At 42.0% G+C, this 288,358-nt stretch overlaps 3 protein-coding genes across 3 annotated transcripts; all 3 read left to right on the top strand.

Moving 5' to 3' along the window:
* Window positions 1–12,361: 12,361 nt before the first annotated feature.
* On the top strand, window positions 12,362–195,796 carry igl (igloo). The gene is made up of 3 exons (XM_070094739.1): window positions 12,362–12,513; window positions 132,612–132,727; window positions 188,620–195,796. The coding sequence occupies exons 1-3, from the start codon at window positions 12,423–12,425 to the stop codon at window positions 188,725–188,727; spliced, it is 315 nt and encodes a 104-aa protein (XP_069950840.1). The 5' UTR covers window positions 12,362–12,422; the 3' UTR covers window positions 188,728–195,796.
* A 27,171-nt stretch (window positions 195,797–222,967) lies between these two features.
* LOC128696482 (uncharacterized) lies at window positions 222,968–231,817 on the top strand. The gene is made up of 3 exons (XM_070094633.1): window positions 222,968–223,110; window positions 228,434–228,889; window positions 230,008–231,817. Exons 1-3 carry the CDS (start codon window positions 223,105–223,107, stop codon window positions 230,062–230,064), a joined length of 519 nt encoding a protein of 172 aa, XP_069950734.1. The 5' UTR covers window positions 222,968–223,104; the 3' UTR covers window positions 230,065–231,817.
* Window positions 231,818–249,669: 17,852 nt separating this feature from the next.
* Window positions 249,670–276,227, top strand: LOC128696481 (uncharacterized). The gene is made up of 3 exons (XM_070094740.1): window positions 249,670–249,815; window positions 266,296–266,589; window positions 275,499–276,227. Exons 2-3 carry the CDS (start codon window positions 266,296–266,298, stop codon window positions 275,529–275,531), a joined length of 327 nt encoding a protein of 108 aa, XP_069950841.1. The 5' UTR covers window positions 249,670–249,815; the 3' UTR covers window positions 275,532–276,227.
* Window positions 276,228–288,358: the final 12,131 nt, after the last annotated feature.

The following is a 288,358-nucleotide window of genomic DNA, read 5'->3' on the forward strand; positions in this document are numbered from 1 at the left end:
GACCCTGTGTGTAAACAGAGCTGCGTACTGCCACATACTCACAAAAATAAATACAAACCAATGATATCATACATTACAATATTATGATTTCAGCTGTGGAAAACAATAATAAAAGTTTTTTGACAAAATGTAAAAAAAATATATTGTGCAAAATAAAAATATCTTAATAAATGATGATAATAATAGAATACGCACATTACATATGTAACCAGATGCAACAAGATCACAGTAAACAAGTGTTATTACAATATACAAAATAACCAAATTCAAAATTTCAAGCGTTTGGCGATTTCTCACATTATCAAGAAAAGAACGCTGGCATTCTCACTATTTTTTCACTATGGCTATGTCGCATGAAACCAGATATATAGATTTCTGAATAAATGTCTGTACGAATGTTTGACTGGACTTATCTCTCTCTCTCTCTCTCTCTCTCTCTCTCACACACACACACACATACATACATACATGTGCCAAGAGCATAAACAATCCCTAACTTTATCCTGTGGGAAAAGTTGTTTGATTCTTACAAATTGAATTTTAGAGAAAAGTCCCGGTGGATCAATGGAGGGAATCTTCTGTTATAGTGATGCTGACCTGTTCTTACAGTGATGCTGACGTGTTATAGTGATGCTGACCTGTTCTTACAGTGATGCTGACGTGTTATAGTGATGCTGACCTGTTCTTACAGTGATGCTGACCTGTTATAGTGATGCTGACCTGATGTTACAGTGATGCTGACGTGTTATAGTGATGCTGACCTGTTCTTACAGTGATGCTGACCTGTTATAGTGATGCTGACCTGATGTTACAGTGATGCTGACGTGTTATAGTGATGCTGACCTGTTCTTACAGTGATGCTGACCTGTTATAGTGATGCTGACCTGATGTTACAGTGATGCTGACGTGTTATAGTGATGCTGACCTGTTCTTACAGTGATGCTGACCTGTTATAGTGATGCTGACCTGATGTTACAGTGATGCTGACGTGTTATAGTGATGCTGACCTGTTCTTACAGTGATGCTGACCTGTTATAGTGATGCTGACCTGATGTTAGTGATGCTAACCTGTTACAGAGATGCTGACTTGATGTTACAGTGATGCTGACCTGTTTTTACAGTGATGCTGACCTGTTGTTACAGTGATGCTGACCTGTTGTTACAGTGATGCTGACCTGTTGTTACAGTGATGCTGTCCTGTTGTTACAATGATGCTGACCTGTTGTTACAGTGATGCTGTCCTGTTGTTACAGTGATGCTGACCTGATGTTACAGTGATGCTGACGTGTTATAGTGATGCTGACCTGTTCTTACAGTGATGCTGACCTGTTATAGTGATGCTGACCTGATGTTACAGTGATGCTAACCTGTTACAGAGATGCTGACTTGATGTTACAGTGATGCAGACCTGTTGTTACAGTGATGCTGACCTGTTGTTACAGTGATGCTGACCTGTTGTTACAGTGATGCTGACCTGATGTTACAGTGATGCTGACCTGTTGTTACAGTGATGCTGACCTGTTGTTACAGAGATGCTGACTTGATGTTACAGTGATGCAGACCTGTTGTTACAGTGATGCTGACCTGTTGTTACAGTGATGCTGACCTGTTGTTACAGTGATGCTGACCTGATGTTACAGTGATGCTAACCTGTTACAGAGATGCTGACTTGATGTTACAGTGATGCAGACCTGTTGTTACAGTGATGCTGACCTGATGTTACAGTGATGCAGACCTGTTGTTACAATGATGCTGACCTGTTGTTACAGTGATGCTGAAATCGAGTCAGAGGATGTAAAAGCAATGAGAATAAAAATAAGAGCAGACCAGGAAAGACTACAAATGAATCGGTACAAGCTGGAGGACTGGTCTGACGAGAGGCTTTTAAACTGTAACCCCGGAAATGCCCCTATTGCTAGCATTCATTCATTAGGGATTTGCCGGTACTTCCGGCCCGGGTCTTCTCCAGATGGTGACCCGGCGATTGCTAGCAGAGCGAGTATATTGTACACGTTCGCGAGCATCTGCCTGCAGAGAATCCTGCCCCTCTCTGTGCAATCCTCATACTGACACCGTTGACCCTGAAGGTTTATCCGTGTTTTAATTATACCCTCAGATGTGTAGTCACCTCGGAGACCATTTATAAAACTCTTCAATAATGATTGATATTTTATGGAAAATGAAATTAATCGCCTATTGCAGTTGTTATAGTTATACTGTGGTTTAATGACTGATTGGTATTAGTTTGGCTTTGTTTGTAGTTATGTTTGTTGTAGTTAATTGGGCGAGTTTGTGTTGTACAGTGTTCGCTAAATATTCAATCCTAACACTCTCAGCATTCTACGTCATCATATTCCTTGCCTCACCTTCATTATAACACCTGCCTCACCTCCATAATGTCTGTTCCTCTTATTCCTTTCCTACTGCTGTTCCTCCTTCCCTCCTACCTACCTCCCTCTCTCCCATATTTCCCTGCTCTTCCTTTCCTTCCCCTTTCACCCCTCTCTGTCCCACCCCTTCCCTTTCATCTTCCTTCCCTCACTTTTCCACTCTTAGTGTGATCTGGCCTCAGATTGTTTCCTCACTACACTAGTTCAACAATTCACGTTGAACTAGTGTAGTGACTGACGCTGTGCAAGTGAACCTCTAACCTATCCAGGTTGACGAACTCAACCCGCACTTCTTCGTCTCTCACCATTGTATTCGACCGAAGAAGTCTGTTGCGCAGGCGCAACGTTTCCTCAATAAAGATCCCCACATATTGCATACATGTCTTTTTCATCTAATTTTTGGGTGAAATTCTATATTGCTTCCTTCCATCTTCTCTCCGTTGCATCTCACTTCACACCTTCCTCAACACACCCTGTAATATATCTCTGACAAGTCTCTCCCTCTCTCTCTCTCTCTCTAAACTTCATTGTTTACTGGTTTACTTAGGTACACTGTCCCTTGAGCAAGCAATCTGGTGTTTCTGGCAGCTGTGGTACGTGTATGTGACAGAGTACTGGTGGTCTGATAATGATCCTTGGGGAACCCCGCTGCTCACTCTTACTCACCTCAGTAATGAACTTCATCTTTAGGGGGTCCCCGCTAATTATTTTAATTATTTTATTATTAGTATCATTATTATTATTTATCGTTATTATTACCGTTATTATTATCGTTATTATTATCGTTATTATAATTATTATTATAGGTCACAGCGCTGGGGAGAAACTCAGGACTGATCAAAGAAAAACGACGTAGATCCAATACCTTGGAACAAGACTGATTTACTGTGGATTCCACTTTATGAATAACTATAATTAACAATTATTAACCGTAATTAACTATCATTCGGTCTAACTGTAGCGCTTGATTCCATTTCTTAATTTTCGGAAATTTGACGCTCCCTGTACAGACGAATGAGAAGAATCACAGAGCTGCTGAGAGGGGCCAATATATACGAAGGGAGGCACTGGTCAAGGAAATTGCAAATATCGAACTTAAGCTGAAGGAATCTTACAGGAGACAAGAATCGCAGGAAGAACTAAAAGCCATAAAGGAAATTGAAAAAAAATACTTCGCGTCTTATGCCAAACCTAAGGCAAAAACAACATCCAATATTGGGCCCCTGCTTAAGCGAGATGAGACATAACACATACGACTCAGTGTTCAGCGAACCGCTACCCAGACTAAGGGTCGACAATCCAAGTGAATTCTTTATGAACAAGACCCAAAATTTAGTCATCTCAAAAATCTCTGATATAATCTTAACACCAAAAGACTCTGAAAAGGCAATAAATGACATGTTCATGCACTCTGCCCCAGGCCCAGACTCATGGAACTCCGCGTTCACCAAGAACTGCAAGAAGCCCCTGTCGCATGCCTTCAGCATTCTAGGAGAGGAAGCATGGACACAGAGGTTATCCTACACTCACTGAAAACAACAGACTTAGCCCCACCCTGCAAAGGTGGCAGTAAAGCAATTGCAAAGAACTACAGACCGATAGCACTAAAAATCTTTTGAAAGGGTTCTCAGAAGTAAGATCGCCCAGCACCTAGATACCCATCAGTTACACAACCCAGGGCAACACGGGTTTAGAGCAGGTCGCTCCTGTCTGTCCCTGCTACTGGGTCACTATGACAAGGTCCTGGATGCTGTAGAGGATAAACAAAATGCAGATGTAGTATACACAGACTTTGCAAAAGCTTTCGACACGTGTGACCACGGTGTAACAGCGAACAAAATGCGCGATAAAAGAATAATAGAAAAGTTGGTAAATGAATCTATAACTTCCTGACAAATAGAATACAAAGAGTAATAGTAAACAGAGTAAAGTCCGAGGCAGCTACGGTGAAAAGCTCTGTTCTACAAGGCACAGTACTCACTCCCATCCTATTCCTCATCCTCATTTCTGACATAAACAGAGATGTAAGCCGTGTCTTCCTTTGCGGAGGACACCGGAATTGCCATGACAGTGTCCTCCATCGAAGACACCGCAAGACTCCAAGGGGACATCAACCAAATCTTCAAATGAGCCACTCAAAACAATATGAAGTTCAACGACGAGAAATTTCAACTATTCAGATATGGAAAACCTAAGGAAATTAAAACTGTATCAGGGCATACAACAAATTCTAATTATACAATAGAGCGAAAAAATAATGTGAAGGACCTGGGAGTGATAATAACAGAGAATCTCACCATCAAAGACCGCAACAATGTATCTAACGCATCTGCTAGGAAAAATGATAGGATGGATAATGAGAACCTTCAAAACTAGGGGCGCCAAGCCCATGACGATTCTCTTCAAATCGCTTGTTCTCTTTAGGCTGGAAAACGGCTGTACACTAACTGCCCCCTTCAAGGCAGGTGAAATTGATGACCTGGAGAATGTACAGAGAACTTTCACAGCACACAAGTACGATAAAGTACCTAAATTACTGGGAACGGTTGAAGTCCTTCGATTTGTATTCCCTGGAACGCAGGGGAGAGATATACATGAAAATATACACTTGGAAAATCCTAGAGGGATTAGTACCAAACTTGCACCCGAAAATCACTCCCTATGAAAGCAAAATACTCGGTAGGAGATGTAACATTCCCCCAATGGAAAGCAGGGGTGCCACCAGTACACTGAGAGACAACACAAAAAGTGTCCGGGGCCCAAGACTGTTCAACTGCTTCCCAGCATACTTAAGAAGGATTACCAATAGACCCCTGGCTGTCTTCAAGAAGGCAGTGGACAGGCAGCTCAAGTCAGTACTTAACCAACCGGGCTGTGGTTCGTACGTCAGTTTGCGTGCGGCCAGCAGTAGCAGCCTGGTTGATCAGATCCTGATCCACCACGAGGCCTGGTCTCAAACAGAGCCGCGAGGGCGTTAATCCCGAAACCCTCTCCAGGTAAATTCCAGGTATACTCCAGGAATACTCTAGGTATACTGAAAGTCAGAATGAGAAAGAAACGTGATCTAAGAAACTTTGACCTTGGAATGATTGTTGGTGCCACACTCATGGGATTTTCACACACAAGACTCTAGAGTTCACAGAGAATGGTGTGAAAAATATACGAAACATGCAATCAGCGAGAGTCGTGGTATATATATATATATATATATATATATATATATATATATATATATATATATATATATATATATATATTATATATATTACATATATGTATATATATATATTATATATATTAGAGAGAGAGAGAGAGAGAGAGAGAGAGATTCTATCTGTTGTCTGCACTTCAAACATTTTTTACCGCAAACGTCTTATATTTCATTAATTAGCATTGTGGTATATCACGGTTGGTTACTGTTATTATGAATATACGACAATATAACCTACCGAAATCTAGCATAACGTAACTTCTATGATATTCTTTACACCACACAATTATCTTGTTAGTTGCAGTGTGCAACAGCGTCCACTGGGGAACAAGAACTCCACAGGCAGCTCCTCACTTCTAATTAAACCCACTCTGGTTTATTTTGCAATAAAACTCAGCTGTAAATACGCTATTATTCTTATCTGGTTCTCTGTATTTTAAGAACTTCTGCTATTGTTATCTCGTTCTCTATTTTAAGAACTACGGCTATTTTTACGTGAAGATTTAGAAAGATCTTATTTCTGTTCTCGTCTCTGTAAGACTTGACTAATATGTCTCTGATATTGTTTATATCTTGCGTATCATTTTCTGTTGAGAGAGAGAACAATGAAGACATACACGAAGGAAGGAGGGACGGAGGGAGAGAGGAAGGGAGAGAGGGAAGACAAACACGATGAAGAACAACGTTATCAACCTGTGGAGGAACTTGGACAAGACAGCAGTACAGGTACCTGGACAAGACAGCAGTACAGGTACCTGGACAAGACAGCAGTACAGGTGACCTGGACAAGACAGCAGTACAGGTGACCTGGACAAGACAGCAGTACAGGTGACCTGGACAAGACAGCAGTACAGGTGACCTGGACAAGACAGCAGTACAGGTGGCCTGGACAAGACAGCAGTACAGGTGACCTGGACAAGACAGCAGTACAGGTGACCTGGACAAGACAGCAGTACAGGTACCTGGACAAGACAGCAGTACAGGTGGCCTGGACAAGACAGCAGTACAGGTGACCTGGACAAGACAGCAGTACATGTGACCTGGACAAGACAGCAGTACAGGTGACCTGGACAAGACAGCAGTACAGGTTACCTGGACAAGACATCAGTACAGGTGACCTGGACAAGACAGCAGTACAGGTGACCTGGACAAGACAGCAGTACAGGTTACCTGGACAAGACATCAGTACAGGTGACCTGGACAAGACAGCAGTACAGGTGACCTGGACAAGACATCAGTACAGGTGGCCTGGACAAGACAGCAGTACAGGTGGCCTGGACAAGACAGCAGTACAGGTGGCCTGGACAAGACATCAGTACAGGTGGCCTGGACAAGACAGCAGTACAGGTGGCCTGGACAAGACAGCAGTACAGGTGACCTGGACAAGACAGCAGTACAGGTGACCTGGACAAGACAGCAGTACAGGTGACCTGGACAAGACATCAGTACAGGTGGCCTGGACAAGACAGCAGTACAGGTGGCCTGGACAAGACAGCAGTACAGGTGGCCTGGACAAGACAGCAGTACAGGTGGCCTGGACAAGACAGCAGTACAGGTGACCTGGACAAGACAACATTACAGGTGACCTGGACAAGACAACATTACAGGTGACCTGGACAAGACAGCAGTACAGGTGACCTGGACAAGACAACATTACAGGTGACCTGGACAAGACAGCAGTACAGGTGACCTGGACAAGACAGCAGTACAGGTGACCTGGACAAGACAGCAGTACAGGTGACCTGGACAAGACAACATTACAGGTGACCTGGACAAGACAGCAGTACAGGTGGCCTGGACAAGACAACATTACAGGTGACCTGGACAAGACAGCAGTACAGGTGACCTGGACAAGACAACATTACAGGTGACCTGGACAAGACAGCAGTACAGGTGGCCTGGACAAGACAACATTACAGGTGACCTGGACAAGACAGCAGTACAGGTGACCTGGACAAGACAGCAGTACAGGTGACCTGGACAAGACAGCAGTACAGGTGACCTGGACAAGACAGCAGTACAGGTGACCTGGACAAGACAACATTACAGGTGACCTGGACAAGACAGCAGTACAGGTGGCCTGGACAAGACAACATTACAGGTGACCTGGACAAGACAGCAGTACAGGTGACCTGGACAAGACAGCAGTACAGGTGACCTGGACAAGACAGCAGTACAGGTGACATGGACAAGACAGCAGTACAGGTGACCTGGACAAGACAACAGTACAGGTGACCTGGACAAGACAGCAGTACAGGTGACCTGGACAAGACAGCAGTACAGGTGGCCTGGACAAGACAACATTACAGGTGACCTGGACAAGACAGCAGTACAGGTGACCTGGACAAGACAGCAGTACAGGTGACCTGGACAAGACAGCAGTACAGGTGACCTGGACAAGACAGCAGTACAGGTGACCTGGACAAGACAGCAGTACAGGTGACCTGGACAAGACAGCAGTACAGGTGACATGGACAAGACAACATTACAGGTGACATGGACAAGACAGCAGTACAGGTGACCTGGACAAGACAGCAGTACAGGTGACATGGACAAGACAGCAGTACAGGTGACCTGGACAAGACAGCAGTACAGGTGACCTGGACAAGACAGCAGTACAGGTGACCTGGACAAGACAGCAGTACAGGTGACCTGGACAAGACAGCAGTACAGGTGACATGGACAAGACAGCAGTACAGGTGACCTGGACAAGACAGCAGTACAGGTGACCTGGACAAGACAGCAGTACAGGTGACCTGGACAAGACAGCAGTACAGGTGACATGGACAAGACAGCAGTACAGGTGACCTGGACAAGACAGCAGTACAGGTGACCTAGACAAGACAGCGTCTTCCTGTTACTCTCAAATCAAAGAGACTGAAAATTCCTCCCCAGAGCAGTGACCCCAGAGCAGTGACCCCAGGGCAGTGACCCCAGGGCAGTTACCCGAGGGCAGTGACCCCAGCAGCTATTTTTAGACCCGACAATTTCCGCACAGGAGAGACATTTGCGTTTAATGGGTATTAATGCACAAGGGACTTTTACACACGAGTGAGAGAGACAGACATTTACACCTGGGAGAGAGAGAGAGAGAGAGAGAGAGAGAGAGAGAGAGAGAGAGAGAGAGAGAGAGAGAGAGAGAGAGAGAGAGAGAGAGAGATAGATGTTTACACATTAGACATTTGTGTACAAGAGAAACATGTGCTAAACAGATATTTTACACACGAGATATAAGAGATTTTATCAACAAGATAAAGAGATATTTTACAATAAAGATTTCATCAACAATTTGCATAAAAGGTCCGAAAACAACATTTTTTGAGAAATTTTGGGTTTGGCACTGAAAGAAATACCCTTCTCGTTGTGTTCTGAGATATATATATATATATATATATATATATATATATATATATATATATATATATATATATATATATATATATATATATATATATATATATATATATGTTGCAACATTGAGAAGGCAGGAGACAGTGGAGATGTCGTGTCTGAGGGCAATGTGAAATTAATAGGACGTGCAGGGTTACCAAAAGTATTATCCAGAGTGCTGTGGAGGGGTTGTTGAGGTGGTTCGGACATGTTGAGAGGATGGAACAAAATAAAATGACTTTGAGAGCGTGTAGATCTGTAGTGGAAAGAAGGCGGGGTAGGGGTCGGCCTAAGAAAGGTTGGAGGAAAGGGGGTAAAGGAGGTTTTGTGTGCGAGGGGCTTGGACTTCCAGCAAGCATGCGTGAGCGTGTTAAATAAGAACGATTGGAGACAAATGGTTTTTAAGACTTGACGTGCTGTTGGAGTGTGAGCAAGGTAACATTTATGAGGGGATTCAGGGAAACCGGCAGGCCGGACTTGAGTCCTGGAGATGGGAAGTACAGTGCCTGCACTCTGAAGGAGGGGTGTTAATGTTGCAGTTTTATAACTGTAGTGTAAGTGTGCCTCTGGCAAGACAGTGATGGAGTGAATGATGATGAAAGTTTTTCATTTTTGGGCCACCCTGCCTTGGTGTTAATAAAAAATAATAAATATATGCAGTAAGATCACAGTAGACAGGTGATATCACAATATGCAGAACATTCAATGTGAAAAGTAGTGAAATTCCAAGCGTTTTCGTGATTTCTAACACTATCAAGGACCTTTTTCTTGATAATATGAGAAATCAGGAAAAGCGCTTGGAATTTCATTTTCTTTTTCTCAGTGGTTGTTCTGCATTATATATATATATATATATATATATATATATATATATATATATATATATATATATATATATATATATATATATATACATATATATATGTCGTACCGAATAGGCAGAACTTGCGATCTTGGCTTAAATAGCAACGCTCATCTTGCCATATAGGACAAGTGAAAATTTGTGTATGCAATAATTTCGCCAAAATAATTCTGAACCTAACGAAAAAATTATATTTCACTGTGTTTTTTTAGTATTAAATTATTGTAAGCAAATCTAAAATATATTTAGTTGGGTTAGGCTAAAATAAATTGTTGTTGTTATGAGGTTAGGTAAGTTTTCTAAGATTCTTTTGAAGCAAAATTAAAATTTTTAACATTAATGAAAAAAATATATCTTTAAACGTACAAGAGAAATTTTAGAAAGGTTTTAATTTTAAATGAGTTCTTTCTAATTGACCAGTTTTATATATTCGGCACGACATATATATATATATATATATATATATATATATATATATATATATATATATATATATATATATATATATATTATATATATATATATATATATATATTGGTTGGTTTATTTATTAGCTTTAAATCCTACCGACTACGCCTGGATCAATAATATGATACACGAGGATCAGTAATGCTGTATACCATCTGTTCACCACCAGTCTGGGATACCTTAATCCCTAAAACAGAAAATAATTTAAACTCGGATAACATTGCTAAATCCTATTCCGCATACACATAGTCTTAAAGTAGCTACGTCCGTTGGTACAATTATCAGGAACCTTAACCAATAGAGAATATCCAGTCTTGTTGGATACCAGGGCAGAGGTTTATGGTGTAGTTTGCAGAAGCTACGACAAAGCTTACATGAGAGAAACGGCCAGGGATTTGGACACTAAAATTAACGAATACAAATACGCACGTAGAACTGATATGTCAACAATGCCTAATACATAGGAACAGCCACGACCGCCTGGCAAAGTGGAATGAGGGCAGATTCATCTTAAGAAGAGGATCAGCAACAACAACATTGTCTTGAATCTGAGGTTATACGTCTTAGCAATACAGTTGTCCAGAACACCGGAAGCTTGATCATCTCCAAAAGTATTTGGTAAATTAGCCTTAGGCCGACATGATAAGGCCGTCTTGCTGATTTTAAGCATCACTAACTTGGACCATTCCCACGTAAGCCTATCCTGCATCTGTCTCTCTGATCTGTATTGCAGTTATAAAGTTCCTGGTCAGCGAAACAATATATGTTGAAAGTCTTACATGTATTTTTTATATACTGAGAGATATTGCTATAGTTCGTTTGTGAGGATTAATTTCTAACTGACTACACGAGGGTCATTAAGACTGCTGCAAGTCACCTGTACACCACCAGTTAATAACACTTTAATCCCCAGAATAAGGATTAAAGTAAACTTTCAACGTATATATACCAGTATTTGCTGTATATTTCTAGGAGTGGATACCCTTGCTCGTCCTGGCTATAATGCATGACATATATATAGTATATGATATTGGGGAATGGCAAGTTGCCAGCAGTAAATATTCCTGGAAAACATCATAACTGGAGCCTGCGAGGTAGTAACTCCCGCCTGGGTAACTAGAGAGCACTGAGTTGCACTTGTAACTTAAATTGTATTTACTAACCAAACTTGAGGTTATTCTTGACTATATATCTCACCTTGGCAAAACAGTAGATGAAAAGACACATGTTCAGTTGACTGATATCCTTTTTTTCTTATATGTAACGCCTACGCAGCAGGGTTCTTCAGTCGAATGCGTAGATGACTAATACTGACTGAAAGCGAAACATTTAGGTAATAAAGATACACAAGTGCTGCACGTATGTTTTTTCACCTACTTCCCAGCACTGTATACCATTAATATAATCGATAAACGGTGTTATATTTCCACATGTCTTCACTTATCTACACTAATACATTTTTTTGTGTCCATATCATCTCACTTGGTCACATTATTTTAATTGCAAGCTTTTCCGCCTCTTCGATTTCCTCTCAGTGAGCACACCATGGTAACAGTGAAGCGAACACTGATCAATAAAACACATGGAAACAGAATGAATCAGAGAGTGAAGTGGGAACAATGTATGTCAGCTTCTAAGATCCTCTTAAGCAGGGCTGAAATGTACAAGTCTCGCTTAGTTCGGTGTTTCATTGTTTTCATGGGAGATTATGGGTTATATTGAAGAGTAAGAGACATTTGCAACGGTTAGGTTTCTTCGTTGTTTCTCCTACATGGTAGGCTACTTCAGTCAAAACCTACTGTGTAGGCAAAACGTTTTAATCAACAATAAAGATACCCCAACTGTTACAATTGTTGGTGCTATATACCAATTTCAACATTTTCAATACTGATCAGTGGGTATTAAGACTGACCTGCCCTGACCATCACTCATCAAACACTGTCCTGACTTACACTGACCATCACCTCTACAAAATTGTCCTTAGTATCACCTGAAAATTGCCCTAGCCTGCCCTGACCTGGGTTTTGTCCCTACAGATATTGACCTGAACGACCCCGAGGTGCAGAAGGCGGCCACCAAAATCCAGGCGGGTTTTCGGGGTATGAAGTCTCGTAAGGAGGTGAAGGAGCACCAGCAGCCAGCCGCTCAGGAAGCTGATGAGGAGATTGCTGCCATTGACCTCACCGACCCAGGTCAGTCGCCCTCAACAATTGTTAACTCACCTTACCATGTCCCCAATGAATAAAGTGATGTAAATTCCTATTTACCCGAAAAGCTCTGCATAACTACGGGATGTCAGTATGCTCTCAAGTGTCACCCATTTCTGTATAAACAGTATATCATATTGAAATAAACTTGTACTGTATTATATTGTATTGTATTTGTAGCTTCAGAAACAGTTATATTTTTGGTGTCCCTTCTTCTGCAGCATACAACTAATACATCACATGTTATAACTTCCAGTGGTTGTAGCACTTAATGTATACTGAACATAAGGTTGTTATGGGTGTTTGAGGAAAGAAAAAAAAATATTTCTTCGAAGTTTAAAAACTGTTATGTTTCAGCTGCAGCTGAGTCAGTGGTTCATTCTTACTAGGTGAAGAAGACGATGGTTGATATAAAAATGTAGGAATTGCAGTGTTGAAGTTCAGGGCAGAAGCCGCTCTCATGGGGGCGGAGGTAGAGGCTAGGAACAACATATGGCACAGTCCATAGTTTTCCTGGCTCCTCTCTGTCTGGTCCCTTCAACTGGCCTCGTGTAGGAAGACCTGGTGGTAGGAGGAGATATGGGAAGTCTTCAGGTCACGGTTGCGACCACCGCCGTACCACCGGGGTGGGATAGAAGCTTTACCACTTTCGCCACGAGGTCGTCATCAAAAGAGATTGAATAGATCAACCCAAGGCCAGGCAGAAAATCCAGAAAGTTAGGAAGGTATCAGTGAGATCTCAGAAGCCACATTTAGCATCCTGCCTTACCTTGAGATGATTCACTGAATCGTTCAGCTTCTGATGCCGGCTTCGTGCCGAAAGCTTTTAGGATACCTCCGTCCCACCCCTCTTCTTGTATTGCATCCATTCATTACGTGTTGCTGCTATTAGTTTGCAAATAACCTTACGTAATTATCTCTTCAGTACTTTAATTATTGGTTCGTGTTTTAACCAGTTAATTCAATAAGAAACTCGTCAGTAATGTAGTCGCGGGGTGATGTGTAAGACAAGCTTCACTGAGTAGTTAGAGCACTCCATTTCACTCGTAAAATATGAAACACGATACATATAATATTTTTAGGGCATTTATCGTCTCTAGTCACTCTAGCTAAACATTAACATCTCATATCAGCTTTTCACCACATCTCGTCCCCAGCTACTCAACCCACGCTTTCATATCATAGTAACTATTTATCTCGTCCGTAGCTACTTTAACCACGCTTTCATATTTCAATGATCAGTTATCAACTATCAGCTGTTCATCTCGTCCCAAGCTAGTCTATCTATGCTTTTACACCACAATGACCAGTTATCAATTGTTTATCTTGTCCCAAGCTACTCTACCAACGTTTTCATATCACAATGACCAACTATAAAATAAAATCTGCTCGGATTTTTTTTTTACTCGGAGTGTTAGCGAAGCAGGATAACCCAAGAAAGTCAATGTGTCGTTGAAGATTGTCTGTCTTATTTCTATTGTGGTCCTTCAGTCTTTTTTCCGAGGATGCGACCCACACCAGTCGACTAACACCCAGGTATCTGCTAACCGCTAAAACAGGGACAGTAGTTGTAAAGAAATACGTCCAACGGTTTCTCCCGTGCCAGGTACTGAATCACGGACACTTGGACCACAGTGAGGCGAAAACGTTGCCAACCGAATCATTTCATCCTTAGCTACTCTACCTACGCTTTCCTTTCACAATGACCAGATATCAACTGTTCATCTCGTCCCCAGATACTCTAAATGAGAATTACCTGGATACTCCTTGACCTTTCTACTTTAGGCATATTTTTAGTTTCACATTTACCTCTTACAGAGTCCTTCGTCACTGACTGGATAGTGGCTGTGTAAAATAGTACTCTAGCACGCGTTAAAAGAACCGTAATCTAGGACTTATACTCAACCTGTCTTCTAATTAGTACTTGAAATATAAGACTAATTGCAGTAAGTGCATTAGAGTTCAAAAATTTTAAGAGATTTTATTATTCGTTATTATCGCTTAGGTCAAGTTAGGTTAATTTAGACTAGTAAATATTGATCTGTATTTACATTCTAGTGCCAGACAATAACGAAATTAGGAAAAAAAAAAGACGAGATTTACGTCTGGCAGTACGGGGTATGATATAAAATCTGAAGCGTCCATTTTGTCAAGAACTCTAAACAAAAAGTTGAAAGATGGGTTGGTGAGGGAGTCCGCGGGACTGTTGCCAGAGTCCACAAATTTTACACAACTCTCACTGCCATCCAAAATAACAATGTAACTTCTTTAAAACATGAACTGTGATGGTATTTTGCGCGTGCGCAGTTTATTGGACTCGGTAAGTGATCTCGTCTGATTCCTTTAATGCCCCTGGTACAGGGATGGTGTTGTGAGGAATGCCTTGAAGGATATCCGCGGAGTATACGTCGAGGAATACCTGTGAGGGATTCCTTGATGAATACCTGTGATATCTCAAGGAATACCTGTGACTGATTCCTCGACGAATATCTGTAAGAGATACCTCGAGGAATACCTGTGAAGGATATCTCGAGGAATATCTATGAGGGCTACCTCGAGGAATACATCCTCTCCCTACTCTCTGGGGAAGGTCATGATCCATTTTTGGCTTAGATCATCGCTGACCCGATGGTGGTTCACATGTAAGGTGATCATGAAGCTAGTGCTATGAAAATGAGGGAGATCAAGAAGAGGGGATTAAGGAGTAAGAAGAGAGAGAGAGAGAGTTCTAGCGAGGTCCGGCAGGGCAAGGGTCTGACGGCGTGTTTTACCAGTCAATAATAACCGTGGTACAAGTGTAGCGTGTATTTTACCAGTCAGTAATGACCATGGTACAGGTATAGTGTTCTGCCAGTCAACAGAGAGCGTATAGTGAACAGTGTAAAGTTGCTGTAGAGACGAACACAATATCCACGTACAGAGGCTCGCAGAAAAAAAAAAAAAGAGGCTCGCAGGATCCTAAGTCTAATTCTTATACAATGTGATATAAATTATTCTTGTTCTTGACGGTACTCTGCTCTTTCAAAACACTGACAGACTACAAACCTCACAGGAGAAAATTATAATATTCATCCTGGCCAGGTTGCAAGAGAGCATATAGGCCAGGATGAATTACAAAAAAATGGATATGCTGACTGTTGCAGACAGAATAAAGCAGCTGAAGTTAAATCTGTATAAAATTTTCACAGACAGGACCCAGAATATCTTGCTGTCAAAGTTGGGAACCAAATTCAGTATGGTACTAGGGGAAGTGAGCACAATTTTTTAGTACCTACAGTAGGTGGTCGGGTCTCAAACACCCTGTATTATACAACAATAAAGGAGTGAAACGGATTACCTGAATATGTCAAGGCGTCCTAGCATGAACCAGTTTAAGAAGAGACCTAAAAGATCCCTAGTGAATGAAGCTACAGAAACAGAAAATAATTATTTCTTTGCATAGTTAACATCCGTAGATCTACTAAATTAAGCTGATTTTCTCTATTTAATGTTCGTGTAAATAACTCACTTTACTATACCTATTGTGCCTCTTTTTATTGTAATTAACTTTCAGGGAGTTGAGTTACTAAGTTGTTTGAAATTTTACGGTTATAATTATGACTGACCTCTACTGGACGCAGCAGCTAGGCAGCTAATAGTAAAATAATGCAAGGACAACAATTAAAATAAGTCGGCTGGTCTGACTTTACTTGGGTTATTCCAGAGAATGTACACTTATCATGCTATGTAAGACCATCGTAATCACCTTAAACTTGTAAGCTTGTTATTATGTGAATTTGTACCTAAAATATATGTACTAATAATGACCAAGGTGCAGGTGTAGCGTGTTCTATCAGTTAACAATGATTGTGGTGCAGGTGTATGTTCTATCAGTTAACAATGACTGTGGTGCAGGTGTATGTTCTATCAATTAACAATGATTTTGGTGCAGGTGTATGTTCTATCAATTAACAATGATTGTGGTGCAGGTGTAACGTGTTCTATCAGTCAACATTTGCTGGACAATTCATTCTCGCAAATTATTCAGTAATACCCGAAATTTAGTCCAGCAATTTGGAAATAATGACGTGACAGTAATGACCTCTGTGGGCCAGGACTACCATAAGACCACAACAGGATCAGTAACTAGTGTGACCCAAAACCACAGCAGCAACAACAGTAACTAGTGACCCAAGACCACCAGAAGACCACAGCAGAAACAACAGTAACTAGTGTGACCCAAGACAACCACAAGACCACAGCAGCAACAACAGTAACTAGTGTGACCCAAGACCACCACAAGACCACAACAGCAACAACAGTAACTAGTGTGACCCAAGACCACCACAAGACCACAACAGCAACAACAGTAACTAGTGTGACCCAAGACCACAACAGCAACAACAGTAACTAGTGTGACCCAAGACCACCACAAGACCACAGAAGCAACAAAAGTAACTAGTGTGACCCAAGACCACCACAAGACCACAGCAGCAACAACAGTAACTAGTGTGACCCAGGACCATCAAAGAAGCAGCTGTAGCAGCAGCAACAACAACAACAGTTACAACTAACATATCTAAGGAAACTTAATTTACCTTGTTGTCGTTATTTAAAGTGTTGACCTTTATTCTCGAATAGTCTTCTCCATCTACGTATATATGGGTTAAATTCACCCACTTGCCCATCCCCATCATTCCAACTAACACGGGGACAAGCACCGTCAGGGTCCTGCAGTACCGTCCTAGATATCAGCCAACTGTAGTCAATAAGAGAAATCAACGGGGCTAAAAAATTCGAACAAAATCTTGTCAGAAGTTAATTTTGGTTTGCCATATACTCCTAGCACCTTAATAAACATACAAGTACAGTATTTACACCGCTGTATGTACAGTGGATATTAATCACTGAACCAAAAAAAAACTGAAGAGTTTGTAGAGTGTAAGTATGAGAGCTCTCGCTGCTACAGCTATAAACAGCACTCGTTATAGAGAACAGGTCATATCACGCTCTTCTCCACTCCGAGGCTTGTGAGGGCCTGGAGGCCTAAGCTGCCCCTACATGCAAGGTAGTTTCACCTGAGCCTCTGTCCCTGTCCCTGACCCTGAACAAGCAGCGACCTCCAGCACAATGGTAGTCACCCCATACTCGAATGTCTACCATACCTAAAGTTGGCTTAAGATGGCATGCAGGTACGACTCTGTGTTTAGTGAACCACTAATCGGTCTGAGAATCGACGACCCAAATGATTTCTTCATGAATGAGCCTCAAAACTCCATAAATGTATGCCAGATTTCCGACATTACCCTAACTACGATAGATTTCGAAAAAGCCATTGACAACATGCCTATGCACTCAGCCCCGGGCCCAGACTCGTGGAACTCTGTTTTCATTAAGAACTGCAAGAAACCCCTCTCGCGTGCCCTAAGTACACTATGGAGGAGGAGCTTGGACATGGGTGAAATTCCAGTCACTTAAAACAACGGATATAGCCCCACTCCATATAGGTGGCAGCAAAGCATTAGCTAAGAACTATAGACCAATAGCTCTGACATCCCACATCATAAAAATCTTTGAAAGAGTGCTAAGAAGCAGGATTGCAAATCACCTGGATTCCCAAAATCTGCACAATCCAGGGCAACATGGGTTCAGGGCAGGTCGCTCCTGCCTCTCACAACTACTGGATCACTATGACATGGCCTTGGATGCACTGGAAGAAAATCAGAATGCAGATGTAATATACACAGACTTTGCAAAAGCATTTGACAAATGCGATCATGGCGTAATAGCCCATAAAATACGTGCTAAAGGAATAACTGGGAAAGTGGGGAGATGGATCTTCAACTTCCTAACAAATCGAACACAAAGAGTAGTGGTCAACAGAGTTAAATCGGAGGCTGCCATAGTGAAGAGCTCTGTTCCACAAGGCACAGTACTCGCCCCCATCTTATTCCTTATCCTCATATCAGACATAAACAGAGATATACACCACAGCACCGTATCATCCTTTGCGGATGATACTAGGATCTGCATGAGGCTGTCATCTGCTGAGGACGCGGTTAACCTCCAAGAAGATATAAACAAAGTTTTCCAGTGGGCAACGGTAAACAATATGATGTTCAATGAGGACAAATTCCAGCTACTCCGTTATGGAAAACTGGAGGAGATAATAACTAGAACAGAGTATACTACTGACTCCGGCCATACAATAGAGCGGAAAAATAATGTAAGGGACCTGGGAGTAGTAATGTCTGAGGATCTCACTTTCAAGGATCACAACAGTGCCACGATCGCACGTGCAAAGAAAATGATAGGATGGATAATGAGAACTTTCAAAACGAGAGATGCCAAGCCCATGATGATCCTTTTCAAATCACTTGTTCTCTCTATAGGCTGGAATACTGCTGTACATTAACATCTCCATACAAAGGTGAAATCGCAGATCTAGAGAGTGTACAGAGATCTTTTACTGCACATATAAGTTCTGTCAAGCACCTTAACTACTGGGAACGCTTGGAAGCACTTGACTTGTACTCGTTGGAACGCAGGAGGGAGAGATATATCATAATCTACACTTGGAAAATCTTGGAAGGAATGGTCCCAAATCTGCACACAGAAATCACTCCCTACGAAAGTAAAAGACTGGGCAGGCGATGCAAAATGCCGCCAATAAAAAGTAGGGGCGCCATTGGTACACTAAGAGAAAACACCATAAGTGTCCGGGGCCCAAAACTGTTCAACAGCCTCCCATCAAGCATTAGGGGAATTGCCAATAAACCCCTGGCTGCCTTCAAGAGAGAGCTGGACAGATACCTAAAGTCAGTGCCGGATCAGCCGGGCTGTGGCTCGTACGTCGGACTGCGTGCGGCCAGCGGTAACAGCCTGGTTGATCAGGCCCTGATCCATCGGGAGGCCTGGTCATGGACCGGGCCGCGGGGGCGTTGATCCCCGGAATAACCTCCAGGTAGGTGTTGTGTGATGTACATCGGATACAAAATTTGCACTTGGCTTAAGCCAGCCAGCCACACACACACACACACACACACACACACACACAGCCACACACACACAGCCACACACACACAGCCACACACACACAGCCACACACACACAGCCACACACACACAGACACACACACACATACACACACATACACACACACACACAGACACACACACACACACACACACACACAGACACACACACACACACACACACACACACACACAGCCACACACACACAGCCACACACACACAGACACACACACACATACACATACACACACACACACAGACACACACACACACACACACACACACACACACACACACACACACACAGACACACACACACACACACACACACACACACACACACACACACACATTCTTTAGCATGGATTACTTCTATTTAAAAAAATCCTATAAATTTGCAATGCAGTAATCATAACTGGGGGACTTTATCTTGAGGTTAGCAGCCGGAGTATCGAGCCTCCAGCACTCTCATTACTGATAAAAAAAATATACTGAAAAAAATATATTTCTACGAAAATGTTAATTTATATGTTAGACGTATTGACAGCTGTCTAATTTTACCACACAACTAATTAAGCAGCTTTTCTAAATTTACATAATATAATTTATATTTATCCTACTACTCAAAAGTCAGCTTAAATAAAATTATTTATCATTAAATAAACATATTTTCGTTAAATTCAATTAATTTTCCAAAGAATTATAGCGAAAAGTAAATATATGGTTGGCTTATTTAGTAAAAGCGATTGTTGCTGAATAAGCTAAGTCAACAAGTCTGACTTAAAAAGCACGCCAATATAATGGTTGAAAAGCAAGAGGAGGAAATTCTTGGAGCGGAGGTAATGTTAGGAGAGAGCTGCCAGGGTGTCCCGGCTCGCTCCACTGACTTCTCCAACGACCTGTTTACTGTCTCTTTAACCTTTTAAGTGGAGTGTAATGCTGACTTTACTTGGTCGACGCTGATCTAGCATCGTTGTGATCATTTCCTTTGGCTCACCAAGAGAGGAAAATTTTGAAAATAAAGAAAAATATATAAAAAAAACGAAATTCTCTTAGTGCTCATCGCGAAGACTCATTTAAAGGACTGTGATTCACGTGCTTATTGTGGAAAACAGAGGAAGGCTTTTAGTGCGTTTCAAGAAAGATGGGATCCTTTGTGTTTAAGGATGGCAGCCTCTGTGTTGAGGGATGAGATCCCATTTGTTTACTGGTGAAATCCTTCATGATGACGGACGAGATCCCATGTGTTTACGGTTTGCATCCTCCTTGTTGAAGGATGAAATCCCGTGATTAACGAAGGAATATTCCGTGTTGATGGATCGAGTCTCTGCGTCGAGACCCAGACGGGAGGGGGAAGCTGTCTCTCTCTCTCTCTCTCTCTCTCTCTCTCTGGGATGATTTATTGGGTTATGTCGTGATGATTTGCTTAACTCATCACTGATTCATACGTCTCACAGTGATGGCTACTAGTAACTCTCACAGCCACAACTCGCATCTATGGCTCACAGTGTGTAGATAAACACATATACACGTAGTTCAAGACATTTATTAAGGGAACGTTTCGCTTCAGTCCTGAAGAAGCCTCTTGTGACGAAACGTTTCTTCAATGTTTTGAATTGTGTAAATGTGTCATTATCTACATACTGTCGGCACGATACTCTTCCAGTCATGGCTTACAGTGTCAGCTCACACTGTCAGCTGACTGTAACAGCTGACAGTAACAGCTCACAGTAACAGCTCACAGTAACAGCTAACTTTTGTTGAGGGAAAAAGATTATTCATAGCGAGAATGAGCAAAACAGAAGTTGAAACTGGGATAACTAAACCATGCAACGGAGGAATTAGTCAAAACAAAAACTATATTCCCAACAGGAGTTTATTTTTTTTTGGATTTGTTTAAAAATTGATGTGCAATGCAGACAATATTTTAAATGTTATGTAAAAAAAATGGAGGCATATGGAATTAATGGAGTATTTAATAAAGCTCCTGGAGAGCGAAACGTTGCCACAATAAAATGTCATATTAGTTGCACTTGTGTCCTTTTACCTAACATACTGTGGGTAAATATACCAATATTATTACAAGTTTGGAAAATGAGTTACTTGGGGGCAACGTTATGATACGTATCGCCCATCAGGCGCTTTAGGGATCCAGTGAACCATTATGGTTTGGAGAAGCATCACCTGGGTGAAACGTATCCTCAGAAAGTAACTAGCGAGCGAAACGAATCTTCGTAAAAGTGCGCGTAACACATCCTTACACAAGTATCGAAACGTTCCACGCGAGTCACAGTCACGCAGGCGGAAGATCTGTCCAGTTATCTCTACCAGAAACCTTTAACTCGTTCCGTTCTAGATTTTCTTTGAGCCAAAGTTAAAATCGTGAAATGAATTTGATACATACCTAAAACATTCCTAGACGAGTCTCAAACATGATTTATTCTTCACTCTGTTCTCTAATACACCTCTCTTTTTTTTTTTCTTGGTAAAATCGACTCAAATACCGAATTCAAACCTGAGTAGCAAATACTATGAAGGTCTTTCCACGACTTAATAAATTTTAGATGTTCTTAATTCAGTCGCGTTCACAGAAACATATTACAATAGAAAGATGCATTATGAGTTAGGTTATCGTTCGGTTGAAGAAATTAATGTCATCGTTCTAAAATAGTCTCCGGTTAAGATAAGATTTGTTTCGACCTTTAACCCGGGGTAACAGGGTTATCCACCCAGGATAACCTAGGGTAAGGAGGGTTATCCACCCAGGATAACCTAGGGTAAGGAGGGTTATCCACCCAGGATAACCTAGGGTAAGGAGGGTTAGCCACCCAGGGTAACAGGATTAGCCACCCAGGATAACCTAGGGTAAGGAGGGTTAGCCACCCAGGATAACCTAGGGTAAGGAGGGTTAGCCACCCAGGATAACCCAGGTTAAGGAGGGAGGGTTAGCCACCCAGGATAACTCAGGGTAGGAAGGGAGGGTTATCCACCCAGGATAACTCAGGGTAGGAAGGGAGGGTTATCCACCCAGGATAACTCAAGGAAGTCAGTGCGTCGTCAAGGACTGTCTGTCTTATATCTATTGATCTTGTCCCCCAGGATGCCACCTAACATCAGTCGGCTAACGCCCAGGTACCTACCTACTGCTATGTGAACAGGGACAGCAGGTTTAAAGTGACATACGCAGGTACCTACTTACTGCTAGGTGAACAGGGACAACACGTGTAGGGAGACTGACAACCAGGTACCTACTTACTGTTAGGTGAACAGGGACAGCACGTGTAGGGTGATTAACAACCAGGTACCTACTTACTGCTAGGTGAACAGGGACATCAGGTTTAAGGTAACATGCCCGACGTTGTCATCTCATTAAATTATACGACTGTTGATGACAGCGCATGTACACAGAGAGGTGTATGTCTCTCAGTGTATGTACACAGAGTTTGCATTAATCCCTGTTATAGGAATTCAAGTATTCTTGACTGGTGGTGAGCAAGTAACATGCAGCCCTAATGATCCTCATGTGGTCGACATCCTTTAAACCACATTAACTAAGCAAACAAACACGACAGCATTGGCTTTCACTCCATAACGATGATAGGGACGAGAAATGTCGTTGACTCAGACCTCACAGCGAAAAGAGTAAACTCAAGGGAGCTAGAAGCCTCTCTAGTAACTGCCTGCTCCGTCTCATTGACTGTATATTCAACCAAAACTGAGAGGGAAAAACAGAACAGTCTCTCCTGGTTACTCTACCTAGCAATCCATAATTCAGTCTCCCACTATCCCTCCCACACACGCACAGCCAAACACACATGCAAACGCCACACACACACACACACACACACACACACACACACACACACACACACACACACGAAGCACTGAACTACAAGCCAGTAAACTAACAAGCATGCTGTCAAAAGTTCAGGAGAGGAAAGTAAGGAAAATATTACTAGGGTATCATGAGAGAAAATTCCTTACAGAAAATCTTGAAAAATCATGTTTTTCAAATTTATTGTACTTCCATGGCCGAATCATAAATATAAAGAAGACAGGGTTGGGTGTATTTCATCTTCTTGGACTGTAGGAGAGCATTTGATACAATGCCACACCAGAGATTAGTCCAGAAACTGGAGGAACAGGCAGAGTTAAAAGGCAGAGTGTTGGCAGGCAGTGTCTGAGTGACAGAAGGCAGAGAGTAGTAGAAAGAGCTAAGACATCAGAATGGGAGAGAGTAACAAGTGGGGTTCCCCCAGGATTAGTACTAAGACAGCTACTGTTTCAGTTAGACGTGAGACAGTGAGTCTTCTGTGTCACTCTTTGTGGATAATGTAAAATTAACAGAAGAGTGGTAACAGAAGTGGGTACTGATAAATTTCAGCGAGACCTCAAGAGACTAATCATGTGGTCAAACAGGTGGCTTGTCGAGTTAAACCCGAACACATGCAAGGTCATGCAAACTGGAGAACGCTAAGGCAGACCGGCAACAGATTACAGCATGATTAGAGAGAAGTTGCAAATATCAAAGTGAAAGGACCTGGGGGTAAATATAACACCAAGTATGTCGCCAGAAATAACATAAACCATTTAATGTCAGCAGCAGCAGATACAAGATTAGCAAACCTCAGAATGGCTCGAAAAGGTCCAAGTACCAGAACTGAGATGAATACATTTTGAAGAAAATGAAGATAACCTTAGAAAAGTACAAGTGAGGACATGATTACTAAATACAGACTCTTAAAGGATTTAACAAGAGCTGAAAGACGCACATTGTTTGAATTATGAGGACCAGGATCAATCAAGCTGACACAGATGACTAGAGAATAACTTCTATTAGTCTGAGGATAGTTGAAAACTGGAATGACTGGAATGAGACGGTGGGGGAGACAAACTCGGTACTCTGCTTCAGGAGATATGATGAGGCCCAAGTAATCTACCTGTAGCAAGCGAGATAAGAACCGAATCTTGAAGACCGTCAACACAGCTCCTTGAGTACACACACACACACACACACACACACACACAGACACACACACACACACACACACACACACACACACACACATATACACACACACACACACACACACACACACACACACATTCTAAACCACTGGCAGAGAATGTTGACAGAGAAAAGCGGTTACTGTTTTTGGCTGTTCAGAGTAGGAAATAAAATCAAGAACGGAAATAACCAAAAGAGAAGAGAGACACAAAAATAAGTTGAGAAAACGCTTATTAGATTTCATCATTCAAGAAGATGTAGCGGAATACAGACGAGATAGCAAAGACGAGAAACATAAGAACACGCTAATAACACTGAGGCGAGTAAAGAATTACACAAGCTAGACAAACAGAAACTGATTGGCTATAAGGATATACATCTGAGATTAGATCTTCCGGAGAAGGATAATAGAGACCTTAATATATACTACTTGGAAGTTAATGTAGGTTAAGGTCAATGTAAAGACCTTCATAAATGCCTAGAGGTTAATGGAGTTAAGTTTAATATACAGACCTTCATAATCATTGATGAGAAGCTAAATGAGGGCAGAAGTGAAGAAAATTATATAATGACAGGATTGAAATGTCCCAGCAAATAGTTTTTCAATGGTATTAGAAGATAATACACAACCAAGCAAGTTGCTCGCAACTTAACAACTTAAAATAAGTTAATCTTGTGATACAAACTTCAGCATCGTCCACACATACAATGTTTGCTCTCAGAGTCTGGTGGGAATACTTAGAACAATGATGTTTATAATTATCCCTGCGTTTATTTATAGCCATCAACCAGCCAGTAACCATCCATCAACCAGCCAGTAACCATCCATCAACCAGCCAGTAACCATCCATCAACCACCCAGTAACCATCCATCAACCAGCCAGTAACCATCCATCAACCAGCCAGTAACCATCCATCAACCAGTCAGTAACCATCCATCAACCAGTCAGTAACCATCCATCAACCAGCCAGTAACCATCTATCAACCAGCCAGTAACCATCCATCAACCAGCCAGTAACCATCCATCAACCAGCCAGTAACCATCCATCAACCAGCCAGTAACCATCCATCAACCAGCCAGTAACCATCCATCAACCAGCCAGTAACCATCCATCAACCAGCCAGTAACCAGCCATCAACCAGCCAGTAACCATCCATCAACCAGCCAGTAACCATCCATCAACCAGCCAGTAACCATCCATCAACCAGCCAGTAACCATCCATCAACCAGCCAGTAACCATCCATCAACCAGCCAGTAACCATCCATCAACCAGTCAGTAACCATCCATCAACCAGTCAGTAACCATCCAGTAACCATCCATCAACCAGCCAGTAACCATCCATCAACCAGCCAGTAACCATCCATCAACCAGCCAGTAACCATCCATCAACCAGCCAGTAACCATCCATCAACCAGCCAGTAACCATCCATCAACCAGCCAGTAACCATCCATCAACCAGCCAGTAACCATCCATCAACCAGCCAGTAACTATCCATCAACCAGCTAGTAACCATCCATCAACCAGCCAGTAACCATCCATCAACCACCCAGTAACACCCATCAACCAGCCAGTAACCATCCATCAATCAGCCAGTAACCATCCATCAACCAGCTAGTAACCATCCATCAACCAGCCAGTAACCATCCATCAACCACCCAGTAACCATCCATCAACCACCCAGTAACACCCATCAACCAGCCAGTAACCAGCCATCAACCAGCCAGTAACCATCCATCAAACCAGCCAGTAACCATCCATCAACAAGCCAGTAACCATCCATCAACCAACCAATAACCATCCATCAACCAGCCTGTAACCATCCATCAACCAGCCAGTAACCATCCATCAACCAGCCAGTAACCATCCATCAACCAGCCAGTAACCATCCAACAACCAGCCAATAACCATCCATCAACCGGCCAGTAACCATCCGTCAACCAACTAGTAACTATCCATCAACCAGCCAGTAACCATCCGTCAACCAACTAGTAACTATCCATCAACCAACCAGTAACCATTCATCAACCAACCAGTAACCATCCAACAACCATGCAATAACCATCCATCAACCAGCCAGTAACCATCCATCAACCAACTAGTAACCATCCATCAACCAGCCAGTAACCATCCATCAACTAGCCAGTAACCATCCAACAACCATCCATCAACCAACCAGTAACCATCCATCAACCAACCAGTAACCATCCATCAACCAACTAGTAACCATCCATCTACCAGCCAGTAACCATCCATCAACCAGCCAGTAACCATCCATCAACTAGCCAGTAACCATCCAACAACCAACCAGTAACCATCCATCAACCAACCAGTAACCATCCATCAACCAACCAGTAACCATCCATCAACCAACTAGTAACCATCCATCTACCAGCCAGTAACCATCCATCAACCAGCCAGTAACCATCCAACAACCAGCCAGTGCCTCGAATCAGCACTGATCGCTGTTTCGAATACAATTAAACAAAACAACGGCAGCTTCACCATCTCCGAAGTCTTAGCAAGAATCCTCCTGAAAACAGTAAACCCTGCCATCACATAGTCTCTCCTGTTATACTACACAAAGCACAGAGAGTGAACACTGAAACAAGCTGCCTCATTCCAGTTTATATTTGTCCAACCTATTTTTATGTTACCCAAGTAATAGCTTTTATATCCTTTTACTCATGTACGAAATAATTGCTCTACCATATTGTATTACTTTTGTCACTACCACTACTACTACTACTACTAGTGAACATCGAAATGGGACCTCACTAGTATTCACCTCACTCTGAGCCTTTATATACCCTCTGTGTCCATGTATTGTTTGTAATGGCTTGATAAAGCTCCTGGAGAGCGAAACGTTGCCACAATAAATGTCACATTAGTTGCACTTGTGTCCTTTTACTTTACATATTGTCGGTAATTTTACCAACTTTATTACAACCAACCAGTAACCATCCATCAACCAACCAGTAACCATCCATCAACTAGCCAGTAACCATCCATCAACCAACTAGTAACCATCCATCAACCAACCAGTAACCATCCATCAACTAGCCAGTAACCATCCATCAACCAACTAGTAACCATCCATCAACCAACTAGTAACCATCCATCAACCAACCAGTAACCATCCATCAACTAGCCAGTAACCATCCATCAACCAACTAGTAACCATCCATCAACCAACCAGTAACCATCCATCAACTAGCCAGTAACCATCCATCAACCAACTAGTAACCATCCATCAACCAACCAGTAACCATCCATCAACCAACCAGTAACCATCCATCAACCAACTAGTAACCATCCATCAACCAACCAGTAACCATCCATCAACCAACCAGTAACCATCCATCAACCAACCAGTAACCATCCATCAACCAACCAGTAACCATCCATCAACCAACCAGTAACCATCCATCAACTAGCCAGTAACCATCCATCAACCAACTAGTAACTATCCATCAACCAACCAGTAACCATCCATCAACCAACCAGTAACCATCCATCAACTAGCCAGTAACCATCCATCAACCAACTAGTAACCATCCATCAACAAACCAGTAACCATCCATCAACCAACCAGTAACCATCCATCAACTAGCCAGTAACCATCCATCAACCAACTAGTAACCATCCATCAACCAACCAGTAACCATCCATCAACCAACCAGTAACCATCCATCAACCAACCAGTAACCATCCATCAACTAGCCAGTAACCATCCATCAACCAACTAGTAACTATCCATCAACCAACCAGTAACCATCCATCAACTAGCCAGTAACCATCCATCAACCAACTAGTAACCATCCATCAACCAACCAGTAACCATCCATCAACTAGCCAGTAACCATCCATCAACCAACCAGTAACCATCCATCAACCAACTAGTAACCATCCATCAACCAACTAGTAACCATCCATCAACCAACCAGTAACCATCCATCAACCAACCAGTAACCATCCATCAACCAACTAGTAACCATCCATCAACCAACCATCAACTAGCCAGTAACTATCCATCAACCAACTAGTAAACATCCATCAACCAACAAGTAACTATCCATCAACCAACTAGTAACCATCCATCAACCAACCAGTAACCATCCATCAACTAGCCAGTAACTATCCATCAACCAACTAGTAAACATCCATCAACCAACAAGTAACTATCCATCAACCAACCAGTAACCATCCATCAACCAACCAGTAACCATCCATCAACCAACCAGTAACCATCCATCAACCAACCAGTAACCATCCATCAACCAACCAGTAACCATCCATCAACCAACCAGTAACCATCCATCAACCAACTAGTAACCATCCATCAACCAACCAGTAACCATCCATCAACCAACTAGTAACCATCCATCAACCAACCAGTAACCATCCATCAACCAACCAGTAACCATCCATCAACCAACCAGTAACCATCCATCAACCAACCAGTAACCATCCATCAACCAACTAGTAACCATCCATCAACCAACCAGTAACCATCCATCAACCAACCAGTAACCATCCATCAACCAACTAGTAACCATCCATCAACCAACCAGTAACCATCCATCAACCAACCAGTAACCATCCATCAACCAACCAGTAACCATCCATCAACCAACCAGTAACCATCCATCAACCAACCAGTAACCATCCATCAACCAACTAGTAACCATCCATCAACCAACCAGTAACCATCCATCAACCAACCAGTAACCATCCATCAACCAACCAGTAACCATCCATCAACCAACCAGTAACCATCCATCAACCAACCAGTAACCATCCATCAACCAACCAGTAACCATCCATCAACCAACCAGTAACCATCCATCAACCAACCAGTAACCATCCAACTACCAGTCAATAACCATCCAACAATCATCCAGTCAATAACTTAATACACTTTAGCATATTTATACAAATTTACCAAGTTAAGTCAACTACAAATATGATAACATACGAATGTTGATAACGAATATGATACGAATGTTGATACGAATATGATAACATACGAAGCGCGTTGTCTTTAACACGAAATTGTTCATAATTTCGTGTGTTATTGTTTCACTTACATTTCTTGAGGTGAACAATAGAACTGAATTAGACTAAGCTCTATTAACGGATAATTGTTTCGTTAGACGACTTCGTTTAGTTCTCGTTGTAATAACGAAGGGTGTTGATACTGAAGGTGTTCAAGAGCTCTGGTTCGCTCCGAGAGGTTAGGTTAGGTAAGAGTCGTCAGGAAACAGGACAAGTGTTTCCTGACACAGGTCTTAGTCATATGATGACCCGCCACTTGAGCTTCTGGTCATCTGACCGACGCCTTCCACTGGCTTACCTTTCCACCCCTTTAAAAATTAAAATGATCTATCACGAGAGGAACTTCCTGTCACCCATGCAAGTGCTGCCAGTAGCACTGCAGTGATAACACGTTATCACTAGGAATGTCATCACAGATATTAACTCAGTATTGGAAGTGATATTGCAGTGATAACACGTTATCACAGTGATCTTATGATTAATATTTACTCGAATGTTGACTCTGGCAGTGCAGTGATAACACGTTATCGCTGGGCAATGTTACCCCTGGCATTTACTCTCCAATGATATTTACCTGATTCCAGTGTTTATTTCCACGAGCGTCGCTTAACTCATCTCTGCCACGAAATATAAATCTCCTCCATACTCTGATATTTCTCGTAAATGAGATTGAAATATATATATATATATATATATATATATATATATATATATATATATATATGTATATATATATATATATATATATATAGTAAGTGTTGTTCAGTTTTCGATGGTTTTATTCAATTGCATTTACGAAACAGTGGCTGTAAAAAGGAGCATCAGGAGAGAGCTTTAGTGAGCTTCCATGTCTGTACTCCAGCTCTCCTATCAAGAACACCTTTTAGTCAGTGTTTGGATATGTTTTTTTATGCTTTCGTGGAGAGGTAAACCAGTATGGGTCATTCAGTATAGCAGATGGTGGAGGTTCTGTTATTCACCCGTGTGGTTCACACAATTCACTTAATAAAAGATTTAGAAACTAAAGTCTACGTTAGGTTAAGTTAATGTTGTCTCGCCTAACTTAAAAACAACAACAGTGGTTATTGTTCAATAAGAATAAAAAATCCGAACAGGATCAAGGGACTCAATCCCCTGAAGTTTGAACCTTTAAGTATGAAGTTTGAAACCTAAACCTTTAAGTTTAAACCTTAAATTTTGAACTGAACTTTTAATTTTGAATCTTGACGTCTCAACCCTGATATCAAAACCTTAAAGTTTGAACTTTGACATCTGAACCTCTACATCTGATTCTTGAAGTCTGAATCATGAAGTTTGACCCTTGAAGTCTGAATCTTGAAGTCTGAACCTTAAACCCTAACCCTTGAGGTCTGAACCTTGAAATGAGTAACATTTGTGAAGGGGTTCAGGGAAATCTGTCAGCCGGACTTGAGTCCTGGAGATGAACAGTACAAAGCCTGCACTACGAAGGACGAGTGAAGAGGGGAATCTGAGCTGTAATATTGGTGTGCCTCTTGCAAGATGGTGATTTAGTGATGACGGTGTTGGGGAGACGTGTGGGATTAAAAGATTACGAATGTAATATAGAGTGGGAGTTGTCATAGTTGTTTTTTGCCGATGACGCGGTGCTTTTGGGAGATTCTGAGAAGTTGATCGAGTTGGTAGATTAATTTGGGAGGTTATATAGAAGAAAGAAATTAAAACTGAATTTAGGAAAGAGCAAGGTGATGAGAGTAACAACAAAAAAATTACGTAATTGATGATTTGATATCAGGTTGGAAGGAGAGAATATGGAGAAACTAAATGTACTCGCCTAATTGTAGGTGCAAGGGTCGATTCATAGCTCTTGGTCCCGCCTCATCAATGTGTTCAGGTACTTGATAGTGAGCTTGGGTCTATGAGAGATGTGATGAACCACTGAACTAACGAGGGGGAAAAAAGAGGTGGTTGGTGCCGTGAGGCATCTGTAGAGACAAACAACCTTATCTATGGAGACAAGAAGGGAAATGTACTAGAATATAGTGGTACCAACACATTTATGTAAGTGTGAAGCATAAAGTTTAAACATTGCAGCGAGGAGGCTGGAGGCAGTGGAGATGTCATGTCTGAGAGCAATGTGTAGAGTAAATATTATGTATGGAATTCGGAGTTTGGAAATTAGGTGTGGAGTTACCAAAAGCATTATTCATAGGGCTGAGAAAGGGTTGCTGAGGTGGTTGGGACATTTAGACAGGATATAGCAAACTAGTATGACTTTTAGGGTGTAAATCTGTAATGGAGGGGAGGAGGGTAGGAGTCATCCTAGAAATGGATGGAGAGGGTGAAAAATGTTTTGTGTGAAAGGGGCTTGGACATACAGCAGGCATGTGTGAGCGTGTTAGATAGGAGTGAATGGAGACGAATGGTTTTTGGGGCCTGACGAGCTGTTGGAGTGTGAACAGGGTAATATTTTGTGAAGAGATTGAGGGGAAACCAGTTAGCCGGACTCGAGTCCTGGAGGATAGGAGTGGTAGGTCATTACAGAAAAGCTTGAAGGAAGGGGGTGGGGTTATAGAGGTTTTATTTTCGAGGGGCTTGGACACCCAATAGGCGTGTGTCAGATAGGAGTGGAAGCAAGTGGTTTTTTTATGATTTGACGTGCTGTTGGAGTGTGTGCAGGGTAAAATTTATGAAGGGATTCAAGGAAACCGGTTAGCCTGACTCGAGTGATGAAGGTGGGAAGTACAGTGCCTGTACTGTGAAGGAGTGTCGAGGATATTACAGTTTGGATGGGCATCTGAAGTGTAATGTAGGCGCCTCACTGGCAAGACAGTGCTTGAATGAACGATGGTAAAAGTGTTTCTTCTTTATCGGATCACCTTACCTCAGTGGGAGATGGTAGGAGTGTAAAAACATAATAAACGACGACAACGACGATAATAACAGCGATAAAATAATAATAATAATAATAATAATAATTCCTGAAGTTTGAGAGAGAAACAACTACAGCAAATACAGTAACCATAAAAAAATACAGTAACCACAGCAAATATACCAACCACAGCAATACAGCAACAGAGCAAATACAGCATTACATCAATACATTGACACAGGAATACAGAATATACAGCAAAACAGTAAATACATTAAAACAATGCAATGATACAGCAATGCAGTAATGCAGTTTTATTCCAGAGAGGAGTGTATGAGTATGAGTGTATGAGTATGAGTGTATGATTGTGAGTGTGTGAGTGTGAGTGTATGATTGTGAGTGTTGGTACGAGCGTGAGTGTGAGGGTATGAGTGTATGTGTACCAACCTATTTGTACTCACCTTTTTGTGGGTGCAGGGGTTGAGGCTCTGGCCCCGCCTCTTCACTGATCGCTACTAGGTCCTCACTCTCCCTGCTCCATGAGCTTTATCATACCTCGTCTTAAAACTATGTATAGTTCCTGCCTCCACTACGTCACTTTCCAGACTATTCCACTGCCTGACAACTCTGTGACTGAAGAAATACTTCCTAACATCCCTTTGACTCATTTGAGTCTTCAACTTCCAATTGTGACCTCTTGTTGTTGTGTCCTATCTCTGGAACATCCTGTCTCTGTGGGAGTATAAGTGTATGAGTGTGTATGTGTGATTATGAGTGTGAATATGAGTGTGAGCATGATTATGAGTGTATGAGTGTATGATTATGAGTGCGAGTATGAGAGTGAGTATATATAGATTTACAAGCAAAGCACTTAAATGGAACTCTCAGTGCTTAGAAAAAACACCTGCCCTTGATATAAACTACCATGCTTGGAAAAACACCTGCCCTTGATATAAACTACCATGCTTGGAAAACACCTGCCCTTGATATAAACTACCATGCTTGGAAAAACACCTGCCCTTGATATAAACTACCATGCTTGGAAAAACACCTGCCCTTGATATAAACTACCATGTTTGGAAAAACACCTGCCCTTGATATAAACTACCATGTTTGGAAAAACACCTGCCCTTGATATAAACCGTTTGAAAAATACCTGTCCTTCATATAAACTGCCATATTTGGAAGAGTACCTGATATAAACTACCATGGTTGGAGAAATACCTGCCCTCGGTATAAACAATGTTTGAAGAAACACCTGTCCTTGGAATAAAGTACCAAGTTAAAAAAAACACCTGCCTTTGGTATAAGTTACCCTTAATATAAACTACCTGGTACAAAGTACTATATTCTAAAAATAACTGCCCTTATTATAACACAATGTTCTAAAAAATACCTGCCTTTGGTATAAACTACCATGTTTGAAAAACACCTGACCTTGATGTAAACTAACGTCTTTGTTAAAAAAAAAATTATCTCTGATATATACTAGTATCTTCGGTAAAAACACCTGCCTATGGTACTAACTAGCATCTTCGGTAAAAACACCTGCCTATGGTACTAACTAGCATCTTTGGTAAAAACACCTGCCTATGGTACTAACTAGCATCTTTGGTAAAAACACCTGCCTATGGTACTAACTAGCATCTTTGGTAAAAACACCTGCCTATGGTACTAACTAGCATCTTTGGTAAAAACACCTGCCTATGGTACTAACTAGCATCTTTGGTAAAAACACCTGCCTATGGTACTAACTAGCATCTTTGGTAAAAACACCTGCCTATGGTACTAACTAGCATCTTTGGTAAAAACACCTGCCTATGGCACTAACTAGCATCTTTGGTAAAAACACCTGCCTATGGTACTAACTAGCATCTTTGGTAAAAACACCTGCCTATGGTACTAACTAACATCTTTGGTAAAATCACTAACTATGGCACTAACTAGCATCTTTGGTAAAATCACCTGCCTATGGTACTAACTAGCATCTTTGGTAAAAACACCTGCCTATGGTACTAACTAGCATCTTTGGTAAAAACACCTGCCTATGGTACTAACTAGCATCTTTGGTAAAAACACCTGCCTATGGTACTAACTAGCATCTTTGGTAAAAACACCTGCCTATGGTACTAACTAGCATCTTTGGTAAAAAACACCTGCCTATGGTACTAACTAGCATCTTTGGTAAAAACACCTGCCTTTTTTGTATTAAACACCTGTGTCAGTCAGTTGACTGAGTTATGGTACTGACAATTAACTTTGTAATAAAAAGTTAACTAAATTATTAGACATTCTGACCAATGAAACGACGTTAAAATATCTACTCATGTCGGTGTGGTCATGGCCCCTACGACCCGGTCCCAGACCAGGTCTCCCTGGTCACGGTCATGGCCCCCACAACCCGGTCCCAGACCAGTTCTCCCGGTCACCGGCTTGATTATCAGGTCATTACAATCCAGGTAATCGGGAACCAACTTGAGGAACTTATCAAGATCCCCTTTTTAAGAGATCAAAGTGTTTGTTGGTAATTTCCCATATGTATGGAGGTTGCTGAAGAGTCTTGGTCCCTTTGCATTTACTGAAGTGTCTTATGGTATGAGGATAACGCCCCTGCTTTTTACTGGACGTATTTTTAAACGTTTATCATTGAAATTGCTTTAAATGAGATTAATTTTGCCGAAAATAATTGTGTAAAAAAATTGTACTTGGCAAATCTATAGATTAAAGAGGGTTTATTCAAAGATTTCGGATTAATCTCTCCATTAAGGATTTAACAAAAATCATAAAAGACTGCTTCTTCAGAATGCTTCGAATGCTAGCTCTCCCGAGGGCCTCATAATTCCCTTGAGTGCGTCAGTATTACACCTACACACTCAACCTTATGTCAGAGTCTCATTCCTAAAATATTAGTCACAAACAGGTAATGCTCAGTGTATTAACAAATATTTATACATAAAATTTACAGTGCTTGAAATTGTCGTATTTTTTAATAACAATGCATCAGAATAATTAATTCTTTTTCTAACAACTACAATATTCCGAATGTTTATCAATAATTATACTTCCACCTTTGTATATTGTTCACCCATAATATATATATATATATATATATATATATATATATATATATATATATATATATATATATATATATATATATATATATATATATATAATCATAGGTATGCCAGAGAGCAGACGAGACAAGTGTTTGATATATGCGATTTAATACTTACAGAGAACCTGTAACAATGTTAGGAGAAACTTGGAGGTACGTCTGTGTGTTGTTTCTGTTTGTGTGTGTTGTTTGTGTGTGGTGTGTGTATGTGTGTGCACGCATGCACGCGTGCGTGCATGCGTGCACACACACACACACACACACACAAAACACTAAACCAATATCAATATATCTGACAGACGCGATGCGATCACTTGGCACAGACGAGAGTGTTGTCTTATTGTTCTAAATATACACACAACGTATATTCTGCAACGCATGTACACTTTGCAACACACAGTTACGCACTTTGCTGCATACAAGTGTGCCTTTTCTATTTGCAACTGCACCTCGCATACATCCCATGTGTGTGTCTACTGTAATCAAACAGAATTTATGAAAATCCAGTGAAAGACAACATTAACCGACTTTATCTCATGTACTTTCCTATTTTTCTTATCTTTCTCTCTCTCTTCTTTATCTTAACATCTCTTCTGTACATCCAGCAGAGTGAAGAGATGAGAGGGTCAACGTGTCCATCAATTTCAAATGAACTGATTTGGTATAAGGGAAGAGAAAGAACAAATGAGGTTTTAAAAACAAAAGTTTCTGTGGAATCTAAGACTAATTCCATGGATTCCACAACCGTCTCCTGACACTGGTATAACAGAATCAGGACAGAGGGAAAGTCAGGATCCCTTCAACGCAGCCTTGAGCAACATACTGAAAATGACGAAATTCTAGTAACTGATAATTACAGAAGACAGGAGGAGAATTCCCTTTAATTATAAAATATGGAAGACACGCGGAGAAGTATCTGTTATTAATAATTATAGAAGAGACGAGGATAATTCTCTATAATTAAAAAAGAACATAATAACACAAGGAAGTAACACTGCAGTAGGCCTACTGGCCTATGCTTAGCAGGTCTAACTCACACTCACCCTCGTACGTTGGATTGCGTGCAGCCAGCAGTAACAGCCTGGTTGATCAGGCCCTGATCCACCATGAGGCCTGGTCACAGACCGGGCTGCGGGGACGTTGACCCCTGGAACTCTCTCCAGGTAAACTTTAGGTAAACACCCGTCCATATGCTTCTCTAACCTGTTTTAAAATCTATATGCTTAATTGTCCACTTATTGAAGAATGTTGAAATAGACAGTATAATAATCTATGTGATTTCTCAAGACATTAATGAAAATAAGATACAAGATATATTAAAGAAATTTCCTAAATTTGCTTGCAACAGGTAAGTCAATTATGGGTATAAATCCAGATGTACTCCGGTAAACTCTTCGGGGCCTAGTTCCTAGGCCTTGTGTGTATCCATATGCTCTTGCGCCACCCTCCACAGGTAGGATATGGGTGCACAATAAACTAGTCGCTTCAGCGGCAAAATCTATTTTTTTTATTTCTCTCTTTAATTGAATAAATTGACTACTATAAGTGAGCCTCTCCTCTCTTGAATTGCTTATAAATCCCTCTCCTTTGACCTATGAGCTGTTTTAATCTATTGTTTATCTATTTAGGGACATTTTGGTTTGATCTGATTTCCATATTTGCAACATATAGCGCCTGGGCAGCTTGCACTCTGCTTTGAAAAATGTCAGATTGGCAACCATTTTTCCTGATAAGTCAGGTCACTTATGTGACCTGATTTGTCAGGTCACATAAGTTGCTCCCACAAAATCGGCTGTACGGAAATCAGGGACAATTGAAATTGAAATGATTATTTCTCTGTAAAGATTATAATGTGGGGTTTACATAATATAGTATATTAATTACAATTTGTGGTTTACATATTATAAAATATTAATTACAAAGAAGGCCACTAGCAGGCCTAGGCATTTCTGGCAGACTAATACTAATCCTTACTGCATATTAACACAGGTTATGAAGCGTACTGATATTAAAGTTAGGTAACTCTAGTGATTAAATAGATTTACAATAGTGAGGTAGTTTAAAACTTTTAAGAATTTTACAACTTGTAAATTTAGTAATGAGAATGGGTCCTGTCACAACTATCAAGAAAACGTTTAATTTCAGGGTTAATATTGGATTTCATGGTTCTGTAAATGTAAACTGCACAGTAGTAAGTGTGGTTGTTCTGTATAGTAAGTTTAGATTTTTGAAGAGAGTGGGAGGGGGGTTGCCTAGTATTGGATTGCGTTATAATTCTTACTGCGGCTTTTTGTTGGGTTATTATTGGCTTTAGGTGTGTTGTTGCTGTTGATCCCCAAGAACAAATGGCATAGGTAAGGTAGGGATAGATGAGTGAATAGTATAGTGTGAGTAGGGCTGATTGTGGTACGTAATAATGTATCTTAAAGAGGATCCCAACCGTTTTGGATACTTTTTTATGTGTTGGATATGGCTGCTGAATGACTCAACTGCAGTTATTAAAGTATTTCCATGAAGTCAGGGTCATTGAATTGACTGCAGTCATTAAAGTAATTTCATGATAAATTGAAACAGTGATTAGTGAGCTCTTACCCCAAGCTTATCATCAACTTCCATCAGTTTAAATATTCTAGACAACTCAGCAGCTGCACCCTCGACATTGTTGGCTAACGCTGCCACCCCTGCCTACCACCCCTGCCTACCATTCCTGCCTACCACCCCTGCCTACCATTCCTGCCTACCACCCCTTCCTACCACCCCTGCCTACCACCCCTGCCTACCATTCCTGCCTACCACCCCTGCCTACCATTCCTGCCTACCACCCCTGCCTACCATTCCTGCCTACCACCCCTGCCTACCAGCCTACCACCCCGGCCTACCACCCCAGCCTACCATTCCTGCCTACCACCCCTGCCTACCACCCCTGCCTACCACTCCTACCTACCACCCCTGCCTACCACCCCTGCCTACCACCCCTGCCTACCATTCCTGCCGACCACCCCTGCCTACCATTCCTGCCTACCACCCCTGCCTACCATTCCTGCCTACCACCCCTGCCTACCACCCCCGCCCCAGAGATGTTCCCCTTCCCTTGCATACATATCATGGTTGTCAAAGACGAGGGGAAAATTATGCAAGAATCAAGGATCTAACATCATTGTTATTGCAGTTATAAACAAGCGCTAAATGCGCATGTGTCATGCAACAAGTAGATAGACTGAACGAGTAGACTGATCAATCAAATAGTCGGACTGAACAAGTAGACCGAATAGATGAGCAGACAGATTAACCAAGTAGACAGATTAACCAGGTAGACAGATTAACCAGGTAGACAGATTAACCAGGTAGACAGATTAACCAGGTAGACATATTAACCAGGTAGACATATTAACCAAGTAGACAGATTAACCAGGTAGACAGATTAACCAGGTAGACAGATTAACCAGGTAGACAAATTAACCAGGTAGACAGATTAAGCAAGTAGGCAGATTAACTAAGTAAATAAATTAAGTAGACAGAATAACTAAGCAGACAGATTCAACAAGTAGACAGATTAAGCAAGTAGATAGATTAAACAAGTAGACAGAGCAAAATCAAGCAAATCAGTGTTTCAGCGAACTGTTATCAGTCATGATAAAGAATGCAAAGAGAGGAACTTAATGAACAGTGAAGTGGAAGAGACAGTAGGATCCATACATAGTTTCAAGAAAAGGTGCTGACACAGCCAGGAGAGAGTGTATCAAGGAGCGGCGGGGACCAGGAGCTAAGACTCAACCCCAGCAACTGAGTATCGTGCATTGATGAACATTTCGAAGGTGATCATATTTCAATCATGGGGAAGCGCTATGCCCGTAAGGGGTCATACAACTGAGGGAATGGGAGGCAATCAGGTTCGATCCAAGGAAATGGAGTGGTAGCACAAATTCCTTGAATCCTGAACCCTTAGTTAGCTTAGTCAGAATTACGAAATTGTTCCAGCCAGGGTATTGTGGCTTTAGTCTAGTGGAATTGTTCCAGCCATGGCATTGGTGCTCTTGTTCTTCAGCATGGAATTGTTCCAGCCATGGCATTGGTGCTCTTGTTCTTCAGCATGGAATTGTTCCAGCCATGGCACTGGTGCTCTTGTTCTTCAGCATGGAATTGTTCCAGCCATGGCACTGGTGCTCTTGTTCTTCAGCATGGAATTGTTCCAGCCAGGGTATTGCGACTTTTATTTTCCAGTGCAATTTCGAACCGTGTATATAAGTGTATTTGCATGTTTATTGTGTGATATGGATTTATAGCAAGAGTTCGATTTGTGTATACAAGGGATAGCGGCGGCGGCGGCTGCTGCCGCGGTGGCGGTGGCGGCGGCGACGACGACGGCGGCGGGTGATGGCACAATTTTTTAATCTATATACAGCGACCAGTTTTCATATACACTTCAGCCATTTGAACACATTTTAAAAATTCTCATTCCATTTGCTGGAACATTTTTTTTTTTCAAATCACTAGAAGCACCACCAATTTTTGTTCCAGTTATTCCATCCCTATTTGTCCATGACACATGAACAATGTGGGCGGTAAGAGCGCACACGGCACTGGTTACAAAACATACATATGTATTTATTTTTGCATTGTGGAGTTAAAAGTTCTGTATGAATACAGAGACTTGTATTACAAGAGCTTAGTACTGTATATCATAGTGTTTCAAAATGATAGACCCAATTTCAGTATACACTGCTTTGAAATTGGGTTCATCAATTTGAAACACCCTGAACTGTTCCGTCATTAGCATAGTAATTAACTGATATATCATATTCTGTTGCCGAGACAATTAGTGCCAATACTCGTTTTATAATTTTTTGAGACAATTTTAGCTGTGCGTCTAAAATTTTCAGTATTTCTGAATACGAGTCGAAAAATACAATTAAAAAAATACAATAAAAATCCAATTAAAAAAAATCTACCTTACTCTTCTGTTCATGATATTTCACTACTTTTTTTAATTACATATCATTACTTTTTTTTAAATAAAATAAAAATAATTTTTTTATAAATCTCACGGAGTTCGATTCTTGTTTATAAAAACGATTGAAAAATACATTAAAAATTAATTAGGACTTAAAAAGGCTTTCATAGCACCTGTTTAATTTTAGATGCACCTGTTTAATTGCATTTGCAAAAAAAAAAAATAGCTCAATATAGATTGGCTTAACAAAAGAAAAACGTTCATTAGCCTCTACGATGGTTATTTATTTTTGTGATGTGTAGTAATTTTTTTTTTCTGGTGTTGCCACAGAAAGTTTAGAAAAAAAATTTGATGTTGATTTGAAAAATAATGTAAAACATGATTGAAATATTTGGAAGTGGAAATAGACGTTTTTTTGGTCATATTCTTCCTACAGATGATATACGAGATGAATCAGTGTTATAACTCATTGTTATGGTGTAACTCAGTGTTATAACTCATTGTTATGGTGTAACTCAGTGTTATAACTCATTGTTATGGTGTAATTCAGTGTTATAACTCATTGTTATGGTATAACTCAGTGTTGTAACTCATTGTTATGGTGTAACTCAGTGTTATAGCTCACTGTTATGGTGTAACTCAGTGTTATAGCTCATTGTTATGGTGTAACTCAGTGTTATAACTCATTGTTATGGTATAACTCAGTGTTATAACTCACTGTTATGGTGTAACTCAGTGTTATAACTCATTGTTATGGTATAACTCAGTGTTATAACTCACTGTTATGGTGTAACTCAGTGTTATAACTCATTGTTATGGTATAACTCAGTGTTATAACTCATTGTTATGGTGTAACTCAGTGTTATAACTCATTGTTATGGTGTAACTCAGTGTTATAACTCATTGTTATGGTGTAACTCAGTGTTATAACTCATTGTTATGGTGTAACTCAGTGTTATAACTCATTGTTATGGTGTAACTCAGTGTTATAACTCATTGTTATGGTGTAACTCAGTGTTATAACTCATTGTTATGGTGTAACTCAGTGTTATAACTCATTGTTATGGTGTAACTCAGTGTTATAACTCATTGTTATGGTGTAACTCAGTGTTATAACTCATTGTTATGGTGTAACTCAGTGTTATAACTCATAACACTGAGTTACACCATAAAAATGTGTTATAACACTGAGTTACATCATAATAACACATTGTTATGGTGTAACTAAATGTTATAACTCATTGTTATGGTGTAACTATGTGTTATAACTCATTGCTATGACATAACCTGTCGAACAGAATTGTCTTCAAAGATTTGTTAAGTTATACCATAAATTAAGTAAAGATCCTGGACTTCACCTTACGAAACAGACAAAGTAAATGCGAAAGTAATTATGGACACGGTAGATAATGGAAAAAATGAACATGTTATTAGAAGACGGGGGAACTTACGTGCCATTCAAAATAAACTCTCGGTAAATATAACTAGAAACACAGGTAATAAGTGAAGTGTATATCTCGACCTCAGTCGGAGGATGTCTTCAGAAGATTTTCTGAAGAGAGCCTCAATTAGAGACCCTTTTTCTCAATAGATATATCAGAAAGGGCCTCTGGGTGGAGCAGAAACAGCAAGAAATAAATTTCTGTCGACCTGTTTTTTTCCACTTTTCCTCACAGCAAAATATACTAGAGAGTGTTGCAACACAGACAGGATTCTGCAGCGTTAGAATAACAAACATGCTAGAAGTATTGCAACATAGACAACTTTCTGCAATATTAGAAGGAATAACAAACATACCAGAGCGCAACGATAAATTTAAAGAGAAAACTTGCGTTTAATATGACAGTTGTTCATATATATTAAAATTGTGTGCATAATATCTGCTTACAATACCATTAGCCATTTTAAAATTTAAATATTAAAAAAAAGAACAACATTAAACCAGATGGATTTTATGAAAAAAAAAAAAAACAGTGATGGTGGTGTTTTGATTCAGACCTAATTAACATTAAACTGTTTATAGAATTTTAACATTTACACTTGAAGGTTAACAACAAATAATATAAAACAGTTTAAAAAAAAATATGTTTGGCCAATAACACAGAAGCACAAGTAAAGCCTTTCGTTATTTTGATGATGGAGCGTTGTAGAGGCGCTCAACATGTGGGGTTGTAGAGGCGCTCAACATGTGGGGTCGTAGAGGCGCTCAACATGTGGGATTGTAGAAGCGCTCAACATGGGTCGTAGAGGCGCTCAACATGTGGCGTTGTAGAAGCGCTCAACATGTGGGGTCGTAGAGGCGCTCAACATGTGGGGTCGTAGAGGCGCTCAACATGTGGGGTCGTAGAGGCGCTCAACATGTGGGGTCGTAGAGGCGCTCAACATGTGGGATTGTAGAAGCGCTCAACATGGGTCGTAGAGGCGCTCAACATGTGGCGTTGTAGAAGCGCTCAACATGTGGGATTGTAGAAGCGCTCAACATGGGTCGTAGAGGCGCTCAACATGTGGCGTTGTAGAAGCGCTCAACATGTGGGATTGTAGAAGCGCTCAACATGGGTCGTAGAGGCGCTCAACATGTGGCGTTGTAGAGGCGCTCAACATGTGGGGTTGTAGAGGCGCTCAACATGTGGCGTTGTAGAAGCGCTCAACATGTGGGATTGTAGAAGCGCTCAACATGGGTCGTAGAGGCGCTCAACATGTGGGGTTTTAGAAGCGCTCAACATGTGGCGTTGTAGAGGCGCTCAACATGGGTCGTAGAGGAGCTCACCATGTGGGGTTGTAGAGGCGCTCAACATGTGGGGTTGTAGAAGCGCTCAACATGTGGGGTTGTAGAGGCGCTCAACATGTGGGGTTGTAGAGGCGCTCAACATGTGGCGTTGTAGAAGCGCTCAACATGTGGGGTTGTAGAGGCGCTCAACATGTGGGGTTGTAGAGGCGCTCAACATGTGGGGTTGTAGAGGCGCTCAACATGTGGCGTTGTAGAGGCGCTCAACATGTGGGGTTGTAGAGGCGCTCAACATGAGGCGTTGCAGAGGCGCTCAACATGTGGCGTTGTAGAGGCGCTCAACATGTGGCGTTGTAGAGGCGCTCAACATATGGGGTCGTAGAGGCGCTCAACATGTGGCGTTGTAGAGGCGCTCAACATGTGGGGTCGTAGAGGCGCTCAACATGTGGCGTTGTAGAGGCGCTCAACATGTGGGGTTGTAGAGGCGCTCAACATGTGGCGTTGTAGAGGCGCTCAACATGTGGGGTTGTAGAGGCGCTCAACATGTGGTGTTGTAGAGGCGCTCAACATGTGGCGTTGTAGAGGCGCTCAACATGTGGGGTTGTAGAGGCGCTCAACATGTGGCGTTGTAGAGGCGCTCAACATGTGGGGTCGTAGAGGCGCTCAACATGTGGCGTTGTAGAGGCGCTCAACATGTGGGGTCGTAGAGGCGCTCAACATGTGGCGTTGTAGAGGCGCTCAACATGTGGCGTTGTAGAGGCGCTCAACATGTGGGGTCGTAGAGGCGCTCAACATGTGGGGTCGTAGAGCGCTCAACATGTGGGGTCGTAGAGGAGCTCAACATGTGGCGTTGTAGAGGCGCTCAACATGTGGCGTTGTAGAAGCGCTCAACATGTGGGGTCGTAGAGGCGCTCAACATGTGGGGTCGTAGAGCGCTCAACATGTGGGGTCGTAGAGGCGCTGAACATGTGGGGTCGTAGAGCGCCTGGGGTGAGTAAGATGGTCTGTTTTGATCCAGTTTAGGGAAAAGTAGCTCTGTTTCCTAGATATAGAGCCTTGCATTACCATCAAACACCCCAGCATCTGCACCACTTGAAGACACCGGAGCTGATTAAACTGTTGTGGAATATTTGATATTGTTATTTCCCTACTGAAGTCTCCTAGCTCAGGCTGACACTACTGAAGTTTCCCAGCTCAGGCTGACACTACTGAAATTTCCCAGCTCAGGCTAACACTACTGAAGACTCCTAGCTCAGGCTGACACTACTGAAGACTCCTAGCTCAGGCTGACACTACTGAAATTTCGCAGCTCAGGCAATTACATTTCAGCGCACTGAATGAGTAACATACCGTGTGATGGAATATGACAGGGAAATACAGCTGTTGTTCCCACTGTGTAACTATCATATGGTAGAGTATACCAGCAAACTGCTGATGTATTCAGCTTGGTTAAAAAATTGAATTGTAGTCCAGATAGCAGCAACACCAGTGAAATTTTACCGTGAATAATATATTGTCTAAGAGTGCTGATAATTCTCAGAAAACGAACGAAAGAATTCAAACGAAGTGACGGGATTCGAGCCATGGTGAACCACTCTACCAACCACACCATGGTGAACCACTCTACCAACCACACCATGGTGAACCATTTTACCAACCACACCATGGTGAACCATTCTACCAACCACACCATGGTGAACCACTCTACCAACCACACCATGGTGAACCACTCTACCAACCACACCATGGTAAACCACTCTACCAACCACACCATGGTGAACCACTCTACCAACCACACCATGGTAAACCACTCTACCAACCACACCATGGTGAACCACTCTACCAACCACACCATGGTGAACCACTCTACCAACCACACCATGGTGAACCATTCTACCAACCACACCATGGTGAACCACTCTACCAACCACACCATGGTGAACCACTCTACCAACCACACCATGGTAAACCACTCTACCAACCACACCATGGTGAACCACTCTACCAACCACACCATGGTGAACCACTCTACCAACCACACCATGGTGAACCATTCTACCAACCACACCATGGTGAACCATTCTACCAACCACACCATGGTGAACCATTCTACCAACCACACTATGGTGAACCATTCTACCAACCACACTATGGTGAACCATTCTACCAAACACACCATGGTGAACCATTCTACCAACCACACCATGGTGAACCATTCTACCAACCACACCATGGTGAACCATTCTACCAACCACACCATGGTGAACCATTCTACCAACCACACCATGGTGAACCATTCTACCAACCACACCATGGTGAACCATTCTACCAACCACACCATGGTGAACCATTTTACCAACCACACCATGGTGAACCATTCTACCAACCACACCATGGTGAACCACTCTACGAACCATACCACAGAGGGTTATAAGTGATTCTCCGATCTTGTTAGGTGTAAGAAAACGTGTGGAACCAACCAGGAGTTTAGTCAAGCTTGACAAAGTTCCTGAAGAGTGAAACGTTGGAAAAATTATGCCAGTAACACTGACAAATTATTGTTGGAATATATATATTCAGTAATATCAATTACTTAATTTGAGTAATTTGCTCGAGTAAATTTATATATACATAAATTAGTTATATTGTACATGATTAGAAAAAATTATAATGGGCATTTCGATATTCCTCACCAAATTATGATTTAGGTGTTAAATCTTAACGCTTCCCCATCTACAACTAATATTGGCCAATACTAGTTAACATACCTGTGGTGAAAGTTAATACACTGGGAGGTGTACATTGCATGTGGTATAAACTTGTTCAGTTTCTGACGACACCGAGTTTATTACACCTTAATTCATTTCATTAGAAGATTCGGCCGATAATTTCCATTTCCTTGAGCTAACAGTCCACTCTTCAGGACGGCCACCCGGGCAGTACTGCCTGGCTACACACACACACACCTCCCCTCGCCGTATACACACACCTCCCCCCTCGCCATATACACACCTCCCCCCTCGCCATATACACACCTCTCCCTAGCCATATACACAACTCCCCCTCCCCAATCAGCTGGTAGCGCCCCCTGGCCTCCTCACAGGCATGTTGGTAGTCTGTGAGTTGACAAGTCAGATCAATACTTCATATTTAAATTACATTATAAAAACATTATTATATCCTTCAAATCTTACATACTAATTATAGGAAAGTTATAAAATAAAATCCACAAAAATGTCACATTAGTTGCACTTGTGCCTAACATATTGTCGGTAATAATAGTAACATTATTATAGGGAATTCTTCCATCTGCTGGCCAGTTGGGTTATATGGTTTTCATAACCTGTGAGTCGAGTCTTATTTCCTCTCTGGCGTCGACATTTTCAGGAAACAGAATTTCCTTGTTGCTCGAGTCTTATTTCGTCTCTGACAACGTCTTCAGGAAACAGAATTTCCTGGTTGAAGTGTGACTTATGACCCTCGGTGGTGTGACTGATGGAATTAGTTATCTCATAACTGCATCACGGGTTCCACTCCCTTCATTAGACTTGAATTACTTACGTCATTTTACCCACAGTGTCAACAACTGTCTTACAGCTGATAAACAGTAGTCAATAAGGGATAATATATGAATTTTCTCTGTTATTTCTATATTTCTACTGGTGGGAGTCAGAGAAAATATTAAGTAAGAATTAGGAAGAAAATATTCACCGGTAAAACACATAAAATGTGTTAAATCTTATTTAACAGTGTAAATAATAATAATAATAATAATAATAATAATAATAATAATAATACGTGGTAGTTAGTAAGACTTGGTATTATAAAGAGGACACTGAAAATATACAGTGAAAATAATTAGATTTTTTATCAAACAATACTATTTTTGGATGATTTATTTTGAAAGAGTAAATAAGAATAAACTTGTGTTCTCGTCGTTGCCTGAGTACCGGCCACCGTTCCCTGAGTGCCAACCATTGTTGCCTGAGTGTCGGTCATCGTTGCCTGAGTGCCAACCATTGTTGCCTGAGTGCCAACCATTGTTGCCTGAGTGCCAGCCATCGTTGCCTGAGTGCCAACCATTGTTGCCTGAGTGCCAGCCATCGTTGCCTGAGTGCCAACCATTGTTGCCTGAGTGCCAGCCATCGTTGCCTGAGTGCCAACCATTGTTGCCTGAGTGTCGGCCATCGTTGCCTGAGTGACAACCATTGTTGCCTGAGTGTCGGTCATCGTTGCCTGAGTGCCAACCATTGTTGCCTGAGTGTCGGTCATCGTTGCCTGAGTGCCAACCATTGTTGCCTGAGTGCCAACCATTGTTGCCTGAGTGCCAACCATTGTTGCCTGAGTGCCAACCATTGTTGCCTGAGTGTTGCTCATCGTTGCCTGAGTGCCAACCATTGTTGCCTGAGTGCCAGCCATCGTTGCCTGAGTGCCGGCTACCTCTCCACCAGTTTTCACGCTGAGTCTAAATTTGTCAGTTTAAATTGTTGTATCAGTTAAAGCACATTAAGCCTAAACTGGAGGTAAAAATATCAGCCAAGAATAAAATCTGTGCAGAGAGTCATGAAACACCACAAGAGGCGCTGTGCTACCTGTCTAACGGGCCGCTCCGTCTTCCTAAAACAGAATTAACCAGCACAACAGTGCTATACATGCAGTGAAAGGCTCTACGTACCTAAAATAGAATTAACCAGCACAACAGTGCTATACATGCAGTGAAAGGCTCTACGTACCTAAAATAGAATTAACCAGCACAACAGTGCTATACATGCAGTGAAAGGCTCTACGTACCTAAAACAGAATTAACCAGCACAACAGTGCTATACAAGCAGTGAAAGGCTCTACGTACCTAAAATAGAATTAACCAGCACAACAGTGCTATACATGCAGTGAAAGGCTCTACGTACCTAAAATAGAATTAACCAGCACAACAGTGCTATACATGCAGTGAAAGGCTCTACGTACCTAAAATAGAATTAACCAGCACAACAGTGCTATACAAGCAGTGAAAGGCTCTACGTACCTAAAATAGAATTAACCAGCACAACAGTGCTATACATGCAGTGAAAGGCTCTACGTACCTAAAATAGAATTAACCAGCACAACAGTGCTATACATGCAGTGAAAGGCTCTACGTACCTAAAACAGAATTAACCAGCACAAGAGTGCTATACAAGCAGTGAAAGGCTCTACGTACCTAAAACAGAATTAACCAGCACAAGAGTGCTATACAAGCAGTGAAAGGCTCTACGTACCTAAAACAGAATTAACCAGCACAACAGTGCTATACAAGCAGTGAAAGGCTCTACGTACCTAAAACAGAATTAACCAGCACAACAACTGCCAAACAGTGTTACATATGTATGTAAAGAAAAGTCCCGTGTTGCTAGAACAGAAACAACAACAGGGAAACAGCGCTAAAAATGCAGCGAAAGGTTCCATGTTTCTGGAAACGAATTAACCAGCACGACAAACTAGGGAATTTGAAAGTGTTGTGTAGTTGCGCGAGAGAGAGCGAAGGGGAGGTAAGAATAACATACATATTGAATGAAAGCAATGAACACAACAAATCTGTCTTGGAATAATTACCAGATATTTGTTATAGTTGGGAAAATGAAGAGCTGACAGCTTGTGAAGCTATTGGAAAGCTAACACAGGTGCAGTGTAGCACCAGACAGTAACAGAGGTGCAGAGTAGCACCAGAGAGTAACACAGGTACAGTGTAGCACCAGACAGTAACAGAGGTGCAGTGTAACACCAGAGAGTAACACAGGTACAGTGTAGCACCAGAGAGTAACACAGGTGCAGTGTAACACCAGAGTAACACAGGTGCAGTGTAGCACCAGACAGTAACAGAGGTGCAGAGTAGCACCAGAGAGTAACACAGGTACAGTGTAGCACCAGAGAGTAACACAGGTGCAGTGTAACACCAGAGAGTAACACAGGTACAGTGTAGCACCAGAGAGTAACACAGGTGCAGTGTAACACCAGAGTAACACAGGTGCAGTGTAGCACCAGAGAGACAGTAACACAGGTGCAGTGTAGCACCAGAGAGACAGTAACACAGGTGCAGTGTAACACCAGAGAGACAATAACACAGGTGCAGTGTAGCACCAGAGAGACAGTAACACAGATGCAGTGTAGCACCTGAGAGACAATAACACAGGTGCAGTGTAGCACCAGAGAGACAATAACACAGGTGCAGTGTAGCACCAGAGAGACAGTAACACAGGTGCAGTGTAGCACCAGAGAGACAGTAACACAGGTGCAGTGTAGCATCAGAGAGACAGTAACACAGGTGCAGTGTAGCACCAGAGAGACAGTAACACAGGTGCAGTGTAGCATCAGAGAGACAATAACACAGGTGCAGTGTAGCACCAGAGAGACAGTAACAGGTGCAGTGTAGCACCAGAGACAGTAACACAGGTGCAGTGTAGCGCCAGAGAGACAGTAACACAGGTGCAGTGTAGCACTAGGGAGACAGTAACACAGGAGCAGTGTAGCACCATGGAGACAATAACACAGGAGCAGAGTAGCACCAGGGAGACAGTAACACAGGTGCAGTGTAGCACCAGGGAGACAGTAACAAAGGAGCAGAGTAGCACCAGGGAGACAGTAACACAGGAGCAGAGTAGCACCAGGGAGACAGTAACACAGGAGCAGTGTAGCACCATGGAGACAATAACACAGGAGCAATGTAGCACCAGGGAGACAGTAACACAGGAGCAGAGTAGCACCAGAGGGACAGTAACACAGGAGCAGTGTAGCACCAGGGAGACAATAACACAGGAGCAGAGTAGCACCAGGGAGACAGTAACACAGGAGCAATGTAGCACCAGGGAGACAGTAACACAGGAGCAGAGTAGCACCAGGGAGACAGTAACACAGGAGCAGTGTAGCACCAGAGAGACAGTAACACAGGAGCAGTGTAGCACCAGGGAGACAATAACACAGGAGCAGAGTAGCACCAGGGAGACAGTAACACAGGAGCAGAGTAGCACCAGGGAGACAGTAACACAGGTGCAGTGTAGCACCAGGAAGACATTAACACAGGAGCAGGGTAGCACCAGGGAGACAGTAACACAGGTGCAGTGTAGCACCAGGAAGACATTAACACAGGAGCAGGGTAGCACCAGGGAGACAGTAACACAGGTGCAGTGTAGCACCAGGAAGACATTAACACAGGAGCAGGGTAGCACCAGGGAGACAGTAACACAGGTGCAGTGTAGCACAAGGAAGACATTAACACAGGAGCAGAGTAGCACCAGGGAGACAGTCACACAGGTGCAGTGTAGCACCAGGGACACAGTAACACAGGTGCAGTGTAGCACCAGAGAGACAGTAACACAGGAGCAGAGTAGCACCAGAGAGACAGTAACACAGGTGCAGTGTAGCACCAGGGAGACAGTAACACAGGAGCAGAGTAGCACCAGGAAGACAGTCACACAGGAGCAGTGTAGCACCAGGGAGACAGTAACACAGGAGCAGTGTAGCACCAGGAAGACAGTCACACAGGAGCAGTGTAGCACCAGAGAGACATTAACACAGGAGCAGAGTAGCACCAGGGAGACAGTAACACAGGTGCAGTGTAGCACCAGGGAGACAGTAACACAGGTGCAGAGTACCACCAGGGAGACAGTAACACAGGTGCAGTGTAGCACCAGGGAGACAGTAACACAGGAGCAGAGAAGCACCAGGGAGACAGTAACACAGAAGCAGAGTAGCACCAGGGAGACAGTAACACAGGAGCAGAGTAGCACCAGGGAGACAGTAACATAGGTGCAGTTTAGCACCAGGGAGACAGTAACACAGGAGCAGAGTAGCACCAGAGAGACAGTAACACAGGAGCAGAGTAGCACCAGGGAGACAGTAACACAGGAGCAATGTAGCACAGGGAGACAGTAACACAGGAGCAGAGTAGCACCAGGGAGACAGTAACACAGGAGCAATGTAGCACAGGGAGACAGTAACACAGGAGCAGAGTAGCACCAGGGAGACAGTAACACAGGAGCAATGTAGCACAGGGAGACAGTCACACAGGTGCAGTGTAGCACCAGGGAGACAGTAACACAGGTGCAGTGTAGCACCGGGGAGACAGTAACACAGGAGCAGAGTAGCACCAGGGAGACAGTAACACAGGTGCAGTGTAGCACCAGGGAGACAGTAACACAGGAGCAGAGTAGCACCAGGGAGACAGTAACACAGGTGCAGTGTAGCACTAGGGAAACAGTAACACAGGAGCAGAGTAGCACTAGGGAGACAGTAACACAGGAGCAGAGTAGCACCAGAGAGACAGTAACACAGGTGCAGTGTAGCACCAGGGAGACAGTAACACAGGAGCAGAGTAGCACCAGGGAGACAGTAACACAGGTGCAGTGTAGCACCAGGGAAACAGTAACACAGGAGCAGAGTAGCACCAGGGAGACAGTAACACAGGTGCAGTGTAGCACCAGGGAAACAGTAACACAGGAGCAGAGTAGCACCAGGGAGACAGTAACACAGGTGCAGTGTAGCACCAGGGAGACAGTAACACAGGAGCAGAGTAGCACCAGGGAGACAGTAACACAGGTGCAGTGTAGCACCAGGGAAACAGTAACACAGGAGCAGAGTAGCACCAGGGAGACAGTAACACAGGTGCAGTGTAGCACCAGGGAAACAGTAACACAGGAGCAGAGTAGCACCAGGGAGACAGTAACACAGGTGCAGTGTAGCACCAGGGAGACAGTAACACAGGAGCAGAGTAGCACCAGGGAGACAGTAACACAGGTGCAGTGTAGCACTAGGGAGACAGTAACACAGGAGCAGAGTAGCACCAGGGAGACAGTAACACAGGTGCAGTGTAGCACCAGGGAGACAGTAACACAGGTGCAGTGTAGCACCAGGGAGACAGCAACACAGGTGCAGTGTAGCACTAGGGAGACAATAACACAGGAGCAGAGTAGCACCAGGGAGACAGTAACACAGGAGCAGAGTAGCACCAGGGAAACAGTAACACAGGAGCAGAGTAGCACCAGGGAGACAGTAACACAGATGCAGTGTAGCACCAGGGAGACAGTAACACAGGTGCAGAGTAGCACCAGGGAGACAGTAACACAGGAGCAGAGTAGCACCAGGGAAACAGTAACACAGGTGCAGTGTAGCACCAGGGAGACAGTAACACAGGAGCAGAGTAGCACCAGGGAGACAGTAACACAGGAGCAGTGTAGCACTAGGGAGACAGTAACACAGGAGCAGAGTAGCACCAGGGAGACAGTAACACAGGAGCAGTGTAGCACTAGGGAGACAGTAACACAGGTGCAGTGTAGCACTAGGGAGACAGTAACACAGGTGCAGTGTAGCACCAGGGAGACAGTAACACAGGTGCAGTGTAGCACTAGGGAGACAGTAACACAGGTGCAGAGTAGCACCAGGGAGACAGTAACACAGGTGCAGTGTAGCACTTGGGAGACAGTAACACAGGTGCAGAGTAGCACCAGAGAGACAGTAACACAGGTGCAGTGTAGCACCGGGGAGACAGTAACACAGGTGCAGTGTAGCACTGGAGAGACAGTAACACAGATGCAGTGTAGCACCAGGGAGACAGTAACACAGGTGCAGTGTAGCACCAGAGAGACAGTAACACAGGTGCAGTGTAGCACCAGGGAGACAGTAACACAGGTGCAGTGTAGCACCAGGGAGACAGTAACACAGGTGCAGTGTAGCACCAGGGAGACAGTAACACAGGTGCAGTGTAGCACTAGGGAGACAGTAACACAGGTGCAGAGTAGCACCAGGGAGACAGTAACACAGGTGCAGTGTAGCACTTGGGAGACAGTAACACAGGTGCAGAGTAGCACCAGAGAGACAGTAACACAGGTGCAGTGTAGCACCGGGGAGACAGTAACACAGGTGCAGTGTAGCACTGGAGAGACAGTAACACAGATGCAGTGTAGCACCAGGGAGACAGTAACACAGGTGCAGTGTAGCACCAGAGAGACAGTAACACAGGTGCAGTGTAGCACCAGGGAGACAGTAACACAGGTGCAGTGTAGCACCGGGGAGACAGTAACACAGGAGCAGAGTAGCACCAGGGAGACAGTAACACAGGTGCAGTGTAGCACCAGGGAGACAGTAACACAGGAGCAGAGTAGCACCAGGGAGACAGTAACACAGGTGCAGTGTAGCACTAGGGAAACAGTAACACAGGAGCAGAGTAGCACCAGGGAGACAGTAACACAGGAGCAGAGTAGCACCAGGGAGACAGTAACACAGGTGCAGTGTAGCACCAGGGAGACAGTAACACAGGAGCAGAGTAGCACCAGGGAGACAGTAACACAGGTGCAGTGTAGCACCAGGGAAACAGTAACACAGGAGCAGAGTAGCACCAGGGAGACAGTAACACAGGTGCAGTGTAGCACCAGGGAAACAGTAACACAGGAGCAGAGTAGCACCAGGGAGACAGTAACACAGGTGCAGTGTAGCACCAGGGAGACAGTAACACAGGAGCAGAGTAGCACCAGGGAGACAGTAACACAGGTGCAGTGTAGCACCAGGGAAACAGTAACACAGGAGCAGAGTAGCACCAGGGAGACAGTAACACAGGTGCAGTGTAGCACCAGGGAAACAGTAACACAGGAGCAGAGTAGCACCAGGGAGACAGTAACACAGGTGCAGTGTAGCACCAGGGAGACAGTAACACAGGAGCAGAGTAGCACCAGGGAGACAGTAACACAGGTGCAGTGTAGCACTAGGGAGACAGTAACACAGGAGCAGAGTAGCACCAGGGAGACAGTAACACAGGTGCAGTGTAGCACCAGGGAGACAGTAACACAGGTGCAGTGTAGCACCAGGGAGACAGTAACACAGGTGCAGTGTAGCACTAGGGAGACAATAACACAGGTGCAGAGTAGCACCAGGGAGACAGTAACACAGGAGCAGAGTAGCACCAGGGAAACAGTAACACAGGAGCAGAGTAGCACCAGGGAGACAGTAACACAGATGCAGTGTAGCACCAGGGAGACAGTAACACAGGTGCAGTGTAGCACTAGGGAGACAGTAACACAGGAGCAGAGTAGCACCAGGGAAACAGTAACACAGGTGCAGTGTAGCACCAGGGAGACAGTAACACAGGAGCAGAGTAGCACCAGGGAGACAGTAACACAGGAGCAGAGTAGCACCAGAGAGATAGTAACACAGGAGCAGAGTAGTACCAGGGAGACAGTAACACAGGAGCAGAGTAGCACCAGGGAAACAGTAACACAGGAGCAGAGTAGCACCAGGGAGACAGTAACACAGGAGCAGTGTAGCACTAGGGAGACAGTAACACAGGTGCAGTGTAGCACTAGGGAGACAGTAACACAGGTGCAGTGTAGCACCAGGGAGACAGTAACACAGGTGCAGTGTAGCACTAGGGAGACAGTAACACAGGTGCAGAGTAGCACCAGGGAGACAGTAACACAGGTGCAGTGTAGCACTTGGGAGACAGTAACACAGGTGCAGAGTAGCACCAGAGAGACAGTAACACAGGTGCAGTGTAGCACCGGGGAGACAGTAACACAGGTGCAGTGTAGCACTGGAGAGACAGTAACACAGATGCAGTGTAGCACCAGGGAGACAGTAACACAGGTGCAGTGTAGCACCAGAGAGACAGTAACACAGGTGCAGTGTAGCACCAGGGAGACAGTAACACAGGTGCAGTGTAGCACCAGGGAGACAGTAACACAGGTGCAGTGTAGCACCAGGGAGACAGTAACACAGGTGCAGTGTAGCACTAGGGAGACAGTAACACAGGTGCAGAGTAGCACCAGGGAGACAGTAACACAGGTGCAGTGTAGCACTTGGGAGACAGTAACACAGGTGCAGAGTAGCACCAGAGAGACAGTAACACAGGTGCAGTGTAGCACCGGGGAGACAGTAACACAGGTGCAGTGTAGCACTGGAGAGACAGTAACACAGATGCAGTGTAGCACCAGGGAGACAGTAACACAGGTGCAGTGTAGCACCAGAGAGACAGTAACACAGGTGCAGTGTAGCACCAGGGAGACAGTAACACAGGTGCAGTGTAGCACCAGGGAGACAGTAACACAGGTGCAGTGTAGCACCAGGGAGACAGTAACACAGGTGCAGTGTAGCACCAGGGAGACAGTAACACAGGTGCAGTGTAGCACCAGGGAGACAGTAACACAGGTGCAGAGTAGCACCGGGGAGACAGTAACACAGGTGCAGTGTAGCACCGGGGAGACAGTAACACAGGTGCAGTGTAGCACCAGAGAGACAGTAACACAGGTGCAGTGTAGCACCAGGGAGACAGTAACACAGGTGCAGTGTAGCACCAGGGAGACAGTAACACAGGAGCAGAGTAGCACCAGGGAGACAGTAACACAGGTGCAGTGTAGCACCAGGGAGACAGTAACACAGGAGCAATGTAGCACCAGAGAGACAGTAACACAGGAGCAGAGTAGTACCAGAGAGACAGTAACACAGGAGCAGAGTAGCACCAGGGAGACAGTAACACAGGAGCAATGTAGCACCAGAGAGACAGTAACACAGGAGCAGAGTAGTACCAGAGAGACAGTAACACAGGAGCAGAGTAGCACCAGAGAGACAGTAACACAGGAGCAGAGTAGCACCAGGGAGACAGTAACACAGATGCAGTGTAGCACCAGAGAGACAGTAACACAGGAGCAGAGTAGCACCAGGGAGACAGTAACACAGGTGCAGTGTAGCACTAGGGAGACAGTAACACAGATGCAGTGTAGCACCAGAGAGACAGTAACACAGGAGCAGAGTAGCACCAGGGAGACAGTAACACAGGAGCAGAGTAGTACCAGGGAGACAGTAACACAGGTGCAGTGTAGTACCAGAGAGACAGTAACACAGGTGCAGAGTAGCACCAGGGAGACAGTAACACAGGTGCAGTGTAGCACTAGGGAGACAGTAACACAGGAGCAGAGTAGCACCAGGGAGACAGTAACACAGGTGCAGTGTAGCACCAGGGAGACAGTAACACAGGTGCAGAGTAGCACCAGGGAGACAGTAACACAGGTGCAGAGTAGCACCAGGGAGACAGTAACACAGATGCAGTGTAGCACCAGAGAGACAGTAACACAGGAGCAGAGTAGCACCAGGGAGACAGTAACACAGGAGCAGAGTAGCACCTGGGAGACAGTAACACAGGAGCAGAGTAGCACCAGGGAGACAGTAACACAGGAGCAGTGTAGCACCAGGGAGACAGTAATACAGAAGCAAAGTAGCACCAGGGAGATTGTAACACAGGTGCCGTGTAGCACCAGGGAGACAGTAACACAGGTGCAGTACTGTAACACAGGTGCCGTGTAGCACCAGGAAGACTGTAACGCAGGGGCAGTGTAGCACCAGGAAAACTGTAACGCAGGTGCCGTGTAGCACCAGGAAGACTGTAACACAGGTGCAGTGTAGCACCAGGAAGACTGTAACACAGGTGCCGTGTAGAACCAGGAAGACTGTAACACAGGTGCCGTGTAGCACCAGGAAGACTGTAACACAGGTGCAGTGTAGCACCAGGAAGACTGTAACACAGGTGCAGTGTAGCACCAGGAAGACAGTAACACAGGTGCAGTGTAGCACCAGAGAGACAATAACACAGGAGCAGAGTAGCACCAAGGAGGCAGTAATATAGGTGCAGAGCAACACAAGGTGACACAGAGCAATACAAGGTCACACAGAGCAACACAAGGTGACACAGAGCAACACAAGGTGACACAGAGAAACACAAGGTGACACAGAGCAACACAAGGTGGCACAGAGCAACATCAGGTGACACAGAGCAACACAAGGTGACACAGAGCAACACAATGTGACACAGAGCAACACAAGGTGACACAGAGCAACACAAGGTGACACAGAGCAACACAAGGTGACACAGAGCAACACCAGGTGACACAGAGCAACACAAGGTGACACAGAGCAACACAAGGTGACACAGAGCAACACAAAGTGACACAGAGCAACACAAGGTGACACAGAGCAACACAAGGTGACACAGAGCAACACAAGGTGACACAGAGCAACACAAGGTGACACAGAGCAACACCAGGTGACACAGAGCAACACAAGGTGACACAGAGCAACACAAGGTGACCCAGAGCAACACACAGAGCAACACAAGGTGACACAGAGCAACACCAGGTGACACAGAGCAACACCAGGTGACACAGAGCAACACAAGGTGACACAGAGCAACACAAGGTGACACAGAGCAACACAAGGTGACACAGAGCAACACAAGGTAACACAGAGCTACACAAAGTGACACAGAGCAACACAAGGTGACACAGAGCAACACAAGGTGACACAGAGCAACACAAGGTGACACAGAGCAACACCAGGTGACACAGAGCAACACGAGGTGACACAGAGCAACACCAGGTGACACAGAGCAACACAAAGTGACACAGAGCAACACAAGGTGACACAGAGCAACACAAAGTGACACAGAGCAACACAATGTGACACAGAGCAACACAATGTGACAAGCAACACCAGGTGACACAGAGCAACACACAAGGTGACACAGAACAGAGTGACACAGAGCAACACAATGTGACACAGAGCAACACAAAGTGACACAGAGCAACACAAAGTGACACAGAGCAACACAAAGTGACACAGAGCAACACAAAGTGACACAGAGCAACACAATGTGACACAGAGCAACACAATGTGACACAGAGCAACACAAAGTGACACAGAGCAACACAATGTGACACAGAGCAACACAAAGTGACACAGAGCAACACAATGTGACACAGAGCAACACAAAGTGACACAGAGCAACACAAAGTGACACAGAGCAACACAAGGTGACACAGAGCGGGGAAGCAAAACAATGAACAACATGAGATATATTCAGGTTGACATAAATATATTCAGAAGATAGATATAATAATATTATAAGATAAATATTATCAGACCAAGATGGGCGATAAGACTCAAAGAAAATATTCAGTAACCAAAGCTGAAGCTAAAATATAAGAGACAAAAAATGTGAAGTGTCTAGTTACTATGCCAGGAAAATTTGCATCAGTGGGAGATTCTGTTAACATCCGGACACCAGGAGATGTTCGAATATGTTGAACATGGCATCGTTTTTATATTGTGCAGATATGTTCCCACGGACCTGTGCAAATCGTTACTATTGACTAGGCAATTTTACGACTTGTGTTACCCAGAACTCCGTGTGAAACGAACACAACAATATAGGACTGCGTATCAAGTTGACGAAGGCACAGCAAACAACAGTAATTTTTGGGGAGCGGAGAAAAATTACCTAAAAAAATTGAAAAAAAAAAAACAATGGAAGAACGCAGGGGGTAGAGAGACACATTATATTGGGCAACAACGAGCCACCTGCGATACAGTCAGTATTGGAGAGACCAGAAATGTGTCCACCAGGAGCCAGATTACAGGTGGCACAGTTGCCCCAACACACACATGCAAGAGAGCTATTATGGCTGAGTGAAAAATTTGCTTTGAATCGACAGCTAAAATAATCTATTAGAAATAAAAATACACTAGATATGATTTTCTCGAATAATGAAGAAGAAATGAAATTAACTAAAATCTTGAATATAATATTATCCAATCACATTCATAAAAAATTTAAGATTTTAATGGAATAAAATAAACGAGGATCCATCAGACATACATAAGAATCAGTCTTTTAGCACCATAAACCCACAAGAATCAGTCTTTTAGCACCATAAACCCACAAGAATCAGTCTTTTAGCACCATAAACCCACAAGAATCAGTCTTTTAGCACCATAAACCCACAAGAATCAGTCTTTTAGCACCATAAACCCACACACTACACCCACGATATTGTGATAATACGACTGTAAACAAACGACTTCGACTTGTATGACCCGAGCTTCGGTAAGATGGGGAAGGAAGGATGGGGAAGGAAGAAGGATGGGGAAGGAAGAAGGATGGGGAAGGAAGAAAGATGGGGAAGGAAGCAGAACGGGGAAGAACGAAGAATGGGGAAGGAAGAAGAATGGGGAAGGAAGAAGAATGGGGAAGAAAGAAGGATGGGGAATAAAGAAGAATGGGGAAGGAAGAAGAATGGGGAAGGAAGAAGAATGGGGAAGGAAGAAGGATGGGGAAGGAAGAAGGATGGGGAAGGAAGAAGGATGGGGAAGGAAGAAGGATGGGGAAGGAAGAAGGATGGGGAAGGAAGAAGGATAGGGAAGGAAGAAGGATGGGGAAGGAAGAAGGATGGAGAAGGAAGAAGGATGGGGAAGGAAGAAGGATGGGGAAGGAAGAAGGATGGGGAAGGAAGAAGGATAGGGAAGGAAGAAGGATGGGGAAGGAAGAAGGATGGGGAAGAAAGAAGATTGGAGAAGGAAGAAGGATGAGGAAGGAAGAAGGATGGGGAAGGAAGAAGGATGGGGAAGGAAGAAGGATGGGGAAGGAAGAAGGATGGGGAAGGAAGAAGGATGGGGAAGGAAGAAGGATAGGGAAGGAAGAAGGATGGGGAAGGAAGAAGGATGGAGAAGGAAGAAGGATGGGGAAGGAAGAAGGATGGGGAAGGAAGAAGGATAGGGAAGGAAGAAGGATGGGGAAGGAAGAAGGATGGAGAAGGAAGAAGGATGGGGAAGGAAGAAGGATGGGGAAGGACGAAGGATGGAGAAGGAAGAAGGATGGGGAAGGAAGAAGGTAGGGGAAGGAAGGAGGATGGGGAAGGAAGAAGGTTGGGGAAGGAAGAAGGATGGGGAAGGCAGAAGGATGGGGAAGGAAGAAGGTTGGGGAAGGAAGAAGGATGGGGAAGGAAGAAGGTTGGGAAGAAGGATGGGGAAGGAAGAAGGATGGGGAAGAAAGAAGGATGGGGAAGGAAGAAGGATGGGGAAGGAAGAAAGTTGGGGAAGGAAGAAGGATGGGGAAGGAAGAAGGATGGGGAAGGAAGAAGGATGGGGAAGGAAGAAGGATGAGGAAGGAAGAAGGATGGGGAAGGAAGAAGGTTGGGAAAGGAAGAAGGATGGAGAAGGCAGAAGGATGGGGAAGGAAGAAGGTAGGGAAGGAAGAAGGTAGGGAAGGAAGAAGGTAGGGAAGGAAGAAGGTAGGGAAGGAAGAAGGTAGGGAAGGAAGAAGGTAGGGAAGGAAGAAGGTAGGGAAGGCAGAAGGTAGGGAAGGCAGAAGGTAGGGAAGGAAGAAGGTAGGGAAGGAAGAAGGTAGGGAAGGAAGAAGGTAGGGAAGGAAGAAGGTTGGGGAAGGAAGAAGGATGGGGAAGGAAGAAGGATGGGGAAGGAAGAAGGATGGGGAAGGAAGAAGGATGGGGAAGGAAGAAGGATGGGGAAGGAAGAAGGATGGGGAAGAAAGAAGGTTGGAGAAGGAAGAAGGATGGGGAAGGAAGAAGGATGGGGAAGGAAGAAGGATGGGGAAGGAAGAAGGATGGGGAAGGAAGAAGGATGGGGAAGGAAGAAGGATGGTGAAGGAAGAAGGATGGTGAAGGAAGAAGGATAGGGAAGGAAGAAGGATGGGGAAGGAAGAAGGATGGGGAAGAAAGAAAGTTGGAGAAGGAAGAAGGATGGGGAAGGAAGAAGGTTGGGGAAGGAAGTAGGATGGGGAAGGAAGAAGGATGGGGAAGGAAGAAGAATGGGGAAGGAAGAAGGATGGGGAAGGAAGAAGGATGGGGAAGGAAGAAGGATGGGGAAGGAAGAAGGATGGGGAAGGACGAAGGATGGAGAAGAAGGGTGGGGAAGGAAGAAGGTAGGGGAAGGAAGGAGGATGGGGAAGGAAGAAGGTTGGGGAATGAAGAAGGATGGGGAAGGCAGAAGGATGGGGAAGGAAGAAGGTTGGGGAAGGAAGAAGGATGGGGAAGGAAGAAGGTTGGGAAGGAAGAAGGATGGGGAAGGAAGAAGGATGGGGAAGGAAGAAGAATGGGGAAGGAAGAAGAATGGGGAAGAAAGAAGGATGGGGAAGGAAGAAGGATGGGGAAGGAAGAAAGTTGGGGAAGGAAGGATGGGGAAGGAAGAAGGATGGGGAAGGAAGAAGGATGGGGAAGGAAGAAGGATGGGGAAGGAAGAAGGATGAGGAAGGAAGGATGGGGAAGGAAGAAGGATGGGGAAGGAAGAAGGTTGGGAAAGGAAGAAGGATGGAGAAGGCAGAAGGATGGGGAAGGAAGAAGGATGGAGAAGGAAGAAGGTTGAAGAAGGAAGAAGGATGGGGAAGGAAGAAGGTTGGGGAAGGAAGAAGGATGGGAAGGAAGAAGGGTGGGGAAGGAAGAAGGTTGGGGAAGGAAGAAGGATGGGGAAGGAAGAAGGTTGGGGAAGGAAGAAGGATGGGGAAGGAAGAAGGTTCGGGGAAGGAAGAAGGATGGGGAACGAAGAAGGTTGGGGAAGGATAGAAATATAGGAAAAGGGTGGGATGGTGGAGGGGAGGTGGGGTAAGAAAGTGAAGTGACCCAACCACTTAGGTGCGGAATAATACATATACATATATGTGTATAGTGTCAATAATGAAAGAAATTTAGGTGAATGGGGTATAACACTTACCCGTCAGTTTCACGGAGTTATAATGATGTATAACTGCATGACTCTGTGCTTTGATTTGGTATATATACACGGTGCCCCGTGGCCTGGTGACGTAAGCTCTCGCTTCACACGCTGACTGTCCGGGTTCAGTTCCCGGCGAGGGTAGGAACATTGGGCGTGTTTCCTGACACCGGTTGTCTATGTTCACCCATCAATAAAGTGGGTACCTGGGTGTTAGTCGACTGGTGTGGGCCGATTCCCGGGACAAAACTGACCTAATTAGGTCTGTGGAAAATTGCATTTATCTGAATGTATCATTATATACATAACAGTAAATGAAAAGATAATTATTATTTATCAGTTAGACATGTAGGAATTTGGGACACCTAGGTCGCAAAAAATGTCCCCCTTCGATACCTACCACTGTCATATCCACAAGTTGCTCTGGACCTATTAATCATAAATGAAATATACATCACCAGGAATGCTGGTAAATATATAAATTTGTGGACTATATTAAAATAATAAATGATTATAGATACACATATATACACATTAATACAACAAAAGGAGAATATATCTTAATCATAACACTCACCAATTTGACTGGAAATCAAGGTGTATTATATTCAGAAAACCTCACTGTCTATCTATGAAAATAACACTGGCCAGGTTACAACATAAGACTTATCTGAGGTTCCTGGAGCTGTCTTGTCCAGTCGCCTGATATCTCAAATTATGCAGGAATGCACATCCAACAATTTCGCCTCCTATTTGAGAGGTGTCAGCCCAATTTTAACCTCTAGAGCACGAAAAATTCTTTCCATTACACCAACGTTTCTAATCCAAATTCAAACAAAATGGCGACTGACCCCCCCAGCCGCAGGTTTCCTATTTTCGATAACATACTTCTTTTAAAAATACAATATAGGGCATCTATTTACCTATAAATTACCGTATTTCCGGAAAATACATACAGTATTTTCCACACTGCGGCCGGCCGGAGTTCGTTGCTAAACGACTCAAATTGCTCATTTGACAATGGTGGAGGACCTGGGTACATATAGGATCTGGCATCCACACGGCGACATATTACACAAGATTTAATCACTCTTTTTACACTCTGCCATCCTTGTGGAATCCAGAAAGTTTCCCTAACACAATTTAAGGTATCTTGTACCCCACCATGCATTACATTTTTATGGGCATTTAGAACAATTAAATTTGTTATATGATGAGTTTTGGGCAGTAAGATAGGGTGTTTATCATAATCACCCAATTCAGCATTTTGTAACCTACCTCTGCACCTAATTACATTGTTCACTAAATACAGCCCAAATTTCTCTATTATGGAACCTTTCACAATTTTTCTTTCCATCATCAATTTAATCTCACTTCCATAGATTTCCTCCTGTACCCTCTTTATCCAATATTCAAGAGGATGTGAAAACTTAAATGAAATATTCATCTTGTTTAGAAATTTAAACACCAACTTAGTTACATTGATTAGTTTGGGTAAAGAAGAATACCTATTTATATCAATGGCTAAGAGAGGACAAACTATTGGAGCGGTGGTCACAGTAATTTCAACAGGAGCAATATACGCCTTTTGTACAGGCCAATTAGCTTTATTTACCAACCAGCTTGGTCCTTTAAACCATGATACAGCATTTACAAATTTAGCATAAGGTAAACCTCGAGACAAGAAATCAGCTGGATTTTCCTCACCAGGTATATGATTAAATGTTAACATATGCTGACTCAAACTATTATACTTCTCTTGCATCTGATTAATTTCAGCAACTCTGTTTTGTACATACACAATTTTACTGTTTCCATTATGAATCCATTGTAAGGATACCTCATTATCAGACCAAATTACAGTGTCGCTAATATTTATCTCATGCAACTTATTTCTTATATAATTAGCTAATTTGACACCTACATAAATAGCTGTTAATTCCAACTGAGGCAAGGTACATGATTTAATTGGAGGTATTTTAGCCTTAGACATAACAAGAGAAATAACACTATTACATTGTTAGATGTACATATAAAATGTACATCTAACAAAATATATAAAAACGCCGAAAAAAGCGAAGGTAAGCAACTGCTCCATATGCCAATTTTGAAGCATCACAAAAAATGTGAAGTACATTTTTCCCATTTGGATTGGCCACCTGGCGTGGGAACTCCAACATTGGAATTTTCTCATAATCACCAATTAATTCATCCCACCTGTTAATGAATTCCTCAGGTAGAATTTCATCCCAAGCACATTTAAGTTTCCATGCTTCCTGTATTAATAATTTCCCTCTTATAGTAAGGGGTGACACTAAACCTAGTGGATCAAAACATTTGGAAACTTCAGCAAGCAAAACTCTCTTAGTTAATTTATTGGGCATACTGTAATTATTAGGTTTCAACATTAACAAACCTCTCTCAGTATCCCAAGTTAATCCCAATACATTACTACATTTTGGCACTTCTTCTCCAGGGCCATCTTTACTTATTTTGCCCTTTAATTTGGACGAATTACTATTCCATTCCCTCAGAGGTATATTTGCACTTTGCATTATTTTATTAGCCTCTCCATAAGTCATTAACAGCTCCTCTTCAGTTGACGTCACACCCAGGAAATTGTCCACATAAAATTATATTAAAATAATAAATGATTACAGATACACATATATACACATTAATACAACAAAAGGAGAATATATCTTAATCATAACACTCACCAATTTGACTGGAAATCAAGGTGTATTATATTCAGAAAACCTCACTGTCTATCTATGAAAATAACACTGGCCAGGTTACAACATAAGACTTATCTGAGGTTCCTGGAGCTGTCTTGTCCAGTCGCCTGATATCTCAAAGTATGCAGGAATGCACATCCAACAATTTTGCCTCTTATTTGAGAGGTGTCAGCCCAATTTTAACCTCTAGAGCACGAAAAATTCTTCCCATTACACCAACGTTTCTAATCCAAATTCAAACAAAATAGCGACTAACCCCCCCAGCCGCAGGTTTCCCATTTTCGATAACATATTTCTTTTAAAAATACAATATAGGGCATCTATTTACCTATAAATTACCGTATTTCCGGAAAATATATCCAGTATTTTCCACAAGGTCAGTGCCCCAGGATGCGACCCACACCAGTCGACTAACACCCAGGTATCCATTGTAATGATGAGTGAACATAGACAACTGGTGTAAAGAAACACGCCCAATGTTTCTACCCTCGCCGGGAATCAAACCCAGAACCCCGCCGTGTGAAGCGAGAACTTTAGCCACCAGGCCACCAGAACCTCAAGTAAGGGTCATTCTATATAGTAGTATGTCATTGATGTCAGCCTGGCCTGTATACCTTGTACATGTACTTGTAGAAATATATTATTATTATTATTATTATTATTATTATTATTATAAGTATAATAGTCAGTGTAAAATATATTTTGGTGAGAAAGCCTACAAAACGATCTTAAATTAAAAGAAAACGTAGAAGGATAAACTCAAGAAGAAAAGGATTACAGAATTATATAACTACGAGAATACATTATAACGAAGGAGATAACCTACACTGAGATTACAGAAAATTAAACGAAAGGAGCACAAGCAGAATAAAAAGTCCACATGGGAAGTTTAAAAATATCCTAAATATTTCTACACAAAATCTAAGTCAATAATCACCTCTCGTTTTAACGTTACTCACAGGAGCTTCGTAAACGGAAGACCAAAGAATAAATGGCCGAAATTTTGGAAGATAGTAGGAATTAATAGTCAGCAGTCCATTAAACAAAATTACAGTGGAGGATCTAAGTAGCTTTTTCCATTACGTCTCTCTGCCGGGCAGATTATATATTTGACATAAGAACAAATCTAGAAAAATAGAAAATACGCCCAAACATCCAGCACCTGAGCCGGATTTATTGAGTTCCTTATTTATAATGAAGTGCAAATTACCACCAGCACGAACGATCGTTCTTTTTTTTTACTGGAAAAGGCGGAGTTCCAGAGGTCTTAGAGAGTACATATAAAGCTCATCTGCACACAGATGACAGTAGAGCTCTGGCCGAAAAATTAAGGCTTGGTGACACTTACATTACACAGCATACCCGGAATTGCAAACTTTATGGAATAGCATTAGCTGCAAACCCAAATCAACGCGAATTTTAATATGAATGATAGTTCAGGGTTATTTAAATTAGATAAGTTTATAAAGAATAAAGAGGCACATTACAATGTGACTTCGTAAATCATCCAAGTCGGACCGAAACGTCGTCGCAAGTTCTTATGTGCAGGTTATTTGTGTAGATCAGTTTTCAATAAAATTTGGGAAGAATTTAAGGTATGAGTCACAGGTCGTTGACACTCCCACCCGCATCATTCTGGGACGTGTGATATGTCGTAGGTGAGGTCATATCTCAGCCTTATAAGCCTTTTACTGTTCTATTATTTTTACATATCCTTGATAATGTCAGAAATCACGAAATCGCTTGATGTTCACTATATTTTCACAGCGATATATATATATATATATATATATATATATATATATATATATATATATATATATATATATATATATATATATATATATATATATATATATGTTGTTCCTTGATAATGTGAGTAGTCACGAAAGCGCTTGGAACTTCTCTATTCTTTCACAGTGGTTGTTTTGCATATATATATATATATATATGTGTGTGTGTGTGTGTGTGTGTGTGTGTGTCGTGCCGAATATGTAAAACTGGTCAATTAGCAAGAACACATTTAAAATTAAGTCCTTTCTAAAATTTTCTCTTATACGTTTAAAGATATATTTTTTTCATTAATGATTATGTAAAAAATTTTCATTTTGCACCAAAAGTTCTTAGAAAACTTACCTAACCTTATTATAACAAGAACAATTTGTTTTAGCCTAACCCAACTATACATACTTTAGATTTTTTTACAGTAATTTAATACTAAACAAACACAGTGAAATATATTTTTTTCGTTAGGTTCAGAATGATTTTGGCAAAATTATTGCATACACAAATTTTCGCTTGTCCTATATGGCAAGATGAGTTTTGCTATTTAAGCCAAGATCGCAAGTTTTGCCTATTAGGCACGACATATATATATATATATATATATATATATATATATATATATATATATATATTTATATATATATATATATATATAAATCAAATACGATTGATTAAAGGAGAAACTGAGGAAACTTCACAAGGTCATTCATAACAACGACGAGATGATGGAATTCAACGCCCAATATTAATTCAATCAAAGGTCAGAATTTCTCCCAAGATAACGTTTATCAATAATTTATCTCAAAGCTTAAATGAAGGAAATATTTAATTTGGCTTTGATGTATCTGATGTCTTTTTTTTTTTTGCTACATATTTTGAAACTGGGTTTTATCTATAAATTTTACCAGGCGCACATTTGTTGATATTCTGACGTCTAACTCATCCCCTGTTCCTCAAAACTTTTCTCTTGATGATTTTAGCTTTAGCCAGTAAACACAACACACTTTCACTTGTAATGTTCATACACCATTATTTCTGCTGATAACAAGAGTGTTGTACTTCCCTTTGAGTACTGGGTTTATGTAAACGTTGATTCTTTACATGGATTGTATGTAACCTATTTTGCCAAAATGCTTATGATTAAAGAATAAGCAGGTAAAGTGCTAAGTCATCTGATTCCACAACTCACCCACAATTATGTGCAAGTTACATGAAAATTAACCTGATTCACATCCCAATACTTGGAGATCAAGTTTTACATTACGCGCTTATTATTCCCTATATCATAGTAATGTAGCTCTCTTATTTCCTCTCAGCGCCCTGTCGTATACAGGCACCTTTGTACTAGTAAACAGAGGCTGCTAGTGCAACCTCCTGCCAGGAAAACAAAGACTAGATGCAGAACAAAGCACAGCTGCAAGCACTCAGGGGATGACAGGCACTCACCCGTCAGAACCTCATTTGCTAAGATATCCTGTGTTGAAACATTACATATCTATATGTCAGATGTCAAGACCTCACATGTCAAGAAGTCAATAATCAAGATGTTACTGGTTGAAGTATCGCCTACCAAGGAATTACCTCTTCTTCTTCTTCTTCTTCTTCTTATTATTATTATTATTATTATTACCAATATCTTATCTATTGAAGCATCACCTGTCAAGATCTTTCCCGTAACAATATCAGTTCACTAGAACAGCAGAATCTTCAGTGAGACGTACCAAAGCGTGTAGCCCCGTACACTGTCTGAGAAAAACCTCTCATTCGCTGTGGGTGCCGTTGGCCTTACTTTCCCGGCAGCCTCTTACCATTTGAGAAGAATTCCATTAACATAAAAGATTCCTGGGGTGGAGAACCAGGATCAGCACGGCTGGAGACCTGGAATCTCCGTATATGATATTACTTTAAGAGTTGCGACCAACCTTTCACTGTAGTCGGGTTTTATCTTGAGGGGAAAATTTTGAGGTGACACCAGTGGACCGGTGACACTAGTGTACTGGTGATACTAGCGGACATGTAAGTGTACGAAATATTTTCTTTGGTAATGTAAGGTTATTATTATTATTATTATCATTTAAGACGTCGGTCGTCCTCTCCCTTAAGTAAGGTGACCCCAGAAAATTCAAAAACATTCATCCAATTCTGTGTCCACGCTGGAAGAGTGGTGGGGTGTAATCAGAGTTGATCTGAGAAAGAGGACGCTAGCTACAATTTCTTGGATCAGCAGCACTCAATCAGTATCAAAACACCTTTCAGGGAATTGAGAGAACGATAAGATAATCAGTAACCACCATCGTCAGAGTTACCGGATGTGTGAACGTCCTGCAGAAGGGTTTGTCTTACGGGAACGTAATGGTATTGAAAAGACGATGATTATTGTCAGTAACTACTGAAGGTGACAAAAATATAAAAGAAATTTTGAATGATATCTCTTCTGAGTGAATAATATACCAGGTTAGATGCATTCAGTTGTCTACAAATGCAGACTATGAGTTAAGACAAATGTGCAACATCTGGGTATCTTTATTCTGTAGACTTTTCGCCATCCAGTGGTTTTATCAGTACAGTACAGAAGACTGATGAGGTAGAAGATAGAAGACAGATACATATGCAACATCTGGTTAACTTTGTAGACGTCACACCATCCAGTGGCTTTATCACTACATTTCTATATACATTTATTAATATATTTCTACAATCTTCAGATTTTGTCCAAGTATTGCACTGATAAAGCCACTGGATGGCGAAACGTTTACAAAGTAAAAATACCCAGATGTTACACATGTGTCTAATTCATCAAATTGTTGGTACTGTACATCACTGTTAAACAACAGTCATTATTACTACTTACGAGCGAGTGTAAACTACTCTCTCCGAAGACTCGAACGACACTGCTCCACATCTTAGTCCTTTCACTCCACTTGGGAAGCAGCTGAGCTTTTTGATTGGCTATTTTTTGCATTACTAGGAGTTTCCCTATTGGACAGAAGCTATGCAAAAAATTTCATGAGTCCTTGAAAGGCTTTAGTAAAGCCAGACAAGGAGATTGAATAACTATGACTATGTCGTGTCTAATAAAAGGCAAGACGTGGAAATTTATGCCAAACTCTGTACTATTTCTTTTGCGTTCATTGAAGCAGAAGGGGCTGGGTTTTTTGGATAGGGGGATGCTTTTCTCGAATAGCGCATCGTTCAGGGTAAAGCGTTTAATCCGCGTCAGAGCGCTGCGCAATGGGAGAGGAAAGAGGCAGCAGAAGAGAAGAGAGAACGGAGTAGAAAAGAGAATAGAGAGCAGAGAAGAGAGGAGGCTATGAGAGGCAGGTGGCGGTGTGAGGTAGGAGGCAGTGTGGGTTGTGGGATTTGCAAAGAGTTGACACTGAAAAGGTCACTCAGCAGACTGTAAAGTAAATACAAACACTCAAACATCACAAACAGGAAAGAGTGAACAAGCAAACAGAAGACGAACACATACAATATAACCACAGCTCATTCCAAACAACCTTAACACTCGGTGATTCAATAAATTCATGTTTATACAAGGTACTGTGAGATTCACTGAAGCATTGTTACCAAAGATTCCCTTGAAAGATTATAATAATGTTGGTAGAATTACCGACAATATGTTAGGTAAAATTAAACAGGTGCAACTAATGCGACATTTTACTGTAGCAACGTTTCGCTTGAGAAAGCTGCTGGAGAGCGAAACGTTGCCACTTGTGTCCTTTTATTTAACATCCCTTGAAAACTCAGAACCTACTAGCACTATTAAATACGTGTGACCTGTAATACACTTAAATCTTGTGGCAAAATGATTGTATATATCGACGCTATATCAGTAATAACATTATGTAATCTATGGTGTTTGAAGACGTTTTCTCTGTCGGTGAAATATGTTAATTAAGTACCATAATCCATAGCCAAATTATTACTCAATTATAGCTGATATATGAAGCCATCTGGATAAGCATAATTTGATTAATGATACTCAGCATGGATTCACGAGGGGCCGATCCTGCCTAACAAATTTATTAACCTTCTTCAGTAAAGCTTTTGAGGCTGTTGATCACGATAAAGAATTCGATATTGTTTATTTAGAGTTTGGTAAGGCTTTTGATAGAGTACCGCGCCAGAGACTGTTGAAGAAAGTGGCAGCTCATGGCATTGGGGGAAAAATGCTGTGATGGATCGAATCATGGCTCACGAACAGAAAGCAGAGTATGCATAAATGAGGTTAAATCCGAGTGGGGATCTGTAACAAGTGGCGTTCCACAGGGATCAGTCTTAGGCCCATTGTTGTTTATAATATATATATCAATGACCTTGATGAGGGAACTACTAGTGATAAGAGCAAATTTGCCGATAACACGAAGATAGGTAAAATAACTGATTCAAACGTAGATGTCACGGAACTTCAGGAGGATTTAGACAAACTCAGTTCCCGGTCAGAAAAGTGGCAGATGCAGTTCAGTGAAGCTCAGGAGTGTCCATAACCCTGTGACCTGTACTTAGCTCAGTGGTGACCTGTCCTGAGCTTGAGTGGTGACCTGTACTTAGCTCAGTGGTGATCTGTAATTAGCCTGAGTGGTGACCTGTACTTAGCTCAGTGGTGACCTGTACTTAGCTCAGTGGTGACCTGTACTTAGCTCTGTGAGAACGTGTCTAGTGTACTGTCTGTGAATCTGAACCAAGATGTCCTTCATTGGACAACTTTACCAGCAGCTTAAAGAGGAGCTTAGGGTAGTTAAGCTCGAGAAACGACGATTGAAGGAGGAAAACAAGAGGATTCGTAGTAATCCTCCTGAAGTCTACTGTGGAAACTTCGAACCCATTTTCGGTGCTACCCGACAAATGCGGGTTGTCTACTGGGAATGTCACAATGAGCACCAAGGAAGCATTGGCAGAAGAGGATGAGTCGACATCCCTTCAAACCCAAATGAAAGCCATTCCAATGAAGGCCATCCCAACGAAGACCGAGAATGTCACGACGAACTCCGCCAGCGAAGGTAAGAACATTGTTTCAGTTGCAGACAGTCAGGTTAAGTTTATGGACAGGGCTTTTTGTCTTAGAGATAGGAAGAGGAGACAGAGGGCATGTTTTCCTGGGGCTGAGATGGGGGATATTGTTAGCTGTCCAAACGAAATCATGAAAGGTAATGGGAGCAATCCTATTATCTGCCTCAGTGCAAGAGGCAACAATGTTGGCAGATGTAGGAGTGAAGACCTGATTAGCAGGTATAGGACAGCAGTAGAGATAATTAGGAAGAAGGGTGGGAACCCTGTGATATGTAGCATTTTGCCCAGGAGAGGAGTTGGAAATGAATGGTAGTCCAGGGCAATTGGTGTCAATTGCTGGCTGAACAAACACTGTAAGGAAAATGCAGTAACATTTATAGACAACTGGGACCTCTTCTATGGCAGAAATGACATGTATGCCAGGGATGGGGTTCACTTTTCTAGGTTTGGGGTGGGAGCACTGGCCAATGCAGTGGAGGGAGCTGTTAGGTCTTTAAACTACAAATAGATAGTGGTATGGGTTTTTGTGGAAAATCAATGAATTCTCAATGTATCGATAGTGTGAGCTTTAGGGAAACCAGTTATAGGCAGAATTAGGTAGAGTTATTGGTGAATATCGGAAAGCGAGTGGCACTAGGTGACAAGGACAGTAACAGGTATACTGGAGGAACAGAAATCAGCAGGAAGAGAAAAGAGAAGGGAGGTTTTCTAAACATGCATTATACTAATAGTCGTAGTGCGAGAAATAAAATGGACGAATTGAGATTAGTTTGCAAGTGCGGGTAACATTGATGTTTTTGCCATAACTGAGACGTGGTTTAATATGAAATATCGGAACATGCCTGCTGAATGTCACATTCAGAGTTTTAAATTGTTTTAGAAATACAGAAGTATCGGAAAAAGGGGTGGGGTGGCACTCTATGTCCGAGATCGTTTAAACTGTTGCATAAAAACGGGGATAAAGTCTGAAACACATACTGAGTCTGTTTGGGTAGAATTTTGAGAGGGGCACGAAAATTTTATTTTAGGTGTTATATACCGTCCCCAAACTTGGACAGAGACCGTGGAAGTCTACTGTGGGAGGAAATTGTTAGTGCCACAAGGCATGATGACACTGTAATTCGAGGGGACTTAAACTTTAGTCATATTGATTGGAATTCCTAGACTGGGAATTTAGAATCTAACGACTTATTATAGGTAGTTCAGGATTGTTTTTAAAAGCAGTTTTTTACAGAACCTACAACAACTATCACATATGGACTGGGGTAACGAAGAGAGATATCAGTATGACAGCTTTCTCAACACTATACATGCTGTGGAAAAAGACACTTATCAGGGCATTTATTAAAGGAAACGTTTTGCCACTGGTGGCTTCTTAGTTCTAATACAGAGAAAACTAACAAAACGCGTATATATAGAGTGGGAGGAGTCAGGTGAAGTGTCGCATGGGTAGATGTAGTAGTGGTAGTAGTAGTAGTGGAGTTAAGGTGGTGAGACAGATGGCTACAGAAGGACCTGTTGATATATTACAGCAGTTTCCAGAATGGGTAATATCCTGTTGATTAGCAATTTTGAGATACTGTAAGTACCGGACTTTTGATGGATAGTGTTACTGACAGTAATTAAGGCAGCTTCTGTGCATTTTCTCCGTCTTAAATCGTCTTCTTTAATCACTAGTTTAGCCTCACTAAATTTTCTGAGGTGTCCAACATCGTCCCTATGTTGAACATGCATTTTTATGGTCATCATTTCTGCAAGCATTTTTGTGTTCAGTAATCTTAATGTTCAGAGATCTGGCTGTTTCCCCCACATATACCTTGTTATACACCCCACATGGTATAGTGTAAATTCCTGCACTTGTGCACTGTGAATCTGAACCAAGATGTCCTCTCTTGAGCAACTCTACTATCAGCTTAAGGAAGAACTGTGTAACAGCAAAGGTGAATAGGAAAAAGGTGCAAAAGAAAAAACATATGAATGTATTTTATGCTAACAGTCGAAGTGCAAGAAATAAGATTAATGAACTACGTTTGGTAGCGTGTACTGGGAATTTTGATGCCATTGCAATAACTGAAACAGTATGATTTAAAGAGTCGGGATATGAGTGCTGAATGTCATATTCAAAGGTTTAAGTTGTTCCATGTGGAAAGGGGTGGAGTTGCATTATATGTACTTGAAAATATAATTTGTTGCATAAAAACAGGTATAAAAATAGATGGATTAGTAACAGAATCTGTTTGGGTAGAGTTTGTAGAAGGTCAAGAAAAACTAATTCTAGGTGTAATATACCGACCTCCAGGCTTGGATCACGATAGAGGGAGACTTCTTTGGGACGAAATAGTTAGGGCTTCTAGACACAATAACGTAGTGATAGTAGGGGATTTTAACTTTAGTCAAATTGATTAGACTTCTTTGACCGGTAATCTGGAGTCCAGTGACTTTATGGAAGTAGTTCAGGACTGTTTTCTGAAACAGCAAATTATTACCAGAGGTAATAATTTGCTTGACCTAGTCTTGTCAAATAAAGAAACCCTCGTGAATAATCTGGAGATCACTGAAGAGCTTGGCGCAAGTAATCACAATTCCGTTACTTTTAATATTACCTGGGAGTACAAGAAGGATAATACGGTAAAAGTCCCCGATTTTCGTTCTGCCTATTATAATGGACATAGGGAGCACCTGTTTAACCGCGATGGGGTAATCTAGCTAATGATTTTATTGACGATGATCATACGATTACGAAGGGATCTGCGTTGATGATTTTTTTTCTTAATAATGTACAACGTGCACAGAGAATACATCTTCCCCAGTAAGAAATTAGGCCAAATAATAACGATCCCAAATGGATTAACAGGAGGGTAAAGCATCTATTAGGGGAGAAGAGGGAAATCTATAGGTGCATCCAAAGAGGAGGGGTTAACCTTACTGACCAATATGTTCAGCTTAAAAGAGAAGTAAAAAAGGGGATTAGAAAGGCTAAACGTGACTAAGAATAATCCAAGAGTTCTTTCAAGTGTATAGGACAAAGGTGAAGGATGAAGTAGGAATTTTGAAAACTGAGAATGGACAGCTGACGGATAACTAACTGGAAATGTGTTCTCTAAGTAATGACTATTTTTGGTCAGTTTTTACAGTTTTACGCGTCACAAGCGGTGTTCCGCAGGGGTCAGTGTTGGACCCGTTGTTGTTCACAATTTACATAAATGACATAGATGAGGGAATAAATAGTGAAATAAGCAAATTTGTGGATGACACCAAAACAAGCCGTCCAGTTCATTCTAATGAGGACATAAGAGCACTCCAGAATTATTTGAATAGACTGATGCAATGGTCGGAGAAGTGGCAAATGCAGTTTAATATAGACAAATGCAAAGTTCTAAATGTTGAAGAGGAAAATAATCATGTCACATATAGACTAAATAAAGTAGATCTTCATACTACTGATTGCGAAAAGGATTTAGTTCTGGTTAGCAGTAATCTAAAACCAAGACAACACTGCATTAATGTTCGCAATAAAGCTAACAGAATCCTTGGCCTCACATCAAGAAGAATAAATAATAGAAGTCCTCAGGTTGTTCTTCAACTTTATATATCCTTGGTTAGGCCTGAGTTAGAGTATGCTGCACAGTTCTGGTCACCGTATTACAGAATGGATATAAGTGCACTGTAAGACGTACAAAGGAGGATAAACTTGTGTTGCAACACAAGGGTATCTTGATACAGACCTGCAATCAACTTCGACAACCTGTACTAGTGAGAACGGCTGGATTTGAGAGGGACCTAACCTCCCAACATCTGCGTTACCTCTTCTAGTGACCTACGTCTCACCTCCTGGCACTATATAAGGCTCCATCCTGTCACTTCATCTCCATATTGTTTCATACTATGGAACAATGCTCTTCTCCAGACTGAGGGACTGACCACCTCAAAACTTTAAGGGTGGTGGACTGATTACATCGTCTTCAAGTATCTTCTGCTTCTATCAACTTTTCTGTACTCGACTGAAGAAGCCTACTGTGTAGGCGAAACGTTTCGAAATAAAGATACCTAACTGTTGCATATGTGTCTTACCTAACAAAGGAGGATAAAGTTGATCCCATGTATCAGAAATCTTCCCTATGAGGATAGACTGAGGGCCCTGAATGTGCACTCTCTAGAAAGGAGTAGAATTAGGGGGGGATATGATTGAGGTGTATAAATAGAAAACAGGAATAAATAAAGGGGGATGAAAATAGCGTGCTGAAAATTTCCAACCAAGACAGGACTCGCAGCAATGGTTTCCAATTGGAAAAATTCAAATTCAGGAAGGATATAGGAATGCACTTGTTTGGTAATAGAGTTGTGGATGAGTGGAACAAGCTCCCGAGTACCGTCATAGAAGCTAAGACGTTATGTAGTTTTAAAAATAGGTTAGATAAATACATGAGTGGGTGTGGGTGGGCGTGAGTTGGGCCTGACTTGCTTGTGCTACTAGGTCTGATGCCGTGCTCCTTCCTTCGGTGGAAGTGACCTGACTAGGTGGATCATTGGTATAAGCTGGAGGTTGACGTGGACCTGCTTCGCATGGATCAGTAGGCCTGCTGCAGTGTTCCTTCTTTCTTATGTTCCTATGTTCTTAAATAAGATTCCAGAAATTAACAATTATTCAGTTCCTGATGAATTCAAATTAACTAATATTACTGTCACGAGGGACATGGTTATCAAACAGATAAACTGAAGCAAAATATGTCCCCGGGACCCGACGAGTTGTTTTCCAAGGTACTTAAAGAATGCAAGATGGAACTTAGCCATTAAAGAGTGTGTTTAATGCGTCCATCCTTACTGGTGTTGTGCCAGAGATGTGGAAGATGGCTAATGTGGTTCCTACATTCAAATCAGGGGATAAGACCATTCCTTCAAATTACCATCCAATAAAGTGGGCTTTATCAAGTCACAAACATCTACCTGGGTAAAAGGTACGTGAATATTTATAGGATGGTGTCAGGTGGAGAATGCTGGGTCAGGTGGGGAATGTTGCATGTGACAGTCTTCCGAGAAGGGTAACAGAGTCTAGAACCTTGGGTAGCTTTAAAAAGAGATTGAATAAGTATATGAGTAGAACTTCTGCAGTGTTCCTCCTCTCTTATGTTCTTATGTGGGATAGCGATGAAGAAGTTTCTTGGCAAGTGGTTCAGCTATGTTATAGAAGCCGTTGTTCTGGTTGAAGTTGTTGGATATACAGATAAGTGATGATTCCAGGATTCTTCGGTATTGAGTGTTGTCTTCTCTGGCGATAAGTCTTGCGTTTCTGTAGTTGATTATGGTTGTGTGAATTTCGTTGTTGAACACAGGCATTTCTTGGATAGTCAGGTCTGCCTGCGTACTGGTGTTCAGAAGTACGTGTTTTAAGGTCTTTGGATGTTTCGCCGACGTATAATTTGCTGCAGTCATTGCAAGGGATTGTGTATACTCCTGCAGAGGACTGAAGCTTGTCCTGTCTATTACTGGTAATGTCCTTGATGGTGGTGGATGTGGAGGTAGATACTTGGAATGAGGTGGAATGGAAATATAAACACTTAAGCAGTATAATGTGATCCTTTTTGCAATACCTCGACACCTCAAAAAATTTGATGTTTCCCCTGATATAATAACAAATTTGGGTGTTAAATCAGACACTTCATCTAAGACTCTGAAAAATGAGACACAGGTGCAACATCTGGGTATCTTTATTGTAGACGTTTCACCATCCAGTGTCTTTATCAATACAAATTCAAGGGCATAATTGGAAGGCATAGTAACGAGTATATACAAAAGATGAGGTAATCAGTCCCTCAGCCTTGGAGTTAGTATGAAGAACACCTTAGTCATGAATATTCTGGAGCACAAGCAAGAAGGCTGGCGTTTATATACTGCCGGCAGGTGGAAGCGGACAGGTAGCTGACGAGGACATAGTCTCTGGTAGGTGGGATTCCCAGTGGAAGTAGGTCATACCCGAGACATGGGTTAGTGGTGGTGGTGGTGGTGGTGGTGGTGGTGGTGGTGGTGGTGGTGGTGGTAGTAGTAGTAGTAGTAGTAATAGCAGCAGCAGCAGCAGCAGTAGTAGCCGTGAATAAGGTTATGAAGATGTCCTCTGAACCAAGATTCCATGATGTTGCAGTGTCTCACAAGATGTACATGAACGGTATTGTATACAGTTCATGTACATCTATAACTATTTGTACCCTTATTCCCTGACATTTTATCTGAAAGTGCAAAATACCATCTTTACAGAGACTCTTCAAGACTGACGCTCGAGCGCGCTCGTTGAATCCACACAATATCCTTCCCCAAAAGAGCTGCCAATTAGTATTTTTTTTATTCGAGTTAACAAAATATATAATTTTGGAAGTAATATATGGAATTGTTACCATGTGCAAATGTTGTGAATAAATGTAATTGAAATTTTAGAATATATTTCTTCATAAAAATTATTTGTTATGTAAATACAATTTCATTTTAACATTTTCTAATCCCCCCCCCCCTCAAAAAAAAAAAAAACATTCAAATTGTCCCCCCCGTGGGGCCGTACGCCCCACGTTGGGAATCATTGCTAAACAAAATGCTTCATGTGGAAAATAATATATTTTCCGGAAAAATACAGTGTATTTTTTTATGTAAATTAGTGTAATACATTGTATTTATTAAAATTCATGTTATAAAAAATGGGAAATTCTGCGCCTGCGCAGAAAGACTCGCCATTGTTGTTTGAATTGGATAAGAAACGTTAGTGAATAATCGGATAATTTTCATCGCTCTAGAGGTTAAATTGGGCTGACACCTCTCAAATAGAGCCGAAATTGTTGGATGTGCAGTCCTGCATAACGGGAGATATCAGACGACTGGACAAGACAGCTCCAGGAACCTCAGATAAGCTATCTAGATTTGTGTTATAATTCTGGCCAGCATTATTTTCATAAATTTGGTTAGAATGAGGTTTTTGAGTATGATATACATTAATCTCCAGTTAAATTGGTGAGTGATATTAAGATATATTCTCCTTCTGTTATATAAATGTGTATATATATAATTATTTATCAATTTTAATATACAGTCCACACTTCATATATAATGTTTTTTTTTTAAAGTACATTGTATGTATTTTATTGAAAGCAATGTTTGTTACTGCAGTATACTACAACTTATTACGTTGTGCTCATAGCAGATGGTAGTTTGAATTTCACGTCTTCAAACAATATACACTTGTGCCTCTTGTGGCAATAACATTTGGAATAAATACAACAATTGATGTTTAGCATGAATTTAGCAGTTTGTGGGATAATTTGTGTGGATTTTGTATATTATTTTAGATTTTTCGGGAAAATCTCTCTCACTTGTGGGAAGTTGCCGAGAACAAGTGTCAACACTTCTATTACAAGTGACACTGATGACGCGCGCAGCGGAGCACTGCAGCAGGCCTACTGATATACTATATAGGTTTGAACAACAGTTGGGTTCAATAGGCCTACTGCAGCGCCCTGCAAAAGTCATCCATTCCATCTCCACTTTCTTGGATAAAAGTTAGAGACAACACTGGTACAATAACCGTATATAAACCACCACCTTCCATTGAAATTCAAGTAAAGAATATATTTAGAGGTCATGTGACGTAAATGTAGTGACGGTGTGAAGGATCGGAACGTGATCACACACACCTGACCACCTAGTTACTAGTGCCACACACCTGACCACCTAGTTACTAGTGCCACACACCTGACCACCTAGTTAATAGTGCCACACACCTGACCACCTAGTTACTAGTGCCATACACCTGACCACCTAGTTAATAGTGCCACACACCTGACCACCTAGTTAATAGTGCCACACACCTGACCACCTAGTTACTAGTGCCACACACCTGACCACCTAGTTAATAGTGCCACACATCTGACCACCTAGCTAATAGTGCCACACACCTGGCCACCTAGTTAAAAGTGCCACACACCTGACCACCTAGTTAATAGTGCAACACATCTGACGACCTAGTTACTAGTGCCACACACCTGACCACCTAGTTAATAGTGCCACACACCTGACCACCTAGTTAATAGTGCCACACACCTGACCACCTAGTTAATAGTGCCATACACCTGACGACCTAGTTATTAGTGCCACACACCTGACCACATAGTTAATAGTGCCCCACACCTGACCATCTAGTTACTAGTGCCACTCACCTGACCACCCAGTTACTAGTGCCACACACCTGACCCACCTAGTTACTAGTGCCACACACCTGGCCACATAATTATTAGTGCCACATACCTGACCACCTAGTTACTAGTGCCATACACCTGACCACCTAGTTACTAGTGCCATACACCTGACCACATAGCTACTAGTACAATACACATGACCACTTAGTTACTAGTGCCATACACCTGACCACCTAGTTACTAGTGCCACACATCTGACCCACCTAGTTACTAGTGTCACACACCTGCCCCACCTTGTTACTAGTGCAACACACCTGACCCACCTAGTTACTAGTGCCACACACTTGATCACCTAGTTACTAGTGCCACACACCTGACCACCTAGTTAATAGTACCATACACCTGACCACCTAGTTAATAGTGCCACACACCTGACCACCTAGTTACTAGTGCCATACACCTGACCACCTAGTTAATAGTGCCACACACCTGACCACATAGTTAATAGTGCCACACACCTGACCATCTAGTTACTAGTGCCACTCACCTGACCACCCAGTTACTAGTGCAAAACACCTGACCCACCTAGTTACTAGTGCCACACACCTGACCACCTAGTTACTAGTGCCATACACATGACCACCTAGTTACTAGTGCCACACACCTGACCACCTAGTTACTAGTGCCACACATCTGACCCCCCTAGTTACTAGTGTCACACACCTGCCCCACCTTGTTACTAGTGCCACACACCTGACCCACCTAGTTACTAGTGCCACACACTTGATAACCTAGTTACTAGTGCCACACACCTGACCACCTAGTTACTAGTGCCACATACCTGACCCACCTCGTAACTAGTGCCACACACCTGCCCCACCTTGCTACTAGTGCCACACACCTGACCCACCTAGTTACTAGTGCCACACACCTGACCACCTAGCTACTAGTGCCATACACCTGCCCACCTAGTTACTAGTGCCACACACCTGACCCACCTAGTTGCTAGTGCCACACACCTGACCACCTAGCTACTAGTGCCATACCTAGTTACTAGTGCCACACACCTGCCCCACCTTGCTACTAGTACACCTGACCCACCTAGTTACTAGTGCCACACACCTGACCACCTAGCTACTAGTGCCATACACCTGCCCACCTAGTTACTAGTGCCACACACCTGACCCACCTAGTTGCTAGTGCCACACACCTGACTCACCTAATTACTAGTGCCATTCACCTGACCACCTAGTTACTAGTGCCACACACTTGACCACCTAGTTACTAGTGCCATTCACCTGACCACCTAGTTACTAGTGCCACACACCTGACCCACCTAGTTACTAGTGCCACACACTTGACCACCTAGTTACTAGTGCCACAGGCCTGACCCACCTAGCTACTAGTGTCACACACCTGCCCATCCTAATTACTAGTGCCACACACCTACCCACCTAGTTACTAGTGCCACATACCTGCCCCACTTAATTTCTAGTGGCATACACCTGCCCCACCTAATTACTAGTGCCACACACCTACCCACCTATTTACTAGTGCCACACACCTGACCACCTAGTTACTAGTGGCATACGCCTGACCACCTAGTTACTAGTGCCACACACCTAACCACCTAGTTACTAGTGCCACATACCTGCCCCACCTAATTGCTAGTGCCACACACCTGACCCACCTAGTTAGTGCCACACACCTGACCCACCTAATTTCAAGTGCCACCCACCTAACCCATCTAGTTACTAGTACCACACACCTGACCCACCTAGTTGCTAGTGCCATACACCTGACCCACCTAATTATTAGTGCCACGCACCTGACCACCTAGTTACTAGTGCCACACACCTACCCACCTATTTACTAGTGCCACACACCTGACCACCTAGTTACTAGTGGCATACGCCTAACCACCTAGTTACTAGTGCCACACACCTAACCACCTAGTTACTAGTGCCACATACCTGCCCCACCTAATTGCTAGTGCCACACACCTGACCCACCTAGTTAGTGCCACACACCTGACCCACCTAATTTCAAGTGCCACCCACCTGACCCATCTAGTTACTAGTACCACACACCTGACCCACCTAATTATTAGTGCCACGCACCTGACCACCTAGTTACTAGTGCCACACACCTGACCCACCTAGTTACTAATGCCACACACACCCCAGTCAGTTAATTACCTATGTAACACACCTGAGACGGGTAATGACCTGTCTCACACACCTGATACGGGTAATTACCTGCCTCACACCTGATATGGGTAATTACCTGTCTCATACGCCTGTGAACGGGTAATTACCTGTCACACACCTGTAAACGGGTAATTACCTGTCACACACCTGTAAAAGGGCAATTACCTGTCTCACACACCTGAAAAATTTAACTGCTCATTTCACAGTGGTAAGAGATTACCCTCAAGACATAAGAAGAACCACTTCTTGTGGTATATGACGGATATGAGTGACTGAGGGAAGAGGAGGGGGAGGGAATGAAGGAGGAAGAAAATGAGAAAAGAGAGAAGGGAAGCAGACACGGGAGGAGGAAGAGAAAGAGAAAAAGGAGGAGGGAAGGAGAGAAGGAGGTAGAGAAGGAAAAGAGGAGGAGAGAAGGAGAGAAGGAAGGAGGGAGGAATAGAAGGAGAAACAGGAGGAGAGAAGGAGAGAAGGAAGGAAGGAGGGAAGGAGAGAAGGAAGGAGGGAGGAATAGAAGGAGAAAGAGAAGAGAAGGAGAGAAGGAAGAAAGGAGAGAAGGAAGGAGGAATAGAAGGAGAAAGAGGAGGAGAGAAGGAAGGAAGGAGGTAGAGAAGGAGAAAGAGGAGGAGAGAAGGAGAGAAGGAAGGAGGTAGAGAAGGAGAAAGAGGAGGAGGGAAGGAGAGAATGAAGGAAGGAGGAAAAGAAGGAGAAAAATGGGAAGGAAGAGGAGGAGAGGGAATACTGGAAAGGTACGAGGAGAGAAGAACAAAAGACAAGAAAGAGGAGATGAAAAGACAAGGGAGAGAAGATAAAGAGAAGGAACAGAGGAAGTGGACACACTTGCTCTAATACAGCTCTTGAGAGAGAGAGAGAGAGAGAGAGAGAGAGAGAGAGAGAGAGATTTTATTTTACAGGAAAGAAGGATTTCAAAGATTTCATCTTCCTCTTCTTGCTATCATCTTCAAAAGGAGTGGAAGAGTTACCCTTGTGTGACCTCTACCTGAAGACCAGAGGTCACACCAGACACTGTCCAGGGTCACGCCGGACACTGTCCAGGGTCACATCAGACACTGTCCGGGGTCACATCGGACACCGTCCAGGGTCACACTAGACACAGTCCAGGGTCATACTAGACACTGTCCAGGGTTATATCAGGCACTGTCCAGGGTCACACCAATCTCCAGGGTCACACCACTGTTGAGGGTCACACCAGACACTGTCCAGAGTCACACTAGACAATGTCCAGAGTTAAAATATTCAAGAATACTTGCAGCAACACACCTACAGTAACACTTGCAGCAACATAGGAACATCTGTAGAAACACAAGAACACCTGCACCATCACAAGAACATCTGCAGCAACACGGGAACAGCTGCAGCAACATAGGAACACTTGTAGGATCACAACAACACAAGAACACCTGCAGCATCACAAGAACATCTGCAGCAATACAGGAACAACTGCACTAACACAAAATACCAGCAACATCCCAGGAACACTTACAGCAAAACAAGAACACCTGCACCAACAAAGGAACACCTGCAGCAATAGAAGAACACCTGCACCAACGCAGGAACATATGCAGCGACACTTGAACACATGCAGCAACACAAGAACACCTGCAGCAACACATGAACCGCTGCACCAACACAGGAACACCTGCACCAATACAGGAACACCTGCAGCACCAAAGGAACATCCACAGCATCACAAACACATACAGCATCACAGTAACATCTGCAACAACACAGGAGCGTGTGAAACATTCATGGAACATCTGCAGCAGCACTAGAATATATGCATCACAGCAACACCTGCAGCCTCACAGCAACATCTGCAGCATCACCGCAACATCCACAGCATCGCAGCAATATTTGCAGCATTACAGCAACATCTGCACCACCACAGGATTATCTGCAGCATTAGGGCAACATCTGAAGCTTCACAGCAACATCTGCATCACCACAGGAATATCTGCAGCATCAGAAGCTTCACAGCAACATCTGAAGCCTCACAGTAACATCTGCAGCATTACATCAACGTCTGTAGCATTACAGCAACATCTGCTGCATTACAGCAACATCTGCAGCATCACAAAATTATCTGCAGCGCCAGGGCAATATCTGAAGCTTCACACCAACATCTGCAGCATCACAGTAACATCTGCAGCATCACAGTAACATCTGCAGCATTGCAGGATGCTGCCCACTCATGGTCATACTTCCAGTGCAGGCTCAACCTCTATCTTTTTCTTCCTATATCCACTCCTTCCCTGACACACGACCAAGAACCAGGAGAAACGAAAACCAAAGCACAACAACTGAAAAGAAGCTGCAAGTGTGGTATGCAAATGCAGCTGTGGTAACAAACAAGAGCAACGAATGGAAAGAGCGGATAATGGAGGCATCCCCAGACATTGTAGCAATAACAGAGACCAATACACAAATAACCCGCACATAGGAGAAAGAAACTTTATGACGGCGTTTTGGCCCAAGTTGGATCGAAACGTTATACAGTTTCTTTCTCCTATTTGTGAGTTATTTGTGTATTGTTCCAGGCTATGGTATTGTGCTTTTGTGTTCTTTAACCGAGACCGAGTTCACAGAGGTGATTACAAATGTGATATTCCCAGAAGGATATCACCTACTGAGAAAGGACAGAGGAAACAGAGGAGAGGGAGGAGACATGCTATTAATCAGGAACCAATGGATTTGTGAGGAGGAATAAATGGAGAGAGGATAAATGATTACTTAAGAGAGACACTCAGAACTTGGGATCCAAGACCCAAGTTAGTGATAGCAATGATATACAACCCACTACTAAACAGCAGGAGACCAAGACTGGAACATGATTACAACAGCGCGATGGTGGACATGACAGCCAAGGTGGCTAAAAAGCTAAAATAGGCAGTGTAAAACTATTTATCATAATGAAAATATCTGAAGCTAAATGGATGACCAGAGACATGGATTGCTAAGTTGTTAGAGATGACGATGAAAGTTTTTATTATTCAGCATGTCAGAGTATCTGCAGCATCCAAGTAACATCTGCAGCATCACAGCAACACCTGGAGCGTCACAGCAACATCTATAGGACTATTCTACCAGAGCTTATGGTAAACAACCACATCATGGTTATATGATCTGTCTACTTCTCTGTTAGCAAGGATTGGGTCAATCAGATCATGGTTATATGGTGTTGGTCCGGGGTGACTGGTAATAATAAAAATTGGCTACTTTAAATTTAAGAGATGCATTAAAGTATACATAAATTCTGCATGAGTAACGGTATAGTCACAAAATATAGTCTAACAATAGATTCTAATTCTGTCAACCATTATCCCGAATGTAAGCTAATCAGTCACACGTGAAAATTAGTCTAAGTCCATTCATTACCAGACTATACATGGACACAACCACTGGACAAATCTTAAATCTTTAAGTTTCTCATTGTAGCCAGCTGGCCTGGAGCTTCTACGACTCTCTTGCCGTGGGCTCTAACTCCACCTGTACCGTGGTTTGTTGGTAATTGTGTTATTACTGTTTCGTGAGTTAAAGGTGAACAAGTCACTAGCACACAACCTAAGTGAACACAGTACATTAGTGGACAGACACTCTCGACAGTCCCCATAAGACAGTGTAAACTCAACACCGGTAGAGATTAAATCTACAAAGCACTGTGTAAACATTAACACCAGTCTCCACACAAGACATAAGTGAAAAATATTTGTGTGTATAGGGGTAAGATAGGTGTACTCAGAACAATTCAAGGTGAGATAAATGCTATTAAATTTACACTGGACACTCTCAAGGGCGATGTTCAGTAACACACATAGTCAACAGAACCTAAGTTAATCAAAGGACATGACAACCAAAGCCGATTAAGGACATCGCAGACTACCGAGGTTCTCAGAGGAAAGGTTTACGTATTTGGCAGTGTTAAATAGGTACCTTAGTGTTCAACAACGCATCTTTCCTGGACACAGTGCGACAGCTGACTGTCTTGAGAAAGTGAGACGTGGTGAAGGGCTGTCTTGACAAGTAACCCAATAATAAACTTTCCCCATCGTTTGTTAACCAACAGTTTGAACGCCAGGTCAAGATCACCACATCTTCCTCACAAACTGTTTAACAAATTACTACAAATTAAAATACATTAACTATAAAATACCATAAATGATGTGTTTTTGTTAATGTCAAAACAAGAATACCAAATCAAGTTCTCCAAACATTCTAATAAAACATATATATATATATATATATATATATATATATATATATATATATATATATATATATATATATATATATATATATATATATATATATATATATTATTGTAAACTTATCTAAAATGTATTTAGTTGGATTAGGCTAAATTAAATTGCGTTTGTTATAATAAGGTTTCGTAAGTTTTCTAAGGTTCTTTTGGTACAAAAATATTAATTTTTACATTAACATCAATGAAAAAAAATACATCTTTAAACGTATAAGAGAAAATTATAGAAAGAACTTACTTTTAAATGAGTTCTTGCAAATTGACCAATTCTACCTATTCGGCACGACATATATAGTGCATTGAGACATCTGTGGAGACAAAGAACGTTATCCGTGAAGGTAAAAAGGTAAATAAATGTAAGAGAGTATACTGGTACCAACACTTTTACGCAGGTGTGAAGCATTGGTTGTGAATATTGCAATAAAGTGAAGGCTGAAGGTAGTGGAGGCGTCGAGTCTTAGCGCAATGTGAGGTGTGAATATTGTGTAGAGTAGTAGTAGCTTGGTGGTTAAAGGGAGGTTTACCTGGAGTTTACCTGGAGAGGGTTTCGAGGGTCAACGTCCACGTGGCCCGGTCTGAGACCAGGCCTCATGGTGGATAAGGGTCTGATCAACCAGGCTGTTACTGCTGGCCGCACACAAACTGACGTACGAACCACAGCTCGGTTGGTCAGGTACTGACTTTAGGTGCCTGCCCAGTGCCTTCTTGAAGACAGCCAGGTGTCTATTGGTAATCCCCATTATGTATGCTGGAATGTGTGTGATGAATGGTTTGAAAAACCGACAAGTTGAAGATTGAGACACTTATGCAGCATATGGGAATCTTTATTCAGGAAACGTTTCGCCACACAGTGGCTTCATCAGTCCAATACAAAGAGGAAGGCGTAAGGAGAGGAGGAGAATGAGGTAATCAGTCCCTCAACCTGGAGTCGATGTGTTCAGTCCATCAATCTTGTAGAATGTACAGCATAGGGCCGTAGACGTGGCTTATATACTGTAGTGAGGTGACGTGAAGCAGGTGGAGGCGGGGTCATAGTGGTAACATCCACTAGTCGAAGTAGGTCTTCGTCCAAAGGTTGAACAAGTGTTGAAGAATTCTTTGTAACAAGATCCCATGATGCTGCAGTGTCTGACAGTTGTGATGAATGGTTTGAAAAACCGACAAGTTGAAGATTGAGACACTTATGCAGCATATGGGAATCTTTATTCAGGAAACGTTTCGCCACACAGTGGCTTCATCAGTCCAATACAAAGAGGAAGGCGTAAGGAGAGGAGGAGAATGAGGTAATCAGTCCCTCAACCTGGAGTCGATGTGTTCAGTCCATCAATCTTGTAGAATGTACAGCATAGGGCCGTAGACGTGGCTTATATACTGTAGTGAGGTGACGTGAAGCAGGTGGAGGCGGGGTCATAGTGGTAACATCCACTAGTCGAAGTAGGTCTTCGTCCAAAGGTTGAACAAGTGTTGAAGAATTCTTTGTAACAAGATCCCATGATGCTGCAGTGTCTGACAGTTGTGATGAATGGTTTGAAAAACCGACAAGTTGAAGATTGAGACACTTATGCAGCATATGGGAATCTTTATTCAGGAAACGTTTCGCCACACAGTGGCTTCATCAGTCCAATACAAAGAGGAAGGCGTAAGGAGAGGAGGAGAATGAGGTAATCAGTCCCTCAACCTGGAGTCGATGTGTTCAGTCCATCAATCTTGTAGAATGTACAGCATAGGGCCGTAGACGTGGCTTATATACTGTAGTGAGGTGACGTGAAGCAGGTGGAGGCGGGGTCATAGTGGTAACATCCACTAGTCGAAGTAGGTCTTCGTCCAAAGGTTGAACAAGTGTTGAAGAATTCTTTGTAACAAGATCCCATGATGCTGCAGTGTCTGACAGTTGTGATGAATGGTTTGAAAAACCGACAAGTTGAAGATTGAGACACTTATGCAGCATATGGGAATCTTTATTCAGGAAACGTTTCGCCACACAGTGGCTTCATCAGTCCAATACAAAGAGGAAGGCGTAAGGAGAGGAGGAGAATGAGGTAATCAGTCCCTCAACTTGTCGGTTTTTCAAACCATTCATCACAACTGTCAGACACTGCAGCATCATGGGATCTTGTTACAAAGAATTCTTCAACACTTGTTCAACCTTTGGACGAAGACCTACTTCGACTAGTGGATGTTACCACTATGACCCCGCCTCCACCTGCTTCACGTCACCTCACTACAGTATATAAGCCACGTCTACGGCCCTATGCTGTACATTCTACAAGATTGATGGACTGAACACATCGACTCCAGGTTGAGGGACTGATTACCTCATTCTCCTCCTCTCCTTACGCCTTCCTCTTTGTATTGGACTGATGAAGCCACTGTGTGGCGAAACGTTTCCTGAATAAAGATTCCCATATGCTGCATAAGTGTCTCAATCTTCAACTTGTCGGTTTTTCAAACCATTCATCACAACTGTCAGACACTGCAGCATCATGGGATCTTGTTACAAAGAATTCTTCAACACTTGTTCAACCTTTGGACGAAGACCTACTTCGACTAGTGGATGTTACCACTATGACCCCGCCTCCACCTGCTTCACGTCACCTCACTACAGTATATAAGCCACGTCTACGGCCCTATGCTGTACATTCTACAAGATTGATGGACTGAACACATCGACTCCAGGTTGAGGGACTGATTACCTCATTCTCCTCCTCTCCTTACGCCTTCCTCTTTGTATTGGACTGATGAAGCCACTGTGTGGCGAAACGTTTCCAGAATAAAGATTCCCATATGCTGCATAAGTGTCTCAATCTTCATCATGTATGCTGGAAGGCAATTGAACGGTCTTGGGCCCCGGACACTAATTATTTTGTCTCTCAGTGTACTTGTGGCGCCCCTGCTTTTCATCGGGAAAATGTTGCATCTCCTGCCGAGTCTTTTGCTTTCATAGGGAGTGATTTTCTTGTACATGTTTGGTGCCAATCCCTCCAGGACCTTCCAAGTGTATATTATCATATATCTCTCTCGCCTGCGTTCGAGGGAATACTGATCAAGGACCTTCAACCGTTCCCAGTAGTTTAGGTGCCTTATCGTACTTATGTGTGCCGTGAAAGTTCTTTGTACATTCTCCAGGTCTGCAATGTCGCCAGCCTTGAAGGGGGCCGTTAGTGTACAGCAGTATTCCTGCCTAGAGAGCACAAGTGATTTGAAGAGAATCATCATGGGCCTGGCGTCCTGGGGTTACTATGACTATTACGAAGAGTTGACGAGAGGTTTTTGAGGTGGTTTAGAAATTTAGATGGAGCAAAATAGGAAGACTTGAAAGGTGTATAAATTTGAAGTGGAGAAGAGGATGGACAGGGGTCTTTCAAGGAAAGGTTGGAGAGAGGGGGTATAGGAGGTTCTAGTATGCGTGTGGCTTGGGCATCCAACAGGTGTGTGTGTGTGTGTGTGTGTGTGTGTGTGTGTGTGTGTGTGTGTGTGTGTGTGTGTGTGTGTGTGTGTGTGTGTGTGTGTGTGCGTGTGCGACCATTTTAAATATGAGTGATTGGAAGTTAATGCTTTTTATGATTTGACGTGAGCAAGGAAACTTTTATATAGGGATTCAGGAGAAACCGGTTAGCCGAACCTGAGTCCTGGAAATGGAAAGTGCAGTGCCTGCGCCTGAAGGAAGGGTGGGGATGTTGTGGTTTGGAGGGTCACCTGAGGTGTAATGTGAGCGCTCCTCTGGGAAGACGGTGATGGAGTGAGTGATGGTGAGTCTCGGTGGGAGAAGGATTGCTCTTTGGATCAAGGTAACCTACAAGACAATCATCAGGAAAGGATGTTTAATTAATTTAATTTCAACACTGCCAGAGCTAAGACACTGTGACTTTCGAAGATCCTGATAATTTATTTACTAACCTCTGCCTGGTCACAGACCGGGCCGCGGGGGCGTTGACCCCCGGAACTCTCTCCAGGTAAGAACATAAGAACATAAGAATGTAGGAACACTGCAGAAGGCCTACTGGCCCATACGAGGCAGGTCCTTATCAAAACGACATCTACCTAAAGCTACTCAAGAAACAACTCCCGCACCCCCCAACACCAATCAAACCCAGCCCCTCCCACTCATATATTTGTCCAGTCTCTTCTTAAAGCTACCCAAGGTCCTAGCCTCTATCACCCCACTGGGAAGACTGTTCCATGCATCTACAACTCTGTTAGAAAACCAGTACTTACCTATGTCCTTTCTAAATCTAAATTTATCCAACTTAAATCCATTATTCCTGGTTCTTACCTGGTTCGACACCCTCAGTACTTTATTAATGTCTCCCTTGTTTATGCCCGTCATCCACTTATACACTTCAATGATATCTCCCCTCATTCTACGCCTCTCCAGAGAGTTGAAGATTGAGACACTTATGCAGCATATGGGAATCTTTATTCAGGAAACGTTTCGCCACACAGTGGCTTCATCAGTCCAATACAAAGAGGAAGGCGTAAGGAGAGGAGGAGAATGAGGTAATCAGTCCCTCAACCTGGAGTCGATGTGTTCAGTCCATCAATCTTGTAGAAAGTACAGCATAGGGCCGTAGACGTGGCTTATATACTGTAGTGAGGTGACGTGAAGCAGATGGAGGCGGGGTCATAGTGGTACCATCCATAGCCTCCATCTGCTTCACGTCACCTCACTACAGTATATAAGCCACGTCTACGGCCCTATGCTGTACTTTCTACAAGATTGATGGACTGAACACATCGACTCCAGGTTGAGGAACTGATTACCTCATTCTCCTCCTCTCCTTACGCCTTCCTCTTTGTATTGGACTGATGAAGCCACTGTGTGGCGAAACGTTTCCTGAATAAAGATTCCCATATGCTGCATAAGTGTCTCAATCTTCAACTTGTCGGTTTTTCAAACCATTCATCACAACTCTCCAGAGAGTGGAGATTTAAGGCTTTAAGTCTATCTTCATACGGGAGGTTCCTTACACAGTAAATCATTTTAGTCATTCTTCTCTGTATGTTCTCTAATGAGTCTATGTCCATCCTGTAGTAAGGGGACCAAAACTGAGCAGCATAATCTAAATGAGGCCTCACTAGTGATGTATAGAGCTGTAAAATAACTTTTGGACTTCTGTTACTTATACTTCTTGAGATAAATCCAAGTAATCTGTTGGCCTTGTTGCGCACACTGAGGCACTGCTGTCTTGGCTTTAGATTTCTGCTTACCATGACTCCCAAGTCTTTTTCACATTCTGTATGACCAAGCTCTACTTCACCTAGATTATAGCTTCGAGGGTTATTTTCATTACCAAGGGCAAGTACCTTACACTTATCCACATTAAACTTCATCTGCCATTTCTCAGACCAAGACATTAATTTGTTCAAATCGTCCTGGAGTTCATTGATATCCTCCTCAGAGTGAATTATACGGCCTATCTTTGTATCATCAGCAAACTTACTCATGTCACTAGTAATCCCTTCATCAAGGTCATTAATGTAAATTATGAACAAGAGAGGGCCTAAAACTGATCCTTGTGGAACGCCACTAGTGACTAATCCCCATTCAGATTTCACTCCATTAATGGTAACTCTCTGCTTTCTATTGGTAAGCCATGCCTCAATCCATGCTAGAACTTTACCTCCTATACCATGAGCTGCCACTTTTCTTAAGAGTCTCTTGTGAGGTACTCTGTCGAAGGCTTTACTAAAATCCAAATAAACAATATCATATTCCTTATCACTGTCAACTGCCTCAAATGTTCTATTGAAGAACGTCAGTAAGTTTGTCAGGCAGGAACGACCTCTCGTGAATCCATGCTGAGATTCATTTATCAAGTTATGCTCTTCAAGGTGACTTCTGATAATGTCAGCTATAATTGATTCTAATAACTTGCCCACTATAGATGTCAGGCTTATTGGACGGTAATTTGAAGGAGTGGACTTATCCCCTGATTTGAATATAGGAACCACATTAGCCATCTTCCACATCTCTGGCACAACACTGGTAAGGATGGACGCATTGAATACACTCGTTAATGGCTGACTAAGCTCCATCTTGCATTCCTTAAGTACCCTTGAAAACAACTCATCGGGTCCCGGGGACTTATTTTGTTTCAGTTTGTCTATCTGTTTAATAACCATGTCCCTCGTGACAGTAATATTAGTTAACTTAAATTCATCAGGAACTAAATAATTGTTAATTATTGGAATCTCATTTACATCTTCCTGTGTAAAAACTGACAAAAAATAGTCATTAAATAAGGAACACATTTCCAGTTCATTATCCGTCAGCTGTCCATTCCCAGATTTCAGAGGTCCTACTTTTTCCTTCACCTTCGTCCTATACACTTGAAAGAACCCCTTTGGATTAGTCTTTGATTCATTAGCGACTCTAATTTCATAGTCACGTTTAGCCTTTCTAATCGCCTTTTTTACTTCTCTTTTAAGCTGAACATATTGGTCAGTAAGGTTAACCTCTCCTCTTCTGATGCGCCTATAAATTCCCCTTTTCTCCCCTAATAGATGCTTTAACCTCCTGTTAACCCATTTGGGATCGTTATTATTAGACCTAATTTCTCTCTGGGGAATGTATATACTCTGGGCACTGTGTACATTATTAAGAAAACAATCATAAAAGCAGATCCCTTCATATTCATAAGTATGATTATCGTCAATAAAATCATTAGCTAGATAACCCCAATCAAGATTAGACAGATGTTCCCTAAGTCCATTATAATCGGCAGAACGAAAATCGGGGATTTTTACTGTATTATCATTATTCTTGCATTCCCAATTAATGCTAAAGGTGATGGATTTGTGATCACTTGCGCCAAGCTCTTCAGTGATCTCCAGATTATTCACTAGTGTTTCCTTATTTGACAAGACTAGGTCTAGCAAATTATTACCCCTGGTAGGTTCAGTTACACTCTGTTTCAGAAAACAGTCCTGAACTGTTTCCATGAAGTCACTGGACTCTAGATTACCTGTCAAAGAATTCCAGTCAATTTGGCTAAAGTTAAAGTCCCCTACTATGACTACGTTACTGTGTCCAGAAGCCCTAACAATTTCGTCCCAAAGAAGTCTCCCTCTATCGTGATCCAAGCCTGGAGGTCGGTATATTACACCTAGAATTAGTTTTTCTTGACCCTCCACGAACTCTACCCAAACAGACTCTGTTACTGCTCCATCTATTTTTATACCTTTTTTTATGCAACAATTAATATTTTCTCGAACATACAATGCAACTCCTCCCCCCTTCCCATTACATCTATCCACATTGAATAACTTAAATCCCTGAATATTACACTCAGCAGTCATATCCCGACTCTTTAAATCATACCACGTTTCAGTTAATGCAATGATATCAAAGTTCCCAGCACATGCTACCAAACGTAGTTCATTAATTTTATTTCTTGCACTTCGACTGTTAGCATAAAATACCATCATATGTTTTTTCTTCTGCACATTTTTCCTATTCATCTTTGTTTTTACACAATTTCTGAAATTATCATTACCCAGAGTTACTCCATGACAGTTACTATTAAGATTCTTAATATCAGAGCATAAGTCAATATATCCATACTCATTATTAATCATTTCTAAACCCATACCTCTAACTAATCCTAGTTTAAAGTCCTAACAACCCCCTCAACTGAGTTAGCAAGAAAACCCACACCTGCCCTGGATAAGTGAACCCCATCCCTGGCATACATGTCATTTCGGCCATAGAAGTTGTCCCAGTTGTCAATGAATGGTACTGCATTATCCTTACAGTGTTTATCCAGCCAACAATTAATACCAATTGCTCTGGACAACCATTCATTACCAACACCTCTTCTTGGCAAAATGCCACATATAACAGGGCGCCCCCCCCCTTCTTCCTAATCATGTCTATAGCTGTCCTGAACTTTCTAACTAAATCCTCACTTCTACGCTTGCCTACATCATTGCCTCCAGCACTGAGGCAAATAATAGGATTGATCCCATTACCGTTCATGATGTTGTCAAGCCGGCTAACAATGTCCTCCATCCCAGCCCCAGGAAAGCATACCCTTTGTCTCCTACTCCTGTCCTTCAAGCAGAATGCCCTATCCATGTATCTAACCTGGCTATCCCCAACAACAACAATATTCTTACCTTCCTTGTCGTTCGTCGTGACGATCCCAGTAGTAGACTCACATTCGTCGGGTAGCACCGAGAATGCGTTGGAGGTTTCCACGGGAGTTTCCACAGCAGTCTCTTTCTTCTTCATCGTTTCTGGCTTTCCATTCGTCTTCTTGATCGTCAACTTCGTCGTCCCCTGCTGTCCAGCCACTGACCACGATCCCTTCTTGACCTGAGGACTCGAAACAGGAGGACTACTACGAATCCTCTTGTTTTCCTCGGTCAATCGCCGTATCTCCATCTTCGCTGCCTTCAATTCTTCCTTAAGTTGCTGGTAAAGTTGCTCGATGGAGGGCATCTTGGTTCAGTCCACGGGAGCAAACAAGACACTTCTTCACAGAGTTAAGTACAGGTCAGCACTCAAAGTACAGGTCACCACTCAAGAGCACACAAACAGGTCTTCACAGAGCTAAGTACACGTCACCAGGTAAACTCTTCAAATAATATATATCATACGTTACCACAAATTCAGCTGACTTCAGAGAAGAACAAACAATATGCCCATTGCATGCAACATCTGGGCTTCAGTCGTGGAATTTTGTATTTAAAAGAAATGCAAAATACTATTATCACCAGAAGTGCTTTTTAGAAGCAGTTTAGATTCAAGCAAAATTCAGAAAGGTTTAAAAAATGCAAACACAGCTGCTCTTTACAACGGAGGCTGCATAGCGATGGCAGACTCTTGCAACAACCCAAGTCATAATGAATTTAGAGCAGGAAGATCATGCCTGTCACAACTATATAATGTAGTCTATACGGATTTTGAAAATGTATTTAACATACGTGACCATTGAGTGACAGCTCATAAAATGAGATCTATCAATAGATATAGAAGGCAAAGTAGGGAAGCAGATACTAAGACTTCTAACAGAGCACTAAGTGCTAGTCAACAAATCCCTATATCGTTTTTCATCCTCACAGCAAGTACTTTGCGGAAGATACCAAAATAAGTATGAAATTCGTCTAAGTAAAACACACACAAAATTATAATCGATATCAACAAAGTCTTCCAGTGAGTAAATATAGATCACATGATGTTCAATGGCGACAAATTTCAATGTCTAGATATTGAAAAGGAAGAATATACAAAGAGCATAGTATCCAAACCACAGGCAGACTATCTCAGTAAAAGACAGAGCAATAATTGTTATATGAAATGTCATTTAGAAAACACAGCAAGTCAGATGCAGGAAAGGTCTGAAGAATGACATTTGTGGATATTGAGAACCTTCGAAATACGAGATGCAACACCAGTAACGGTGTTTTTTAAACCCAGAGAGCTCTCACCGCTAATGTTGCTCTGTGCTCTCTGCTCCTTTCAATGCAGGATAGATAAAAGAGTTGGAAAGTGAAGAGACCATTTATTACCCACATTCATCAATAAAACATCTATACTACTGGGAACGTCTCAAAGTAATTGGATTGGTCTCTCTGGAAGGGAGAAGAGAGGCGGTTGATAATAGCATACACATGGAGGATACTCGCGGGCCTACACACTGTCATAACTTATGGATGTGAATAATATGGATGAGAGTGGTGGATAAAACCAGTGAAAAACAGGGGTACCGTACGTATAACTGGAGAACAGTGTTTGAACGTCTGCGTCCCAAGAGCCTTGAGTCTGTTACAAGAAGAAATCAGAAGCATTGTGAGAATGAAGATAGAAGTGATCAGGAAGACAATGCACCACTAGATCCTGCATGTTCCTGAACAGACGAATTGTGATAGCTATGAAGACCTGCGGGTCAGTAACGCAAACAGCCTGGTTGACCAAGAAATCAACAGGGAAGCCTGACCTGAAGCTGTACCGTAAGTATAGAAGAACCCTCGAAAAAGGCGAGAGCTCTCAACAGTATCAAGACAAACAACATGAAGGGAACAAATCAAGATGGACTTGCATCAAATAATGCTGCAGAAAAAGTTGTTTGTAATAAGCCACGCTAATGTAGACAACTCACTGGGTAAAAGAATACAAGTGCAACTACTGCGATATTTTAATTAGGCAACGTTTCGCTCTCCAGGAGCTTTTCAAGCCTGGAGAACGAAACGTTACCACAATAAAATGTCGCTTTAGTTGCACTTGTGTCCTTTTACTTAACATATTGTAGGTAATTCTAGCAACATTAATACAACTCACTCGGTGCTCGAGAAGTTAGACTTGGCCACGAGTATCTGTCAAAGCTAATATATTTAGAGGAAAACTTCGATTTCTAGACTACATTTCTGTCTAAGCAGTTATATCAAATCAGTACAGGAATTTTACGTCATATGAACGCAAACACAAAAAAACACAACCAAACATGAAAAACACACAGTCACACAAAAACACGCAACCACACACATAGACAACCACAAACACAAAAGAAACAGCCATCAACATATAAACACACACTTCGACCAAGAAGTTACAGAGACAGACTCCATACGCAGTTTTAAGAGTAGATACAAAAGAGCCCACGAGGGAGGAGGGCGCGATTGTAGTACGACAAGTTGAGAGGCGGGCCAGGAGCTAAGATGCGACTCCTGCAACCATATATAGGTGAGCACACATGAGCACACGCGAGCACCCACACACACAAAAAAAAACAGAGAGGCCACGTGTCTCTTCGCAATTGCCTTTGATAAAACACACACACACACACACACACACACACACACACACACACACACACACACACACACACACACACACACACACGCACGCACAAATATATATTATTTTTTATGTACAGATCGGCCGGTTCCCACCAAGGCAGGGTGACCAGAAAAAGAAAAACTTTCATCATTCACTCCATCACTGTCTTGACAGAGGCTCACTTACACTACAGTTATAAAACTGCAACATTAACACCCCTCCTTCAGAGTGCAGACACTGTACTTCCAATCTCCAGGACTCACGACAATCAGCCGGTTTCCCTGAATCCCTTCATAAATGTTACCCTGTTCACACTCCAACAGCACGTCAATTCCTAAAAACCATTTGTCTCCATTCATTCCTACCTAACACGCTCAGGTATGGAAGTCCAATCCCCTTGCACACAAAACCTCCTTCACCCCCTCCCTCCGCCCTTTCCTAAGCCGCCCCTTACCTGCCTTCCCTCCACTACAGATTTATACACTCTCGAAGTCATTTTATTTCATATATATATATATATATATATATATATATATATATATATATATATATATATATATATATATATATATATATATTTGAAAGGTTACTTATCTGAAATGAACACATTCTGATTATTAATTTGCCGTACCTGAATTCCCTCGTGATAGGGTAACGAGAGATAGGGAACGGTACTACTGATATGAGCAAGTAAATATATTCCTTGGAGATACAGTATCCTGACAAAATTAAAACAAGACGAAGGTTTGGCAGATACCGTAAGATGAATATTAAAATAATTATTATCTGCTCACCAGGTGAGTAGATAATATTAGATATAGTTGTATTATTACCCTAGATATATTATCCTAGATATCTTAATAACAATTTACATGATGAAGGCTGAAAGATGGAGATGTTTTCCACAAGAGCCCTTAACCTGTATCAAAGTACTCCAGCATCAAAATACTCCAAGATCAAAGTACTCCAAGATCAAAGTACTCCAGCATCAAAGTACTCCAGCATCAAAATACTCCAGCATCAAAGTACTCCAAGATCAAAGTACTCCAGCATCAAAGTACTCCAGCATCAAAGTACTCCAGCATCAAAATACTCCAGCATCAAAGTACTCCAGCATCAAAGTACTCCAGCATCAAAGTACTCCAGCATCAAAGTACTCCAGCATCAAAGTACTCCAGCATCAAAGTACTCCAGCATCAAAGTACTCCAGCATCAAAGTACTCCAGCATCAAAGTACTCCAGCATCAAAGTACTCCAAGATCAAAGTACTCCAGCATCAAAATACTCCAGCATTAAAATATTTCAGCATCAATGTACTCCAGCTTTAAAATACCCAGCATCAAGGTACCTCAAATATCCAGATACCCTAGCATGCAGATGCCGCAGCATCAAGGTACCCCAGCATCAAGATACCACAGCATGCAGGTACCGTAGCATCAAGATACCCCAGCATGCAGATGCCACAGCATCAAGATACCCCAGCATTAAGGTACCCCAGCATCAAGATACCCCAGCATGAAGGTACCCCAGCAAAAAGATACCCAACATGAAGGTACCCCAGCATCAAGGAACCCATCAAGAAACCCCAGCATCAAGGAACCCAACATCAAGGAACCCTACATCACGGTACCCCATCATCAAGGAACCCAACATCAAGAAACCCCAGCATCAAGGAACCCAACATCAAGGAGCACCAGCATCAAGGAACCCTGCATCAAGGTACCCCATCATCAAGGAACCCCAACATCAAGGAACCTCATCTTCAAGGAACCCAACATCAAGGAACCCTAGCATCAAGGAACTCAACATCAAGGAACCCCTGCATCAAGGTGCCCCCTCGAATGGATACTGGACACCTTCAATTGTAATGTTTGTATTAAAGTTGTGTATAGAACCACGAGTGAGAAATATTTTGGTGATACCGAGATGTGGAAAGAGACATGTGCACTCAGGACATTTATGAGAGGAAACGTTTCGCACAGTGGCGAAACGTTTCCTCTAATAAATGTCCTGAACTATCCATATGTGTCTTTTTTCCACCACCGAATTACGAGTGTTTACCTTTTTTTTTTTGGGGGGGGGGCTAACACAGCAAGAAATTACAATTTTTTTTCAATGAACCGGCCGCATCCCACCGGGGCAGGGTAACCTAAAAAGAAAAACGAATGTTTTTCTTTTGAGGTATATTTTAAAAATATATATTAATTTAACATTTGGCTTAGAAATAGGCACATTGTGAGAAACGTGTTACCAATAAAAACACAGAAAATAAACTTCTTATTGTGACAACATTTCTCTCTGTGTAAAACTTTATGTCATTATCAGCTCTAATCATAACATTAGTGATATACAATGTCGATAAGTTTGAGAAATGAATTGAAGAATTCTTCGATAAAGCTCTACAATGAGCGAAACGTCGTCACGATAAAATTTTGGCCTTCAGCTTTTATGTGGAAAGGAATGTAGAGAATAAAGTTGAGTTGTGATGCAGACGGCGTGTTCAGGTTTGGTGGTGGTGTTTCCCAGACTCCTCAGCATTAATGACTCCAGATAAAAGGGGCAAAGAATATTCTGGTATAAACCTTGGTAATAAATACATAAGAAAAGAGGAACACTGCAGCAAGCCTGTTGGCCCATACTAGGCAGGTCCTTTACAATTCATCCCACTAACAAACATTTGACCAACCCAATTTTCAATGCCACCCAAGAAACATGCTCCGATGTGCAAGCCCCTCTCAAATCCAACCCCTCCCACTCATGTACTTATCCAACCTAAATTTGAAACTACCCAAAGTCCTAGCCTCAATAACCCAACTAGGTAGACTGTTCCACTCATCAACTACCCTATTTCCAAACCAATACTTTCCTATGTCCTTTCTAAATCTAAACTTATCTAATTTAAATCCATTACTGCGGGTTCTCTCTTGGAGAGATATCCTCAAGACCTTGTTAATATCCCCTTTATTAATACCTATCTTCCACTTATACACTTCGATCAGGTCTCCCCTCATTCTTCGTCTAACAAGTGAATGTAACTTAAGAGTCTTCAATCTTTCTTCATAAGGAAGATTTCTAATGCTATGTATTAATTTAGTCATCCTACGCTGAATGTTTTCTAACGAATTTATGTCCATTCTGTAATATGGAGACCAGAATTGAGCTGCATAATCTAGGTGAGGCCTTACTAATGATGTATAAAGCTGCAGTATGACCTCTGGACTTCTGTTGCTTACACTTCTTGATATAAATCCCAGTAATCTATTTGCCTTATTACGTACGCTTAGGCATTGCTGTCTTGGTTTAAGGTTGCTGCTTACCATAACCCCCAAGTCCTTTTCGCAATCTGTATGGCTAAGTTCTACATTATTTAACTTATAAGTGCTAGGGTTATGGACACTCCCGAGCTTCAGAACCTTGCATTTATCTACATTGAACTGCATCTGCCACTTTTCTGACCAAGAGTAAAGTTTGTCTAAATCCTCCTGAAGTTCCCTAACATCTACGTTTGAATCAATTATCCTACCTATCTTCGTGTCATCAGCGAATTTGCTCATATCACTAGTAATTCCTTCATCAAGATCATTGATATATATTATAAACAACAACGGGCCCAAGACTGATCCCTGTGGAACGCCACTTGTAACTGATCCCCACTCGGATTTAACCCCATTTATGGACACTCTCTGCTTCCTGTCTGTGAGCCATGACTCGATCCACGAGAGCACCCTTCCCCCAATGCCATGAGCTGCTACTTTCTTCAACAGTCTTTGGTGCGGAACTCTATCAAATGCCTTACTAAAATCTAAGTAAATAATATCAAATTCTTTATCATGGTCAACAGCCTCAAAAGCTTTACTGAAGAAAGTTAATAAATTAGTTAGACAAGACCGGCCTCTTGTGAATCCATGCTGAGTATCATTAATCAGGCTATGCTTATCGAGATGGCTTCTTATAATCTCAGCTATAATTGACTCTAGTAATTTGCCTACAATTGAGGTCAGGCTTATTGGGCGGTAATTTGACGGTAACGACTTGTCCCCTGTTTTAAAAATAGGAATTACATTCGCCATCTTCCACATATCAGACACTACACCTGTTTGAAGAGATAAATTAAAAATATTAGTTAATGGTTCACAGACTTCCATTTTGCATTCCTTAAGAACCCTTGAAAAAACCTCATCAGGACCCGGTGACTTATTTTGCTTCAGTCGGTCTATCTGCTTCACAACCATTTCACTAGTGACTGTGATGTTACATAATTTATCTTCTTCTGATCCACTATAAAAATTAATTACCGGAATATTATTAGTGTCTTCCTGTGTAAAAACCGAGAGAAAATAATTATTTAAAATCGAGCACATTTCATTCTCTTTGTCAGTAAGATGCCCATAGTTATTTTTAAGGGGACCTATCTTATCTCTGACTTTTGTTCTATATACCTGGAAAAAACTTTTTGGGTTAGTTTTAGAATCCCTAGCAACTTTAATTTCATAGTCCCTTTTAGCTTTTCTTATCCCCTTTTTAATGTCCCTCTTAATGTCAATATACTGATTCATAAGATGACCCTCGCCTCTTTTGATACGCCTATAAATTCCTTTCTTATGCCCTAGTAGATATTTCAGCCTATTATTCATCCATTTTGGGTCATTTCTATTTGATCTAATTTCCTTATAAGGGATAAACGTTCTTTGAGCAGCATGTATTGTGTTCAGAAAACTGTCATATTGATAGCTCTCTTCGTTACCCCAGTCAACAGATGATAAGTGTTCTCTAAGCCCATCGTAATCTGCTAAGCGAAAATCTGGGACTGTTACTGAGTTATCCCTACTATCATACTTCCATTCAATTCTAAATGTAATTGATTTGTGGTCGCTAGCACCCAGTTCCTCTGAAACTTCTAAATTATTAACAAGGGATTCATTGTTTGCCAGAACTAAGTCAAGCAGGTTATTTCCCCTTGTAGGTTCTGTCACAAACTGCTTCAAAAAACAATCCTGAACTACTTCTAAGAAATCGTATGATTCTAAATTCCCAGTCAAGAAATTCCAATCAATATGACTAAAGTTAAAGTCTCCTAGAATTACTACATTATCGTGCCTTGTGGCCCTAACAATTTCCTCCCATAGTAGTCTCCCTTGGTCCCTATCTAAATTTGGGGGACGGTATATCACACCTAAAATTAATTTTTCATGCCCCTCTGAAAATTCTATCCAAACAGACTCTGTATGTGTTACTTCAGACTTAATACCCGTTTTTATGCAACAGTTCAAGCGATCTCGGACATACAATGCCACCCCACCCCCCTTCCCGATACTTCTATCTACTTGGAACAATTTAAAACCCTGAATGTGACATTCTGCAGGCATGTCCCGACTTTTTGAATTAAACCACGTCTCAGTAATGGCAAATACATCTATGTTACCTGCACTAGCAACTAGTCTCAACTCGTCCATCTTATTCCTAGCACTGCGACTATTTGTGTAATATATACTTAAGGACCCTCCACTCTCTTTACCCTTCCTGCTCCTTTCTGTTATTCCACTAAACTTATTACTGTCCTTGTCAATTAGTGCCACTGGCTTTCCAATATCCACTTCATTTTGCCTATTACTAGTTCTCCTAGTACTCATGTTACTACCCTGCGACTTCACAGTTTTCCCGCCAAAACCCATACCACTAACTATTCCTAGTTTAAAGACCTAACAGCTCCCTCCACTGCGTTGGCCAGTGCTCCCACCCCACACCTAGATAAGTGAACCCCATCCCTGGCATACATGTCATTTCTGCCATAGAAGAGGTCCCAGTTGTCAATGAATGTTACCGCATTTTCCTTACAGTACTTGTCCAGCCAGCAATTGACACCAATTGCTCTGGACAACCATTCATTTCCAACTCCTCTCCTTGGCAAAATGCCACATATGACAGGTTTCCCACCCTTCCTCCTAATTATCTCTATTGCTGACCTATACCTGCTAATCAGGTCCTCCCTCCTACGTCTGCCAACATCGTTGCCTCCAGCACTGAGACAGATAATAGGATTGCTCCCATTACCTCTCATGATGTCATCCAGACGGCTAACAATATCCTTCATCCCAGCCCCAGGAAAACACACTCTCTGCCTCCTACTCCTATCCTTCAAACAGAATGCCCTATCCATGTACCTAATCTGGCTATCCCCAACAACAACAATGTTTTTACCTTCCTTGGCGTCGTCCGTCGTGATGCTCCGAGTAGTCGACTCACATTCGCCAGGTAGCATTACACCACTTGTAGAATTCGTCAAGACGTTCTCGATGGTCTTCGTTGGGGTATCTAGGGATGTCTTACTCACGTCTGCCAATGCTTCTTTGGTGCTCGTTGTGGCATTCCCAGCAGGACACTCACATTCGTCAGGTAGCACCGAGAATGAGTTGGAAGTTTCCACGGTAGTCTTCTGGTTTCTCGTTGTTTCCGCCTCTCCAACCGTTTTCTTGATCTTCAGCTTGGTTCCATGTTGCCCGGCCACTGACCAAGCTCCCCTCTTAACCTGGGGACTCACAACAGGAGGATTACTACGAATCCTCTTGTTCTCCTCCGTTAATCGCCGTATCTCCAGTTTAGCAACTCTGAGTTCTTCTCTCAGCTGCTGGTAAAGCTGCTCAAGAGAGGGCATCCTGGTTCAGATTCACAGAGAGCACACAAACAGGTCTTCACAGAGCTAAGTACACGTCACCATACCGACAAGTTGGTTTAGAAAGACACGTAAGTAAACACTATAACATATTTATTAGAAAACGTTTCGGTCCTGGGACCTTGATCACTTCTAACCTAGAAGTGATCAAGGTCCCAGGACAGAAATGTTTTCTAATAAATATGTTATAGTGTTTGCTTACGTGTCTTTCTAAACCAAAGAATATTCTCCTTATTGTCTCCATGGGACCCTCCGGAAACCCAGGAGGTGTTTACAGAAATCCCACGTTCCCATTGCCAAACTAATTTCAAATTTATAATGCATGAGGAATCAGTTTTCTCCACCATTTTTAGTGTTAAATGTTAATGAAGTATATTAGAGATATTTTTTCTTAAAAAATATCGAAAAATGCCACGGGAGTACAGGAGTAAATATTGAAAAATGCTTCCAAACAAACCTTTTACAGCAACTTATTATCTTTCAGATAAGACCAAAATAACCATCCTAAGTTGATATACAGTTGAGTAAGATTAAATTATATTTTCATTGCTGACCGCCCTGGGCTTAGTTACTGGGCGATACTTCAACTCGACCTGTGAATCACAATTCAGGTTTACATAAGAACGAAGGAACACTGCAGAAGGCCTACTGGCCCATGCGAGGCAGGTCCAAGTCTCCTACCGGCTTAAGCCAATGCACCCAACCTAGTCAGGTCAGGTCACATTGACTTAAGGGAGGAACACGGCAACCGACCTGGTAGCACAAGCTATCAGGTCTAACTCACACCCACCCACATCTACTCATGTATTTATCCAACCTATTTTTAAAGCTACACAACGTTCTGGCCTCTATAACGGTACTTGGGAGTTTGTTCCACTCATCCACAACTCTATTACCATAAGAACTAGCTATATATTGCGCCCACTACATTAATAGTTAAGATTCAGAGTTGATTTTGCTTGGGTTGGCAATGTTTTGTTAGGTTAGGATAGCTTAGTCTTGGCATGATTTGGTTTCATTTAGTTTTAGTTATGCTAGGATGAGTTTGATTAGGGGTAATGATGATGTTAGTTGTGCCATGTAGGTTCATATTTCCCATACTGATATACTGCAGGCTGTGCGCGCATGTTATTGTACCACTATAAGTTCAAATATTTAATGTGATTCTTTGTCTCTCTTGCTTGGCCTTTACAAAGGCTTGCCATAATGGATTGGTCTCGATGTCTACTGTGTCGGGGATCATCTAATGGTGACCTTAAATATTTGTCCAGCTTTCTGTAAAAATAAGAAGGACATTAAGGCTTTTAAATCTTTTCTCACTCACTTACAATTATGGAAATAAATGGTTTAAAAAACCGACACAATGGAAATATAAACACATGAGAAGTATAATGTAATCCTTTATTGACAGCGTTTCGCCCACACAGTGGGCTTTATCAAGTGTTTGTGACTTGATAAAGCCCACTCTGTGGGCGAAACGTTGTCAATAAAGGATCACATTATACTGCTTATGTGTTTATTTCCAACTTACAATCATGCCGATCTGCTGAGCGAGTTCTTCTAGAAAGACTGACATCTAATCTATTCTCCGTTGGATACCTCACTAAGGAGAAAGTCAGATAGCACAAGAACTTAGGTTGGATAAGTACATGAGTGGGAGGGGTTGGATTTGAGTGGGACTTGCACATCAGAGCTTATTTCTTGGGTAGCATTGAAAAATGGGTTGGGCAAATGTTTTGTTAGTGGGATGAATTGTAAAGGACCTGCCTAGTATGGGCCAACAGGCCTGCTGCAGTGTTCCTCCTCTCTTATGTTCTTATGTTAACTGCCGGCGGAATTTTTTAAAGGGCAGGCTGGAGTATCTTCTGCCTTGCGGTTCAAGCCAAGAAACAGCTATAAGAACGCCAAGATCAGCCGGAATACCAGGAACCGTAGTTCTGAAGTTATGCTTATTTTGCGTCAATGAGGGTACCTAAAATCGACCCATCCATCAATTCCGATGAGGTGAATCGGAAGGCCTTGATAATGATCATGTTCTCCAGTGTTGCAACTCATCTTGTGACAGACGAGCTTAAAGATTACTCAGATGTTTTATGAAGTTTTGGCGTCGATACGATGCTATGGAGAAGAAAAATAGAATAACTCAAGACACTTCTCAGGAAGTATTAGTTATGATTGATGAAGACGTTGCAAAGGGAAGAACCCGCTCCGCTGTGACTGACCTCAACCAAGAGGTCGACTACCGGAAACAGTTGCATGGAAACAGTGCTGAGTTGAAGAATACTGAGATGAATGCTGAGTTGAAGAATGCTGAGTTGAAGAATGCTGAGTTGAAGAGAGCTGAGCTGAAGAATGCTGAGTTAAAGAATACTGAGATGAAGAATGCTGAGCTGAAGAATGCTGAGTTGAAAAATGCTTAATTGAAGAATGCTGAGTTGAAGAATGCTGAGTTGAAGAATGCTGAGTTGAAGAATGCTGAGTTGAAGAGAGCTGAGCTGAAGAATGCTGAGTTAAAGAATACTGAGATGAAGAATGCTGAGCTGAAGAATGCTGAGTTGAAGAATGCTGAGCTGAAGAATGCTGAGTTAAAGAATACTGAGCTGAAGAATGCTGAGTTAAAGAATACTGAGCTGAAGAATGCTGAGTTAAAGAATACTGAGATGAAGAATGAAAGTTAAGACACTTGTGCAACATCTGGTTATCTTTATTAAGCGTTTCGCCATCCAGTGGCTTTATCAATACAAATTCTTGGACATAATTAGAAAACAGAAGAACTATATACAAATGATGAGGTAATCAGTCCCTCAGCCTTGGAGGTGGTGTTTACAACACCGTGGTTGTAGAGATTCTGAAGCACAGGTAAGGAGACTGGCGCTTATATAGGCGTCAGTGAAGAGAGACGTGTAGCAGATGAGGGCACAGTCACTGGTAGGCGGGATTCCCCAGTGGAAGTAGGTCCTTCCCAAATTGATGGGCTAGTTGTAGAAGTCGTGAAGAAGGTCATGTAGATGTCCTCTGTGCTTCAGAATCTCTACAACCACGGTGTTGTAAACACCACCTCCAAGGCTGAGGGACTGATTACCTCATCTTTTGTATATAGTTCTTCTGTTTTCTAATTATGTCCAAGAATTTGTATTGATAAAGCCACTGGATGGCGAAACGTTTACAATAAAGATTACCAGATGTTGCACAAGTGTCTTAACTTTCATCTTGTCGGTATTGTATACCTGTCTTGCACAACGAGATGAAGAATGCTGAGTTGAAGAGTGCTGAGTTAATGCTGAGTTGAAGAATGCTGAGCTGAAGAATGCTGAGTTAAAGAATACTAAGATAAAGAATGCTGAGTTGAAGAATGCTGAGTTGAAGAATGCTGAGTTGAAGAGTGCTGAGTTGAAGAATGCTGAGTTGACGAATGCTGAGCTGAAGAATTCTGAGTTGAAGAACCTGGATAAGGAAGGAAAGTTATGTTTATGACCAACAAAACCATCAAAGATCTTGTTACAACATCCACTGCCGGAAACTCTTCATCCAGTGACTACATGAAGCTCGCTACAGCTGCACTTACCTGCCACCCTGAGTTTGTTGATCATCTAAGTAATGATAGGAATATATTCTCTTCGGAAAACCATGGATTCACATTTGAATGTTAACAATCATCAGTATCTGAGTCTTTCACATTTCTGACTGGGATGAGCACCATGGATCATCATGTGACACGATCTTTGAAGATCAGCAGTCAACACTAGGCATTGGTCAGTTGATAATCTTTAATAGTAGTTTGAAAATAAAGAAACGTCTCGTTTCAAAGTAAACTTCATTACCTGAATACACTGGTTTCTTCCGACTTACTTTTCAGTAGACAGGAGGTTGTAGATAGACCTGACAGCTTGATCTGTCAGTCATCTTCTCAGTGTTCATACAGCAATGGTATATAATACTGACCGGTAGATAAATAAGATATGTGTAACATTTAAGTAATGCTTCAGACTACTGAGCTGAACTTTTCTCTATGCTAAGGGACTGACTACCTCAAAACGACTTCTTCGAGGGTGATGGACTGATTACATCGTCTCTATATCTCCGCTGCTTCCTCTGCCTCCTCTTTATTAAACTGAAGAAGCCTACTGTGTAGTCAAAACATTTCGGGATAAAGATACTTAAATGTTGCACATGTGTTCTAAATTAGACACATGTACAACTCTTGGGTATCTTTATTGAGGAAAATACCCAAGAGTTGCACATGTGTCTAATTTATCAACATGTCGGTTCTCTGAACCATTCATCTACAAACATGTGTTCTACTTATCTCCTCAGAGTTCATTATCTTACTTGGTCGGCAGTGAGTCAGTTATCAACTGAGGGAACTGTTATTCCTCGTAGCCTCGTCGTGAGTTTTTCAGAGTGAGTGTTGTGTATAACACTGCTCGTGATCCATCTTCAACTACGTGTCTGGAATCATATAGTGGTGCCATAATTTCAACATTTCAGTCACGTAGTGCTCTGAATGATGAAGAAAAGTGAGACCCATCAATTCCAGAAACTGGCTGCAGCAAACTAAGCCTGATGAATGCTCAACAACTCAGCGTGAATGCTTCACCTCAAGACTTTTCAAGGATCGCTCATTATAACCAAGATATTTTTGTCGGAGAGATTTCAAAGGAAGAGAATGGGCAAAAAAGCGGTGACCTTTATGCTTGTGTCACATGGTCTGTTTATCATGGTGCCCATGGTACTTGTCACTTTCCATAGTGGTCTCTTCCCGCTCTTTAAGCAATCATCAAATGTTGAAAATGGTATAAAATACAGACAAGTTGTTGAGTAAGACATGTGCAACAACTAGATATCTTTATTGCTGAAACGTTTCGTCTACACGGTAGGCTTCGTCAGTCAAATACGGAGCATAGGTTGAAGGCAGCACAAATGACAAGATCACTTCTGCTGCCTTTAGCGTATACTCTGCACTTGACTAAAGCCTAGTGTGTAAGCGGAATATTTCAACAATAAAGATACCCAGCTGTTGCACATGTGCCTTACCGATTATCAAATGACCCATAATGATCCTAAATGTTAATCACTTGGTTATCAAAAACACAGTCTACCTAAACCCCGGCCAGGTGCCTGTGATGACTGGAGACCAGCCAGCGAATGCAGTGATGAACAAGCTTCAGTGAGCAAATAGTCGATAATTTGGTGATAATGGCAGGATTCCACGTAGAAAAGCAGGCCTTAATCTCTTGACTTCCTGCAGGGTTCTGGTTGATTATCAGCCGGTGCTGAAGCTGGTATAACACCTCCAGGAACTGCCGATATTCTCTTAAGAGCAACGCATGTAAGCATGTCATGGTATTCCCCTTCACGTAATATATGTTGCTTTGACAGAGTTCTCCCATGAAGCATATGATGCATATAAAGCCAGAGTTGAAATTTGAAAAATGGGCTGTTTCCATGGTAGCTGCTCCAACTTTCACCTTTCAGATCTTCCTAATGAAATTTCATTCGATCTTCAATAAGAACCACATTTTCTTTATATCTGGACAATTTGCATTCCCTTGCATCTCTGCTAGCTGGGTTTCTGTTCATATCTAAGATCTTGGAGAATTACCAGAACAAACTTTAAAGGCCTTCAAGAAAGAAAACTTTATCATGAAGCGATAAAAGAAGTGATTTTCACCGGCTGCTATAGAAAAAAGCCATGAACAACTGAATAAAATATTGAAGAGTCCTGGAGGAGTCACTGAATATCAATGAGCCTTTTGTGGACAATTGGTAAGACAGTTGCTCCGGGACTTCGAGGGGATATGATGAAGCAACAGCATAACTTTCTCGATGATGCCCAAAATCTTGTTGATGTCATTCGAGGAAGGAGAAATCATTTCATAAATAATGGAGATCTGTTAAGTTTGGATGGAATAACTTGTACTAACAATGATTAAGTCAGGAATTTTGAAAAGTGAGGACAGGATCCTTTTGAAAAGTTATCATTGAAAGGAAAGAAAATTATTTGAAGACCCAATCACAGAGAACTTCTTGGTATATTTTTTAAATAAACAACAATAAAACGCAAGCAAAAAATAATTTCTTCAAGGGCTCTAACTCATTCCTGGCCCAAATGATCATTGCAACAATCACATGTGGTGGTGATTGTGACTCGTTTTACTTCCACGAAGTTCAAGCTTTGCTTGCGTGATTGGAAAATAATTGAAGGGAAGCTTGTTCCAGAGTGGATTACCATCCCACAAGCTGCAACGGTGTGCCAGAAGCTGGTAAAGTGTGATGGTCGAGAACATTTAATGTTGCAGCTACAATATGGAGATACCCTGCACAGCCCTCTGCAACTGTCTGTGCAAAACACTGACTTTCAGTACTGTACTATAATGATTGCGTCTGCTACAATTATGACTGCTTCAGCTCTTACTGAAATTAGTATTGCTTCTTGTAAAATTCACTCTTACTCTGCTCTACGTAATTTTAGGATGGTAATTTTCGTCTCGTTTGATAAGTAATAACTAATAAAATACTGTAAAATGTTTGTTCTGAAACATTATTTCACACACACACACACACACACACACATACATGATAGTAACATAAAATACTGCGAAGAATTGACAAGGTGGACAGAGACAGGATGTTCCAGAGATGGGACACAGCAACAAGAGGTCACAATTGGAAGTTGAAGACTCAAATGAGTCAAAGGGATGTTAGGAAGTATTTCTTCAGTCATAGAGTTGTCAGACAATGGAATAGTCTGTAAAGTGACCTATACGATGAGAATCCAGAAAGTAACTATCATCATGTGAAGAATAATAGTGCATATAACACTTAATTTGTTGGCTTCCTGTATATGTTTAATTTAAAATCAGTTTCCCTTAATAAATAAGACAATTAAAAGAAGGCAAAGAGTAATTTTGTTCAAACTCAACAGCAAAATTTACGGAATGACTTAAATTAAATCCTCTCTCACCTGTCCTAAGCAATTTGTACATGGAATATTTTGAAACAAGATTGCTTAACAAAATCCCTCCCAACACAGCTAAATTGTACAGATATCTTGATGTTTTGTACCTAATAATGTAGATATAAACCATTTTGTTGTTGAGTTATATAGTCTAGCTCGTTCTAAAATACTCAGTACCATGAAAACCCTCATGATATACCTTCTATAATTGAGAATTTTAAAATCAGAGTTGTATAAAAATCTTGATACAGTAAAAAAATTTTGATTAAAATTTTCCAAAAAAATGCTGGTGGCTGTGTCTACATGATTCACTGTAAAAAATGTAATAATGTTTATTTACGGTCAAACTGGAAAAAACTTTGAACTAAACTTATAACAACATACACATAACATTGCAACTGGGTAAGAGTCTAGTGTTCTGTTGATTCATGTGAGAGGTTTGAACCATCTAATTGATTTTCAAAAGTGCGAGAAAGTTGTATCGGACTGATCACCTTCTCTTAAGAGGGAGGGTCAGAACACCTCTCAAGGCTGAGGGACTGAACACTTCCTCTCAAGACTGAGGGACTGAACACTTCCTCTCAAGACTGAGGGACTGAACACTTCCTCGCAAGACTGAAGGAGTAAACACTTCTTCTCAAGACTGAGGGACTGAACACTTCCTCTCAAGACTGAGGGAGTAAACACTTCCTCTCAAGACTGAGGTACTGAACACTTCCTCTCAAGACTGAGGGACTGAACACTTCCTCTCAAGGCTGAGGGACAGGACACCTCACAAGGCTGAGATACTGAACACTTCCTCTGAAGGCTGAGGTGCTGAACACTTCGTCTCAAGTCCGAGGGACTGAACACCTCCTCTCAAGGCTAAGAGACTGAACACCTCTCAAGGCTGAGAGACCGAACACTTCGTCTCAAGGCTGAGGGGCTGAACGCCTATCAACTGAGGGACAAAACACCTCTCAAGATTGAGGTACTGAGCACTTCCTCTCAAGGTTGAGGGACTGAACACCTTTCAAGGCTGAGGGTCTGAACACTTCCTCTCAAGGTTGAGGGACTGAACGCCTCTCAAGGCTGAGGGACTGAACACCTCCTCTCAAGGTTGAGGGACTGAATACATCCTCTTAAGGCTGATGAACCGAACACTTCCTCTCAAGACTGAGTTACAGAACATCTCAAGGCTGTGGTACTGAACACCTCTCAAGGCTGAGGGACTAAACACATCTTCTCAACGCTAAGAGACTGAACACCTTAAAATTAACTCTCCACTTGGTCCACTGTCCATAGTGGTAATGCTTTGTGTACCTTGTATGTCGTAATTATGTCTCCCTCAGCATTTCCTCATCCAAATGACAGTTTAGTGGTAAACTAAAAAATTTTCTTGAGACTCTTCATTTACTGGACTTCGTATGGAGTGGTAGCCGGTGATGAGGACTGGGGTATCACAGGTGGTACAGTACCAGTTGTAAGTACTGGAGGACTGGACTATCACAGGTGGTACAGTACCAGTGGTAAGTACTGGAGGACTGGACTATCACAGGTGGTACAGTCCCAGTGGTAAGTACTGGAGTACTGGACTATCACAGGTGGTACAGTACCAGTGGCAAGTACTGGAGGACTGGACTATCACAGGTGGTACAGTACCAGTGGTAAGTACTGGAGGACTGGACTATCACAGGTGGTACAGTACCAGTGGTAAGTACTGGAGGACTGGACTATCACAGGTGGTACAGTACCAGTGGTAAGTACTGGAGTACTGGACTATCACAGGTGGTACAGTACCAGTGGTAAGTACTGGAGAACTGGACTATCACAGGTGGTACAGTACCAGTGGTAAGTACTGGAGTACTGGACTATCACAGGTGGTACAGTACCAGTGGTAAGTACTGGAGGACTGGACTATCACAGGTGGTACAGTACCAGTGGCAAGTACTGGAGTACTGGACTATCACAGGTGGTACAGTACCAGTGGTAAGTACTGGAGGACTGGACTATCACAGGTGGTACAGTACCAGTGGTAAGTACTGGAGGACTGGACTATCACAGGCGGTACAGTCCCAGTGGTAAGTACTGGAGTACTGGACTATCACAGGCGGTACAGTACCAGTGGTAAGTACTGGAGTACTGGACTATCACAGGTGGTACAGTACCAGTGGTAAGTACTGGAGTACTGGACTATCACAGGTGGTACAGTACCAGTGGTAAGTACTGGAGTACTGGACTATCACAGGTGGTACAGTACCAGTGGTAAGTACTGGAAGACTGGACTATCACAGGTGGTACAGTACCAGTGGTAAGTACTGGAGTACTGGACTATCACAGGTGGTACAGTACCAGTGGTAAGTACTGGAGGACTGGACTATCACAGGTGGTACAGTACCAGTGGTAAGTACTGGAGTACTGGACTATCACAGGTGGTACAGTACCAGTGGTAAGTACTGGAGGACTGGACTATCACAGGTGGTACAGTACCAGTGGTAAGTACTGGAGGACTGGACTATCACAGGTGGTACAGTACCAGTGGTAAGTACTGGAGGACTGGACTATCACAGGTGGTACAGTACCACTGGTAAGTGCTGGAGGACTGGACTATCACAGGTGGTACAGTACCAGTGGTAAGTACTGGAGTACTGGACTATCACAGGTGGTACAGTACCAGTGGTAAGTACTGGAGGACTGGACTATCACAGGTGGTACAGTACCAGTGGTAAGTACTGGAGGACTGGACTATCACAGGTGGTACAGTACCAGTGGTATGTACTGGAGGACTGGACTATCACATGTGGTACAGTACCAGTGGTAAGTACTGGAGGACTGGACTATCACAGGTGGTACAGTACCAGTGGTAAGTACTGGAGGACTGGACTATCACAGGTGGTACAGTACCAGTTGTAAGTACTGGAGGACTGGACTATCACAGGTGGTACAGTACCAGTGGTAAGTACTGGAGGACTGGACTATCACAGGTGGTACAGTACCAGTGGTAAGTACTGGAGGACCGGACTATCACAGGTGGTACAGTACCAGTGGTAAGTACTGGAGGACTGGACTATCACAGGTGGTACAGTACCAGTGGTAAGTACTGGAGGACTGGACTATCACAGGTGGTACAGTACCAGTGGTAAGTACTGGAGGACTGGACTATCATAGGTGGTACAGTACCAGTGGTAAGTACTGGACTATCACAGGTGGTACAGTACCAGTGGTAAGTACTGGAGGACTGGACTATCACAGGTGGTACAGTACCAGTGGTAAGTACTGGAGGACTGGACTATCACAGGTGGTACAGTACCAGTGGTAAGTACTGGAGTACTGGACTATCACAGGTGGTACAGTACCAGTGGTAAGTACTGGAGGATTGGACTATCACAGGTGGTACAGTACCAGTGGTAAGTACTGGAGTACTGGAGTACTGGACTATCACAGGTGGTACAGTACCAGTGGTAAGTACTGGAGTACTGGACTATCACAGGTGGTACAGTACCAGTGGTAAGTACTGGAGGACTGGACTATCACAGGTGGTACAGTACCAGTGGTAAGTACTGGAGGACTGGACTATCACAGGTGGTACAGTACCATTGGTAAGTACTGGAGGACTGGACTATCACAGGTGGTACAGTACCAGTGGTAAGTACTGGAGGACTGGACTATCACAGGTGGTACAGTACCAGTGGTAAGTACTGGAGTACTGGACTATCACAGGTGGTACAGTACCAGTGGTAAGTACTGGAGGACTGGACTATCACAGGTGGTACAGTACCAGTGGTAAGTACTGGAGGACTGGACTATCACAGGTGGTACAGTACCAGTGGTAAGTACTGGAGGACTGGACTATCACAGGTGGTACAGTGCCAGTGGTAAGTACTGGAGTACTGGACTATCACAGGTGGTACAGCACCAGTGGTAAGTACTGGAGGACTGGACTATCACAGGTGGTACAGTGCCAGTGGTAAGTACTGGAGTACTGGATTATCACAGGTGGTACAGTACCAGTGGTAAGTACTGGAGGACTGGACTATCACAGGTGGTACAGTACCAGTGGTAAGTACTGGAGGACTGGACTATCACAGGTGGTACAGTACCAGTGGTAAGTACTGGAGGACTGGACTATCACAGGCGGTACAGTACCAGTGGTAAGTACTGGAGGACTGGACTATCACATGTGGTACAGTACCAGTGGTAAGTACTGGAGTACTGGACTATCACAGGTGGTACAATACCAGTGGTAAGTACTGGAGGATTGGACTATCACAGGTGGTACAGTACCAGTGGTAAGTACTGGAGGACTGGACTATCACAGGTGGTACAGTACCAGTGGTAAGTACTGGAGTACTGGACTATCACAGGTGGTACAGTACCAGTGGTAAGTACTGGAGGACTGGACTATCACAGGCGGTACAGTACCAGTGGTAAGTATTGGAGGACTGGACTATCACATGTGGTACAGTACCAGTGGTAAGTACTGGAGTACTGGACTATCACAGGTGGTACAATACCAGTGGTAAGTACTGGAGGACTGGACTATCACAGGTGGTACAGTACCAGTGGTAAGTACTGGAGGACTGGACTATCACAGGTGGTACAGTACCAGTGGTAAGTACTGGAGTACTGGACTATCACAGGTGGTACAGTACCAGTGGTAAGTACTGGAGGACTGGACTATCACAGGTGGTACAGTACCAGTGGTAAGTACTGGAGGACTGGACTATCACAGGTGGTACAGTACCAGTGGTAAGTACTGGAGTACTGGACTATCACAGGTGGTACAGTACCAGTGGTAAGTACTGGAGGACTGGACTATCACAGGTGGTACAGTACCAGTGGTAAGTACTGGAGGACTGGACTATCACAGGCGGTACAGTCCCAGTGGTAAGTACTGGAGGACTGGACTATCACAGGTGGTACAGTACCAGTGGTAAGTACTGGACTATCACAGGTGGTACAGTACCAGTGGTAAGTACTAGAGGACTGGACTATCACAGGTGGTACAGTACCAGTGGTAAGCACTAGAGGACTGGACTATCACAGGTGGTACAGTGTAATTAACGCGGAATTTCCTCTAGAAATTAAGTTTTTTTCCTAGCAATAGAACATTTTAACACGAAAAATGTTATAAGAAATTATTATGTAAACATTTCAATACATAAAATTTATCAGCTGTTTTTGCCACACCCCAAAAAAAGTACAAATTTCCGTCGGCTCACATTACGCGATAAAATTTATGCAAAGTATAGCATTTGTTTAAATAAGCATCAACGAGTTAATACCAACACTATGTTGTGCGTTATAGTTGTGTGTGTGTGTGTGTGTGTGTGTGTGTGTGTGTGTGTGTGTGTGTGTGTGTGTGTTTGTGTGTGTGTGTGTGTGTGTGTGTGGATAATATTCTGAGGTATAATATATCAGGAGATTGTTTGCCTCTCGTGAGTCCTGAGTGATGGACTCCCCTTGCTGACGAATGGACCCGTCTTTATTTACCTTGAGCGATACCCTGCCGCCGGAAGCTGCTATTTATCAAGTTTTCCATTGATCATATGCCGATAATCCTGCCCACGAAATCAGCCTCTTATCCTGCTGCAGCTAGGACGGAGGACGGTGACTGCTACAGGAGGTGACCAAAAATGTTGACTTCTGCAGGAAATAAAGAATGTTAACTGCTGCAGATGACAAAGAATGTTGACTGCTGTAGATGACGGACGACTATGACTGCTGTAGATGACGGAGGATTCTTAATGCTGCAACAGATGTATTACGCTTACTGTTGTAGGAAACAACGAGGACCCTTATTGCTCCAGCAGATGACGATGGACGCTGACTACTACAGCAGATGACGATGGACGCTGACTACTACAGCAGATGACGATGGACGCTGACTACTACAGCAGATGACGATGGATGCTGACTACTACAGCAGATGACGATGGACGCTGACTACTACAGCAGATGACGATGGACGCTGACTACTACAGCAGATGACGATGGACGCTGACTACTACAGCAGATGACGATGGACGCTGACTACTACAGCAGATGACGATGGAGGACGTTCGCTGTTGCAGGAGATGACAGAGAACGATGACTGCCGCAAAAGATTACAGAGGACATTAACTCCTGCAGGAAATGACGGAGGGCACTGACTGCTGCAGGAAATGACGGAGGATGCTGAATACTACAGGAAGTTATATAGGATATTGATTGCTACAAGAGATACGAAAGATGCTGTCTACTACTGGAGATGAAGGATGCTGACTACTACTGGAGATGAAGGATGCTGACTACTGGAGATGAAAGATGCTGACTACTACTGGAGATGAAGGATGCTGACTACTACTGGAGATGAAAGATGCTGACTACTACTGGAGATGAAGGATTCGGACCACTACTGGAGATGAAGGATTCGGACTACTACTGGAGATGAAAGATACTGAATGCTTTAGATGGAAAAAGATGTTGAATACTACAGGAAATGAGTTCCCCCTTCCCCTCCTGTGTTTTTGGTCTCACCCTCGTGGGCCACTAGCTCTCCTGCAGTGTTCCTTTTTCTTTATCTTTAGACTTCCTCCACTACTACTCTTACTACTACTACTACTACTACTACTACTACTACTACTACTACTACTGAGTACTACAGTAGATGGAGGATGTTGACTACATTTAATGACGGAAGATTCTGCCTACTGCAGGAGATGACGTAGGATGCTGAACACTACAGATCTTGAATAAGGACACTGTATACTACAGGAGATGACGGATAACTCTCCTGGCACAGACACAGAACACTGCTGGCACAGACACAGAACACTGCTGGCACAGACACAGTACACTGCTGGCACAGACACAGAACACTGCTGGCACAGACACAGAACACTGCTGGCACAGACACAGAACACTGCTGGCACAGACACAGAACACTGCTGGCACACACACAGAACACTGCTGGCACAGACACAGAACACTGCTGGCACAGAACACTGCTGGCACAGACACAGAACACTGCTGGCACAGACACAGAACACTGCTGGCACAGAACACTACTGGCACAGACACAGAACACTGCTGGCACAGACACAGAACACTGCTGGCACAGACACAGAACACTGCTGGCACAGACACAGAACACTGCTGGCACAGACACAGAACACTGCTGGCACAGACACAGAACACTGCTGGCACAGACACAGAACACTGCTGGCACAGACACAGAACACTGCTGGCCCAGACACAGAACACTGCTGGCCCAGACACAGAACACTGCTGGCACAGAACACTGCTGGCACAGAACACTGCTGGCACAGACACAGAACACTGCTGGCACAGACACAGAACACTGCTGGCACAGACACAGAACACTGCTGGCACAGACACAGAACACTACTGGCACAGACACAGAACACTGCTGGCACAGACACAGAACGCTGCTGGCACAGACACAGAACACTGCTGGTACAGAGACAGAACACTGCTGGCACAGACACAGAACACTGCTGGCCCAGACACAGAACACTGCTGGCACAGAGACAGAACACTGCTGGCACAGACACAGAACACTGCCGGCACAGACACAGAACACTGCTGGTACAGAGACAGAACACTGCTGGCACAGACACAGAACACTGCCGGCACAGACACAGAACACTGCTGGCACAGACACAGAACACTGCTGGCACAGACACAAAACACTGCTGGCATAGACACAGAAGCACTGCTGGAACAGAAACAGAACACTGCAGGTACAGACACAGAACACAACTGACAGACACTGAACATCACTGGTACAGAGAACACCACTGATACAGACTCAGAACACCACTGATACAGACACAAAACACTGAAACAATATCGAAATTCGATATAAAATGAGTTACTATGACGGTGATGCCACTGTGAAGGTCATGTCACTATGACGGTGATGTCTCTATGAACGTGATATCATTTTGAAGGTGGAGTCGCTGTGAAGGTGATGTCACTATGAAGGCGATGCCAGTATGTAGGTGATGTCACCATGAAGGTGATGTCACTATGAAGGCGATGTCACTATAAAGGTGATGTCACTACGAAGGTGATGTCAATAATTAAATCCCAAATGAGTGCAATTAAAGATCTGAATAAATTGTACCCGAGATAATAATGGTAATAAAAGTCGTCAGTTCCCTGGACACCATAACTAAAATGGTAATACAATGGTAATGTAATACAATGACAAGAAATAATTGCACAATATTCAGCTTCGTCATTTAGGATAAGGTAGTGAAGACATCCTTAAAAATTAATACAGAAACATCAGCATTAACACAATGTTAACAAAATAATATTAACAAAATAACAATATTAACACAATAACATTATTAATACAACTGCAATAACATTAACACAATAGCAACAGCTTCAATACAACAACAGTATTAATGCAATAACAACATTAATATATTAACAATATTAACACAATATTAATACGTTAGCAACAATATTAACATAACAGTATTAACACGTTAACAAAAATATTAACACATTAACAAAAATATTAACGTTGACAACAATATTAACACCAAAACAACAATACTAACACAAAACAACAATATTAACACATTAACAAAAAATATTAACACTGACGATAATATTAACACCAAAACAACAATATTAACACAGTAACAACAATATTAACAAGATTAATACAATAGCAATAACATTAACAAAATAACAACAATAACACGATAACAACAGCATTAACACAATAACAACAAATTTAACACAATATTAACACAATATCAATAACATTAACTCAATGACAACAGTAACACAATGGCAACAATATTAAGTCAGTAACAATAACATTAACACAAATATCTTCCTTGTATATATTATCAGGTATCTCTCTCTTCTACACTCCCAAGGAAGTACTTTGCAAGTAATCTCGGGCTCTATAAGAGCAGCAAACAATCTCTTCACCTTGTGCATCTCTGATATCTCTTCTGCCCTAAACGGAGTCGTCAACACCAAACAGTATTCCAAACAAAAGAGCACAGATGATCTGAAGAGTGTTACAATTAACATTATTTATTTTGTGTTAAAAGTTGCTCTTATTCCCACCGTCATTTTCCTGGCCTTCGCGGTATTTGCCTTATTGTGTTCTCTAAATGATAGGTCAACTGGCATTGATATACCAAGTCTTTCACATGTTCCTTCTATTCCGTGAGATGGCCATTCCTTGTTTTGTATCTAGTACTGGTTGTGAGTTCTTCGTTCTTCTCTATCTGAGCAGCTTGAATTTGTCATTACTGAGCAGCATATTATTTTTATTATTGTCCATTGGCAATTTTTATTAAAATGTACTTTGGAAAATTTCTGTGTCTGCTACCCATGCAACAGTATTAGCTCCATAGTCATCATTCATGGCAGTTAGCAACACCATACCTCAGAACACGGAGTTCCATCACATAAAAAATTTAACTACAACGTATTTTTACCAAACAAAAACCTGTCATCACTGAGCGTCTTCCCTTCCTCTGAACGCACCTGGCAGCGCGTCTCACCTGACCTCCATCACTATATAAACTCACTGTCTTTTGTTCTCCGTCACCCAGGCGCTGAGGCTGCGTCCCAAGCGCCAGGAGTAGCACCAAGAAAGATGAGTTTTTAAGAGATGAGAGCCTCATACTAGTGAGGACACCGGGGTATAACATACTATGTCAATGGTATATTAGAGTTTTCACCCCGTTTTCATGCTAACAGTTAATGGAGGATGGAGTGAGAGGTTTCTCTTTTTTTTTAACCTTGACTCAAATACCAAGATAATAAAAGATGGTCCTTCGTCTAAATCGCAGATAGTTCTTCTCAGCAGACTGCTGAGAAGAACTATCTGCTTGAGAAGAACTGTCGGTGTGGACTGCCAAGTCCTCTGCTTTGTCTTCTCCCAGATATTCCCATACACTCTATCCTCCGTCAGTTTAAAGTCCAGTTCAGCAACAGCGGCCCTTCAGCTGAACTAATGTTATCACTCTTGCCATAGAAAGATGCCAACAACTTTCCAATCAATGATGAAGCCACATCTCGCTCATTATTACACTTGCCCTCCCTCATATCCAGATAAATCTTTTATTTCTCGTTCTCCTCACTGAGAATTAGAATCCTTCCTTTACAACTACTAAGTCCAGTTCCGAGTCACGGAAACACTCATCAAAGCACACTGAGAGAGCCATGTTAGTAAACTCTAACACTGTTGCGTCCAAGATTACCAAAGTTAGCCACTCAGCTGAGGGACAAATACTACAGATCCTTCCCTAAGTTGTGATCTCCCTTCCTCTTCTGTCTTCACCATCCTCCTCACACACCGTGTCCTCCTCTGTCTTCACCATCCTCCTCACACACCGTGTCCTCTTCTCTCTTCACAATCCTCCTCACACACCGCGTCCTCCTCTGTCTTCACCATCCTCCTCACGCACCGTGTCTTCTTCTGTCTTCACCATCCTCTTCACACACCGTGTCCTCCTCTGTCTTCACCATCCTCCTCACACACCGTGTCCTCTTCTGTCTTCACCATCCTCTTCACACACCGTGTCCTCTTCTGTCTTCACCATCCTCCTCACACACACCGTGTCCTCTTCTGTCTTCACCATCCTCCTCACACACACCGTGTCCTCTTCTGTCTTCACCATCCTCCTCACACACCGTGTCTTCTTCTGTCTTCACCATCCTCCTCACACACCGTGTCCTCTTCTGTCTTCACCATCCTCTTCACACACCGTGTCCTCTTCTGTCTTCACCATCCTCCTCACACACACCGTGTCCTCTTCTGTCTTCACCATCCTCCTCACACACACCGTGTCCTCTTCTGTCTTCACCATCCTCCTCACACACCGTGTCCTCTTCTGTCTTCACCATCCCCCTCACACACACCGTGTCCTCTTCTGTCTTCACCATCCTCCTCACACACACCGTGTCCTCTTCTGTCTTCACCATCCTCCTCACACACCGTGTCTTCTTCTGTCTTCACCATCCTCCTCACACACCGTGTCCTCCTCTGTCTTCACCATCCTCCTCACACACCGTGTCCTCCTCTGTCTTCACCATCCTCCTCACACACCGTGTCCTCCTCTGTCTTCACCATCCTCCTCACACACCGTGTCCTCTTCTGTCTTCACCATCCTCCTCACACACCGTCCTCTACACACTGCTCTCTCTTCACTAGTCCGCAGTGTAAGACTGACTCATGATCAAAAATGACATTTACCTACAGTTGTCCAGAGACAGTAGCTTGACTTTAGTGTCGCGGTGACCACTGTAGTGGGTATTGATGTCACTGACGCACTCACTGTAATGGGTGTTGACGTCACTGACGCACACACTGTACTGGGTGTTGACGTCACTGACGCACACACTGTACTTGGTGTTGACGTCACTGACGCACTCACTGTAGTGGGTGTTGACGTCACTGACGCACTCACTGTAGTGGGTGTTGACGCCACTGATGCACTCACTGTAATGGGTGTTGACGTCACTGACGCATTGTAGTGGGTGATGACGTCACTGACACACTGAAGTGGGTGATGACGTCAATGACACACTGTAGTGGGTGTTGACGTCACTGCGCACTCACTGTAATGGGTGTTGACGTCACTGACGCACTCACTGTAATGGGTGTTGACGTCACTGACGCATTGTAGTGGGTGATGACGTCACTGACACACTGTAGTGGGTGATGACGTCACTGACACTATAGTGGGTGTTGACGTCACTGACGCACTCATTGTACTGGGTGTTGACGTCACTGACGCACTGTACTGGGTGTTGACGCCACTGACGCACTCACTGTAGTGGGTGTTGACTTCACTGACGAACTCACTGTAGTGGTTGCTGATGTCACAAACACAGTAGTGGGTGTTGACGTCACTGACGCACTCACTGTAGTGGGTGTTGACGTCATTGACACACTGTAGTGGGTAATGACGTCACAGACACACTGTAGTGGGTGTTGACATCACTGACGCACTCACTGTAGTGGGTGTTGACGTCACTGAAGCACTCATTGAAGTGGGTGTTGACGTCACTGACGCGCTCACTGTAGTGGGTGTTGCTATCACTGACGCACTCACAGTAGTGGGTGTTTACGTCACTGACACACTAAAGTGGGTGTTGACGTCACTGACGCACTCACTGTAGTGGGTGTTGACGTCAATGACACACTGTAGTGGGTGATGAAGTCACTGACACTGTAGTGGGTGTTGACGTCACTGACGCATTGGAGTGGGTGACGTCAGACACACTGTAGTGGGTGATGACGTTACTGACACACTGTAGTGGGAGTTGACGTCACTGACACACTGTACTGGGTGAAGTCACTGACACACTGTAGTGGTTGTTGACGTCACTGACGCATTCACTGTACTGGGTGTCGACGTCACTGACGCACTCATTGTAGTGGGTGTTGACGTCACTGAAGCACTCATTAAAGTGGGCGTTGACGTCACTGACACACTGTAGTGGGTGTTGCTATCACTGATGCACTCACTGTAGTGGGTGTTGACATCACTGACGCACCCACTGTACCGGGTGTTGACGTCACTGACGCACTCACTGTATTGGGTGTTGACGTTACTGACGCATTGTAGTGGGTGATGACGTCACTGACACTGTAGTGGGTGATGACGTCACTGACGCACTCACTGTAGTGGGTGTTGGCGTCACTGACGCACTGTAGTGGGTGTTGCTATCACTGACGCACTCACTGAAGTGGGTGTTGATGACACTGACGCACTCACTGTAGTGGGTGTTGACACTGACGCACTCACTGTAGTGGGTGTTGACGACACTGACGCACTCACTGTAGTGGGTGTTGACGACACTGACGCACTCACTGTAGTGGGTGTTGACGACACTGACGCACACACTGTACTGGGTGTTGACGTCACTGACGCACTCACTGTAGTGGGTGTTGACGTCACTGACGCACTCACTGTAGTGGGTGTTGACGCCACTGATGCACTCACTGTAATGGGTGTTGACGTCACTGACGCATTGTAGTGGGTGATGACGTCACTGACACACTGAAGTGGGTGATGACGTCAATGACACACTGTAGTGGGTGTTGACGTCACTGCGCACTCACTGTAATGGGTGTTGACGTCACTGACGCACTCACTGTAATGGGTGTTGACGTCACTGACGCATTGTAGTGGGTGATGACGTCACTGACACACTGTAGTGGGTGATGACGTCACTGACACTATAGTGGGTGTTGACGTCACTGACGCACTCATTGTACTGGGTGTTGACGTCATTGACGCACTGTACTGGGTGTTGACGCCACTGACGCACTCACTGTAGTGGGTGTTGACTTCACTGACGAACTCACTGTAGTGGTTGCTGTCACAAACACAGTAGTGGGTGTTGACGTCACTGACGCACTCACTGTAGTGGGTGTTGACGTCATTGACACACTGTAGTGGGTAATGACGTCACAGACACACTGTAGTGGGTGTTGACATCACTGACGCACTCACTGTAGTGGGTGTTGACGTCACTGAAGCACTCATTGAAGTGGGTGTTGACGTCACTGACGCGCTCACTGTAGTGGGTGTTGCTATCACTGACGCACTCACAGTAGTGGGTGTTTACGTCACTGACGCACTAAAGTGGGTGTTGACGTCACTGACGCACTCACTGTAGTGGGTGTTGACGTTAATGACACACTGTAGTGGGTGATGAAGTCACTGACACTGTAGTGGGTGTTGACGTCACTGACGCATTGGAGTGGGTGACGTCAGACACACTGTAGTGGGTGATGACGTTACTGACACACTGTAGTGGGAGTTGACGTCACTGACACACTGTACTGGGTGAAGTCACTGACACACTGTAGTGGTTGTTGACGTCACTGACGCATTCACTGTACTGGGTGTCGACGTCACTGACGCACTCATTGTAGTGGGTGTTGACGTCACTGAAGCACTCATTAAAGTGGGCGTTGACGTCACTGACACACTGTAGTGGGTGTTGCTATCACTGATGCACTCACTGTAGTGGGTGTTGACATCACTGACGCACCCACTGTACCGGGTGTTGACGTCACTGACGCACTCACTGTATTGGGTGTTGACGTTACTGACGCATTGTAGTGGGTGATGACGTCACTGACACTGTAGTGGGTGATGACGTCACTGACGCACTCACTGTAGTGGGTGTTGGCGTCACTGACGCACTGTAGTGGGTGTTGCTATCACTGACGCACTCACTGAAGTGGGTGTTGATGACACTGACGCACTCACTGTAGTGGGTGTTGACACTGACGCACTCACTGTAGTGGGTGTTGACGACACTGACGCACTCACTGTAGTGGGTGTTGACGACACTGACGCACTCACTGTAGTGGGTGTTGACGACACTGACGCACTCACTGTAGTGGGTGTTGACGACACTGACGCACTCACTGTAGTGGGTGTTGGCGTCACTGACGCACTCACTGTAGTGGGTGTTGACGACACTGACGCACTCACTGTAGTGGGTGTTGACGTCACTGACGCACTCGCTGTCGTTTTCTTTTATGAAGATATCATGTATTAAAATGTACTTGTATGTCAAGACTAATAACAACGTAGTCCTTAACCACGTAGTTAACAGTATAGCCACACTTTTAGTCACGTAGCTAACAGTATAGCCACACCCTAAATCTCCTTGTTAACAGTGCAGCAACACACTAAAACACAAATTAATACGTGGAGATTTGCATATGAGGGAGTTACTGGAATTATCAGTAACTCGGCGATTACGAGGGAAAAAAGTTAACAGTTTTGCTGGAAAACATTACCGGAGCTCTGGAACTGAGCTGGTACACACTATCAGAGCTCTGAAAGTGAGCTGGAATACATTACCAGAGCTCTGGAATTGAGCTGGAACACATTACCAGAGCTCTGGAACTGAGCTGGAACACAGTACTAGAGCTCTGGAACTGAGCTGGAACACTACTCGAGCTCTGGAACTGAGCTGGAACACATTACTAGAGCTCTGGAACTGAGCTGTAACACATTACCAGAGCTCTGGAAGTGAGCTGGAACACATTACCAGAGCTCTGTAAGTGAACTGGAATACATTACCATAGCTCTGGAACTGAGCTGGAACACATTACGAGAGTTCTGGAACTGAGCTGGAACACATTACCAGAGCTCTGGAACTGAGCTGGAACACATTACCAGAGCTCTGTAACTGAGCTGGAACACAAACCACAACTCTGGAACTGAGCTGGAATACATTACTAGAGCTCTGGAACTGAAGTGGAGCACATTACCAGAGCTCAGGAACTGAGCTAGAACACATTACCAGAGCTCTATAACTGAGCTGGAACACATTAACAGACCTCTGGAACTGAGCTGGAACACATTACCAGAGCTCTATAACTGAGCTGAAACACATTAACAGAGCTCTGGGACTGAGCTGGAACAAATTACCAGACCTCTGGAACTGCGCTGGAACACATTACCAGACCTCTAGAACTGAGCAGGAACACATTACCATGGCTCTGGAACCAAGCTGGAACACATTACTGGACCTTTGGAACTGAGCTGGAACACATTACCAGAGCTCTGGAACTGAGCTGGAATATATTACCAGAGCTCTGGAACTGAGCTGGAACGCATTACCAGAGCTCTAGAAGTGAGCTGGAACACATTACCAGAGCTCTGGAACTGAGCTGAAACTCATTACCAGAGCTCTGGAACTGAGTTGGAACACATTACCAGAGCTCTGGAACTGAGACTTTTACCCTGTTTTACCCTGACATTTTTCTACGGTAATCGCCTTTTTTCCACTATATCTGCGACGTTGACCGTGTTCTTGCTGAATATTTACCACGTAAACTGTGTTCTTTGGTATTCACGACCTTCAACGTGTTTTGATATTCACGACACTGCCGCGTTTATCGTTGATATTCTTGTGTTCTTCCTTGATATCTACAACGTTAACCACGTCTTCCTTGATATCTGCAATGTTTTCTGTGTTCTTCCTTGATATTTACGATGTTATCAAGATTTTCCTTAATAACTTCGACTTTACACGTGTTTTTCCGAGAAATTTCCAATTTTGTGTTCTTGTCTAATCATGTTCTTCCTTGATATTTAAATGGCAAACCGTGTTCCTCCTTGATATTTACAAGGCTAACTGTGCTCCTCCTTGATAATTACAAGGCTGACTGTGTTCTTGATATTTGCAAGACTGTGTTCTTGATATTTATAAGGCTAACAAAAAGCTGCAGTAAGAATAATCACTAAATCCCATCGGTGGCAACACCCCCCTCCCACTCTTCATAGATCTAAACTTACTCCCTGTTCAGAACATCCACACTTACTACTGTGCAATCTGTATCTACAGGACCTTAAATTCCAATATTAACCTTGACCTAAAACGCTTTATTGATAGTTGTGACAGGATCCACAGGCATAACACCAGACACAAACATCTCTATGACATTCCCCGTGTTCGACTAATTCTTTACAAAAATTCAATGTATTTCAAAGGACCTAAAATCTGGAACACCCTACCTGAAAACTCTAGAACTGCAGACACATTCATCACTTTCAAAACTACAGTTAGAAAACATCTTATCTCCCTGATCCACCCCGACAACTAACTACATGATAACCACCTGGTGGTTCACAATTACACTCACTCACCCACTGACTATAAACCCAGAAATACTAATCTTAAAATAATAAATCCTAACTAGTCATAAGTTTGCCTATGATACTCCAATATAGACACCTTGTATTGTGCCAAAACAAAAGCATTCACATTGCTAAACTCACAAATTTTGATGTAGTCACTTAGCCTTAATACCATAATCTGTAAGGATTTAATGTTAAGATTTAATCTAAGTCTGCTCGAAATGCCTAGCCATGCTAGGTGTCCTAGTGGCCCCCTCTGTAATTAGTATTTTATAACATGTAAACTACACAATACCCAAAACCTGTAAACCCCACATTGTAACCCTTATAGAGAATAAACTTGAATTGAATTGAACTGAATTGAATATATATATGGAAGAATATGGTTAGTGTTCTCAACATAATGCTTCGTGTTAAGTAAAAGGACACAAATGCAAGTAATGTAAAATTTTATTGTGGCAACGTTTTGCTCTCCAGGAGCTTTGTCAAGCCGTTAGCAAGTTGATTCCTCTACCATGTTGTATTACTACTACTGCTATTACTACTGCTACTACCACTAGTATTACACCTCACTCTAAGCCTATATATACCCTCTGTGTCCATGTATTATTTGTAATAGCTTGAAAAAAATCCTGGAGAGCGAAACGTTGCCACAATAAAATATCACATTAGTTGCACTTGTGTACTTTTACCTCACACAGTGACACACTAGTGGTAGTAAGTCATGATCACCAAGTGTTAGCAATAGAGTTCTTGAAAATGGTATAAAATACCGACAAGTTGATGATTAAGACACATGTGCAACAGTCTGGTATCTTTATTGTTGGGTATCATTACTGCCAACAATAAAGATACCCAACTGTTCTACTAGTGTGATAAATGTCCAACCACAGGACGAAGTTCTACTTACACTAGTGGATGGTTCCACTGTGATCCCGCCTCCTCCTGCTTCCACTCACCTGACTACAGTATATTAGCTACTTCTCCGACCATATGCTGTACTTTCTACAAGAGTGATGGACTGAAAACATCGACTCCAGGCTGAGGGACTGATTACCTCAAGTTCCTCCTCTCCTGACACCTTTCTGCTTTGTATTGGACTGATGAAGCCACTGTGTGGCTAAACGTTCTATCAATAAAGATTCCCACATATTGCATAAGTGCCTCAATGTTGTACTAGTGGACTTCGCTCACCTGTGTCGTCAGCTTCAAGCTGCTGCACCTCACTTCCGCTTCCGGTATACAAGTATCTGGCCTCATACTAATGTTATAGGCTAAGAGACTGACCATCTTGAGGGACTGACCTCCTCAATCTTCTATCCACTTACACTGTCTTCAGTACTGTAACTCTCCTATGTATTCGACTCATGAAGCCTGCGGAACAGGCGAAAATTTACGTAAATAAAAATACCCAAGAACTGGGCAGTTTTGTGTACCATTTATGTGAAATTATGTTGATATTTTTATTATTCACTCCTTACCCATGTTGTGGGCGGTAGTTACCACATACCCATGCTGTGAGTGGTAGTTACCACATACCCATGTTGTGGGTGGTAGTTACCACATACCCATGTTGTGGGTGGTAGTTACCACATACCCATGCTGTGGGCGGTAGTTACCACATACCCATGTTGTGGGTGGTAGTTACCACATACCCATGCTGTGGGCGGTAGTTACCACATACCCATGCTGTGAGCGGTAGTTACCACATACCCATGCTGTGGGTGGTAGTTACCACATACCCATGCTGTGGGCGGTAGTTACCACATACCCATGCTGTGAGCGGTAGTTACCACATACCCATGCTGTGGGTGGTAGTTACCACATACCCATGTTGTGGGCGGTAGTTACCACATACCCATGTTGTGGGTGGTAGTTACCACATACCCATGCTGTGGGCGGTAGTTACCACATACCCATGCTGTGGGCGGTAGTTACCACATACCCATGCTGTGAGCGGTAGTTACCACATACCCATGTTGTGGGCGGTAGTTACCACATACCTATGCTGTGGGTGGTAGTTACCACATACCCATGCTGTGAGTGGTAGTTACCACATACCCATGCTGTGGGTGGTAGTTACCACATACCCATGCTGTGGGTGGTAGTTACCACATACCCATGCTGTGAGCGGTAGTTACCACATACCCATGCTGTGGGTGGTAGTTACCACATACCCATGCTGTGGGTGGTAGTTACCACATACCCATGCTGTGAGCGGTAGTTACCACATACCCATGCTGTGAGCGGTAGTTACCACATACCCATGCTGTGAGCGTTAGTTACCACATACCCATGCTGTGAGCGTTAGTTACCACATACCCACGCTGTGGGCGGCAGTTACCACATACCCATGCTGTGGGTAGTAGTTACCACATACCCATGCTGTGGGCGGCAGTTACCACATACCCATGCTGTGGGCAGCAGTTACCACATACCCATGCTGTGGGTGGTAGTTACCACATACCCATGCTGTGAGCGGTAGTTACCACATACCCATGCTGTGAGCGGTAGTTACCACATACCCACGCTGTGGGCGGCAGTTACTACATACCCATGCTGTGGGCGGTAGTTACCACATATCCATGCTGTGGGCGGTAGTTACCACATACCCATGCTGTGAGCGGTAGTTACCACACACCCATGCTGTGAGCGGTAGTTACCACATACCCATGCTGTGAGCGGTAGTTACCACATACCCATGCTGTGGGCGGTAGTTACCACATACCCATGCTGTGAGCGGTAGTTACCACATACCCATGCTGTGAGCGGTAGTTACCACATACGCATGCTGTGGGCGGTAGTTACCACATACCCATGCTGTGAGCGGTAGTTACCACATACCCATGCTGTGAGCGGTAGTTACCACATACCCATGCTGTGGGCGGTAGTTACCACATACCCATGCTGTGGGCGGTAGCTACCACATACCCATGCTGTGGGCGGTAGTTACCACATACCCATGCTGCGGGCAGTAGTTACCACATACTTATGCTGAGGGCGGTAGTTACCACATACCTATGCTGTGGGCGGTAGTTACCACATACCTATGCTGTTGGCGGTAGTTACCACATACCCATGCTGTGGGCGGTAGTTACCACATGCCTATGCTGTGGGCGGTAGTTACCACATACTCATGCTGTGGGCGGTAGTTACCACATACCCATGCTGTGGGCGGTAGTTAGCTACTATCCACAGCATGGGTATGTGATATCACATACCCATGGTAGGGGTTGTTACCACATACCCATGCTGTGGGTGGTAGTTACCTATGCTGTGGGCGGTAGTTACCACATACCCATACTGTGGGCTGTATAGTTACCCCATGCCCATGCTATGAGAGGTAGTTACCCTATGCTCATGTGGGTGGGAGTGACCTCATGCTCACCCACAGGGGTTAGATTTTGTCAACGCTCCTGGAGACCGAAATTCAACCATTATTCCTTATTCTGTTTCATGGCTGATGAGCTTACTCATGGCAAAACGTTTCCTTTAATAAATATCCTGAACTGTACATAAGTATCCTTATCCTATGGATGTCAAGGACACAGATTCACATTTCATCTTTGGTTGACTGTCCGAGAGTCTGTGTATGGGTAATACATTTGCTTTCAATCGAATTTTGACAGCTGCCCTATTTCCAGTGACGCGATTCGCAGCGTTTCTGCTCCTTTTTAAAACCTATGGTGGCCCATTTTCAGGCCCCATTGCTTTTAATGTGTCCATTTTGTTCAGATGTTTGTAGATTTTTTCCACGTGTGGATGGTTTACAATCATTGCTGAACCATCTTTTCTCCTCGTCGTGCCAGTGCTATTTTTAACTCTTAAAGAACATTTTAAATCGTCTATTTACTTCCCCGTAATTTTCTATAAAGTCTGTTCTTTTCTTTCTTAAACTTAGTGTTTGGTCCTGTATGTTATCTTATCCTGACGCGGCTGTGTAGCGGCAGCGGCTCTGACTTGGCCCTCAGTACTGGAGTTCTATTTCTATTTTCAGTCTTACGTATTTGTGTGTGTGTGTGTGTGTGTGTTTCACTTTAATAGTTTTCAGGAAACTAATCAAAGTTCCTGTGGATTTACGTTTCACTATTCTAGATAGCGACTTCCCTTCTCTCCCTCGCTTCATTCCCCACCCATTCCGCTTCCTCTTCCCCTCATTCTTCTGCTTCCTCTTCCCCTCATTCTTACTCTTCCTCATCCGTCAGCTTTTAAGTTCACTCCTCGCTCCAAGACCTTCCATGCTGCGAGCCAGGGAGCCCAGATGGTCCAGTAAAGAATGATCGACTCCTACCAGCATGCTCAGCTTCAATCTCACAGATAAAATAACATTTCCTGCTGGATCTGATATGAAAAAGCATTCTATGTGTACTCGCACGCGCACATTGTAAACACTGAAAATTGCGTTTGATGTAAACTTCAGTATTATTTTTAACTGTTCATCGGTAATATAGTTAACGGTACTGAGTTTGTTCTGGGAATGACTAGTTCACACCAACGGGAGTTTCCTGTCGTAATGTGGAGATTAACAGCACAATACACACACCGACAGCACTTTCTATTCTAGTGGAAAGCAACAGCACCAGTACACACACAGACAGCACTTGCCTGTCGTATAGTGAAGAATAACAGCACCAGTATACTTGTATGGAGAGTAACAGCACCAGTATACATACTGACAGTACTTTCCTGTCGTGGTATGGGGAGTGACAGCACAAGAGAGAGAGAGAGAGAGAGAGAGAGAGAGAGAGAGAGAGAGAGAGAGAGAGAGAGCACCTCACCCTCGCGGAGTTGTCTTCACCATTGTTACCAGAGCCTCGTTGAGTTATACCTTTGTTTACGCTCTGGTTCTCCAAGTTTGGTCTAGCACACACTACTCCACCATATTTTGTCCTTGGCATGATTTTGTCTCTTCACTGATCTTCGAATAGTCGTGAGTGCACTTACCGTACGTGCAGAAATTGTTCATTAAAAGTATATGCATAACACTACCTACCTCCCATTCCCTTAACTTCAAATTTATCTGAATGAGTTTGAACATCAAAGAGTAATGAACAATTGTCATTTAGGGACCGTAACCCATATAGAGACAAAACCAGAAATATTTAATTTCCATTATTTTTTTTAGCCTGGGTCTAAGAGCTTTTTCGGTCGAAATTTATAGAGAACAATTATCATTTCTTTGTCTCCATGTGGGTTACTTCCTCTCATGTTTGTATATATTCCAGTTTGCAAACCATTAAGATTTCTATATAAATTCAATCTAAACATTCAGTCGAGTTTTATTTTCATAATGATTTATTTTGTTCTGTAGACGACACTAGTTTGAAGTGAAAATTCATGTAATTCACGTTAATTCCATAACTTCCCCTGAATAACCCAGGCTGACATGGAGTGATGTGTAAGACATGATTGCAACTGAGGAACGTCGATCTTCATTGCCGGAATGTATCGCATGCACAGCAGTCTCTCTGTCGAATACCGGAGACTGTATTCGACTGTCAAAACATTTCGGTAGAAGAAATATCCAAGTGCTGCACATGTCTTATTCATCAACTTGTCGGTATTTTTTGCCATCAATAACTGTAGTGACTTATTGCAGAGCTAGCGGACGCGGCGCTCAAGATCCAGGCAGGCTTCCGTGGCGCCAAGGCTCGCAAGGACAAGATCAAGAAGGAAGCAGACGAGCTCAACCAGAAGCTCTGCAACCTGAACACGGTGAGTCAGTCACTTCTAGTGTCACGGGAAGCTCTTTGTTCAATGTTCGATCTAGGAATGATGCCTTTGTTGTTATGATGGTTAATAACTATGGGTAGAGAGAGAGCGAGAGAGAGAGAGAGAGAGGAAATAGGAAGGGGCAGTGAACAAGGAGTGCTGACAGAGGCCTTGCAAGCTCCTCCTGACAGGGCCTTCCCTACCTCGCTGACGACGACAGGAGAAAAGTCACACAACAACCATTTTTACCGTAAATATCAACATTCATGTCCCGCGCAGTTCAAGCACCGCCTGACACCGGTCCACCAGTGCGAATTAAAGCTGCAGACAACACACGAAGTTTACGACTTGCAATTCGTGGTTTTGCAATGTACAACTTGCAGAGGGAATTGTGCAATTTACCTCAGAAGTCTACAGCTGTCTAGCTGGGTAAAATAAAAGCAGTGTAGGTTACAAGAGCAATTTAAGGTTGAAGACCATAAGTGAAACTAATAGCTTGGGAGATAACTTCTGCGGTTCACTGGAGAAAATATGTGAATATTATGAGGATTACAGCAACTTTACAAATTCACATCTACAATATTTATTTAAGAAAAATGGGTATATGACAGTGGAAACAACAGCAGTAAGATATTGCCCTATACAACATGACAGATAGTTGAAACAAAAGGTAGCTGTTGTTCCCTGTTACATTCCATCATTTAGGATGATTTTGTTACATAAAGTGATGAATCCTGCGAGACTTAGCTGGCAGACTTCAGCGAGGTGAGGAGAATAGCGTCATACATTCCAACTAAAATCATCAGCTACGCGACCATCAAAGATTTCGTTCCAGCAGAGCTGGAGATACTGTTACCTGGGAATTACCATCCCTTAGGATGGTCTGGCCAGCACACACGGGAATGGGACTGCCACTCTCAGCACCCGAACTAGCTACTAGGCCAGATGGCTGTGTAATGTGATGTCTAGCAACAACAAGCGTTTGACTATGAAAGTCGTAATGGTATAAACTCACAACACAACTATTAGAAGTTGCAAATGTTGCAGGAAAATGCAAAACGAATTATTAATATACAAATTGCCTTGCATGAACACTATTAGTTACTCGTACAGAGGAATGCAAGTGCTCAACACACACACACACATACACACACACACACACACCATTTCGCCCATCACAAATTTATCATTAATATTTTTTAAAGTTGATATTCTTCCTGGCAGCCTTGAGAAAAACTCAGTCAAGTAAACTTTAAATATTAAAATTCTTGCTACAAGTATTCTCTCTAAATTCGTTGGATATTCAACGTTGTGTTTTCACCCAAGGAATTTTATTGTGCAATAACCCGGTAACCATGGTTGTTGACGGTAGCTACCATGGTTGTTGATGGTGGCTACCATGGTTGTTGATGGTGACTACCATGGTTGTTGTTGGTGGCTACCATGGTTGTTGATGGTGGCTACCATGGTTGTTGATGGTGACTACCATGGTTGTTGATGGTGGCTACCATGGTTGTTGATGGTGGCTACCATGGTTGTTGATGGTGGCTACCATGGTTGTTGATGGTGGCTGCCATGGTTGTTGATGGTGGCTACCATGGTTGTTGATGGTGTCTACCATGGTTGTTGATGGTGTCTACCATGGTTGTTGATGGTGGCTGCCATGGTTGTTGATGGTGGCTACCATGGTTGTTGACGGTAGCTACCATGGTTGTTGATGGTGGCTACCATGGTTGTTGATGGTGGCTACCATGGTTGTTGACGGTAGCTACCATGGTTGTTGATGGTGGCTACCATGGTTGTTGATGGTGGCTACCATGGTTGTTGATGGTGGCTACCATGGTTGTTGACGGTAGCTACCATGGTTGTTGATGGTGGCTACCATGGTTGTTGATGGTGGCTACCATGGTTGTTGACGGTAGCTACCATGGTTGTTGATGGTGGCTACCATGGTTGTTGACGGTAGCTACCATGGTTGTTGATGGTGGCTACCATGGTTGTTGACGGTAGCTACCATGGTTGTTGATGGTGGCTACCATGGTTGTTGATGGTGGCTACCATGGTTGTTGACGGTAGCTACCATGGTTGTTGACGGTGGCTACCATGGTTGTTGACGGTAGCTACCATGGTTGATGGTGGCTACCATGGTTGTTGACGGTAGCTACCATGGTTGTTGATGGTGGCTACCATGGTTGTTGATGGTGGCTACCATGGTTGTTGATGGTGGCTACCATGGTTGTTGATGGTGGCTACCATGGTTGTTGACGGTAGCTACCATGGTTGTTGATGGTGGCTACCATGGTTGTTGATGGTGTCTACCATGGTTGTTGATGGTGTCTACCATGGTTGTTGATGGTGTCTACCATGGTTGTTGATGGTGGCTACCATGGTTGTTGATGGTGGCTACCATGGTTGTTGATGGTGGCTACCATGGTTGTTGATGGTGTCTACCATGGTTGTTGATGGTGGCTACCATGGTTGTTGATGGTGGCTACCATGGTTGTTGATGGTGTCTACCATGGTTGTTGATGGTGGCTACCATGGTTGTTGATGGTGTCTACCATGGTTGTTGATGGTGTCTACCATGGTTGTTGATGGTGTCTACCATGGTTGTTGATGGTGTCTACCATGGTTGTTGATGGTGTCTACCATGGTTGTTGATGGTGTCTACCATGGTTGTTGATGGTGGTTACCATGGTTGTTGATGGTTACCATAGCAATATAAACATTATAAAACAATTTAAAGTTTATATAGCAATTAAACATATAGCAATTAGAACCTTATATACCAATTAAAACTTTATATAGCAATTATAACATATAGCCATTATAGCATCACATAGCAATTATTGCCTGGTCCCAGACCAGGCAGAACAAGCTTCTATTGGGGTTAAGTTTCCCTCAGGGTAAAGCTTTTTCACTTAATAAACCTCTGCCCTGAGCTAAATATACTTCTAATAGTGTCGTTATGTGACGTCTACTCAGGGGAAGTCAGCCATTTTGGATGTATTTGTTTTTGTAATTGGCAGGAAGTATTTGAACGAGAGTTTTAATTAACCACACTAAACCACACACACACACACACACACACACACACACACACACACACACACACACACATTCTCATATTGTCGTTGAGCCTCCTTTCTTACCTGTGCATATTCATTTCTGGCTCTACGACTGCTCTCCTTATTCTCCTGGGTCCTTTGCCTTCTATACTTCTCCCATTCCCTAGCACACTTGGTTTTGGCCTCCCTGCACCTTTGGGTGAACCATGGGCTCATCCTGGCTTTTTCATTATTCCTGTTACCCTCGGGTACAAACCTCTCCTCAGCTTCCTTGCAAATTGTTGTCACGTATTCCATCATCTCGTTTACTGGCTTCCCTGCCAGTTCTCTGTCCCACTGAACCCCGTTCAGGAAGTTCTTCATTCCCGCGTAGTGTCCCTTCTTGTAGTTTGGCTTCATTCGTCCGGCTCTTCCTGCTCCCCCCCCCCCCTCCACTTGTAACTCTACTGTGTATTCGAATCTTAAAACCACACACACACACACACACACACACACACACACACACACACACACACACACACACACACACACACACACACACACACACACACACACACACACACAGAGGAGAGGTTTGTACCCAAGAGTAACAGGAATAACGAAAAAGCTAGGATGAGCCCATGTGTGTTTAAGAACAGACTGGTGCAGCAAATGGGCGCCTGGCAAACCTGAGAATAGCGTTCCGATACCTTAGTAAGGAATCGTTCAAGACGCTGTACACCTTGAACGTCAGGCTCATACCAGAGTATGCAGCACCAGTTTGGAACCCACACCTGGTCAAGCACGTCAAGAAATTAAAAAAAGTGCAAAGGTTTGCGACAAGGTTAGTTCCAGAGCTAAGGGGAATGTCCTATGAAGAAAGGTTAAAGGAAATCTGCCTGACGACACTGGAGGACAGGGGGGTTAGAGGAGACATGATAACGATATACAAAATACTGCATGGAATAGACAAGGTGGAGAGACAGGATGTTCCAATGATGGGACACAGAAACAAGAGGTCACACTTAGAAGTTGAAGGCTCAAATGAGTCAAAGGGATGTTAGGAAGTATTTCTTCAGTCATAGAGTAGTCAGGAAGTGGAATAGTCTAGCAAGTGATGTAGTGGAGGCAGGAACCATACATAGCTTTAGACGAGGTATGATAAAGCTCATGGAGCAAAGAAAGGACTTAGTATCGACCAGCGAAGAAGAGGGGCCAGGAGCTGTGGATCGACCCCTGCAACCACAAATAGGCGAGTCCAATTAGGTGAGTGCACACACACACACACACACAGTTAAAGACTCAGATGAGTCAAAGGGATGTTTGGAAGTATTTCGTCAGTCATAGAGTAGTCAGGAAGTGGAATAATGTGGCAAGTGAGGCAGTGGAGGCAGGAACCATACATAGTTTTAAGACGAGGTATGATAAAGCTCATGGAGCAGAGAAAGGACTTAGTATCGACCAGCGAAGAAGAGGGGCCAGGAGCTGTGGATCGACCCCTGCAACCACAAATAGGCGAGTGCACTTCTAATTCTTCCTGCAAGAAATCAGTACCATAATTTTAAGCCGAATAGTTGAGTGGTTTTCTCCACTAGATTTTTCCCGTCTTTCTAAAAGCTTCACATCACTGACTTGACATTTCAAACAATTCACTAAAATTGAGATGAACTTCTCTCTTTCATCTTCTAACTCTCCAGGACCTTAGGAAAATGTTCCTTAATTGCTCCAGGAATGTAATTGTCTGTAAGAGGAGGAACTAATGATGAAAATGATGGTTTGGATCCACTGCTGATGGAATTCTGGAAACAAAAAACAAAATACTTGAAATTTCATCTTCTCTTGACTCGTGAACACGAGTGATTCTCCTGCATCATCAGCTGCATAACCTGCGGCTTTCTGTATTTAAACTCAAAAGAAGAGAAATGTTTTTATACGGATTAGCACTTGCTAGTGAGTGCATCGTTGTTCAAAAATTCAGCTACATGTATGTTTACATGTGTTTTCAGTATGTTTACATGTGTTTTCAGTATGTTTACATGTGTTTTCAGTATGTTTACATGTGTTTTCAGTATGTTTACATGTGTTTTCAGTATGTTTACTTGTGTTTGTTTTCAATATTTTTACATGTGTTTTCTGCATTTTTGCATGTGTTTTCAATATGTTTACATATGTTTTCTTTATGTTTGCATGTGTTTTAGTATGTTTAAATGTGTTTTATTAAGTTTAATTGTGTTTCCAGTGTTTACATTAATTTTTAGTAGGTTAGTGGGCAACAAAATAGTATAAACACATTGATACGTCGACTGAACATAAGAGAATGTACGTAAATTTACCTTCGTTTCAACGATGTAGTTACTGTTTGTCACTCTCTTGTTTTGTCAGGATTCTTGACAAATAAAAAGTGAACATATGTATCCACGCCTTTGAAGGATTTTAAATCCTGAGATACATGAGCCAGGTGAAGGAATGAACTAGTTGATGACGTGTGACTGTATCACTGGGGATAACAGTGTTGCTGTAACTGAATGGTTTGTGAATGTATCACTGGTGGTAACACCGTTACTTCATTTAAATGATCTTATCATTTCCTAATGATTTTCTCCATTTATCGCCCTTAGCTTCTCTCTCTATCTCAGTCTGACCTTCCTACATACCATTACCGTCTATATACACCAGGGAAGCCTTGTTCAACTTTTTTTTCTGAAGCTTTAATCCATTTTTCTATTATTTAGGGTTAATGTGCTTGTTTTTCGGTATTGGTAATATGGCTGCATCTCTGGGTTGCTAAACTAATTTTGACGTATTATGTGACAACTTTAAGAGTTTTTTTTTTGTGTGTGTATTGCGTCCATACCTATGTTCTTGTTAACTTACAACTTAGTTAATGTTTCTCTTAGTTAGCCTTTGATTTCTCTGGTTGGTGTTTCATTTTCTACGATGAATGTCACCTTGATAGTCCTTCTACAGCTTCTTTGTTGTAGGATGTTGATATTGATAGTCTTTTGAAGATGTGTGTGTGATGTTAAGCTTAATAGTCCTTTGCTGCACTGCTGTGTGGTGATCAGTCTGACAGTCTACTGCAGCATTGCTGTGTGATGATCATCCTGACAGTCTACTGCAGCATTGCTGTGATCATCTTACTGTTAGCTTGTTCAAGCTCTCTCTTTGCTCCTCTTCTTTCATCAATAATTCTACTTTTCTCTTTTCCTACCTTTCTTCGATCATTCCTAACATTTTCAGTTCCTTTATAATTTAATCGTGCTATACTGTAGCTGTTTCTATCATCAGTTGTTCAATGGAAAGGGATAACCTTCCTATTAATTTCTCATTTACTGCTTTATCAATTATTTTTCGCCTCTTTCATCAGATCGTTTACAGCTTCAGTGTCAGATTTTAGCTTTTTCTCGGAAAACTCATCATCCCTGACATTAATTTTTTTGAGTGCGTCTCTATGTTGTTCTTGTATCGTTTCAGACTCTTTATATATATATATATATATATATATATATATATATATATATATATATATATATATATATTATATATTATATATATATATGTCGTGCCGAATAGGCAGAATTTGCGATCTTGGCTTAATAGCAACGCTCATCTTGCCATATAGGACAAGTGAAAATTTGTGTATGCAATAATTTCGCCAAAATCATTCTGAACCTAACGAAAAAAATATATTTCACTGTGTTTGTTTAGTATTAAATTACTATAAACAAATCTAAAATATATTTAGTTGGGTTAGGCTAAAATAAATTGCTCTTGTTATAATAAGGTTAGGTTAGTTTTCTAAGAATCTTTTGGTGCAAAATTAAAAATTTTTACATTAACATTAATGAAAAAAGTATATCTTTAAACGTATAAGAGAAAATTTTAGAAAGGACTTAATTTTAAATGAGTTCTTGCTAATTGACCAGTTTTACATATTCGGCACGACATATATATATATATATATTCCTTTTGGCTTTGTTACGTTCATAGTTTTGCAGTTGTTCATCTAGTCTTGCCTAATAACACCAGTACTGTGGCGTCGCCTATGTTGGTAGGGGAGAAAGAGGAGCTAAAGCCCCCTATAATCTCTATCAGGTCTCGAAGCCCCCAAATATTTTTTTTTAACACACCGGCCGTCTCCCACCGAAGTACGGTACTGGAAGAAGAAACATCTTCACCATCACTCACGCCATCACCGTCTTGTCAGAGGCGCACTAATACTGCTGCTCAGATGACCCTCCATATCGCAAAATTCTGGCTCCTGACAAACCTTACCTGACCTAAGCTAACCTAACCATCTTTCAGAGTGTAAACACTGCATCTCCCAAAATCCCGCTGTCGCTCCACCTCACTCCTCTCTTTCCCAGGTGAATTAATATTTAATGTAACCCACTTTTTGCATACCACACTTATTTTAATCCTTCCATAACTGATCATTCAACATTACAGCTACTCCTTCCCTAGCTCTAGACGAGTACAAATAGGAAGCGCGTCTGTCTCTTGCTCAGTAGACGGAAGATCAAGCCTCAACCACATATTGCGCTGAATGACCCCAAATGGGTTTAGCGCTCAACATAAATTATTATTAGTATTATTACTATTATTATCCTCAGATACATCTGACCTAATCCCATTTACTACTCCCACTTTTTCAAATTTGTTTCACTTAGAGCTAATACATCCAGCTTCTCTTCATTCATATTTTCAACATCCAGTTTCTCTTCATTCATATTTTCAATCATTATAAATATACTGATAAACACAAAGCAGTTTCAAGACAAGTTCTGTATGTCCCTTTACATCCAGACTGTCATCCTCAGCTCTCTCCTATACATAAATTCAGAAGCAGATACTGCATGACCAGTATGTGTAATTTTCAGTGAATTTTAGTTTAGTGAATATTGCTTTAGTTCTTTAGTGAATATTAATTTAGTTCTTCAGTGAATGTTATATGTTCCAGGTTGTCTTCTTCTAGATCGTAAATGCTGTAGTTACACCATCCTTCGTTCACCTTTCTGATTCCAGTCTTTGTTTCCCAAGCTGAGATGTGTCAGTTGCCACACCAACGTTGATAGAACAAGTGTGTCTGCATGTTTCCAAGTGGTAGAATTAAAAGAATTTTAATAACAAATTCCCTAGCAGAGGATGCTTTTAGTTTCCTGTGATGGAAAACAACCTGGTCACAGATCCCCGGAACTCTCTCCAGGTAAACTCCCTGACAGTGATCTATCCTCGTACCTTTGTACTGCGATGTAATTCTGCTTCAAAGTTGGGACAATGATTTATTAGTGTAAAGAATTATAGCGAATGTCTGTGGGTAAATTTGAAGCCTAAAACACCCAGCTGATAGCATTTCTCCTGGTTCAGACTGTCTGTTGATACAAAGAATTGACTTGACTAACATAGGTTATGATTTCTTTTAAATGGCTTCAGATATAAACTATTATGAAAAATATTTGAAAGTGGAAGCCTTTTAGTAAGTGTTTATCAGGTTTTCCAAGAAGCTGTCACTGGAAGCAGTTCTTTACCTCTGCGTACTGCATTCTTTTTTTTAAATTATCTTTTTCACCATTATACTTTTATGGTCGGGTTAAGTATTCTTAACATCTGTGTCATTAACTGATATCACTTCCCTACCACCGTGTTCACTGGAAAAGAATTCATGACTGTAGTGAAAGTTGCTACTCATTACTTTTGTCAATGTCGGCTTTGTATTCAGCTGAGAAAAGCCTGCTGAGCAGACAAAACGTTTCATTAATAGATACCCATGTGATGCACATTGGCTTATTTATCAACTTAACGGTACTGTACACCATTAATGTATCATCACTTGTAAAGTACAGCTAAAACTTAGTGTTACTATTTACCTTTAATGGTACAGTATATACATTACTATGAGATGTCGTATAATCACTTGGTTGTAAGTCAAAAGCAATATCAAAACCATCTATAACATGGTCTATAATCTGAAATACACTGGTAAAGTTAGACCAACATGTTAGCTAGCACTAACAGCAGAAAACTAAGAAATTTAGCTTATAAATAATGTGGGAAACCCTGACTTAACTTTCAAGCTTTGTGGATTTTTTCCTCTCATTTTAAACATAGAGTAATGAAGAAATTTTTAAATTATGTACAAAACATTGTTAGGAATCCTCTGGAAACCTTGGGTTTGATCCAAGGTACAGATAAGAATAATAATAGAAGTTGTTGGTGGTGGTGGTGGTGACAAATATAATAATGCAGCTGGTCTTAGTGTCTAGGTGATCCTTCAGATTAACAACACTAGTTACCTCTCCCTAGTGCCAACTTGACCCCCGTGTTATTACTGTACATTATCCCCATGGTATTACTGTACATTATCCCCGTGTTATTACTGTTCATGTTGTTCATGTGTTTTATTCTGTTGAGTGTCACAAGAGCATCAACCTTGTTGATGAACGACCCGGAGGTGAACTAAGCTGGATGGTCCTGTCATTAGTTAACTGTCATTGAACTCTGGTCACCTGTCTGTCATTCTGGCTATTTCTAACCTTCTTTCGATTCGAGCGTTTATCATTCCGTCTGATTGTTACTTTATTCTCTTCAAATGTCGGTCCTTCCATCCGGCTGTTCGTTGTTTCATCCAAGTTTTCATTATCCTGGACTTTTTTTTCCGTCCGGATGTTAGTTTTTTCCTAATTCATTTCACATTTTCGTCATTCTGTTCGTCATTCAGTTAACGTCTTCGTAATTTTTCTTCGTCATTCACTTCACCTTTCCGTCATTCTGTTCATCATTCAGTTTACCTTTCCGTCATTCTGTTCTGATTCAGCTCACAGTATCGTCATTTTATTTCCATATAGTTCACCTTTTCGTCACTATTCATCATTTTGTCATTCTGTCTGCCATTCAGTTCACCTCATCATTCTTATCGTCCCTCAGATCGCTCCTTCGTCATACATTCAGTTCACCTCTTCGCTATTCTATTCGCCATTCATTTCTCCTTTTCGTCAATCTTTCTGTCGTTCCACCCAACTCTCCTCCAGTCTTTGTCATTTCCTTCACTTGTCATTCCCTCCAAATTCTCGCCACACAATTAGTCTCTTCCTCAGAATCTCTTCCCCTCGCCTGTCTCTCTCCGTCTATCAGCTGTCTCTCTCTGTCTATCAGCTGTCTCTCTGCCTGTCATGTTCCAGGGGCAACGAGGTGATAATTGAGTATAAAAAAAAAAGGATGAGCAAAATCTGTTTATGCAAGGTTTCGCGCAGGAATTATCTTCACCAAGACATGATAACTTTAAACAGAGACCCTCTGGGGAAAACTTGTGGCCGAAACATTAAGCCTTGTTCACCCCTGAGCGAAACGTTATCAACAGTGAATGCCTCGAGGTAAAGTAAATACTGCATCCGCATCATATGTCAGTATTTTAAAGGAAAAAATAGAAGTTTATTGAAATGTTACGAAAAACTTATGATGTGACATCACTCAATGTTCTTCATAACTTGACATCACTCAATGTTCTTCATAACTTGACATCACTCAATGTTCTTCATAACTTGACATCACTCAATGTTCTTCATAACTTGACATCACTCAATGTTCTTCATAACTTGACATCACTCAATGTTCTTCATAACTTGACATCACTCAATGTTCTTCATAACTTGACATCAATGTTCTTCATAACTTGACATCAATGTTCTTCATAACTTGGCATCACTTAATGTTCTTCATAACTAGACATCAATGTTCTTCATAATTTGACATCACTCGGTGTTCTTCATAACTTGACATCAGTCACCACACTCACTGTTGCTCATAACATGACATCACTCTGTTCTTATTACTCACTGTTCTTCATAACATGACATCAATCATTACACTGTTCTTCATACTTCACTACACTCACTGTTCTTTATAACCTGAAGAACTGAACGCTTCACTCTCCCCATAAGAGTCATCAACACTGTGTACCGGCGTTCACTCCAGGCACACATTTCACTCCTGTTCTTGCACTAACAGGGACACACGTTCAGAATTTAGCGTTCCCTAATTTTCCTTGTCCACCTCGTTCCCAGACTATCACGCCAGGCTTTTGTATTTTTCTTGTTTCTCCTGTATAAATTACTAAAAGAAAAAACAGAGAGAAACTTTTAAAGGTGGGTTGTTTTAATGTCAGAAGAAGGAATTGACGATGCTGGCTGTCCTAGCTCTAAGCGAAATGATGCTGACTGTCCTAGCTCTAAGCGAAATGATGCTGGCTGTCCTAGCTCTAAGCGAAACGATGCTGGCTGTCCTAGCTCTAAGCGAAACGATGCTGGCTGTCCTAGCTCTAAGCGAAATGATGCTGACTGTCCTAGCTCTAAGCGAAACGATGCTGGCTGTCCTAGCTCTAAACGAAACGATGTTGGCTGTCCTGGCTCTAAGCGAAACAAAGCTGGATGTCCTAGCTCTAAGCGAAACGCAGCTAAGGGATTAGGGGAATTAGGTTAGGTGCATCTAAAGGAATTAGAGCTATTGAAGGAATATCGCTTATAGTAAATGTTCGGTTATGGAAAGAAAAGTGGGAGTACAAGCGTATATATTCAAAAAACTATGTGGATTAAACTCAGGGGAGAATGTGAGAAGTGGGTAACAGTAAGTGTTTATGTACCAGGGAAAGAGAGGTGTGTAGAGGAGAGAGAGAGAGAGAGAGAGAGAGAGAGAGAGAGAGAGAGAGTCTGGAAGGCTTTAAGTGAGAATTCAGAAGTCTGGAACCAAGTAAGAAAATAATTGTTTTCGGTGATCTAAGTGATACAGTGGGATAAATTGTTGTAGAGGGAGTAGCAAGTCTTAATTGTCACGGATAAATGATAATGCGGGATTTTAATTCAGCTATACCATATACAGAAAGATGAAATCACAGAACTGTTGGGGCTCGATCCCATTAAATGCAAGCCCTAAAGCTCGCAGGTCAGTGTGTTAACCACTGGACCAGCACACAGGTGGGTTCGAACACCACCCATTCTGTAATTTACTGCAATAAGGTTGGCAATATATTAAACATATTTTAAGTGGACAGGTAAGTATGGAAGATCTTACAAGGCGGGATGATAGCAGCTGGTTAGACTAAGTATTAGTAGATGAAAGTGTGATGGGTAGACCTCTGGATGGGCATGTTTTTAGAGGATCAACAGATATATCAGATCATTATTTAGCAGCAGCTACAGTGAGAGTAAGAGATAGATAAAGTACCGGGAGAATGGAAATGGTGGGTAAAGAGAAGTGATGGTTTATAAATTAAATGAGATATGGAAATATATAAGTAACTATTGGGAGAAAGTTAAGCTGGACATAGTACAGGTAATGAGGAGAGGGTAGAGGAGGTATGAGGTTGATTTGAGACTGTAGTGTTAGTGTAGCAGAAGTTTGTGTTGTAGCAGAATGGGTGCAGGAGGGAAGTGAAGTGACTGGTGGCATTAAGAGGGTAGTAAAGGAGAAAAAGTTAGCATATGAAAGGTTTTTACAATGTACAGGTGATATACAGAGGGATGAATATATGGAAAGAGAAGTTAAAATAGTGAGAGACTGCCCATGGAGAGCTAATGAATGCGAGAGGTTTTATCAACAAATTTTGCTGAGAATGGGATTTTTTTTCTGGGGTGGGGGGGGGGGCGTAAGGTCAATAAGTTAGGAAAGCCTAAAGAACAAATGGAGTAACAAGTCGGAAAAGAGGAGTTAATAGAAGGGAAAGTGGAGGTATTGGGAAGAAGGTGAGAATATTTTGGGTATTTCCAGAATGTTGGTAAGGAGAGGGAGGCAATGGTTTCTTGCACTGGGATGGGAGGTTTTTACAAAGTAGAAGTGATGCAGATAGGGAGGAATATATGGAGAGAAAATGAGAGGTTAAGAGAGTGGTGAAGAAATGTAAACAGAGAGCAAATGAGAGAGTGGGTGAGATATCAACAAATTTTGTTGAAAATAAGTTTTGGGGCGAGATTAATAAATTGAGAAAGCCTACAGAACGAATGGAGCAGCTGGGATTGATAGGATAAAGATAGAAATGTTAAAAGCAGGTAGGGATATAGTTTTGGAGTGGTTGGTGCTTTTATTTAATAAATGTATGGAAGAGGGTAAGGTACCTAGGGACTGGCAGAGAGCATGCATAGTTCCTTTGTATAAAGGCAAGGGTGACAAAAGAGACAGTGTAAAAATTATAGGGTAATAAGTTTATTGAGTATACCTGGTGAAGTGTATGGTAGAGTTATGAATGAAAGAATTAAGAGTAAGACGGAGAGTAGGATAGCAGATGAACAAGGAGGCTTTAGGAAGGGTAGGGGAAGTGTAGACCAAGTGTTTACAGTGAAAAATATAGGTGAACAATATATAGATTAGAGTAAAGAGGTTTTTGTGGCATTTATGGATTTGGAAAAGTCGTATGACAGGGTGGATAGGGGGGCAATGTGGCAGATGTTGCAGGTGTATGGTGTAGGAGGTAGGTTATTGAAAGTGGTGAATAGTTTTTCCGAGGACAGTGAGACTCAGGTTAGAGTATGTAGGAGAGAGGGAGATTATTTCCCAGTAAAGTAAGCCTTAGACAAGGATGTGTGATGTCACCATGGTTGTTCAATATATTTATAGATGGGGTTGTAAGAGAAGTGAATGCTCGGGTGTTGGCAAGAGGTGTGGAGTTAAAAGATAAAGAATCTAATACAAAGTGGGAGTTGTCACAGTTGCTCTTTGCTGATGACACTGTGCTCTTGGGAGATTCTGAAGAGAAGTTGCAGAAGTTGGTGGATGAGTTTGGTAGCGTATGTAAAAGAAGAAAATGAAAATTAAATATAGAAAGTAAAGTGATGAGGATAACAAAAAATTTAGGTAACAAAAGAATGGATATCAGATTGGAGGGAGAGAGTATGGAGGAGGTGAATGTATTCAGATATTTAGGAGTGAGCATGTCAACAGATGGGTCTCTGACAGATGAGGTGAATCACAGATTTGACAAGGAAAAAAGGATGAGTGGTGCACTTAGAAGTCTTTGGAAATCAAAGAACTTTGTCCATGGAAGCAAAAAGGGGAATGTATGAGAGTATAGTTATACCAATGCTCTTATATGGGTGCGAAACATGGGCGGTAAATGTTGCAACAAGGAGAAAGCTGGAGGCAGTGGAGATATCGTGTCTGAGGGCAATGTGTGGTGTGAATATAATGCAGAGAATTCATTGTTTGGAAATTAGGATGAGGAGTGGGGTTACTAAAAGTATTATCCAGAGGGCTGAGGAGGAGTTGTTGAGGTGGTTCGGACATTTAGAGAGGATGGAACAAATAGAATGACTTCGAGAGTGTATGAATCTGTAGTGGAGGGAAGGTCGGGTAAAGGTCGGCCTAAGAAAGATTAGAGAGAGGGAGTTAAGGATGCGTGAGCGTATTAGATAGAAACGAATGGAGACAAATGGTTTTTAGGACTTGACGTGCTGTCGGAGTGTGAGTAGGGTAATATTTATGAAGATATTCAGGGAAACCGGCAGACCAGACTTGTGTCCTGGAGATGGGAAGTAGAGTGCCTGCACTCTGAAGGAGGGGTGTTAATATTGCACTTTTATAACTAGTGTAAGCGTGCCTCTGGCAAGACAGTGATGGAGCGAGTGATGGTGAAAGTTTTTCTTTTTCGGGCCACCCTACCTTGGTGGGAAACGGCCGATGTGTTAACAATAGAATAAAAAATATATACACAAACACACACAAGCATATTTAAATTTCATCAAGTGTAACAATATGAACTACTGAATAACAACAAAAGGCACAATACCGTGACAAGAACGATACACAAATAACCCACACATAAAAGAGAGAAGCTTACGACGACGTTTCGGTCCGACTTGGATCATTTACAAACTACTGGTGGTGCAGCTTGTGTCAGGCCTGTGTACGACGGTACACCATCTGCTGGTCAGGATATAAAAGAAGCACATAAGGTAGTCACAAAATATACAACAATACTCACTCGAGGATGCTAGTAAACCAGCAACAAAGTTATGTCTGCGTCCCACCAAACACTATTATTGTTATTAATGACTCTTTGGTGCTCTTGCCTCCTGAAGTCTTGCTCTGGCTCCCTTCTCCTTTGTCTTGCTTGTAATTCTCAGTACTTGTGTTTACGTGGCAGATCCCAGCTGATGTTGCCTGTATTTATGATCATTAATTCAGGATTTACTTATGGGCTCCAGAAAATATCTACATTATGCTAACTTTTCTATGCTTTTTTTTCTCCACTTATTGACTTGTAGTGCCATGAGTATCAGTTATTGTTTTCTTGGGTTACCAACCAGTTATTGCCTCTTTTGCGGTTTCTAACAGTTATTGGACCTCTTGTTGTTCCTAAAAGTAATTGCATATTTTATTATTGTCATCCAATTATTTTCTATCGTCTGGTTCTTTGCTGTGGTTCGCTCTTTTGTTGTTGTTTCCAGGAAATTTTGTCTAGCGTGCTTTCTTCCCGTTACTTGTATCCTGCAAGGTTATATTTCCTCCACCGTCACTTGTTCTTTCAGTTATTTGTTTCTCTTCTTGAGTTACTTGCAGATATGTGTATGCTGCCTGCCGATAGTGTTTATATACTACGTGCAAATGTGTGTATAATGGTTATGGATGTGTATATACTACGTGCAGATGTGTGTACAACTGTTGAACCTCATGTGTTGCGTGCATAAGGTTCTTGTAGGTGTGGGGTGTAATAGTTAATAACATAGTATTGATCCCAACATGCAGCTGTCACTGAAATATGGCCCTCAACACTAGCTATCAGCTAATTTTTTAATAGCAAACAACATATTGCTGGGCACGATCCCTCCTGTTTTTTTCCTCATCTGCAACTTGGTGGCGGGGCTTGGCATGGAGGCCCATTCAGCAGTCATGTGATCCTCAGCTCGGAGAAAAGCAATTTCCGGACTGAATAAGGCACAGTGCCTCCCGCCCAGTCCTTTACCAATCCTCCTGTCACTCTCAGCAACTCAATCCCGTCAACACCAAGGATGATGCTATATTTTAGCTATATTTTCGTCGCATTATAGAAAGACACTAGTCTGTAACCTGAATGTTAATCTTCATTCTTCATATATATATATATATATATATATATATATATATATATATATATATATATATATATATATATATATATATATATATATATATATATATATATATATATATATATATATATATATATATATATATATATATATATATATATATATATATATGCTACTATCAGTAGAGCTGGAATGAGTATCATAGGCCTGCTGAAATTAAGCTAAGAATTCGGTGCAATTTTTTGGTGAGTTATGAATCATTACGTATTTGTGCCGCTGGTGAACGGTTTGCTCTAACTAAAACCTGAATTCCTAAAGCATTATCCTGTGTTCTTGTTCTTAGACGAGATTACCAGCCTTATTACGCTATAAATCCCTCAAGAAGCGTGCCTTGAAATCAGTGAATGCCTTTGGAATCAAGGAATTGGAGTTGCACTTCACTTCCTTTGATCAAATCTGATTCAGTCTCATTTCCTCTTGGCTATATGACCTCTACGGATTTACCGCTTTCCCACGAAAAATTAATAATAGCTGATCATCTCACGTAAATATTATGGTAGCTACACTTCACAAAATATTCTTCCGCCTTCACTTGTACACCTTCCTTCCCCACCACCGTCACTTGTACACCTTCCTTCCCCACCACCGTCACTTGTACACCTTCCTTCCCCACCACCGTCACTTGTACACCTTCCTTCCCCACCACCGTCACATGAACACCTACCTTCACCACCACCGTCACTTGTACACTTCCTTCCCCACCACCGTCACTTGTACACCTTCCTTCCCCATCACCGTCACTTGTACACTTCCTTCCCCACCACCGTCACTTGTACACCTTCCTTCCCCACCACCGTCACTTGTACACCTTCCTTCCCCACCACCGTCACTTGTACACCTTCCTTCCCCACCACCGTCACTTGTACACCTTCCTTCCCCACCACCGTCACTTGTACACCTTCCTTCCCCATCACCGTCACTTGTACACCTTCCCCAACACCGTCACTTGTACACCTTCCTTCCCCACCACCGTCACTTGTACACCTTCCTTCCCCATCACCGTCACTTGTACACCTTCCTTCCCCACCACCGTCACTTGTACACCTTCCTTCCCCACCACCGTCACTTGTACACCTTCCTTCCCCACCACCGTCACTTGTACACCTTCCTTCCCCATCACCGTCACTTGTACATCTTCCTTCCCCACCACCGTCACTTGTACATCTTCCTTCCCCACCACCGTCACTTGTACACCTTCCTTCCCCACCACCGTCACTTGTACACCTTCCTTCCCCAAAACCGTCACTTGTACACCTTCCTTCCCCACCACCGTCACTTGTACACCTTCATTCCCCACCACCGTCACTTGTACACCTTCATTCCCCACCACCGTCACTTGTACACCTTCCTTCCCCACCACCGTCACTTATACACCTTCCTTCCCCACCACCGTCACTCGTACACCTTCCTTCCCCACCACCGTCACTTGTACACCTTCCTTCCCCACCACCGTCACTTCTACACCTTCCTTCCCCCTCACCGTCACTTCTACACCTTCCTTCCCCACCACCGTCACTTCTACACCTTCCTTCCCCACCACCGTCACTCTGCACCTTCCTTCCCCACCACCGTCACTCTACACCTTCCTTCCCCACCACCGTCACTCTACACCTTCCTTCCCCACCACCGTCACTTCTACACCTTCCTTCGTCACCACCGTCACTTCTACACCTTCCTTCCCCACCACCGTCACTTCTACACCTTCCTTCCCCACCACCGTCACTTCTACACCTTCCTTCCCCACCTCCGTCACTTCTACACCTTCCTTCCCCACCACCGTCACTTGTACACCTTCCTTCCCCATCACCGTCACTTGTACATCTTCCTTCCCCACCACCGTCACTTGTACATCTTCCTTCCCCACCACCGTCACTTGTACACCTTCCTTCCCCACCACCGTCACTTGTACACCTTCCTTCCCCAAAACCGTCACTTGTACACCTTCCTTCCCCACCACCGTCACTTGTACACCTTCATTCCCCACCACCGTCACTTGTACACCTTCATTCCCCACCACCGTCACTTGTACACCTTCCTTCGTCACCACCGTCACTTCTACACCTTCCTTCCCCACCACCGTCACTTCTACACCTTCCTTCCCCACCACCGTCACTTCTACACCTTCCTTCCCCACCTCCGTCACTTCTACACCTTCCTTCCCCACCACCGTCACTTCTACACCTTCCTTCCCCACCACCGTCACTTCTACACCTTCCTCCCCCCTCACCGTCACTTCTACACCTTCCTTCCCCACCACCGTCACTCTACACCTTCCTTCCCCACCACCGTCACTCTGCACCTGCCTTCCCCACCCCCGTCACTCTACACCTTCCTTCCCCACCACAGTCACTCTACACCTTCCTTCCCCACCACCGTCACTTCTACACCTTCCTTCCCCACCACCGTCACTTCTACACCTTCCTTCCCCACCACCGTCACTCTACACCTTCCTTCCCCACCACCGTCACTCTACACCTTCCTTCCCCACCACCGTCACGTCTACACCTTCCTTCCCCACCACCGTCACTTCTACACCTTCCTTCCCCACCACCGTCACGTCTACACCTTCCTTCCCCACGACCGTCACTCTACACCTTCCTTCCCCACCACCGTCACGTCTACACCTTCCTTCCCCACCACCGTCACGTCTACACCTTCCTTCCCCACCACCGTCACTTCTACACCTTCCTTCCCCACCACCGTCACTTCTACACCTTCCTTCCCCACCACCGTCACTACACCTTCCTTCCCCACCACCGTCACTACACCTTCCTTCCCCACCACCGTCACTCTACACCTACCCTCACTTACAAGTGAAGGGGCAACAACAACTTAATATTTCCCTCTGCTTCCTTTCCTCCCCAAATTTCTTGATACATTTTTATGCCACTAACATTATCTTCCTCTTCTTACACTCCTACACCAGAATTTTTTAACTTGGTAAGGTTTTGCGGAAATACTCTTGTGAGCGTCCTCTCGCTGACACTTGTTTATCATTCACTCCAGCATAGCCCAGTCTGTATACTTGAAATATACTAAACTTTAAGTAGCTCGATCGGTAGCGCACTCAGCTCACACACTGAGGTCCGGAGTTCGAATCTCTGGTACGGCTGGAAAACATTAGAGACGTGTTCCCATTAGACACCTGCTGCCCCTGTTCACCCATCAGTAAAATGAGTACCTGGGTGTTAGTCGACTGGTGTGGGTCGCATCCTGGGACAAAAGTGACCTAATTTCCCCGAAATGCTCTGCATAACAAGCGACTTTCTATATAATAGTATGTCATTTATGTCATGTACATGTACTTGTAGTAAATAAAGATGTTGTTATTAGTAATAGTACTAACAACTGTTTCTCTTTCACTATATTTGTCCTACTTTTAGGAAATATCGTATCGGTGATTATTCTTGTGTTCCACATGACTTTATCCCGACCTGACTTGATATTGGATGGAGCAGTGTCCTGCATGACCTGACCCAACCTGATATTACTGTAGATGTGGCAGTGTTCCACGTTGCCTGAACCTGACCTGACGATATTAGATGGAGCAGTGTTCCATATGACCTGACCTAACCTGATATTAGTGTAAATATGGCAGTGTTGCACATGACCTCATCTGACCTAACTTGATATTAGACGTAGCAGTGTTATTCACGGCCTGACGTAATCTGATATGATCTGAGCCGAGTGAAAATTATATTCTTAAAAAAAAGGCAAAGTACTTAATTCTGGTAACACTGCCAGAAATACATTTTACAAAAAAAAAAAAAAAAAGGGACAATCATATTCAGCCAGCAATATGTTGGGTCTCCGTTACCATGAAAAACTTTTTGATATATCTTCTCTTCTTAAGAAGTTTAAAATCAAAGTTGTATTTAAAAATATTGATACATTTAAAAAATCTCATAAAAAATTCGTAAAAAAAATGCTGGTAGCTGTGTCCACAGCTGTGTCACAGTAGTTGATTTGCATATTATATCACCTGTTGACGATGATCTTATATAGACACACACAGTAGATCGCCAACTTTCGCAGTCCCTCCACCCATTTCCATCTTGCGCTGTGACATAGCCTGGAGTTTACCTGGAGAGAGTTCCGGGGGTCAACGCCCCCGCGGCCCGGTCTGTGACCAGGCCTCCTGGTGGATCAGAGCCTGATCAACCAGGCTGTTACTGCTGGCTGCACGCAAACCAACGTACGAGCCACAGCCCGGCTGGTCAGGAACCGACTTTAGGTGCTTGTCCAGTGCCAGCTTGAAGACTGCCAGGGGTCTGTTGGTAATCCCCCTTATGTGTGCTGGGAGGCAGTTGAACAGTCTCGGGCCCCTGACACTTATTGTATGGTCTCTTAACGTGCTAGTGACACCCCTGCTTTTCAATGGGGGGATGTTGCATCGTCTGCCAGCCATGGCGGCGGCACAGATGTGCCAGTTTCCTTTCCAGACTCCACTGGACATTGTCAGAAAGGAACATTATTCCTTTCATATTACATAATTACTTCATATAGTTGATGCAGAAAATGCAGTATGGAAAACATTAATATCTTATTTACACTAAAAAAATGGTCATAACTGGGTTGTAATCTCTTCAACAACAGTTCGTCCATCTAGTCGATGCAAATTCTGGATACAACCTAAAGATTTGAGATGCCATTAACAATGAAGTGTTTTTGCCATATCCTGTAAGGTTTGCATGGAGGTGTCACTGAAAGGTTAGATGTTTTGGACACTATAAGATGTAATGCTCATGTGTATGACCCTGTCTCTCTACACACTTTGCATTTTACGTCATTTACATTTCCATTCAAACTGTACTGCCACAGATACTTATAGTCTAGCCTTAACCTAGCAGTATCAACAATTATCTACTTACCTTGTTACTTTCCTCATATACATGTTTAATTTGATACACTGAATTATGATCTATAATGGATTTGCTAGTTCCTATTCTTTCTTCTAGTTCGTCTGTTAGTTCCTTTCTGACAATGTTTCGTAAGCTTCTGTAAGATAAAAATCAAAACTCAACAGTGTCATTATTTAATGCGTGTTTAGCCAATTCATCAAGTCTTCCTTGCTCCTAGAGGCCTATATGAGAGGTAATCCACGAAAGCTTAATATAATTTGTGTACATCTCTGCCTAGGTTCAGACTATTTAGAGTAAGTAATGCGGAAAGAGAATCATTTACAGTTACACTATGCGGCCATAGTTTCCACAAGCTTGAAAGCAATAAATATGGCAAACATCTCACTTTGTAACGTGGAAGCCCAGTTATTAATTCCAATAAACCTCTGTATTACAGTACCATCAGGCCGATTTAATGGTGATGAAACAGTAGTATTTGGGAAGAAAATACGTTCTAGAACTTACATTAGCAAATAAGAAAAAAAAGTGCTCACGGCTACAAGGTAGCAAAAGATCGTTTCAGTTTGCTGCTGTGAGCTATGTTGCTTAAACAATCCTTGTGCCTTAAAATAGATGAAACTACTTTACCTGTTATCAGGCGGTCAAACCAGTCATCATGGATAACAGGAATTATTTGCCGACTGATTCCAGCATCATTTTATTCCTGAAGTCATGTTTTATCTGCCCCGGAACAACCTCGCATTCATAATTCTCTTGACTCTTGATAATTCCCGTGATCATCCTGACCTGTTGTAGGATCTGAACCCAACTGTTAAGTTGTTTATTTACCACCGAGTACGACATCACTGATACAACCACCAGCGTAAAGTATAATAAAGTTATTTAAGTGAATCTACACACGCAGAGTAGTGCAGAGACTGTTTGCAAGAATGGACGATGACTCAGAACATGGAATGCCAGAGTTCTGACATAACTTCACCAATGATATGCTTTACCCCAAGTCAAAGGTGCATGGGATCATGTAACGAAATCAACAATAAATACATACTGGAGGATAATATGGCCTAGTGGTGGTGAATAATGTGGCAGAATTCCTCTCAGTTGAGAGCAAGTCGAGGAAATTGATGAGCAGGCAAGGCGACTCCCAGGTGAGAGCTTTGTAGACATGCAGCCAAAAGATATCGGTGAACTATTAGAAGATGAGGAAAAGAGAAGTGCAGAGGAAATGCTGACAGAACTGAATTTCCAGATAACAGAACTTGGAGAGTTGAGGATGATGAGGAAGAAGAGAGAGAGAGAAGAGAAACTTTACATTGCAACTGTTGCATGGTATATGGCTGTCCACTGTATATATGTTACCGAATAAACCAAACCGGCGAGTTAGACATAAAAAAGCAAATTAGGCCTTAGCTCTGAGAAAGTCATTCTGAAGAAAACAAGAAAAATGAATATAATTGATTTAAAAAAAATATTTAAATTTACATTGATGCATAATATATTTTGAAGAATTTGGCTATAGAAACATTAGTTTATATTAGATTAGGTTTATATGTTAGGTTTGGACCAAAAATAATTTATAACATTTTCAAAGAAAAAATATAAGTATGAATCTGTAAAAGAATTTTTTTTTGAAAGTCCAGTTTTTAAGGGAGTTCTGCCTAATTGGCTATTGCGGCTTATAAGGCATGATGGCATGATACACATCGGCCGTTTCCCACCAAGGCAGGGTGGCCCGAAAAGAAAAATTTTCACCATCATTCACTCCATCACTGTCTTGCCAGAGGCATGCAGGCACTGTACTTCCCATCTCCAGGACCCAAGTCCGGCCTGCCGGTTTTCCTGAATCCCTTCATAAATATTACCTTGCTCATACTCCAACAGCACGTCAAGTCCTGAACACCATTTGTCTCCATTCGCTCCCATCTAACACGCTCACGCATGCTTGCTGGAAGTTCAAGCCCCTCTCACGCAAAACATCCTTTACCCCCTCCCTCCAATCTTTCCTAGGCCGACCTCTACCCCGCCTTCCCTCCACTACAGACTTATACACTCTCGAAGTCATTCTATTTCCTTCCATCCTCCTTACATGTCCGAACCACCTCAAGAAACCCTCTTCAGCCCTCTGGATAATATTTTTGGTAATCCCGCACCTCCTCCTAATTTCCAAACTACGAATTCTCTGAGTCATTCACACCACACATTGCCCTCAGACACGACATCTCCACTGCCTCCAGCCTTCTCCTTGTTGCAACACTCACCACCTATGCTTCACACCCATATAAGAGCGTTGGTATATCTATACTTTCATACATTCCCCTCTTTGCTTTCAGGGACAATGTTCTTTTTCTCCACAAACTCCTCAGTGCACCACTGACTGTTTTTCTTTGTCAGTTCTGTGATTCACCTCACCTTTCATAGACCCATCTGCTGACACGCTCACTCCTAAATATCTGAATACATTCACCTCATCCATACTCTCTCCCTCCAGTGTGATATCCAGTCTTTCGTCACCCAAGTTTTTTATCCTCATCACTTTACTCTGTCCTAAATTCACTTTTAATTTTCCTCTTTTACATTCCCTACTAAACTCATCCACCAACCTCTGCAACTTCTCTCCAGAATCTCCCTAAAGCACAGTATCATCAGCTTGCAAATTAGCACGAACTCATTTAAAATTAAGTCCTTTCTAAAATTTTCTCTTATACGTTTAAAGATATATAACTTTTTCATTTATGTTAATTTAAAAATTAATAATTTTATTATAACAAGCGTAATTTAATTTAGCCTAATCCAACTAAATATTTTTTAGGTAAGTTTACAGTAATTTAATAATAAACAAACACAATTAAATATATTTTTTCATTAGGTTCAGAATTATTTTTGCGAAAATTTTGCAAACATAAATTATCGCTTGCCTTATTCGGCAAGAGGAACGTTGCTATTTAAGCCAAAATCGCAAATTTTACCTGTTCGGCACGACATGTATATACCATGCATTTGCATACAACTTGCCATTACTACGCTGCTAATGAATGCTGGCAAATTCAAGGTGGACAATGAGAATATCCTCAAATATTGCAGAGTAAACAAGGTATTTGCACAGCTCCAGGTACCCCATTCAACCAGACTTAAAGTCACTAACAAGTGTACACTCTACTAGTGATAAAGGTCGCCTGCTTCGTCTTTTCCCAGAGCAAAGATGGGAGACTTACCTGTGGTTGTCTGCCTCTGTCACAGTTGACATTATCCCATCCTAACTATGGCAGTTACCGCGACACACAAACTATATACTGCTCATACTCATAACTTTCTGACAGGAAGAGATCATAATGCCTGATACTAGGGTTCGGAGACCTCTTGAAGGAGCTGAGGAGCACTGAAGGAGTTGAGTTGCATTGAAGGAGTTGAGGTGTATTGAGGTTGAAGGGGTTTAAGGACTACATGAAATACCTCTCTAAGATCATGCTGCCACCAGAACACAGCCAGCCTTCTGGCTGTGTTGCATTAGTGTCATTATTCAGCCAGTGACCCGGGCCACACTGCTAGGTGAGTCCATAGACCTGGCCACACTGTTAGGCGAGTCTAGAAACCCAGGCTACACTGCTAGGTGAGTCTAGAAACCTAGACCACACTGCTAGGTGAGTCTAGAAACCCAGGCTACACTGCTAGGTGAGTCTAGAAACCTAGACCACACTGCTAGGTGAGTCTAGAGACTTGGCCACACTGTTAGGTGAGTCCAGAGGCTTGGCCACACTGCTAGGTAAGTCCACAGACCTGGTCACACTGCTAGGTGAGTCTACAGACTCGGGTCACAATGTTAGATGAGTCGACAGACCTGGTCACGCTGCTAGGTGAGTCGACAGACCCAGGTCACACTGGCTTTTAGGTGATGAGGTGAAGGAAGGCGTGATCAATACAGGTAACCAGCACCGCCCGATAACTCCCCTTGCAGCCCTGCCCCGGGCCGCCCACCACCCACATCCCTGTCCCATCCACCACCTACTGCCCCAGGACACACATCACCCACGGTCTCGGGACGCCCACCACCTTACTGCCTCGGGGCCGCCCAGCACCCCACTGCCCCGGGCCGCATACCACCCTATTGCCCCGAGCCGCATATCACCCCACTGCCCCGGGCCACTAACTTCCCCGTGCCACCCACAACGATACTGCTCCGAGCCGCCCACCACCCCAATGCCCCGGGCCACATTTCACCCCAATGCCCCGGGCCACATTTCACCCTACAGCCCCGAGCCGCCCATCATCCCACTGCCCCGGGCCACCAACTTCCTCGTGTCACCCACTTCCCTACTGCCCCGAGCTGTCCACCACCCACTTCCCCGGGCCGCTCACCACCCCACAGCTCCGAGCCGCCCACCATCCCAATGCCCCGGGCCACCCACTTCTCCGTGCCACCCACTGCCCCGAGCCGTCCACCACTCCACTGTCCCGAGCCGTCCACCACTCCACTGTCCCGAGCCGCACACCACCCCACTGCTCGGAGCCGCCCACCACCCCACTGTCCTGAGCCGCCCACCACCCCACTGTCCTGAGCCGTCCACCACCCCACTGTCCCGAGCCGCCCACCACCCCATTGTTCCGAGCCGCCCACGACCCCACTGCTCGGAGCCGCCCACCACCCCACTGTCCGGAGCCGCCCACCACTCCACTTACCCGTGCCGCCCACCACTCCACTTACCTGTGCCGACCACCAATCCACTTCCCCGTGCCGATCACCGCCCCACTTCCCCTTGCCGACCACCATTCCACTTCCCCGAGCCGCCCACCACCCCATTGTCCCAAGCCGCCCACCACCTTATTGTCCAATGCCGCCCACCACCCCACTGCCCCGAGCCGCCCACCACTTAACTTCCCCGTGCCGCCCACCACCACACTTTCCCTGGCCACCCACCATCCCACTGCCATGTGGCACCCACCAACCACTTCCCCGGGCCGCCCACCACCCCACTTTCACAGCACCAGACACCACCCCGCCCCCACCACCCCGCCCTCACCACCCCGCCCCCACCACCCCGCCTTCACCACCCCGCCCCACCACCCCGCCCCGCCACTCCTCACTCACCTGATTGCTCCGTAATTCATGTCAGTTTTATTTCCTCCCGAACACTTAACGAAATCACTTCACCTCAAATTTAACCTGATTCTTTGTAAGACCTTGACCATAGACCCTGAACCCTGGATCCTCGACCCTATCCTTAACCATAGGCTATGGTTCTTAGACACTAGGCTCTAGAGGACTAGACTAATTCCTTGACCCTATGCCCTAGAAACCTAGACCCTTGCCCGTAGACCTTAGGCTATAGACTAGAAACCCTGGATCCTAGACATATATTAAATCTTGGATTCTAGACCTTGGATTTAAAAACCTGTACCCTAGACCCTAGATTTTACACCCTAGACCCTGAACACTAAATTCTTTACCTACATCATGAATCCTAGATCCTATACTTTAGACCCTAGACTCTATACTATAGATCCTAGACCAAGGACCTTGAATCTTAGAACATATACTCTAGATCCTAAACCCTTTACCCTAGTTCCTGGATCCTAGAGCCTATTCACTAAACTATGGATCCTAAACCCTATAGCCTAGTCTCTAAACCCCATACCCTAGTCCCTATATCCTTGACCAGGGTCTAGGCCCTATACATTAAACTAAGGGTCCTACATCATATACCTTAAACCAGGGGTCCTAGACCAGGGATCCTAGATTCTATACCCTAGATCAAGGATCCTAAACACTATACCTTAGACCAGTGGTCTTCATCCAGGAGTCGTGGACACTGTACCCTAGTCCAGTGATCCTAGTCCAGACGCCCTAGTCCAATGGTCCTGCATGCAAGACTGATGATATATCAGCTGTGGTTGACATCAGTCAGGATTTACAGGCTGAATGAATGAGGTGAAATTTAACGTAACATCTATATACTGGATGATTCACTGACATCCCTTGGTATCCAGGACAATGCCATACCAGCTTCAAGACGTAGTTAACATACTGAACGCCGTTCAGTGCTGTGAACAGTTGGTTTCCTCGTAAGCTATGCCGAGACTCGTATGTTGAACATGCTCTGAGGTATGCTGGCTTTCAAGACAAAATGTAGTTGCTAGAGAAGAATTTTTGAGAGAAGAGACGACGGAATTCTTTTCTCGAGATGGCAAGACGATCTCAGGTTTTCTACAAAAATCTTTCTGACAAGGATTGGCAGCTGAAACAATTGTACCTTAGTGACGTACTTTCTCGCCGAAATACTGAATATGTCAGTACAAGATCACAGCTCAACTTTGATGTCACAGATAAAGTTTGGGCATTTATTATGAAATTGGAAGTGTGGGAACAAAATATCAGGTCAAAAATTTTTCAAATGTTGGAATATTGACTACAGCTGTTGAAGACGGAGAAACTGTCTACACTCTACACTAACTTCAGTAAGCTGATCCTCTCAAGGAAGGTTTCTTGACGCTGGTGAGGGGCTCTTGATCTAGGGAATTGGATCTGTGCTCCAGTTCCCTGAATTAAGCCTGAATACCTTCCACCCCCTCCAGGCGTTGTATAACCCTACGGGTTTAGAGTTTCCTTTATTATAATAATCAGTAAGCTGATTCGAAATCACTTGTCTTTCCCGCGTAACAAAATTAGATCTTACTCTCTAGGCTTATACAAGGAAGATGCAAAATTCGTGCCTAATCCATCTACTGTGACAGAGGCGGCTCCGGAATATCTATACTGGAGTAAGGTGTTGGGGGCGGCTGTCTGGCAGAAGGAAGGCCGGCTGAAGGGGATCTATGTATTTGAAAAGCAAGCGCACTGTTTTTAATGATTGAGTTTGCTACAAATTATTGAAAATAATGTTTTCTAGGAAACTTTTTATTTACTTTTTATGTAAGAGTGAAAAGACAATTGCTCATATCAGAGAATAAGAACAATAATTAAATAAAACTGCAACGAGACAGCGTCTGTGTGGGATAAAAGGGTAGACAGTTCTGAAGATTACAGTCATCCTGTTTACTGGTTCTGTCAAAACTCTCTACCCATCTTCTAGCCTTCACAGATGCAGTCTTGTTAAAACATTCCTTATCGACAACTTTCCTAATAAGAATCTTAGTTGTGGCTTTGTCTCTGTAGAAATCTTCCTTTCACATTACATTGTCAGATGCTCCAAAAGAACATTCGTGATTGACTTAATCATTATTTACACTTCTCCGTACCTCTTCATCTTTCCTTTCGTGTCTTCTGCCTAGGTAGGGTCTGTCCTATGGGGTTTTGTCCCGCAGGAATTTTGGCCTCCCCTCGTGGACCATTAGCTCTCCTGCAGTGCTCCTCTGTTCCCTTGTTCCTTAGACTACCTCCACTTCTACTATTATTATTACTATTCCTTCGCTTACACTTCCCCTTTATATATTACTACCACTACTACCTTCTCATTGCCACCTCTGTCACTTGCGATTCTACTACTACTACTGCTTCTTCTATCACTACTACTACTACTACTGCCGCTACTACTACATTATTACTACTCCCTCCTCCATTACTACCACTTCGGTCCACCGCCCCAACTCTCCCTCTGACTTCCCTTAACGCTTCTCTTTGTAACTAATGGTCCAAGTTGGACCGAAACGTCATTAGTTTCAGTCTCCTAGGTGCGGTTATTTGTGCAAGCCAATTTTTTTCTTAATCACAGATACCCAGCACCGGTGAGTCAGAAGTTATTTAATCGATCACAAATACCCAGCACTGGTAATCTGTTGGTTGCCTACTTATTAACCGGGGCTTCATGTGACAATGTCCTGTTTCCTGACTACGGAACGACCACTATCTCAGGCTTAGATACTTGCCACGACTACCCGGCAGCTGTACAAATGCGCATTTGTTGCAAGGAGCCACTAGAAAGAACTCTTTGCTGTCTTAGTAAGTTGCCACGCTGTCATGAGAGGAGCTTGTTTATTGCCTCGCACCGGGTGGTTGCAACACCCACCTCGTGCAGTTGTGGTCAGTTGCACTCTGCGACAGTCATAAGTTACTGTCGGGTTGAATTTAGTACAGGACAGCTGGTGTCTGATGCGCTGATCTAATGAGAAATTCTGGAGACAGCAGCCAAACAGTGGAATAAGACTCAGGGGAAACAAAAAGAACCTTAGTTTTTGTAGGACAATAACGTTTCGTTCTAATATAGTGAACTTGAGAACGTTTACTGTTATTTCAATAAAAAAGCTTCTTCATTTTTCTTGAGTCTTTTTTTTTATCACTAATCTTTTGTTGGAGGACATCTTATTCTTTACCTCATATTTAAATACATTACGACTCTTACATTTATGGGTAAAGGCTAAATCTGTGAGAGGTCACAGTGCAACTCGGAAATAAAGGTATCACGAACGCAAGTGTACTTCCAAAGGCGTGTTGTAACTGACCATGCAAGATACCAGCATAAGCGTATTCAATAGAGTAAACAAGAGAATGAAGAATAAAGTATTCGCTAGATGTCCCACAAGCATATGTGCAATTATTTATACTATGTATTTGAGGTTAACTAAATGCCAAGACAGAAAACAGACTCCAGTATGGTGCTAACCAGCTCGAGGTTTGTGAGGATCTGAAGCTCCAGGGCAGACTCTATATGCAACATAACTTCCCCGGGGGGCTTTGCCCATTCTCCCGTCACCCTGAAGGGTAGACCTCCAGCAGAAACCAGCTATTATCCCATCTTCGAATGGTGCAAACGTTCGATCCAGCAATGAACTACAATGTGAGAATAATGATAAAAAAATATGATTGATGGGCTGAGATTAATTGTATGAGCAATAAGCATAAATAATATTGCTGTAACAGAGACCTGGTCCAACCTGAAAGACAAATGTCTTCTGAATGCCACATGCACGACTATAAATTATTCGACACCGAGAAAAGTCAACATGAAAGGTTGTGGAGTGGCATGTATGTCAGAGATAATTTAAACTGTTGCGTTAGACAAGATATAAAATTAGAAGAGACGAACACTGAATCTGTTTGGCTACAGAATCTGAAGGGATGTGAAAAGCTAATCTTGGGTATGTAACATGTGGGAGTTCGACACGTGGATTAGGTAAGAAATACTCACGTAGGCTGGTAGTACGTATAATTACAGATAATGTGGGTTGCGCCCTTACAGCCGTACCTATCTCACTCGCTCCACTCGTAACACTGACTGACTGGCTGGCCGCCCACGTACCCATAGAGGGTCTTTGAATAATGCCAGGTCAGCGCAATATGAGTTCAGATAGTGACTCAGGCAGAGACGGTTGGTCGTTGAGTCAACGGTACACTGGTTACTGGTAACTGGTTACTACTACTGAGAGCTCGGCGACGCCAACGTATGTCGTCCCGACATACAACTAATACAAACTAGAGATGGCAGGTATACGGCTTGAGCTGATTCTATACAATGTCAAAGTACACAACAATTAAACATTATAACATACATAAGTAGAACATTGGAATGGAAGCTTACGTAACTGAAACTGTAATGCAATACAAGGTATACTATAGTACAACTTAAAACTCAACAAATGAACAACGAACTCAACGTTGAGATTACACAGTAGAAGTGATAAAAAAAAATTTTGATCGATCGATCTGTATTCATGTGATCTACGGATTCTGAGGAAGGAATATATACAAAGAAAGAGTGTTTAACAGAAAGGCAGATTCGGTGCACTCAAATCTAGACTGTTAACTCTCAGAATGCGGAGAGAACATGAACACAAAAAAAAATTCTTGAATACTGATAAGTTGATACTGTAATTATTCATCTATACAGGTTATTTACATTTAACCCCAACTCTGCTAGGGTGAGATTGACATATGCAGAATGGGTGTCATCTCTGGGAGGATCAAACTCTGTAGCATTGGCTAACTCATGCTGCATTTGAGGCAAATCTGAATTGGAAGTTACAAATGATACTTGAGGATTTCTCAAGACCTGTCGTGTACGTAGGGAATAACGACATTCAGGTTGATCGTCTGACTGAGTATCAGAGGAAGAGAGTACAGGATCAGGAGGATTGTCAGAGTCTGTCACATTAGTCTGGGTTGGAACATCATTATCATCACATACTAACTTCATATGATCTAAATGCGATTCTTTATACTGACCAGTACTAATCTCTCTAACCTTATACTTATTACCAGTGATATGTTCAACTACTCGATAAGGACCAACAAACTTTTGATCAAGCTTTGGCATTGCAGACGTTTTGTTAAAGTTAATCAGCATAACTCTCGAACCTACTTTGATTTTGGATGGCTTTGCTCGAGTGTTTGCGACTCTTGTAAATTCAGCTGTTGATTTATGAAGTGTTTCACGGATTCTTCTAAAAACACTTTGAGCTAAGCTGGTACGAGTTGCTATGAAATCATCAGGGTTGTAATTTGGTTTCGGATTAGAATATAACAACTCATAAGGCAAACGTTTATCTACACCGTACAATGCATAATGTGGAGTGTCACCTATAGAAACATTGTAAGCAGAATTTATAGCACACTGCACATCAGGTATAACTTCATCCCAAGTTTCACTGTTGGGATTGATAGTGGCTCTCAAGACATCAAGTACTTTCTTATTGGTTCGTTCCGCTAACCCATTGCTGGCAGGATGATGAGGAACAATGGTGGATTTAGAGATCTTGTACAAGGTACACAAATTTTCAAGAATCTCATTACAGAATTCACCTCCATTATCTGTTACTAGTGACTTAGGGGTGGTATGCCTGCAGATAATGCGTTCTTTAAACGCTTTAGCTACTGTCTCGGCAGTCTTATCTGCAATAGGAACTAACTCACAATATCTGGTGAAATGGTCTACCATAACACACAGATGTTTGTTGCCTTGGAGGGAACATTGGAAATTAGTTAACAAATCTAGCGCAACTCTTTCCCACTGTTCGCTAGTAGTTGGATATACTTGGATTGGATTAGGACCATTAGCATTGCCTTTATGTTGCATGCAGACACTACATTTCTTAACATACTCAGAAATATCAGTTGCCATACGAGGCCAAAAGTATTTCAATCTGGCTTGTTTTACTGAACGATCCATACCAGGGTGTGCAACACCTGGTACATCGTGAACTAGCTGTAAGGCTACATTCACTAGTGACTGTGGAATTACTAACTGGTATACTCTTCTGCTAGGAGTACCCAACTCGGCTGTTCGATACAGTAATTCTTGGTTCATGACAAAGTCACTGATGGGTGCTGGTGGCTTCACAGTCAGAATAAGATCTTCCTGGAGCAGGAATCGAATCACACCAGACCACAAAGGATCTGTTCGTTGAACATTCTTTACATCTTCAGTACTAAATGGAGGGTCTTCAGTTACTATACTAACATGTCGCGATAAGGCATCTGCGACTACATTTGACTTGCCAGGTAAATGCTCAAAGGTGGGATTGAACTCTTGGATAGTCAAGGTCCATCTGGCTAACCTTCCAGTAGGTTGTTTGTTCTGGAATAAGGGTATCAGTGGAGCATGGTCTGTCAAGACATGAACAGAGTACTGATAAATAATGTCTCGGAAGTGCTTTAAAGACCATACTATTGCTAAAGCTTCTTGCTCAGTTACTGTATAATTACGTTCAGCCTTTGTAAGGACTCGGCTAGCAAATGCAACTGCATTGTACTTGCCATCGGTCTTCTGAGCTAGTACGGCACCTATGCCAATTGAACTAGCATCAGTTGTCAGATAGAAGGGCTTAGAAAAATCTGGAAATTTCAAAATTGGAGCAGATGTTAGCTTTTCTTTTAGAGTGTGGAATGCTCTTTCTTGACGGAAGGTCCAAACAAAAGGAGCATCTTTCTTAAGCAACTCAGTTAGAGGAGCAGCTATGGAAGAAAAATTGGCAATGAAAGATCTATAAAAACCTGCTAAGCCCACAAAGGATCTTACGGCATCAGCAGTTTTGGGAGTTGGAAAATTTAGTACTGCAGTTACTTTACTTTGGTCAGTCGTAACCCCTCTAGGAGTGACTACGTGACCAAGAAACTTAATTTCTGATCTGAAAAATTGACATTTAGACAGTTTGATCTTTAAATTGGCTTCTTCAAGCTTACCAAGTACTACATCAAGTCTTTTCAAGTGTGTATCCACGTCTTTAGACATGACGATTACGTCATCTAAGTACACCATAAGTGCATTACCTATGAGACCTCTAAAGATATTAGTCATGAGCCTTGAGAACGTGATAGGGGAAGATCGTAATCCAAACGCCATACGGAGGAAGTGATAATGACCTGTAGGAGTGGAGAATGCAGTTAGCTCTTGGCTGTCCTCGTGAAGAGGGACTTGCCAAAACCCTTGTAACAAATCCAGGGTTGAAAAGACTTTGTTATCTCCGATATTACGTAAAAGATCACCCAGTACAGGGAGTGGAAAGCGATCTGGAATGGTTTTCGCATTTAACTTCCTAAAGTCAATCACTGGGCACCAAGTACCATCCTTCTTAGGTACTAGTATCAAGGGTGCATTCCAAGGTGAATTGCTAGGTGCAATAACTCCATCATCAAGCATTTGATTGATCAATTCTTCTGCGACAGCGACTTGTGAATGAGGCATTCTGTACGCAGGTATGTAGATAGGTCTAGTACCAGGTTCAAGTGGAATACGATGGGACAATAAGTTCATTATACCCATCTTCTCACCTGGTAAAGCAATGGCTTTATGACGTTTGTTCAACAGAGTCAACAAACGCTTGACTTCATCTGGGAAGTCAGTGGGAGCTAAGTCTTTCTCCTCAACTGGTGGAACAGATTGATCCAGTGAAGTGGATGAGGTCTCCCCGGCAGAAATAGCACCGACCCACTGGTCAGGTGACAACTCATCCTCTACCTGAACAGGGTAAGGATAGTGAACAAGGTCAACAAGATTGGTATTTGCTCTGAGGCGAACACTGTGACCAGAAGTGTTGGCCAGGAAGAAATGGATCTTACTATCTCGTACAACATGTAAGGATGGTTCAACAAATAGGCCTTTTACTTTGCAAGAATCACTGTCAACTAGGACGTTATCACCATCTGGAACACTAGGAACAACAACAGACACTCTAGTGAGAGCACTAGCCGCAACAGAGACGTCTTTCTGCAGACGGCATGTGACATCAACAAGAGATGGCATTACTAGTTGCAAGTAATTGTTTTCCGACAAGGCGTCCCCTGTGGAGAAACTACTACTCGAACTAGCAGTCATTGCAGGGATAGGTTGTGCACTCAAGGCAATCTGAGTGTCCTCGGACACTTGAGGCATCGGACTATCCTGCAAGTCTGAAGGTATAGGTGGAACACTGATGGGAGTGACAGAATTACCAGTGCCTGACCGCTTGGGTACGCTACTGGAGAATGCATTAGCTTGTAAGGACTTAATCCGTACATCATACTCTGCAGCAGTATAACAAATTTCTGATCCAAGCTGGTAACCCCAGAATGGAACGATCAAGTCGTCAATTTGGGCATGCCATCGATAAGGGTCGAGCACAATGAGTAAGTCTCGCATGGAAGCAAATCCCAGTAGAAGGTCACCAGGGAAAGTAATCTGGTCGACAACAAGGAAGGAAGCAGTGAAGTCTCTACCTTGGATAGAGAAGGTTAGGGAAGTCCAACCTCGGACACGCAGGTGAGAACCAGCTACTCCACTAAGGAACGACACATGAGTCGGTTCTACGAGAAGGACATGTCGTAACTTCTTATCCTTAAACAAACTAGACCTAATAATATTGACTTGCGCACCAGAGTCCATGAACAAATGAACGGGCGCATTATAAACAGATGCTTGCACTATAGGGCCTATGGTTGCATTGGAAGTTATGTGCAAACAAAAAGGTGGATTGTCATCAGAAAAGACTTGTTCTACTTCATCCCCAAAATCATCTATGTCAGAGACATGTGAAGCAACATCATCAGCAGGATTGTCATTCTCGAGACTGCTTAAGGCTTCAAAGGAATTGTGAACGGGGATGGTGTACTCATTATCACCTACTGTCACCATGGGACGGTTTGACTGGGGCGCTCGAATTCCCCCGAATTGGAAGAACGAGCCTGGTTCTGGTTAGTTTGAGAATTGGAAGAATGAGCCTGGTTCTGGTTATTTTGAGAACCACGTTATGTGTTTCCTCTACGGGTTCTGCGGTTGGAACGGCCAGAGAAAGACCTAGAGTACTGAAGGTTATAGAGAGCATTGCACTCAGATGTGTCATGTCCATGTATTCTATGATAAGTACAGTAGGGAAGATCTGGGTACTCATCATCAGTACGACGTCTCTTAGGGTAACTATCAGGACAATTAATTGCAATATGGGCACGGAAACCACAGTTATAACAATTCCGCCGACTATGGTTACTGAATGTACTATGAATACTACGAGGTGTATAACGACTCTGTACACTGGTTCTTGGTGATCTCTGAGATGGTTGACGACCACGATTTGTCTCTGTGGCGCAAACAAGAGGTGGTGCAGACTGAGGCATATGTGTGACATTACTTTTAAGGGAAAGTACCCTGGGGGCACAAGGAACGTACATGATTTAAGGCTGTAAGTGGTTCCATCGTCACAGTTGGAGGATGAGCCTCATAAGCACACACGGAAGCAGGTGGCATTAGTTCTTTAATTGCTCCAAAAGCTGCCAATTTAGCAAACGATGCTGTGGATGGTTTATCCTCGTCAGGGACAAAAGATGATGATTGGACAGCATTGATAAAAGATGATAAAAGTTTGTCTAATCTAACAGCAAATGCACTCAACGATTCATTACTCATGGGTGTAGCATTCACTAGTTCCCTAAGAACGACATATGGATCAGCTGTTTTTACTGGGACAAGGAAAGAACGAATCAGTTCCTCATATTGTGACCACTTAGTAAGATTCCTGAAGTCGCGCATATCAAGGAGATCAACGTGAACAGCAGCAGGGGATCGATAAAGAGCTTCTTTAGCAAGTCTGATAAGACTTTCCTCTGAAGGAGGACCTTCAACGAGAGCACTAGCACGAGAACGAATGGCTGCAAACCATGCTTCAAGACTATGTACATGGCCATTGAATAAAGGTAACGCATCAAGGGAATCACGAGTATAACTATAGTATCTCGGTATCTGGGTCGGTCTGTCAGTCGCTAAGGAACTGTGAGGACTGATGACAGGGGCAACAGTAGCCTGAGAGGTCGGAGTGTCGACATTCACTAAAGTATCACTTGACGGTATGTGAGACATAATGGCAAAGTAGCACGAGAACAAATAAGGCAAAAATAATGAACAATAAAAATGATATAAAATTCTAGAATTGAAATAAAAGATATGCAACGAATTCTGCAGAAGGAATAAAAAAAAAAATGTCTAAGATACACTGCAAGAGGAAGGACAACTCAAGGTCAAGAAAAAATTTACATTGAAATATACAAGTAAAAATATTACTGGAGACTGAATTAAATGCAAAATGAGCTGTCTTTACTCTTGCTAATAAAGAAATTAATTAATTAAATTTTAAATCAATGTAAAAAGTATAAAATAAAATTATTAAATTGGTAAGTGGGAAATTTAAGTATTTTCTAAGAATGCATAAACGAGATTAAAATATAATTCATAAAAATATCAATAAAAGAAAATAATTCACTGCAGAACAAGTGCAACAAAATAATTCACTGCAGAACAAGTGCAACAAAATAAAGTGTAGAAATAATCACTGCAGTAATAAAGTGTCACTGGGAAAAACCCAGGTTAAATAATGAAATTAAAATATGAAGAAAAAACTGATTGAACACCTTAACTCTTAATTGTAAATTAGACAAAACAATTTACTCAAGCAGAGTAAAGAAAACACTTTACGTTAAAAGTAATTAAAATTTCATCAAGAGTGAATTTGTTCAAAGAAATATAAAAATATGAATAAAATAAAACAAAGGAACAAAACGGGTAAATTAACACTTACAGTGGCGGGGCACACTTCATTATTATAATATATTCTTACAACAAAATCCTGCTGTGACTCATACGACAAAAATTTTCTGGCAAAAATAATGGTACACAGTCTGCGAAAAAATTAGAGGAATGAGACACTGCTGGCATACGAAAAAAGACACACATAGAAGTAAATGGATAATTTGGTATACTGGGGTGAATATCACTGCATGAAATACAATGACAATTACTGGAAAATACAACGCTGAAAGAATACAATAAAAAAAAATTGAATCACTTCACACAGAGTGACTGACTGGTACACTACACAATAATACTTACTAGAGACAGGAGTAGCATAAAGAAAAACACAGATAAAAAAAAATATAAGATAAGTGAAAACACTGAAAAACACAAGGTTTAGAGTACACAAGAAATTTACTATAAATGTCTCACACATGCAAATGTCTTTAAATGCAAGAAAAATGTCTCTAAACTATCACTGAAGTCTGTAGTGGTAGACGGGCGGTGAGGGGTGATGAGGTGAAGATGTTGTCCTGTGGGCGGGTGGTGTTTCCTCCTACACTCACACTGTTGTCGTGAAGAAATGTGCTTTCTAGGTGAACTCACATAATTGGCTTTATCGTTCGTGCACAGCTACAATCTCTTGACCAATTATGTGAGCCAAAACAGTAGTAGGATCCGGTACAAGGGTGCAAACAACCACCGGTAGGTGGGTGTCTGGTGGTGGGTGGCTGGTGGCTGGTGGTGGGAGTGGTGGAGGTAGAGTGTGGTGGGTGAGAGACTCTCGCTGGGGCACTGCCGCGCACCCCACTCTACCCACGAAGGTGGCTTGATAAGCCACTCTATGCCACAGGAATGGTGAAAACCACTCTTAGCATCCAACAGGGAGCACAAAGCGATATAGACAATACTTCAGAGGAACTTGGCTTACTTCTTACTGCGTGGCTTACTTCTCTCTCGCAGCTGGGTTAGAAGCTGGGTTGGCTGACTGGGTTACCCCACGAGAATGGCTGATTGGAAGACGTGTAACGCTGCACAAAGCACGGAGGAGCAGTTGGATGACAGGAGACAGGCTGGATGATAGGCTGACTGGCGTTCACTTCCACAGTCTGGCTTACTGACTGGCTTAATTGCAAAATCCGGGTCAACCCCTCGGAGATTGAAGCAATTAGCACACGAACTAAGCCAGGAAGCTTGAAACGGCTGCAACAGGCTCGCAGGCTGGAGGTGGTGAGTGAGGGTAGTGGCTGGTGGGTGACGGTTCACCTTTGACCCTGCCGCTACTCACAAACAGCCTTCTAACGTCTTGAATTACCCTTAAAAACGTAAATCCATGCTCCACACCACTGTCACCATTTATCATGTGGGAGTTCGACACGTGGATTAGGTAAGAAATACTCACGTAGGCTGGTAGTACGTATAATTACAGATAATGTGGGTTGCGCCCTTACAGCCGTACCTATCTCACTCGCTCCACTCGTAACACTGACTGACTGGCTGGCCGCCCACGTACCCATAGAGGGTCTTTGAATAATGCCAGGTCAGCGCAATATGAGTTCAGATAGTGACTCAGGCAGAGACGGTTGGTCGTTGAGTCAACGGTACACTGGTTACTGGTAACTGGTTACTACTACTGAGATATGATTTACAGCCTCTGTACCTTGGCAGGGAATGAAATTCATAAGATATCTAGATACAAAAATGTGTTAATGGAAGGTTTTAACTTTAGACAGGTTTACTGGAGTAATTTGACAGGAAATCTCGGGTCAATAAACTTTCTTGGTAGATCCAGAATTGTTTTTAAAACAGTTTGTGATAGAACCAACTAGAGGAGACAACCTGCTTGACTTGGGTCTTGCCAACAAGGAACAACTAATTAATAACGTTGAAGGTAATGATGAGCTTGGAGAAAACGATCACAGATCACTCAGTAACAATATATTATGGAATTACCCTAATAACTACAACCAAGTCAATGACCCTGAATTCCAATTACCCAATTTCATGGGACTGAGAAATTACCTGGGTGAGGTGAACTGGTGTGACCTGCTGGTCATTATCCTGTAGGTCAAGTAGACGGTGATGGTTGCCAATATGACTACAACCCACCACAACACTCACTACAATCCACCATAACACTACAACCCTCCACAACACTCACTACAACCCACCACAACACTCACTACAACCCACAACACTACAACCCACAACACTCACTACAACCCACCACAACACTCACTACAACCCACCACAACCCACCACAACACTCACTACAACCCACCACAACACTCACAACCCACCACAACACTCACTACAACCCACCACAACCCACCACAACACTCACTACAACCCACCACAACACTCACTACAACCCACCACAACACTCACTACAACCCACCACAACACTCACTACAACCCACCACAACACTCACTACAACCCACCACAACACTCACTACAACCCACCACAACACTCACTACAACCCACCACAACACTCACTACAACCCACCACAACACTCACTACAACCCACCACTAGTCAATCTGGTCTGTGGTACTGGTCACTTTAGTACTCGCCACTCTGGTCTGTGATACTCTTTGAGTCGTGTGTGGAAAGAAAATGGACGGAAAACTAATCGTGGTTTATTGGAGAACAATTTGTATTGCTCTAACTCAAACCTATTTATAATTTGTTGGGAAATTATTGGAAAACAGTATGAGAAAGGAACCCCTCTATGTGACAAAGTTTTGTTCGAATTTTAAACCCTGGTCACAGACCGGGCCGCGGGGGCGTTGACCCCCGAAACTCTCTCCAGGTAAACTCCACTGGGGCAGCTACTTGGAACAACACAGTAAAGTTAGTGCGTCATCGGGGACTGTCTTATTCCAACTATGGTTCTTTAATCTCCCACAGGCTGCGACCCACAACAGATGACTAACACCCAGGTATCTACTTAATGCTGGGTGAACAAGGGCTGCAGGTGTGACGAAACGTGCCCAAAATATCAGTCGCGCCAGTGAGCGATCCCCGGTCCCTCAGTGTGTGAGCTGTCGTCTGCATGGGTCTTTGTTTGAACATCAGTGTTGGTGAAAAAAAGACAGTTCCTGAGAGGAACTTTACTGCGACGCTTCGCCTACGGACAGACTTCTTCAGTTTGATATATGTAGAGTCTCATATCTTTTCTTACCACAGAGATATGTCATGAATGTCGTGAAAGGTTAAAAAAAAAATAGGTAATGGTCATCACGACAATTCTGTAAGGAGGGGCTACCTAAGCCTGTATACAGGCTTTCAGCTGACGATGAATGGCATCAAGTTTATTAAGAGCCCTTGAGGGATATGAAGCCTAGCTTACAGAAGATCAAGGCTGAATAAAGAAGAACTAGGATTCGTCTTTCCTCTTCCCCACGAAAAACGAAGTAGAGTTTTAAGTAAATTCAGACGCTAAAGTGGGGCTTCCAGGATGTTCGACTTTCAAAAATGTCATCGAATTTAAGCATATGCACTGGAATAGAACATCACAGGTGTACAGGGGGTTGTGGAATGATGGAGCTACAAGGTGTTTGTTTCACCTGTAGGAGGAACCGGGTTGGAACTCCCGTACTTGCAACCGTCTTGTTCGTATATTATATCTATAGTAAACGATAAATCGGGGCCTCCTACGAGTGAAACATCCTGTAGTATTCGCTACGAGTCGATATTACGGTCCTGTGCAAGCTATGAAAAAGATTGTCAACATATTAAGTTGGAAAGAACCTTGCCAACACCGTTAATAGATTTCAGAGACAAGGTAACACTCAGGATTCAGCCTTCGGGTATAACCTCTACCTGACGAGCAAGGGAAATAGCTGTTATTTACTCTTAACACTGAAATGTCTCCATGAGCGACTTTTTTTATATAAAGAAAGTGGCAGTTTACCTTGCATAATTAATGATAAAATTTATAACAAACACTGACGCTTCAGTATTCATCTCCAGATCCGTTGACATATAAGAACATTTGTACTGGGATGTCATAATTTAAAATAATAAAAATAATAATAATAATAATAATATTATTATTATTATTAAGGAGCAGCAGTAATACCGGAATTGCAGACATCCGAAACACCGTCAAACTTCGCGACTTCCCACTTTTGATCACAAGTTAGATTAAGCGAGTGTAAAAAGTTATGAAAACGCGAATGAATTTCTTGGGAATTATTAAACGTGCTCGTTGACTTCTCTCAAACTTCCACTATAACGAGAGCAGGTTAATTCCTGCATGGCTATCTTCAAGATGAAAGCTAACACTGAAAAGCTAAGTATTGATTAATGGAAAGCTATTAAATGATTTGTTAAGTGATGCTTAGGGGTAAGCTAACACTTGGAGTGGTACAGCATGTTAGCTCAGTAGTAAGTAGGTACCAGTTGTGTATGGTGGCTGTTACAGGGTGTTCTCTGTGCTAATGTGCCAAACCTGCTACTTTGGCATAATTACTCAAAAATAAACATACAATCTTTAGGCTATTTCTGTGCATGACAGTTCATATCATTTGCAAATTACCAATGATATGAATTGTCATGCATAAATAAAGTGAATTTCTAATACTCTATAAGCTGTATATATTGCAAAAAAGAAGATGAATTTTATCTTATGCATATATTTCAAAATAAAAGCACCAGATAATTTTATTGACTTGCTCGTCTGTTCTGTTCTTCTTTGAGATGTAAATTGTTCTCCTATCTCATCATGCAATGAACTTCTCTGCTTCAGTTGCATCAGTTTACTCTTTTCAACTGAGGCTAGTTAGTCTTTCCTGGCATTGTGATTCATCCCAGGGCGGAATGAATCACAAAGCCACATTAATAACAAATTCTGGCAAATAAAATATACAGGATGATCATGAAACTGTGTAACTGATAAGTATATGAACACAACTTTCCACCGAGTGAATTACAGTAATAAAATAATATGTTTAAAAAATTACTGTAACTGTACAATATTTAAGATCAATGTTAATAAATTCTGGGATATAAAATACGCAAGAAAAATCATGAAATTGAACGAGTATATCAACACAAGTTTCCAGGTTAAACTGACCCGTTGACTTTAAACAACATCTGATATTTTCCGTCTAAAGTCCCAGACTTCAACTTTACTTAATCTTTGTTTCCGAATGTGTATTATTAGATTTAAAAACAAATTACACTAGATAATATCATGATACTACTTGAACAGAATTATTATAAAGAAAATAATTTTCAGTTAATGAATTTTCAGCGAATTTATACAAACATTATGATCCATGTTTATATTTACTGAGTTTAATATTCAGCATGAATTTACCGTCTTTGGTTGGAGTGCGGCGCTCACCTAGCACACTCAGAATATACGCCCCTGGTAGGTACTCAATAAGTAGGTACTCAATAATAAGTAGGCACTCAGCAAGTACGTACTCAATAAGTAGGCACTCAATAATAAGTAGCTACTCAATAATAAGTAGCTACTCAATAATAAGCAGCTAGTTACTATTGACAAGGTACAAGCGTTTTGGTCCTCAGGAGCAAGCTAAAACTGGAAGCCAGGTAGCGCTCTATAGGCAAACCAAGGTGAACCGTCAGGCGTCAGGCTCATCAACAGTATTAATCGTCAATGGTATTCGCCAGCGGTATTCAGTAGGGCACCCCCATCCCCATACATTCCTGTGCTAGGGCTTCTCAACGCTTTCCTATACTACCCCTGAGCACGTTCAGTTAAGGCAGTAGACACTTGTGTTGAACACACCACCAGTGCCTCTGCCGTTCTTCTGCTTCTCTGGCCAGACCTCTGATACATTTGACAAAGAATGTTCCTCTTTAAACGTTATTGAAAGTCCAAAGCCGCGGACCTTGGAGCGTGTACCGACCTGTAGTCCGAGCAGGGTCGGCATTCTCTCCAGTCTTCTCTGAAGAGCAAGCCTTTCACACAAACACACAATTTTTTTTAAGGCACTGTATGACCCTATGGACTTAGAACATCCTCGTTAATATAATAATTAACAATAACAGATTAGCAAAACTAGGTAGCGTCTCTCTCGTTCTTGACGGACAGAGAATCAAGTTCCATTACAATGATGGAGTATAATACCTATACTCTGATTAATTAGAAACATGTGCAACGCCTGAGTATCTTGACTGGAAGACGTTTCGCTAACCAGTGGCATTTTTAGTTTATTACAGAGAAAATATATGAAGACGGCAGATGAGTCAATCAGTCCCTAGTCTCACGAAATCGTAATGACACGATTGCAAACAAACTATACTACGGGCGGGGATAAAACCCGTGATCAGAGAGTCGTAAAACTCCAGTCCGACGCCCTAGCCAGTGGCTAGCGCGTCGGTCTGGAGTCTTACGACTCTCTGATCGAGGGTTCAATCCCCACCCGTGGTATGGTTTAGTCCCAAGTCCCTCTACCTGGCGGAATCGAATATATATCACAACCTTAGAATGATCTAGACATGTTTACCCTATCAGATAGTTCGTGTGAACTCTGAAGCAGCATAACACCAGGCGAGCACATGGTGTTTGAACGACAACACTTCAAATTAATGGATGATTTTTCCAGTTGAGATTATTATTATAATTATTATACTGAGGTGGGAATGCTAAACCGACAAGGGTCTTACAGCGCCTGAGGAATGAGGAACTGAAGGAGACCAGACATGAACCAAGAGGAAGGTAGCTACGATTCTTTTGATGAAGAGCTCTTTCCTCGTGTTTCTTGGTACAAGAGAGGTTATGCAGGCAATCTCTTTCAAAGTTAGTAATGAAACAGATAAGATAATGCGCAAGACACATGTCGATCAGTTAGGTACCTTTGTTTCCGAAATATAGAGACGACAGAATCAGTCAATCTGCCCTGAGGCTTTGAGGTAGTCAGTCCCTCTGCCTGGAGAAGAGTTCAGCTCCATATTCTTGAATAATCTGAAGAAGCCTACTCTCTAGGGATTTGTTTCGGAAATGTGTCTTACTCATCTACTGGTCACTACTGGAAAATTTTAAGCTAAACTATTTTGGAAATAGATACAAATATTTGGCAAATATTTATTAAAGAATACTAATATATAGACTAGCATATGCATATCGTATATGTGACGACGACGAAGAATTTATTCGAATGGTTAACAGTGGAGAGTTAGTGTAGCTAAATTCCATTGGAGTTATTTGGTCTTCTTTCCCAGGATGAGACTCTTAAAAGTCGACTAATAACCGATAAGATATGTGTAACAGTTAGGTAACTTTATTTTGAAACGTTTCGCCTGCACAGTAGACTTCTTCAGTTGAGAACACATGAGGCAGCAGAAACAGCAGAGATGTACAGACGATGTAATCAGATCCATCACTACGTCTTCAAGAGCGATGGACTGATTACATCGTCTTTACATCTATACTGCTTCTGCTGCTTCCTCTGTACTCGACTGAAGAAGTCTACTGTGTAGACGAAACGTTTCTTAATAATGTTACCTAACTGTTGAAAATGTGTCTTATTTATCAACTTGTCGGTATTGTATCCATTATCACATACACTCGAGTACCTGTTTAACACTAGGTAAACAGGGGGAAATAAACAACCCGGGTCCTTCGGTTGTGAGAAGCAGGCACTACCACTCACCCGTTACTTCTTTCGCTTTACCCGGCTAGCTCTTTACCAACATGCAAGTATATTTTAATCACTGAAAATATACGTAAACTTATTAAAAATAATCCACACTGCTTAGCTTGCTTGAACTTCCCTGCGTTAATTACACTTTTGGTACAGAACCAACAGTTTAAAAAAAGGTCATCTTGTAGGTCTCCATACCCATTCTTATAATATATTGTAAATGAAAATTTTGTTTAGTCAAAATTTATCAACTGCCAACAACAATATTTGCTGGGTAATTCAAAATTTACAAGTGGTACATTCGTACTCATACACAGCTCTGCAGGTACCATACATAGCTTTAAGAAGTAGTAAGATAAAGCTCATGGAGTAGGGAGAGAGTGACTTAGTAGCGATCAGTGAAGAGGCGGGGCGAGGAGCTATGCTCGACCCCTGCAACCACAATTAGGTAAGAACTCACACGAGGGAAAAGTGAGAGGGAGGCAGAGTACAAAGGCAGAAAACTTTATGAACCATAATAAGACTGAAGAGAAGGCCTATCAATTTTATCTAGATGGTTGAGGTAAGGATAATATTTAATAATAAATCACAAGACTCTCTCCTCACCTTCCACTTCCTCCGACCACTGTCGGCGTGAAAGAAGAAAACACACACACACACACACACACACACACACACACACACACACACACACACACACACACACACACACACACACACACACACACAACACTATATTAGAAAAACGGGTAAGTACATTTTTAGAGGAAAAGTGAATGTGGAAGTGAGGCCTTAACTATAGCTACCTCTACAGTAACAACATCACTCCTACTACAAATACTCATGTTACTCCACTGCAAGCTACGTCTACCACCAGTTCAACTTCCTGATACTACATGTGAAGCTGGCCAGCCGGATAACCTGTGCAGTTCTGGAACTTCTGTCAGGATATCCAAAGAGAACTTTGACCAACAGAATTCCACATCTGCGAAATGAACATCCAACAAGTTCTTGAATGACTGAGGGAAGATTATTAGTTCTTCGCAGCTTTACCAGAAAGCTCGTACACACACTCGAATTGAATCACTTCTTGTAATTTTATAATACTCTACTTTGAAAAGATTTCCGGCTTGACTATGTTGATCTTGTTGAATATGACAGTTTGTATGAGGTGACATGGTAAGGGTAAGAAGTGCGCCTCAGATATGCTCAGTATTATACTCACCCCAAGATCTTTATCCTTGAGTGACGTTTGCAGTCTTTGGCCACCTAGACTATACTCTGTCTGTGGTCTTCTTTGCCCATCCCCGATCTTCATGACTTTGCATTTGGCGGGGTTAAATTCAAAGACAAATTATAATGCTAACCTTTATTGGTTGAGCTCAAGTGATGGGACTTACCTGGAACAAGTGTCTTGAGCCGTCCACTCCACCATCAAGTTCACCCAGTACCCACTCACCACCATCCCTCTCACCCAGTACCCACTCACCACCATCCCTCTCACCCAGTACCCACTCACCACCATCCCTCTCACCCAGTACCCACTCACCACCATCCCTCTCACCCAGTACCCACTCACCACCATCCCTCTCACCCAGTACCCACTCACCACCATCCCTCTCACCCAGTACCCACTCACCACCATCCCTCTCACCCAGTACCCACTCACCACCATCCCTCTCACCCAGTACCCACTCTCCTCACTTTTCAACAATAAATGATTCATTGCTTACATATTCAATTTTAGTACATAAAAAACTCACGGTCTCGCCCGTGTTCTCACTCGGCAATTTTTTTAAGGTTTTGTTAAAAATTCTTCCGAGTGTTGCATGACGCACGTGTGTGAAGTGCATGACCGTCGTCGCTGCATGACCGTCGTCGCCTCAGAAAAAGATTCAGTCACTGATCTATGACGTCATAAAGTTCTATATAGGAAAAATGGTCTTCTAATTATAGCTTTTTTGAAATGTGTTTTTTCTCCACATTCAGTCACTGCTGAAACTGTTTCAGAGATCATCAAAAATCTGTGGTATTTTCCAACTTACATATGTCCTGTGGTTCATTAGTTTTCGTTTTTTTCCTTGCATTTCATAATGAAAGCCAGATTACACACACACACACACACACACACACACACACACACACACACACACACACACACACACACACACACACACACACAGCCCCCCATAGGCCCCCACCAAGGCTCTCACTCCCCCAACCCCAATATTCTTGCAGGACCACAGTGATAGAAAAGAAGCTGAAAGTTTGGTACACAAACACGGACGGAATAACGAATAAACATGGGAAGTGACATGAAAGAATCAGTGAGAAATCCCCAGACATCATAGCAGTCACAGAAACAAAACTCGCTGAGACAATAAGAGACGCAATCTTCCCACCGGGATATCAGATCCTGAGGAAAGATAGAAGTAGAGGAGGAGGAGGGGTTGCACTGCTCGTAAAAAACCGATGGGAACTTGAGGAAATGGTAGGCATGGACGTGATTGGAGAAAGAGACTACATAGTAGGTACAATTCAGTCTGGAGAACATAAAGTAGTCATTGGAGTGATGTATAACCCACCACAGAACTGCAGGAGGCCAAGAGAGGAGTACGAAGAAAACAACAGGGCGATGGTGGACACACCGGCTGAGGTGGCAAGGAGAGCTCACTCGAGCAGAGGAAAGTTACTAGTAATGGGAGATTTCAACCACAGTGAGATCGACTGGGAAAACCTGGAGCCACATGGGGGTCCCGAAACATGGAGAGCCAAGATGATGGATGTAGTACTTGAAAATCTCATGCATCAACATGTCAGGGACACTATCAGAGAGAGAGGGGAGGATGAGCCAGCAAGACTGGATCTTGTGTTCACCCTGAGCAGTTCAGACATTGAGAACATCACTTACGAGAGGCCCCATGGAGCTAGCAATCACGTGGTTCTGAGTTTTGATTATATAGTAGAGTTACAAGTGGAGAAGGTAACAGGAATTGAATGGGAAAAGCCAAACTATAAAAGGGGGCACTACACAGGTATGAGGAACTTCCTGCAGGAGGTTCAGTGGGACAGAGAACTGGCAGGAAAATCAGTAAACGAGATGATGGAATATGTAGCAACAAAGTGCAAGGAGGCAGAGGAAAGGTTTGTTCCCAAGAGAAACAGAAATAATAGGAAGACCAAAGCGAGTCCTTGGTTTACCCGAAGGTGTAGGGAGGCAAAAACTAAGTGCACCAGAGAATGGAAAAGGTACAGGAGGCAAAGGACCCAGGAAAATAAGGAGATTAGTAGAAGAGCCAGAAACGAGTACGCACAGATAAGGAGGGAGGCCCAGCGACAGTACGAAAATGACATAGCATCGAAAGTCAAGTCTGACCCGAAACTGCTGTATAGCCACATTAGGAGGAAGACAACAGTCAAAGACCAGGTGATAAAGCTGAAGAGAGAAAGTGGAGAACTCACAAGAAACGATCAAGAGGAATGTGAGGAGCTCAACACGAGATTTAAGGAAGTATTTACAGTGGAGACAGGAAGGCCACTCGGGGGACAGACCAGATGGGAACACCAGCATGGAATATACCAACAAGTGTTAGACGACATACATACAGATGAGGAGGAGGTGAAGAAGCTGCTAAGGGACATCGATACCTCAAAGGCAATGGGACCGGACAACATCTCCCCGTATTTAATCCCGCCAAATGCAAAGTCATGAAGATAGGCGAAGGGCACAGAAGACCGCAGACAGAGTATAGGCTAGGTGGCCAAAGACTGCAAATCTCACCCAAGGAGAAAGATCTTGGGGTGAGTATAACACCGAGCATGTCTCCAGAAGCACACATCAACCAGATAACTGCTGCAGCACATGGGCTCCTGGCAAACCTGAGAACAGCGTTCCGATACCTTAGTAAGGAATCGTTCAAGACACTGTACACCGTGTACGTCAGGCCCATACTGGAGTATGCAGCACCAGTTTGGAACCCGCACTTGATAAAGCACGTCAAGAAACTATAGAAAGTGCAAAGGTTTGCGACAACGTTAGTTCCAGAGCTAAGGGAAATGTCCTATGAAGAAAGGTTAAGGGAAATCGGCCTGACGACACTGGAGGACAGGAAGGTCAGGGGAGACAAGATAACGACATATAAAATACTGCACAGAATAGACAAGATGGGCAAAGACAGGTTGTTCCAGGGAGGGGACACAGAAACTAGAGGTCAAAATTGAAAGTTGAAGACACAGATGAGTCAGAGAGATATTAGGAAGTATTTCTTCAGTCATAGAGTTGTCAGGCAGTGGAATAGCCTAGAAAGTGACGTAGTGAAGGCAGGAACCATACACAGTTTTAAGACGAGGTTTGATAAAGCTCATGGAGCGGGGAGAGAGAGGGCCCAGTAGCAACCGGTGAAGAGGCGGGGCCAGGAGCTAAGACTCGACCCCTGCAGCCACAAATAGGTGAATACAAATAGGTGAGTACACACACACACACACACATATATATATATATATATATATATATATATATATATATATATATATATATATATAATCTAACAATGTTACTCTATATTATAAATATAATTATATATTAGGTTAGGATGTTAGGTTACCTGTGGTAACCCCTGTCAACCTCTTTTTTTGTTTTATCCCTTGGTGTGGGTTTTTTTTTTAGAGGGGATGCGGGCTACTGTCCGCCCGTGTCTTGGACCTATGTTAGCCCGACTGTCTGCTGTCTCGCTCTGAGTCTAGGGTTTGACTTTTTGTCAAGAAAAAAGCTGAGCTCTATCTAAGAGTTGGATGGTTGAGAGGAAAGGCGGTCCCATTATGTGCAATTGTGACAAGGTTACCACTGGAAGGTGGGAGCCTAATCCTGAACCCTCTCGGGGTGGGGGTGTGACATGCAAAGAGTACATAACCTTTATTCGGCGCATGTACACACCCTCATGAACAGGCTATCTCCCCCAACCAGCGAACCAGGGGCTAAGGGTTGATGATGGGGCCCTGTCGTTCAATCAGTACCCAGGTTCCAGCCAATGAGAAGATGGTTTTGGCAATCACAGAGGTAATGTGGGTACCACTCACCTGTCTGCTCTTGTCATTCTCATTCAAGAGCTGGTTGAAGCACGGTTTGCTCTTTAGTGGCTTCTATTCTGCCTTGCTTACTGTGGAGTGCACAGTGTACATAGTGTATATAGTGTACATACTTCTGTTCTAAATTGGTGAAGGATAATATAAGTCAAAAGTTTTTCTGCTGTGTTTATTTTGCTCCCTTTACACCCAGGATAACAGGCCTTTGGGACTCCTGGGTTGTAATACAAACAAACCATACCACGTGTGGGGTTTGAACCCGCGGTCAGTCTCAAAGCTCCAGATCTTCGCGTTAGCCACTGGACCAGCTAGCTTCAATAAGATTCATCCAACTAGGTATATTTCTACACACACACACACACACACACACATTATATATATATATATATATATATATATATATATATATATATATATATATATATATATATATATATATATATATATATATACTACTTTTCTATGAAATTCTGTATTTTACTGATTATTTATAAACCTTCCTGCTAATACTGCTCCAGCACCTTGCATATGTTGTTCGTTAAGGACATCGAATTTGTTGCTGGAAACTACTGCATTGTTACAATGTGGTATATAATAGCGACACGATGAGGACTGAGACACACACGCAACACCTGGTGTCTTTATCTGAGAACGTTTTATAGGCCGGAAATTATATGAAGATTATGGTAGAAGATGAGGTATTGAGTTCCTCAGCCTTGCCATGCAGAGCGTTACACAGAAGACAGTACAAGCTGAGGTAATCAGTCCCTCAGCCTTACAGACCTGTACACAGAAGACAGCATGGCAGCCGATGTATTCAATAGTTTAGCCTAAGATACTGACTACCGGTCTCCAGGTTGAGGGACTGATTACCACATCTTCTACCGTTCTCGAGTAGCATCTCTCTACTGAACTGATAAAGCTACTAGTTAGCGAAACATTTTCACATAAAGATATCCAAATGGATATCTTCAGTTAAAGATATCCAAATTCCTACTGGTCCATGTTAGGCAGGTCAAACTCACCTATCTACAAGCACTCAGGTACCTGTCCAACCTGTTTTTTAAGCTCTCCGAAGTACTCGCATCAGTGACATTTCTCAGCAGTTTGCTTTAATCATACACAACTCTATTGCCAAAACAATTCTTTCTATATCCTGTGAGTCCATTAGTCTGTATATCTGCTGGAAGTTCCAGCTTGACAGCCCTGGAGTATTAATTCTATTAATTATATTAACAGTGACAACGGAGGCAGTTTACCATGATAGAGATTATCTGTTTACCAGTGTTTATTACCAGTGGTAGAATATTCCATCCAGAACATGATTACGACAAGATGCTAATTATGACAATTTATTTATAAGATGTTTCGACCAACAGTAACTTTACTTATCCAGAACTGATCAAGTCAATGGTGAACGAAACATTTCAATAAAATGAAATAAACAGAGTATTATGTCCTTTTTACCGACGGATCATTCTTTAACAAGTCCACTCCATTGCACAATTTATCGGTTCTTAGCAGAGAATATATCTATTTTTACTAACTCTGTGACTAGAGAGGCTTCACAAAGTCTGCTATCCCCACCTAGAGGCAGCTGAGACAAAAAGTGGCACACATATGAGTGTCAGTTATATGGAAGGAAAAACTTGTTAATGAGAGAGATCAGAGGAGTTTGGCCAGACTAGTTCAAGCTGACAGGAAGAAGACAGTAACTTTGTGTTACTACAGTAGTATGAAGAACATCTTTGAATGCACAACACATCGAATCTTGAAGTGGATGGTTACAGCTGCAGACTACACCGGGTTCTACTCCCGTCTTCTAAGAACAGAAAACTGAGGCACAGGTCCACCCAAACTGGATAGTTGAAAACTGGACAAACATCGCCTGGTCTAACGAATCACGATTTCTGTTGCAACATGCAGATGGCAGGGTCAGAATTTGGAGTAAACCTTTGGGATGTGGTGAAACAGAAGATTCTCAGCATGAATATGCAGCCGAGACAAGTGCAGCAACTATGTGATGTTATCATGTCAACATGGACCAAATAGTCTAATGAATGTTTCCAGTGCCTTGTTGAATCCATGCCGCGAAGAATTCAGGCTGTTCTGGGGATAAAGGGCAGCCCTACCCAGAGCCACAGATAAATGCAGCTGGCAGGAAAGTCGAAGAATTATCGCAAGAGCTTAATTATGCTAAAAAAAACACTGCAAAGTCAAGTATGTGTTTACGGCTGAGTGATTACTGACCTCCCTCATCTCCCCCCCCTCTCTCCCTCTCGCTCCCCTCTGTCTTTAGCTCTAAGTAAAAATGGGGTTTTACTGGGTGGCAGCCTTCAAGGTTACGGGGCTAAGTGAAGAACTCCTATTTTTATTTTTAAGGTAAGAGCTATTACTTGCCTTAGATCTTTTGAAAGCATTACTTAGCATTACCTTTATTAAATTTTCATTTTTATGAAGGATACAAATAAGAAAAGAGATGAAGTTGGAGCCAGCCGTGACTATATTTCATTAATGCTGTAATAAAGTACGAATTTGTTCCATTTATGATCTTTCTTACAAAAGATCATGACTGACAAAGTTAAAAGAATTCTGTGAAGAAATACTGGAAACCGAGACGAATAAGTGTGCAAGCGTGTAAAAGAAATAGAAAGGTGAGACAGAGGGTGTGTTTCCCAGGAGCTGATGTGGATGACATAGTCAGCAGGTTTGATAATATGTCAGGTAATGAGAACAAGCACATTATCTGCCTGACCGCTGGTGGAAACGATACTGGGAAGAGCATGAGACAGGAGGTGCTAATTAAGAACAGGATATAGATTTAGTTAGGTCTAAAGGAGGAGTGGGCAATGAGTAGGGCAACTGGTGTAAATTTCTGGTTAGACAAGTACTGTAAAGAACTTGTAATCCCATTCATAAACAACTGGGACAATTTCTATGGTAAAAATAATATGCATGCAAGGAAAGAGCTCCATCTCTGCGGCAGGGGTGGTAGCATTAGCCAACTCTGTCGAGAAGGCCGTTGCTGACTTGTCTAGGACGTTAAACTGATAGAAAACAGAGGTATGGGTGTGTGGGAAAAAAGTATATCACAGGACAAGGGATGAATGCAACAAATTGCCATTATACCTCAGGGATACCTTCAAAAGACATTGCCCATCATATAGTTACTAATAAATGCAATGAAACTGGTTAATAAAGAGAGACATTGGAGGGCAGCGAGTGGCTAACGCCCTTAAAGGTTCTTCTTATCCATCATGTCATTTTTCTAGCAGATGCAGTAGATACAGTGTTGTGGTCTTTGAAAGTGAGATCCTCTGACATCACTCCCATTAGTTTTTTGCTCTATTGTGTGGTTGGAATTTGTTTTATACTCTGATATAGTTTTAATTTCCTCACGTTTTCCATGTCGGAGAAATTGAAATTTCTCTTCTTTGAACTTCATATTGTTTTCTGCGACCCATTTAAAGATTTGGTTGATGTTCACTTGGAGACTTGCAGTGTCTTCAGTTTTGGACACTATCATGAAAATTCGGGTGTCATCTCCAAAGATACTATGGCTTACATTTCTATGTCAGATATGAGGATGAGGAACAGGATGGGAGCGAGTACTGTACCTTGTGGAACAGAGCTTCTCACAGTAGCCACCTCAGACTTTACTCTCTTTACTACTACTCTTTGTGTTCTATTTGTTAAGAAATTATAGATCTATCTACCAACTTTCCTGTTCCTCTGTCACGCATTTTGTGTGCTATTACACCAAGGTCACACTTGTCGAAGGCTTTTGCCTGCGTCTTGTCTGTCTTCTAGAGCATCCTGGACCTTGTCATAGTGAACCAGAAGTTGGAACAGACAGGAGCGACCTGCTCTAAACCCATGTTGCCCTGGGTTGTTTAACTGATGGATATCTAAATGAGTGGTAATCTTACTCCTAAGAACCCTTTCTAAGATTTTTATGATATGGGATGTTAGTGCTATCGGTCTGTAGTTCTTAGCTATTGCTTTACTGCCACCTTTGTGGAGTGCTATTATGTCTGAAAAACAATTGAACCTCTTGACTATTTTCTGCATGTTTTGAGGCTTAGAGGTGCTATCACATGTTTGGCTGATTAGATACTTAATAGGCAGCAGAAAACCGTAGTAAAAAAATAATATTACTCGAAACACTTTCCTGATTTCCCTCTGATCATTGATAATTTGAAAAACCACTAATCACGTGCAATGCTATTTTTAATTAACTGTGTCTGTGATGCAAACACACACACACACACACACGCACTTACATACGGGCGCCTAGCAAAGCTAAGAACAGCATTCCGACATCTTAACAAGGAATCGTTCAGGACCCTGTACACTGTATGTTAGGCCCATATTGGAGGATGCAGCACCAGTTTGGAACCCATACCTAGCCAAGCACGTAAGGAAACTAGAGAAAGTGCAACGGTTTGCAACTAGACTGGTCCTGGAGCTAAGGGGTATGTCCTACGAGGAAAGGTTAAGGGAAATCGACCTGACGACACTGACAAAGACAAAGAAGCAGTTGTTGTAAATGCAGAAAAATCACGTTCTATACAGGTTGAATATAAATATATTAATTAGCAAGAAAATCCTGCATGAATGGAAATTACTGAGTACAAAGGCTCTGCATATATCGGCCAAAAACAAATTGCTTATATAATCAGCTGGAAAGCCCTAAGTCCGTACGGGGTAGTACAGCGCCTGGAGAATGGGAGGCAATCAGGTTAATACTGCCTGCAGAGAGCAAGAGTCTACTGGCTCTTACTTTTAGAGGACTCTCTCTCTCTCTCTCTCTCTCTCTCTTTGTTTCTTTACATAGTTCTGTGCATGTCATGTGTTTTACCAGGTGTTGTATAGCGGCGAGTTACACTGACGTAAGTCTCTCCTGATGTGAAGCTTGACCCAGATTCATCAGTAACTTTCTCTCTAAGGCTAATTATTATTATAATCAAGGGGGAAGCGCTAAACCCGGAGGATTATACAGCGCCTGGGGGGGGATGTGGAAGGCATTCAGGCTTAATTCGGGGAACTGGAGCACAGATCCAATTCCCTATATCAAGAGCCTCTCACCAACATCAAGGAACCTTCCTTGAGGGGTCTAAGGCTAATAAATGGTCATAACTATGGTCATAATTTTTTAAAGAGGTGGACCAGTAAGCCAAGAGCTCCAACGGCGGGTGATCGTCTAAGATCAGCGTCAGTAAACACTTGTCCTGTTTCCTGACAAACCTCACCTAACCTAACCTCTCTCTCGGGGGTTTCCATTGTTCAACTTTCTTTTTATTAATACTGACACCATTTAGTAATTGAGGAGATATAAATTAATCTCATTCAAGGGCCGTCCCTTGAGTGTCCTAGAAGCTGAACAAATATTTCCTAATGCCCCTGTCAGTCACGTGATCCCTCGTCCTGGTTCTCTTTACCAAGAACCACAAGAACCTCACAACGAGTCAGGTTCTTGCTAAACAGTATTCTTTTGCCACAAATACAAAATATCAAACCACTTTTCTCTATCTTCTTTCTCATAACACTTAAGTTTATCCTCGTTCTCTTAACACTCGTGTTTATCCTTCTCTTACCACTTTTGCTTATCTTCCTCCTCATCTCTCTTTACACTTAATATCTTCAACGGTGATCAACAATGAACTCTGGACTCACATTAAAGTCAACTGTTACACACCTTAAACCAACCATCTCACAAATACTGAGAAGGTTCATGAAGATACTTATACCTTCTAAATTTCAATAGTTCATGTACTACGATTTTTTTGAAATGTTAACGTAATTGTTTCTCACAACAACAACGACAGCAGCAAAAAAAATATGCACTCGGCTCACATATAGTGTCCGTGGTTCGATCTCCGATACGGGTGGAAACACTGGGGCGGCACCTGCTGTCCTGTTCATCTAGCAGCAGAGTAGGCGCCTAGATGTTAGCCGAATGGTGTGGGTCGCATCCTAGGGACAAAATTAACCTAAATTGCCTGAAATACTCAGCATAACCAGGAGCTTTCTACTTAGTATGTCATTGATGTCAGCTATGGTCTGTATAAGTTGCATCATGCATTTGTAGAAATAAAATTATTAATATTATTATTATCATTATTATTATTAACTCTCATACTTATAACCGCTATTGGAGCGTAAAATATAACTTAACATCACATACTAAAATCTTCCTTCTTTTCTCAGGAGGCTGAGGAGCTTGACATCGACCTCGCTGATCCTGAACTCAACAAGGCGGCCACCAAGATCCAGGCCACCTTCCGGGGTCACAAACAGAGGGCGGGTGACCACTGATGACCTTAGAGCTGCCCTCTATAGTCATCTCCACCCCCTAGCCTCGTTCCCACCACAACCTCCACCTGTCGCCCTCTATACTCTCCTCCCCCCCCCAAGCCCTCACCCACCACACCACCAGCACACACCACCACACCACCACCACCACCACTACCTGTCGCCACACCAGCAGCGTCACCGTCGCCTCCTGAGGAAAGAAAATAATTAAAATGATGGAAAAAGAAGACAAAGGAGGCAACGGCGAGGTTGCTGAGAGAGCTGCCGCCAAGGAGACGCCAGCAGATGCTAACAGATGCCATTAGACGCCAACAACATTTGCCGCTATATCCTTGCGCCTGTCAACTAGTCGAGTGAGAATATACGAAACTGTCAGGAAAAAAATAGGCCTAACAAATAGAGAACGAGGCCATAATAATTATAAAATCATTTAAAGTATTTTTTTTTAATTTGGGGAACTAGGGGCATGTAGATATTACTGAATTATTTTAAGAGTTATGTTTCACTTATTCACTGACTTATAATTTGAAATATGTGGCTGAGAGTAATTGTTAAATGCGTATTTTCCAAGCAAGTACAATTAGGACATGTTCGTGATGCTGCTTTCGTCCCCCAGCGACAAATGCGCCAGGATCAGTAACTCGTAGCAACTGACACTACCAGCCGGTGTCCGGCAGATAATTTTACAAGTTAATAGACAATAGTGTGTCGTTGAAAGATTATATGTTTTTCTCCATGTAGGACGTGTGGGCAAATGTTCTGTGCATCTGTGTTAGTCATAGACGTGCCCTCTGCTGGTGTTTTTCTTGAACGTCCCTCTGAACCGTGCATTAGCCTGCAACGTGACGCACCTCTCTTCTGCCGTTAGGAAAATGTGGTTTTGCAGCTTCATTCTACTATTTTTTTCCAAGACAGTATAGAGTAAGCGCGAGTTTCTTGAGTCACGATTTCACGTAGTCATCTTCAGGCTAATTGCTCCTCTCTGGTCGCTTCTTAATATATATATATCTGCTACCTAAACATTATCACTAGAAAATTCCTTCTCTATTTCAACTTTTGCTGTCAAGAGAACAGTCCGAGCTTGCAAGCTGCAAGACGAGTCTTGCAAGGTGGAAGACGAGTCTTGCAAGCTGAATCTTATTTTTTTGTCTCAGTACGAAGGAAGCAGATTTAAATAATTAAACATTGAATCTATAATGTTGTAGGAGAGAAAAAGATGCAGTGAAGAATGGGTTATAAAACATTGCACAGACACAATAGGCCTGCAACAGGCCTACACCAGGCCTGTAACAGGCCTACAACAGGCGTGCACCAGGCCTACACCATGTCTACACCAGGCCTACACCAGGCCTGCACCAGGCCTGCACCATGTCTACACCAGGCTATAACATACGTATCGGCTATAAAATAATCAGAGGGCAGTAACTCCAGATCAAGGAAGGTGAAGCTTACATACATCCAGATTTAAGGGACACTCACAATGAGTCCACACATGCTGTGTGGATCTAGACGGCATAATTCAAGACTTGATCAACACCCTGTATGATTCAAGACTTGAGAAACATCCTTTGTGGATCCAGACTTGAGGGACACCTTGTGTGGATCCAGACTTGAAGGACACCATGTGTGGGTCCAGACTTGAGGGACACCTTGTGTGGATCTAAACTTGAGACACCCTCTGTGGATCTAAACTTGAGAAACACCTTGTGTGGGTCCAGACTTGAGGGACACCTTGTGTGGATTTAAACTTGAGGAACACCTTGTATAGATCCAGACTTGAGGGACACATTTTATGGATCAGAATTTGAGGGATGCCTTGTATGGCTTCGGACTTGAGGGGCACCTTGTGTGGATCCAGGCTTGAGGAACACCTTGTGTGGATCCAGACTTGAGGGACACCTTGTGTGGATCCAGACTTGAGGGACACCTTGTGTGGATCCAGACTTGGGAGACACCTTGTGTGGATTCAGACTTGAGGGACACCTTGTGTGGATTCAGACTTGAGGGATACCTTGTGTGGATTCAGACGTAATGGACACTTTGTATGGACTGGAGACTAAATGCTCCTCTTAAATAAGAAAGCTCTTAGAAGCATTATGATCCCAGTTTTTGAAAGCTCTCAATAGCCAGTGCATTTGGTAGTAGGCAAATCCCAGTTTTGGAAAGGTCCTAGCAACAGAGGTGGCTGGTCAGAGGAGGAATGATAATGAGGTAGTGACTCCGGACAAATTGTTTCTAATTTCGAAGCTTTGAGAGAAGACAGAAACTTCTATTGTCTTGACCCTGTTATAGGGCCAATGCTGCTATTAAGAAATACCCATATCAGGTGATTTTTTTTCCCTAAACAATGCATGAATGCAATAACGGCTGGAACCTCCTGCAGCGCACCTCACATCCGCCTCCACGTACCTCTGCTCGATGCTGCAGTGAAATATCCCCTTGAAGAGCAGCCGATCCCGATGTTCTTATCACAGACGGCAGTTACCAACAGTTACCATCTAACTTCCTTCGGATCTCAGTTCTTGCTTTGCATCAGCTCTGCCTACTCGTGTCTGCCTCAGCTGAAATCGATGTGTACATCGATTTCAGCCTTCGTAAAATTTTGGTTAGAGATGTCAACTTTATAAACGTCGATCATAGTGGTGGCCGGCCGGCTTAGCTTGTGCACGTCTGTACGTTTCAAGACTTATTTTCGGTAAATAAAGCACCAACTGAAGCTCCTGTGGTTTGCTGTGTGTTGATCCTCCAAGTCCAGCACAGCTGATTGTCAGACATAAATAATTTTGACATCCTGTTTCAAGTTGTTTATTTCTGAACGATCTATGCCTCTTCACATTCCTTACTAATCACTCGTTTAGTAAACTTAATATAGTTCAAATTAAGTTGCTGTAATGTTTCTATAACTAAGTTGCATAAACACAGCAAAATAAGCATTTACGAACCAAGTGTCCATTATGTATGGCGCAAAGACCTGCTGCCACAGGAGAGTCCTGAAACCTCTTTGAAATCTATGGCCTTTGTGCTCTATATTTTTTAAAATGGGATGAAAACCTATCTCAAGTAGGCCACAGGAAGCTTAACTATTTGAAAGGTCCTCCTCTGAGAAAGACGTGTATCAGGCGGACCTATGTTGTTTCCTGGAAAGCAGAACACCAGCGCCATCTTTGACATATACCAGTCCTCTTCATGATCTTCAAATATGGTTCAAACGCTGCGTCTATAACGTGACTACCGAATCAGTGACGCTGAGTTGTCTGGTGCTAAAGACGTCACTTACATATGTTTTATTACCCATGATAACTGCTTATCTAATACTAAACGAAAGCTATGTGTTTACTGGAGGACTGAATAAATAGATAATTAAGGGGTTTGTCTTCTAAGTTAAGTGTTAAATACTGATAATGTCTTGCTGGTAACTATTTTTTAATTACCTAAAAATTAATAAATTTTAATTTACAGAAACGATAAAATATATAAAAGTTAATACGTAGCCATTGTATACAAATATTCATTGTGATATATATTGATCTGAATACATCTCTTTCACTTTCAGGTTGAATCCATATCTGTATATTGTTCAATGGATGTATGTCCTATCGAGTTTCAGTCATTCTGTGGTTCAATTTATTGTGTATCGAAGACTATGCTGTTGGTAAAGGTGCTGGCAGTGGTGAAGGCAGCAAGCCACTACAACCCTCACACTAACAAACACTAACCTAACCTTGCACAACATTCTCCTAGCAAATTTAAAGTGCATCACTATACAAAATAATCTTTGCTTGTTATATGTACACTGCCAAGATAAGGTAAAAAAAAATCCAGATGTTAGTGTGAGTGTGAGCAGGTGGGTGAGGAGAAGTTGTCACCCACCTGCTCGTGAGCAGGAGAGGGGGGAGGTTTTCACCCACCTGCTAGTGATCGGGTAGGTGAAGGAAAGTTCACATTCACCTGCTAGCGAGCAGGTGAGGTGAGTGAAGGGAAGCTCACACCCACCTGCTAGTGAGCAGGTGAGTGAGAGGAAGTTCTAACCCCCCCTGCTAGTGAGCAGGTGAGCGAGGAAAAGTAGTCACCCACCTGCTCACTAGCAGGTGAGTAAAAGGGGAACCCCTCACCCACTTACTACTGCTGAGTGTCGAGCATTCTTGTTAAACTTTTAAAGAAAGCCGAGCATTACGATATTGTTCACGTTTTTAAGACGAAAGTTTAAGCTATCAACCGTACACTACCTAGTCCACGAGGATCCTTGAGATGCGTCGCTGCTGCGCTGCCTCAACACTACACAAACTTTTGCTTCTTTGAAAAAAGTTGTGGTATCAGCCAATGTTGCACCATTGTCATTCCGGATGAATTTATTCAAATAAAATGAATTTTAGCCATGATGTTTTTTCTGACAATATTAACACGAGAAATGTTACTAGAGAAGGTGGTACTGTAATACGAGGAGAAAACTGTCTGAAGCGAGCGAAAGTAGGTGCTGGAGGAAGACCGGATTATGGGATCTGACCAGCACTGAGATAGATCTGTTATTCATTGCTCTGTACATAAAATGATTAGCACATTCACACACACGTAATAAAACACCATTCGAAAAACTCCAGCTAGAAATTATTCGCACTTAATCCTGATTAATATACAATTATATAATTAAATATTTAGAATCTATTAAAAACATGTGGTAATTACGATGTAATGTTCACCTAAAGTGCGGCGAGGTCTCAACAGACACTCAGTGACTATGAAAACTCTACCCAATCATAAACTATCTTGACAGTTGAAACAGTTAAAATATCAACCACAACTTGCGATAAGCTACAAGCTCCACAGAGAGGAACAGGAACCCATGCTAGTCAGCCATAGGCAAAGTTGCTATGTCTAAGCTTCATTATACAAAGAATCGTTTGTTTCGTAGTGACCATTCCTATGAAATGAGGAAACTCAGACACCTATGTCCTGATGAGACCTGTACAACTTGCTGCTTATGTATATCTCTCAACACAGCCTAGGTTTACAACATGCCAGCAACTTTTCATGCCGGGGTGGCCACGGCCGTGGGGACTTTCAAAGTATTGACCTCGTGTGTTTGTACAGAAACCCATCGTCTCCTCTTTCCAATTTACCTGTAGTTGTGTCTGCCTCTGAAGCTGCGGCAAGTTGGGACCCACTGGTCTAATGCGCATATTCATGTTAGCTACAACAACACGCTCAGCACGTACATATTTCAGATTTTAATTGTCTCTTAGCTGAAATAAATTTTTCATATATAAAGCTGCATGCAGTATAAAATTTATAAAGAAATATATTAAACAAATATGTAAAACTAAATCGCCTAAATTTTTTGAGATTAGATTAATCCTACCCACCCTATTCAAGGACAACTTCAGTATTTTTAGTATTATAACAATTAAATATTATTACTTCGTAATGATTAGACGTACTTTCTCAGTTACAGCAAAAATTACAGTCCGTATAACACTGTTTTTCAAAATGACCTTAACCGAATTAGTGACGTCGACAAGTACAGCTTCAAAACACTCGACGTATTTATTCTGTACGTGTAAAGTCAGCTCAAGAGCTCAGCTGTCTGGTACAGTGTACTAACTCTGACCACCTTCAGTTTAAATCATAAATCCTACATAGTTCCTGAATGCTATCATATCTAGGTAACATTTATGAGGAAAACATTTCTTGCTGCGGTAAAATTCCTGTATGGAAATATATACATAGAACTTCTACCGAATATGGAGAAACTATCTACCTGCTAAAGAATCTTCACCAATTATCTTAGCACAACCTAATTTAAACCCGGCCTACAGAAAAGCCAAGTGACCCCTCAGTACCTTTCGTAAATCATGAAATATCACAATCATTTATCAGAATGGCTGTGAATGGCCGCTCATGCTGTTGACAACGCACTGCTGAACAAGCGACGCATCTCTCGACTCCCCTCTACTTCCCTCGTCACTTCTCTACTCGAGCAATAATCAATATACAATTTGCGATATTAATCTTTGACTAGTTTCAACATTCCTATGACTGTGGGTGTACCATACGACCACTGGCCCAGTCATCATCCACCCACTTACATCATACAGACTCATGTGCTAACACTGGTAAATCTTATTCCGATCACTGCATGTCCCAATCGCTTCGATTCTTTGTCAAACTATCGTGGTATCCAAATAAGCAAAACGCAAAAGTAGAAAGTAAATAGTCAGTATTTTTAACGGTATTATTATATTCAAACGGAAATGCTAAACCCGTGTGGGCCATGGTGAAAGTGGGTTGTGGAGGACTGAGTAACCAAACTTAGCAAGCCAGTTAGGTGACAAGGTAGTGATGTACATAGTGAGCGAGAGGATATACTCTTAACCACGCAGGGAATAGATCTTTGTCAATAAGCTCTCCTAGTGAGTGATGCATCATGTCACTTCTTCACATGACATACTTTGAACTCACAAGCTAAGATACTGCACGCTAGGATTGGTTAGTGATACAAAGTGAGTGACGAGGTATGTGGGGAACAGCTGTTCTTAGGAAATGTGCCGGGGGGGGGGGGTGTAAGTGGCAGGGCCGCTGGTCGATGCTACACATTGTTTTCAACTGCTCTGTAATGTCGATATACCAGGATATTCATGTACTCAATAACTACGTTTGAAGCGTTTTCAGAAGGCCAACTACAAAATCATTGTCCTCTACTTTCCTCTATTTCACGAAGATTTCATGTTTATGGTTGATGGTCAGTTATATTGTGATTATTCTTATATAAATACTGGGGAACGAGACGGGGGGCGGGTTGTGGAACGTGCGGGTAGGAGAGATACTGTGAGGTGCGTGTATGAGAGATACTGGGAGGTGTGCGAATGAGAGACACTGGGAAGTGTGGAACTGTTGTCTGACCTCCTCGCACCGCCCCGAGCCTGCTCCTGGGTACTCGACCAGCTCTCAACACCATATTGGTCACTTACCCTTGTTGAATTTTGATGTGGTGTATATTCTACAGCTCTTCATCTTTTCCAATGTAATACTTAACTATATTAAGGTAGAGTTCATGAATATATTCTTGGAGCCCAAACACTGCCTTTTATTTATCATTATCACCATTGTATTATTTATTATTATTATTAGCAGCAGCAGTAGTAGTAGTAATAGTAGTAGTATATTCATGCGAAGGGCTAAACCCACGTGGGTCACATGAGGCCTGCGGACTGGGAGTCTATCTGGTTTGACTGATCCAAAGGAAGGAAGGGTATCTTAAATTCCTTGGACCAAGATCCATTAGGTTTGGACTAGGTTGTGACTATGTTCACCGCGAGAGTTGGGCAGCGTCCAGCAAGAACGAGAGAAAATAATTCAATAATTGGATTCAGCTTCTAGCCACCGTCTCTACTGTTTCTGTCAGAGACGTAAACCTAATTCCGTGTCATTACGGATGACTGACGAGGAAGTAATAATGGACCTGATTACAGCAAGATTAACAAGTGTAACATCACACCTGACAGCAGCATCAGTCGCAGTATCACACCTGACAGCAGCATCAGTCGTAGCATAACACTTGAAAACACCTGACAACAACTGCAACAATCGTAGCATCATACCTGACAACAGCAGCAATCTCATTACGTACACGTGACCATATAAAGGCCAGTGAATGCTGGGAAAACGAAATTACTTATTTGAGGAGAGAGGATCACCAGTAAAGGCGGAGGAACCGAGCCAGCACCAGTATTTGCACACCTTCATAAGGCACTTCTGAATCTTCAGGAAATTTTCAGTAGTAATTCTGCCTGTTGGATGAACAGCCGATGATAACTCGCCAGTAGACTAACTCAAATATATTATAGACGGCACAGTTTTCATCTAGTGGGGAAATACATCCATCATTCACTAATAGTCTCAACTTTGTGGGTAGAGAAGTGTGCCATTGCTAAAATGGGACCTGCTAAGACAAATCTCCATAATGATGTGCTATTAATTTAGGAAAGTGGATAAGAATTCTTCCTCCGTAAGCCATGCGTGTCATAAGAGGCGGCTAAAATGCCGGGAGCAAGAGGCTAGTAAGTAAGTTTATTCAGGTATACACAAATACCGTTACATAGAATTATCATACATAGCAGCATATGTGTAGAGAACCTAGGATAACCCAAAAAAGTCAGACAGTGACTTATTTCCATTGGGGTCCTTTTACCTTATTATTATAATATAAAGGTTATAATATTTTCTTATTATTCTATAATGAAGATAACATCTTATTATCATACTAAAAGGACTATCTACTACACGAGGGTCATTAAGACTATCTACAATACGAGGGTCATTACTAGGAATAAGGTAAAATTTACACGTATGTTAGCTAAAAAATAGAAAATCATTCCCCTCCCTTTCTGTAGCTACATTCATCAGACACCTTTTGGCACTCTTCTTGAACTGGTTCATGCTATGACTGGCCTTGACATGTGCGGGTAGTCTGTTCCATTCCTTTATTGCTGTACAATAAAAGGTGTTTGAAGCCTGTCCAATGACTGTGGGTACTACAAAGTTGTGCTCTCCCCTCCTAGTACTATGATTGCTTTGGTTCCCAACCTTGACAAAATTGACAGCAAGATATTCTGGACACTGTGAGCAATTTTATAAACATGATTTAGCTTCAGTTGTTTTACTCTGTCTTCAACATTCAGCATATCCAACTGCTGTAATTCATCCTGGCCTACATGTTCTCTTGGTCCCAGCCCCAGGATGAATCTTACGATTTTGTTCTAGGTGATTTGCAGTCTATCTTTCAGTTTTTTTTTGTCAAAGCAGAGTACCATGAAGAGCAAGCGTAATCCATATGGCATTGTATAAGGGCTAGACATAGGGTCCTGCGAGCCTCAGTAAGTAGACACTGTGCTTGTCTATACAGGAACTTCAGTCTGGCATTCGCTTTCTTTACTACACTGTTCCCTATCAATTCTCCTGACATGCATGGGTCAAAGGGAATTCCCAGATATTTTACTGATGAAACCAATGATGAGCTCCCCATTACACTGGACATTAAAATTATTTACCCTTCTCAGTATGTTTCGTGCCAAAGAGAATGGCTTCAGTTTTCCCGAGGTGTAATGATAGTTTGTTGTCTAACCATTTGCTGCAGGACTCCAGTTCCAGTGTTATAACATTAGCTATATCTTGTGGGTCTTTACCTGACACTAACAGGGCACTGTCATCTGCATACAGTAGGAGTTTGCACTTGACACTGATAGGCATGTCATTGACATAACATAAGAATAATAAGGGACCCAGAATACTACCTTGGGGAACTCCACATGTTATCGGCAGGGGTTCTGATTCCGTTTTGTTGATTTTGACAATTTGTCTCCTGTTGCTAAGGTAGGACTTAAACCAGTCTACAGAACCTATACCGATAGCTTGAAGTTTCTTACATAATATATTGTGGTTGACAGTATCGAAGGCCTTTTGCAGGTCTAAGGTTACCATACCTATGAAGTTCCCCTTTGACATTTCAGTTCTCAGGTAATCCATCAGATTAATTAGGGAGGTGTCGGTTGAGAAGGATCTTCTAAAGCCCGATTGATAGCTATGGAGAATGTTGTCATCATTAAGGTACTTAACTACTTGAGAGTACACCGCCCTCTCTAGAATTTTAGATATTATACTGAGTATACTAACAGGCCTATAGTTGCTGACATCAGACCTACTATTTTTCTTAAAGATAGGAGTAACTCTGGCCTCCTTGAACCCCTCCGGTACGGTATTAGTGGTGATTGATAGATTATGTGAGCAATAGGGATTGACAGTTCAGAAGCACCATCTTTTAGGAACTTAGATGGGATGTTATCAGGGCCTGTGCTCTTAGTTGGGTTTAACCTGCTTAGTTCTTTTTGAATAAAGTCATGAGATACACTTACCAGTTGACAACTGTTTGGGGTTACCCCTTTATTGGTATAGTATGTTTGAAACTTATCAGAGTCTGTGTTAAAGGTATTTGATGCATCTGGTAGTTTACTTACTAGTGTTGATGCAACAGAGGTGTAGTAGGAATTAAAGCAATTTGCCACCTTGGATGTTTCGTGGCATACCTCATTATCGATAGTGAGTACTATGTTAGACCTATCTACTGGCTTATGGCTATACCCCAACTGTTTTAGTTGTTGCCAGAGCTTTCTGGGGTTATGCTTATACTCTTCAATTTTTGAGCAATAGTGCTTTGCCTTTGCTCCTTTTATAAGTCTCTGTACTCTGTTCCTCACCCTTTGGAATTCATTTAGTGCTGCAATATCCTGTCTGTTTGTTTTAAATCTTTTTAGCAGTTGGTCTCTGAATTTCATATTATCTAATATCTCAGTAGTCATCCAGGGTTCAGTTCTTCGTTTAATCCTAACCTCTTTAACTGGTGCAATATTATCAAGGATGGTACTGAACATTGTTTTGAATTTTTCCCAGGCATCGTTTACGTCCGTGCAACTTGTTATCTCTGTCCAGTCACAATTGTGTAGCCTATTTACCAGTGTTTCTTTACTGTAGTTTCTAGTTGGCCTCATTTTTATTGTCCTGTGTAGGCCTATCCTATCCCTAGTGATTTTCCTGGTGCAGTAAATGAAATGATCACTAAGACCTGTGGTAATGACTCCTGACTGACTAATGTTCTCTGCGCGGTTACAAAGTATGTGGTCAATTAGGGTGGCTGAGAACTGTGTGATCCGGGTTGGTGTATTAATTAGTCGAGTGTAACTATTTAAACCTAGAATTTGCTTATACCTTTTGCATAGCCCGTTATTTTGCTGCTGAAAACAGATATTGAAGTCGCCCAGTAATATTGTCTCGCAATTTTCAAGTCCGGACAATACTCTGGAAAAGTCTTCTAAGAACTGGTCCTGGGTAGGAGGGCGGTAACTAGTTCCTAATAAGATGGGTTTGGTCTTGGGAAGCAGCACTTCAAACCATAGAATCTTCAGTTTATTGTTATTTAAATCAGGTCTTGGGTTGTAAGCTGTCATTTCTAATGTAGGCACATACTCCACCACCCTTTCTGTTCCTATCTAAGCGTTTTATATTGTAACCTATTTTGACCTCGACGTCAGTCACCGCATCATCCAACCAGGATTCAGAGATGGTTATAACTGCTGCCCTAATTTTGTTAGCTAGAATCCTAATCTCTGCTAATTTAGGACGAAGTGATCTTGCGCTGACATGAATAAAGTGAAGGCCTGTTTTCATAAAACAATTATAATCATCAATATATGGTAATGGGTCATTTGTATTAAAATTAGGTAAATCAGTGTCATCATTGCTAAAGGGTAACTGTGCCAAAGTGCATTTGTTACACACAAAATGAATTCTGGCATCGTTGCTATAATTATACATACATCCATCGTGCACCCACCCTTTACACATTTTACATAAGGTGCCTTTTCTGTTTTTCATGCGTACTTTAGTACAGTGTATGCACCTGTTTGGTAGTGTTTGAGATAATAATGGCTGTATTGTCTCACATTGACCTATGTATGCATTACATATGGAGTTAAGGTTATCATTCCTAGCTACTAGACCGTCATTATCACCGTCATTTATCTGTCTGTTTTGCCTCTGCACAATAGTTTGAGGTCCTGGATTAATTTGGATATCACCACTTAAGAGCGCTACAATAAGAGCTGTGTGTCACTGTTTTTGTTTGGGTATGCAGTGTTGCCATACCTTGCGGCGATAGTGACATTTACTTTTCTGGTAGGATGGCAACTGTTGGGCTTTTACTGTCCAGGGTGCTGTTACTCCATTCACCTTTTCCAGCCCCCATGACTGATTTCTTTCTTCATGGAATTGAAGAGGAAAGATAAATATAATTATGGCAGCCTGTACCCCCCTAATGCCTGCCATTTTCACTCTTCGCTCTTTTACTCATACAATAATATTTATTTCTCTTTTCCAGTCACCTAGTACACCCTAGTATCTGCTTTAGCAATCACCACTGAATTACTAGTAAATTTTCTTCTTCAAAACCCTCTTCACTGCTCACTTTTCCCTTAACTTCACAAACCCCTTTCAGTTAACCCCTTATTACACACTCACCTTCCCGCCTCACTTCACAGTCCGGCTTCACCTATTAACTTCTAACTCCTTTCCATTCTGGTAGACCAGAAAGGTTTAATCAATGGTTTTATCCTTCCAAATCCCCTTCAATTCCATTTATCGGGGGTTGTGTCGTGTTGTTGACTCCTGACCTGGTCTGCTGACTCAGCCATTTTTAAAACACTGAGGGAAGTAAACGCCACCTACAACCTTTCCTTAAGTTTATAGATATATTTGGCGTTTTCTGCTACGATTCTCTCACTGTACACTGGTCAGCTGAATATAGGTCAGCTACTAAAACATTAACCTTGACTGCTTAACTATTCACTTCTTTCCCACGACTGTCACTGAGGGATAACCGTCCTATATCCTTGGAGTTTTGTACTGTTGATTTGACGATGTCTCCTGTGTTTCCCTCTCGTTAGCACTGGTACAGGTGATATGATGGTGGTACAGATATGATGTTACTGTCAACAGATGAACGTCAGTAAAGATGAGAATTTCACTTCGCTAGTTGTACGTCTGGCAGTAGGTGCAGTTGATATGGAGGTCAGTTATTTCATTGTAGTGGAAAACGTCTCATGTCTGGTTCACGTCTGGCAGCAGGTCTGATACTTGAATGCCGGTCCTTCTTTTGTCATATTTAGTCCATTTCGTTGTCGTCACTGTCCTGTATATATATATATATATATATATATATATATATATATATATATATATATATATATATATATATATATATATAGTGCCGAATAGGTAAAACTTGCGATTTACGCTTAAATAGCAACGTTCTTGCCGAATAAGGCAAGCGGAAAATTGTGAATGCAATAATTTCGCAAAAATCATTCTGAACTTAACTAACAAAGAAAAATATTTCATTGTGCTTGTTTATAATTAAATTATTGTAAACTTTTCTAAAATATATTTAGTTGGATTAGGCTAATTTAAATTGTTTGTTATAATAAGGTTAAGTACGTTTTCTAAGGATCTTTTGGTACAAAATTATTAATTTTTACATTAACATAAATGAAAAATAAAATCTTTAAACGTATAAGAGAAAATTTTAGAAAGTAGTACTTAATTTTATATGAATTCTTGCTAACTGACCAGTTTTACCTATTCGAACACGACATCAACCAAATCTTCAAATGGGCCACTCAAAACAATGAAGAGAAATTTCAACTACTCAGATATGATATACGACAAATTCTAACCATACAATACAGCGAAAAAGTAATGTGAGGGACCTGGGAGTGATGTCAGACCATCTCGCCTTCAAAGACCACAACAATGTATCTACCAAATCTGCTAGGAAAATGGTTGGATAGATAATGAGAACCTTCAAAACTAGGGATGCCAAGCCCATGATGTACACTAACAGCCCCCCTAGGTCATGCAGCTCCTACGGAATGGAAAGCAATCAGGTTCGATAAAAGGAAAGAGATAATATATCCAATTCCTTGGATGAAGTACCCCTCACTATCATCAAGGACACTCCCTTGAGGGGGGCAGGGAACTTAGTGCACATAGTTTAAATACCTTATAAAGGCACATAAAGTCAAAGGAGACCTTTATTATTACAACGTTTCACTTAGTGTATATAAAATGAGATTCACACTTCTGTGTATATACAGTTGCTTGTATATCGACTACACGAGGGTTGTTAATAACCCTTTAATTTTCTTTTGTGGAAATAATGGATTTGAATAAATTTCTTGTATGTTATAACTCGGACCTTCCTACGACCTTTTTACTTTTATGACTTTGGCCGCAACTTTCAGAGTTTTTTCATGAATATTTGAGTCAAAACAATTATTATTCCTACTTACAAGAGATAAACAATCACCCCCTTCCAAGTCTAGAACTACTGCCCAGCTTCGTCTCACCTCCTCACTCCACCCAGGAAGGAGCTACTAGTCTCGGCTAATAACTGAAATCTTTACTTTCCTCAGAGTTCCTGAGGAAGGTAAAGGCTTCAACTATTGACTGGAGAAACCACAATGTATTTCAAGCTTCCTCACAGGGCTCTAGAAATTATCAAAAAGGGAGTCCCGTTCGAACTATAAGAACGACACTAGGTTTTAAGGTAGCAATACTTCCACAATTAGTCGAGACTAATTTAATCCATAATATAGGGATAAAACTAATGTGTATTCATACTGAAATATACGCTCCACCGGGTGCATGTATACTGTTGTTCTTAGTGCATACACATCAACACATTTATTAATACTAAATTTACAGCGAAGCGCTGAACCTGCAGGAGTCATAAGGCATCTTGGGAATGGAAGGCAGTCAATTTCGATCTATGGAAGTAGAGGAAAGGACTAATTCCTTGGATTAAGACCCCTACTAACCCGCATCAAGGAACCTCACTTGATGGGTCAAGTGGGATATATACCACAGAATATATACAATGTTGTGAGTAGAAAGGCTAATTAATTAGGTTTCAATTCTATCCACTACACGAGGCTCTTTGAAGCTGCAGGTAACTTCACCACCACCAGTCAAGAATACTTTAATACCTATAAACTCTAACCCTATGTAAACTCTCAGCGTAGATTAAGAGTCATACCTCTCAGTGCATATACACTGACATACACCTGTGTATACGCACTGAGACATACACCTCAGTGTATACACACTAGACATGCACATCTCTGTATACATCTTCGAAAAAGACATATATTAAATCTCTATTTAAAATTTAAATAAGCACACCATTAGAATATCTATCTATCTGTGTGTTGCAATGATTTACTAAGCTGTCCCACAAAAAATCGACTCTCAACCAAACGCTCCTTTATTTGTGAAGCAAGGGGGAATCACTAAACCCGTAGGGGTCATATTGCGCCTTAGTAACGGGAGGCAATTCAGATTTGATCCAAGGATAGTTATGAGTGCAGCACCTTTGATCAAGAGCCCCTCACCGGTATGAAGGTACCTTCATACCGGTGATAAAAATGGTTTGATTCTTAAATTCTACGGTTACCTGGAGTTTACCTGGAGAGAGTTCCGGGGGTCAACGCCCCCGCGGCCCGGTCTGTGACTAGGCCTCCTGGTGGATCAGAGCCTGATCAACCAGGCTATTACTGCTGGCTGCACGCAATCCAACATACGAGCCACAGACAACAATATGAAAAAAATGTTTATGGTTAAACAAAAGATGCAGAGAAGATTCCCTGGTGAGAGAGTCCATGAGTGATGAATGTACTCAAGAGTGCTCGTGGCTTGGTTGGTAGCGTCAACAACTCGTACACTTAGGGGTCTGGGATCGGTCCCGGCACGGGTGAAATCCAGGGCATATTTCCCAACACCTGCTGCCCGTATTCATCTAGCAGTAAGTAGGTACCTGGGTGTTAGCCGACAGTTGTGGGTTGCATCCTGGGAACAATGCTGTGCATAAGCAGGGGCTTTCTATATAGTGTGCCAGTGACGTCAGCTATGGTCTGTATAAGCCGTACATTGTACTTGTAGAAATAAGGATTATTATTATTAATTAGTATCCATGTGTTGTGGATGTACCCAAGAAGCCAAGCTTCTGGTGAGTGCGCAGGGACCATAGGGAAATTTATCTTCGGCTTACATATTTTTGTTTCTGACAGCCTTTTTATAAGCACTGGTACCAGCCGGGACCCGGAAGATTATCGATTCTAAAATCAAATCCAAACTTTCCCTGGAATTTCTGCAGGTGTCCCGGCGATTATCAGTAGTCCAACAAACATGATAAACTAATGATAATCATCAAATGTAATACTGTTAACGGCATGCCAAAAGGCAGAGAGAAAAAGAGAGAGAGAGAGAGAGAGAGAGAGAGAGAGAGAGAGAGAGAGAGAGAGAGAGAGAGAGAGAGAGAGAGAGAGAGAGAGAGAGAGAGAGAGAGAGAGAGAGACAGAGAGAGAAACAGAGACAGAGACAGCAGGTAACCGTGGATGGTGTGTGCCTGCCCCATCCTTAGTTTACAGAGAAGTGTCTCAAAGTTAGGTAGCTCATGGTAAGAGTCTGGCCAAACACTCGTCACTTCCCACACTCAGTACAACACTGCAGGATCCACCTGGCCTCCCACACTTGTTGACCTCTTGATTATCGCCCAGAAGTTATGTGCCTGATCATTATCTGCGGCCCAAACATGGCGCGGCTACCAACAGAACTACATAAATCTATGTCCACCATGAGTGGATACAATACACAAATAACGGGACATTACGGTCCGACTTGGATCGGGTTATCTGTGTATCGTTCCAGTCAAACAATGCACCTTGTTATTCTACACACTCGTGGGACAGTAGGGCGAGACGCGGCAAACTATTCTATCAAGAGACCCTTAACGGCATCAAGGTACCTCACACAGGTGAATAAATAATCCTTACCTCTGTAAACTATTAAAAAAGGGATTACAAGCCGAAGAGCGTCCATGTAAATGGTGAGACGTCAGTGAGACATATAGACGTAACACCAGTGAGACGCATGTAACCCTACAACCAGTGAGACACATGTAACCCTACAACCAGTGAGACACATGTAACCCTACAACTAATGAGACATGTAACCGTGCAACAAGAGAGTCTTGTAACCGTACAACCAGTGAGACACGTGCAGTAATACCAGTGAGACACATGTAACCGTACAGCCAGAAAGACACATGCAGCAATAGAGCCAGAAGGATACATGCAGCAGTACAGCCAGAAAGACACACGTAGCTTTATTGCCAGAAAGACACATGCAGTAATAGAGCCAGAAAGATACATGCAGCAGTACAGCCAGAAAGACACATGCAGCAGGACAGCCAGAAAGGCACATCCAACAATACAACTATACGGTATCTCCTGGTTGGTAATGCACCACAGGAGACCGGCCTCGGTATTTCTCCGTAGCGTAAAGGCTGAGTATCACGCTGGGACTTGCAACTCATCCAGCGATAGGAGGCGAATAAAGTTTACCTCTTTAGCGTCTAAGAACTGGTTGGCCAGGGGACGGAGATACTGTACACAGACAATATTCTTCGCTTTTCTGACGATGGATACATCAAAACTCTGCCTCTTGGGTACAGTAGGCTTATTGTACTCTTCTGTACTCTTCAAGTGTGATCAGGACTCGAGCAGATTAAAAATACACGAGGGGTTAACTGCGCAAAGTTGAAGGCCAACATATGGAACGTACTAAAGACTTCTTGGAGCAATAATTAGAATTGAATAACATTCCAACACCAGATTCACGCTCAGATACAGGGTAGCGGGGGAAGGTGAAGAGACTGGTCAAAAAGAACCAACCAGGAATGAAAAATTAGTAGAAAGGAAAATAACCCACCTCCCAAAAATAAAGAAAACAAATACGTCAGACAGCGAAACATAATTATTATTATTATTATGATTCACAAAATGCGCCAAACCTGTGTAAGTTCTAAAAGTCTACCAGGTCTAGGGAAGCTATGGGTTAATTGAAAGTGCCATAAACTAACCTATAATTATATACATAATCTAACAAGAAAAGCCAAAGCTGTTATAATAATGAGGTTATAGTAAAAAAATCATAAAGACTGACAGCACTGAAGGTGCGGCTTTCTGTGAGGAGAGCAGGCAAAGTGAGGGTGCTCAAACGCTGAAATAACAGCCGGGAAAAGAATTCCATGTAATCTTTGATATATGGCGAAATTAATCAGATATGTGAATCAACAAGAATTGAGGTAAACTCAGTCTGATATTGGAGACTAATTAACAGGGCTTAATTAATAAAGAAGCGACAATGACTGAAACTGTCAGCTTTACTAACAACTGAAGATTTAAACACACGCAACATCTGGAAATATATATAGACATTTCACCATCCATACACCCAGATGTTGCACATGTGTCTAATTCTTCATTTTGTCGGTACTGTATACCATTTATGTAGATTCATGCAGACTATAGACAACATATGCAGTGATTATAGGAACTATCTTGCAATGACGCAACATTCAACTCTACATTCAGGCTTGCAAATGAGATGTAGTGAAAGGCATTAAGATTTATGAGAGTTTCTCCGTAATGGACAGCATCGTTTGGATTATGACAGGGAAGCGCTAAACCCGTAGGATTACAAGCGCATGTGAGGGGGGCATGTATTCAGGCTCAATTCAGGGAACCGGAGCACAGATCCAATTCCCTAGATCAAGAGCCCCTCACCAGCGTCAAGGAACCTCCCTTGAGGGGATCAAGCTTAGAAAGAATTGCTTTTGAAGTAGATAATTACACCTGATCCCCGTAATGAAGTTTAGATAGAATCAAAGTTGCATCAAGAACTGGCTTATCTGTCACCCCAAACAAAATGTGACAAAATTTTAAGCAAATTTAACCAGGTAAGACACTCAGGTGTCAGAGTTGTCCCAAACATCCGTCATATTCTATTAAGTGAAGCCCAAGAAATTTAACAGTTTGGCATTATGATATAAGGTAAACTATGCGGTGAGAATAAGTGTAAAAAAGACACTTATGTGCAGTTCACAATGTTTATTAGAGGCAACGTTTCGCAACGAGTGACATCTGATGGAAGAAATCATTCGTGGTGAAACGTTTTTTTCTAATAAATATCCTGAAGTGTACATAATAAATGTCCTGAAGTGTACATAATAAATGTCCTGAAGTGTACATAATGCCCTGAAGTGTACATAATAAATGCCCTGAAGTGTACATAAATGTCCTGAAGTGTACATAATAAATGTCCTGAAGTGTACATAAATGTCCTGAAGTGTACATAAATGTCCTGAAGTGTACATAATAAATGCCCTGAAGTGTACATAAATGTCCTGAAGTGTACATAATAAATGTCCTGAAGTGTACATAAATGTCCTGAAGTGTACATAAATGTCCTGAAGTGTACATAATAAATGTCCTGAAGTGTACATAAATGTCCTGAAGTGTACATACTGAATGTACATAATAAATGTCCTGAAGTGTACTGAATACATAAATGTACATAATAAATGTCCTGAAGTGTACATAAATGTCCTGAAGTGTACATAAATGTCCTGAAGTGTACATAAATGTCCTGAAGTGTACATAAATGCCCTGAAGTGTACATAAATGTCATGAAGTGTACATAATAAATGTCCTGAAGTGTACATAATAAATGTCCTGAAGTGTACATAATAAATGTCCTGAAGTGTACATAATAAATGTCCTGAAGTGTACATAATAAATGTCCTGAAGTGTACGTAAATGTCCTGAAGTGTACATAAATGTCCTGAAGTGTACATAATAAATGTCCTGAAGTGTACATAATAAATGTCCTGAAGTGTACATAAATGTCCTGAAGTGTACATAAATGTCCTGAAGTGTACATAAATGTCCTGAAGTGTACATAATAAATGCCCTGAAGTGTACATAAATGCCCTGAAGTGTACATAATAAATGTCCTGAAGTGTACATAATAAATGTCCTGAACTGTACATAATAAATGGCCATTCCTATTACTAAATTTACTAATTGTAATATTGTTATATGTTTTGTTCTACCTCACTATTATAAATCTAAATAATGTTAATCACTTCAATTACCTAATATATGTTACTGCATATACAATATGCAATAATGTATGTTAAATGTATTGTTCCATAACCTGTATCTATATAGAGTAAGAATTAGGATTAGTCTGCCAGAAATACCTAGGCATGCTAGTGGTCTTTGTAATTAATATTTAATATGTAAGCCACACATTGTAAGCTTTGCAAAAATAAACATTCTCATTTAATTTAATTTTCATAAATGGTAGACATTACCGCCAAGATGAAGAATTAGACACATGTACAACATCTGGCTATCTTAATTGTAGACGTTTCGCCATCCAGTGACTATCAATACAAGGACATAACCTGAAGAATGTAAAACTAATTACAAAAGATGAGGTAATTAGTCCCTCAACCTTGGAGCTGGTGAAGAGAACCATAGTCTTGACGATGCTCTTCACCAATTCCTGAAGGAGTGGAGATATGTTGCAGTTTTTGAACGGTAGTATGGACACGCCTCTGGCAAAACAGTGATGGAGTGAATGATGATGAAAGTGGTTCTTCTTACTCGAGTCACCCTGCCTCTGTGAGAAACAGCCGAAGTGTTGAAAAAAATAAAAAAATAAAATATTTAAAGTAAATATTTAAAAAAACATTTAAATATTTTAAAAATATATTTAATATTTAAAAAATATATTGAAAATAATAAATATTTAAATATTTACTTTAATCCCTATTTTAAATAATAAATATTCTTGACTGGTAGTGAACAGGTTACTTGCAGCCTGAATGACCCTCGTGATCGATTAGTCACTATCATTTGAGACTACTGAGTAAGGTACACTCGGCGAAGAGGAAAAACTTTATTAAATACACTGATCTCAAGGAACTTCATAAAACCATGTAGTCTATGAGACTAAGTCGTGGTGAATGATTGTCAGCGAGTAAACAGAGGAATGGACGGGGACTCGAACCCTGGTCCTGACAGGCAGCACATCCAGTGCTATACCACCGAGCGGAGATGCTTAAATAGGAAGGCTTTATTTTCAGGGAATTCGCAAATGACCCACAGTTTGGAGATCAATTTTTAGACTACATTTATTTCATCCAAGACCATTTTCACTTGATAAGAAATCACGACGGACCGAAACATTGTCTATTTTTCTCCAAATTGAAGAACAGATGACAATTGTTTTAGTCAGGGTACTGTGACTTTCATTCATTAATCTGAGTGAATTTCAGTCAGACACATACACACACATCTTCGACTGTAAGAAAGCTTTCGTTACAGTAACACACAAGAGACTGATTGAAAAACTAGATGAACAGGCAGGAATAGCCAGGAAAAGTACTGCAATAGATCAGGGAATACCTGAGAGGAAAAAAACAACTTTGTGTTGGTTAATGACAAGGGGTCAGACTGCGCGCATGTATTGAATGGGGTTCCACAAGGGTCAGTGTCAGGGCTGGTGCTGTTTCTGATGTGAATGACATGACGTCAGGGATAGATTCATAAGTGTCCATGTTCGCAGATGATGTGAAGCTAATGAGGAGAACACAAGCGGACGAGGATCAGCTAAGCCTACAAGATATGGACAGGTTGCAAGCCTGGTCCGACAAATGACTCCTGGAGTTTAACCCCGGCAAGTTTGGGGAAGCACAAAGACCGCAGACGGAGTACAGCCTAGTTCTAAGGCTACAAAACTTATTCAAGGAAAAGGATCTTAGGGTGAGCATTATACCGAGCACATCTCCTGAGGCACACATTAACTAAGTAACCGCTGCAGCATATGGGCGCCTAGCAAACCGGAGAAAAGCGTTTCAACATCTAAGTAAGAATTCATTCACGCCGTTATTATTGAAGTTTTAAACTTATTGGAGTCTATGTTAAAGATACTTGATGCCACTGACAGTTTATTGATTAATGTTGATGCAACAGTTGTGTAGAATAAAGAGAGAAAATCTGCCACTTCATTTGTTTCATGGTTTAAATCGTTATCGACATTTAGCACTTTGGATTGTTCTTGTATTCAAAGACTTATGCAATAGCGCTTTTTCTTTGCTCCATTTATAAGCCTCTGCACTCTGTTCCTTATCCTATGAAATTCATTTAGCGCTACAACATCCTGCCTATTTGCTCTAATTTTTTTAGCAACTTATCCCTGAATTAGACATTATTTAATATCTCAACGGTTATCCATGGTTCAATTCTTCGTTTAATCCTAACCTCTTTAACTGGTGCAATACAATCAAGGATGGCAGTGAACATGGTTCTGAATATTTCCCAGGCATCATTTAACTTCGTGCAACTTATCTCAGACCAGTCACAGTTGTGTAGCCTACTTACCAGTGTTTCTTTACTACAGTTCCTGTGCAGGCCTATCCATTTCCTAATGATTTTCCTGATGCAATAAATGATGAAATGATCACCGAGACCTTTGGTAATTGTGGATTTTTTTTTATTTTACTGAAATAAGTGTGTATAAATTGAATAATATAATAGTGTTTAAAAAGGAGACTTCAACTTGGGACAGAGATCATCCCGGGAGGCAGCTCAGATGAAAATTCAAACACACACACGAACTATTAAATCTCTGCACCAAATTCACCTTAAACCAGCAAATAGTAGTCTACAAGACTAGAAAATACGCTGGACCTCATCTTCACTAACAATGACGATCTGATATGTAATATAACTGTATCAAAGACAGCATCTAGTTCACTCAGATCACATCATAATAGAGGTACAGACATGTATACACAGGGCTCCTGACCAGCAAAATGTGAGCAGTCATGAAGGTCTCTTCACGAAATTCAATTTCAATAACAAAAACATACAATGGGATCAAGTCAACCATCTCCTAAATGAAACATGCTGGGAAGATATCCTAAACAACACTGATCCGAACATTTGCCTTGAAAAAAATAATTCTGTGGTTCTTGAGAACTGCTAAAGACACATTCCATTAAGAAAAAGAAAGAGGTGTAAACTAGAAAGAGATAGAGACGTTCCCTACACAGACGAAGGCGAAGAGTCACAGAGCTGGTGAGTGGGGCCAATATATCTGAAATACGAAGGGAGGCACTAGTCAATGAAATTGCAAATATCGAACTTAAGCTGAAGGAATCTTACAGGAGACAATAATCACAGGAAGAACTAAAAGCCATAAAGGAAATTGGAAAAAAAATAATACTTCTCTAAAGCCAAATCTAAGGAAAAAACAACATCCAGTATTGGGCCCCTGCTTAGGCGGGATGGGACATACACAGATGACAGCAAAGAAATGATGAGACACTAAAGTCGCAATATGACTCAATGTTCAGCGAGCCACTGCCCAGACTAAGGGTCGACGATCCAAATGAATTCATTATGAACGAAACCCAAAATTTGGTCACCTAAAAAATTTCGGATATTATTCTAACTATACAAGACTCTTAAGAGACAATAAATGACATGCCCATGCACTCTGCCCCGGGCCCAGACTCATGGAACTCCGTGTTCATCAAGAATTGCAAGAAGCCCCTATCACGTGCCTTCAGCATTTTAAGGAGAGGAAGCATGGACACAGGGGGTCATCCCAGACACACTGAAAACAACAGACATAGCCCCACTCCACAAAGGTGGCAGTAAAGCAATTGCAAAGAACTACAGACCGATAGTACTAACATCCCATATCATTAAAGTCTTTGAGAGGGTTCTAAAAAGCAAGATCGCAAACCACCTAGATACCCATCAGATACACAACCCAGGGCAACACGGGTTTAGAGCAGGTCGCTCCTGCCTGTCCCAGCTACTGGGCCACTATGACAAGGTCCAGGATGCTACAGAGGATAAACAAAATACAGATGTAGTATATACAGACTTTGCAAAAGCTTTCGACAAGTGTGACTATGGTGTAACATCACACAAAATACGTGATAAAGGAATGACGGGAAAAGTTGGTAGATGGATATACAACTCCCTGACAAACAGAGCACAAACAGTAATAGTAAACAGAGTAAAGTCCCAGGCAGCCACGGTAAAAAGCTCTGTTCCACAAGGCACAGTACTCACTCCCATTCTATTCCTCATCCTCATTTCTGACACAGAGATGTAAGCCATAGCTCCGTGTCTTCCTTTGCTGATGACACCCGGATTACCATGACAGTGATCTCCATCGAAGACACCGCGAGACTCCAAGCGGACATCAACCAAATCTTCGAAAGGGCCACTCAAAACAATATGAAGTTCAAAGAGGAGAAATTTCAACTACTCAGATACGGGAAATTTGAAGAAATTAAAAATTTATCAGGGTATACGATAAATTCTAACCATACAACACAGCGGAATGTGAAGTAATGTGAAGGACCTGGGAGTGATAATGTCAGAGGATCTCGCCTTCAAAGACCACAACAGTGTATCTACCTCATCTGCTAGGAAAATGATAGGATGGATAATGAGAACCTTCAAAACTAGGGATGCCAAGCCCAAGATGATTCTCTTCAAATCGCTTGTGCTCTCTAGGCTGGAATACTGCTGTACACTAACGGCCCCCTTCAAGGCTGGCGACATTGCAGACCTGGAGAGTGTACAAAGAACTCTAACGGCACACACAAGTACGATAAGACACCTAAACTAGTGGGAACGGTTGAAGGTTCTTGATCTGTATTCCCTGGAATCCTGGAGGGATTGGCACCAAACCTGCACACGAAAATCACTCCTTATGAAAGCAAAAGACTCGGCAGAAGATGCAACATTCTGCCGATGAAAAGCAGGGGCGCCACAAGTACATTGAGAGACAACACAACAAGTGTCCGGGGCCCAAGACTGTTCAATTGTCTCCCAGCATACCTAAGGGGGATTACCAATAGACCCCTGGCTGTCTTCAAGAAGGCACTGGACAGGCACCTCAAGTCAGTACCTGACCAACCGGGCTGTGGTTCGTACATCAGCTTGCATGCGGCCAGAAGTAACAGCCTGGTTGATCAGACCCTGATCCACCATGAGGCCTGATCTCAGACCGGGCCGCGGGGGCGTTGACCCCCGAAACCCTCTCCAGGTAAACTCCAGGTAGTATAAACAATTGGAGAGTGTAAAAGAGAGAAAAAGCTGGAATCAGCATCAGTGGAGGACTATGAAAATAGTACACGTCGTGGGCTACTGCAATTGTGAAATTCCAGAGTGATTCAGCTACAATAGAGCTGATAAGTGAATTATAAGAGACGTGGCATCGTCTCGTCTGGATAGGTGGCACACCTCATGTATGTAATCTTCCCAGTTCACTACACTAGATTGCTATGTTGGTCAACCTCTCGTATATCTGTCTGTTAGGGAAGCGTTAGGATGTCAGACTCAAGAAATATTTGGGTAAATGTTCATTAATTTTGTATTTATAATGATGCACTTATGCAATATAAAACTGATATATGTAATTTATATACATTCTCCTATGTCTATTTTGTGGACCAAACCACTAATTAGTAAAGTCAGGTCATTAATAATCTATATACAGTCCACAAACATAATTTACCAGTGTTACTGGTTTAAATTTAATCATTCATAACTATTTAAAGGTCCAGCTTATGTGTGTTGGATGAGTGGGTGGGTATCCCAGGAGAGATACTGTTGCCACCCAGTGTCCCTAAAATCCTGCCCATCTCCGAGGTACAACTAATATCAGTGTTATGTCTGTTGTGTCCTCCCAAAATATTTGTGTGTAATAATTCAGGACTGTCTGTAAAACTCATACACATAATTTCTCACAGTAATGACGCCGTACGAAAAAATAGACATCTTTATATGTATATAAACAGCTGGCGTAATATTGGACGTATTCTGGTATAAACATGTAGCTAAATAATTATTTAGCCAAGAAGAAGAGAAATGACAACTAAAAAATATAAAACTAAAGAGCAGGAGCAACATTATTATAAATATAAGTGTTTATCTAAAAGTTCATTTTCTTTAGAAAAAGAATATTAAGAAAATGATAAAATTTAATGGGTAACTTCAGTAGAATGAACAGCCTCCATTCATCACTGAATCCGCAAATCCTTAAATAAGGAAAATATTACTGGTGTGAGCAGTTTATCCTGCATATATTTCTCGTCGAGGTGGCCTGGTGGCTAAAGCTCCCGCTTCACACACGGAGGGCCCGGGTTCGATTCCCGGCGGGTGGAAACATTTCGACACGTTTCCTTACACCTGTTGTCCTGTTCACCGAGCAGCAAATAGGTACCTGGGTGTTAGTCGACTGGGGGACAAGATTAAGGACCCCAATGGAAATAAGTTAGTCCTCGATGACGCACTGACTTTCTTGGGTTATCCTGAGTGGCTAACCCTCCGGGGTTAAAAATCCAAGCGAAATCTTATCTTATCTTTCTCTCATTTTCAAAACTTAGAAGTGTGTAATAAGCGTAATGGGCGAAACGTTGTCAATATTATACTGTTTATGTGTATTTTTCCAATGTGTCGGTATTTTATACCATTTATTTCCACAGCACCGTAGTCTTGTATGAACTTGGTTCCTTCAAGACTACTGAAATTTGTTAGGCAGAAACGCCCTTTAGTGTAATCGTGTTTAGACTCAATCAAATTATGCTCATCACGATGGTTTGTATAAAATCGACAATACTTGATTATAACAATTTGCCTAGTCTTCATGGACTGTAATTTGGTGGAATTGACATACCTTGCTTTAAAGAGAAGAATTACATTAGCCATCTTTCACATCTCCAGCACAACACCAGTTTCAAGTGATGCGTTGAACTTGCTTGTTACCGGCTAAGTTCCCATTTGCACTCTTAAGAGACTGGATCTGTGTGCCAGTTCAATCAGGCTGTGATGCATGCATGAACCGGAGGGCCGCCAACAGCTACAGCCTGGTCGACCAGGCAATCAACAGGGAGACCTGGCCCAGGCCACACGAGTAGGAAATCTGAAACGGGTCACAGGTATTAACAAAGTGGCCAAATGTACTTAATAAAAATAGTTATGTGAAACAGAATTATAGCAGTTTCTTAATACTGTATTTAATACATTTCTCAAACTTTTAAATTAACTGTTGAAGTATGTGGATGTCAAGTCAAATTCTTCGAAAAACAAAATTCCTCAGAAATACACATGCATAAAATGAAAAACTTCGTAAGACATTAGATGATATTTTCATTACTTTGTTTAAATGAGTTTTGTTTTACTTGGTAGAAACCTGATTAATATTTAACAAACTGCTTTAAAATTAATTTAATGAACACTAGTGAAAATATACATGTACTTAACAGATAAATGTAAATATATCATTAGCATGGACAAGTGATGAGGCGCGTGCAACAGCTGGGTAGTTTTTTGGCGAGACGTTTCACCTACATGTTTCTTCCAATCTAAAGCTTGCTATGCGGGCAAAACATCTCATCAAAAAAGATATCCAAGTGTTACATACGTGTCGTACGTTGGCCATGAAACACAATTTCTTATTCCAGCTAGTGTTTAACCAAAGCAAGAACTTAATAGAAGTAAATACAGTGGAACCTCAAACATAGAACTTTCTTCGGTCCAGAAGGCTGTTCAAGTGTCGCTATCGAACGAATTTATTCCCATCAGGAATAATGTAAATTAGATTAGTCCATTTCAGACCCTCAAAAATACACTTATAAAAGCACTTACAAAAATACACTTACATAATTGGTTGAGTTGGGAGCAGTTTGATTTTTGAGGTTCCACTGTATTAATACATGTATGTTTTCTTTCTAAATATGCTGGATTCATTTGTAGTGAATTAAAATTCTCTTTCATGTTCACTGGTCCACCACGATGAGGTCTACGACAAGGGGCCAGGCCAGGCCAGGCCAGGCCAGGCCAGGCCAGGGTTACTCGTCCAAAGAAAAACCTTCGTTCATGGAACCTTAAACCATGAACCAAACAAGTGAAACAAATTACTTGTTTGAGTACTTTGGCGTTTTTAGCGGCAGCAGCTACCGCTAAAAATAGGGTTATTTTTAGAGGTAGCCGAGGCTACCACTAAAACTGGGTGGGTTTAATTTTTAGGGGTAGCCGAGGCTACCACTAAAACTGGGTGGGTTTAATTTTTAGGGGTAGCCGAGGCTACCACTAAAACTGGGTGGGTTTAATTTTTAGGGGTAGCCGAGACTACCACTAAAACTGGGTGGGTTTAATTTTTAGAGGTAGCCGAGGCTACCACTAAAACTGGGTGGGTTTAATTTTTAGTGGTAGCCGAGACTACCACTAAAAATGGGGTAATTTTAGTGGTAGCCTAGGCTACCACTAAAAATACAATGTACTGATGTACACACATGTACATCAGTACAGCCCCTCTATCTCTCCATTACCATTGTTCCTCAACTTATACACAACTGTACATTATTACAGCACCTTTATCTTTCCATGATTACCATCATTAACCTTGTACACAACTGTACATCAGTACAGCCCCTTCATCTCACCGTGAGATCATTACGCTCGTACACAGATACGTAAACTGGATATAAATCCAAATGTGTACCTGTAACACTTATGAAGCCTAGTTCCTAGCCCTTTTATGTATCCATATGCTCTTGCGGTACCCTCCACAGGATGGATATGGGTTACACAATAAACTAGCCACTTCGGTGGCAAAATCTAAATCCTAGGCATTTACTGGTGTTAAATATGCATATCTTTATTAACTAACGCTAAAATAATGAAACAATTTCAACTATATTAGTGGTTGCCTGGGAGACTAGTGGAGTACAGTATCAGTTACTGTCCTTAATTTGTTCTTATAATGTACCCGGCGTTAAGTCTGCCAAACATTATTTTTTAATTTGTTAGGAAACCACAAATAACTAAATTAGTAACAGGGTCACAGAACCCAAACAACGTTGATAACTGCACTGGTATCACTGGTGCCAAAATGAGTTACATCTAGGCTGCACTTGATTATTTTACCAGACCAAGTATATTAAAACAAACTGCAAACCTCAATAAATTAAAAAAAGAATGTTGAAATCAAGAAAGGGAAGCAGTCTAGTTTTTTTGTTTGGATCAAGAGCCCCTCACCAGCATCAAGTAACCTCCCTCGAGACCTTTTAGCGGGAATGACAAAATTCAAGAGAATACTTAAATTACATTAATGGAAGAAAAGAGTAAATGACGATAATGACAAACTCCGAATTATCCTATCACAAATTATGTGAAAAATAAATAAAATGGATAATTTTCTACAACTGCAAATATAAAAATTGTTTAATTACTTTCCTAAATGTTACGTAATTATTTTAGTTTTAAGCGACGCCTTAATGTTCTTAATACATCAACAAGTCACTTAATAATGTTTGCAACACAACTACATTCCGTTGCAGCTATGGTTAGGCTACGGTATTTTTCAATCTTCATCTAAAAGCTTCTAGCTGGTACCACCATATATAAGGCTCAGCAAGACTCTAAACTTTCCACACTAAATTGCTATGACAATGACCATAATTTTTAAAAGGGTAGACCGGTAAGCCAGCGGAAGGCCTCGGTCAGATGACTAAAAGCTGCAACGGCGGGTCATCTAAGACCCGCGTAAAGAACTACTTTTCCCGTTTCCTGACAAACTTAACATAACCTAAATTGTACTCAAATTGATTTTTGTCATTTTACTGCGTGAGTTTATGAACGATCTACACGAACCATTAATTCCAATTTATCTGCTGCCCTTACCAGATTTATAAAATTTAACCTCCCGCCACTACAGAATATAAGGGTAACTCCAAATTCCTTGGATTATGAGCCCTTCACCAGAAGCAAGACGTTTGTTTCCCTTTCAAGGGTGAAAGGTCGAGGCTGAGTTTCATCTTCAATTTCCCGCTAGTGGTACTACTGACTCCATCCCCCTCCGTCTATATCAATCACATGTCTCTTAAATATCCCGCCATAACAAGTCAAAATGCTCAACCAAATTTCAACATCACCTATACAATAAACAGTAGTTTTCCTCTATTATCAAAAACTAACAGCATCTACTTTAATAAGTAGAAAATGGACAGGGGAAGGAGGTATTCAGGTTCGATCCAAGGAAGGTGAAGATATGTTAAGTCAAGAGATGGTGTGAGTGGCGCCACTGGCGCCATCCTGCTACCCTCCCACCTCCTACCTGCCTCCAATTTCCATTTTCTGTAACTTATTTCCCGTTTTCTATGCATTCTTCTGCGTTTTGGCGGGATTGTCATAACATTTACGGGGAGCAGTAAAACCGTATGGGTTACACAGCTCGTGCAGGGATGAAGGCTTTCACATTATATTCTTGGAAATGAAGCAAAAATTCAACTACATTGATCAAGAGCCCCTCAAAAGCATCAAGGAACCTCCTTTGAAAATATTTGCGGGAATAATCAAATTAAAGGCAATACTTTAATTAAATAACAATAATGACGGAATGGCAAACTCCGAATAATCCTATCACAAGTTATATAAAAACATTACCCAATAAATATAACATCACTTTCTATTTTTTTTTTTTTTCAAAATTTTACTTGCCTAATTTTACAGTACGTAATTATCACGAAGTCACTTAATAATGTTTCCAACACAACTAGGTTACCCTCCCAATAATTAGGCTACAGTATTTTTAAATATTCATCTAGAAGCTTCTAGATATTCCAGGACAAATATTGTGGCACTATATTTTTCTAAGTCATTTTACTGCGTGAGTTTATCAACGATCTACAGAACCATTAACACATTTACTCTGCTGATCTTACCAATTTATATAAACTATATTTAAAATTAGGTTAACACTAACATACAATTTATCTGCATTTTTTATTCTAATGAAAGGGAAGCGCTAAACCTGTAAGGGTCATACTACACCTGGGATGCATAAAAGTTGAGAATAACTCAGTTATCTTGGATCAAGAACCCCCGTATTGACATCGAGGTGCCTTCCTTGACTGAGGGAAACAGTAACGTCTATCTCTTACCTTAATAAGCGATGCCCAGATGATCAAGACTTCTTAGCACCAACAACACATATTAACACACCGAGTGATACCACCAGAGTGGCGCCGCTGGTCGCCACCCCGCACCGCTCACCTTATTATTGGCGCCAATTCCCCGTTTTCTATAATTTAATTTCCCGCCACTACTGTACATGGCTGTAACTCCTATTCCTTGGCTCGAGATCTCTTCACCAGCATCAACACATTTGTTTCTCTTTCACAAGAGTGAAAGGTTGAAGCTGAATCAACTTTTCATTAATTTCCGGCTAGTCACCACTCCCCCCCCCCTCGCCCACATCAATCACCCCAATACATTACGAGTCAAAATGCTAACCAAATATCAAAGTCACCTACATAATAAACGAAAATTATCGCTATTATAAAAAATACTTAATAATATGTACTTTAATAAGTAGAAAAGTGACAGGAAAATGAAACATTCAGGCTTGATCCAAGGAAGATGAAGGCAGGATACCAGTCAAGTGATAGTGTGAGTGGCGGCCTCCTGCTACACTCTCACCTACTTGCCGGTAATTCCCAGTTTTCCCGCTGTATAACCCTTGTGGCTTAGCGCTTCCTTTTTTATTATAATAATAATCCCAGTTTTCCAAAACTAGGTTAACCCCCCCACCCACCTACCAATATGGTAAGGCTACGGTATTTTTAATATTCATCTAGAAGCTTCTAGATGGTGCCACAATATATAAATTCTAGAAGGCTAAATTATCCTCGAATTTATTTTTCTAAGTCATTTTACTGCGTGAGTTTATGAACGATCTACACGAACCATTAACACATTTACTCTGCTGCTTTTACCAGATTTATATGAACTACATCTAATATTAGGCTAGCACTAACATACACTAATTAATCTGCATTTTTTATTCTAATAGAAGGGAAACGCTAAACCTGTAAGGGTCATACAGCACCTGGGATGCATATGAATGGAGAATAACTCAGTTATCTTGGATCAAGAGCCCCCGTATTGATACGGCTTGATAAAAAACCTGGAGAGCGAAACGTTGCCACAATAAAATGTCCTATTAGTTGCATTTGTGTCCTTTTACTTTACATATTGTCGGAAATTCTACCAAAATATGTACTTTATTGCCTTCCCAACATATTTAGTAGAGCGAGGCTTGAGTGCAGTCAAGAATCTTTCCAAATAAAGAAACAAACTGAGTAAAACTGAATGCGGGGATCTAAGATTGTTAAATTATTTTACTATGTTAATTTTTATTTGTGAAATACTCTTGTTTGTAGTGTTAGATCAGTTGTTTATTTTGAATTTGCAGTACACCTAGTACCAAGAAAGGTGTGTTCGTATGTCTGTGGGGAGAGGGGGGAGGGGGTGCTAGGTCAAGTTATACAAGCATCCAGTGCTACTAGGTCACGTTACACAAGCATCCAGTGCTACTAGGTCACGTTACAAAAGCATCCAGTGCTACTATGTCACATTGCACAAGCATCCAGTGTTACTAGGTCACGTTACGCAAGCTTCCAGTGCTACTAGGTTAGGCTACACAAACATCCAGTGCTACTACGTCACATTACACAAGCATCAAGTGCTACTAGGTCAAGTTACACAAACATCACTGTGCTACTAGGCCAGGTTACACAAGCATAAATTGCTATTAGGTTTGGTTACACAAGCATCCCTTGCTACTAGGTCAGGTTACACAAGCATTCCTTGTTACTAGGTCAGGCTACACAAGCATCCCTTGCTACTAGGTCAGGTTACACAAGCATCTGGTGCCACTAGGTTAGGTTACACAAGCATCCCTTGCTACTAGGTCAGGCTACACAAGCATCCAGTGCTACTAGGCCAAGTTACACAAGCATCCAGTGCTACTAGGTTAGGTTACACAAGCATCCAGTGCTACTAGGTTAGGTTACACAAGCATCCAGTACTACTAGGTTAGGTTACACAAGCATCCAGTGCTACTAAGCCAAGTTACACAAGCATCCAGTGCTACTAGGTTAGGTTACACAGGCATCCAGTGCTACTAAGCCAAGTTACACAAGCATCCAGTGCTACTAGGTTAGGTTACACAAGCATCCAGTGCTACTAGGCCAAGTTACACAAGCATCCAGTGCTACTAGGTTAGGTTACACAGGCATCCATTGCTAATAGGTTAGGTTACACAAGCATCCAGCGCTAATAGGCCAAGTTACAAAATCATCCAGTGCTACTAGGTTAGGTTACACAAGCATCCAGTACTACTAGATTAGGTTACAAAATCATCCAGTGCTACTAGGCCAAGTTACACAAGCATCCAGTGCTACTAGGTTAGGTTACACAGGCATCCATTGCTAATAGGTTAGGTTACACAAGCATCCAGTGCTACAAGGCCAAATTACAAAATCATCCAGTGCTACTAGGGTAGGTTACACAAGCATCCAGTACTACTAGGTCAGGTTACAAAATCATCCAGTGCTACTAGGCCAAGTTACACAAGCATCCAGTGCTACTAGGCCAAGTTACAAAATCATCCAGTGCTACTAGGTTAAGTTACACAAGCATGCAGTACTACTAGGTCAGGTTACACAAGCATCCAGTGCTACTAGGCTAGGTTGCACAAGCATCCAGTGCTACTAGGTTAGGTTACATAAGCATCCGGTACTACTAGGTCAGGTTACACGAGCATCCAATGCTACTAGGTCAGGTTACACAAGCATCCAGTACTACTAGGTCAGGTTACACAAGCATCCAGTACTACTAGGTCAAGTTACAAAATCATCCAGTGCTACTAAGCCAAGTTACACAAGCATCCAGTGCTACTAGGTTAGGTTACACAAGCATCCAGTGCTACTAGGTTAGGTTACACAAGCATCCAGTACTACTAGGTCAAGTTACAAAATCATCCAGTGCTACTAGGCCAAGTTACACAAGCATCCAGTGCTACTAGGTTAAGTTACATATGCATCCAGTGCCACTAGGTTAGGTTACACAAGCATCCAGTGCTACTAGGCTAAGTTACACAAGCATCCAGTGCTACTAGGTCAGGTTACACTAACATCCAGTGCTACTAGGTCAGCTTACACAAGCATCCTGTGCTACTAGCAGTGTATGCCTGTGTAAGCTCTGGACATAGAGCTCCCATTCAGAGGCATTTTTTGAAAGTGTTGAGCTGCTTCTCCTTGGCCTTTTTTAATGATTTAACTGGGCCTTATTCCAGCTTCTGACACTCTTAAAGTAACTAAGGCCTTTTAGATACTTTTGAGAATATCTGTGCATCTCTCTGATCTCAAATTTTCACTGCGTTAAGGCGCAGCATGTGCGTATTGTACTCTAGCTCCTGTAGATTTTAGTAGTGTTGAGCTATAGCTTTCTGTCTCATGAAAAAGGTAAGCTGCAAATTTTCAGCCACTGTAGAGTATTGGGAGTGCAGGGGGCTGGGAGTATTATGTCCAGTTATAAGTTTTCTCGCAAAAACTGAACTGGTTTGGGTCACAGAGCCGCCGGGCGAAGTCGTGAGCGTTGCCGGGTGCACGGAAGAGCCCTCTTTAGCCACCAGGCGTTCCCATAGCCACTTACTTGCAGAGCTCACTTCTAAGAATGGTACATAATTCAGACTTCCTATGTCGGAGTTTTTGTTTTAGAGATTATGAACGTAGCGAATATATATGATTTTTGTAGAATTCTGGTGAAGAGTGTGTCGCTACGTCTGGCAACGGGAAGGACCACAGACAGGTATATATGTGCTGACCTGAGTGTTCTTGTTCTCTGAGGCAGTCAGTAACCTCTATCCGCAGCAGCGTAGGTCAACACGCACGTGCAACCACTTAACGTCTCTCAGCACGTGCAACACTGATTCGAGTATTAATTCAAGCAGGACTTCCACAGTAAAAACGATACAAATATCCAAGACAGCACCATGTCAGTAAGTCACCACAAAACCTCTCAATAATTGCTCCAGACCTACTGTACTAACTAGGAACCTCATATCAAACATTAACATAAAGAAGTTAGTACAAGTCATTGGTTAATGGCGCGATTCAGTAAATATCTTAATGTTTACTTAATGAGTTTTGTGTTTAGTTCTTGTCCAAACTTCTGTTATTTTCTAGCTGTTGCCGGAGTTTTTCTTTGTTTAAACAATCTGGTTAGCTTAATCAGAAATTATCCTTAACTAATATAAACTAACGAGAAGGTACGATTGTGTAAGCTGTAAGGAATGAGAGACTGATATCATGGATCTGAAGTCAAGGTACATTATGTATAAATTCAATCTTGTACTATGATGCATGTCTTGCCATGTGAGAATTCACTTACATAATATTGTATTCTTGTAACTCCAGGAGTCACTTGTTAGACCAGGCCTGTAGCCTGTCCAGATCCCTTTGAAGCCCCCCCCATATCTCGTCCACTTATATTTTCCTCATTAGTTTCACGTCGTTTGCGAACAGGGACACCTCTGCCTCTGTCCCTTCTGTCATGTCATTCAAATACACAAGAAACAGCACCGGCCCTAAGATTGATCCTTGTGGAACCCCACTCGTCACAAGCACCCATTCCGACACCTCATCACGGACCATCACTTGTTGTTTTCGACTTTTCAGGTATTTCCTGATCCATTTCAGTGCTTTTCCTGTTATTCCTGTCTGCTCCTCTAGCTTTTGTACTAGTCTCTTGTGCGGTACTCTGCAAAAAGCCTTCTTACAATCTAAGAAAATGCAGTCTGCAGATCCCACTTTCTCTGTCCTGCTTTCTGTTACTGTCCCTGAAGCCGTGCTGGTTGTCATGTATAAACCTGTTCCTTTCCAGGTGCTCCACCACTCTCCTGATAATCTTCCTCATAGCTTTACATTCTGTACATGTCAGTGGCACTGATCTATAGTTTAGTGCTTCCTTTTCGTCTCTTTCATAAAAACTGGGACTACATTTGCTGTCTTTCAAACCTGTTGCAGTTGCCCTGTTTCGACACACTTATTGAAGGTTGTTTCTAACGGCACACACAGTGCCTCAGCTCTCTCTCTCGGGACCCATAGATATATATTATTTGGTCCCACCGCCTTTTAGGTATCTAACTCATATCAGTTTAGTCGTCACCTCCCTAGACGTGTGTATTGTCTCTAACACTTGCTGGTACAATCTTTTGCCTCCAAGAACACCTCCCTAAATCTCTTGTTGCGCTCTTTACATACTTCCTGGTTATTGTGAGCTCTCCATCTTTCTTCTTCACCCTGATTACCTGGCCCCTGACTGTTGTCTTCCTTATGATGTGGCTATGTAACAAATTTGGGTCAGATTTGGCTTTCGATGCTATGTCATTCTCAAATTGCCGTTGAGCCCCCCTCCGTATCCATGCATACTCGTATCTGGCTCTTTGGCTCAGCTCTTTGTTATCCTAAGTTATTTGCCTTCTATACATTTCCATGCACAAGCACATGTTGTGGCTTTGGTCTCTCTACACTTCTGGGTAAACCATGGGCTCACTCTGGTCTTTCCATTGTTTCCATTGTTCCAGGGTACGAAATTCTCTGCCTCCCTTCACTTTGTGGCCACGTGTGCCATCATCTCAGTCACTCTCTTTCCCACCAGTTTTCTTTCTCACTGCACCTCAGGAATTATTTTATGCCCGTGCAGGTCCCACTTTCAAAGTTTGTCTTCTCTCCTTCCAGTGTTGCTTCACTCTCTTCTTTTAATTCCACAAGCTATTCGAAACTCAAGACCATGTGATCACTAGCGCAGGGGGGGGGGGGGGGTTAATATGTGTGCACCAAGGAACTCGCGGTAGTTTTTGTTCGGGTTGAATCCAGTTATGCTGGAGAAGCCTAGTACAGTTTCACCTGATCTAGAGTCAACCTGACTCTCAACACAATATGCGACGTACAGTTATCTTCGCTTGTATGGAATAGAGTTTCTTGCGAAATTGGAAGAACATCCAACGTAAAACTACGTAAAAAAATTAAGTTCTACTAGCACGAACAAACACAACATATATACATATCATAGCACAAAGTTAAAATAACCAGCATCATTTAGAAATACTATTTAACTCAATAAAAAAAACCTCTGAAAAGTTCCTGTGGCTGTTCAAGACACTCCGGAAATAAGACCCAGGTCTTTAACAAAAAATCTATGACAGCAAATCTCTAAAACTGAAACAAAATTATGAAAATAATTAAGCAATTATTCAAAACTAAATTCTTTAAAGTACAGAAGTTGAAACTTTTAAACACCACACAATTAAAGTCAAAGTGAGACAACTAGTGGGAGAATTCTCCACTAAATGAGAAAAAAGTTTATTAAAAATATATTCGATGGATGTAGAAAAGTTTTTTAGAGTTTAATTGTAATAAACTGGGTAAGAGGAGGAAAAATATTTTTACATTTATAATGTATATATAATCAATAACAACACTACGACTAGCCGAGGATTCGAACCCATGTCGTTTTGGTCCGACTCATGGTGAGCGAAAATCACAGATGACCCTCTAACCCACAGGACCACGCAATCATACAAGAATCAAGCACCCAGCAGAGCTAGGTGTTATACTTTGATCCGAGGACATACGGTGGTGTGGGTGCCTCTGAGCTAATTTCATTCTAATCCCCGTTTGGTGTACTAGCCTCCATGAACAGTATTTTATATCATTGTAATCACAAACAAGTGGTAGTGAATCAACAACACTGCGACTAGCCGATGATTCGAACCCATGTCGTTTTGGCCCTCCTCATGGTGAGCTAAATTCACACATGACTAACCCACAGGACCACGCAATCCTACAAGAATCAAGCACCCTGCAGAGCTGGGTGATTTTCGCTCGCCAAGAGCCGGGCCAAAACGACATGGGTTCGAATCATCGGCTAGTCGCAGTGTTGTTATTGATTCAATACCACTCGTTCGTGGCTAAATATATATATATATATATATATATATATATATATATATATATATATATATCGTGCAGTTTTTGCTTAAATGGCAACGCTTTTCTTGCCGAATAAGGCAAGCCAAAATTTGTGTATGCAATAATTACTCAAAAGTCATTCTGAACGTAACGGAAATAATATATTTCATTGTATTTATTATTAAATTATTCTAAACTTATCTAAAATATATTTTGTTGGATTTGGCTAAACTGCGCTTGTTATAATAAGGTTAGGCAAGTTTCCTAAGATTATTTTGGTACAAAATTATTAATTTTTACATTAACATAAATGAAAAAATATATATCTTTCAACGTATGACAGAAAATTTTAGAAAGGATTTAATTTTAAATCAGTTCTTGCCAATTGACAAATTTTACCTATTCGGCACACACACACAATATATATATATATATATATATATATATATATATATATATATGTATATATATATATATATATATATATATATATATATATATATATATTGTAACCACGAACAAGTGGTATTGAATCAATAACAACGCTACGACTATCCGAGGATTCGAACCCACGTCGTTTTGGCCCGTCTCATGGTGAGCAAAAATCACACATGACGCTCTAACCTACTGGACCATGCAATCTTACAAGAACCAAGCACCCGGCAAAGCTAGGTGTTTTACCATGATCCGAGGACATACGGTGGTGTGGGTGCCTCTGAGTTAATTTCATTCTACTCCCCGTTTGGTGTACTAGCCTCCACGAGCAGTATTTTATATTGTAACTACGAACAAGTGGTAATGAATCAATAACTACATTGCAAGTAGCCGAGGATTCGTGATTACAAGAATATAAAATACTGCTCGTGGAGGCTAGTACACCAAACAGGGAGTAAAGTGAAATTAGCTCAGAGGCACCCAAACCACGGTATATCCTAGGATCAAGGTAAAACACCTAGCTTTGATGTGTGTTTGGTTCTTGTAGGACTGCGTGGTCTAGTGGGTCAGAGCTTCATGTCTTATTTTCGCTCACCATGCGGCGGGCCAAAATGACATGGGTTCGAATCCTCGGCTAGCCGCATTGTTAATTATATATATATATATATATATATATATATATATATATATATATATATATATATATATATATATATATATATATATATATAATGTGGCGAAAACGTTCAACTTGCGATTTTGGCTTAAAAAGCAGCGCACTTCTTGTCGAGTAGGGCAAGCGAAAATTTGTATATGCATCTGCCTCCCAGTATGCATGAGGGGGATTACCGATAGACCCCTGGCTGTCTTCAAGCAGGCACTGGACATAAACAAAGTCGGTACCTGACCAACCGGACTGTGGTTCGTACATAGGATTGCGTGCGGCCAGCAGTAACAGCCTGGTTGATCAGGCCCTGATCAACCATGAGGCCTTGTCTCAGACCGGGCCACGGGGGCATTGACCCCCGAAACCCTCTCCAGATAAACTCCAGGTAATAATTTCGCAAAAATCTTTCCGAACCTAACGATAAATATATATTCATTGTGTTTATTATTTAATCATTGTAATCCTGTATAAAATATATTTAGTAGGATTAGGCTAAATTAAATTGCTCTTGTTATAATACATACATATATATATATATATATATATATATATATATATATATATATATATATATATATATATATATATATATATATATATATATATATTTTTTTTTTTTTTTTCAACAAGCCGGCCGTCTCCCACCGAGGCAGGGTGACCCAAAAAAGAAAGAAAATCCCCAAAAAGAAAATACTTTCATCATCATTCAACACTTTCACCACACTCGCACATTATCACTGTTTTTGCAGAGGTGCTCAGAATACAACAGTCCAGAAGCATACACATATAAAGACACACAACATATCCCTCCAAACTGCCAATAACCCAATCCCCTTCTTTAAAGTGCAGGCATTGTACTTCCCATTTCCAGGACTCAAGTCCGACTATATGAAAATAACCGGTTTCCCTGAATCCCTTCACTAAATATTACCCTGCTCACACTCCAACAGATCGTCAGGTCCCAAGTACCATCCGTCTCCATTCACTCCTAACACGCTCACGCACGCTTGCTGGAAGTCCAAGCCCCTATATATACACACACATATATATATATATATATATATATATATATATATATATATATATATATATATATATATATATATATGTTGGAGCCAGCAAGGTATATATGACACCACGAGTATATCTAATACTTGTAGCTACGTATAGACTATTTAACACACACACACACATACATACACACACGTACTTAGGTTTGGATTATCTCGATACTTTATCTTCAACAGATGAAGGTCACCTTGGTACTACTGATGATGGTCACCGTGTTGGGACTGTGTGTCTCTCATGCACACGTCCACCACAGGCAGGACCGCCAGACTCAAGAACAGACGAAGCCCCTGATTCCAGAAAAGACGCAGCGCCAAGTTCAATACCAGACTTCGTCCGGAACGCAGGACACAAGTTCCTCTCAGACGCTACCTGGGCCGTCGAACGAGACCGCGTCCCTGACGCAGGAACAGACCGCGTCCCAGACACAGCCTCAGACCCAGGGCACCACTCCCTGCCCAGAGACGCTGGCTTCTCAGTGTAGCAGACTATTTTTCTCAGTAACTATATTACCAGATCCCAGTGACTGTAGCAGTTACTGCCAATGTACTCAACCCAATGCAGGAGAAATGATCACCTGTCCAACGGGATATTACTTCAGTGAAAACCGTAATAAATGTTTGTGGGGAAAGGCGGTAAGCAGAGTGTGAGAGAGAGAGAGAGAGAGAGAGAGAGAGAGAGAGAGAGAGAGAGAGAGAGAAAGGTAGAAAGTGAATGAGAGAGAGAGGGACAGAGAAAGAGATGAACAGAGTGAGAGATATTAGCAGACTAGCCATCAATGGTCTATTATCCTGAGTTTATGTAGTTGTCATAGCCTTTAATAATATTGATTAGTACAATGCTGATATATTATTGCTAGAGTTGGTGTAGCTCTTCCTCCACCTGTTCTACAACTGGTGTAGTTCTTCCTCCACCCGCTGGCGACAATCACCTGCCGGTGATTGTCGCCAGCGGGCGGAACAATGGCTCAGTTGAAAGCCAACGAAAACGTGAAATACCGACAATAGGTGCTGTATATACGGTGTCCAAACCATACCACGGGCGGGATTTGAACCCGCGGTCAGAGTCTCAAAACTCCAGACCGTCGCGTTAGCCACTGGACCAGCTAGCCACAATAAGATTCATCCAACTAGGTATATTTCTACACCATAGGAAGGTTAGCATAGGCACCACTGTGACCACAAATACAAGTGGTGCCTATGCTAACCTTCCTATGGTGTAGAAATATACCTAGTTGGACGAATCTTATTGTGGCTAGCTGGTCCAGTGGCTAACGCGACGGTCTGGAGTTTTGAGACTCTCTGACCGCGGGTTCTCTCCCCCACCCGTGGTATGGTTTGTTTGCAATCGTGTCATTAAGATTTCGTGAGTTATACAGTGTCCTCCTGTGCACAAAATTTTGTTTTATTCCCTATTTTAGGGATTAAAGTATTTTTGCCTTGTAGTGAAAAGCTTACAGCAGTCTTAATAACTCAAGTGTAGCCTATGGGCTTTAAACCCCATTAACTATTCATTAGTGCAGCAGAGTTGTACCGACATGTGCATGATTCTCAGCCAACTGGTCTCCATGGGCGAAGCGGGTGTGGCATGATTCAAGTTGGGGTGCGACTAGAGTACAAATTACGCACACTTGAACTTTTAGGACTCAGCTAGAGAATAACAGACTTGGTGATATCTAGCAGATATAGGTGGAGTTGTTCACTGTAACTGTCAGAGTTTCTCGTATTGTCAGCTTAATGTTTCTGTTCCACAGGTGGATTGCGGCACCCGGGGTACAACCACTACTACTACTACTGCCAAAACAGAGTAGCCTCTACAGCCGCTACTACTACCACACAATAGTAGCCTCCACTACCGCCACTATTACTACCCCAAAATAGTAGCCTTCACCACCACAACTCCGGCAGCCTTCATCATCAATACTGATCTGCACATCAATAATATATTAAATCACATTATAAAAAATACGGGACTGTGCCTGTAACTCCTTTTAACAAATTAAGAAAATCAACTACGATCACCTTCCAAATAGTTCCCTTCTGAGTTGACACACAGCTGCATACGATGCTGCCAACCTTCAAAGCAATTCCACAGATCATTATCTGAATGTCTGTTGAGGATCTCCATCGTTTTAGCTTTCGCATCTACGAACAAAAACAAATGGGGTCCTTTGAACATCGACTTGAACTTTGGGATGAGGTAAAGTTGCTGGGAGGCAGCCAGGTCTGGCGAATAGGTTGGGTGCTCAAGCACAGTGTTGTTTTTATTAGCTAAAAGCTGCTTCACAGACAAAAAGTTGTGGGCTGGCGTGTTGTCTTGGTCCAAATCCACCCGATTCTCCACAATTCTGGTCGTTTCCTTCTCACGCATTCTCGCAATTTCATCAAGACTAAGAGTAATATTGCTGATTTAGCTGATTTACCGAAAGGCCGCTGGCAACCCACTCTGCCATCATGGTACCCTAGATATGGAAGGAGACGATCAACATGACCTGAAAGTTCGAACGACTCGTGCGTCCTTTTTTTCTTTTTTTTTTCTTTTTTTTTTGGTCTTAGAGATGTTGTTGACATGAACTACATTGACTGTCACTTGGTTTCCGGATCATACGTTAATATCCAAGTTTTATCACAAGTAATTACCGAATTCATCAAATCTTGTTCATCCTCAATACACTGGAAAATATCCAAACAGTTCCTTGCAATGTTCTTTTTGTTCATTTGACAACATTTTTGGAACCATTTTTGCACAAACCTTTCTCATGTTCAATTCTTCCGTCCAAATGACCTTTCTCAGCTACTGCTCGAATACCGAACTTTCTGTCTTTTTGAATCACATCTCGCACTTTTTCTATGTAACTATCGGTAACTGCTGTGCCTTGGCCGCCTGGGCGATCATCTTCACGCTTTCTCTGCCTTCAGAAAATCGTTTGTGTCATTCAAAAACGTGCATGAGACATGCATCCTTCACCGTACTTCTCAGTTAATAACTGAAAAGTTTCCGTCGCGGATTTCTTCAGTTTCACAAGATACTTGATGTTAACTCGCTCTTCACTCTGACGTTTTCCGACCGAGGGTAAGAAAACGTTTACATTTGAACGCGTGTCCACTCGTACTGAGTGAAGTGATTGACTTGAACCTTGTCTCATTGTGACACGTTATAACATGTTCCATAATCATCTCTTATTTTTTCTCCCCTCCCACTCTTGCTTCTCCAGCTATAGGCTTAGGCTAGGTTTTTTTTTTTTTGTGTCGGATCTCCTGTATTTTGGCTTAAATAGCAACGCTCTTCTTGCCGATTAACACAAGCTAAAATTTGTGTATGCAATAATTTCGAAAAAATATATTTCATTGTGTTTATTTATTGTTAACTTATTCTACTCTAAAATATATATAGTTGATTAACGCTAAATTAGATTGCGCTTGTTATAAGGTTAGATAAGTTTCCTAAGATTCTTTTAGTACAAAAATTTTAATTTTTACATTATCATAAATGAAAAAAATGTATCTATAAACGTATAAGAGAAAATTTTGGACAGGATTTAATTTTAAACGAGTTCTTGCTAATTGACCAATTTTACCTATACGGCACGACACACACACACACATATATATATATATATATATATATATATATATATATATATATATATATATATATATATATATATATATATATATATATATATATATGTGTGTGTGTGTGTGTGTCGTGCCGAATATGTAAAACTGGCCAATTAGCAAGAACTCATTTAAAATTAAGTCCTTTCTGAAATTTTCTCTTATACGTTTAAAGATATATTTTTTTCATTAATGCTGATGTAAAAATTTATAATTTTGCACGAAAAGAATCTTAGAAAACTTACCTAACCTTATTATAACAAGAACAATTTATTTTAGCCTAACCCAACTAAATATATTTTATATTTGTTTACAATAATTTAATGCTAAACAAACACAGTGAAATATATTTTTTTCGTTAGGTTCAGAATGATTTTGGCGAAATTATTGCATACACAAATTTTCGCTTGTCCTATATGGCAAGATGAGCGTTGCTATTTAAGCCAAGATCGCAAGTTCTGCCTATTCGGCACGACATACATATATATATATATATATATATATATATATATATATATATATATATAATATATTATTGTAACCACGAACGAGTGGTATTGATCAGTAACAACACTGACTAGCCAAGGATTCGAACCCATGTTGTTTTGGCCCGTCTCATGGTGAGCGAAAACCACATGACGCTCTAACCCACATGATCACCATCATGTGGGTTTCGCTCACCATGAGGAGGGCCAAAATAACATGGGTTCGAATCCTTGGCTAGTCAGTGTTATTGATTATATATATATATATATATATATATATATATATATATATATATATATATATATATGCATTTTCATTTGCAATTCCCACTGTTACTAAATTAGTTGAAAAAGCAGGAAACACTCTGATGTATACGAATGAATATTGTGGTCATGAGGGAGTCTATTCACATAACATTTGTTCCATACAGTCTCCCCATACAATTGGTTGTTAAATAATAATATACAATAAAGATATTCATAAATCCCTTGTATTAGATGTAATGTCCTCATACGTGAATCCGGTTAACTGTACCATTGATGTTAATACATCAGTTCACTACTAGCGGATGTTTTTGTGTTTTTTATTTCACTCAGTAAAACTCTAAAGTACTACGGTTCATTTATTTATCTCTGCGTGGCTTGACAGGTGCAGGAACAGCTGTGGCTTGACAGGTGCAGGAACAACTGTGGCTTGACAGGTGTAGGAACAACTGTGGCTTGACAGGTGCAGGAACAACTGTGGCTTGACAGGTGCAGGAACAACTGTGGCTTGACAGGTGCAGGAACAACTGTGCTTGACAGGTGCAGGAACAACTGTGGCTTGTGATAATGAGACCAGATGTTAGGACTGACATAAAGAAGGGGAAGAAGATTGAACTGAAGACAACGAATGTAAAGAAATAAACAAGATTTGAGAAGGCATTCGCAGGCGAACAGAGATGATGAATTATTAAAACTATTAATGAACTGGGCAAAACGGAAGCCGTGTGACCCGACAAAATAACGTTATGGGTGCTGAAACTGCAGAAATAATGATTCGTCCCTTGGCAACAGATCACTGGACGAGGGAAAGCTGCCAGAAAAATGTAGGAAAAAGGGAAAATTGTCTTAATATTCGCACAGAAATAGGCAAACGTCCTTAATTACGCCAGTTTTGTTGACATATATAATACCAAAAGTTCTGGAGTATATTGCAAGGAGAAGGTTGAAGGAGTAACTAGAGACAGAGGAGTATTTGCAAGGGACATCCAACATTGGATTCGGGGAATTGGAAACATGCCTAAAAATTCTTTTGAAGTTCCGTAACAAAGTTAGCAATGTAAATAATAATAGCAATAATAATACTAATAATAATTATTATTAATATTAATTATTATTCTTACGGTATTAAAAAGAAGCGCTAAATACAAGTGAGTAGGTGCGACCACAAGTCTCATTCTCCGTCTAGCATTCTTGGGACACTCCCTGAAGTTAAGTCAGCTGCAGAGGCTTTTGTCTTCGTATCTACACAGATATGAACAAACTGTTGTTAAACTCACAGCGAGGTATTGTGTTCAAACTAATAACATACGGAATGTGCACTAAGTGATGATAAATTAATAATGTCTTATGATGCTCATGCATTATACTTGCTAGTCTGCAAAACACGTGTAAACAACTTCCTGTTACTGGCTAGGAACTAGTTATCCTACGTCACCGTATTTGTAAGCTCTGACCTGTTCCACAGGATGTGATCCGCTACAGTCGGCTAACACCTGGAACCTATTTACAACTAGGTGAAGAGGAGCAACAGGCGTAAGGAAATATTCCCAACAGCTGAGAATACCTTTTATTTACAAGTGAATTTCAGAGTATAGCACTACAGCTATTTGGTCAGAATAATACATTACTGAATTAGAGTAGTTGTGCTAAATTGACTTCTGAGATTTATTGCAAACTTTTGAACTGTTTGTACGTTTTGTACGTTTTTGTTTTGTGTATTATTATAGTTATTATATTCATCATCATAAAATAATCATAATCATTAGCATCCTATTATAATAATAACTGTAAAGCTTTCGATGCAGAAGAACACAACATCCTGAGATCATTCTCTCAAGTTCTGCCTTAACGGCAGACATCAACATGCCTCCGTCTGTGACACGATCTGGTTAACTCGACCTGTTAAGACAGGGGTGCCTCAGGGCACCCTCTTTCTAATTTATATATCAACGACCTTCCTAGGGCATCTCGGATATTTAAACCTGTTTTGCTTGTAGATGACAACTTTTGTCGTCTGATCCTGATCCAGCTTCTCCCTATAACAGTGTTTCTATTAGTTTATAAAGATACCTACTTGGATGACGACCAATAGACTTACTCTGACAAGACCTTCTGACAACTCTGACAAGACCTTCTGACAACTCTGACAAGACCTTCTGACAACTCTGACAAGACCTTCTGACAACTCTTACAAGACCTTCTGCATAATGTGTGGCATTAGAGCTACAAATTTACGACTCATTATAATATTACTATAATGTGTCTAATTCCTTATCACTATAATGACAAATGATTCACTCATTGGAAATTGTAAGATAAGTTGAGGCAAAATTCTTAGTTATATACCATACGTGGGCAAACTGTATCTCTCGAGCCGCATGCGGCTCCCGATGGTACTCTGTGCGGCTTCTGAGACAATATTGGGTTTCATTGCCATTTCTCGTAAAATATTATATTAATAATCTATAATAGTATAGGATGTACCAATATTAGAATGAACCGATAATAGAATGTGTCCAGACATAATCAAAACGTGTTTAAACAAGTGCTGGCGATGCAACTAGAAGCTGAGCCATCACTCTCCATACAGTACGTCAGTTACTCGCAGTGCAGTGTAGATAAGTACTTTTCTGATTAACTAAAAGCAGTCTTTAGTATTTATTAAAGTTATAAAACCCTTGTTTAAAATGTCCGATCAACAGAAGAGTATTAAACTATATGAACAAGAAAAGAGAATGTTTAACCAACAGTGGGTAAGACGATTTTGTTTTTACTGTTAAGGGTGAAAAGAATCTGAGTCTTACTTGTCATACAACCATCAGCCATCTGCTGTAGTAACACTACTGTATAGCTGCATTTTTATTATAAATATAATTTTAGAATAATATTTTCTGTGGCTCTTGAACATTCAAAATATGAAAAGTATTATATATGGGCTCTTCTTATCGAAGAATTTGCCCACCCCTTGTCTATATCTTGACAGCAATTAAAAATTCAACACTCTTATCCAGCACATACAAAAAGTTTCCAAAATGTTGGGCATCCTTTCCAACACACGTAGATACGTAATTATGTACTTCAAAACAGCATTAGTTGCTCCGTACAACTCTCTGATCCGTCCTTACCTCACCTATGGTTGGTAGGTAAGACACAAAGGCAACAGTTAGGCAATTTTATTCCGAAACGTTTCGCCTACACAGTAGGCTTCTTCAGTCGAATACAGAAAGTAGGCAGGAACAGTAGAGATGTGAAGACGATGTAATCAGTCCATCACCCTTGAAGTCGTAGAATTTGAGGTTGTCAGTCCCTCAGCCTGGAGAGTTCAGTTCCGACAGTATTTAAGTCTCCGCACTGTCGCTTGATCTTCAGATAGTTCCTGACTATGGAACTGAACTCTCCAGGCTGAGGGACTGACAACCTCAAATTCTACGACTTCAAGGGTGATGGACTGATTACATCGTCTTCACATCTCTACTGTTCCTGCCTACTTTCTGTATTCGACTGAAGAAGCCTACTGTGTAGGCGAAACGTTTCGGAATAAAGTTGCCTAACTGTTGCCTTTGTGTCTTACCTACCAACCTGTCGGTATTTTATACCATTTTGATGTTCATCTTGTCAGACACTGCAACACATGGCCTCTTGGTACAGAAAACACCTTGGACAACCCTTTCAAGTGAGAACTGTTGGATCTGAGAGGGACCTGACCTATCAGTGGCTACATTCTCACTACTACTACTACTACTACTATGCACCTCTCCTTCCGACAGTATTTAAGTCTCCGCACTGTCGCTTGATCTTCAGATAGTTCCTGACTATGGAACTGAACTCTCCAGGCTGAGGGACTGACAACCTCACCTATGGTATTTGTGTCTGAGGGTATACTACAGCAAATCACCTAACGCCAATAGTAACTTAAAAAAATAAGCTGCTTTATGGACGATCACTCAAGGAACTGCTAGACAACACACTCCTCCACCCTTACTCAACTTACATAACATTCACTCATAATATTTTACATACCAAATATACAGAACAATAATACAAATATAGACTATACTCTGAAACTCTTCCTGGATTGCTGCAAGAGAACTCATAGGCGTGATGCGAGATACAAAATGAAGTTCAGCGTGGACAAATGTAAGGTCCTAGTCCTTGGGAATGAGAATAACCCTCGAATTTATAAACTAGGTGAAGTAGAGCTTGATCATACAGTGTGAAAAGGACTGGGGAGTCATGGTAAGCAGAAACCTTAAGCCAAGACAACAGTGCCTGTGTGTGTAATAAGACTAAAAGATTACTAGGATTTATTTCAAGAAGTGTAAGTAACAAAAGTCCGAAAGTTATTTTACAGCTCTATACATCACTAGTGAGGCTTCACTTGGATTATGCCGCTCAGTTTTGGTCTCCTTACTACAGGATGGATATAAATTCACTGGAGAACATACAGAGAAGAATGACCTAAATGATTCACTGTATAAGGAATCTCCCATATGAAGATAGACTTAAAGCCTTGAATCTTCACTCTCTGGAGAGACGTAGAATGAGAGAAGATATCATCCAAGTGTATAAGTGGATGATGGGCATAAACAAAGGAGACATTAATAAAATACTGAGGATATCGACTCGGGTAAGAACCAGTAATAGCGGATTCAAGTTGGATAAATTTAGATTTAGTAAGGACATAGATAAGTACTGGTTTTCAAACAGAGTGGTCGATGCGTGAAACAATCTTCCGAGTAGGGTAATCGAGGCTAGGACCCTGGGTAGCCTTAAGAAGAGATTGGACAAATATACGAGTGAGAGCGGCTGGGTTCGATTGGTGTCGTGGATACGGGAGTAAATTCCTGGGAAGCTTTGGCAAGGAGTGGTTTTGATAAGGACCTGCCTTGTATGGGCTAATAGGACTTCTGCAATGTTCCTCCATTATGTTCTTATTTTCTCTTTGGTACCCGCTGTGTACGACTCGACCACAGCAAAATCTCAACCCGAGTAAGTTCCTAAGTCCTGAAACTCTCTGCCAGAAGATTTTAAAGGTTCTCCATCTGGCAAGCGCTTCACAGCTATTGATGAAAAAAACAATCTTACCTTGATGTGATTCATGACAGCAATGTACTCTGAACACGTCTTGAAACTCGCTTGTTGAGTGTTCACCCGTTATATTCATCCTCTTGTGCTTCTTGAACTGTTTCAATTCATTCAGACTAAGCTGTTTTACCGAGAATTTTACATAGAATGCTCATTGTATATAACATCTTACAACCATGCCTGCTGAAACAATCCTCAGATAACCTGCGTTGCATTATATTGCATTGTAAAAATGAGAATTAGCTCCACTCAGTTATTTTTTACTGCTAGTTATAATTTTATTAATATCTCGTAACTTTGATCTCGTTTTTTTTTACTTCCCGAATACCTTGTATAGACCCTTGAAAATTTAAAAAATAAAACTTTGTGATATGAAATAATATGAATGTGAAATACATTCATCTAATAAGAGCTGAACCTATAAGGGTTATATAGCACCTCAGAGAATGAAAGACAATCAGGTTCGATCACGGAATATCCAGAGATAGTATCTATTAGTTTTAAGCTATTTATCATTGATAAAAATAAAGACATGTGCAACTTCTGGATATCGTTATTGTAGACGTTTCGCCATCCAGTGGTTTTACCAGTACAAATTCTAGGACATAATATGAAGAAAGTAGAACTATATACAAAAGATGAGGTAACCAGCCCCTCAGCCTTGGAGTTGGTGTGAAGAGCACTGAAGTCGTGAAGAGTCTGGAGCACAGGCAAGGAGGCTGGCGCTTATATACTAACGTCAGGTGGAAAGGGACGGGTAGAAGACGAGGGCATAGTTACTGGTAGGCGGGATTCCCCAGTGGAAGTAGGTCATACCCAAAGAGATGGGTTACTTCTATTAGTAGTTGTCGTAGCCGTGAAGGTCATGTAAATGTCCTCTGAACCAAGATTCCATGATGTTTCAGTGTCTAACAAGTTGCACAAGAATGGTATACAATACCGACATGAAAATTTAGACATGTGCAACATGTGCCTTAATTTTCATCTTGTCGGTATTGTATACCCTTCTTGTACAAATATTTCTCATTGTACGAAACATGATCTAGACATGAATGAACGTTGTACGTATGGTTTCTCCAGTACTGACTTTGCATTTGATTGTGTATTCGGCCCTGATAGGCTGTTGCCTGGTTTGGTATGTCCCATTGTGCTGCCCATCTGCTGCATTCCCCTTTTTTGTCTCTTTCTTTGGTGTGATCGTTTCTCTTTATATCTGAAAAAGATTGCTCTTCAATTTCCCTTTCTTTGCTTTCTGTGTAGCGTCGCATTCCTTTTACATGATGGTCTGGGCAGTTAAGGTCATAACATTCTCTGAACTATGTTGAAGCTATGCACATCACTGGGTGGAAGTACCTGTACTCTTTGTCAGAGTGACACTTTCCCTTTCTCAACATGTTGGCACATTTTCTGTTGTGTTTATTCCAGCAAGCTGTGCCATATAGGCACATACCTTTTGCATAGTATCTGCAAATGTTCTGACTGCCTGTATTTACTAATTTTGAGTCTTTCCCATGTTCTAGCACCTGCTCTGAATTCTCTTTTCTTTCCTCGGAAGAAATACACTTGTATTTCTTCCGAGCAAAAAGACAGCAGAGAAAAAAATAATGTATTTCCTTCACCAAAACAAGCTGGTATTTACAACATATATAGCCTATATATAGTATTTACAGCTATATGCAATGAGGCAAATGCAAGCCTTAGACACGGTAATCAATGAGGCGAATGCAAGCATAAGACATGGTGATCAATGAGGCAAATGCAAGCATAAGACATGGTGATCAATGAGGCAAATGCAAGCATAAGACACGGTAATCATTGAGGCAAATGCAAACCTAAGACATAGTGATTAATGAGGCAAATGCAAGCATAAGACACGGTAAACCATAGTGACCAGCAGGGAAAGCAAGTCTGCCCAATTTATTAACGAGTGAACCACATCGCTTCACAGCTTTGCCGGGCTTCCTTGTGAATGGTTGGTTGAACCGAGGTACCGGAATAACGACGGGCCCCCTGATCATTAAACCCTTAGCACCTGGTTCACTGGTCGTGAGGCAGCTTATACGGGAGTGTGACATATACTGAATAAAATGTAACATACTCTAAGCATGACACCCTTAGTGAAAGTTATTGTAGGTACTGTACCCTTAGTGAAAGAGACTGTAGGTAATGCACCCTTAGTGAAAGTTACTGTAGGTACTGTACCCTTAGTGAAAGTTACTGTAGGTACTGTACCCTTAGTGAAAGTTACTGTAGGTACTGTACCCTTAGTGAAAGTTACTGTAGGTACTGTACCCTTAGTGAAAGACTGTAGGTACTGTACCCTTAGTGAAAGACTGTAGATAATGTACCCTTAGTGAAAGACTGTAGGTACTGTACCCTTAGTGAAAGAGACTGTAGGTACTGTACCCTTAGTGAAAGAGACTGTAGGTACTGTACCCTTAGTGAGACTGTAGGTACTGTACCCTTAGTGAAAAGTACTGTAGGTACTGTACCCTAAGTGAAGAGTACTGTAGGTACTGTACCCTAAGTGAAGAGTACTGTAGGTACTGTACCCTCAGTGAAAAGTACTGTAGGTACTGTACCCTTAGTGAAAAGTACTGTAGGTACTGTACCCTTAGTGAAAAGTACTGTAGGTACTGTACCCTTAGTGAAAAGTACTGTAGGTACTGTACCCTTAGTGAAAAGTACTGTAGGTACTGTACCCTTAGTGACAAGTACTGTAGGTACTGTACCCATACTGAAAAGTACTGTAGGTACTGTTCCTTTAAAGGTACTGTAGGTATTGTACCCTTAGTGAAAGGTCCTGTAGGTACTGTACCCTTAGTGAAAGGTACTGTAGGTACTGTACCCTTAGTGATAGGTACTGTAGGTACTGTACCCTTAGTGAAAGGTACTGTAGGTACTGTACCCTTAGTGAAAGGTACTGTAGGTACTGTACCCTTAGTGAGAGACTGTAGGTACTGTACCCTTAGTGAAAGAGACTGTAGGTACTGTACCCTTAGCGAAAGAAACTGTAGGTACTGTACCCTTAGTGAAAGAGACTGTAGGTATTGTACCATTAGTGAAAGAGACTGTAGGTACTGTACCATTAGTGAAAGAGACTGTAGGTACTGTACCATTAGTGAAAGAGACTGTAGGTACTGTACCATTAGTGAAAGAGACTGTAGGTACTGTACCATTAGTGAAAGGTACTGTCCCCTTAGTGAAAGAGACTGTAGGTACTGTACCATTAGTGAAAGAGACTGTAGGTATTGTACCATTAGTGAAAGGTACTGTACCCTTAGTGAAAGAGACTGTAGGTACTGTACCATTAGTGAAAGGTACTGTACCCTTAGTGAAAGAGACTGTAGGTACTGTACCATTGGTGAAAGGTACTGTACCCTTAGTGAAAGAGACTGTAGGTACTGTACCATTAGTGAAAGGTACTGTACCCTTAGTGAAAGAGACTGTAGGTACTGTACCCTTAGTGAAAGAGACTGTAGGTACTGTACCCTTAGTGAAAGAGACTGTAGGTACTGTACCCTTAGTGAAAGAGACTGTAGGTACTGTACCCTTAGTGAAAGAGACTGTAGGTACTGTACCCTTAGTGAAAGACTGTAGGTACTGTACCATTAGTGAAAGGTACTGTACCCTTAGTGAAAGAGACTGTAGGTACTGTACCATTAGTGAAAGGAACTGTACACTTAGTGAAAGAGACTGTAGGTACTGTACCCTTAGTGAAAGAGACTGTAGGTACTGTACCCTTAGTGAAAGAGACTGTAGGTACTGTACCCTTAGTGAAAGAGACTGTAGGTACTGTACCATTAGTGAAAGGTACTGTACCCTTAGTGAAAGAGACTGTAGGTACTGTACCCTTAGTGAAAGAGACTGTAGGTACTGTACCATTAGTGAAAGGTACTGTACCCTTAGTGAAAGAGACTGTAGGTACTGTACCATTAGTGAAAGGTACTGTACCCTTAGTGAAAGAGACTGTAGGTACTGTACCCTTAGTGAAAGAGACTGCAGGTACTGTACCCTTAGTGAAAGAGACTGTAAGTACTGTACCCTTAGTGAAAGAGACTGTAGGTACTGTACCCTTAGTGAAAGAGACTGTAAGTACTGTACCTTAGTACCATTAGTGAAAGGTACTGTACCCTTAGTGAAAGAGACTGTACCATTAGTGTAGTACCCTTAGTACTGTAGGTACTGTACCCTTAGTGAAAGAGACTGCAGGTACTGTACCCTTAGTGAAAGAGACTGTAGGTACTGTACCTTAGTGAAAGAGACTGTAGGTACTGTACCATTAGTGAAAGAGACTTAGTGAAAGAGACTGTAGGTACTGTACCATTAGTGAAAGGTACTGTACCCTTAGTGAAAGAGACTGCAGGTACTGTACCCTTAGTGAAAGAGACTGTAGGTACTGTACCATTAGTGAAAGGTACTGTACCCTTAGTGAAAGAGACTGTAGTTACTGTACCCTTAGTGAAAGAGACTGTAGGTACTGTACCCTTAGTGAAAGGTACTGTACCCTTAGTGAAAGAGACTGTAGGTACTGTACCCTTAGTGAAAGACTGTAGGTACTGTACCCTTAGTGAAAGGTACTGTACCCTTAGTGAAAGAGACTGTAGGTACTGTACCATCAGTGAAAGAGACTGTAGGTACTGTACCATCAGTGAAAGAGACTGTAGGTACTGTACCATTAGTGAAAGAGACTGTAGGTACTGTACCATTAGTGAAAGAGACTGTAGGTACTGTACCATTAGTGAAAGAGACTGTAGGTACTGTACCATTAGTGAAAGAGACTGTAGGTACTGTAACATTAGTGAAAGGTACTGCACCCTTAGTGAAAGAAACTGTAGGTACTGTACCCTTAGTGAAAGAAACTGTAGGTACTGTACCCTTAGTGAAAGAGACTGTAGGTACTGTACCATTAGTGAAAGAGACTGTAGGTACTGTACCCTTAGTGAAAGAGACTGTAGGTACTGTACCCTTAGTGAAAGAGACTGTAGGTACTGTACCCTTAGTGAAAGAGACTGTAGGTACTGTACCCTTAGTGAAAGAGACTGTAGGTACTGTACCCTTAGTGAAAGAGACTGTAGGTACTGTACCCTTAGTGAAAGAGACTGTAGGTACTGTACCATTAGTGAAAGGTACTGTACCCTTAGTGAAAGAGACTGTAGGTACTGTACCATTAGTGAAAGGTACTGTACCCTTAGTGAAAGAGACTGTAGGTACTGTACCCTTAGTGAAAGAGACTGTAGGTACTGTACCCTTAGTGAAAGAGACTGTAGGTACTGTACCCTTAGTGAAAGAGACTGTAGGTACTGTACCCTTAGTGAAAGAGACTGTAGGTACTGTACCATTAGTGAAAGGTACTGTACCCTTTGTGAAAGAGACTGTAGGTACTGTATCCTTAGTGAAAGGGACTGTAGGTACTGTACCATTAGTGAAAGGTACTGTACGCTTAGTGAAAGAGACTGTAGGTACTGTACCCTTAGTGAAAGGTACTGTACCCTTAGTGAAAGAGACTGTAGGTACTGTACCCTTAGTGAAAGAGACTGTAGGTACTGTACCCTTAGTGAAAGGTACTGTACCCTTAGTGAAAGAGACTGTAGGTACTGTACCGTCAGTGAAAGAGACTGTAGGTACTGTACCATTAGTGAAAGAGACTGTAGGTACTGTACCATTAGTGAAAGAGACTGTAGGTACTGTACCATTAGTGAAAGAGACTGTAGGTACTGTACCATTAGTGAAAGAGACTGTAGGTACTGTACCATTAGTGAAAGAGACTGTAGGTACTGTACCATTAGTGAAAGAGACTGTAGGTACTGTACCCTTAGTGAAAGAGACTGTAGGTACTGTACCATTAGTGAAAGGTACTGTACCCTTAGTGAAAGAGACTGTAGGTACTGTACCCTTAGTGAAAGAGACTGTAGGTACTGTACCATTAGTGAAAGAGACTGTAGGTACTGTACCCTTAGTGAAAGAGACTGTAGGTACTGTACCCTTAGTGAAAGAGACTGTAGGTACTGTACCCTTAGTGAAAGAGACTGTAGGTACTGTACCCTTAGTGAAAGAGACTGTAGGTACTGTACCCTTAGTGAAAGAGACTGTAGGTACTGTACCCTTAGTGAAAGAGACTGTAGGTACTGTACCCTTAGTGAAAGAGACTGTAGGTACTGTACCCTTAGTGAAAGAGACTGTAGGTACTGTACCCTTAGTGAAAGAGATTGTAGGTACTGTACCCTTAGTGAAAGAGACTGTAGGTACTGTACCATTAGTGAAAGAGACTGTAGGTACTGTACCATTAGTGAAAGAGACTGTAGGTACTGTACCCTTAGTGAAAGAGACTGTAGTGAAAGAGACTGTAGGTACTGTACCATTAGTGAAAGAGACTGTAGGTACTGTACCATTAGTGAAAGGTACTGTACCCTTAGTGAAAGAGACTGTAGGTACTGTACCCTTAGTGAAAGAGATTGTAGGTACTGTACCCTTAGTGAAAGAGACTGTAGGTACTGTACCATTAGTGAAAGAGACTGTAGGTACTGTACCATTAGTGAAAGAGACTGTAGGTACTGTACCCTTAGTGAAAGAGACTGTAGGTACTGTACCCTTAGTGAAAGGTACTGTACCCTTAGTGAAAGAGACTGTAGGTACTGTACCCTTAGTGAAAGGTACTGTACCCTTAGTGAAAGAGACTGTAGGTACTGTACCGTCAGTGAAAGAGACTGTAGGTACTGTACCATTAGTGAAAGAGACTGTAGGTACTGTACCATTAGTGAAAGAGACTGTAGGTACTGTACCATTAGTGAAAGAGACTGTAGGTACTGTACCATTAGTGAAAGAGACTGTAGGTACTGTACCATTAGTGAAAGAGACTGTAGGTACTGTACCCTTAGTGAAAGGTACTGTAGGTACTGTACCCTTAGTGAAAGAGACTGTAGGTACTGTACCCTTAGTGAAAGAGATTGTAGGTACTGTACCCTTAGTGAAAGAGACTGTAGGTACTGTACCATTAGTGAAAGAGACTGTAGGTACTGTACCATTAGTGAAAGAGACTGTAGGTACTGTACCCTTAGTGAAAGAGACTGTAGGTACTGTACCCTTAGTGAAAGAGACTGTAGGTACTGTACCCTTAGTGAAAGAGACTGTAGGTACTGTATCCTTAGTGAAGACTGTAGGTACTGTACCCTTAGTGAAAGAGACTGTAGGTACTGTACCGTCTTAGTGAAAGAGACTGTAGGTACTGTACCATTAGTGAAAGAGACTGTAGGTACTGTACCATTAGTGAAAGAGACTGTAGGTACTGTACCATTAGTGAAAGAGACTGTAGGTACTGTACCATTAGTGAAAGAGACTGTAGGTACTGTACCATTAGTGAAAGAGACTGTAGGTACTGTACCATTAGTGAAAGAGACTGTAGGTACTGTACCATTAGTGAAAGAGACTGTAGGTACTGTACCCTTAGTGAAAGAGACTGTAGGTACTGTACCATTAGTGAAAGGTACTGTACCCTTAGTGAAAGAGACTGTAGGTACTGTACCATTAGTACTGTACTGGTACTGTACCCTTAGTGAAAGAGACTGTAGGTACTGTACCCTTAGTGAAAGAGACTGTAGGTACTGTACCCTTAGTGAAAGAGACTGTAGGTACTGTACCCTTAGTGAAAGAGACTGTAGGTACTGTACCCTTAGTGAAAGAGACTGTAGGTACTGTACCCTTAGTGAAAGAGACTGTAGGTACTGTACCCTTAGTGAAAGAGACTGTAGGTACTGTACCCTTAGTGAAAGAGACTGTAGGTACTGTACCCTTAGTGAAAGAGACTGTAGGTACTGTACCTGTAGGTACTGTACCCTTAGTGAAAGAGACTGTAGGTACTGTACCCTTAGTGAAAGAGATTGTAGGTACTGTACCCTTAGTGAAAGAGACTGTAGGTACTGTACCATTAGTGAAAGAGACTGTAGGTACTGTACCATTAGTGAAAGAGACTGTAGGTACTGTACCCTTAGTGAAAGAGACTGTAGGTACTGTACCATTAGTGAAAGAGACTGTAGGTACTGTACCATTAGTGAGACTGTAGGTACTGTACCCTTAGTGAAAGAGACTGTAGGTACTGTACCCTTAGTGAAAGAGATTGTAGGTACTGTACCCTTAGTGAAAGAGACTGTAGGTACTGTACCATTAGTGAAAGAGACTGTAGGTACTGTACCATTAGTGAAAGAGACTGTAGGTACTGTACCATTAGTGAAAGAGACTGTAGGTACTGTACCATTAGTGAAAGAGACTGTAGGTACTGTACCATTAGTGAACCCTTAGTGAAAGGTACTGTACCCTTAGTGAAAGAGACTGTAGGTACTGTACCCTTAGTGAAAGAGATTGTAGGTACTGTACCCTTAGTGAAAGAGACTGTAGGTACTGTACCATTAGTGAAAGAGACTGTAGGTACTGTACCATTAGTGAAAGAGACTGTAGGTACTGTACCATTAGTGAAAGAGACTGTAGGTACTGTACCATTAGTGAAAGAGACTGTAGGTACTGTACCATTAGTGAAAGAGACTGTAGGTACTGTACCCTTAGTGAAAGAGACTGTAGGTACTGTACCATTAGTGAAAGAGACTGTAGGTACTGTACCATTAGTGAAAGGTACTGTACCCTTAGTGAAAGAGACTGTAGGTACTGTACCCTTAGTGAAAGAGATTGTAGGTACTGTACCCTTAGTGAAAGAGACTGTAGGTACTGTACCATTAGTGAAAGAGACTGTAGGTACTGTACCCTTAGTGAAAGAGACTGTAGGTACTGTACCATTAGTGAAAGAGACTGTAGGTACTGTACCCTTAGTGAAAGAGACTGTAGGTACTGTACCCTTAGTGAAAGAGACTGTAGGTACTGTACCCTTAGTGAAAGAGATTGTAGGTACTGTACCCTTAGTGAAAGAGACTGTAGGTACTGTACCATTAGTGAAAGAGACTGTAGGTACTGTACCCTTAGTGAAAGAGACTGTAGGTACTGTACCCTTAGTGAAAGAGACTGTAGGTACTGTACCATTAGTGAAAGAGACTGTAGGTACTGTACCATTAGTGAAAGAGACTGTAGGTACTGTACCCTTAGTGAAAGAGACTGTAGGTACTGTACCATTAGTGAAAGAGACTGTAGGTAGAGACTGTACCCTTAGTGAAAGAGACTGTAGGTACTGTACCATTAGTGAAAGAGACTGTAGGTACTGTACCCTTAGTGAAAGAGACTGTAGGTACTGTACCTTAGTGAAAATTAGTGAAAGAGACTGTAGGTACTGTACCATTAGTGAAAGAGACTGTAGGTACTGTACCCTTAGTGAAAGAGACTGTAGGTACTGTACCATTAGTGAAAGAGACTGTAGGTACTGTACCATTAGTGAAAGAGACTGTAGGTACTGTACCATTAGTGAAAGAGACTGTAGGTACTGTACCCTTAGTGAAAGAGACTGTAGGTACTGTACCATTAGTGAAAGAGACTGTAGGTACTGTACCATTAGTGAAAGAGACTGTAGGTACTGTACCCTTAGTGAAAGAGACTGTAGGTACTGTACCCTTAGTGAAAGAGACTGTAGGTACTGTACCATTAGTGAAAGAGGCTGTAGGTACTGTACCATTAGTGAAAGAGACTGTAGGTACTGTACCATTAGTGAAAGAGACTGTAGGTACTGTACCCTTAGTGAAAGAGACTGTAGGTACTGTACCATTAGTGAAAGAGGCTGTAGGTACTGTACCATTAGTGAAAGAGACTGTAGGTACTGTACCATTAGTGAAAGAGACTGTAGGTACTGTACCATTAGTGAAAGAGGCTGTAGGTACTGTACCATTAGTGAAAGGTACTGTAGGTACTGTACCCTTAGGGAAAGTTACTGTAGGTACTGTACCCTTAGTGAAAGTTACTGTAGGTACTGTACCCTTAGTGAAAGTTACTGTAGGTACTGTACCCTTAGTGAAAGTTACTGTAGGTACTGTACCCTTAGTGAAAGTTACTGTAGGTACTGTACCCTTAGTGAAAGTTACTGTAGGTACTGTACCCTTAGTGAAAGTTACTGTAGGTACTGTACCCTTAGTGAAACTTACTGTAGGTACTGTACCCTTAGTGAAAGTTACTGTAGGTACTGTACCCTTAGTGAAAGTTACTGTAGGTACTGTACCCTTAGGGAAAGTTACTGTAGGTACTGTACCCTTAGGGAAAGTTACTGTAGGTACTGTGCCCTTAGGAAAAGTTACTGTAGGTACTGTACCCTTAGGAAAAGTTACTGTAGGTACTGTACCCTTAGTGAAAGTTACTGTAGGTACTGTACCCTTAGTGAAAGTTACTGTAGGTACTGTACCCTTAGGGAAAGTTACTGTAGGTACTGTGCCCTTAGGGAAAGTTACTGTAGGTACTGTACCCTTAGGAAAAGTTACTGTAGGTACTGTACCCTTAGGTAAAGTTACTGTAGGTACTGTATCCTCAGGGAAAGTTACTGTAGGTACTGTATCCTTAGGGAAAGTTACTGTAGGTACTGTATCCTTAGGTAAAGTTACTGTAGGTACTGTATCCTCAGGGAAAGTTACTGTAGGCACTGTATCCTTAGGGAAAGTTACTGTAGGCACTGTATCCTTAGGGAAAGTTACTGTAGGTACTGTATCCTTAAGGAAAGTTACTGTAGGTAGTGTATCCTTAGGGAAAATTACTGTAGGTACTGAACCCTTAGTGAAAGTTACTATAGGTACAGTACCTACAGTAATTTTTCCTAAGGATACAACACCTACAGTAACTTTCACTAAGGGTACAGTACCTACAGTAAGTCTCATATCTTCATTTCCTTATGTTTGAACCCAATCCTGTGTGACGGAGTAAATCAGCAATGTATCCTGCTTGGAGTACATCAATACACTGTATCCTGCTTGGAGTACATCAACACACTGTATCCTGCTTGGAGTACATCAACACACTGTATCCTGCTTGGAGTACATCAACACACTGTATCCTGCTTGGAGTACATCAACACACTGTATCCTGCTTGGAGTACATCAACACACTGTATCCTGCTTGGAGTACATCAACACACTGTATCCTGCTTGGAGTACATCAACACACTGTATCCTGCTTGGAGTACATCAATACACTGTATCCTGCTTGGAGTATAACAAGCTGTATCCTGCGTGGATTATATCATCTTACTGTATCCTGCGTGAAGTATAACATACTATATCCTGCGTGGAGTATAATATACTGTATCCTGCGTGGAGTATATCAATATACTGTGTCCTGCATGACGGAGTATAAAAACGTACTGTATCCTGCATGACGCAATATAACAGGAAATTCCATCCTGCATGGAGTATAACATACTGTATCCTTCGTGGAGTATAACAACACAGTGCATCCTACATGTAGTAAAACAGAAAACTCCACTTTATGTAACGGAAGAGAACAAACTATCCTGTGAGAGAGCAACAGGGAAGACTATCCTTTATGATACATGTGTTAGGTAAGCATAGTTAGCTCTCACTCTAACCTTGTAATATGTCTTATATCACCAAGCAGGACAAGGCATTTTTGTAATTAACAAGCGTTTACCTTATGCTGTGTAGGGGAGAGCAGCACACGTGTTAGGTGCGCGGTGAAGATACTGTGCGTGTAGGAGGACGTAGGTGTTTCCCTGCTGGCAGTTTACGTGTCGACTTACATTGTAAATGTTTGGAATGTGGTGTAACAGGTTAGATGTGGTGAGCAATGTTGTGTTGGGAGGAGTGTGGTGAGGGCAACAGCCGTCCTAGTGACCCTTGACACTGAACTTGTAAATTTCCGAGTATGATAGGTAATATAGACGTATTATTTTTCCACATCATTGGGGTTTTTTCAGTTTTCTCTCCTTGGAGAGCTTGGACTTGACAGGTGCATTAAGCTGTGAGTTGTTTTTTGTGTCTGTGTGAAAGGTGTTTCATACGTCTGGCAGCGTGAATGACTCAAGTGGATATACATATATATCTCATGACCTCGATCTTGGTGTCCTGTGAGGCAGTAAGCTCGGCATTAACATCAGCAGGCACCTCCAGTGACTCCACGTCAGGGTCAAGTATACTAGTTGTGTTCCTCCAAGTAGGACCTCTACAAGCGACAACACCGCGGTATGTAACCACGAATTCTCTCAACACTGTCCTATAATGTCTGTATTATTATTATTATTATTATTAGTAGTAGTAGTAGTAGTAGTAGTAGTTGTTGTAGTTGTTGTAGTTGTTGTAGTAGTAGCAGTAGTAGCAGTAGTAGCAGTAGCAGCAGCAGCAGCAGCAGCAGCAGCAGCAGCAGCAGCAGCAGCAGCAGCAGCAGCAGCAGCAGCAGCAGCAGCAGCAGCAGCAGCAGCAGCAGCAAATAAGCAGCTAAACCGACAAGGGTCATGCAGCAATAAATATATATATATATATATATATATATATATATATATATATATATATATATATATATATATATATATATATAGTCTGTACTTAATACGACTAATTTAATGAAATTCATCACTTGATTTTTTGATTGTAAAAAGCTGTATGTTCACTTCACCAGTCCTTTGTACAATTCACTCAATATTGTGTTACGTAGTTGCTTAGGGTTATGCTTAAATTTACGAAGTCTGAAGTAAGTAGATAAACGCACTTATGACAAAGCTCTGTGAATGATGCTTTGAGCCATGTAACTTAGAGTTCACTGGAACATTTGTGTTAATCACAACGGTGGGATCCCAACAATTTGTTACTATCGTCATTAATTTACTGTCTTATTTCATATATCTTAGTCACAATATCATTATATAGCGATAGTCTTGTTGTAACAATGTTAAACCCACATTTGGACTTACACAAAAATGACCGATTGAATTAAAATTTATTTATTCCAGTTCATGGATACAAATCTGTCCTTGGACTGATGGGTCAGTCACTTGCCAGTTTTCGACACTTAATTTTATTTCTGACACACTCACCTTGTACACATTACGTATACATGTAGTAAAGGTATTTAGTATTTATAATAAGGAGAGACTGGGATGACTAATAAAGATTATAAAAGCAGACTTGTAATTAACATTTACTTTCTCTCTCCGTGTGTGTATATATAGATATATATATATATATATATATATATATATATATATATATATATATATATATATATATATATATATATATTTTATCACACTGGCCGAGTCCCACCAAGGCAGGGTGGCCCGAAAAAGAAAAAACTTTCACCATCATTCAGTCCATCACTGTCTTGCCAGAAGGGTGCTTTACACTTCAGTTTTTAAACCAACATTAACACCCCTCCTTCAGAGTGCAGGCACTGTACTTCCCATCTCCAGGACTCAAGTTCGGCCTGCCGGTTTCCCTGAACCCCTTCATAAATGTTACTTTGCTCACACTCCAACAGCACGTCAAGTATTAAAAACCATTTGTCTCCATTCACTCCTATCAAACACGCTCACGCATGCCTGCTGGAAGTCCAAGCCCCTCGCACACAAAACCTCCTTTACCCCCTCCCTCCAACCTTTCCTAGGCCGACCCCTACCCCGCCTTCCTTCCACTACAGACTGATACACTCGAAGTTATTCTGTTTCGCTCCATTCTCTCCACATGTCCGAACCACCTCAACAACCCTTCCTCAGCCCTCTGGACAACAGTTTTGGTAATCCTGCACCTCCTCCTAACTTCCAAACTACGAATTCTCTGCATTATATTCACACCATACATTGCTCTCAGACATGACATCTCCACTGCCTCCAGCCTTCTCCTCGCTGCAACATTCATCACCCATGCTTCACACCCATATAAGAGCGTTGGTAAAACTATACTCTCATACATTCCTCTCTTTGCCTCCAAGGACAAAGTTCTTTGTCTCCACAGACTCCTAAGTGCACCACTCACCCTTTTCCCCTCATCAATTCTATGATTCACCTCATCTTTCATAGACCCATCCGCTGACACGTCCACTCCCAAATATCTGAATACATTCACCTCCTCCATACTCTCTCCCTCCAATCTGATATCCAATCTTTCATCACCTAATCTTTTTTTATCCTCATAACCTTACTCTTTCCTGTATTCACTTTCAATTTTCTTCTTTTGCACACCCTACCAAATTCATCCACCAATCTCTGCAACTTCTCTTCAGAATCTCCCAAGAGCACAGTGTCATCAGCAAAGAGCAGCTGTGACAACTCCCACTTTATGTGTGATTCTTTATCTTTTAACTCCACGCCTCTTGCCAAGACCCTCGCATTTACTTCTCTTACAACCCCATCTATAAATATATTAAACAACCACGGTGACATCACACATCCTTGTCTAAGGCCTACTTTTACTGGGAAATAATTTCCCTCTTTCCTACATACTCTAACTTGAGCCTCACTATCCTCGTAAAAACTCTTCACTGCTTTCAGTAACCTACCTCCTACACCATACACCTGCAACATCTGCCACATTGCCCCCCTATCCACCCTGTCATACGCCTTTTCCAAATCCATAAATGCCACAAAGACCTCTTTAGCCTTATCTAAATACTGTTCACTTATATGTTTCACTGTAAACACCTGGTCCACACACCCCCTACCTTTCCTAAAGCCTCCTTGTTCATCTGCTATCCTATTCTCCGTTTTACTCTTAATTCTTTCAATAATAACTCTACCAGACACTTTGCCAGGTATACTCAACAGACTTATCCCCCTATAATTTTTGCACTCTCTTTTATCCCCTTTGCCTTTATACAAAGGAACTATGCATGCTCTCTGCCAATCCCTAGGTACCTTACCCTCTTCCAAACATTTATTAAATAATTGCACCAACCACTCCAAAACTATATCCCCACCTGCTTTTAACATTTCTATCTTTATCCCATCAATCCCGGCTGCCTTACCCCCTTTCATTTTACCTACTGCCTCACGAACTTCCCCCACACTCACAACTGGCTCTTCCTCACTCCTACAAGATGTTGTTCCTCCTTGCCCTATACACGAAAACACAGCTTCCCTATCTTCATAAACATTTAACAATTCCTCAAAATATTCCCTCCATCTTCCCAATACCTCTAACTCTCCATTTAATAACTCTCCTCTCCTATTTTTAACTGACAAATCCATTTGTTCTCTAGGCTTTCTTAACTTGTTAATCTCACTCCAAAACTTTTTCTTATTTTCAACAAAATTTGTTAATAACATCTCACCCACTCTCTCATTTGCTCTCTTTTTACATTGCTTCACCACTCTCTTAACCTCTCTCTTTTTCTCCATATACTCTTCCCTCCTTGCATCACTTCTACTTTGTAAAAACTTCTCATATGCTAACTTTTTCTCCCTTACTACTCTCTTCACATCATTCCACCAATCGCTCCTCTTCCCTCCTGCACCCACTTTCCTGTAACCACAAACTTCTGCTGAACACTCTAACACTACATTTTTAAACCTACCCCATACCTCCTCGACCCCATTGCCTATGCTCTCATTAGCCCATCTATCCTCCAATAGCTGTTTATATCTTACCCTAACTGCCTCCTCTTTTAGTTTATAAACCTTCACCTCTCTCTTCCCTGATGCTTCTATTCTCCTTGTATCCCATCTACCTTTTACTCTCACTGTAGCTACAACTAGAAAGTGATCTGATATATCTGTGGCCCCTCTATAAACATGTACATCCTGAAGTCTACTCAACAGTCTTTTATCTACCAATACATAATCCAACAAACTACTGTCATTTCGCCCTACATCATATCTTATATACTTATTCACCTTCTTTTTTTTAAAATATGTATTACCTATAACTAAACCCCTTTCTATACAAAGTTCAATCAAAGGGCTCCCATTATCATTTACACCTGGCACCCCAAACTTACCTACCACACCCTCTCTAAAAGTTTCTCCTACTTTAGCATTCAGGTCCCCTACCACAATTACTCTCTCACTTGGTTCAAAGGCTCCTATACATTCACTTAACATCTCCCAAAATCTCTCTCTCTCCTCTGCATTCCTCTCTTCTCCAGGTTCATACACGCTTATTATGACCCACTTCTCGCATCCAACCTTTACTTTAATCCACATAATTCTTGAATTTACACATTCATATTCTCTTTTCTCCTTCCATAACTGATCATTTAACATTACTGCTACCCCTTCCTTTGCTCTAACTCTCTCAGAGTTAGAGCATTTATTTCCCATTTATTTCCCCCCATCGCTTAGGGCCAGGACATCCAACTTCTTTTCATTCATAACATCAGCAATCATCTGTTTCTTGTCATCCGCACTACATCCACGCACATTCAAGCATCCCAGTATTATAAAGTTTTTCTTCTCATTTTTAGTAAATGTCTACAGGAGAAGGGGTTACTAGCCCATTGCTCCCGGCATATATATATATATATATATATATATATATATATATATATATATATATATATATATATATATATATATATATATATATATATGCAAAACAACCACTGTGAAAGAATAGAGAAGTTCCTTGATAATGTGAGTAGTCACGAAAGCGCTTGGAACTTCTCTATTCTTTCACAGTGGTTGTTTTGCATATTCTGAAATCACCTGTTTACTGTGATCTTATTGCATATATATTATATATATATATATATATATATATATATATATATATATATATATATATATATATATATATATATATATATATATATATAAAATGTCGTGCCGAATAGGCAGAACTTGCGATCTTGGCTTAAACAGCAACGTTCATCTTGCCATATAAGACAAGAGAAAATTTGTGTATGCAATAATTTCGCCCAAATCATTCTGAACCTACCTAAAAAAATATATTTCATTGTGTTTGTTTAGTATTAAATTATTGTAAACAAATCTAAAATATGTTTAGTTGGGTTAGGCTAAAATAAATTGTTCTTGTTATAATAAGGTTAGGTAAGTTTTCTAAGATTCTTTTGGAGCAAAATTAAAATTTTTTACATTAACATTATTGAAAAAAAAAAAATCTTAAAACGTATAAGAGAAAATTTTAGAAAGGACTTAATTTTAAATGAGTTCTTGCTAACTGACCAGTTTTACATATTCGGCACGACATTATATATATATATCAACGGGAACCCCAAGTACAGAGGTCTGATGGAAGTCAAAAGCGTCCTGATGCAGCCACTATGCTACCCTGGAAGGATGGAAAGCAGATTGCCTGGGACTACACCTGTGCTGCCACATTGGCAGACACCTACTTGCCATACTCCGTAGTGGAAGAGGGTGGAGCTGCCAGCCACAGGGAGACCCAGAAAATCCAAAAATATGAAGACCTTCCCCCTTGCTATAACTTCATTCCAATAGGGTCGGAGACCCTTGGAGCATGGGGCAAGTGTGCACTAAAGTTCCTCAAAGAGCTGGGTGAAAAGCTCATCATAGAAACCAAGGACCACAGGGCGACCAGCTTCCTCTTTCAGAGACTCAGTGTTGCGATCCAGAGAGGAAATGCTTGCAGCATTATGGGCACGCGGCCCACCGCAGGGGAGCTGGACGAAGTATTCGAAATGTAGCTCTGAGTTACCTATGTTGTTTTACTTTCTGTTGTATTTTTGTGAATGTTTGGCCAATGTATTTTGTCTTTAAATAATATATATATATATATGTAGTGCCGAATAGGCAGAACTTGCGATCTTGGCTTAAATAGCAACGCTCATCTTGCCATATAGGACAAGTGAAAATTTGTGTATGTAGTAATTTCGCCAAAATCATTCTGAACCTAACGAAAAAAAATACATTTGATTGTGTTTGTTTAGTATTAAATTATTGTAAACGTATTTAAAATATATTTAGTTGGGTTAGGCTAAAATAAATTGTTCTTGTTACAGTAAGGTTAGGTAAGTTTTCTAAGATTCTTTTGGTGCAAAATTAAAAATTTTTACATTAACGTTAATGAAAAAAATACATCTTTAAACGTATAAGAGAAAATTTCGGAAAGGACTTAATTTTAAATGAGTTCTTGCTAATTGACCAGTTTTACATATTCGGCACGACTAATATATATATATATATATATATATATATATATATATATATATATATATATATATATATATATATATATATATATATATATATATATATATATGTCATGCCGAATAGGTAAAATTTGTGATTTTAGCTGAAACAGCAAGGCTCTTCTTGTCGAACAAGACAAGCAAAAATTTGTGTATGCAAAAAATAATTCTGAACTTAACGAAAAAATATATTTCATTGTGTTTATTAATATTATTATTATTATTATAATCAAAAAGAAGCGCTAAGCCACAAGGGCTATACAGCGCGTGTTTATTAATAAATTATTGTAAACTTATCTAAAATATATTTAATTGGATGAGGCTAAATTAAATTGCGCTTGTTATAATAGGGTTAGGTAAGTTTTCTAACGTTCTTTTGGTACAAAATTATTAATTTTTACTTTAGCATAAATGAAAAAATATATCTTTAAACGTATAAGAGAAATTTGTATAAAGAACTTAATTTTAAATGACTCCTTGCTAATTGACCAACTTTACCTATTGTGTGTGTGTGTGTGTGTGTGTGTGCTCACCTACTTGTGGATGCAGGGGTCGGATCATAGCTCCTGGCCCCGCCTCTTTACTGATTGCTACAAGGTCCTCTCTCTCCCTGCTCCATGAGCCTGATCAAACCTCGTCTTAAAACTGTGTATGGTTCCCGCCTCCACTACGTCACTTTCTAGGCTATTCCACTGCATGACAACTCTATGACTGAAGAAATACTTCCTAACATCTCTTTGACTCAGATGAGTCTTCAACTTCCAATTGTGACCCCTTGTTTCTGTGTCCCATCTCTGGAACATCCTGTCTTTATCCACCTTGTCAATTTCTAGCAGTATTTTATACATCGTTATCATGTCTCCCCTGACCCTCCTGTCCTCCAGTGTCGCCAGGCCGATTTCCCTTAACCTTTATTCATAGGACAATCCTCTTAGCTCTGGGACTACTCTTGTTGCAAACCGTTGCACTTTACCGTATGCTGCAGCAGTTATCTGATTGATGTGTGCCTCATGAGATGTGCTCGGTATTATACTCACCCCAAGATCCTTTTCCTTAAGTGAGGTTTGTAATCTTTGACCACCTAGACTATACTCTGTCTGCGGTCTTCTCTGCCTGTCCCCGATCTTCATGACTTTGCATTTTGCGTGGTTAAATTCAAGGTGCCAATTGCTGGACCAGGCTTATAGCCAATCCAGGTCTCTTTGTAGTCCTGCCTGATCCTCGACCGATTTAATTCTCCTCAATAACTTCACATCATCTGCAAACAGGGACACTTCTGAGTCTATCCCTTCCGTTATGTCATTCACATACCAAAAATAGCACAGGTCTTAGGACTGACGCCTGTGGAACCCCGCTAGTCACAGGCAGTCACTCTGACACCTCGTCACGTACCATGACTCGTTGTTGCCTTCCTGTCAAATATTCTCTGATCCATTGTAGTGCCTTTCCCGTTATGTGTGCCTGATTCTTTAGCTTTTGCATTAACCTCTTGTCTGGAACTGTGAGGAAGACCTTCTTGTCCAAAAAAAAAATGCGTCTATCTACCCCTCCCTCTCTCGTGTCTTACTTCTGTTACCTTGTCGTAAAACTCCAGTATAAAATTATCCTTCCGTGAAACCGTGCTGGTTGTCGTTTATAAGCTTGTGTCTTTCTAGGTGCTCCACCACTCTCCTCCTGATCTTTTCCATGACTTTTCATACTATACCCGTCAGGTGACACAGGTTTGTAGTTTAATGCCTAGTGTCTGTCTCCTTTCTTAAAAATTGGGACTAAATTTGCCATTTTCCATACCTCAGGTAGTTACCCAGTTTCAGTCGATGTGTTGAAGATCTTTGTTAGTGGCACACACGACATCTCTGCTCCCTCTCTAAGGGCCCATGGAGAGATGTCTGGTCGCACCGCCTTGGAAGTATCAATTTCACATGGCATCTCCTCCACCACTTTCTCGGTTGTATTTCATCCTTCCCTATTGTGAATTCCTGGAGTTCTTCCTGTCTCCACTGTAAATACTTCTTTAAATCTCATGTTGAGCTCATAACATGGTTCTTGGTTGTTTCTTGTGAACTCCCCATCATCCTTCCTCAATCTGATTACCTGGTCCTTGACTGTTGTTTTCCTCCTGATGTAGCTATACAACAGCTTCGGGTCAGACTTGACTTTCGATGCTATGTCAATTTTGTATTGTTGCTGAGCCTCCCTTCTTATCTGTGTATATTTGTTTCTGGCTCTTCAGCTAAAATCTTTATTTTCCTGGGTCCTTTGTTTTCTGTACTTTTTCCAATTTCTAGTGCACTTGGTTTTGCCTCCCTACACCTTTGGGTGAACCAAGAACTCTTTCTGGTCTTTTCGTTATTTCTGTTTCCCTTGGGAACAAACCTCTCCTCTGCCTCCTTGCATTTTGTCACATAGTCCATTTCTTTTACTGGTTTTCCTGCCAATTCTCTCTCCCAGTGAACGTGTTGCAGGAAGTTCCTCATACCTGTGTAGAGTCCCCTTTTGTAGTTTGGTTTTTCCCCTTCCTATTCCTGCTACTCTCTCCACTTGTAGCTCAACTATGTAATCAAAGCACAGAACCACATGATCACTAGCTCCAAAGGGCCTTACATACATATCTTCGATGTTCGAACTACTCAGGGTGAATACCAGGTCCGGTCTGACTGGATCATCTTCACCTCTCTCTGGTAGTGTCTCTAATATTTTGATGCATGAGGTTTTCCAGTATCACACCCATCATCTTGGCTCTCCAAGTTTCAAGACCCCCGTGGGGCTCCAGGTTTTCTCAATCTCCTTGTGATTGATATCACCCATAACTAGTAACTTTGCTCTCCCCATGCGAGCTCTTCTGGCCACCTTGGCTAGTGTGTCTACCATTGCTCTGGTGCTCTTGTTGTACTTTTCTTCTCTTGGCCGCCTCCAGTTGTGTGGCGGGTTGTACATTACGGCAATTATCACCTTATGGCCCACAGACTGGATTGTTCCTTCTGTGCAATACCTTTCGCCCATACCATCCATTTCTTCCATTTCCTCAAATCCCCACCGATTTTTAATGAGCAGTGCAACTTTCCCCTCTCCTCCCTCTATATTTCCTGAGTATTTGATATCCCTGTGGAAAGATTGCATCTGTTATCCTGGCGAGTTTCGTTTCTGTGAGTGCTATTATGTCTGGGGAGGTCTCCTTGATTCTTTCATGCCACTCCTCACATATATTTGATATTCCATCTGCATTTGTATACCAAAACTTCAAGTTTTCTAAAACTATGGCCTGGGGTGTATGTTGGGGTTGGGGAAGTGGGAGACCTGATGAGGAACTATGGGTGGTTGCTGTGAAGGTGGAGTTTGTAATGAGATGGATGGGGGCATTGGGTATGGCATGTGTGTTTTGGGTTAAATTGTTTGGTAGCACTGAGGTTGTCCTGGTTGGGGGAGGGTCATCTGTAGGTGGTTGTAAGGGAGATTGTATTTGAACTTCCTCTTGAGTCTGGGTTCTCCTGTCCATCTCCATCTTCACCTCTCTTTCCTCCTTTCATCTTTGTACCCTCTCTTTCAGTTTCTGCCTTTCTTCTAGTGTTCTGTCGTGGTCGAGATACACCCTCTGGTACGCTATGTCCCTTAGTCTTGCTTTCTCTTGCAGGATCCTGTTTCAAGCCAATTCTGCCTTGAAAATCCCTTTGACTGGTTGGTTTCTTCCTTTTGCAAACCCCCCTATTCTCAGAAAATTTGCCAGCTGGGTCATGCCATCTTCTCCTATTGTTTTCATGATGCTTTCAATCGCTTTTTTCTCTCCTTGTCTTCTTGCTTCATTAGTTTTCCCTTCAACTTCTGTGAGCCCATAAACAAAGACTGATCTCTCCCTTTAATTCTCCCACTGCATATTCCTATGTATCCCCTAATTCGATTTAATTGCGTTCATTTCAGCTTTTCTTTCTTCTATCTCTTCACTATCTGCTGTCCTTGGGTCCAATGGTCTGTCATTTTCCCTTTGCAGCTTTCCCTAGGCACTGCTATGGTCTGTTAGTGCCACTACGTATAGCTTAGCTCTTTCATTTTCTACAGTTCCTCGATTGTTCCTGATGTGATCCTCTTAATTTCTCTAGCTCGACGATGGTCTAATAAGAGCCTCTGCATACGGTTTCACTCCTTCGTTCCCTACAGTCCCCTTGTTTGTGACTGACATAGCAGTTTCTGATGCCATGCCCACATTGCTCTTTAGTTCTTTAGGCTGTTTCATATTTTTCAGTTCCTCTTCTAATCTCTATATCTTTGCCTCTGCTGAGCCAGTATCTCCTCTCTTCTCACGTGGATGAAGCTTCTCTCATCTCTTAGCCCCTCTTTTTCTCTCTTAGCCCCCCTTTTTCTCTCTTAGCCCCTCTTTTTCCTCTCAACCCCCTTGTTTACTTAAGGTACCCTGCCCTTCCCCTAAACTAAAAGTAATTAACGAGGTTATGATCTTAAGCACAGGATACAAATGTAACAAGAGTCAGAATAACAAGTCGCAAATTATGAATCCCGACAGCTGTTTTAATGATAGTACTTAAGCAAAATAAAATAGGTTGAAGACAGGTCAAAATTTTGAAATTATCTCTGTTATTTAAACAGGAAATACACTGATGGAATCCTAGCTACTCTGACCACTCGTATCTTTAATGTTATGAGGTTCAGTGCTCTGTTTTTTAAGTTATCCTATCAGCTTCGGAATTAGCTCTTAGAGAAACCTTGAACTTTCTCTAGTTTCCGGACGTGTTTGCTCAGGTGAAAGCTTCAAGCTGGTGCTGCATACAAAATTATATGTACCTAAAACAGTTCTTAAGTTTGCCCAAGGTATGTATACCACAGTTTTCTCGCAAGTCCTTCCCTTGTCTGAAGTTGTACAGCATCCGTCTCCCACTGTATTTCCGTATTCCATCATCTCTCGTCTCCCACATTTTCATAAACATGTCTTTGCTGGGGCTACAGTATAATAGTCATTTGTTTGATTACTGCAGTCTGTCCAGGTTTTATTCTTAGACTAAAGAAGTACTTCATGACAATTCATCAGGGCCTTTAAACTTATATTTATACCTCATTGTCCCAGGTCATCTCCTTTCAAACAAGCAGTTATAGTCTCTCCTATGGAGACCTCTGAGTATTTTGTAAGTAGTAATCAGGTGTCCTTCTGGTTGTCCTGTCTAAGTGGTTACTACAGTTCAATAGAGATTGAAATCCGGCAACTGTGACACCTTTTATTGGTAATTCAGGAGTGTGTGCGCGCGCGCGTGTGCGGTCTTGCTGGAGAATAGGAAGTGGAGATTCATCTAAGCTCTTTTGGAGGAGTCCAGAACGGAGATTCACCTGAGCCAAGTTCTGCTGGAGTAGTCCAGAACGTAAATTCACTTGAACCAGGTTCTACTGGAGTAGCCTCGGGAAGAGTTTCACCTGAGCCAGGTTCTGCTGGAGAAGCCCCGAAGCGAGATTTACTTGAGCCAATCTCTGCTGGAGGAGCCCAGGACGTAGATTCACCTGAGTCAGGCTCTGCTAACTAACAACACAAGTTATGATGTTTTCTGTTCCTATGCAGCAAATATAAACAAATGGCTAAAATATATTTTACATAACCGCCCCTAACACCCCACTCTCCCCAACACAGTTATCCCACCACACTCAACTATCCCAACACTTTACTACAGTAGGTGTCTATTTGAGCAAATAGTACATGGTCTGTGTTTTGTACCTTTCCCTTCACGCCTGTTGTCTTTAACTAATATACAGACTTAGATTTCTGAGTTAACTACGTCTGGTGGCTAAAGCTCCCGCTTCACACACGGAGGGCCTGGGTTCGATTCCCGGCGGGTGGAAATTCCGACACGTTTCCTTACACCTATTGTCCTGTTCACCTAGCAGCAAATAGGTACCTGGGTGTTAGTCGACTGGTGTGGGTCGCATCCTGGGGGACAAGATTAAGGACCCCAATGGAAATAAGTTACAGTCCTCGATGACGAACTGACTTTCTTGGGTTATCCTGGGTGGCTAACCCTCCGGGGTTAAAAATCCGAACGAAATCTTATCTTATCTTATCACTCCTTTTCCTAGGCGATTCTAATTCACATCATTTGCTCTTGAGAAGGTGACAGAGTGGCTCTTGGAGACCAGCGAGACTTTTTTTTTTTTTGATCTCCACACTCTCGCCATATGTTAAATACTCGTGTTTCACGTTATATCTGCAGATATACTCTATGGGGAAGTGGAATAAGAATCTTCCTCTGTAAGCCATGCGCGTTGTATAAGTCAACTAAAATGCCGGGAGCAATGAGCTAGTAACCACTTTTCCCGTATAGATTACTAAAAGTAAAAAGAAGAAAATCTTAAAGTTTGGATGTTTGAATGTGCGTGGATGTTATGAATGAAAAGAAGCTGGATGTCCTGGCTTTAAGTGAAATAAAGCTGAAAGGGGTAGGAGAGTTTCGGTGGGGAGAAATAAATGGGAATTGGTCAAAGGTTTCTAGCAGAGTTAGAACAAAGGAATGAGTGGCAATAATGTTGAAGAATTAGTTATGGCAGGAAAAGAGAAGATATTAATGTATAAATTCAAGCCATATCACGGGCGGGGATTTAACTCGTGGCGAGTGAGTCGTAAAACTCCAGGCCAGCACGTAAGCCACTGGCCACCTGGCTACAATAAGACTCATCCAGCTAGGTATATTTAATTCAAAGTTTATTCTCTATAAGGATTACAATGCTGAGTTTACAGAAATTTGGTTATTGTGTGGTTTACATGTAGTAAAATTGTGATTACAGAGTGTACCACTAGAACGCTTAGCATGGCTAGGCATTTCGGGCATACTTAGTTTTATTCTTAATTGTAAAATATTACAAATTATGAGGTAAGTTGGTATTATGGCTAAGTGACTAAATACTAGTTTATGAGTTTAGCAATGTAAATGCTTTTGTTTTGGCACAGTATATAGTTTCAGTATTGGAGTATCACAGGATTCATTATTTTAAGACTGAGATTAATATTTCTGTTTATGGTCAAATGAGTGAGTGAGTGTAAGTGTGAACCACCAGGTGGTATTCGTGTAGTTAGTTGACGGGGTGTATCAGGGAGATAAGATGTTTTATACACCACAGAGGTTAGCATAGGCCCCACTGTGACCGCAAATACTAGCTTGTACAGATGAGTTTCACGACTCACTCGCCAGTGGTACTTTTGTTCAATATATGTATGAAAGAGGTTAAGGTAGCTAGGGATTGGCGGAGAGCGTGTATAGTTCCTTTACATAAAAGGAAAGGGAACAAAAGAGAATGTAAACATTATAGGGGAAGAACTTTACTGAGAATACCAGGTAAAGTATATGGTAGGGGTATTAGTGAAAGAATTAGAGGTAAGACAAAGAGCAGGACTACAAATGTACAAGGCTTTAGAACGGGTAGGAGATGTGTAGACCAAGTGTGTAAATTGAAGCATATAAGTGGACAATATTTAGATAAAGTTAGGGAAGTTTTCGTTGCATTTATAGGTTTAGAAAAGGCATATGACGGGGTGAATAGGGGAGCAATGTGGCAGATCTTGCAAAGTATATGGAATAAGTGGTAGGTTTTTTATGAGGCTAATGAGGCTCAGGATATGAAAGAGATTATTTCCCAGCAAAAGAACGCCTTAAACAGGTATGGGTGATGCCATCATGGTTGTTCAACACATTTATAGATGGGCTGGTAAGACAAGTGAATGCTCGGGTGTTGGCAAGAGGTATGAGATTAAAAGATAAAAAATCTAACACAAAGTGGGAGCTGTCAGATGCTTTTGCTAATGACACTGTGATTTAGGGAGAGTCTAAAGAGAAGTTGAAGAGGTTAGTGGACGAATTTGGGTGGGCATGTAAAATAAGGGAATTAAAAATTAACATATTAAAGAGCAAGAAAATGAGGATAACAAAATAACAGTAAATGAAAGATTGAATATCAGATTAGATGGAGGAAGTGAATGTGTTAAGATATTTGGTTGCGGAATTATCAGCAGATGGGTCTATGAAATACAAAGTGAACTATACAACTGATGAAAGAAAAGAGGCGAATGGTACTCGCCTAAATGTACTCAACTAATTGTGGTTGCAGGGGTCGATACTCAGCTCCTGGCCCCGCCTCTTCACTGAACGCTACTAGATCCTCTCTCCCCCTGCTCCATGAGCTTTATCATACCTCGTCTTAAAGCTATGTATGGTTCCTGCCTCCACTATATCACTTGCTAGACTATTCTACTTCCTGACTACTCTATGACTGAAGAAATACTTCCTAACATCCCTTTGGCTCGTCTGAATCTTCAGCTTCCAACTGTGACCCCTTGTTTCTGTGTCCCATCTCTGAAACATCCTATCTTTGTTTACCTTGTCTATTCCACGCAGTGTTTTGTATGTCATCATGTCTCCTCTAACCCTCCTGTCCTCCAGTGTCGTCAGGCCGAATTCCTTTAACCTTTCTTCATAGGACATTCCCCTTAGCTCTGGAACTAGATTGTCGCAAACCTTTGCAATTTCTCTGATTTCTTGACGTGCTTGACCAGGTGTGGGTTCCAAACTGGTGCTGAATACTCCAGTATGGGCCTGACGTACACGGTGTACAGTGTCGTGGACGATTCCTTACTAAGGTATTCGAACGCTATTCTCAGGTTTTCCAGGAGCCCATATGCTGCAGCAGTTATCTGGTTGGTATGTGCTTCCGGATACGTGCTCGGTGTTATACTCACCCCCAGATCTTTCTCCTTGAGTGAGATTTGCAGTCTTTGGCCACCTAGCTTATACTCTGTCTGCGGTCTTCTTTGCCCTTCCCCGATCTTCATGACTTTGCATTTGGCAGGGTTAAATTCGAGAAGCCAGTTGCTGGACCAGGTGTCCAGCAACTGGCCTGTCCAGGTCTCTCTGAAGTCCTGCCTGATCCTCATCTGATTTAATTCTCATTAACTTCACATCTGCGAACAGGGACTCTTCAGAGTATCTCCTCCCTCATGTCATTTACATATACCAGAAATATCACTGATCCTAGGATACTGAGGAGAGTGTAGAGACAAAGAACGTAATCCATGGAAGTAAAAAGGAGAATGTGTGAGAGTATAGTGGTAACAATGCTCTTGTAAGGATGTAAAGCAATTGTGATGAATGATGCAAAAAGGAGAAGGCTGGAGGCAGTGGAGATGTCGTGTCTGAGGGCAGTGTGTGGTGTGTATATTATGTAGAGAATTCGTAGCTTGTAGGAGGTGCTGTGTTATTAAAAATATTATCCAGAGAACTCAAGAGGGATGGGTTCTAGTGGTTCGAACATTTAGAAAAGATGGAACAAATCAGAGTGGCTTGGAGGGCGTATTAATCTGCAGTGGAAGGAAAGTGGGGTAGAGGTCGTCCTAGAAAAGGTTGGAGGGAGGGAGTAAAGTAGGTTTTGTGTGCGAGGGGACTTAGACTTCCAGCAAGCGTGTGTGAGCGTATTCGATAGGAGCGACTGGAGACAAATGGTTTTTATGGCTTGACGTGCTGTTGGAGTGAGAGCAAAGTAACATTTATAAAGGATTCAGGGAAAACAGCCGGAATTGATTCCTGGAGGTGTGAAGTACAATGTCTGCACTCTGAAAGAAGAGTGAAAAATGTTGCAGTTTATTTATAATTTCTGCACGTCTCTGCCAAGACAGTGAAGGAGTGAGGATAAAACGTTTTTTCTTTTTTATCGGGTCACGCTGTTTCGATATCAATATCATCACCTTCCTCCTCTGCATCACCATCCTTATTGTTCTTTGTCATACTGTGTAAATATCAGGTTATGGCAGAAGACATGCAACTTTTAGTACTGTCCATGAAATTCCAACTTCATAGAGGATGTCTAACATTGTTTCTCCTTCCTCACACTTCTGTGATAGCGAGCAATAGTGATGGCTGTTAGTGTAAAGCTTCAATGGCCTTTACAGACTTTTTTTGTGTGTGTTTATGTCACAGTAATGTGCCACCGTATTACAACCCGTGAGCGCTTGAGCTGAAAACAATTGCAAGTATGTTCACTCCAAAACTGTTGGTGCATTAACGTCAAAAAGACTGTGTTGATTGTTATCTGTATGTTTGGACTTTCAAGTTGTTAATAAGGCAAATGAATGGGTTAATTTTAGGCCATTGGGTTAAGAAATATTAGGAATAAAATTATCCCCATTGACCTGTACTAACCATATATCTATTTCTTTCGACGCAACCATTGTTTCTGATGCTTGAAATCGCAATGCACCAGTTCCAGTTTGCAAAGACTGTGGAATTTTTTTCGATTTATTGACGGAGAAGCACTTAACCTGTAAGGGTTATATGTAGCCTGGGGGTAATGGGAGACATTCAGGTTTGATACAAGGGGAGGTTACGCCCAATTTCTTTGATCAAGAGCTGCTCCACAACAAAGTGTATAATAGAAGATATGAACCGGCTCTGGAAACCAGGAATCAATAAGCCAGTCAACAGAAAATAAGACGATGTGTCTAGACCACACTCATGAGAGTACATATTTATTAGAGTACAAGTAGGTGAGTACACGTACACGCACTAATTATCTCCCTCATGTCATCAACAGATGGGGAAGACTCTCCTGATGCTGCTGATGACGGTGCTGGTGTCCCTGCCTCCCACGCAGGCACAGAGGCAGTCTTCATCGTCGACGCAGACTCCAGCTACAGGCCCGGAAGACTGCCCTGAGGAAGTGTCCAGGGGTTGCTTTTTATTACTTGCTCCCTTCCTGACACGAGCTGACCCGAATGACTGCTCCAAGTACTGCCAGTGTACTGGCAACGACAGCGGCATCATAGTACCCTGTCCAGCCAACATGTACTACAACGATATACTTAATATTTGTAGCTTTCCTTCCTGGGTAAGTAGAGAAAGAGAGAAAGAGAGAGAGAGAGAGAGAGAGAGAGAGAGAGAGAGAGAGAGAGAGAGAGAGAGAGACTAATAAATTTGTAAATATATTAGCCAGCAATATTGCTATTTCTTACGATAATATTTAATTGATAGGTCTTCTAGCAGTTGTATTACCCAGGTGTCTTGCAGGTCGTGTAGTCATTCGCCAGTCATACAGATGGTGTAGTCAGTCCTCCACCAGTCATACAGATGTAGTCAGTCCTCCACCAGTCATACAGATGGTGTAGTCAGTCCTCCACCAGTCATACAGATGGTGTAGTCAGTCCTCCACCAGTCATACAGATGGTGTAGTCAGTCCTCCACCAGTCATACAGATGGTGTAGTCAGTCCTCCACCAGTCATACAGATGGTGTAGTCAGTCCTCCACCAGTCATACAGTTAGTGCAGGTGTTCCTCTACCAGTCATACAACTGGTGTAGGAACCAGACCTGAACTTGATGGACCTTTTTTCAGTGAAACAATAAAAAATAAATAAATAATAAAGGCGCATTACTGTGACTGGAACAATGCTCAAATAATAAAACCTATGGCGAGGTTTCGGTTCAGTCCGGGCTATTAAATAGTCACAAAAAAACGTGAAGGGAAGAAAGCCAGAGTACACACGAGAGATGGTGGGCGGGGCCGGGAGAAGAACAAGGAGACGTAGCAGTGTAAGTGTAGAATTGGTAGTGGTAGTTTTAGTAGTATATGTACTGGTTTCCTTCCCTTCGCGATGCTGGGTGACTAGTTAAATGATCCAAGTCGAAGCGAGATGTCATGAGTTTGACTGTCTTATGTGCGGATTGTGAATTAAGACAAACAACAGCCACCAACAACCACAATAACCAGCAACCCCCTAAAACCAACAACTGCAGCCACCAACAACCGCAGCAACCAACAACCGCAGCAACCAACAACCACAGCAACCAACAACCACAGCAACCAACAACCGCAGCAACCAACAACCACAGCAACCAACAACCGCAGCAACCAACAACCACAGCAACAAACAACCGCAGCAACCAACAACCACAGCAACCAACAACCGCAGCCACCAACAACCGCAGCAACCAACAACCGCAGCAACCAACAACCACAGCAACCAACAACCGCAGCCACCAACAACCGCAGCCACCAACAACCGCATCAACCAACAACCGCAGCAACCAACAACCACAGCAACCAACAACCGCAGCAACCAACAACCGCAGCAACCAACAACCGCAGCAACCAACAACCGCAGCAACCAACAACCGCAGCAACCAACAACCACAGCAACCAACAACCGCAGCCACCAACAACCGCAGCAACCAACAACCGCAGCAACCAACAACCGCAGCAACCAACAACCACAGCAACCAACAACCGCAGCCACCAACAACCGCAGCCACCAACAACCGCATCAACCAACAACCGCAGCAACCAACAACCACAGCAACCAACAACCGCAGCAACCAACAACCGCAGCAACCAACAACCGCAGCAACCAACAACCGCAGCATCCAACAACCGCAGCAACCAACAACCACAGCAACCAACAACCGCAGCAACCAACAACCGCAGCAACCAACAACCGCAGCAACCAACAACCGCAGCAACCAACAACCACAGCAACCAACAACCACAGCAACCAACAACCGCAGCAACCAACAACCGCAGCAACCAACAACCGCAGCAACCAACAACCGCAGCAACCAACAACCGCAGCAACCAACAATTGCAGCAACCAACAACCGCAGCAACCAACAACCGCAGCAACCAACAACCACTATAAAAAAAAACATTTTTATCTTTATTATTATTATTCTAAGCTGCTGAGTCTGAGACAGATCCTCGGGACCGAGAGTAGAGAATAATCAGACTTGATCTGTGAAAGGGGAAGATAGTTCCAGTTCTTTGACTGAAGAAGCCTTCACCAGCAACACAGTGCTTCTGTGATGCTGTGATACAACAAACACTGCACAGATGTTCATCTCGACGAAGACACTTCCCCAGTACACTCTTCATCAAGAGGATAGTATGTTTCTTAAAACTAATAAACAACTTGAAATAGGGCACGTGAATAAGTACCAATTTAAGTAAAATGTTGAATGATCAGTTATGGAAGGAGAAAAGAGAATATGAATGTGTAAATGCAAGAATTATGTGGATTAAAGTAAAGGTTGGATGCGAGAAGTGGGTCATAATAAGCGTGTATGCACCTGGAGAAGAGAGGAATGCAGAGGAGAGAGAGAGATTTTGGGAGATGTTAAGTGAATATATAGGAGCCTTTGAACCAAGTGAGAGAGTAATTGTGGTAGGGGACCTGAATGCTAAAGTAGGAGAAACTTTTAGAGAGGGTGTGGTAGGTAAGTTTGGGGTGCCAGGTGTAAATGATAATGGGAGCCCTTTCATTGAACTTTGTATAGAAAGGGGTTTAGTTATAGGTAATACATATTTTAAGAAAAAGAGGATAAATAAGTATACAAGATATGATGTAGGGCGAAATGACAGTAGTTTGTTGGATTATGTATTGGTAGATAAAAGACTGTTGAGTAGACTTCAGGATGTACATGTTTATAGAGGGGCCACAGATATATCAGATCACTTTCTAGTTGTAGCTACAGTGAGAGTAAAAGGTAGATGGGATACAAGGAGAATAGAAGCATCAGGGAAGAGAGAGGTGAAGGTTTATAAACTAAAAGAGGAGGCAGTTAGGGAAAGATATAAACAGCTATTGGAGGATAGATGGGCTAATGAGAGCATAGGCAATGGGGTCGAAGAGGTATGGGATAGGTTTAAAAATGTAGTATTAGTGTGTTCAGCAGAAGTTTGTGGTTACAGGAAAGTGGGTGCGGGAGGGAAGAGGAGCGATTGGTGGAATGATGATGTAAAGAGAGTAGTAAGGGAGAAAAAGTTAACATATGAGAAGTTTTTACAAAGTAGAAGTGATGCAAGGAGGGAAGAGTATATGGAGAAAAAGAGAGAGGTTAAGAGAGTGGTGAAGCAATGTAAAAAGAGAGCAAATGAGAGAGTGGGTGAGATGTTATCAACAAATTTTGTTGAAAATAAGAAAGTTTTGGAGTGAGATTAACAAGTTAAGGAAGCCTAGAGAACAAATGGATTTGACAGTTAAAAATAGGAGAGGAGAGTTATTAAATGGAGAGTTAGAGGTATTGGAAAGATGGAGGGAATATTTTGAGGAATTGTTAAACGTTGATGAAGATAGGGAAGCTGTGATTTCGTGTATAGGACAAGGAGGAATAACATCTTGTAGGAGTGAGGAAGAGCCAGTTGTGAGTGTGGGGGAAGTTCGTGAGGCAGTAGGTAAAGTGAAAGGGGGTAAGGCAGCCGGGATTGATGGGATAAAGACAGAAATGTTAAAAGCAGGTGGGGATATAGTTTTGGAGTGGTTGGTGCAATTATTTAATAAATGTATGGAAGAGGGCAAGGTACCTAGGGACTGGCAGAGAGCATGCATAGTTCCTTTGTATAAAGGCAAAGGGGACAAAAGAGAGTGCAAAAATTATAGGGGGATAAGTCTGTTGAGTATACCTGGTAAAGTGTATGGTAGAGTTATTATTGAAAGAATTAAGAGTAAGACGAAGAATAGGATAGCAGATGAACAAGGAGGCTTTAGGAAAGGTAGGGGTTGTGTGGACCAGATGTTTACAGTGAAACATATAAGTGAACAGTATTTAGATAAGGCTAAAGAAGTCTTTGTGGCATTTATGGATTTGGAAAAGGCGTATGACAGGGTGGATAGGGGGGCAATGTGGCAGATGTTGCAGGTGTATGGTGTAGGAGGTAGGTTACTGAAAGAAGTGAAGAGTTTTTACGAGGATAGTGAGGCTCAAGCTAGAGTATGTAGGAAAGAGGGAAATTATTTCCCAGTAAAAGTAGGCCTTAGACAAGGATGTGTGATGTCACCGTGGTTGTTTAATATATTTATAGATGGGGTTGTAAGAGAAGTAAATGCGAGGGTCTTGACAAAAGGCGTGGAGTTAAAAGATAAAGAATCACACAAAGTGGGAGTTGTCACAGTTGCTCTTTGCTGATGACACTGTGCTCTTGGGAGATTCTGAAGAGAAGTTGCAGAGATTGGTGGATGAATTTGGTAGGGTGTGCAAAAGAAGAAAATTAAAAGTGAATACAGGAAAGAGTAAGGTTATGAGGATAACAAAAAGATTAGGTGATGAAAGATTGGATATCAGATTGGAGGGAGAGAGTATGGAGGAGGTGAATGTATTCAGATATTTGGGAGTGGACGTGTCAGCGGATGGGTCTATGAAAGATGAGGTGAATCATAGAATTGATGAGGGGAAAAGGGTGAGTGGTGCACTTAGGAGTCTGTGGAGACAAAGAACTTTGTCCTTGGAGGCAAAGAGGGGAATGTATGAGAGTATAGTTTTACCAACCCTCTTATATGGGTGCGAAGCATGGGTGATGAATGTTGCAGCGAGGAGAAGGCTGGAGGCAGTGGAGATGTCATGTCTGAGAGCAATGTGTGGTGTGAATATAATGCAGAGAATTCGTAGTTTGGAAGGAGGAGGTGCAGGATTACCAAAATGTTGTCCAGAGGGCTGAGGAAGGGTTGTTGAGGTGGTTCGGACATGTAGAGAGAATGGAGCGAAACAGAATGACTTCAAGAGTGTATCAGTCTGTAGTGGAAGGAAGGCGGGGTAGGGGTCGGCCTAGGAAAGGTTGGAGGGAGGGGGTAAAGGAGGTTTTGTGTGCGAGGGGCTTGGACTTCCAGCAGGCGTGCGTGAGCGTGTTTGATAGGTGTGAATGGAGACGAATGGTTTTTAATACTTGACGTGCTGTTTGAGTGTGAGCAAAGTAACATTTATGAAGGGGTTCAGGGAAACCGGCAGGCCGGTTCCCGATGGGAAGTACAGTGCCTGCACTCTGAAGGAGGGGTGTTAATGTTGCAGTTTAAAAACTGTAGTGTAAAGCACCCTTCTGGCAAGACAGTGATGGAGTGAATGATGGTGAAAGTTTTTCTTTTTCGGGCCACCCTGCCTTGGTGGGAATCGGCCAGTGTGATAATAATAAAAAAAATTAAGTAAAAAATTAAATCACTAAACAGTTCTACCGAGATTCATAAAATAATTAATTCTTAGTCTACGGCAGGTGAAAATTGCTTTTATAATTCTCTTTCACAAATTTCTCTACTCTTTTATAATTTAATAACATCTATAAGCGTAAATGGTGATTCATAATTCTAAATTCTAAATAAAAAAATCACTTTGGCCTCTGAGAATTTAATTCTGAGGTTATTATATGTTGAACAGTCCTCAGACGAGTTGCCTAATAGTATCGCAACTTAAACAGCACCGGGCAGCCAGGATGACAAGTGCCCTCGCACACACTAATTCTGTACAATGTTGCTGCATGCATTTACAAATTAGTATTAAGTTAATATAATGTAACATGTATATTTTATTTAATTTCAATAGTTTAAAGCATACATGACTAACATACTTGAATAAGCAGACAAGCTGTTCAGACCCTAATTTTAACTTGTCTTATGCTTACATTAACCTATAAGAAGTTATATACACTAAATAAGGACGGTTGTATTTAAGTCATGTTACCTGAGATAGTATATGGAATACCATATAGGTAGTAGGCTGATAACAACCACCCAGAGAGGTACTACCATCCTGTGGTAGTAGGTTGATAGACAGTAACTACCCAGAGATGTACTACCGTCCTGTGGTAGTAGGTTGGTAGACAGCAACCACCCAGAGAGGTACTACTGTCCTGTGGTAGCTGTGGTAGTAGGTTAGTAGACAGAAACCACCCAGAGAGGTACTGCCGTTCTATCAAATGAGTGTGAAACGGAAACCTATAATTGTTTTACGCGGGGATAGGATTGCTAGTGTCTTTCAAACATGCAAGATAACAGGTACATCTTGCTACTTTTTTTACATGTAGGTCATACTAAACATGCATGTACACGTATATGTATACACATTCATCTGAAATTTCTTAATAGTTCCTGGTCATGTAGATTTTTCTTTCATTCCATTGGAAAGCAGAAGAGAATCCTTCCTCACACAAATAACCCGCACATAAAAGACAGAAGCTTACGACGACGTTTCAGTCCGACTTGGACCATTGACAAAGTCACACTGTGACTTTGTCAATGGTCCAAGTCGGACCGAAACGTCGTCGTAAGCTTCTGTCTTTTATGTGCGGGTTATTTGTGTATCGTTCCAGTCACGGTATTGTGCCTTTTTGTTATTTAATCCTTCCTCCGTAAGCTATGCAAGTTGCAAAAGGCAACTAAATAGCCGGAAGCAATGGGCTAGTAACCCGCTCTCCTGTATAGATTACAGTTATAAAGTTAGGATGTTTGAATGTGCGTGGATGTAGTTCAGATGATAAGAAAGAGATGATTGCTAATGTTATGATTGAAAAGCTGGATGTCTTAGCTTTAGGCGAAATAAAGCTTAAAGGGGTAGGGAAGTTTCAGTGGGGAGAAATGGGATTAGGTCAGGTGGGTTAGAGCTAAGGAAGGGATAGCAATAATGTTGAAAATTAGCTATGACAGGAAAAGAAGAACTATAAATCAATATATTCAAGTATGTGGATTAAACTAAAGGTAGTATGTAAAAAGTGGGTTTTATCCATCAGGAGAAGACAGGAGTGTAGAGGAGAGAAATTCTGAAAAATGTTAAGTGAGCAGAGAGTTGTGAACCAAGTGAGAAAGTAATTGTGGTAGGGGAGCTGAATGCTACAATGGGAGAAACACTTGTAGAGGGCGTGGTAGGTCAGTTTGGGACGCCAGGGGCAAACAATAATGAAAGTCCTTTGATTGAACTTTGTATAGAAAGAGGTTTGGTAATAAGTAATATATAGTTTAAGAAAGAGGATAAATAAGTATACGAGATATGATATAGGGCGTAATGACAGTAGTTTGTTGAACTGTCTTGCTGGATAAAAGGTTGACGGTAGACTTCTGAATGTGCATGTTTATAGAGGGAGCAATAATACCAAAAAAAAATTTTAGTTGTAGCTACAGTGAGAGTAAAAGGCAGATCGGGTAGAAGAAAAATGGCATCATAGAGTTTTTAATTTTATTTTTTCAGTTGTATTAGTTGTATTACAAACCTGTAAAAAAATAATTAATTTTTGTGTTTTATAGATGTCCATTTTCATAAAAAAAAATACTATCACATGGTTATAAATGACCATAATTTTTGAAGGGGTGGACCTGTAAGCCAGCGGAAGGCCTCGGTCAGATGACCAAAAGCTCCAAAGGCAGGTCATCATCTAAGACCCGCGTCAGGAAACATTTGTCCTGTTTCCTGACGAACCTTACCTAACCTAACCATAAAAAATATCCCACAATTCAATTTTTAAAAAGTATTTATTGTATTAACAAATTTGCCCACACAAACAAAAATGAATGTGTGGCGTCATAATAATGGTATTTAATACCGACAAGTTGATAAGACACATGTACATTATTATTATTATTATTATAATCAAAAGAAGCGCTAAGCCACAAGGGCTATACAGCAGACACATGTACAACAGTTCGGTATGTTTGTGCAGACACAGTAGGCTTCTTCAGTCGAATATAGAGGCAGCATAAGCAGTAGAAATGTCAGTACGATGTAATCAGTCCACCATTGTTGACGACGTAGTTTTGAGGTGTTCTGCTCCATAGTCCGGAACAATGTGAAGCTGAAGCGACAGAATGGAGACATATATACTGTCAAAGATGAGACGCAGAAAATACTGAAGACAGGAGAGGAGGGACCCACTAGTGTAAGAATGTAATCATGGAGACAGCAGAGGTCCTTGTCAACTCCAATCCTTCTTACTGTTAACTAGTGGTCAGGTAAAAGTTATAGAAGATGTCCTCTGAATGGGTATTATCCTGGCCATAAGATGCACATACATAAAATGCAGACATAACAGACAAAATATTGAAGCTGTTCAGAAGAGGTAAACGTATACATTGTGATCGTCATGATTATACAAGAATAGTTTTCTTTTTCTTACAAAAGATGGTCAGTTCTGCAGTTATACACTTGAATTTCATTCTTAGTCTCGTCGAATTAGGAAGCAACTTTTTCTAAACATTTTATCTTGGAAGTTACTGGAGTCATTTCGTGACACTGGGAATGGGTGTAATAACTTCGGCCACAGGCCACCTCTGTTCTACAGTTATCACAAGGAAACAAAATCTAGTACCGCGTTGCATAACTTTGTCCACTGGGCAAATAGTCCCATGAAAGTTGCTCTATTGGTCCTAGAATCTAGTCCTCGTTACCGTACACAAACGGTGAGAATTTGAAGCCCACTCGATGAGGCGTTGTTGAATTAGAAGCGAAATAAAACCGAGGAAAGGAAAAAAAAAGTACATAAAATTTTAGGCAACAGTTTAAAGGTTCCCCTTCATGGATATTAAAATAATTAAACAAGTATATACTGGGTAAGACAGTAAAGGACTTGGGTGTCCACACTCACAGGCTGAGAACTATCTACATCTAACTAGATTTAGGATTATCGTGTATTAGATACGAACCTGATTCAAGAAGAGTAGAGGAGAAGACTCCCCTACCAACGCTCCTCTTAGCAGGATGAAAACAGGGACAAATAAAGCATATTAGTAAAATAACACTGAATTTACAGGAAAGATAAATTCGCTATAAAGCATTTGCTACAACTTCCTCTAATTAATTAATAATGCTTATATATTAAACAACTTACTTCTGGTCCCGTGGTGCGGGAAAACGTACGCCACTCCAGTGGTTTATTTTACGACTGCTACTATGGTTAATGTTGTTGGCAAGTTTTCAACTTGTTGTAGCTGCAGTAATCCACTGATTCATGATTGTTGACAAGAATTCTGCGTATTAACGTTATGTTTTTGTTTTACAGGTGAACTGTGGAATCCGCCCCAAACCTTCATAGAGTTCCAGCAGCATCCACCACCAGATACCACCAGCAGATACCACCAGCATCCACCACCAGATACCACCAGCATCCACAACCAGATACCACCAGCATCCGCCACCAGATACCACCAGCATCCACCACCAGATACCACCAGCATCCACCACCAGATACCATCAGCATCCACCACCAGATACCATCAGCATCCACCACCAGATACCATCAGCATCCACCACCAGATACCATCAGCATCCACCACCAGATACCACCAGCATCCACCACCAGATGCCACCAGCATCCACCACCAGATGCCACCAGCATCCACCACCAGATGCCACCAGCATCCACTACCATACACCAGCATCTACCACCACATACCACCAGCATTCACCACCAGCATTCACCAACACATACCACCAGCATCCACCAGCACATACCACCACCAGATACCACCAGCATCCACCAACAGACACCACCAGCAGCCACCACCAGATACCACCAGCATCCACCACCACATACCACCAACATCGACAATCATATACCACCAGCATCCACCACCATATACAACTAGCATCCACCAGCACATATCACCAACATCCACCACACACCAACTTACACCACCACATACCACCAGCCTACACCACCACATACCACCAACCTACACCACCACATACCACCAACCTACACCACATACCACCAGCCTACACCACCACATACCACCAACCTACACCACCACATACCACCAACCTGCACCACCACATACCACCAGCCTACACCACCACATACCACCAACCTACACCACCACATAAAACCAACCTACACCACCACATACCACCAACCTACACCACCACATACCACCAACCTACACCACCACATACCACCAGCCTACACCACCACATACCACCAACCTACACCACCATATACCACCAGCCTCCACCACCACATACCACCAGCCTACATAACCACATACCACCAACCTACACCACCAGCCTCCACCACCACATAACACTAGCCTCCACCACCACATACCACCAACCTACACCACCACATACCACCAGCCTACACCACCACATACCACCAACCTACACCACCACATACCACCAGCCTCCACCACCACATACCACCAACCTACACCACCACATACCACCAACCTACACCACCACATACCACCAACCTACACCACTACATACCACCAACCTACACCACCACATACCACCAGCCTACACCACCACACACCACCAACTTACACCACCACATACCACCAACCTACACCACCACATACCACCAACCTACACCACCACACACCACCAACTTACACCACCACACACCACCAACCTACACCACCACATACCACCAACCTACACCACCACACACCACCAACTTACACCACCACATACCACCAACCTACACCACCACATACCACCAACCTACACCACCACACACCACCAACTTACACCACCACACACCACCAACCTACACCAGCACATACCACCAACATCCACCACACACCAACTTACACCACCACATACCACCACCCTACACCACCACATACCACCAACCTACACCACCACACACCACCAACTTACACCACCACACCTAAAATGCCTTATCTGCCATATCTGTATCACTATAAATTATTCCGTAAGCTTACAACATAATTATAGATATTAAGTTATATCACTACTTGATGAATAACAGGAAACTTTTAAAAGATATGAAGAATCCTGCGAATATTTGCACATGTTTATCTAACAATAGATAGTTATAATACTTTATGTATAACTTACGCGCTGGCGTGGAGATTACAACTCTTTTGCCGCGAGTTCACTCCCCACCCGTACCGTGGTTTATACTTTCTGTAAGTGTAATAAGAAAAATCACATAAAACCCTCTTGTGTTAAGTAATACGTCCTCACAAGCATATCAGTGACAGTATTACTGTCGTGGCCATAACTCTGACAGAGCCATCTATGTGCGGTGTGATGAGTCTCATGCGGCAAACTGCTTTCTCGATAGTACGTCTCTAGGGAGGTTACTTGGCGCTTGTGTGAAGCTCTTGATCCAAGGAACAGGGTTTTTTCTACCCTTCCTTGGATCTAACCTGATACACTTCCATTCCCCCAGGTGATGCATGACCCCCTTCGGGTTTAGCGCTAAAATTAAGTAAAATGATTATAATCTTCCATAAGGAATATAATGATACCGGCAGCGACACAGACCACCAGACCAACACGTTCTTACGACACCAGGTTGTGCAGCTGACACAGACTACCAGACCAACACGTTCTTACGACACCAGGTTGTGCAGCTGACACAGGCCACCAGACCAACACGTTCTTACGACACCAGGTTGTGCAGCTGACACAGACCACCAGACCAACACGTTCTTACGACACCAGGTTGTGCAGCTGACACAGACCACCAGACCAACACGTTCTTACGACACCAGGTTGTGCAGCTGACACAGGCCACCAGACCAACACGTTCTTACGACACCAGGTTGTGCAGCTGACACAGGCCACCAGACCAACACGTTCTTACGACACCAGGTTGTGCAGCTGACACAGACCACCAGACCAACACGTTCTTACGACACCAGGTTGTGCAGCTGACACAGACCACCAGACCAACACGTTCTTACGACACCAGGTTGTGCAGCTGACACAGGCCACCAGACCAACACGTTCTTACGACACCAGGTTGTGCAGCTGACACAGGCCACCAGACCAACACGTTCTTACGACACCAGGTTGTGCAGCTGACACAGACCACCAGACCAACACGTTCTTACGACACCAGGTTGTGCAGCTGACACAGACCACCAGACCAACACGTTCTTACGACACCAGGTTGTGCAGCTGACACAGGCCACCAGACCAACACGTTCTTACGACACCAGGTTGTGCAGCTGACACAGGCCACCAGACCAACACGTTCTTACGACACCAGGTTGTGCAGCTGACACAGACCACCAGACCAACACGTTCTTACGACACCAGGTTGTGCAGCTGACACAGGCCACCAGACCAACACGTTCTTACAACAGCAGGTTGTGCAGGTTCTTGCAACAGCAGGTTGTGCAGGTTCTTGCAACAGCAGGTTGTGCAGGTTCTTACAACAGCAGGTTGTGCAGGTTCTTACAACAGCAGGTTGTGCAGGTTCTTACAACAGCAGGTTGTGCAGGTTCTTACAACAGCAGGTTGTGCAGGTTCTTACAACAGCAGGTTGCACAGGTTCTTACAACAGCAGGCTGTGCAGGTTCTTACAACAGCAGGCTGTGCAGGTTCTTACAACAGCAAGTTGTGCAGGTTCTTACAAGAGGTTGTGCAGGTTCTTACAACAGCAGGTTGTGCAGGTTCTTACAACAGCAGCTTGTGCAGGTTCTTACAACAGCAGGTTGTGCAGGTTCTTACAACAGCAGCTTGTGCAGGTTCTTACAACAGCAGGTTGTGCAGGTTCTTACAGCAGCAGGTTGTGCAGGTTCTTACAACAGCTGGTTGTGCAGGTTCTTACAACAGCAGGTTGTGCAGGTTCTTACAGCAGCAGGTTGTGCAGGTTCTTACAACAGCAGGTTATGCAGGTTCTTACAACAGCAGGTTATGCAGGTTCTTACAGCAGCAGGTTGTGCAGGTTCTTACAACAGCAGGTTGTGCAGGTTCTTACAACAGGTTGTGCAGGTTATTTCAAAAGGTTGTGCAGGTTCTTTCAACAGGTTGTGCAGGTTCTTTCAACAGGTTGTGCAGGTTCTTTCAACAGGTTGTGCAGGTTCTTACAACAGGTTGTGCAGGTTCTTTCAACAGGTTGTGCAGGTTCTTTCAACAGGTTGTGCAGGTTCTTTCAACAGGTTGTGCAGGTTCTTACAACAGGTTGTGTAGGTTCTTTCAACAGGTTGTGCAGGTTCTTTCAACAGGTTGTGCAGGTTCTTTCAACAGGTTGTGCAGGTTCTTACAACAGGTTGTGCAGGTTCTTTCAACAGGTTGTGCAGGTTCTTTCAACAGGTTGTGCAGGTTCTTGCAACAGGTTGTGCAGGTTCTTACAACAGGTTGTGCAGGTTCTTTCAACAGGTTGTGCAGGTTCTTTCAACAGGTTGTGCAGGTTCTTGCAACAGGTTGTGCAGGTTCTTACAACAGGTTGTGCAGGTTCTTTCAACAGGTTGTGCAGGTTCTTACAACAGGTTGTGCAGGTTCTTTCAACAGGTTGTGCAGGTTCTTTCAACAGGTTGTGCAGGTTCTTGCAACAGGTGTAGCAGTTCTTACAAGAACAGATCTAAAATTTGGTACATCAGCAGATCTAAATGTATTACAACAGACATAAAAGGTATTACAACAGACATAAAATGTATTAAAACAGACATAAAAGGTTGAACATTAAAATGGTATAAAATACCGACAGGTTGTTAGGTAAGACACATATGCAACAGTTAGATACCTAACTGTTGCATATGTGTCTTACCTAACAGACATAAAAGGTATTACAACAGACCTAAAAGGTATTACAGTAGACCTAAAAGGTATTACAACAGACCTAAAAGGTATTACGACAGACCTAAAAGGTATTACAACAGACATAAAAGGTATTACAACAGACCTAAAAGGTATTACAACAGACATAAAAGGTATTACAACAGACATAAAAGGTATTACAACAGACATAAAAGGTATTACAACAGACATAAAAGGTATTACAGCAGTAGTCCTAAAGGTTTTTGCAGCATCCGGCCCTAAATGTCCTTACTATAGGAGGACTAAAGGTTCTTAAAACAGCAGACTTTCAACACTCAACTGACTTATAACTTTAAATTTGACTCTGTTCTTCATACCGGTGATGTCTCTTCTGCATGATGACTGAGGTGGTGTGTTAGAAGCAACACTGAGGTAGTGTGTTAGAGGCAACACTGAGGTGGTGTGTTAGAGGCAACACTGAGGTGGTGTGTTAGAGGCAACACAAAATTCTGTAATCACTATAGTCAATTACAAAGACTAAGAAAAAATTCTTAACAGACGAGAATTTCAACGAACTGTTATGCAACATTAAGGCGAATCCAATCAAATTCTCCAAATATGTTTGGAGAAAAAAAAAACTGTTTTGTACTTCATTCTTCATCTATTTGCACATTCTAACATGACACAAAAATATCCTGATCATATTTTTTTTTTCATAGAGGAAGAAACCTACCCAAGCCGGGAAGATATCCTAATTAACATGGATCCAAACTTTTGTCTAGAAAAAAATAACTCTGTGTCACTTGAGGTCTGCTCAAGGAACGTTCCATTAAGAATAAGAAAGAGAAGATGAAAACTAGAAAGAGAGAGATGCTCCCTATACAGGCGAAGGCGAAGAATCACATAGCTGCTCAAAGGAGCCAGTCTATATGAAATACGAAGGGAGGCACTGGTCAGAGAAATAGCAAATATCGAGCTTAAGCTTGGAATCTTACAGGAGACAAGATTTTCAGGAAGAACTTAAAGTCCCAATATGACTCTCTGTTCAGTGAGCCATTAACCAGACTCAGAGTCGACACTAAATGAATTTTTTATGACAGACTCAAAATTTGCTCATTTTAAGAATCTCTGCTGCTATCCTAACACCATAAGACTTCGAATAGGCAATTAATGACATGCAAATGCACTCTGCCCCAGACCTGGACTCGTGGAACTCCATGTTCATCAATAACTGCAAGAAGCTCCTGTCACGTGCCTTCAGCATTTTTAGTGAGTGGGGGATGACAGGAGTCATCCCACACTCACTAAAAACAACAGACATAACCCCACTCCACAAAGGTGGCAGCTGCATTCTTTGCAATTTCCACAAAGGTAGCAATTGCAAAGAACTGCAGACCGATAGCGCTAACATCCCACATCATGAAAATCTTTGAAAGGGTTTTAAGAAGCAATATCTCCAACCACCAAGATACACATCAGTTACACATTCCAGGGCAATGAGGGTTTAGAGCAGGTCGCTCCTGCCTGTCCCAGCTACTAGACCACTTTGACACTGTTCTAGAGCTTCAGAGGATAAACAAAATGCAGATGTAGTATACACAGATTTTGCGAAAGCCTTCGAGAAGTGCGACCATAGTGTAACAGCACACGAAATGCGTGACAAAGGAATAACAGAAAAAGTTGGTAGATGGATCTATAACTTCCTAACAAATACAAAACAAAAAGTAATATTAAACAAAGTAAAGTCTGAGGCGGCTATAGTGAAAAGCTCTATTCCACAAGGCAGAACTCGCTCCCATCCTGTTCCTCATCCTCATATCTAATATAGACAGAGATGTGAGCCTTAGCTCCGTGTCTTCCTTTGTGAATGACACCCAAATTGCCAAGACAGCGTCCTCCATTGAAGACACTGCAAGACTCCACCGGCCATGAATCATATCTTCAAATGGGCCGCAGAAAACAATATGAAGTTCAATAAAGAGAAATTTCCACTACTCAGATATGCAAAACTTGAGGAAATTAAAACTATCAGAGTATAAAACAAATTCTAATAACACAATAGAGCGAAAAAGTAATGTGAAGGACCTGGCAGTGATAAAGTCAGAGGATCTCTCCCTCAATGACCACAACAATGTATCTACCTCATCTGCTAGAAAAATGAAGGGATAGATACTGAGAACCTTCAAAACTAGGGACGCCAAGCCCATGATGATTCTCTTCAGATCGCTGGCTCTCTCTAGGTTGGAATACTGCTGTAGACTAACTGCCCCCTTCAAGGCAGGCGAAATTGCTGACCTGGAGAATGTACAGAGAACTTTCACAGCACACATAAGTACGATAAAGCACCCTCTGGGTGGGAAAGTAAGACCCTTGGACAAGGCTAGACATGCCAAAGACGTTAAAGGGAAAGGTGTTAAGAACACTGGAACCGACAAGTTTCCACCCCCAGAGGTCCACGCAGTGGAAACTGGACAGTGGAAGTTAGACCAGAGTCTGCTCAACGAGAGTGGCCAGTCTTAGGAACTAAAGTAGGTAGGATTAGGTTTAATGTAGGAGCATTAGGTCTAGAGCTGGCAATTCAAATTTCGAATGAAGTCAGTTACGAGACGTTAGCTCGTCAGTCATAGCTCAGATACCATCGGGAGTACAAGCGACACGTGGACAGCCAGAAAATCGGTATTAACTCACTTGGATTGGGGGACGAGCAGACCAAGGAAGCTTCCCCAAGTACTGAGTGTACTTGTATCTAGGGAACCCAACGGGCTAGACCTTCGTTTCCTGTCAGCATAATTGGCCGATCTTTCTGCGGAAACGCGGGTCGAGTATGTTTACGGGGTGATCTAGGTGGACTAGTAAACACCAGAAGTCTGTCACTAATGGGGTACTGAGGGTAAAGGAAGCATAGTACTCCATCCTAACAAGTGAGTTAACTCTTTCCTTTGTATAGTTAAGGATTTTCACATCACTATGAATAACTGGAAATTTGTTGCACGAGCCACTGGTGTGCCTGAGAGAATTAACTCAAGGTGTCTGTGTCAACAGCACTTGCTAATTTGCAGCACGCAAGAGGGTAGTTTACACAGAAGATTCCAGATTTTTACAAGATCCCCTGCAGTATATGTCCCTCTCGTATGCAGGACTCGATCAGGATGACACAGAAATCAAATTCAATTCCTAACCATGGTAGTGCTTGCAGTCATCCGCCGAACTGGGCAGTGGCTCAGCATAATTGAATCCTCTCTGTTAAAATATGATGGTCATGCTTTATATAAATCAAGTCGAGAGTTATACAAACTCGACCCTTAGTAGAGTCAATTGTACACAATGTCAAGCAAAACTAATTCACTAATTGCTCAATATACATTGTCTCTTGCATTAGACTTGTGTCTAGCCTCTACTGCACGTACTTCGCCCATCGTAAAGCACATCCTGCCCATAGTACCACCATACATTAATATTTCATAATCATGAAACGCCTGTTTCCCCGCCACTATTTAAGTCATGGTAATTTGAGGCGTCTACCCTCTGTGCATTGGAGATTGTAAGTATGGACTCTGAGATTGTGAAACTACACTTTAACGATGCTAAAGTAACTTAAAATTCTAATCTATAGAATTCTAATCTATATATTTTTAAAAGCAGGATTCAGAAGGGACTTTTACGTAAACCCACACTGATGCAGGGTTAACAGGTATGAGATAAAAAATATTCTTAAACTCTCTGAAATACTATAAATGCCCAGAAATCCTTAGGATTATTTAGAAATACTCAGGAGTGAACTGGAGAGGGGTTGGGGTAAAACGTAAGATAGATAAAACTAGATATCAAAGAATGTAATAAGAAAGCAATGTATCTAGGACTAAGGCCCAATAAATTCAGTAACCAGTTGTTTTATTAATCTGCCTGGATTGTACAGCAACTAGACTAGATTCTGAGCAAAGCATTTGTGTTGTCACCTTGCTGGCAATGCACAGACTCCAGAAACTTTTAGGGTCTGAGAGTAGAATTTAAACAGAAATATACATGCCAATATCACATAGTTGTTCTAATGCAACTGTGAATAATGGTAAAGTAAATTAATGTAGTATATCAGTGTTTATTATCAGTGTTTATTTACTTATCAGACTATGGCATCTAGATTATATATCCCATAATTAGTTACAACTATGGTTGTTGACACTACGTGACTAAATAAAGTCCATGTATATGAGAATGGTAGTTCCTTGATGAGTCTGATGAAGTAACACTGAGGACACCCAGAATATTGAAGTGATAATGCAAAGTGTAGTGATACTGGTCCTGTGGGGAGCAGCAGCAGGATAATACTGCAACACCTCTTGGGGCCCTTAACAACAACAACAGTTTGGTGTGTGTCATGGGCGCCAACACATGGTGTGTGATTCTCTCCTACTATATCCATTTATCAGTGATGCAGATTACATGGTGAGTTTAAATATGTGGCCTGTAGTTATAACTTTTCTCTTGACATATGCAAGACATCACCATCCCTGTAGAAGCCATTATTAGATGTACTAGTCATTATATTTTGTTGTTGCAGAAGTACTATGAAGATTCTATGTTCAATAAAGCCTAGAGATAAGGTCTGTGTTTCTATCACAACAATTTATTGAACATAGAATCCTGGGCTACCTGGTGGTGATCCTGAGCTAGACTACATCACAACATGGAGCGTTTACTGAAACCTGAGAGGCTAGACTGTGACCCCAGCTTATCAACGGCTGCTCAGAAATGGAAGCACTGGTTTAAGACTTTCGAAAACTTCTTGGGAGCCCTTCCTAAAGAAGATCTAGATAAACTAAGTCTGCTCATCAATTTTGTGTCACCTAAGATATATGAGGCTATTTCTGAGTGTAATACCTACGAAGATGCTATCAAAACCCTCAAGTCTCAGTATATTAAACCTACAAATGAAATCTTTGCACGCTATCGCCTTGCAACTCGCCGCCAGCAGATTGATGAATCCTTAGAGGAATACTTTCAAGCACTGAAAATTTTAGGTAAGGACTGTCACTTCCAAGCAGTGACAGCTGCTCAGTATTGTGAAGAGTCCATCAGGGATGCTTTTATCAGTGGCCTGCAATCACCAATAATAAGGCAGCGTTTATTGGAGAATAAAACTCTCGACTTAGCCGCTGCCTTTGACCAGGCAAGAGCTCTAGATTCAGCCCAGAATAATTCTGAAGTATACAGTACCACTCAGCCTTCTCGAGTGGTAAGTGCTGCAATTCCTGACCAAGACTCTTGCAATGAAGTTACTGTGGAACCTGGCTCAGTGACAGCAGCAGCAGGTACGGTGTGTTTCTTTTGTGGTTTTTCAAGACATCCACGTCCAAAGTGTCCTGCTCGTGAAGCAATATGCCATAAATGCCACAAGAAAGGTCACTTTGCTAAAGTATGTCGTACTAATGCATCAACAAGAGCTAGTGCCTCCACACATTCCAGTGATCATGCGACTCTAGCAACAGTGACTTCTGCGGCTACTCCAAATTCACTGTCAAAGGCAGTTGTGAAAGTATTCATCAAAGGAACAGAAGTAGATGGTCTTATTGATAGTGGCAGCACAGAGAGTTTCATCAACCTTGACTTAGTTAAACGGCTCTCCTTGACTCTACATCACTCATCAGGTACCGTTTCCATGGCATCAACATCTCTCTCTATTCAGACCTTAGGGTTTTGTAAGGTAAATCTCAGAGTTAATGGAAAAGATTATCAAGATGTACATTTAGCTATTCTGCCACAACTGTGCTCTGATGTTATCCTTGGTCAGGACTTTCAGAAGCTGCATGGTAGTGTCACCTTAACATATGGAGGTGAACTGCCTCCTCTTGTTGTCTGTGGACTTAGCACTTTAAGGGTAGACCCACCAAAGCTGTTTGCAAATCTTGCCGCGGATTGCCATCCTATATCAGCTAAGTCACGCCGCTATTCTTATGAGGATCAGATGTTCATTGAGAAAGAAACTCAGAGGCTGCTGAAGGAGGGTATTATAGAACAGAGTGATTCCCCTTGGCGTGTACAGGTTGTTGTTGTTAAAGATGGTTATAGGAAACGGAGACTGGCTATCGATTACTCTGAGACAATCAACAAATTTACACTTCTTGATGGGTACCCTCTACCTCGAATTGACGATACAGTGAACAAAATTGCTCAGTACTATGTGTTTAGCACAATTGATCTACAGAGTGCCTATCATCAAGTCCCTATAAGGAATGAAGATAAACCATACACAGCGTTTCAGGCTAGTGATGGCCTGTATCAGTTTACCAGAGTCCCTTTTGGAGTCACCAATGGGGTAGCCTGCTTCCAACGAATTATGGATTCACTCATTCAGGAAGAGCAACTCATGGGAACTTACGCGTATTTAGATAATGTTACCATTTGTGGCAAGACCCAGGAGGAACATGATGCAAACCTTGATAAGTTTTTGGAAGCCGCCAAGAAGAAAAATATCAGTTACAATGAGGAAAAGTGCACTTTTTCAACTAAAAGGCTTAGCATCCTTGGTTATGTAGTGGAAGGAGGTTCAATATTCCCAGACCCTGAACGACTACGACCTCTACGGGAACTTCCAATGCCTCAAGACAAAAAGTCACTCCGAAGAACTCTTGGTCTCTTTGCTTATTACTCACAATGGATCTACAACTATTCAAGTAAAGTCCGCCCATTGAGTGCTACCACATTTCCTGTGACAAAGGAAGCAGAAGCCGCTTTCCATACTCTCAAACAGGACATTGAAAACTCAGTAGTTCAAGCCATTGATGAGTCCCTACCATTCGAAGTGGAAACGGATGCATCTGACATTGCCATTGCTGCAGTCTTATCTCAGGCAGGACGACCAGTAACCTTCTTTTCGAGAACTTTTCAAGGATCAGAGAAATGTTACGCTGCTGTAGAAAAGAAAGCCCAGGCCATCATAGAAGCAGTTCGCCACTGGAGGCATTATTTAACTGGTAGACATTTCACCATAAGGACTGACCAACGGTCTGTGATGTATATGTTCGACAAGAAGCACAAAAGTAGGATAAAGAATGACAAGATATTACGCTGGAGGATGGAACTATCGTGTTATGACTTTGATATTCTGTACCGACCGGGTCAAGAGAACATCTCACCTGATGCATTCTCTAGGTCCCACTGTGGAGCAGCATGTCATGATTTGCAATCACTCTCAGCTCTCCACAAGGCTTTGTGTCACCCAGGAGTTACACGCCTGTACCATTTTGTCAAATCAAAGAACATGCCCTACTCAGTGGAAGATGTGCGACAAGTGATCAGAGCATGCAGAGTATGTGCAGAGTGCAAGCCAAACTTTCATCAGCCAGAGAAGACTCATCTCATAAAATCCACCCAGCCTTTCGAAAGATTGAATATAGATTTCAAAGGACCTCTACCAAGCACAAATCAGAATAGGTATTTCCTTAACATAGTAGATGAATATTCAAGGTTTCCCTTTGTATTCCCCTGTGCAAATATGGCTGCTTCAACTGTTATTAGTTGTCTTTCACAGTTGTTCTCTATTTTTGGTATGCCAGCTTATATCCATTCAGACAGGGGATCCTCGTTCATGAGTAACGAACTTCAGGAGTTTTTGGCTAGCAAAGGTATTGCCTGCAGCAGAACAACAAGCTACAACCCTCAAGGCAATGGTCAAGTGGAGCGGTTCAATGGTACTATATGGAAGGCAGTTACAATGACATTAAAGTCGCGCAATCTACCTGTTCAACACTGGCAAACTGTCCTACCTGATGCTCCTCACTCTATTAGATCATTGCTGTGCACAGCTACTAATGCAACCCCTCATGAAAGACTCCTCAACTATTCACGTCGTTCCTCTACGGGAGCCTCCGTGCCCACTTGGTTATGTCATCCTGGACCAGTTCTCCTGAAGAGTCACCGTAGAATGAACAAGACGGATCCTTTAGTGGAAGAAGTAGAGCTCCTGCAAGCTAATCCACATTACGCCCACATTCGCTACCAAAATGGTAAAGAGACTACAGTATCTACAAGACATTTAGCCCCAGTTGAAATCCCCATTAGTGTGGAATCTCAAGATACACCAATAGATGTGAAAGATGCTTCGTTTTCTCCTGGAAAGCCCTTTGAGACTACCCCTATGGAAATAGAGGATTCTGCTCCAGCAGTTAATCAAACCCCGCTGGAAAATATCGAACCTGGTGAAGAGGCTCAAGGGCTACGAAGGTCGGGACGTGTACGTCGCCCACCTAACAGTTTGGGAGATTACTGTCTCTGATATTTTAGAAGGGGGAGATTGTAGTGATACTGGTCCTGTGGGGAGCAGCAGCAGGATAATACTGCACCACCTCTTGGGGCCCTTAACAACAACAACAGTTTGGTGTGTGTCATGGGCGCCAACACATGGTG

Source organism: Cherax quadricarinatus, chromosome 47 (genome assembly GCF_038502225.1).
Source record: "Cherax quadricarinatus isolate ZL_2023a chromosome 47, ASM3850222v1, whole genome shotgun sequence".
Classification (NCBI taxonomy): domain Eukaryota; kingdom Metazoa; phylum Arthropoda; class Malacostraca; order Decapoda; family Parastacidae; genus Cherax; species Cherax quadricarinatus.

Coding starts and splice junctions, on each gene's coding strand:
- LOC128696482 (XM_070094633.1), top strand. Junction 228,890..230,007: donor AATGTTTGTGGGGAAAGGCG/GTAAGCAGAGTG, acceptor TCTGTTCCACAG/GTGGATTGCGGCACCCGGGG.
- LOC128696481 (XM_070094740.1), top strand. CDS start 266,296: ATGGGGAAGACTCTCCTGATGCTGCTGATGACGGTGCTGGTGTCCCTG. Junction 266,590..275,498: donor TTTGTAGCTTTCCTTCCTGG/GTAAGTAGAGAA, acceptor TTTGTTTTACAG/GTGAACTGTGGAATCCGCCC.
- igl (XM_070094739.1), top strand. CDS start 12,423: ATGAAGTCTCGTAAGGAGGTGAAGGAGCACCAGCAGCCAGCCGCTCAG. Junction 12,514..132,611: donor CATTGACCTCACCGACCCAG/GTCAGTCGCCCT, acceptor GACTTATTGCAG/AGCTAGCGGACGCGGCGCTC. Junction 132,728..188,619: donor AGCTCTGCAACCTGAACACG/GTGAGTCAGTCA, acceptor TTCTTTTCTCAG/GAGGCTGAGGAGCTTGACAT.